At 35.5% G+C, this 223,105-nt stretch overlaps 1 protein-coding gene and 1 pseudogene across 1 annotated transcript; one reads left to right on the top strand and one right to left on the bottom strand.

Moving 5' to 3' along the window:
* Positions 1 to 8,635: 8,635 nt before the first annotated feature.
* Positions 8,636 to 172,321, top strand: METTL15 (methyltransferase 15, mitochondrial 12S rRNA N4-cytidine). Its single transcript, XM_054585972.1, has 7 exons — positions 8,636 to 8,701; positions 10,650 to 10,888; positions 14,677 to 14,963; positions 84,476 to 84,612; positions 132,984 to 133,175; positions 137,860 to 138,038; positions 170,474 to 172,321. Exons 3-7 carry the CDS (start codon positions 14,694 to 14,696, stop codon positions 170,917 to 170,919), a joined length of 1,224 nt encoding a protein of 407 aa, XP_054441947.1. The 5' UTR covers positions 8,636 to 8,701; positions 10,650 to 10,888; positions 14,677 to 14,693; the 3' UTR covers positions 170,920 to 172,321.
* A 15,115-nt stretch (positions 172,322 to 187,436) lies between these two features.
* On the bottom strand, positions 187,437 to 189,030 carry LOC129080741 (importin subunit alpha-1-like; annotated as a pseudogene).
* Positions 189,031 to 223,105: the final 34,075 nt, after the last annotated feature.

The following is a 223,105-nucleotide window of genomic DNA, read 5'->3' as shown; positions in this document are numbered from 1 at the left end:
GGTTCTTCATCTTATTCAGAGTACAAGTTCAAGTTCTTTAAAGGCCTACGTTTTTCACCTCATGTTTTATTGCTTTCCCCTTTGCTCACATCATTCCAGTTAACACACCAGGCACCCCAAGTAGGGTGTTTCCATTCACCATTTTCTCCACTGCCAAGTGCACAACTAATTCCTTCACTCTTATTCTTGCTCTCATTAAAATTACAACCCAATTCTTAATCACCCTTATACTCCTGTTTTTTCCAAAGTACTTACCATCTCCTGATAGAATGTGTTTATTTTTTTTTACTTATATGTTTGTTATTTTTTTTCTCTCTTCCAGTTAAACTAGACGCTCGTCAATGGTGTGTATTTTTATACCTGTTTTGCTTATTATGTGTTCCAAGAGCCTAACACTCCCTGTCATAGGGTAGACATGCTATAAATATTTGATGAATAAATTAATGAACACTAAAAGGTTTCTTTTTAATTGTTTTTCTTGGTCTTAACTTTTAGATTTTACATTATTTTCTGGATTGTGGAGGCTCCCACATTATTGGTCTGTAGTTTACCTTTACTCTTTTTGTTATTGTGAGGCAGTCATGTATTCAGGCCATATTTTTAAAGCCTACAATTATTGCCCTGGCTGGTGTAGCTCAGTGGATTGAGAGCCAGCCTGAGAACCAAAAGATTGCTGGTTCGATTCCCAGTTGGGATACATGCCTGGGTTGCAGGCCAGGTCCCCAGGTGGGGGTGTGAGAGAGGCAACCAATTAATGTTTCTCTCACACATTGATGTTTCTCTCCCTCTCTTCCCCTCTCTCTAAAAATAAATAAAATATATTACCCCTCCTGCAATTATTGATGTACCCTAAACTTGCATCATTATAGAGTAGTGACTAGGATCTATATTCAGAGACTAAAGTCTCTGAATAAACGGTGGGTATATACCGCCTCCATTACCTTTCATCTGGGCTAACTGATATACCCTTGAAATTATTTTTAACCCAATGGGTCTCTGAGATACAGGTAGAGACGAGCCTAGTTTATCAACTTCCACTGCCCAGAAGCTTCCATCTAAGATCACTTTTATTAAAAATAGTTCAAAAGGCAAGGCTCTCCCTTCATTACCTTGATATGATTCTGAGATTCTTTCCTGTTCATTCCCATGACCCAAACTAAAATAGTGCTAGAGCCCTTGTTAAAAAACAAAACAAAACAAAATCAAAGCTAGAATTTCTGGGTAGCCTACCTGTCATTGTATATGGAAGGCCAGAGTCTGACTAGTATTTCAGGTAAAGAGATTTATCACGATTTTGTACATGCTATTTAATTTTTTGTACTGTGACATAATCTGATCACTCTCACGGCTCTGTAGACAACATATTCCAGGTAATAGAGATTACTTAGGTCACTGACTAAATATGGTGTTGTCCACTCAGAACAGGGTGGTGCTCAGATTCTGGGTGTATTCTAAAGGTCAAGCCATTAGAATTATCTGATAAATGAGGGGTATGAGAGGAAGATAGGATTTAAGAATTACTCCAAAGTTCTTTGGCTGAGTGTCAGCCATTAACTGAGGTAATAAAAAGAGGTTAGAGCAGGGGTTTTTGTGGGGTGGAAGGAAAGGAAGACCAGGAGTTCAGTTTTGGATACCTTAAATTTGAAAATTTTAACAGGCATCCCGGTGGAAATGTTGACACAGTTGGAAGCCAAGTTAAGGAAGTAAAGACTGTCCTTAGAATGTAATGCCATTTAAAGCTTTTAAAAGTTTTTAAAGCTTAAAATGGCACTAAGATTTTGGGGGAAACTTTTAAATCAAAGAGGAAGGAATGATCAATCGTGTTAAATACTGCTAATATGTTCAATACTTAATAAGAAGTAACGATGGGGTTTAGTGAAACAGAGGCTAATATGAAGAGCAATCTGGGGGTAATGGTGGGACAAAAGCCGGAAGAGGATAAGATTCAGAATGAATAAAGAAACTACTACTGCAAAAGCGAGTGAAGAAATGGTGTGGGTAGAGGGGGAAGAAGTTTTAAAAAAAGAAATCTCATTTGTTTTTTTAAAATAGGAAAAATAACAGCAATGCTAAAGCTAAAATATGTCACAAAACCATACACTTTTGGAACGAATTCAAGTAAGACCAAAAGCAATCTAAAAGCAGAATACAGTGGACACAGCACTCCCTTTTTAGGACTCTGTCCTTCCCCAAAAATAGAACGCTGGAGAAGAAAGATGGTCATTTGGATTCTAACAGTCAGGTCCCAAGTGAATTACTATTCTGCTTTTTCTTCATCCTTGAGCGTCTGTCTAGCCAGTTCCCACAAAGCACCTTTAGCTCACTCCTATGACCTTGGTCAGTTACTTAACCTCACTGTGTCTCAGGTTTCTCATTTGTATAAAAGAGATAATACCTCATAGTACTCTCGTAAAGGCCAAAGGATGTAACAGGTATTAAATGTATTTATGGCATTCAGTCAATGTCAATTCTCTTCATTATCTGCCCCCACTCCTGCTTCTTGCTCCCAAAGACACTGGTCCGTCTTTTTAGTGTTCCCCAATAGGCTTATGACTGGCTCTTCGGGTAAGACAATTCTTCCCTGTTTGGGACTGTCCCATGTATTAGGGGATGTTTAGCACTTCTGACCCCTGTCTATTAAAAGCTATAGAATCCCACGTTTCTTGTGCTATCAAAAACTACCCCCCATATATGTTTCTAAATCTTTTAGAAGTGTTCAAAAATTCTTTAATTGATAGTTTTTAAAAAATGACAGAAAAGTGTACACAATCAAAATGGTTAAACACAATATATAAATTATTAGGTTTTTATTTCAAAATAGATCTTAGAGCCTCAAGGTTGGAAAGTGTATCTTGCAAATTAATCAATCAACCAATCAATTCATTCTTAATTATTAGATGTTTGAGCCAGACAGCCTAGGTTAAAATGCCAGCTCTTACTTACTGGCTGTTAACAGTGGGCAAGTTACTTAACTTCCCTGTGGCTCACTTTCCTCATCTGTAAAGTAGGACTAATAATAATACCTACTTCATAAAGATGTTGTGAGGATTAAGCACTTAGAACAATACCTAACATAGAGTATGCCCTACAAATATTTGCTATTAATATTTTTATAATATACAGTGCAGTGAGGGAACAAAAGAGTGACTAATGTTATAAGGTAAAGGTGAACAGTGCTATTATGTAAGACTATAATAAGGGATTAATACAGTTAGAAAGGTTCCTAGAGAAAGTGGTAAGTTGAGGGCTGAAGGGTAGAGAATTGTTAACACGGAAAAAAAAAGTTTTCAGGAAGAAAAAATTAATTTTGCATTCAGTAAACATTTACTGAGTGCCTTCTATGTGCTAGGTATTACTCTGGGCCGTAGGGTTGAGAGGGTCAGGTGTGTATGTGTGGGTTCCTATTTTGAATAGAGCGGTTGAAAAAAGCTTATCTCGTGGGGTGACTTTACAGAGACTGAAAGGAGCGAGCAAGTTAAGTAGCTATGACAAATACATATGAGGAGGCAAGTTCAAGGGCCTGCAGTGGAAAACACCTTGTGCAGTGGACATTAACTGGTTGGATGGTCGATTTGCTTAAAGCTTGTTTCTTTTAGTTTAGTTTTAGGTGATTATAACTTTATCTACAGCATCTAAAGAAATGCTCAGTTTAGCTTTGCTCAGTCCTGATGCAACAAAAGGGAGAAGATTGCAATCAAAGATAAAATTGGGTAAGAGTGGGGCCAGATTTAGACACTCTCGAGTGCAAGGTTATAGTTTAGATTTGATTTAGAAGTTAATTAGGAATTACTGGAGGTATTTTAGAAGGCAAGAATCTTATTGAAGTAACATTTCAAGGAGAAATTTTGACAATTACCTAAAAGATAGTTTAAGAAGTATAATGTCAAATACAACTTTATTTTACAACTTGTTATAGATTGTATGAAAGACATCGATCTTAATTTTTAAAGCATCACATTTTTACTTTTTCTCAAAAACAGTTAATATAATTTTCTTAACAAAAATACTTAAGGTCAACAAAAACACCAAAATATAAAAATTTCTATATTCAAATATATTGATGTCTTCATGGATTGATAAGGTTGTTCTTATACTAATACCTCCTTTCTTTTCTAACATAGTTAAGTAAATGAGATGGACCTTTCATTGATTCTGAATAAGGCATACAGAAAGCATATTCCTTAACCATGTTTACCAAGAATGGCAAAAGAGAAGCCTAAATATTGTTATCTGTGCAATAGTATGTTGATTCAAAATTATTTTTCAGATGACAGTTCAATTTTGTCATACCTATTGCTATGTAGTATTTATTGAATAGAATCAAAGAGCAAGCTGGTAAGTTTTCGTTGTTGGTACTAAAACATCAAGAATAACACCTCTAACACCCACGTTCATATAGAAGAAAGGTATTTGTTTAACCTAGAGAGAGTAGAGTATAAAAGAGTAATGAAGGAGCTAACGAAGGCTGCTGTCAATCAATATAATGATAAGGTTGGATTATGTGTATCTAAGGTCCTTTTCTAGCTCTAAAATTTTACAGTTATTGCATGTGATTAAAAAAGAGTATAAGAAAGTGACAAGAAATAGCGGTTAATGAAGCTGTATATATATTTTTTGCTTTTATATCCCTAACTTCTTGTTGTGAACCTGGTGTATAGTGAGTTCTGAAATATTTGATTAATGAATAAATAATTTAATTATAAAAGTAGACACAATCTAAGAAAGCAATGTACACATTTGGAATACAGACATACAGAATGTTTCTCTAACAGAACCACATATTACAGTAGGGCATAATGATTGGCAATAACAGGCAATTACAATGAGGACCCTGAGGCATTAAAAAATGTTTTAAAAAATGTGCCCAATTACTTTTCGTACAAAATCAGGAAAATGAGATAATGTTTTATGCTAATTGTTGAGGGTGTGTAATTATCACTTAACAAGGATAACATTCAATTTTCTGGAAGTTTCACTTACATTGAATAGCTCATTTGCTCTGCTATGTTTAATGAAGAGGTGTTAAAACGTAATTCTCTTCAATAATTGTAAGACAATATAAATTGAGTTAAACATGCAAATCCTTAAGATTATCTAGTTAGTGTTCACCCTAGATAAAATATAAGCCAATTAAGTTAAAGATTCAGCCCCAATTAAACACAGCTACAATAATAAACTTTATTTAATTCATTGGCTGTATGTACTGATACCTTCTCCAAAGGCAATCCTATTATGTTATATATCTTATGTCATTCTCCCTGCTCTAAACTCTTCAGTGACTTCCCAACATAAGAATAAAATGCAAACTCTTTAGCATGTCCTGTATGTTCTACATCTGGCTCCTGTCCACTTCTCCGCTTCTCCAAATGTTACATTCCTCCATTATTCAGCTTCAGTCACACTGTCGTTCTTCATGTTCCTAAAAAAACTTCAATCTTGTCCTGACCTCAAAGCCTTTACACTTTCTCTTCTCCCTGCCTGGAACCCTTTACCTACAGATACTTGCAAATCTCAACCCCTCAGTTCATCATTCAGATCTCTCTTCAAATGTCACTTAACAGAAGCTTTTCCCTAAAGATCCCATTCAAAACAGTATCACTCTGCCCTTGCCTCTCCAATCCCTTACCTGCTTTATTTTTCTGCTTAGCTCTAGACTAATTGGAAAATTTATATATTTGGTTACATAGTTACTGCTTATTTCCCCTCTAGAATGTCAGCGCTGTGGAAGTATGGTCTTCATCTGTCCCCCAGAACCTAGAACAGGGTTTGTCAAATATTTAGGGTTCCATACATACTGGCTGAATAAATGAATACATAAACTAATGCAGATTTTCAAGATATACATTAAAAAAAAGTGCAGAATAGTGGACTTGGCAAGCAACGATTTGTATTTTCATTTTTTTATATTTGTATATGCAGGGGCCCTCTTAGGGAGGGAACACAGAAACTGATAATGCCAATTGTGCCACGGTGAGGAAATATGAAGGTCTGAGTGACAGGCAGGTTTACTTTCTACATTATATCCTTTTGTACTGTTTGAATTTTAAATAGTTTAGGTATTTTTAATTTCAAAAACAAAACAAAAAACTACTAAATTTATCTTAAACACAGCTCTTATTTAATAACTAAGTTATATTTATGAAATACTTTCTATTGAGTTCTTATTCTACCAACAGACGTGCTAAGCCATTTACACGCTTCCCATTTAATCCCCAAAACATTCCTATGCTATAGGTATATTATCATCATTTCTGTGTTATAGAGGAAGAAACTAGTACAGAGAGACCAAGTTAACTGGCTAAAGTCATACTATGAGAAGCACAAGACATGAGAGTTGAACTCAGACTAACTAAATCTAAAACTCAAGTAATTAGTCGCCATTCTTCCTGATATAAAAACATAATCCTCAGAAATTTTCTTATAGAAGTTAAAATACATATTTGCCTACTTTTGATAGAAACCTCAAGGCCTCATACAGGAGCTCTTCAATAAATGTTGAAATAAAACATGTTGAAATGTTGAAATTTATGATTTCTCTGTGCTTGTTGGATATCACAGTTTCTATTCTCACCAAATATACTATTAATTGAGATCCCTTGGATTAGGTCTATACAGGGACAATCAGTAATCAGAAACAGTAAGATTATCATTTGAAGACACTCTATCATGCATTATGGTAAATATTTGACATCCATCACCTCATTCAGTCCTTAAAATCATCATATAAGGTAGATTCTACCATTGTCTCTACAAAAATAGAGATCTAGCTTTAGAATACGTCATTTTGCCAAGATGACATAGCCAGTAAAACAAGAGTCAGAATGTGGATCCAGGTGCAAATCCAATGTCCATGTTCTTAACAACTATGGTCTACAGGAATTAGAAAAGAATGCTTTCAAACAATGAAACAGAAACGTTGCAAATGATCTTGAATGTGCAGTAATAAAGATACAGAAATTATTTCTTAAATACAAACTCAAACCTGAATTAGATTCATACTCAACAAACAGTTTTTAGGACTAGGAGCTATCCACACTATCATTTATTATCTCTAGGCAACTTAAACCTCTTTTTTGAAATAACTTCAGTGTTTGAACCACTGCTTCTACTAACTTACGAGCATCAGGGAACAAAAATTTCAAATGCAGGGAGGTGCAGCAGTGACATTTGGGTTATTTTTTCCTTCTTGTTTTTTATAAAGTTGACAGCACAAACGTCATTTTAGGTGAACCTTAATTGATTCAAGATATATTTATAGTGAGACAACAGGCACTTTTAAAAATGAAAATTTTATGTACTCTTAAATATTGCTCAGTTGCAGAAGATCAATTGCTACAGTTAAAGGCAGATAATCTTTGTGCTGAAATAGTACTTACAAAAAAAAAATGGAAACTTAATAACAAGCCCTATCTAGTCTTTGAATCTTATATTCTCTAGAACCGAAGCTCAAAATATACCAAAATTCAACGTGGTGGCATAACACTACCAACTAAAACCTGTAGAATGTCTAACACATTCTACCTGATTGGTAACGGTTAACCTAAACTATATATTACACAGCAGTTATTCAGTTCTGGTTAAATCTCTTCTCATAAACAGCAGTCAGCCTTGATCTGTCTGTAACTGAGTGCCTAGACTCTTGCAGAAACTAAGAAAAGACGCTAGAAGGACTGATTGTCAGTGCTTCATGTCCCTTGTAAAGCATACCTGATCTTCCATACCTCATCTGATCCTCCGCAATCCCCGTTACGCAGTGCTGCTGGCAGGTCTTATGTTGATGTTCAGGCCTCCGGGTAGGGTCCCGATTGACTTTTGCCAAGCTAACAGCAGAACCTCGCCGGACAAAAAGTTTATAAATTGGTAAACCAAGGTTCCTCACTTGATAGTTAAGCCCAGTTACAATTACACCTGTATATGAAACAAAACACTCTGATTTTGGGATCCGGAACTAACTTTACATTGTAAAGCGCTGGACAGAGGGCTCTGCTGAAGTCTGGGAAAGAGGCCAGGGTGGCCTTTAAAACTTCGACTTCCTCGGAATTTAAGGCAGGAGATCCATGCCCTCCTTGCTGAGCGATCGTGGACTTCGGATCAGACACAGCCATGCTCTAAGGTGTTCTCCACTTCCTTCTTCCTTTAGCTTTCACCCCAGGGACCCTAACCACCCCTACCGTCCCCCCACCAACCCCCGACTCAACGCTTCCATGTTTGTTAACAAGCTCACCTTGTCTTTTACGTTTAAGACGGCAGGACCCCTCCGCTTCCAGCGAAACAAGTCATCAAAAACAGGGTTCTGAGACCAGACTTTTCTCCAAGAGTACCTCTCCCCTCTCTTCAGGCCCAGGAAAGAACACCGTGACTCTTCATTTCGATGCCAGCCTCCCGGCGACTCAAACTCAGCCAAAAGATTCAAACCCAAGCCAGCTTCCTCAGCGCCTCGTTTCATTGGCTGCCGTCCTCGTGACGCCATTACGCCGGACGTTGCTGCGGCGCGCTGCAGGACGGCTCCGAAAGTCCCATCCGCGCGGCTCAGCGGAAGGCGCCCCGCTCCGCGTCTCCGGGGCAACGTGCACGGCTGTTTCCGGAGGCGGTGGCCGCGGAGGGCGGGGCTAGGCCGGAGCGGCAGTGGGGAGTCTGACACCTGGGATTATCGAGCAGCCTTCAAACCCGCGGGCTCGGGGCCGGTCCCAGGGTTCTGGGTGTGAGTGAGAAGAATGTGGGCAGGGGTTGGTGTGGGCCCTCTGCTAGAGGGAGAGGTGGAGCCCGTTGTGTGTGGATTAAGGGGTACTGGGTGTTTATTTTCTCCTTTTCTGCATTTACTAGGGAGGCCTCCGAAGGCACAGGTCCCAAGCTCTGGAAGGTACTAGGGGCCTGTTCCTTCCTGCCGCTTTCACTTGGACCGAACCGGATCAATAAGCCTGAGTTAATTGAAAGTCCAGGGCGTTTAGTTTGAGGTCCTAGGCTTCATCTCTCAGGACTCCCAGGCCTACTCCTTTTGGTGCTGACTGTGAAACTGATGTTTGGCTGCTTTTTACATTTTCTAATGATGGCATTACAAAATAAATTTATTTAAATATTTTGGTCTAGTTCATTATTGGATGCAGTATTTTTTTTAAGTACTAGGTTTTAGATATTTCAGAATGTACATTATAAAAAGAGAACAAATACCTGGAAAGTATGGGAAATATGTTTGCTCTGATAACTTTGTCAGGAAAATTTTAATAATATCTCAATTTCATTGTTGTTCTATATACAGGGTGCGGCAAAAGTAGGTTTACAGTTGTGACTACGTGAAACAATTTATTCTTGTATTTTTATTTATTAGTTATTGTATTATTTTCAATATGAACAACTGTAAAACTACTTTTGCTCCACCCTGTATTACCATTATTGCATCCATGCAACAATTATTGATTGTAGATTTTAGGGACATAATAGCACACGATTATGTCAATATCCCTGCCCTCTTGGAGCTTATATCCTGGTGATTCAGTATCATCTCATATATAGGATAGCACAACAACAGTGTAGAATATTATAAGCGAAACAATGTCTGGAAAACCCCCATAAGATGGACAATTTATTTCCTGTGGAAGAAAGTCAGAAGCACTGTTTATTGTGAATGATAAATGTTATATGATTCTTTCTAAACACAGGATAGAGCATCAATAAAGCAATTAATTACTGGCTGTAATCTGTATATTTTGGCAAGTACAAAAGTTTTTTCTGGGATGTTGGTTTAATAATAAAACTGAAAAGTCTTTATTTCAGATATGCACTCACTCTATAATACTTTACATTTGATGTCCCAGTCATTTTATTAACTTTACATATGCTATGTCATTTAATTAATAAAACAGCCCATGTAATGTGGGTGCGGTTTATTTTACTGAAGTGAAATTGAAGTTTTCAGAAAATTCGTAAAGGAAAATATTTTTCTTGAACTGTGCAAACCGACTAAGTCAGAATTGAGTAATTTGTCTCTGAAATACTTTCCAGATTAAGTTATATTAAGATGCTACCCTAATTCAGTCTGAAAAAAGGCATGTTTTACCAATTTCTTGTAAAATTGCATTGATCATTGGCAACTAAGAAAGCAGAAATCTTAAATTCATTGTTTTTGACACCCACATTGTATGAGGCTTAGTAGTCTAACAGGTGTTTCCACGCCTCATTTAAGTACTTATTTTACATTTAACTTTAATTTCTGCCTTACACTTGCCATTAAGCAGTGTTAGAGTTCTGTATTTTTAAGGAATGTATATTTAGTTAAAGCAGATAAATTTTAATGTTAAATCAATGCTATTACTGGGTGCCAGCTCTCTTTTGTTTGTCAAGACATTAGAGAATATAACAGGGTAAGAAACGGGTGTATTTTGTATCGAAATGAAGGAAAAAGAACTAAAACTTTAGACACAGTGCTAACGGGACAAAAATTACCACTTTTTAAAGAAAAGTTGTGTATAACTAACTTCTGTGTTATTTAGAATACGTAAATTTAACACAGGTTCATTGTAAACTGAATAGAGTGGAGATCAGGATAAAATGGAAAGTTAGATTTAAAGTTGTATCGGACATTTAAAAAAAAAAATTACCCTGGTAATGGTACGGTCTTATTTACCCCCCTCCCTCTTCCTCTCCCCGCGAAGGAACGGCATTTGGATGCCCCAGCGCCTGCAAGACCTTTTGGCAGCTGGGGGGCTGGAGGCAGCGGAACGAAAGGCAGGCGTTCCTCGGTTCCTGGGCCGGACGTAGACCCAATCTGTCCGTCCTTTCAAGTTTCCCCCAAGGCTGGGATCAAGGCGTGCGGCAAGTTCAGGTTCGCCGGCACCATAGTGGTCGTCGGTGGCCCGAGTTAGAGGTCAGCTGAGCAGTCTTCGTGCCTCAGGTGAGGAGAAGGTGGCCGAGTCCCGGGAGCTCTCTTGGAGCTCACCCCACGCCTTGGGGGGCAACTTCCAGAGGTCGCAGAATTCGCCCAGGACTAAGGAAACGCGCCCCTGCTCCCGCTTCTTGTGCTTCCCCCTCCGCCAACCCTTGCATCTTGAGTTCAGAAGTTGTTAAGCAGCTTTACCTTGTCAGAGTATAATTCTTAGGCCAAAGGATGTATTTTCCCCTTTCCTTTGGAAACTTTCACTGTATTTGCTTTGCGGTGCTAGCCTCCAGGTCAGGTTTTGGCCTTAGGAATTGATTTTTCATTTTTCTCTGCGGGGAAAGCTGACTGCAATGGTGGTGATTGGAAGTACCATTGAGAAAGTAGTTTTCAAAGGTGTCACTCTCCTTTGTCTTTCCACAATTAAAAGAGTAACCTGCCCAATTCCATGGTCTCAATAGTCTAAACTGAATTTTGCTGGCAGAGAAAAGTTAGATGACTTATTTAGGAAGCCACAAAGTTGACTCTAAAGATAGGCTTCCTGTCTCCCTCCGTTCTGTGACCAGAGTGAACATAAATTGACCTTGCATCACTAATGGTGGGTGGTTTTGAGTTGTCTGGTGGGAGATTGGGCTACAGAGGACAGGGAAGGAACTCCCTTTGGAGCTTGCCTCCTTGCAAGGTATTCAAGGAAACAACCAAACAGGAAAATTATCTTGGTTCTTATTTTCTGTTAACCCATGTTAATAGCCAATTGGTGCATAATAAAATCTTCATAAAACCATAATAAAACCTTGAACATAGTTGAGTAAACACATAGAAATCGAATACAAAAGGAATGAAATGCTGGTGAAGGCAGCTTTTTTTTTTCTATCAATTCTACTTACGTTTTCCCCATGTGGTTCTGATTCCTGTTTGGAATTGATTTTTCTTTTTTTGGCTTGTTTTTTTAAAATACTTATCAAAAGCTGGACAATTTAGATTGTTTAAATACTGCAGGTTACACTATTTAGATCTGTACATTGTATGTCTGCTTTCGGGTACCCCACAATACATTTTTTTTCCAAGTGGAGTAGGACTGAAGGACCAAAAAGTAGGATATTGGCTCAAAAAAAAAAAAAAAAAAGAATGTAATTCATGAGGTACTACAATACATAGTCAATGTAATTAAAATACCAATTACATAAGTGTATTAAATAGAGTCAGTGGGCTCTGTGTTTCTAGCATAGATGATAAAAATTGCAGGCTCTGGGATTAGAATGCTGGAGTTACAGTTCTAACTATGTGACCTTTTGGCACAGTGTTTGTTTTCCTCATCTTTAAATGGAAATAACAGTTCCTGTCTCAAAGAGTTGTAAGGATTGAATGAGTTTGTATATGTGGTATGCTTGGAATTGTAACTGGTACTGCCCTGGTTAATGTGGCTTGGTCGGAGAATTGTGCCATAACCAAAAGGTTTTGGGTTTGATTCCCAGTCAGAGCACATGCCTAGGTTGTGGATTCGATCCTAGTTCCCGGTGCATATGATCTCTGGTCCGGATGCATACAAGAGGTCAATGTTTCTCTTTCACATCTATGTAGCTCTCTCTCCTTTCTTCTCTCGAAGAACAAGGAAAAGACAGTCCTCGGGTGAGGATAAAAAAAACAAAAGAATTGTAAGTGGTACTTATGCTCAATGAATGTTAGCTTTTATTTTGAAAAATGTTAGAAATACTAAGTTGAAGGGTAGTTGAGTTTACTTTGTATGTGCTTTCTGGAAAACAAAGCATGATTATTCATTTGGCTAATTTGTAACTCCTGAGCATCAAATTTTAATTAGAACACACATTTTCTATCTACTTTTTTTTTTCCATATATTTCCTGGGCTACATTTGCAACATAATTCTGCTTATTATGTGTTTGGTAAAGTTGGCAAGTTATCCTCAAGGTAACAACTTGATATTATAATTGTATAATATTAAATATATAGAGATAGACATATTCGTGTTTCTTCTCTAGTTCTTACTGGTGATTAACTCTTTAACAACGTTATTCTTCATTTTCTATTGCCAAAATGACAGGAGGCATATTTAAGCAGGATTTATGTTTCTTGAGGTATTTTGAGAAAGTGGTTATTTGTAGAGTCAATCAGACAGGTGAAATTTACTAAAGCAAACTTTGATTAAAAAATGTTAATTTTGTAGAATTTGGAATTTATCCATCCATTTCTTTCCTTTTCAGAAAACATTTATTAAGCACCTAGTGCACATCTAGTTTTGTGGCTAACTGGTGTGGGTCTTACTCTTAAATCACTCATAATTCATGAGGAAGAAAGAGTAGTGTTAATTTGGCACTTAATGCAGTATGTTGTATCAAAAATGTTGATTACAACCAACTGGGTAAAAAGAATAATGTTTTCACAAGATTTTATATTGATGTATTTACATTCCTTCTGCATTTTGAAGAGTTACAGATTACAGAATAAAATGAAGCAGATATGAACAAGTGAAGGACGTATTGATTTTTTATTTCCTTGTTTTGCGGGGGGCAAGGGACAAACAAAACAAAGGCGGGTATGAAATGTCAAAGTGTGTTCTGCTGCGTGTTTATAAAGTACAGTTTAAATTGAAAAACTATGAAACTATGTCCTGAAATAGGCCGTGGTGAGATGGTCTCCTCAGAGAATATTCATGACAAGTTTGTTAAAATTTTCACCTTTAAGGGACACCGATCACCTCCCTTTCTTTTTGGATGTACATGTGTAGTCTTTTTCCAGGGACTCTTCCTTATAAATTGAAGATGAAGGCTAGGATTATGAGAAAAACAAGTAGAAGAACTTGAAATAGGAGACCACCTGAAACTAAAATAGTATAATATTTATAATCCCTTCAGCCATTCAGATACCATTTTTAAATAAACAGTTCTGATGCACTGAATTCATTCTTTAGACTCAATTAAAATTAAGTGTGTGTGTGTGTGTGTGTGTAGATAGTTGGCCAAAAAGTTTGTTTGGTTTTTTCCCATAAAATGGCTGTAGTAGTGCTTAGTTGTCTTCAACTTCATTTGAAACAATTTTGTTAGATTGTACTGTGACAGCTGTCATATCAGTATGTATTTAAAAAAATCTTTACCAAAACAGGATTTGTTGTAGCCATTTTAATATTGAAGCTGGAAGAAAATAAGTGACATATTCAGCATATTATGCTGTATTATTGCAAGAAGGGTAAAAACAGATGAAATGCAAGAAAAGATTTGTGCAGTATATAAAAAAGGGGTTGTGACTGATTGAATGTGTCAAAAGTGCTTTGTGAAGTCTGATGCTGGAGATTTTTTCACTGGACAATGCTCCATGGTCAGGTAGACCAGTTGAAATTGGTAGTGATCAAATCAATACATTAATTGAGAACAATCAACATTTTACCCTGTGGGAGATAGTTAACATACTCAAAATATCCAAATCAGTAATGTTATTGATGAAAATGAAAAATGTGTCTTTTATTTTACAGAAAAAACCATATAGACTTTTTGGCCAACCCAGCATTTCAGGAAAATGATGACTAAATAATCAATTTTCACATTTCTGATGGTTTAAAACATTCATGGTCTTAGAGCTAATTAGGCCACATTAAAAATTATATTTTCAGATACTTTCTTGGGTTGTTTTAGGTTCTTTGCTTTGCTTAAGGAGATTAGTCACCATCACTTGTTTGAGATGAGTCTTACATTTTTTTTTAGTTAAATATTATATATTTGCTTTTCCCTAGGTATTATAACATTCTTTTTTTTAAAATCCAACAATCATGATATTAAAAAAATTTTTTTTCTAGATTTGTTGACCTACAGAATGCTTCGGTACCCGTACTTTTATAGACCATATAAAGAATTTCTTTCTTGCTGTTTGGAAGCTGGCATAGTTAACTTAGGTGTCTGGCCAAAAAAAATACATGCTACAGCAGAAAGATATGATGAATATGAAGCTCAGGAGCAAGCAGACCAGACTGGAGCTCAGGAGTTTCACAGATCTCAAGATGGAGATTCTGAAGCTATGACTAAATTGCATATTCCAGTAATGGTGGACGAAGTTGTTCGTTGTTTGGCACCACAAAAAGGGCAGGTAAGTTGATTTATTAAAAAATTTTTAACACTTAAATTGAGATATCATTTACTTATTTTAATAATCACAATTTTAAGGTGTATGATTCAGTGGATTTTAGTATCTACACAAAATTGTGCAGCCATCAGCACTGTCTAACTCGGGAACATTGTCGTCACCTGAATAGAAAAGCCCATACCCATTATCATTCACTCTCTGTTGTCTCCCTTCTTTTTGCTCCTGGCAACCACTGATTTATTTTTTGTCTGTATGGCTTTTGCCTAATATGGATGTTTTATATAAATGGAATTATACAATATGTGGACTTTAACATCTGTCTTCTTTTACGTAGCATGTTTTCAAGATTCATCTATGTGTGGCATGGATCTCTTTCTCACTTCTTTTTATCCCCGAATCATTCTGTTGTATGGATGTACCACTTTTTAAAACAAAGCCTATTCTTCAGTTGGTGACATTTATTTTTTATAATGCTGCTGTGAACATTCATATACAAGTTTTTTATGTGGACAATATGTTTTCCTTTGCCTTGGGTATATGCCTAGTAGTGAAATATGTGGTAACCCTATGATTCCATTTTGAGAACTGTTTTCCAGAGTTTATTAGTTTTGTTATATAGCTGTTAAAAAAACAAAAACTGAATTTTAGTTTATCTTTTTAAGAATTTTAGTATCTTTTCAGGAATGACTGGAGAGACAAAAGTAAAGATCTGAATTCCTGTTCTCTGTTTTCTTAGATTTAGTGTAAGTGCGTGTTTGTGTAGATAGATAGAGAGGGAGGAAGAGAAAAAGGGAGGAGGGAGAGAAAGAAGGGAGAAAGGGAGAGGGAAAGAGAGATAGGGGGCTAGAGAGAGAGAGAGAGAGGGAAGGAGGGAGGGAGGGAGGGAGAGAGAGAGAGATATTTTAAGGAATTGATTCACATGATTATAGAGGATAAATCCAAAATCTGCACAGTGGGCTGGCAGGCTGCAGACCCAGGTAAGAGTTACAGTTTGAGTCCAAAGGCAGTCTACTGGCAGAATTCTTTTTTGTTCCAAGGAGGTCATCTTTGTTCTATTAAGGCTTCCCATTAGATTAGATAAGGCCCTCCCACATTATGGAGGGTAATCTGCTTTACCCAGTCCAACAATTTAAATGTTAATCTCATTTTAAAAATACCTTCACAGAAACATCCAAAACCAAATATTTGGGCACTGTGGGCCAGCCAAGTTGACACATAATATTAATCATCACACCTGTGTTATTTTTAATATTGCTGGTAGGATTGTATAAGGTCTGAGATACAAAAATGCTTTAATATCTGTAAAGAGATCACAAAAATACTAGGTGACATAATAGCCAAAAACAAAAAGTTAGAACCTTTTTGAAAATGAAACATATATCAAAAGGAAAAATAATCTTTATTCTAGTAAATTTTCTTCAAATGTATACTTATAATTAAAGCTGATACTTTTAATCTTGCTCACTTCAGAAATACGCTCTCCTATTTTAGAAACTACTTTATTACCTAAATCAGTTATTTTCATCTTAAAAGTCATACCTTGCTTCTCTTGCCGGCATATGATGGCTTAGTGGTTAAGAACAAAGTTTCTGTAATTGGACTGCCTAGGTTGGAATCTGTTGTCTAACATGCACGTGTGCACGTTCATATACACAGCTCTTAATTTTTTTTTTTTTTGAGACTTCTTCAAGTTAGATCACGCAGTCTTCATGAACTAAGATCTGAGCTACATTTGTAAGGAATGCTGTACTGATGGATGTTGCTCACATACAAGCCATCAGTTATGTGACGTAGGTTGCTTCATCATAAAAATGCTGTTTACCTTAACTTCAGACTGTATATAACAAAATAAACCCAGTATTCTTAAGTGAGATTATATGGAAAACATCTAGCTTAGTGCTGTCACATATAGAGACTCCATAATATACATGAAAATATAAAATAAAAAATTAAGTTGGATTAAAACTTCCTGTTAAATATGACTTCATCAAATGAAATTCTCTTCATTGTCTTTAAAGATTCATAATGCAAGGATAACATTAATATCCTTACCTAAATGTGTTTGGAAAAAGTATATATAAACATATATATTTGAGATGTATATGAGATATATAAGAGAAGGGAGGGGCAGTTTGTAAAAAAGTAGAACCGAGTTCAATGGCTTGTATTTGGTCTCTGGAACTAAAAACTAAAACTCATTGTATAAATTTGGTGAAACCCAGTAGTAAAAAGAAAAAGCAAAATATATATATATCTATTTTGCACTGAGCCATGAAGTAAAAAAGCAATCAAATAAAAACAAACTCCTTTTGACTCTAGGTCTACTCTAAATCAGTATTGGATCTGCACCCCCCGCCCCCCTCCACCAATGTAATAAAATTAGACAATTCTACAACTTGACCTACTCTGCTGTTTCATTCTGTTGAAGTTCCTGACAAATGTAATGTTTTATTTTGACATTTTCATTGTTTTGATTTGAGTTGGGTTTTCTAGTAACTTTTTATAGAAAGTATAATTTTATGAATGTTATTTCTGAAAATTTTCATGTGAGGTACACTTAAAGAAAATGTTCTTACTTTTTCTGTTGTCTGGCAAACAGCTTTATTCACTATCCCTTAATCTTCAACTAATAAAGAATGGGTGACAGTCCTTGGACAGGAAAGGTCTGTATTTCTTCCAGATTCCATTATTTGCTTTTTTTTTTTTTCTGAACCTTTCCCCAAAAAGCATTTCCTTTGCAAACTATGAGTCACACACACACTTGTATCAATCACCCACTTAATCACTGTTTTTCACATCGCCTTCAATAGTGAATTATAAATTAAACTTGATCGTAACAGAAACTTTAAAAAATATTTAAATATAGTTTTGAGTGAGACCTTGGTCACCTAATAGTAATTTCTTAAAACAAAATATTTAGAAGGTGCATGCCTAAAAAAAATACTGATTTTGGGAAGTTCTTCTGCAGCATAGCCAATTTACTGTATATTAATTTAGGTTTGCAAATACATGCAAAATACTTATGAGTTTGAATTAAAAGAGATAAAATTTCCTCTTATATTCCTCTTCCTTGGAGGTCCAGAAGGAATTAAATAAATTATAATTATCTCTCCTTGCCCCGTTTTTATTATTTCATTTTTCTGGGTCCATAACTTCGTAAGAATACATTTTCTAAGAACATTTTTCTTGCTCCTGGAGATGTTTTAATGGAGTTAGTAACCTTAGTCAATTTTTCATTCCTAATTTCTGAAAATTAGGGAAAAATAGAATGATCCAACCTAGTTGAAGATGGTTGCAATTGAAGGATGTAGGAGACTTGGTATTCTTTTACATTAATAGTGCTAATTTAACTTGGTGGCTTTGAGTATTAATGAGTGGTAAGTTATGAGGGAAATAAGGAACATACAAGGACTAATACCAGTAGCTATGTAATTTTAGACAAGTACTTTATCATGGTTGTGCCTCAGATTCTTCATCTATAATATGGGGAACTATTACCTACCTCAGTATGGTCACTGTGAGGATTAGATAAGTTTGTGTATTTAAATTGCCTAGAATGATATCTTCCAAGTAGTATGTGCTCCATAAATATTTGCTGTTATTACTTTGGGGATAGAAGGCCAGGGTTGGTATCTAATACAATAAAATTCAAGAGAAAAGTGCCAAGAGGCAGCAGATGTGGAAATAAAAGTTTCAGCAAAGGGGGAACCCGTATGTCTGGAACTGAAAAAGTACTGCTTTCTCTGCTTGGAACTCTCATCACCATCCTTCAAGCCTTGAGTCATATACTTTTCTTTCATAGCATTTATGATAATTTATAATTACGACTTTTAATGGGATCATTTGTTCAATGGACATCTCTCCTAGGAGACTGCCCTCCATGTTTATCTTACTTACCATTATATCTTCACTGCCTAGTACAAGGCCTACAATATGGTTGCTTTGTAATGATATTTAAGTGAATACATAAAAGTCAAAGTACACTGGAGGTGCTGACAAAAGGAAGGTATCTTGGGTACTAAGGCAGCTTCTCCAGCCCAAGACTTTTATATGATTCCAGCCCCAGTGTGGCAGGGTTATTCTGATGAGAGAACCTGGTAAGAACCTCCAGTTTACTCTCCTGGTAGGGTTGAGAAAAAGAGCTGGCATCTAAGCTGATGCAAAATAGATTATGATATATGTCATGGCAAGGTTAAGGTTAGGTTTATAAATATTCAAAATAAGTATTTTTCTATTCTAACATTTCATATTTCATAAGTAACTAGATTTGCCAAAGTTGTCATGATACCAGATATGATAATTTTCTTTACAAAAAATTTGTTGTGCTCTGTATAATGGATTTTTTAAAAGATCAGAAGCACTATTTCACATGTTTAACTTGAAAATATTTATACTCTTCAATGGAGAGTAAACATAAAAGAGAAAATCCTGAGACTATGTGTTTGCTCTGTTTATGTATTGAAGCCTGATTGATCACAGAGGAGTTTAATTTCTTGTTTTAACTCAAGCTACCAAAAAAGTTAGAAACTTTTCTACAAGATAGAACCAATGCTATAGCACCTTTAGGTAGATGTATTTATTTTTTAAAGAAAGAACTATTAAAATTTCAGATGGAATGGAATGCTTAGATGCAGTGTTTCCTTTCCATTATTATTATTTTTTTTTACTTTTATTAGCATTTATTTTATGCTGAATTTACTTCTGGGTCATAAATTAAGTTTTTGTTTCATCGTTGTCTTCTGGGATATTTTTTTCTTTGTACAACCTCCTCTTCTGGTTTAGGAACAATTTGCTTTTTTTTACTAAGGATAAACTTCATGTGGCAGGGAGAGGTCATATACAGTTAATCCAGCAAAGTGTTATGCTGCATCTTGCGAGCTTTGTTCACTGGGATGTGCTCAAATCAACAACCTAACTTTGCAATGTAAAGAACTAGATAAAGAAGAACAAACTAGTCTCAAAGGCAGTAGAGGGAAAGACATCATAATGAATAGAGCAGTGAGAAATGAAATAGAGAATAGAAAAACAGTAGAGACAAATGAAACCAAATGGAAGGGCTCAACAAAGTTGACATTTGTACTTTGAAGGACTAAGAAAATAGGAGAGGATACACAAATTACTAAACTGAACGTGAGGCTATTGCTACCAATTCTACAGAAATAGAAAGGAGTATCTTAGAGTTCTGTGAACTATTGTATGCCAACAAAATCGATAACCAAGCTGAAATGAGCACATTCCTAGAAACACAAACCCTAAATCACTAAAACAGAACCAAATCATGTAGCAATAAAAAAAAATGAATATAACTATAAACTGTAAGGAGATTGAATCAGTAATCAAAAATCTTATGACAAGTGTCTATCAGTAGGTGAGTGCATAAAACAGCTTGGACATTTACACAATGGAATACTACTTGGCCATAAAAAAGAAGAAAATTTTACCCTTTGTGAGAGTATGAATGGGCCTGGAGAACGTTATACTAAGTGAAATAAGCCAGTCAGAGAAAGACAAATACCATATGATTCCACTCATGTGCGATCTAATGAACAAACTGAACTAACAAGCAAAATAGAGACAGTTTCATAGATGGAGAGCTTGGTGACAGCTAAGTTGGGGAGGGGGAGGTTAGGGAGCAAAAGGATAAAGGACTCATGGATATGGACAACAGGGTAGTGATTCTGTAAGAGGAGTAAATGGTAATGGAAAACATACAATAAAGAAGTTAAAAAGTAGAAAATAATAAGATTTAAAATTTTAATTTGTATTTGTAAATTGTGTACAACACATTATGTAGTATTAATAAAATGTATAATTAAAGTAAAAAAAGATAGCTATGACAAAGTAAAGTCCTAAGCCTGATGGTTTCACTAGTGAACTCTACCAAACATTTAAATAAGAATACCAACTCTTCTCAAACTTTTCCAAAAAAACTGAAGAGGAGAGTGCTTTCTAACTCATTCTATGAGGCCTGAATTATTTTGATACCAAAGCCAGACAAAGACACACTATAAACATTGACAACGAAAATCTTCAACAACAATTGACTAGTACATTAAAAGGATTATATACCGTGACCAAGTGGCATTTATTCTTCAAATGCAAGGATGGTTCAACATGCAAATATTTGATAAATGTAATAAGCCAAATCAACAAAACGAAGGGAAAAAAGCCACAATCATCTCAATTGAGCAGAAAAAGCATTTGATAATACTCACTATGCTTTCATGATAAAAATACCCAAAAGCTAGGAATAGAAGAAATCTACCTCAACTTAATAAGTTTTATAAAAAACCCATAGTGAAAACCTTAAACTCAATGGCGAAAGACTGAAAGCATTTCCTCTAAGATTAGAAACAAAGCAAAAATGCCTGCTTTCACCACTTCTATTCAACACAGTACTGGAAGCTCTAATTTGAGCAGTTAGGCAAGAAAGAAAGAAAAGGCATCCAAATTGGAAAGGAAGAATTGAAATTATCTGTTTGCAAATGATGTGATCCATATAGATTTTACACAAAAAAGTTATAATCAATAAATACAGTAAAGCAGCTGATGCAAAGTCAACACACAAACATCACTATTTTGATTACATAAGTAATCAAAAATCTGAAAAGGAAGTTACAGAAACAATTCCATTTGCAATAGCAAAAATAATAAAATGCTTAGGAATTAACCAAGGAGGTGAAATAGTTGTACAATAAAAACTACAAAACAGTACTGAACGAAATTAAAGACATAAAAAATGAAACGCATCTCATATTCATGGATTACAATACCTAATATAGTTAAAATGTCAGTACTATCCAAAGTTACCTACAGACTCTATGAATCTATATCAAAACTCCAATGAGGTTTTGTGCAGACACAGAAAAGCCCATTCTAAAAATCATTTGGAATCTCAAGGGACCCCAAATAGTCAAAACAGTTTTGAAAAATAATAGAACTGGAGGACTTGTAATTCCTGATTTCAACTTACTATAAAGCTAAAGTTATAAAAACTGTGATACTGCCATAACATCAGACATACATATATATATACACACACACACACACAGACATATATATATATACAGACATATATATACATATATACACACACGTGTGTGTGTGTGTGTGTGTGTGTATATATACACACACATACATACACATACCAATGAATTAGAATAGAGAGCCCAGAAGTAAACTAGCATATCTGGTTGAATAATTTTTGACAAGGATGCTAAGACCATTCAATAGGGAAGGGACAGTCTGTTCAACAAATGATGCTGTGAGAATTGTATACCTATATGCAAAAAAATGAAGTTGGTCCCTTACATAACACCATATACCAAAATTAAAATGGAACAAAAACCTAAATATAATGCATAACTCTTAGAAGAAAACAGAGGACAAAAGCTTTACAACATTGGATTTGGCAATGATTTCTTGAATATAACACCAAAGGCACGGGTAGCAAAATAAAAATATAGGCAAATTGTACTTTATGAAAATTTTTAAAAATTGTGCACCAAAAGGGACTATCTGCAGAGTAAATAGGAAACCTACAAAGTGGGAGAAAATATCCCTAATTTAAATTATATATCTGAAGAGGATTTAATATGCAGGCCATGTAGAGAAATTCTAAAACTCAGTAACAAAAAACAAACAACCTAATTAAAAAATAGGCAAGGGGACTGAGGAGAGAGTTCTTCAAAGAAGATACACACATGGCCAATAAGCACATGAAAAGATGCTCAGCATCATTAATCATGGGGGAAATGCAAATCAAAACTACAATGAGATACCACTGCACACTCCTTAGGATAGTTACTGGCAACAAAACAAAACAAAAATAAAAGGCCAAAAACATTGTTGGCGGAGGGGGGAAGGGGGCGGGGGGCGGGCAGCGCTGGATGAAAGAACGTGGAGGAATTAAACAAAGACACACACACATAACATATAGATACCGATAATAATGTGGTGATAGCCAGAGGGAAAGCAGGGAGGGAGGGAGGAAGAGGTGCGAGGTGGCATAAAGCATAAAGAGACTTTGCTTGGGGTGATGGGCTCCTGAGGCAGTGCGCAGATGATGTTTTACTGAATTGTCCACTCGAAACCTGCATGGTTTTGTGAACCAGTGTCACCCCAATAAATTCAATAATAATAATAAAAAACCAGGCAAGTCATAGCAGCAATTTGGAAAGCAATAAATGAATAAATGGTCAACAACAAAAACAGAAAACAAGTATTTGTGAAGATAGGGAGAAATTGGAACTCTTGTGCACTGTTGTTGAAATGTGAAACTGTATAGCTGCTGTGGTAAATAGTATGGCAGTTCCTTAAAAAGTTAAAAAACGAATTACCATATGATCTAGTAATTCCACCTTTGTGTATATTCTCAAGAGAATTGAAAGAAGTTTCTTGAGATATTTGTGCACCCATGTTCATCGCAGCATTTTTCACTACAGCTAAAATGTGGGGTATTCATTGATGGATGAATGGATAAGCAAAGTGTGGTGTATACATACAATGGAGTGTTATTAAGCCTTAAAAAGGAAGGCAGTTTCTGCAATGTGATACAAGATAGATGAACTTTGAACATATTTTACTAAGCAAAATAAGCTACTCACAAGAAGACACATACTATATGATTCTACTTAGTATAGGCAAAATCAGAGACAGAAAGTAGAATGGTGGTGGCCAAGGGCTGGGGGAGAGGGAAATGGGGAGTTATTGTTTAATAGGTATAGAATTTCAGTTTGACATGATTCTATGAGTTATTTAGATGGATGGTGATGATGGTTTCACAATGTATTTATTGTATACAATGAATTCATTAAAAAACTACCACAGAAATGTACATTTAAAGTAGTTAAGATGGTAAGTCTTATGTGTATTTTAACACAATAAATACTTTTTTAAAGCAAGTTACCTTTTTGCTTTATATAAACAATTCTTTTTATATTAATTTATGGCTTCTAGATGTAGATGATTGTTTCATAATTATATGAGAGCATTCAAGTAAAGTGAGTAGTGTTGTTTTTTTATTTTATTGTCGCAGATTCTCTATTTCTTGCAGATTATTCTAGGGGTACTTCTGAAGTATGTCTGTAATATACATTAAAAAACCCCATTGGTGTTGGAGTTAATGATTAACTTTTTATTTATTATATGCAATATTATAATAATGATATTTATTTCTGTTGTTTGTACTATTTTTGGCATTTATATGTGACCTACACTACCTGGTGATGTATGAACATTTTACATATTGTTGAGGTATTTAAAACCTTTTAGGGAGTCAACCTTAGTAAACAACAATTGGATGATTAAAAATGGAATTTTTATATTCGATTATTTAATGGAAATTTTTTATCAAATGGTTTTGCTATAAGAATTATAGTTTATTAAGACTCTAATGTTTATTAGTTATAGTTAATCCCATCTAATTCGTCTAAAATACCAAGTTTAGAAATTCCTTGTAGAGTTTTGGGATGGAACGTGTGGGAGAATGGACACCCTTGGGTAAATTTAGCATCTTTTCTCTAATGGCAGTGTATATAGTTAAGATTAGTTATAAAATGCTTGTTTGTATCATGTTATAAAAAATGTGAAAAATAGATGTAGAAATGAGTTTTCTTGTTATTTTTAGAATTTTACTTGGTATATATAATGAAATCATGTCTTTATAGCTAAATGAGCTACTCAATCATGGCCTGTGTTACTTAGTTTCTTTAAGAATTGTTTCAGGTTTGAGAATGAGTGCATTGTTTATAATTAAAAGGAAAGTAACTCCTTTCTTATTTTTCCATAATTATATAGTATTATTAAAAATATTTATTTTATATACATGTATTTTATATGCTTTTATGTAAGGAAGTATGTATGCTTATATTAGTTATATTGCATATTTAATAATTTCAGTGTATGTTTGAACGTGTACCGATCCTTTCCACTGAGTTTAGCATCCATGAAAATATTCTTGCTTTTCTGCCAAGGAAAATTAATGTATTTTTAAAACTATGTAATTCTATTCATCAGCATTTTGAAGCAAATTATAAATAGAGGACATGGATAAATAAGATCAATAACTTATTTGATTCTTTTGACTCCAGTGTCTTTAAATTGTCTTATTATAATTTGGTCATTTTGTCATCCACAAGCTGAATCTTCATTTTTGCTGTGAAGATATAAGGATTAATTTTTTTGTTTAAAATTCAACTTAAATTAGAAATTACAGTTTTAAAAAGCCACTGGCTCAAATATAACCTCAAGTAAGTGTGGTTCCGAGGTTGTGAAAAATGATGTTCTTCTGTGTCTAAAAGTCAGATATATATACTGAATATTTAAATTATTTAAAAGCCATTTTTCTAGTTCAGTAAATAGAGACTTGGGATGAAAACAAGTCCATTCTGTAAGGGAAGCTCATAGAAAGAAAAAGGAGAGACAAGTGAGGTTTCTCTGTTCACAAAGCACATTTGCATGAGTCATCCTGGGTACTGGTTACTCTTTATTTAGGTCAGCACTATTCCCTGATCAATAGTCTAATCATAGTTACTGCAAGAGGCTAGATCCAGTGGTTCTGTCTTTTCCTATTGTTTTTCTAAGTCCCATATTATTTTTGTTAAGAGAGGTAGGAAGTGTACCTTGACCTTGTGAGTTCTCATAACATTTAATTTTATTCTTCTTTCACTACCTTCTCTTCATGTAATAAACTACTGAGCTGTAAGTAGCATACCTAAAATGTTATTTTATAATAAACCTAGTTGCAATGCTTTATGGTGACTCATCTTGTTGTTCTATGAACTCCCTCTTACATTTGTGTGTGTGTGTGCGTGTGTGTGTGCATGTGTGTGTGCGCGTGCGCTTACTTGTTTTTATCTCCTTTGGATGAAACAAATAGTATTTACCAGGAGGTAATACGCATTTAAAGATTTTATGTACTTTGGTGAGTGTTGTCCTCAGAAGCGTTTATGTACATTTTTTTGTAGCAACTTATTATCTTTTTCTTGTTGTCTATAAACTTTTTACTTGGTTTGTTTGGGTCTTTGATAAATGAGATGTTATATCACTATATATATTAACTTAAGCATATATTTTATCCTTGTCATATTCATTTTCTCTGTGTGGTATACAGTGTTTTTCTGTATTTATAATTCAGTTTCCATATAGAGCCTAATTCTTTCTTTTGTTGTATATTTTTTCTTTCTGGAAAGCAAAAGAAATTAACTCTGAATATTGAATATATTCATAAAGATGGAGGATTTTCCACATGAGGCCAGTGTAGGCTGGGAAGAATATTATTAATAATAACAATATAGAATTTTATAGGATTTAGTAAAATCCAGTGCTGTTTGCAAAGCACTTTCATATAATATTATTATATGTGCTTTTCATTAGCACTGATCTCAGTAGCATTTTGTACAAAGTATCATGTTACCTGTATAAAGGAGAGGAAATATTTGTGGTGTTTCTGTTCTAGTGGAACCAGGTAGTAATAAATGATTTCGGTTGGAATTGAATGCTTCTAGCTAATAATCAGATTACGCAGTGTGCTTTTTTCCTAAACTGCTACTGTTAGCTCTTTTGTGTCTAGTAGTTGTCCTGCAAGATGTTCAGGACCTGTATTAGGCCCCTTAATTCCATAGGTCAGCCAGTTGGGCTTTGTCTGTAGAGAATAGATCACTAGCCTCCACGGTGCACTAGGGACTATTTCAATGCTCATTCATTCACAACAGATTATGCTGCTTTTGCCATCAAAACACACTGCAGAGAAGTCGTGACCCACCTCATTGGTCAGCTCACTGGGTTTTTCAGATGAGATCAGGCGCATTCAGGGTGGTATGGCTGTAGACTCACTGGGTTTTTCAAAGCTTGCTTCCAGATTGATCTTTCACTCTGGCAAGTAAACCTTATAGTTATGACAGGAGAGGGAGATAAAGTGCTTGAAGAAAGGTATAGGATAAATTGAGTACAGCCATTAAGTGACTGAGGCTTAGAATAAAGCTAGGGGGAAAGGGTGGTGTCAAGGGAAGGAAACTGCAAGAAGGCGCTTTGAAGGAACATTAATACTATAACCAAACAACTTCATGAATTTCCACCTACTCTGTGTGTTTCACGTCTTTCTCTAGCATCTCCATACCACCAGTCCTCAATGGTTTTGCTTTTACTTTCCTTTATAGCAGAAATCATAAAAGAATTAAAACAATTCAGTCACTCCACCTTTTTTTAAATGACCTTCATAATGATACTACCAAGACTAACTTTTCCACCAGTAAAGGATGTCATCACCAAGATGATTTCTTCCTTGAGCAATATATGTGAAACCAACATGTTTGAATAGAAAGCCTTGGTTTTGTTTGCTCCATTTAAGATTACTAAAATAGCAGACCATCTTAATGAATGAACATGCAACCAACTTCTCTTCCTTGGGATTGTTTTGGAATCTAAATACAAAGTGAAATTTTTCAGAAGAGAGAATAGAAATAACTATAAGAGAAAAATGTTTTACAATGTTTCTTGTTTTAATATTTATTTTTGTAGCGTCATGTTAGTAAAAGAAACCGCCCAGAATTTTCTGCAGTTAAGTTTCCTCCTCTGAAGAGCCATTAGCTTAAAGGCATGGTTGATAACATGCACAAAAAAAAAAAAAAAAGAAAAAAATTCAGGATTTGTTTAAAGTCAGTATTAGAAATTCTTTGAGAAACTCATATCAAGGACATTCAGTCATTTCTGCTTAATGGGAAAGCCAGGGGTGAGAAGTGTTGTTAGTGTGAAATTCTCCAATTTCCTATAGAGCCTTCTGTATGTAGATTAATACCATTCTGGTTCAGTTCTGCTAAGTGTATTATTTCTGAGACTTTTGCCAATTGAATATAGATAAATAGTATCCATCTAAAATTCTGAAATTTTTTGTTAATTAAATTTTTTTTTTCAGTGTGTTCTGAATTTTTTATTACACCCAAGCTATCTAACTGGATACATTTGGGGTTATAATATGAAAGAAATCCAAAAAGTAATTATTTTAATAAATTATTAATGCATTAATTTTGTCAGAAATATTCTTTTTGAAGATGTAACCATAAAATCAAAATGTTTTTTGTTCATGGCTAATTTAATTAGTATTTATTGACTACCTACTGGGTATGTCTCAGTCCATTTGGGCTGCTATAACAAAATACCACAGACTGTGTAGTTATAAACAACAGAAATTTATTTCTTATGGTTTTGGAGGTTGTAAGGTTGGAATCATGGTGCCAAGATGGTCAGGTGAAGTTCTTCCTCATTCATAATAGGTACCTTCTTGCTATGTCCTCACTGGTGGAAGGGGCTAGGAATCTCTCAGGAGCCTCTTTTGTAATGGAATGTGTAATTCCATTCACAAAGGTTCTGCCCTCCTGAGTTAAGCATCTCCCAATGCCCCACTTCCTAATATCATATCTGAGGGTTGGGATTTCAACATCTGGCTTTTGGGCAGGATACAAACATTTAGAACTTTGCAGGGTAGAACTTTTTATTTCATTTGAGGAAACAAAAAAGAATATATTCCATTACCCAATAAAAATAGCTTTCGAGTTTCCTAAAGAAGGTAAGGGAGAGACAGTCTGGATTGTAGAGTATGAAACTGTGTTATTAATATTGTTAACAGAACTAATAATAAATGATATATCTGAGGTAATCCATTTTATGAATGTTCATTTTGCTGAAAGAGGAGTAAATTCTAATTTAGTTAATGATATATAATTATATCTGTAAAATAGGGAATTTTGTAATATGAAAAGGCAGGTATTCTTTTGCATTGTGATATTAAAACAAGATGTTAATTCACATTTTAAATAGGATTGAACAGTGCGTTTTCCTTATTATGTCAGTTTAGGATGTTAACCACACTGCTGTAGGTCTGTGACACTTTTTACTTTACTTCTATGATAATGGGAGAACAAGAAATAATTAGATGGGAAAACAGTAAACCATTTTTAAAACTTATATTTGATTTTGAGTTAGGATGATTGCATTAGGATGTATTGGTTTTTAGATTAAAAATTTTCTAAAACCTTATCTTTCCAAAATGTAAACTAACTTTAGAATATATGCGTCTAAATTGAACTTTTTTAAATTGCCTTAAGGTAGTACTGTCGTTTTGAGTATTCATTCTTATTTTCTCCTATATACTAGTGATCTAAGTGCCTTCGTTTCTCCTTTCTTTAGGTCCCTACATGGTTATATATTTCTGAGTCCCTTTTTGTTTTTTCTGCTGGTGGTTATTTCTTAGAATGCCCAGTTCTAGCAAGGTCATGTCCCCTAAATTTTCCAAAAGAGCTAATCTAAGCGAATCAGGGAGTGTCTAAGTGAAGGTGGATATTGCATTTATTACGTCAGAAAACCTGGAACACTCATCCCTCAGATAGCCGCATGACTGGCTTCCTCCTGGTGTTTATTCAGAAGGTACCTTTTCAGACATACCTTCCCTGGCCACTCTGTCTAAAGTGTCAACTGCCACCCCCCAACATTTGATATATACTTTCCTTGATTTTTTCTTTCTCCTTAGCACTTATTACTAACATGCTGTGTTTTTCATTTTCATCTTGCTTCTCTACCGTCTGTTGTCCTTCCCTTGTGCCATTTCTCTGTGACATCCTAGCATGTAAGCTACCTGGAAGTTTGGATGTTTGTCTCTTTCTTTACAATTGTATCTTCAGTGCTAAAGTGTGTCACGTTGAAGGTGCCCCATAAATATTTATTGGAATAAGTACTGAATGGAGGAATTAAAAAGAAGGTACTAGTAAGAGAAATGTTAAGGAGATAGATGTGGGTGAAGACAAGAAAGGATAGGGAGAAGGGGAAAAATGACAGTGAGCCATTAGGTCTGAGTTTCAGTGTGAAAATGAGATAATTTTCTAATTCTATGAATAACTATTGAGCTTCTACTATATAACAGGTGCAACGCTCTTGGTGCTGGAGATACAATGTGGAGCAAAATTGGGCATGATCTTAGCTTCAAAGGAGCTTATAATTTACTGGGGGAGATGTGCATTTATCAAATAATCATCTAAGTGAAAATGAAATTTCTACTGCTATTCAAGAGAAGGATTTAAACTGGTTGAGGTCTGGTGAGACTTGCCTGAGGGAGAAATAAGCACAGACTAAGAATTAATAGGTTAAGAGCAAAGAACACTCTCAGAAAATAGAGAAGATGTATAAAGGTTTCCTGTTGGAAGGGATCATGGCAAGAATGAAGGATTGTAAGCAAACCACGGAGTGAGCCGCAAATGAAGAGGGAAGATGGTGAAAGATGAAGCTGGAGAGTGAGGTGGAGGTCAGAGATGAGTAGGTTTGTCTCTTAAAAAGATCATTCTGTCTACACTATTGAGCATGGATTGGTCCAGACCTTCACGAAGCTCTGGTCCAGACAAAAGGTAGTGAGTGGTGATAGTTGGTCAGTTGGAGAGGAATGGAAAGATTTGTAAGCGTCTACAGTGACAAAAAGCAAAGGGCAGAGGCAATATTTATTAAACATCATTTCTATGTCAGACACTGGGTTAGATACTGGAGATACAAAAAAGAAACAACCTGCAGTAGAAGAGCTCTCAGGAATAAAACCGCTCTATTGTAGGTATGACATGTATCATTTGCTTTGGGGTGATAGTATGGGAAACAATTTATACTACCTGACCTTTCACAGAGGAAATGAAGGCTAATATGCATTTTCAGAGGTAAAGAGAAATTGTTTAAGGGGATAAAGAGAGGAAGGGAGTTGTAGGTACAGGGAACTATTTGTACAGAGGTTAAAAGCATGAGAAAGCAACATTTGCTCAAGTTCAGATAAAGGATGTGTAAGGAAGGCATGGTAAGGATATGAGACCTTATCTTGTTGGAAAGGGGGAGCTCTGATACTTTCCTCTCTTTCATGCTCTCAGGTTTGGCATTTAGTCTCTGGAGTTGAAGTTCATTTGGGGCTAAAATGGAAACATGGGCAATTGGGTTGGAAGGTCTGGGACTTTCGTTTGAAATGTCCACTGACAGAAATGGGAGACTAGAGGTGGGAACTGCATAGGAGATGGACTATACCATACAGGTGATATTTAAACTCTTGAGAATAGGTATGATTCTCAAGGCAGAAGAAAACCATGGATAACACTTACACTGGATTTTAAAACAATAAAAATTTTGGGAAGTAGAAAAAGAAAGGATAATAAAAGTTGGTAAATAGGCCACGTTAGTAAGAACATGAATGGCTGTGTGTTCTAATCTACTTCATTACTTTGGGCCCAGGGGCCCAGGACTTGAAGGAAAAGGTTATTTTCTGGTTCTGAATAGCTCAAGTAAAAGATAAAAAGGATTTATACTTATATCTTTAAAAACTGGAATGTTTTCTTGTGTTTAAGATTAACTCCTGTTATAATTAATGATATTTTATCCAAATTCCACAACATTTACTTGATAGTTCACAGTATATGCAGTATCGTATTTCACCTAGAAACCTAAATTGTGTAACTTTAGTTTATTTGAAAGCTTTTCATTGTTACTGTTTTATATAGAATAAATATTACCCATAAATTCAACTAATCAAATGAATAATACTAATCTGTCACTACTGACCCTGAACAGATTTATTTACAAAAAGGAATACTAAAGAAATTTGCCCAGACAGTTCAAAGGTTGCCAACTTGGAACATGAGGTTAACCATCTCTAGTCCATTGTTTGAATTTTGCATTATTTATTTTCATGTCTGTATCGCTTCAATGTATCATGCTAATATTCCACCTATTAGTTGGCTTATTACCTTTCAGAGACTGGCCTTTGTTTGGTATAAATTAACGGACATGTGAATATGATTTCTTAATTTGATCTTTCTTGACCTTCTTGATGAATTATAATGTCCATACCTAATGAGAAGAGGGAAGGATCATCTTACGTGTGAGTTTCCTTTGAATGCTCTGTGGCAACTGTTTTAACCAAGGCAGAACCTGTTTCCTTATTTATGTACTGATGGTTCTAATAGATTGGTTTTCTACTTTTACTTTTTTTTTTTTTACCCAATCAACCAGGAATAATAGTATAATCTCTAGATCAATGCACATTTTTATTAGGTACTATATACCACACTCATAGTCTATAAGGATATTTAAAATAAGAATAATTTAGCTTAGCCCTGGCTGGCGTGGCTCAGTGGATTGAATGCAGGCCTGCGAACCAAAGGGCCACTGGTTTGATTCCCAGTCAGGGCACATGCCTGGGTTGCAGGCCAGGTCCCCACTTGGGGATGTGTGAGAGGCAACCACACATTGATATTTTCCTCCCTCTTTCTCCTTTCCTTTCTCTGAAAATAAATAAATAAAACCTTTAAAAAAATTTCACTTAAATTTACATGCTCAAATGGAAAGTAGAATTTCTATGATGTTTAAGAGAGGAATTCAGGGAGTACAGTTTTTGTAAATGTATTGTCACTAGCTGGAAGTCAACGTAAAGTGCATATGCTTGCTATAAACATTTATTTTTAAGATTCTTAAAAATTTCACGTTATACTTTGTATAGTTTTCTCTCAAATAAAATTACTGATATAGATGGAAGCTCAATTTCTTTTTGCAATAGACCTGTTATATGAATCTTTGGTTGTGGTTTTATTTTCTAATGTTTTAAATAAAAATTCAAAAGTGAGGAGAAACTATGCATTTACTGTTTTTCTCTTTGCTAAATTCAGGGATATGTGACTTCCTATAAAAATGTGAGTAGGGAAACTAAATTCTCTGAAATGAATTTTCTGATCATTCATACTTTATAGGCAAGGCCTTTAAAAATTTTTATTGAATTTATTGGGGTGACATTAGGTTAATAAAATTATATAGGTTTCACGTGTACAAGTAAGTCTTTATTATTTAATTATATTAGATGATTTGAGGATGTGTTCATCATCAACAGAATTTTTTAGAGTATAATTGAAAGTAGTACTAGTGGTGTTTTAGAAGAGTACAAAAACATTAAATTAACTACACTACCTCAATTAACCTTTGATCGTTTTTTCCTGTTTGCTATGTTAATTTATTCTGCTGAATCAGAAATGAAAGTACTTTAAAATGCTATCCATTTAAACAGCAGGTCCGTAGATTTTAGGTCAACATGCCTACGAATAGGTATATATGATTATCTTGAATATTTTAAATTGTTTAGATATTCCCCCAATTTTCATAACATTTCATATACTGATTTTGTTAGTTTGAAGAAGAAAGGCACACTTGTATACTTTGATATTTATTTTTTGTAATTCTTTCTAAAATAATGACTGAGGGGAAAATCTTCAAGTCATATCAGATTACCCCAATTAGTCCAATATGTATGTATTGAATTTTTTTGTGTCTGGCTCTGTGTTGTGGGACCTGGGGTTACCAAAATAGTGGGTGAATAAATATGAAGGGGATAATCAATACCCAGAAGATTTTATCTTCTATTTTTTTAAATTATTATTGGTTTACTCCTCATGCGAGAACAAGCTTTTTGATTTTAGAGAGAGGGGAAGGGAGGGAAGGAGAGAGGGAGAGAAACATCCATGTGAGAAAGAAGCATTGATCGGTTGCCTCTCAAATGCACCCGACCGGGGACAAACCCACAACCTACGCATGTGCCCTGACCAGAAATCAAACCTGTGACCTTTCAGTTCTCTGGCCCATGCTCCAACCAATCAAGCCACACTGGCCAGGGCAGATTTTATGTTTTAATTACAGGCTTATTATTTTTGTGGAATGCAAAGTACAGTTGACCCTTGAACATCGCAGATTTGAACAGCACAGGTCCATTTACACACAGAGGCCCCCCTGTTCAAACTCATGTTGTTCAAGGATCGATTATGTGGTTCTGAATCCACATAATGCAGAGGGCCGCCTGTAATTATACTCAGACTTTTAACTGCCTAGGAGGTTGGGCTCCCTGCTTCCTCCCTTCGGCGTGCATGGGTCCACTGTAATAAGATACTGAATAAAATTTGATCATCTAAGTTCAGAATTGGTGGAGAAAAAGCTTAGGAATTTAATTCATGGGAGGAAAAGGAGTGGGCTTTCTCTCAAGAAGCACACTACTTTGGCAGCCCTGTGTTAGGTGGTGTATGTGGGAATGGATTTAAAATTCTCCACGTGATTATAATTCAACAAGTGAGAATAATCCATAAGTAGGTGACAATAATCTTAATACTAATAGAAAGCTAAGTGTTACAAGAAAGATATACTATTTAAATTGAAGGAGGAAGTGATGATGTTAAATGTGGTTCTTCAAACAATACACTAGTGGAGAAAGTAGTATTTGAGAAAGGCTTGGAAAAATCGTTTTGCTTTCAAGGGCTTTAGCATTTCTTTGTTTAATGAGAGTTTACAGAGTCATAAGATATAATGACAACCGTCACCTCACCTGGCCTTCAGTTCTTGTTTTCTACCAAGTAAGAACGTGGCCTTGGATATGTCATTTGATTGTCTAAGCCTCAGTTCCTAATATGGAAAAATGAAGATTTTGGAAATATATCCTTTTCAAGGGCTCTTACAAACTGTAACAAATTATTTGTAATTATCAGAGTTGACTTTATAAATGGGCTAGTTATCTTCTGTTTACCTTTCCAGAACCCCTCTCTACCTTTCTCTACCCTATTTTTGTCGTGGGAGGCTGACCTTTGCCAACCATATCATCTGTCTCCCCTGCCCTTTGATTTCTGATTGAATTGCAGCAGTTGGACATACCTGCTGGAGATCAGAGGGTGAGGGGAAAATGAAGTCATGGTATTTATTCCTGGTGCGCTCCCTTGTTTTGCCTTGAATTGGCTGCTTTTATTTCCCAGAAAGCCATAGCTCCCTCAGGAGGCCCTCTCCATATAACTATCTCTGTCTAGATTCTGGTAATCACTTTCTCCTCCTGTCCTTCAGACTTAGGGATGGTAACGTCTCTTGCTTTTGCTAGACCCCCAGGAACTATATACTGTTCCTGGTTCTGTATCCCCTAAACTCTGTCTTCATGTTTGTAAATAGATTCTTACTTAAACTATTTCTTAAATTACCAACTCTGAGTATGCCATTTCTTTTTTTTTTTTTCCTGCCAGAACTGACTGGACACTTTCTATTGTCTTAGAATGATTTCCTGCCAGTTTCTCTTATCTTCAATACTTATTGCCATTAAATGTTATCAAGAGTCCCTATAAAATGGCCCTGGCTGATGTGGCTCAGTGGGCTGAGCACTGGCCTGCGAACCAAAGGGTCACCAATTCGATTCCCAATTGGGACACATGCCTGGGTTGCGGGCCAGGTCCCCAGTGGGGGACGTGTGTGGGGCAACCACACATTGATGTTTCTCTCCCCCTCCCTCCTTCCTTTCCCCTCTGTCTAAAATAAATAAATAAAATTTAAAAAAAAAGTCCCTATAAAATGAAAAATAATTCTGAAAGGGAATAAATATTAAGTTCTCTTGGCTAATGTTAATTGTCAGTAGTTGCAATCGGATTGTATGCTAATTTTTAGAGGTGTGCGCATGTACACATGTTTATATACCCTGTTTTCCTCACTTGGTAATTAGTGAGAGCTCCACAATTTTATTTGTCCTTATCCTGGCAAAGAATACCCTTAGGCTAATTGGATCAAGATGCATGGAGTTTTTTCTTATGACAATGCAGAATCTTTGAAGAGTTCAAAGGGAAGAAGTGACTCGGTTAAATCTCCATTTTTTGATAGGTTACTCAAATAGCTTAGTATTGTGGAATAGTCATTGAGAAATGAGGCAGTGTGGTGTAGTGGTTTGGAGCCTGGGCTCTAGAACTCTGCTACTGTTTAGCTGTGTGATTACAGGCTACAAGCTACAAGTTACACTATCTTTCTGCCTCAATTTTCGTCTAAATATGGGAACAAATATTCCTCTTTGGAATATTGTGAAGGTTAATAAATGTTTACATGTAATGTGTGTCAGGCACATAGTAAATACTTTATAAATTATAGTTTTGATTATTTTTTCTATTTGAAACACGAGGGATAAAACAGTGAACAAATAGTTTGGTTAGGGGAGAGAAAGAGAGAGAAATGATATAAGTAGGTATGCACATGCGAAAACTAAGTAGTTGTGGTTAGAGTGTTTGAGTTTAAAATTTCAGTTAGGGTGTGTTGAGCTGATGAAAGATCCAGCAAAGGACTGTGAGAGGTGAAGATCACTGGATTTGAGGTGGACATAAATATCAGAGGTGTGTACTTAGAAACAAAATGAATGCAACATTTGCACATGCAGATTGACAAAGGGGTGTTGTATTGACCACTTATATATGACAAATGGCATTGCTAAATGTGACTTGATTTTCTGAAGTGTGTGGCTATTCTTGGTAAAAGTTCTCTCAATTTACACAGTAGTTGCATTTCTAGAAAATTCAATGTAAAATTCAGTCCTTATAAAAAGTACTGTGTGCTATATAATATGAAGTTTGGTTTCAGACTTAGATAATTGTCCTCCCTCATTCTTTTCCCCTTCATGAACTGTATGAGGTCTGTCCAGAAGGTATCCAGCTATATTATGTGAAAAATGGAGACATTTATTGAAGAAGATACAAGATACAAAAGAGAGAGTGCCTCATTCCCCTTCAAAGTAGGCACCTTGGGGCCTCACATAGTTTTCCATCAGCTGCCCTGTAATATTTTCCTGAATCTCATTGATTGTTTGAAATCTCTTTCCTTTCAAAGGTGATTTTATTTATTCATTCATTCATTTATTTATTTTATTGTTCAAACACATCTGTCTCCATTTTCCCGCTACCACCCCATCCACCCCCACCTCCACCCGCAACCCTTCTCCACTTTGGCTTTGAACATGGGTCCTTTCAAAGGTAATTTTAGTTTTGAGAAAAGCCAAAAGTAGCAGAGTGCCAAATCTGGGCTGTAGAGGGGCTGAGTCACCTGGGTGGTTTGATGTTTTGCCAAAAATCTGCAGGAGACGTCATGGATAAGCGGACACATTATTATGATGAAGCTGCCAATCTCCAGTTGCCCATAGCTGTGGCCTTCTGAATTGTCCAAATAGTTTCTGCGGAGGAATGTTCAAGCTTAGTGATAAATTTGATCCAGATTCATTGCTGTACTCAGTCATTTTGAATGTGGAGATTACACAGTACACATGCTCACTCAATGGATCTTCTACCCTCGCTAATACAGTGAAGTTGTCATTGTTCACGCATGCGCATTCCAGTCAGCTCTGCTTGGCTGCCAGGTTACATCGATGTCACACAAAATGATCTCATAATACTAACAGTGGGTGGACTTTTTCCGGACAGACCTCATATGTCATGTAGAATGTGGGTTATTTTGCAGCACTGTGCTATGCTTTGTAGGAGGGCCATCCCTCATTCCTATATCTCTTCCATTAAATGCAAGTTCTTTGTTACAGCCTGAATACATTTTCAGATGCCCCCACTGAGCACCACGGGGTTAGGAGGAAGGAGCCACAGAATAGGATGTAGATTAACTAGACCCAATGAAAAAGGGTCCTGTTTTACACAGTGACCTAGAACCATGGTCATATGAGGAAGGGGGATTAACTGGCAACAGAATTTCAGGTAGACTCCTGATATAAAGTTGCAGTGGTGCGAGATAGTAAAGTTTTTATTTTACCATCCCAGCCTCCTGTCCTCATTAACTTCCTCTCCCCATCCATCCCTAGCTGTGAAGTAGCTGGTAGCCAGGTTATGTTAACACTTCGTGGTCTGCTACAGTAAGAATTTCTGACTGGATTTAGTGAAGAATATAATTTCAGCATAATTTTTCTTTTAACCTACATAAGCATTTTCCTTCCTTTCTACTACATATTCTACCATTCCTTTCCCATATGAAGACAGGTACAAATGCCTGTTCCTTCCCATTTGAATGTTTATGTCCGTCTATTTTTTCTTGCCATCAGAGAGTCTGTTGCATAAAAACGTAATAATTGGATTTCTGTATTTTTTTATAACATATCCAAGTGCACTGAAACGCAGTGGAATCATTATAGGTTCATCTTTTGTTTAAACTGATAAAGTTTTAACAGAGCCACTTTTGTCCAATGTTAACTGTTTTTGATATTTTGGAAGAATCATCTTATTTGTAGCAGTTTACTAATGGTAATCCTAAATATTCAGAAGTGCTGCTTTTAAAACATTAACTTATAAAGTCCGGTGAAGTGCTATTTTAATATTGTCCATATTTTAAATTTGGTGACATTTGTAATGTGGAATAATATTTTCATTTTAAATAAAAATTTAGGATGATAAGAAATGATTACCTAAGAAATTAAATGAAATTTGGTGAGGTTTTTCAGATTTATTTGTAAAAATCTCATCCCTGATTGTAAATATTAGAAGTAGTTCCTGAAGTATACATGCTTTGTGAAATACATTTTTACTTTCAGTCTGCTTCCTGAGAGAAATATCCATGCTATGAAAATCGTTATGGTTAGTAGTAATTATTATGCTTCTTGGATATCCCTGTTGAGAAGTCAGAGTTGTAAATATGAAATATTTTTGTTTGTGTTATAAAGGTCATAGCAACGAATGTGGTCTTGAAATGACACACTATAATGGTCACAGCCAATTTAAATGGCACTGTGTAATATCACAATTATATGCATGGGTGGCATCTCTTATTAAGTTACATTTCTATATTAAAAGATATATAATTTTATACGAGAAAAACAAGATAGTTCATAAAATCCAATTTGTTTTTGTCCCTTAACCTTAATACATTACTTTGATTATATTTTAAACTGGCAGAAAAAAATTTGTCCTCAATTTCTTTTTCTTATTTTATCATGAACCCTTAATAATCTTAAAAAGGAATATATTAAATCAATTAACAGTTTAATTTCAACTGCTTTTAAGTTTATGGGGAGTTTCCCCCATGAGATTTTCACTAACTATGAGTTTATATTTACCCTAAAGTGAGTTTATCTGTCATCTGTCTTAGAAAATTCACTTTGTCGTGATAATGTTATTTGAGAATTATTTCTTCATCTTTGGTACACAATATAATTTTTTTGTCGTTTACTTGTTTGTTTTTGTCACCGCAGACAAGTTCCTGAAAAGCTTTGTAAAAATCAAATTTCAAAAACTTATTTTTCCATTGCATTATACTATAATCTTAATATGTTTTATTTGAATAAAGTATTGAATTAATTTTTATTCCAAAAATCAGTACAAGTTTGACATGATTAAATGGAAGGTATATTTTGTAACTTTCCATTTTCATTTCAGATTTGGAAGTCCACAGACCTACTGGAATAATGATCCATAACGAAATTAATTGCAGCTTCTAAGTCTTGCAAAATACAAAGTTTTATGTGATACTTGCTAAACCATGTCATGAAGAACAAAATCCTTTTTGTTTTAGGAGTATTACTTGAGAGTAATCTGATATAAAAAAAAGACAAAAGGTAGATCTTAGGATATGTAAGTTTTGTAGGATTTGGTAAGTTTTTCTTTAGAAAAGTTGACTTTAAAATGTCTGTCGGAGTACTTGGGCTAGAACAGTAGCTGAAGGGTGGGAGGAAGATGTACAATGCTTAAAAGAGGATATTTTTGGAGTATGGCAGGAAATAGGTGTTTTAAGGATGGCCTGCGCATATGTGTATGGAAGGAGACCTGTTAGAAAGCAACCAAATTTATCTGAAGAGGTGTGCATAGTTTGGACAAGAGTGGTGGCAGTTGAGATGGAGGGGGTGGGCTGATTGGAGAGGTTTTGTATTTAAAATGAATAGAATGTGGTGAGGAGTTAGATATAAGAGGTGAAGAGAGAAGGAGCTGTTAAGGAGGAATGTATTTGACCTTGTCATTGAATCTGTAAAGACTCATTTTTATGTTTTTTAGATGCTTTTAAGATGGCCAAAATGGACTTCTAAGAGTTCGTTAGATATATTGTTCAGGAGCTTAGAGGAGAGGCCTGAGCATGAGACAAAAATTTGTCAGATTTATTTTTTATGAAGTCATAACCCATGTGATACAGTTCTTGAAGACTATTCAGTCAAAAGGACACAGTCCATTAAAACAACAATTATTTAAAAATAAAAGAAGTCCTTTATGCATTTGTCAAAATTATGAATGGAACTGGGACCACAAAGCCAGATGTTTTTTTGATAGCTTATGGAGAAGAAAGTCAGGAAACACTCTGAACAGCGCTGTACAATATTAATGATTTTTGTCATGTCATTGAGTTTTCAGCATGTAAGTAAAAACTGAAGCCATAGGCTTAAATTATTTTGCCTTGCCATTGACTGAATGAAAGAGTGCCCTGATCCTTACGTAGCTCCATTGTTCAATGGTTGGGGTGAGGAAGGTGAGTTTGGAGGGGGACTGACTGGCATCTGCAGTATGTTCACTGTTACCTGGAACCTCTGAGCTAACTCCTGCGTCAGGTCTTGGCTTAGATAGTGGTTTCCTGGGGAAGCCTTTGTTGACCTTTTCATTTTCAGGTTAGATTCTTCTCCAGTGGGCACTCAAACCTATTATTGTTCTTATCCCTGTAATTATTTATTTAATTGTACATGGTCCTCAATACTTTAACCTCTGGGAGGATGGGACAAGTTCACCATTGTATTCCCACTAAGTACCATCTATCTTTTATATAATGAGACTCATTAGGCACTTGTTTAATTAATTCAGGCAGGTATTCTCATTAGACTCATTAGATTTCATATGTGTATCAACCCCATTTCTTTCTTGGCATACAGTCAAAATATATATAGATCCACTCTTTAGCAAACAACATAAAATAGCCATACTTTAGGTTCTTGTTTTAGATTGTGACTTTGAATTGTCTGTCACCAAATACCTGTAAAAACTTTGGGGAAAATACAATATATGAGGGGTTGCAGTGAACCTGGACCATATCATTATCACAACCTTAGAACTGGTTTTACTGAATCATGCTTTGCTTTTATTTGTTAGCTTATATATTGAGGACTATTAAAGGTAACAATTTTGACTCATTGTGTTCACTCTAGGGATGGAGGAGGAGGTAGTTTACTGTGATTTCTTTATGAGGACTGATAGGAAATTATTTTTGCAAGGTGCTTTTGAAGGACTAGGGTTTGTGTGTGCGTGCACATGTGTGTTTAATATTTTTGTGAATATGGAAAGTGATGTAACTGCATGTTTCTCTCTTTGCAGTGGCTTCTAGGAAACTCAGATAAATTTTGTGGCTTGCCTTTATTAAAGGACATAAACATTTTATGTCATATGTTTTGAGTAATAGTCTTGATTGTACTTCATTATACTTTTAAAGTCTTTTTCAGTCTCTACTTCTTTATTGTTTTACTTTCTATACTAATTTATATATGTAAGTGATCACAATTTTCTTTGAATCATAGGGTATTAAAAATTCACGTGTAGACATCTACAGTATAATGGATCTCTTATTGGCAATTTGGGAACTGACTTTGTATTAACTTTGACTTTTTTCATTGGATCCTCTAGGCTCTTCAGGATATTGAGACTAGCTGTGGCCTGTGAAGCACCCCCTTTTCTAGATTCCGTTTCTGGAATAAAGGGTCTTCTTTGTTTTCCATGCAGGGAATAGTCTTTCATTTTTCTTTCCTCTGGTCCTTTACCCACTTTCCCAACCCAAAAGCACTTCTAAACTGTTTTAAAAGTAGTTGCCTATATTGCAGCTCTGTGATTTAATGTTTAGTTGGGTAAAGTTAAATTTGTATATTAAATGCAAGGAAAGCTAGTTACCATCGTTTTTATATCATATCTTGTAGTTTGTTTTTCTTTTAAAGGACCACTTAAGACATTTATGTTAATCTAGAAAGTTCAATTTAGATCAAACTAAGGATAAACTAAATCTGAAAAAATATAAGGAAATTTCTATGAGCTAAATATATACGATGATTTTAGGCCTTTTTTTTCTTTTGTCCAAATTTTGTTTAACTGCTATTTTAAGGAATTAAGAAGTATAGGATATTTACATATGATGAGTACATGAATTGAATTAAGCACTGATGTTGGTTATATTATTTATAATCATATATAGTTTTTTAAAAGTAGCATTCTATAAAGACTTAAAGTAATATATTTTCATTGCTTTGTTAACAAGTCAAACTTTTCAAGCTATTTCTGACTATTAAGCCTTTCTGGAAAGTTGTTCCGTATCCTTCCGGTCATCTAAATTTATCACAGGCCTTTAACTAAGAAGGTTGGTGAACCTTCTTTCCTTTTGATCTTGCATCCTGGCGGGTGCTTGGATATTTCTTCTGTAAGAAAAGTTTTGGTAGATGAGTCAGTGCACTGAGTCACAGGCAGCATGAAGCCTCTAGTGTTCTATACTAATTAATTGGAAACAGTTTCAAAATTAATTAAGGCACAGTTGTCAGCTCAGTGTTACTGATTGACATCCTACCAAAGTATTTTGTCTTTTGGCAACTTCCTTAATTGTTCTTTGGTATTTCACTTTTTTGTTTTGCGTTAAGATTTTTTTGAATCTGTTGAATAGGCCTATAGTTACCATGTCGATTTTTTAAAAGCCCTTTCATGAAACCTTTTCATTTGTGTTTAATTTCTCCCTTGCTTGATTCCTTTTTCCCCTTAAAAATTATTTAGTACAATTTTTTTAGCTCGCTAATTTATCAGTGCATGAGAGACTTCTTTCATGTTCCACAGAAACTAGTTCATACAACAATAGTATATTGATTTGTCAAATAAGAGCCCGCTCACCAACTAAACACTATGTATTTAATTTAATAAAAACAAATTGTCTTGCTTAGGTTCCTTTACATTGCATTAATTTGACCTTACTTTATTCATTAAAAATGACATGTTTTTGAAAGATTCTGTTTCTTCATTTTGCTCACATTTGTTTGAAAGTACTTTCATTTGTATGAAGGACATGGCAAGGGGGACCGATCAGGTGTTCTTCATGTTTGCAGAAGATTAAACAAGAAATCAGGACCAGGAAGATATTTTGGCTGAAGAGATCAAATATGTTCTGGCAAGATGATAAAATGTAAGGGTGAATTACTGAGGAAAAAAAAGAATTTTCATATTAAATGCCTTCTTGTTTCCAGGTACTTTACATATCTTATTTCTTTAAATCCTCTCAGCATCCCTGTGAGATGGGAATTGTTTACCCATAATCAAAAGTGGAACTTTAAGCTCAGTGAGTTAATAACTAATTCAAAGTCCTCAACAATATTTGTATGATAAACATGTTAGGCAATCTATGGCTGCACTTTAGTGTTCCAGATTTGGGCATTATGCCAAAGGAAGATGTAGAAAAAGTATTTGATCTAGTTATACGATAGATGAGCAATATGACAGTAAATGGGTGCCACATCTTTTAATCACTCCACTTAAATATTACTTTGAAGTTATTTGATTGAAATTTGGACACCTTTTATAATTGATGACATGTCAAAACTTAATTGGCAACATCTTTTTCTTCAGGGTACATAAGATTTATGCTGCATCTTATAATCAGTATGATTTTAGATTTGTTGGAATACAATAGGTGTAGTGTTTGTTCTTCTCACTCTTCACAAATGTTTAAATACAAAGGCAGCAATTTGATCTTTTGGTTTTCACTCATTTTCTGAAGTCTGTTTTATGGTGTTTTAAAAATTCTGTGGCCCACTACGTTTTAGAAACATAGCGTAACCTATCCTCTTGGAGACTCTCATTGAACACCAGCATGTAAGAATTCTAGCAAAAGAGCAAATGTTTTTAACTTTGTTTAATCTATTGTTGTACAAGCTTATTTGGCCAAAGACTCCCCCACCTTGATCCCTTTATCAGCCTTTTTTTTTTCTTATCTGTTTTTCAAAGAGCATTGTGAATATGTTTGAAGAACTTAATGCGTTGCTTATGTAACTTTGGGAAATGCTGGATTACACCCTCTCTTGTCTAAGAGTGTCACCAGTTATAGTCTAACCTTTCTGAGAGTCAACAGATTTTTTTTCAGACCTCTTACCCAGCCTTATTTTATTTTTATTTTTTTCTCATGGATTGGCCACGGTACATTACCATGCGCGCGCGCGCACACACACGTGTGTGTGTGTGTGTGTGTGTGTGTGTGTGTGTGTGTGTTAATTTGAAACTTATTACCTGGGTGTTTGGAGTCTTATTGAGGATTCTAAACAGCTAGAGAATTGTTGGAAATGTCTAAAGTTAATGGAAAAAAATCAATTTAGCCTAAGGATCAGTAGGTTATTAGAGCTTCATTACCATATTTTATGCTGATCTCTTCAAAGGTATGACATTTTTGCATTTCAAGGACTCATTAAGGATGAGTAAATCTCCATTTCTGCTATTTTTTCTTGTTTATCTCTTTACTTTCTAACCCTCCACTTCTTTCCTCACAGTTTCCCTCAGTCCGCTAATATCTGGGATCATGTAATATTTGGTCATTCTTATCCCCAATTATATTCTTCATTTTAAAAATGGTGCTTTGGATCTCTGTTCTTACCACTTCTGTACAAAAAAGCCTGCCTATGTCTTTGGCTCTTTATCTCTAAGCAATAAAATAGCTTCTTCTTCCAACGGATCATCAAGTTTCTGTAGTCACCAAGGCATTCAGGTATACTGACATTATTGCACTTTTCCAACTGTTTCATTTCTTATCTGTGGTATTGTAGTTGTGTTTGTGGTTGTCATTCTTGTCAGCTAGTATTCTTGAGTTTGTGTTATGCTTCTAGAACTGTAGTGGCCATCACCAAGTTTACATATTCTGTGCTTTTAAGCACCCTATGCTTTCAGTGAGGAAAAACCCGTTAATTCATAATTTACTACTTTCATAGCATATAAAGTGGGACCCAAAGAAGTGTAATACAGCATTAAAGGGTATTGGAAATGAGATTAGAAATATGGACTGGTGCCTGGTTATTTAGAGATTTGACTACCTCTCTAAGACACTACTAGGCTCAGACAGCTCTTGAGCAAGGCAATGATGCTTCATTTTTCCTATTCTGCTTATGTATTTAACATGAAATCTTGAATTTGTTTCAAGGAGCTTGATGCTTTATTATTAGCACATCTTTTTGACTCTGGTCTCTCTTCTGATTTTTTTTAGCCTTTTCTATTACTTGAAGAACCTGTGTCATATGATTGTCCAATGATTAAAGTAGACATTTTTCATAAAGCTTTTAACAAACATATGGGAATGACAATAATCTGATGACAAAAAGTACTGAAATATGGATGTAGCCAAGATGTGTGTGGGAGGTAGGGGCGCGAGAGGGCAGTAAAACTACCCAATCTATTCTAGTCTAGCAAGGCCAGCCAGGTAGCAGACATACCACTCCAGGGCCACAGTTACAGCTTGCATTTTCGAGTCTGGAAATGTTGATGCCTGATTTCTGATCCCAACTCTGTGTGACTTTGCACATCACCTTCCCTTTTAGGCCACTGTGCCTTTATAGATAATTTACTTGCATTAGGTAATTATTTAAAACTATGATTCCAGATTTAAAATATATGATTTCTTTTTGGGAGGGTGGGAGGAGGGCAGTTAGACAAATAGTTATTGAGGATGGCTTAAGGAGAGCATGAGAGTTGGGCCATCTTTTTTCATTTTATTGCACTATTTCTGATGGATTACCCAAACCAAACTGGTAAATGACTATTCAGGACTCATCTGCTTCCAATAGAAAAACCATTTTTACTACAAAAAGGACCTATACTCCCTGCCTTCCAAAAAAAAAGCCTACTATAGCAAAATAGTGCTTAAAGTGCATTTGGAATACATTTGTGTTTCTCAAATTGAGAATCATATAATTCTGTGGCAAGAAAACATCCCTGCCTTTGGAAACCACTCTGTGGGACAACTGAGGAATTTAAAAAAGAGGTTAGATAATATCTGATAGTTTTACACTCTTTCTACACCTAGGGCCAATGTTTCCTCTTCAGATTTCAAATATATAGACTACAGGCCTGTCATTATTCCAACAAAAAATATCTTGGGCAAGCTGTCCTAAACTCCTAGACAGATTAGGTTTGAAAGGTTTAATCAAAATCCCTCTTCTCCCCAAACCTTTCAATCTCCTACAATGCTGTTTGTGTCAAATCATTAACAAAATAGTTGAACTAGATAGAAGATCTTAAGATAACTTCCAATGTGGTAATGGTACTGCATCAGTACAACGGTGATCTTTATTCATCTCAGTCCACTTTTGTCGTTGGTTCTTTTGCATTCCTTTACCTGTTATTACCTGTTTTTCTGTTGTTTTTTTTAAATTTTTTTTCCTCTTTATTTGGGCCATGGCATTGAGGTGTATTTGTGTGAGACATTATGGGAGCAAAGGAATCGGACCACTATCTTCTCCCTAACTTCTCCCACAAGGAAACACACAAACTAGTATCTATTATTTTGTATATAAGGAGGGAGGAAGAGACAGTAAGAAGAAAAATTAAAGGAGAGAAAGTAAGGATATCGAATTGGGAAGATGCTTTAGGAATAGCTGTACTATATTTGAAGTGGAGATGATTTTAAAAAATGAAAGAGTCTCCCCTTACACATATATACACACCCCCAAGGGGGAAAAAAACTAAGCAAAAACCCTAACATTAATATCATTTTATTCTAAAGAATGGGAATATGTTGCTACCACTTACAGTTATCAACATGTGGGAATCGTGCCCATAAGGATTAGAATATTATAAACAAACTATAATAATTGCTGTCTATTCATGAGAGTTGAGACTTCAGCCATTCTTTCTTACAAGGTTTTATTTATCAAAGGTATTCTCAGGAGGTAATGATGACACTGAAAGTGTTCCAACCTGTGCTGAAATACTCCCACATTATGTTGTTGGAATAGATTTAAGCACTCTTTGTAAACCCATGCCAGAAAGTTCTTACCATTTGAAGTTTCTGCCCTCAGTTGGATTAAGAAGAGGAATTTCCCATCTGTTCACACAGAAGAACAGTGATCAAAAAATAGGTAATAGGAAAAGATTTCCCTGTTAGAGATGTGCTTTTTGTGGATGAAAGCTTTTCATTGGAAGGAATTGTTTGTTTTCACATGACAAGTATTTGGACCTTATTTTGAAAATAAGTATTTGGACCTGAATTAAAATCAAACTTATAGCTCTAAATATTACAGTATATGATTTACTTGTTTTGATTGGTACTTGAATTCAGAACCCAATAGGTATTCTGGATTGCTCAAACCTCCTGCACTTTAAAACACCACATCACCACCTACCCACCTCTTACCAGCATGACTGCAAGAGTTTCTTAATGGGTCACTTACTTTCAATGCATATTCCACTTTGCTACTAAATGGATCTAACTTTACATCTGGTCATATCACTTTTCAGTTTAATGGTCTGTAAGTTCCCAGCAAATGTAAAAGTTCCTTTACCACCAGCTTCATTCTGCATCCTCTTCTGCCACATGCCCTACTTGCCACCCACATCAGACCTGTGCTATTCTTTCAGGTCTCCGTTACTGCTCAATGCTTCTGTTCTTTTTTCCATGATGATATTTATTGCGCTCTTTAAGAACAAACACTATTTGTTCTTTCTTCCAGGGTGGTGTTTATTACACTGTTTGTGATTGGCTGTTAATTTACTTGTTTTCTCTTTAAAATTGTGAAGGACTCATGCCTACTCTATATTTTCCCACCATTTAGCCCAGTGCCTCATTCAATAACTGTTTATCGATTTATTACCTTTCCCTCTGCATCTTATACATTTCTGTGTCCCTGCTAAACATGGTTTAGAGTCTCAAGTAAGTTTATAACTGTTTTTTAAGACATACTTCCTGAGTTTTCCTCTGGAAAGGAATCTTTATTTTTGAATTTTTACCCATGCTATTATTATTGGTCCCACTTTCTTCCTTCAGATTTTTATAAACAAATATAGTTATTTGACTCTGAAATAGAGAGGGTCAGTTCTGACATGAATGTCTGCCTTATTCACACTATATAATATTGTTTAGTGTCTCTCTATTTCTGTTTTTATTTCCTGACACTTTCAGACTTTTCTTCTATCACCCTGGCCATACCGGCTACTTTGTGCACATTCTAGACAAGTGAATTTAGATTTAGAGAAGTGAAATGAGTTGCCCACCATTGCAGAGCAAGAAAGTGGTGGAATTAGTATTATGTGGTCTCAAGGTCTATAGGCTTTTTATTCCTCCCTCCTTCCCCTCTCCTCCCTCCCTCCCTCCCTCCTTCCCCCGCTTTCCTCCCTCCCTTCCTCCCTCCCTCCCTCCCTCCTTCCCTGCCTTCCTCTCTTCTTTTTCTTTCTGGTATACCACACTTTAGTTTTCTTCTGATTCATAAGCTCTATGCCTAAGCTGTTCTCTAAAATCATCTCATAACCTTCCCTCTCCTGAATTCATTTAATTCATTTCTCATTCCCAAATGGATTGCATCAGGGAAGTGGGGTTCAGAATACGAAGTTTTTCTTTTCAGTCAGTTTTGGAGAAAGATTTGTTTACATATTTAATGATAGCCATATGGTGGTCACACCTCATTCTTTTTATAATTTGACAGTTCACAGGGAGCAAAAAGGAAAAAACTATGACACTTCTTTAAAAAAATTCACAGCCTTTGGGGGACTTTTGATTTTTGAAAATAATTTTTTAAAAAATATCCTAATGTGTGATTTAATACTGTTGGGCTTGGTTAAATGGAGTTTGGGATGGAAGGAGGGAGAGAGGAAGTGGGGCAGGTTAGGGCGGGAGAGACTCAGGAAAATATCAGTCTGCAGGTTGCTTGTAGAAGAATTAAAGAATTAGAAACCTTCATTTTTCTGTTATCCCAGAGTTTTGTCTTGGTGACCCAGTCTACTGAGTGGGCAAAAGAGTGTGCTCAGAACATGATGGAACTGGCATTTAGAAAAACCAACAGATAAAATATTACACCCACTGACTCATGAAACAGAAACAATTAAGGTTCCAATTTAGAATGCTTCTGGACAGAGGCTCTAATCGTTAAGCTCATTTAACAAACATCCATGTGGTAGAGTTGGAAGCATGAGCTAAGTGCAGAAATTAGTAGTGCTAGGGAAAGTTCTGGTTTAAAATTTGAGCCTCTGTTAATCTCCACAAATTAAATCATTGTATAATAATATAAATATCTACTATCAATAGAAATAATGGAGCTGTTTGAATTTTCAAACTAGGATTTTTATCTGATGTTTCTGTTATTGATTTATGTGCAACGCTTAAGTGCAACGTTTACCTTAATTTCAGGCAGGCATTTTTATTTATTGAAATAGTCTCCAGTAAAACAGGGGCTGGGAAAGAGAATTAGGAGATGCAATTTGTAATTCAAAGGCAGATTCCAAGCACAGAAGATAAGAAGGCAGGCTGCAGAGCCAGCCCGTTTGAAGACAAATCTCCATCCCTCCTCTCACTTGTTACTTGCTTTATGATCATAGACAAACCACTTACCTTCCCTTTGCTTCAGTTCTCCCTTTTATAAAATTTGTATAGTAATAATGCCTACATAATAGGGTAGTAGGGCATAGTGAGTTCACTATAAATATTAACAATTTGCAGGTTTTACCTTGCCATTAACTTGTATAATCTTAGGTAAGTTACTTTATGTCCTTGGGCTTTATATATTTTATTTATTTTATATGAGGGATTAAATCAAATCCAGGCTCCCTTCTGGTTCTAGAATTAATTTTAATAGAATGAAATAGAAATCAGCTGTTTATTGGATAAGTATATGAAAAGTGTATAGATACTGATAGTAAGTGTTTGGATAAAAACAGGTTTCTGATCTCAGAGGTCTGTGGCTTACTTTGTGTTACTTTGTGTTACAGTTTGTTTCTTTGAGCTTCCATATTATGTATAAAAGAGTTTGTTAATAAGAGCTATCTCATAGGGGTGCTGTGTTCATTCTATGAAATAATGCGCTAAATGCCAATTATAATGCCTGATATGTAGTTTATATTAAAAAATGCCATTGCCCTTAACTCCCTTTTATATATACAGTCTCTGTTTCTCTCAATTTTCCCTCCGAAAAGAACCTCATTTATGTGTTTGAATTTGTGTCAGTCCCAATATGAACTTAAGTGAATTCGTCGTTTGTCAGTGGATTTGTGAGTCAAGGCTAGGCTAGTTTCATCTAGTCCTTTATGGAAGGAAGAGCCATATTGAGGTTGTTGAAAATTAAAAAGCTGCAAAGGAAAGAAGCACCTCCTAATGTCATTCTAGCATGATCGGAACTGAGAATTCAGGGAAAAGAGAATTGAGAAAGCTGAATAAGGGAATGGTGGATCTCTAGTTGACTGCAGTATTAATGAAGCATTTCATAGGAAAAACCAGTCTCAGCTCCTTCTAAAGAAATGGTCTTTAGAAAGACCATTTTCTAAAGGTCTTTCTGTGCCTCAGCCCTGTACTGTATTCAGTCACTTCCCAATAATAAGGATTTATAGACTGTATTGCTTTCCAATAAAAATATGACATTGTTTTTTAGTTGGTTTTGCCTCTAGCTTTTAGGCCTCGAAAAACAAACAAAAAAAAAACTTGACTTTTCCTAAGTATTAGCCTCTTCTTTTTGGGAATAGAGAGGAGAGCAAAGGAGGAGATTGGACTAGTGATTTAAATGTCTTCCAACTCTAAAATGTTATGGTTTCTAATTTTAATCTAAATTTATTGTACAGCATAGTGCAAAGTAATCAAGCTTAGGGAATGCTACCTTTATTCCAACAAAATTGCCGTAGAGCCAATTCTTGATCTATCAAAACAAACAGACACACACACACACACACCGGTATTACTACTTTAATAGTGTGAGTAATGTATGCTTCTCTTATCTTTTAACTTTACTGAAATTCAGTCCATCTTTCCGTCCCTTCTCTGCCAGGATTCTGGAGTGGCCCTGCTTGAATTAATAACCTTCAGACTCTCTTAGCAAGAATGAGGAAGATAGAGGGGTAAGAGGACCATATTGGATCTAAGAGCTGGAAATCTCAGGAAAGGCCAAGAAAGGAAGGCCAAAACAGAGAGGAGGTTAAGAGGGTGGAACTTTGAGAGAGATTGCCTGAGTTCAAAGCCTGTCTTTTTTTTTTTTGTGCCTCCATTTTTTCAAGTTTTGTGAGGATAATAAAGCCCATAGAACTGTATTGATGAGATTATATGTTTAGTAATGATCTTAGGACAATGCTTGATAAGCATTTAATAAATGCTCGCTGGTATTGTATTAACAATTAATATTTTAAAGATTATTCTTAAGATTCTTGTCAGGATTATATCAGGAAGCAGTTTGACTAATCTGTGTAAATTCATTTGTATGCCATTTCAGAATAAGTATAGTAATTAACAGCATGGAATTTATTTTTGTGATAAATGTGAAATACTAGAAACTGGTATGCCTGAGGTTGAAGACTGTGTGTGGGCATATGTATACATTTCCTCTTGAAGATTGTTAATTTTGCTTGGAAAAATTTGTGTGTTCCCATGTATGTTGAATGTGTTATTAATCTTACTCTTTAGGGTCTAAAGTATTCCTAGGACAGGGAATTAGATTTGGAAGGAACCTAAGAGAAAATCTCATTCATCCCTTGTACTTCATAGGAGACATGATCTTGGAAAGGTACCCAGTTAAAGAAGAAGGAAGAGATGAAGGATTTGAAATTTCTATTAACATTTCTTGGAAACATTATCTTTAAAATAGCTGGAGTGGTTAGAAATTCATCTTTCTGTTCATGTCATAAATGCGTTTCATGTTTTTGAGATTTAACATTAACAGATCTCAGTGTATTAGAAAAGTGAATCTTCAGTTCAAAATGCTGTAATTATTCCTGACTGTAGATATTCATTACTATAGAATCTTTAAAGCCTTTAAAAATTACCTTTTCAAATAGATAAATATCTTCACTCACAAACATTTATGTCATCACTTTGTAGATGTTTTCAGTCCTTCTTATTTTTCTTCTGAAGTGCTGAAAAACACCAATGGTTTATTCCCAGGGAAGGGGAAATAGATAATACAACCAACAAATATTTGTACAAGGTCACTTTTTAAAATGATACTTCAAAAATAAATTTTTTATGAGTTGTCAAACTTGTTTGTAGACAAATTTGTTTATCCTCCTATATTATAAAATTATGTAGATTCAATAATATCGACAGTTGTTTTATTCTCTGGTAACTTGAACCAGCAAATCTGATGGCTTCATCTAGAAGATAATGGCCTTCAAACACAAAATATCCTTGACATCAAAAATTTTCAAAAACAGGCACTTTAAGTTGTTTCTGAAAACATGGTTGTTTAATCTGTGATAGATATAAGAAAAATGATATTTAGCCTCTGCTTCTGAAATTATAAAGGCTCATTTTCTTATTTCAGGAAAGGTCTAATGATTCTTAAGTACAAGTGTATATTGTTGGGAAGTGACCAAGGAGGAAATAATATCTTGCTCTTAATATAAGGTTATTTAACTACTTTCAAAATTGGATATGTTGACAATAGGAATCTACAATTAATGGCCTGGCTTGAGTTTTAGATTTAGGATTTGTGTATAATTTAATCTGCTCAAGTATGGCTTACTTGATGTCTTTTATAAATACAAGTACATGGTTATGTACTGATCTGTTGAAAATTTATTCTTAGCATGACCCTGCTTTCTTAAAGGTAATCCTTGTTACTTTTTAAAAACTTTTAAATATTGGAGGTGATATATTTAATTCTGGCATAGAATTTATATATATGAAACCAATATTGTGAGACTTTGTAATAATTGCATACTATAGGTATATGTAAAATAGTATGATAATTGTAATGATTATCATTGCCCTATTCCTTGTATATAAAGTGTACTAAATGTCCATAATATTAAATTAAACTAATAGCAACACATTCTACCCTTTAATAAGCCTGACAAGGCAAAAGAACTTTATGATGTTGCTCTTCATTTAGTACATTGATTTTCAATCCTATCAGAGCTAACATCCCCCTTTTTATTATAAATATTTTGTAGCATCCCTTATCATCCTGAACATATAGCCGAATATACACAATTAAAAAAATCAATGTAATGTACTAACTGTAATTTAAAGAAATAAAGGAGTAGTAAATCATAGTAAATGTTAAGTATTATAATATGTAAATATCCAAAAACAACTGTGCAGTGAATGTTTGGTGTTAAGAGATATAGGAGGTCATACATCATTCCATAAAAGTTAGGTAAGAAATTGAAAGAGCTCATCCATACAAGATAGATAGGACATTGTTTGAGCTGATGTACAGATGGACACGAGAATAAAAATGGATATTGGTATAAGTAATACACTCCACATTTACTAGCTTAATTAAGCAAAAGGGTAATAACTTTCACCAAAATGCAAGACAAATCATATACTATTAAACAGGAGAAAATGGGTTGGGCATTAATTTAAATATAATATTAAAATAATTGCCTGGGTTATGACATATGGTGGTATAGTAATGAAATAGAAAATATGTCTTGTATTTTGAAATTCTACTACATCTAGAAAAAAGCACAAGAGAGGCAATAATTTTGGGGTGGTGATGAGGTCAGTTTGGGGTCTACTGAATTTGTGCTGTTGTCAGGACCCTATAATGAAGATACTCATCAGGTAGTTGGAAGTGAGAATTAGTGCCCTGGCCAGATAGCTCAGTTGGTCAGGGTGTTGTCCTGGTATGCCAAGGTTGTGGGTTTGATCCCAGTCAGGGCACATACTAGAATCAACCAATGAATGCATCAATAAATGGAACAAAATTGATGTTTCTCTCTCTCTCCCACTCTTTCTCTATTATCAATCAATAAAAAATGAATAAAAAGAAAATGAGAATTAAGGTTCCAGAGAAAGGTTGCATCAACAAGATTTAGTTTTGAAGGTCATTCACAAAGCAGGAATTATTGAATCTGTAAGATGTGGTCATATTACAAATAAAGATGATAATAATAATAGAAATTAACATCATCATCATCACTGCTAATATTTGTCTATTTTTATGTGCCATGTACTGTATATCTATTTGACATAGATTTCTTACATATTTCTCACAAAACCATTAAAAAAGTTATTACCAATATCTCTTTTTACAGATTAAATGACTAACACAAAGAGAAGTTACCTTAATTCACATAGCTAGTAAATGGCAGAGTTTGAACACAAACTCAGGCATTCTGGCCCTAGAACCCACTTCCAATCAAATAATTTTGAGGAGCTCATTCATTTTTGGAGGCAACAGTAACAAAAAGAAATAGCAGTTAGTGAAGTGAGTGAATTAAAGTGTAGACTGTCTTGGAAAGCCAAGAACAAAAATATGGTAATGAATATCATGGGATTCAGAACATTTTAGGAAAAGCCATTGGATATGATAATTATTAAGTACTTGGGAATAGTCATTCAATAATGATGTAAAGCCCGAGAAAATTACCCAAGCATGTTTCCTTCAGACTTTCTAGAAATTTTTAAGATTCTATTTATTCATCCCATATCTATTCTGAACTCTGTCCAGATTGAATTTGAGCCTTAGCATCCATGGTTGTAAGCCATTCTCTTAATAAATCCTGATGTCATTCTCAAAGGAAATCTATCAGAAATAAGCAGTCAAATTTGGGATTTGTTGGGGGCTATAGAATCTGCTGAAAATACCAAAAGCAAAGATTAAACTAGTTCTAAACGAAAGGGAGAATATTATAGAAAGGTTTAGTGTGAAAAGTGAAAAATGTTAATTTTGGTTTGTACTATGTAGTCAAAAAGAAGCAACTCATCATTCTTGGGTGTGGTAATGAGAGAAATATTCATGTGGGTGTTTTTGATGATTAATTAGTTGATGTGTGTAAAATGCTTGAAGAAAAAAAAAGTATGGCATCAATTCTAAATATTATTATTTTATTCCCGGAATTCTGTCAGACTGTATGGCTGCCTTCCCATGTGCCTGTATTTCTGCACTTGTTGCTACAACTTCTTTCCACAGTAGCACCACTTTTGCTTTCATTTGAAACCTGTTCGAGAGTTTTCCTCTCTTAACTCTCTCTACATGCTGTTACATATGCTTATCTACTGTTAACAGGATGCTCTTTCTTATATAGCTATGCATAAAACTATATATAAAGTATATACATAAATACATATCTTACACAGTTAAACACATTTCCTCAACTTTAGTGACTTAGGTAAAATAATTTTATTTATGTAATATTTTTCTCAGAGTCATCTGATCCAAAACGGTTTATTTCCTGGCAACTTGGTTATATTTAAAATTTAGTGAGCTGCTGTTGTTAATTCTTCACTGCTTATTTCTTTCTGTGTCTAGAAGCCTTTTCCTTTTCTGTTAAAGTGTGAACCTCAATTTGAAAACTTGCCACAACTAATATATATCATTCTTTCATTAGAAAGAATTATAAATTTATTATAATTTTCCAAAATATAATTTATTTTTTATGAGAGGCTCTTTTTGTTCCTTTTCTGTTTTTTTTTAAGAACCAAGTCAAATATTTTTCCTGTATGCTTATGTTTATTTTAAAAATTAAATATGAACTTTAGATACAGTAATTATAAAGTCTGAATAAAATAAAAACAGAAGAACAGACACGCAGACCAATGGAAGAGAATTGAAATCCCAGAAATAAACACATATGTATATGAGCAAACAATGTTTGACAAAAGAGCCAAAAACGTACAATGGAGAAAAGAAACCATGTTCAATAAATGGTGCTGGGAAAATTGGGAAGCCACATGCAAAAAAATGAAATGATTGGTTTCACCATACATAAAAATTGATTAAAATAGATCAAAGCCCTAAATATAAGACCTGAAACAAGTTACATAGAAGAAAACATAGGTAATAAATTTATGGACCTTGGTTTTAGAGAGGATTTTATAAATTTGACCTGAAAAGTAAAGAAAGTAAAAGCAAAAATAAATGAACGGGACTATATGATACTAAAAAGCTTTCGCACAGCAAAGAAACCACCAATAAAACAAAAAGGGCAACCAACCAAATGGGAGATGATATTTACAAACATCTCCCATAAGGGGTTAATGTCGAGAATATATAGAGTCCATACAACCCTACAACTAAAACAGAATCCAATTTAAAAAATGGGCAAGACCTGAACAGATAATTTTATCAAGAAGACATGCAAGTGGCCAACAGACATATGAAAAGATGCCCAACTTCACTGGCTATTAGGGAAATGAAAATCAAAACTACAACGAGATACCACCTCACATCTGTTAGAATAGCTGTTATCAACAAGACAAGAAGTAAGTGTTGGGGAGTTTGTGGAGGAAAACCAACCCTCATTCACTGCTGATGGGAACATAAACGGATAGAGCCACTATGGAAAATGGCCGTATGGAAGTCCCTTGATAAGTTAACAGAGTTACCTTGTGACCCAGCAATTCCTCTTCTGGGTGTCTCCTGGAAAAATTTGAAAACATTTCTTTATGAAGCTATGTATACTCTTATGTTCATTGCAGCGTGATTCATGGTGACCAAGACATGGAAACAACCAGGCTGTCCTTTGATAGATAATTGTTAAAAAGGATATGGTATTTACAAGGGTGGACCTCCCCCCCAAAACAATGATCTTCTCGAGGGTGGGCCCCTTGTGCTACAGGCTCCCCATACTAGGTGAGTCTTCTAGGAACCCACCTGTATCCGTGTACCAGCTGGTGGTGGTGTGAGCGGCTATGTTCAGCTTCAGTGAATTTGTTTTGAATGCCTTTCCCCTTTTCACGATGGGTGCCTTACAAGCACACCTGCCCACACCACGCTGAGTGTTCAGCAGTTTTTGATCAAAAACGGCATGACTCCATGTCCCACCCTCTCTAGTCACCCAGATGAAAAATGTCCTCAAAGGGAAACGTTTTGCTGATGTGGGATTGGTGAAGCAAAAAAACGGCAGAAGCACTAAAAAGCATCAAAATTGACTAGTTCAAAAACTGTTTTGAGCAGTGGAAAAAAACCATCTCAACGGGTGTATTGCATCAAATGGAGAGGACTTTGAAGGTGACTGAAGTTTAAACATGTTAGAATAAGTACACAATTTTTTAATAAATCTGGCGTTTTGGGGGGTCCTCCCTCGTACAATGGAATATGACTCAGCCATTAGAAAAGATGAAATACTGCCATTTAGGACAACATGGGTGGATTGGAGAATTTCATGCAAAGAGAAATAAGTCAGAAAATGTCAAGAACTATATGATTTCACTCATATGTGGGAGATAAAACTGAAAGTAACAAATGAATAAAGACACAAGAACTCAGACACAGCTCTCTGTCCCTCTCTGGAGCATGCCACCCCTTCTTCCTTCCCAGTCCTGCTGCCTCTGGAGTGTGCCTGCTCCTTTCCCTCCCCACTCTCCTCCCCCAGCCACAATATCTTTGCCTTCCTTTCTCTTAAGCTCCAAGAGCCCTTTTTTTGCCTCTGTAACTTACTATTTGAACCCACATAGCCCAGCTGGCTCACCTTCTCTGCCTCTGTGACTTTCTAAATAACCTTTTTCTTATTAAAAAAAAAAATCCCATAGATAATGTATAGTGGTTACCAGAGGGAAAGGAGCTGGTGGGGGTAGGTAGCAAAGGTCACAGGAGGTCAAATATATGGTGATGGAAGGAGAGTTGACTTTGGGTGGTAAATATACAGCGCAATATACAGATGATGTATTATACCTATATAATTTTATTAACCAATGCCACACTAATAAATTTAATTAGAAATTAAAAAAATACTACTTTTGCATATTAATCACTGTAAATGAAATCACCATTTCCTTGCTACTTTTTTGATATTTAACTTATTACACACACAATGTCTCTTGTATTTTCCTTTACTGGTCTAAAACTAAAACAAGCATTTTATAAGCTTTGCATGTGAAACAATGATTATTTAAACTAAAAGGCACTTTAGAAGGTGATGTCATCACGATTGATCATTCTCCTGAGATCATAAAACAAGAAACACTGCACCACTGTCTTCAATCCCATTGTCTATGATTACCTGGTAATCACCATTTTAATTCTAGCATTGGTATGGGAGAATGTACTTATCTGGAAAGAATGTGTGCTTCTGTTTAAAAGAAAGTAAAACAGACATTGTGTCATCGTTCATAGTTGTTCTCCCTAAACTGACATACATGATTTTCTTACAATCATTTCAGTGTTTTCTAACTTTAGTGAAAATACATAACTAACTTTCATTTTCTTTGTCCCCCATTATGCAAATACTTCTCTTTATGCTGATTGTCTAATTTTCTGCCATTAGTGATCTTGGATAATGATGTGAGATTAATTTCTGTATTCTCAATGATAATATGAATTTGTAGTTTAAATTGGTTAGTCTGGAAAACAATGTAAATCATAAGTGCATAGGAAATATCTTAGTATAAGTAGGATGAAGTACAGAATGTAAGTTTCCTGGCTCTGCTGGTTTTTTGTCTTTGTAGCTTCCTTCTTCATTAGCATCCCCATTTCTAATATTATGAGCTTTATATATATGTATATACACTTGACCCTGGAACAACATGGGTTTGAACTGCATAGGTCTACTTATACACAGATTTTTTTTCAGTAAATACCTGTACTGTTTTCCATCCGAGGTTGGGAATCTTTTTTTGTAGATTGCTGCAGTAGTACCATATCTGTTTTGACAAACAAGAAATTTCTTTTCTTAAAAGAGCACATATATTGGTGGAGGAGATAGAAATTAAGTAGGTAAACAAATGTATATAGGAATATGTATTTTCAGATGATGATAATATAATCAAAGTTCTGTATTTTGCTCTAACAAAATTAATTGAGTGTTAGTATACAGTTTAGAGAGGAGAAAGAAGACTGGGTGTAAGGAGGTGAGTTAATAGATAAAAGGCTGTGAAGGTCAGATTAATGATAGTGATGAAAGTGAATCACAGATTTTTGAAAAACTAAAAAATAAGTTTGTTTTTTGATACTTCAAAAGAAATATGTATTATTGCAGAAAAATTTAAAAATACAGATAAATTTGAATGCAATCAAAAATAGCCCCTATAATTGGGGATAATCACCGTTAATCCCATTCACATATACCTTTCTAAACTTTCTGTGTTTACATGATGTTTTTCCTTACAGAATTGGAACCATGCTATTTATACTTTTACACTTAGATAAAAATTTAAATATCTTTTTTTAGAATGTAGTCATTATAAAAGCCTGACTCAGGAGCCAGGCTATCTGGGTCAGAATCATGACCGTACAACTTATTAGCTGTGTCCTTGGTTAGATTACTCCACTCCTCTATACAAGAATTTCCTTATCTGTAAAATTAGTATAGAGGTATAACAAGGATTAAACCAGCTGATATCAAAAATTGTTTAGATTAGTGCTTTGTACCTAATAAATTCTAAACAAGTGTTTGCTACTATTATTTTTATCATCCACTATTCTTCTACACTGTTAATTTTTATTGACTGTATATAGTAATGCATGCTATCCAATCTTAGGAGATAGTATAGTGTGTAGTCTTTGTAGCCCTGTGGACCTGGCTAGTGTTGCCAGTTATTATTACTTCTGTGACCTTGAGCCATTGACCTTACTTCTGTGAGATTGTTATCTTATGTATAAAATAGGGTTATGACACTACTGTATAAGGAGTTTGTTAAAAAAAAGTAAACCAAAGCATTCATATATAACACCACCTGAGAAAACTGCCTGGCACACAATACACAATAAATGTTAAAGTAGAATAGCTGCATTAAGGTCATCAAAGGTCTATGTTTTTAAATAATACTTGTAAAATTGAGAAGGCACGAATTTGATAAATGTTTTGTCTTTTTAAAATAAATAATAATTCTTAGCTGGACATAATAAAAGTTCTTTATAAGTAAAAATTGATTCACATTGTAGTTCTTAAACTTCTGCATTATTAATTTACTTGGTAAGTCTTTTTAGAAATGACACATTCTGATAATGTCTGAAAGAACATGTGTAAAAGTTTGAAAGTAATTTATATAAACTTTCGCTGACATAGTAAAGTGAAGAATATTTTGTGGAAAGAATTAACACGTAACTTTTTTTGGTGCAGATTTCTACCAGTAAATAAGGGCTTTCCATTGAAAAAAATCTAGTAAATTTTTAAGTACTTGGCCTCAAAGCAATAAAAATGCTGATTTCTACAAAGATGATTGAAACAAATGTCTTCAAATTTGAAACATTTGCTAGCAAAGCAGATGTTTTATTTGAGAAAAGTGTTTTGGGTTGTGTGAAGACTCCAACTAAAATGTTTTTAATGCATTTAGAAAGCTGTATTTAATATGAAATATGGCAATGTCGGCACAACATTTGAGTTGTATGGAAAAGTGAAAGTCAGAACACAGAACCCTGGGAACTGGAAAATTATATTACTCAAATGATGAGATAAATTAGAACATTTGAATTTAGATGTTTTCTTTTAATTTGTTAATTTTCATGATTTTTCTTGTGATCGGTTTCCTTGTCTGACGTGAGAAAAGTGATGGAGTCTCTTGGAATTTAGATCTCCTAGAATTCCTTTAGGTCCTAAGAAGGAATATTTAATGGGAAAGACTGAAGAGGGTTTTTAACTTCATTTGCTTGTTTGGTGGGTGGATAGGATAGATGGATATTTTTAAAAAGTTGAACAATCCTTCACAAGTTTATTTTATGTATATGGGACAAAAAATTAAGATATTACTATAAGTCTATAATTTTTACTCTATTTTTATGCTGATTTGGAGCTTCAGGGCTTTTGATTTTAGAAGAAGAAATACTTAATCAATTACTTGCTTTTCACTTTCCATTAAGGTGGAAGTGACTGATGCGCGACTGTTTGATTTGCTTCCATTTTCATTTGCCTGCCCAAACATTCTACTAAGTGAAACCTTTACTGTCTGTGTGGCTGTTTGTTCATGATTATGCCATTGTGAAAATTCATATTACATATACATAATCACTGTTTTTATGTGGCAATTTATCATTAATATTTTTCATACTAGCATACATAGTGTATTGTATACTATTCAGCTGTGAAAATATTCCACAGATATTTAAACAATTCACTGCTGTTAAAAATTTACTATTTTCAGCTTTGCAATTATTGGTGTTAATTACTTGACATAGATCAAAACTTATGTACGTTTTATGGTGTTTAATACTGAAAAACCCTCCAGAAAATATCTGCCAGTTGAAAACCAGATATAGTATTAGTGCTTTATGGGGGGGTGTGTGTGTGTGTGTGTGTGTGTGTGTGTGTGTGTGTGTGTGTGGAGAATTTTATTTCTATTTTAATTTACATTCTCTTATTATATGTGAAACTGAACATTTAATCATCTCTCTGTGTGCCCTACTTTTAATGTGTCCATTTAAAAACAATTTGGGTGTTAATTCTTTCAAATCATATTTATTACAAATATTTAACCTATTTGGAAAATTTATATGTATATTATTTTTATAGGTTTGTTTTGTATGTGTTCCAGGAATTTTTGTTTTTAGGAAATAATCTGCTTTATATTCATTTGACAATGAATTTGTCAAATGTTTTGTCCCTTTTTTTTTTAATGCTAGGATAGATCATCCCCATTGTGGGTCTGTACTGATATTCATTTAAATTTCCTTGTTGTTCTTTAAAGGTTTCATTTTTTAATAATTTTATAAACTAAATACAATTTATTTTTACGCAATGGGTGATAAAAGAAAACCCCTTTGTACAGATTTGTATATGTATTTAAAATCCAATCCTGAAATATTTTAACTGGAGTGTTCAGCTCATTTGTATTTTTTATAATATCATTGATAAAAGTGGGTAGAAATCTATAATCTTAGGTTTTTTAATTTAGATGGCTTATATATATATTATTATGTATTTCACTTGATAATTTTCTGATATTTATTTTTATATTTTTATTAAGTGAAGCCTAGCATACATGAATGTAAATACAGACATTTTAAGTATACATTCCATAAATTTTTATGAGTGCATATACACTTATAATTACTATCTAGATGAAAATATAGAACATTCCTGTACCCTAAAGGTCTACCTCAAAGGTAATGAAGTGAGAATATTGGTATTCTCACTTCATTACCTCCTTTTCCTGGGTTTTGAATTTCATTTAAATGGTACCATATAGTATATGTTAATTTATGTCTGTATTTTTGCATTCAATATGTTTAGTGATAGTGCTGTATATTTTTGATAGGATTAGTAGTTTTTAAAAAATTCAGTATAGCATTTTACTCTATGACTACACAGCAATCTATTTGTCCATTCTATTAATATGTTTTTGGGTAGTTACCAGTTTTGCCTATTATGAGAGCTGATATAATAATTTTTGCAGATAACTTTGTGTAGTCATTGTTATCCATTTTTCTAGAATACATAACTAGCAGTGGAACTGCTGAGTCATATATTTGGTATTTAGGAGGTACTGCTAAGCAGTGCTATGAGTGGTTAAATCTCTTTACACCTCTGTCATCAGTGTATGAGAGTTTCAGTTGCTTCATGCACTCACTGTCTGATATTGTCACTGTTTTTAATTTTAGCCTTTTTGGGTATGCAGGTAATGGTATCTCATTGACTTTAATTTGTATTTCTTTGTTGAATAATAATGTCAAGCATTTTTGATAAACTCAGATAGTCCCAAATCAAGTCTTTATGTCCATACCTCATATCATTCGCTTGCCTTCCGTTTTTCAGCTGACAGAAACATAATCCTGCTCTGTTGTTTAAAATAGGAGCTTGTGATGTCTTGTCTGTGTACTATGGTAGATTGCAATGCTCTTTAGGAATACAAACTATGTCTTCATTGTTGAATAAATAAATGGGCAAATGAATCCTTGACTTCTCCATGTGTCTCATTTCAAATTGATGTATATTAACAATTGTATATCAGAAGCTTTTTTGGATTTTTTTTTTGATATCACTGTTGTTATATAATTCTTTCCATGATTTTGAATTCAGCAAAACTGACTTAAAAGTAATCTGGTCAATATTGTTGTAAACCTGAAACTGCCCTAAAAAAAGTCTATTTAATAAAAAGTAATCTGAAACTGTGATTAATTTTCCTCTTTCTGTTTTCTGTGTTACTCATTTAGCCCAATTAGTGAGGGTTGCTTTTTAATAGCTAAGAAGAGCCTGAGACCTCTGCCACTTAAGGATTTAGTGTTTATTAGAGATACATTACTATGAGTTATGGCAGACCTCTCTGTATCTCCTTCCTACTAAAGAATTAATTACTAATATGCAATTTTGCCAGTCTCAGTCTTCTGAGACTGACAAAAAACAAGATAGGAAAAGAAGGAAGTCTTACCTCCTGTGACAGTATGGATGGACCTGGAGAGTATTATGCTAAGTGAAATAAGCCAGTCAGAGAAAGACAAATACCATGTGATTTCACTTATATATGGAATCTAATGAACAAACAAAATAGAAACAGACTCGTAGATACAGAGATCAGACTGGCAGATGTCAGAGGGGAGGGAGATTGAGTGGCTGGAGGGAAATGTGAAGGGATTAAACAACGACAAGAAAAAAAAAGAAAAACTCACAGACACAGACAACAGTATGGTGATTACCAGAGGGAAAGGAGGGTGAGGGTAGGGAGATGTGGGTAGAAGGGGTTAAATGGTGATGAAAGGAGGAGACTTGACTTTGAGTGGTAAACATGCAATACAATATACAGATGATGTATTACAGAATTATACACTTGAAACATAACGTAATTTTATTAACCAATGTCACCTCAGTAACTTCAATAAAAACTTTTAAAAAGCAAGGTAAGAACAAGATGATTTTTATAAGCAATATAAAGGAAAAGATTAACATATTTTGAATAGCATTTTCCCCAGTTACTTGGTACTGTATTTAAATTTTTTAGTCCTTTTCTTTTATTGGAGGTCTTGAGGAAGAAGGTAAAGGAATACTGATAATTGCTATTGATGTTTGTTCCCAGTTTTTCCGTAGGTATTGTTGGTAAAGAAAGTAAAAAAAGAGCATGAATAAATGAAATTTACTCACACTCTAAATATTTCATGTTTTTAAATTAGATTTAGTTCCCTTCCTCTCAACTCTTGACGACAGCAACTAGACGTAATAACATTGATTGATTTAAGTTAATTTTCCCTTCTTTCCAGTTTGTCCTCTGGATCTAGAAAATGGCCAAAGTCAAGATAAATAATACAGAAATATTCATGCCCAGAGGCATGAATAACTAATCAGTTATATAAAGATATGGTCTCAAACACACTGATGAGTCATAATCAATTGTAAGTAATTTTTTACTAATAATATCTAAAGATAACATATTTAAGCACTTAGAGTAGTGGTTGGCTTATAATTCTCAATTACCATTGTCTCACCATTATTATCTAATTTTGAAATATTTTACTTTTAAACTTTTAGAATTATAGCTGATTCAAGTTTTAATATTGTAATGTGTCACTAAATAGTTTGCAAATAAGCCCATGTATGTTCTTATAAGGGGAAGAAGGGTTAATAATAGGTACTAGTTAGGAATCAAACTAGCAGTCTATTCTATGTTCACCACAGAGTAGGCAACTAGGAGTATGTGTAACCTGTGAAAACCTGCTTTTATTTAATGCGACCTGGAGAAAAACTATTGAGAATGCTCTGATAGATAGTCCCTGGGTAAAGGAGATATACTGCAAATTTGTTTTTAATTATCAGTCCTATTTAATCCACATTTTACTTAATGTGTTTAATGTTAAAATGGGTGTTATAACAAAAAGGAATATAGCATTTTTAAAAGCATAGAATAACTACTTTCATATATTCTTAAAATATTTTCCTACTTGAAATCTATCTACAATATCTCTTAAATGAAATATAATAAGCTCCTTAAGACCAGAGATCATATTTTTGTTTGTTTACTGTCCTGCAGTGTGATATACATTGTAGTTTTTTTTATTAAATTGAGTCCTATTTAAAGGCCATATATGACAAACACACAGCCAACATGATGCTTAATGGGCAAAAACTATAAGTGTTTCCCTTAAAACTGGGAACAAGACAGGGATGTCTGTTTTCACCAGTCTTATTCAACTTAGTACTGAAAGTCCTAGCCACAGCAATCAAGAAGAAATAAAAGGCATCCAAATTGGAAAGGATGAAGTACAACTGTCACTTATTTGCAGATAACATAATACTGTATATGGAGAACCCTAAAGATTCCACACAAAAAAAAAAATATACTAGAACTGATAAATGAATTCAGTAAAGTAGCAGGATACAAAATAAATATCCACAAATGAGTTGCATATTTATACACCAATAATGAACTATGAGAAAGAAACTAAGAAAAGGATCCCATTCACAATTGCTTTGAGAAGAATAAAATGCCTACAAATAAATGTAACCAAGAATGTAAAAGATCTGTACTAGGAAAATTGTAAGACACCAAAGAAAAAAAATGAAGATGATACAAATAAGTGGAAACATACGCTGTTGGTGGGAATGCAGTGCAGCCACTGTGGAAAACTGGAAGGAGATACATCAAAAAATTAAAAATGGAACTTCCTTATGATGCAGTGATTCCACTCCTGGTAATTTATCTGCTGAAAACCAAAACACTAATTTGAAAGAATATATGCACCCCTATGTTCATTACAGCATTATTTACAACTGCCAAGATTTGGAAGCAGCCCAAGTGTTCATCAGTAGATAAGAGGATAAAAAATGCTGTGGTACATTACACAATGGAGTACTACTTGGCTATTAAAAAGAAGAAAATCTTAGCCTTTGTGACAACATGAATAGACTGGAGACCATTAAGTGAAATAAGCCAGTCAGAGAAAGACAAATACCACATGATTTCACTTATATGTGGAATCTAATGAACAAAATGAACTAAAGCAAATAGATAAAAGCTCACAGAGAGCAGACTGACTGCTGTAGGGGAGTGGGTTGGTGGGGGGATTGAACAAAATAGAAAAAAAAGGAGAAGGAACTCATGGACAACAGTGTGCAATTGCTGGGGGAGGGGGAGGCGAAGGAGGTTAAAGGTGGGATAAATGGTGATAGATGCAGACTTGGAGTGGTGAACACATGATACAATGTACAGGTGATGCATTGTATCCTTGCGCACCTGAAACCTGTATAATTTTGTAAAGCAGTATCGCTGCAATACAATAAAAATGGGAAAAATAAAATAGGTATAACCTAGAGTATTTTTAAAGCATTTAAAGTACAGATTTCTTTTAAAAGCCCCGAGTTTTGAGTCAGACTGATTTGGTCTGAAATCCCAACCCCATCTTGCAAAAGCCTAGGCAAGTTACTTTATCCTTAGTTTCTGTCCTCATTTGCATTTATGAGGACGAAAATGCCTAGCTTTTAGAATTGTTATTAGGATTAAATGTATACAAAGCATGTTGAGATGTAATTAGCACAAATAGCTATTGAACAATTAGTAGCTATTATCATTATCATTATATATGTTATTGATAGTTCAGGATCAACTTGGCTCTGCTGTGAAACAAAAGAAATCCATTGTTCTCTAATTCTTAGAAATAAAACAATGTATCAGTTATTACCCTCTAAAGTTTTTTGGTTTAAAACTGTTTTACATATTATTCTAAAGCCTAAGGCAAAAGCAAAGAGAAGAATCATTTATCCTAATTTTGTATGTTATTTATTCATTCACTTAATATATAGAGAGTTCTAACTCTGTTTCAGGTACTGTTTGCAGCCCTGAGGATGTAACAGTTAGCAGAACACATCCACATTTTCATCGAGTTTTGACCTACTGGGGAATACATAATTAATACATAATCAAAGAAATATAAATATATGCACATTTACATATAATCTACACATATTTATATATTACATATACTATATATGTACATATATATTTTAAAATATAGCGTGGGGCAGGCCAGGGGAGTGTGGCAGGGGCTGAGTGGAGGTAGGCAATGGTGGGGGCTGAAGGGAGACATCTGTAATAGTGTCAACAACAACAAAAAGCATGGTTATTATTGTAAATTCCCCCAATATCAATGGTATAATTATAGATACCGATTCTCCATTACTTTCTTTTCTTTACACTGTCAAATGTCATCGCTAACTTCTTTTGGTTTAAAATGACAGTGTTGCTGAAGGAAACTGTGATTGTTCACATAAATGGTAGTATAAAAATATGTAAACTTGTTTCTAGTAATTCATCTTAGCTTATTTTTAATGTTTACATTCATGAAATATTTATCATATTCTGCTCAACATGTAATTTAAGTATATAGCTTTTATTGTTTTATCTCCTAGAGCACATTTGAACTTGTAATAAAAGATAGCATACAGATGATATTATAAACTGTCTGAAAGACTATGCTAGTAAATATATTTTTGGATTTTCATTTCCATCAGAAGCCCACAAAAAATGTTAAATAACTTAGTGCTGATTCATTTATTCCAAATTTCATTTTTCTTTAAAATGTTCTTTTGAAATATGGGGATATAAACCTTGTTACAAAGTCCCTAATAACTTGAACTACAAAATGAGATTTTTGTGTGTTTAATGACATTATGTCATGTATCTCTTCACGTTTTATTTTCCAAAGAACAAAGCATACAATATGTCCTAATAGGGAAAAATAAAATTAAGTCTAAAATCAATATCAAATATTATTTGATATTTGATATAAGGAGAAAGAGACCATGAAATAACTCCAAGGATTTTTCCTAAAGCTCTCATTTGAATTCTTTAGTATTGTTTACAAACTCCTTATATCTATCCCTTGATTTCTTATTTTGAAAAACAAATCTGGATAAATATATTAAAGTCTCAAACACACCATAGAACAAATGGTAGTAAATGAAAGAGACCAGTTTGAAACCATCCTGACTCCATCAGTTGAAGCATACGACCGGTGAACATGTATAGATTAAAACGTCCATGAGTGAGTCATTTTCATTTGATGATTCCCTGTGGTGATTAGCTAGCCTGTACAATAAACCTTATATTTTACAAAATATCATTAGGATGCCAAATAAGAGTATTTTATGCTTTGTTCAAATAACAGTGTAACAGAAATTTTAATAAAATGAAAGACTCCCAAATTGATTGCAAACAGTTGTTTTGATTGCACCAGCACTTAGTTATAAAGCCATTACTACAGAGTTCTTTGAAACAGATTTTATATATATTTGCAATGCTATTGATTTATAATTTTTCTTTCAAGGCTCCTGCTAGAGCCCACTACAGTGCTCGGTATTTTGAGTTAATGCAATTGATCTGCTCTTAAATGTTGATTATACTTCATTGACTGCTTTAATTTTTTTGACCAGTAGTTACTGAATAGTTATTGAATGCTATTTATTACTGATGATTTTTTTAAATATTATTTCTCATAAAGAGAAGCCTCTGGCTTCTAATTGCCTTTAATAGCTCTCTTACCAGTGACAATAACCGTTTATTTAGAGAAGGGAAGTAGATGACTCCTTTTTGCATTTATCCTAGAATATAGATAAAATTCCTTTTTCACATGAACCTTTTCCCCGTGAGTAACAATAACCAAGATAATTTATATTTTCATAAATGATGATTAAAGATCAACTACTACTTTTTTAGAAATTGTAGGAAAAATCATCATTTTAAATACCTATCAATCTTTGGATTACTTTATGGATTTAAATTTTCTGCTCACTTCACATGGTGTCATTATAATAAAGTTATTTCAAGTCTATTAACTTCATTAAAAATTCAAAGAAGATTTATTTTCACTTAGAGTCAGTTATGTTTAGATCCTCTTTGTTTTGGAATTACAGAATATTTGAGCTTGAAGAGATTTAAAAAACAAACTTCTTTGCTTTATCAGTAAGAAAATTAAGTCCTGGTGAGGTGAAATGACTGGCCTTAGAGTCATCATGTAACCACGTGATTATATAAAGAGATTAGCATGAATGCTTCACAGGGAGTGTTTGGTAATTATCTATTGAATTACGTGTATTTTGATATGTTGATAAAGATCATGACAAAAGAGGCAGAATTAGAGTTTATTCTAATAACTCTAATTCTAGCTAGACTGAAAATGTGAATTAATACAAACTAGAACATTTATTAACAAAGTAAGCAAACTTTAAATATCTGTAATGATGGATTAAGGCAATATTTGCTCTACTTAGCTCATTTGCTTTAGTTACAACTTGTTCAACTAAAGTAATAGATATAGACCGGCTCCAATGAGCATTATTCTAGATTTCATTTACATTAGAATATATAATGAAGTTATGACACCAATCCTACTAAAAACTTTGTTTGACAGAAGACAGATTCTGTATGTCTCCCAGAGGCCAGTGATGCTTCTGTCATATTATTATGGTAATAGGTTTATATTTTAAAGTTATCCTTGAAGCTATAAATTGTTTTGCAGAACTGGATCAGCACGAATGTTGTTACACTTGACTGTAGAACTTAAAATTGGTGATAATGCTTTTACTCAAAAGTTTCACCTGAAATTATAAAGCAAACGTTTAGTCGATATAAGTTATTAAATTTTGTGTAAGTTTTCTTATAATGTCTTTTTCTGGTTTAGGTAATTCAAATTGCTTTTTTCTCTTTTTTGTGATAGTTTTTTTTTGTACTTTGTGTGATATTCTTGAGAATTCAATAATTAACCAAAATTGGGAAACTTAAAAAAAACCTGGAATAGAAGTTTAAAGCAGTCAAAAAAAATCTATATTTTACTTATGCTTTATATTCACATAAATTGACCTTTTAAGTGCTGTATCTGTATCTTTTTATAAAAATATTTTTATTAGAACACTTGGTGAATAGTCTTTTTTTTAGAACTTAAGATACTTTTTTATAAAAATAATACGTAGCTTTAAATCTGTGGAATATTTCAGATTTTGGGGGTAGTATTCTACTGTTTACCTGTGAACTCCAACTATGAAAAAGCAAATGGTGATATATTATAGAAGAGTTCTTTTGACACAGACATATTTTAAGAAGTAACAACAATTCCATGTCTGAAATTAGATAAACTCCTGAAAGTCAAGGTTGATTTATTTTTAAGCCTATTGTGAAAACTAATAGTCAGAAAATATAGCTTAGCATTGTGTCCTGACAATAAAACATCTTAACTATTTAAGAGAGAGTGTTGATTGTTTCTCAATTTTCTCCTGGTAAGAGTAAGAATTTTCTGGATCTTGGCTAATATTTCAATATTTTTTACTTTTCATTAGCCTGTTTCTGACCTGTATGGTATGTCAGTATGTATATATTTAAAGCCTTTTTTATAATCATTAAGCAGATTATCTGACGTTATTTGTGGTATTATGTTTTATTTAAAACATAGATAAGGCACCTAAACTTCTTTGCTTATTTGTATGTTTTTTAAGGATCTGGTATTTATTCAAATATTTTATCTTCTTTTAACACTATATCAAATAAATAGGCTTGATACTTCGCATTACAAACACAGAAATGATATTGCCTGAAAATAAATAACACCTTCTGGAATTCACAACTTGGCATAACGAAAAGATTTTCAGGCTTTAAGTGATTATCAACTTAATTGAAGTCATGTTTATTGCAACATGTGTCTAGAATTGGAGATAGAGAATTGAGGGTAGGAGTTTAATTTTACGTGATGGTTGAAAGAATGATTAGAAAAATTGACTTTTTGTCAAGTTTAATAATGTTTTCTTCTTAAATCCAGAAGGAATGATTTAAGATGATTTAATTTAGAATGAATTGAAAATATTGGACTTGTTGGATTGTTTTTAGTAAATAAAAATAACTCAGAAGAACCACTTTAACAGAAGAAAGCAAATATAGGGAAGACTAGCTTCTCTTTGTTATAGCAATTTATTGTTTTTTGTTTTGTTTTAAGAAGGCATTCCTTTTGTGTCCTAACGTAATATTGTCCTGGTGCTTAAAAATATATTTATAGTAGTTTACACATTTACTTACTGTTTAGAAACCAAAATGGTTACTGCAATAATGCTCCTATTTCGTGTTTAAATACTCTTGTAACTCTGAAATACTGTTACTTTCAGTGATTTCTTCAAGTACTTCAGCCTTACTTTTTTGAAGTTGAGTGTAGGGTGTCATAATTGGGGTAAGAATATGAGACACACAACATAGGTTTTGTGAACTGTTCATGGTGTAGGCTTTTGAGGTTCCCAGTGCAGTCAAACTCAACAGATAATAGATCTGTTACCGTGAGACTTTCAAGCTTTTAAGTGATTTTTCATATGTAATAAATACTTTTCAATGTCTGATTCAATGTTCTGGTTTTTGATCTCAACACATTTGAGATAGAATTGTATGTCATACCATTATTATCACCATAAAATATTTAATGGCAAAATAATATTTGTGTAGTGACCATAGCATACAAATTATTTTCATATGGATTATCTTTTTATTCCACAAAACAGTATTAAGGTTTACCTTTTAAACGGCTTTTCCATGGTCATGTAGAGATTCTTTTCTAAATGAATCCCCTTTGCTAACTCCATTTTCAGTGTTCTTGAAAGCACCTTTGTGGTTTTGACAACACTTTATTGGGACTCTATTGAATTAGTTATGTTGCAAATTATACCCCATGCCAATTTCCATAGTAAAGAACACCTAAAAGGGTAATATCAAATATTAGATCTAAATCAAATAAAGGCATTAATACTAATTCCAGTTATCTTCAATGAATTTTGATAACACTGGCCAAATAAGATCTTCATTTAATACCAATCTGAAGTTTATTTAAACAGCTTTTCCTGACAGATGTTTTCTTTAAGAATTTGATAGACTTCCTCTCTTTTTTCTGTAAGCAAGCCATATATTTGTTAATCTATACTTAACAAATGTTTATCACCTGTTATGTGCATAGTATTTCTGGAAGTCTACATCTGGAATTTCTGTTTTGTTCTATTTATTGTTTCAGACATTCAGGCAGTATTTGTAACAGTCAGGGTTCTCCAGAAAAACAGAATCGATAGGTTATATACATATACATTAAGAGGTTTATCTTAAGGAATGGGCTACATATTTGTGTGGGCTGCAAGTCTGAAATCTGTAGAGCAAGTGGCAGTCGGCAGTCTCATGAGAAGATCAATGCTGTAGTCTTGAGGTAATATTTCCTTTTGCTGTATGAAACCTTGGGTTTTGCTCTTATGGCCTTTTAACTGATTTGCTGAGGCCTCTTACATTATGGAAATTAATCTCATTTACTTAATGTCACCTTTAGAAGTTTAGATTTTAGATGTTAACTGCATCTACCAAGTATCTTCACAGAGAATGTTTTATTAGTGTTTGATTAAATAACGGTATTGCTATAGACTAGCCAAGTTGACACATAAAACTAATCATCATAATAGTGTTTATTTGAAAAGTTACCTATAATTGCATGCCTTCACATGAATGTGATGAGACCTACTCATGGAAATGTTTTTAAAAACTCCTGCTAGATTAGATATGGAAATCCTAGCCATAACTTAAAATACTTTACAGGAGGCAGGGTGATGCTTATGGGCCCTCAGTCAAAAAGACCAATGTTCACACCTTGGCTTCATTACTTACTGTAGCTTGTTTTGGGAAAAGCTGCTTAATTTCAGAGTCCCTTTACTGTTCTGTAACATAGGGCAAATAATATCTGCCTCACAGAAGAATTCGTATTGAGTGAGTTAATGCATGCTAAACTCCTAGTAGACCTCCTGGCAAACATAGGTGCACAGGAAATATTTTTTAAAAAATTTTAATTGATTTTAGAGGAAGAGAGACAGAGAGAGAAAGGGAAAAACTGATTTGTTATTCCACTTATTTATGCATTTATTGGTTGATTCTTGTAAGAGCCCTAACCAGGGATTGAACCTGCAACCTTGGAGTATTGGGATGACACTCTAATCAACTGAACTATCCTACCACAGCCAATAAATATTAATTCCTACTCCCTTTTCTCCTTCTTTTGAAAACAAAATTTGTTTTATTACCAATACATTGTGTTCATATATTTGTGTATACATTCAACAAATATTTATTCAGTTTTATGTGGCAGATACTGTCTCAGGTATTAGAGATACAAAAATATATCCACCTTCTTAGAGCTTACCTTCAAGTGATGGGACATAGACAATAAACATATTTAAAAAATAAAGATACAAGGTTGAGTATCTTACATTAGGTAAGTGCTGTGGAGAGAAAGTCATGAAGGCATGTGAAGTGAATGTTGGTGATGAAAAAAGGGATTATAGTTTATTTGGGGACAGCTTTTCTGAGAAGATTAATTTTAAGTAAAGTCTAAAAGAGAATATAGCACAAGTGCTCTATCCTTTACTGTCTGGGGTGCCATGGGCAGCGGACGGGACACCTGAGTACAAAGGCATTGTGACAGAAGTGCTAGAGGGACAAGAGGAAGGCTCTGGTCATGGCAGCGGACTGATCCAGGGGCAGAGGAGAAGATGCAATCAGCCAAGTCGGGTGAGGTGTGCCGTCGCCAGGTTCTGAGCCGAAGCGGGCTGTCGTGATCTGGTATTTGGGCTATTCAAAACCCAACTAGAGGAAATTATAGGCGGTTTTGCTGAGAGTATAGACTCAAAGGGTAGACTACATGAGTTCAAATGTCTGTGGTTTAGTAACCATGCAGTCAGTCCTAAGTGAGCTACCTCTGTACATGAAATGAAAATGAGAGCATCTACCTCATGGAGTTATTATGCAAAATAACCCTCTGCTTGGCAAACGGAATGTAATGAATCTTTGCCATTGTTATTAGTAATAATAAAAGGGTCCATCTATAATATGGCCTGTCGTCTGCAAGTGATCTTGAAATGATACACAAAACCTGTTCTTGTGATTGATTTGGATATAAACCTACATTGATAAAGTAGAAGTGGTTATGGGCACTAAAGGAAAATGCCTCTGCTTATAAACTGATGCCCTAGAGGGTCAGATTTTGAGAGGATTATGGTGACTCCCTGAAAAACAGATTATTCCCTCTGATGAACCTCTTTTTTTTGGTCAGAGCTATCATCATTCTTTCATGGAAATTGATTTGAAAGTTTTGTGACAACTTGAACGTTTCTTCCAATTTATTGCTTATATTTAAACTAAGCTTCAGTTCTTAGAATCCTTTTTATTGGCAGCACTCCTTCTGTCATTTCTCTCATAGAGACCTTTCCTTCCCCTCTCTGTCATTATTCTGGTACAAGTCCTGTCACTTCATGGATTCGCATCTGTTCTCCTGCTTCTTGTCAGTGGAAGTCGTAGGGTTTTTTTGGATTCTCATTGCATGCCAGAGGGTATTCTAAACACTTTGCACCACAAATTCATTTAATCCTTGTTATGACTCTGAGATCAGTGTTTTTGTCTCCATTTTATGATAAACAGCAGAGTCAGAAAGGTTAAACAACCTAACAATCAACCTTATTTATTTCGAATCCTGTATGGCATACAATTAAATCAGTTAATGATTTAAGAATAATGTTTCTTTGCCTTTGTTTTAGATGTTTCTCCTCTGTTGTACTTGGGTAGTTATAATCCAGGTTTAGCTTGGTGCCGTTTTCTTTGATAAGGAAGACTTTTCAGATCATCGCCACATAATTATTTCCTTCCCTAAAACATTGTTTACTCTTTGTTAACACTGTCATGTAATTATACACTGACATTAGGCATGTCTGGAATTTTCTTCCTTCTTATTTAATCATTTTGTAGATGTGTGTTTGGTCTTTCCAAATAGATTTTCCAAATTTTCATTAGGAAACTAAGAGTATATTTTATAATTTGTACTGCTATACAAAATTCATATTCCGAAATTCTGCATTCTCCATACAGGATTTATAAAATTAAATGCACAATTTTTATGTTACTGTCAAGATAATCAGCTAATTGGTTTTAATATGACTATTTCTTCCATTGAGTCAACTAGGCACTTTGAAAGTTATATGAAGTCTTCCTAGTCAGTTAAAAATTACAAAATTATAGATGCTTTGTTCCTAGCAATAGGTCAGAATATCAGTGTAGTTAAATTTGCCACACTGTTCCATTCTTTGTTCCTACATTGAGTTAATTGTTTACATACTTCAAAATATGATTAGTAGTGGGATAAAATTTTAAAGGGCAATAGTAAAAGTCTTTAAAGCTCCTATTTGAGAAATAAAAGTAATAATATTTACATTTCTAAAATATATCTTTGAATGATCATCAATATGTTGCACTTTTTAAAATTTGGGCTGAATTAAAAGATAATTCACAGGTGTTTTCATACTTTTAAGACACGGCAAAATCAGACTGATTATGGAATTATTTTATTTCAGATTTATTCATTGGTAATTTTTATTGCATCTAAAATTCTGTGAAATTTCTGCCTCTATAAGTGTTACATTATTGAGAAGCTCCTTTTGAAAACCATCCACCAACTGAAGGTTTTGTTAGTGTTTCTTCAAGTTCAGAAGCCATGAAATGTTTTTTTGCATGCTAAATGCTTTTGAATTTAGTATAAATTATTATGGAATTTAGGCCTTTGTGAATAATTATTTTCTTATATTAAATGCATTTTATTAATAATATCTATATAAAACTATACTATTGTCTCATTTCTCCATGCATATTGTCTTATTTTTGCATATCCCAATAACCTGGTAATGTAGGCTAAAATGGTGTCTTTATCTCGATTTACACAGGAGGAATATGAGTTTAGAAAACGTAAGTAACTTGCTCAACTTTTATGGCAGTTAAATAATAAATTCTGCACCAGAAACCAGACATTTTGATCTTTAGTCTCTCTTTTACACCCTGCTGCCTCATTTATATCTTTATATAGCACTTGAACATCACAAAGCAGTTTGTTCTAAAAGTATCTAATTATTCCATTGAACTTGCCTATTCTAATTAGTTTGAATTATTTTAAAGATACTTTCTTGATCATTTTTTCCTATAAAACTCTTTCTCAGTCCTTATATTTTAATTCCTAACATTTCCACACAAAGGTTTCATGGCGGTTTAGTGTTTTCTTATTCTGAGTCTGAAACTTGTCCAAACATGAATCATGTGTTTAAGCAAGGTAAAGAATATGGAAGTTCCTACTCACCAGCCCTTCTACACACGCAGCATTCATGTACGCACTTGTATGTGTCTGCAGCTGCGCACACATACACACATACAGAAACAGTGGGTTGGACACTCTAGGTATGCATATTGGCCTGCTCTGATTTGTGTAAAAATGATGTTATTTGAAGGCCAAGTAATAAAAAATTTTACCATCATTGGTTTTATTTTAATGCTAGTAAGAATTGAACATGAGAACCATGTTGTCACTGCCATCAGTAAAATGACTTGTGCTGCGCCACTCCCCCCGCAAAAATTGAAAAGAGCATTTGCTAAACACATTGATTAAACAGCTCAGTGTTGCATTATTTTCACTTTATTTTTCCAACTAGTATAATAATCCTTAGAAGAAAATACCCGTATAGCTTTCTTAAGTAAAAGTTTGTCCAGAATATGTTGTAATAATTTCTTGATGGTATAGATGAAAACTAATTTTCTTATTTAAAAATATGTTGACAGACTGGCATTGTCTCAGCTGGAGATCTCTGTGAAATTAAGTTCTCAATATAGAGAACAGCGATGCCATACTGTTTTGAGTTATTTGTGTTAATTCAACCATTGCATCTGCAAGTTGGTCAAGTGACAGTCCATAATATGTGGCTGGGACTATGATTGAAATGCATCCCATGATACAGATAAGAGTAAAAGCTACTCATCAGCAAGTCGGATAAATAGTCCAATTATTTAGTTTAGTATAAGTGACAAACGTATTTTATAAAGAAGGGAAAATGAGTTTTGTTATGACAAAGATTTCTTTTGTAAATAGGATAGAATTTAAGCTACAAGATGAAATGTTTGCAGAATTTAGGCAGAATGAGTCATAGTAACACCATGCTCTTGATAAAATGGGAAAAGAGACAAATTTATTGCAATGCATTGATTGTTTTGTTTGTGGTATAACTTTTATGTTCTTTTGAGATTTTCTCCTTTTACATAAACCCATGTAATAGTTACAAATTAAACAAAATATGCACGTAGCAGACAGATACTCAACAGAACTTGACAAGGCAATAATAAATCAAGGGGTTTGGTAGGAAAAATGTTTGTTCAGAATGTTAGCCAAGTATAAGGTCAATGGCTTTCTATGTTCACAATTATATGTTCTAATTTATTTCAGGACTACAAATGCAGCACTGTGACAAATGTCTACTTGTCAATAGATTAGGCAGAAAAGATAAATAAGAGAGAAGTCGGTGAAAGTCTTGACTGATTCAGCACACAGTGGTAGAACAATAGCTTGCCTTAGCATTATAAAGATTTCAGTGATTATAAAACAGGTAACTAGTAAATTTTTTTGTCCAAATCTCCATCGTATCATAATCATATATATCATATCACGTCTGAATAACTAGTTCATCTCTGTTAACGTTTGCCTCATTATTACATCAAAGTGCTCCCCTACCTCTCACTCCCACATTTGGTAAATGTGTACCAGGTAGGTACACAGTATTTGGGGCATAATATTCCCAAAGGCTGCATAATATAAGGTACATATATACTAAATGTATTTATCTTAGGGTTTTTTATGTATCAATGTTTTTGATTAGGATGAGATTTTAAACATATAATTATAACTTAATGTTCTTTAAACATTTTTGAAAACCAAACTTCTTGCTCCCACTGTGTATTAATACTATTACATTTGCAGATTTTAAATTTTTTTTACTGTTATTCTTTTCAAAATCTTTGCTCAGTAATGCCCCTCACTTCACTGTTTCAAGTTTACTACAAAGAGTTAGTTTATTCCCACATGGAAAGTTTAAACCTCTTTGTTCTCCCTATCAAGCAGCTGTATTTTCTCATACTTTTAATTCTCTCTCTTCTGGAGCGGGAAGTTGTTTCTTGTCCTTTCCAATGCTAATTTTGAGGTGGTGGGGGATGTAGGGGCAGAGTGGAAGGAAGGGAAAAGGAATGCTTATCTTATTTGTATGTTTATATGTAATTGTACTACCAATTCATGTTTTTCTAGGAAATAGCTCCGATATACTTGTTTGTAAAATTGGATTGATTTATCTATCATATGGGCTATTATAAGAATAAAATTAATCAAACTTTTAAAATATGTGGCAAAGTGAGTGCTGGCACATAATAATTGCATAATAAATGGTGCCTTCTTAGTCATCCGGATAGCACGCGTTGTGATTATGTTTTATTTCTTTCACTTCTCCATATACCATGTCTAATTAGTTTATTTTACCTCTATTTAAAACAAAAACAAAAACAAAGCATGGGTTCAGGAGACGGAATTGTTTTTAAATCTGCCTCTACCATTTATTAGCTGTGCTTCAGACAAATTACCTAACCCTCTCTAAACCTACCCTTTCTCTGGAAAGCAGTAATGAAGTAGTAACTTGCCTTAGTTTGTGGTTTTGAGAATCACATTTAATTAACTGCGTGTGCGCGTATGTGATTATGACTGTATAAAATGAATGAATAATGCAGGTAAAGTGTTTAGTAGTATGTTTGGCATGAAATAAGTGTTCAGTAAATGTACCAACATTATTATTGTTGTTATCACTCTCCATTCCATTTGCCAGTTCAGGCTTTCGCATCCTCTCACCTGAGATCCCTACCCTACGTGACCACTGTGTTCTCACACCCTACCATCTATCCAATACTGTTGGCAAGTTAATTTTTTTTTTTGTAAAAAAAGAAGTCTCAGAAGCCATTTATTATCTAGCAAATATGCAAATTACTTACCCTGGCCTTTTAGGACTGCTACCATTGGACTTCACACTAACATTCCAGCATTATTTCTTAGTTTGTTTATCTCACAGGGACACTATGAGGATTATAATAGAGGACATATCACAAGAAGTAACATGCTATCTAGCACATAGAAAGTTGTTGATTTCTTTGTTTCTCTTTTCTCCCCTTTTCTCCTTTCCATCGTCTTATTTTAATAAATCATGGGTTTCATTCCAACTGGCTCTCCCTATATATGACATATCCTTTCCTGTGCCTTTGATAAGATTTAATTCTCTTTGGTTTTATTTATTTATTCAGCATGTATTTATTGATTACAGTCTGTGTGTCATGTATTATTTGTCAGCGGGATACGGATATTTAGGGTATCTTCCAGAGATGTATTCTAGAAAGAAAGAACAGTGTATTGACGATACTAAGACCTACATTACAGGCTGAAATGAGAGTAGGGACCATGTCTGTCCTAGCCTACTATTGGTTTTCTAACTCTTAGTATAGAGTTATAGACATCATTGTTTGAGATTAAGTTTTGAGAGAGATGGAATGAGGCAAAAAGGGAGAAAGGCAGGAGGCAGTCTGGCATGTTTGGTAATTACATGTACTTCTATATGACTAGAGAAAATTTTCTAAAATTCATGTCTAAGAGTAGTGAGAGATAATGTTAGAAAGAAATGCAGCAGCCAGAATATGAAGAATATTATCCATTATGCCTAGAAGTTTGGACTCTATCATGTACAGTTGAAGAGCCCGTGAGGGAGGTTTAAATCGGATTGTTACTCGCTACAAGGTAATTTTAGAGAGAAGTGAGATTACAGGCATGCACGTGAGTTGTGTGTCTATTGTAGTAATAAAGCAAAGAATATGAGGACCTGAATTAAGAATGGGATTGGAAAGACTTAAAACATGCTTATGTTAAAATCAACAGCATTTGGTGACTAATTGGATTTGGCGAATGTAGGAGAGTAAGGCCCAGCTGAATTATTACCTGTTTCTCTTTCATCCTTTTCACTACCCCTTAAAATAAAATCTATTTTCTATACTCTGTATAAAATGTTATATATGCCTTTCTTTTATTGCTGATTTCATCTTACTAGTAGTTATTCATGTGTATGTCTAAATTTTCTTAACATATTGGAAGGCCCATAACTTAATATCTTTGTTTGAATTCCATGACCTAATATATATGGAATAGTCAGTACATAATACAGATTATTAATTAATGCCATACATTTTAATTTAATCACCTCCAGAAATCCAGGAAGTTTAGCATACAATTGAGGCATTTTAGTATTTGAAAATGAAACTAGTAGTTGCAAATAGGTGAAGTTTAAAATTCTTCCAAAAGTACTTTAATTCTAAGAATTCAAAATTAATGATTGCTAGGAAAGAAAATATGCATAAGAAGAAATTTTAAAGTGAAATCAGGCCATATTGTTTCCAAATTCAGATGAGAACTTACTATTAAAAATCTTGCACAGATTGGAAATGACTAATCAACATTAGGAAAATGAAATTTGAAGATCTGCCCTCATACCGTTCATGGCTAAAAATGTTTTCATGTCCAATTTTAACAGTGTTGTTCCAGTCTGAAAATTTCAATGGTTAGAACTGTTGGATTGGGAAAAAAACATCTAATTATCTAGTCTGTGCAGGACGATCATTGGTAAACTGTTTGATTTCTGTCAACCTACTTCGTTAGTGAACAGCCTTAGCTAAGTCTTTAAAGCTGATCACATTTGAGAGGTGTGAAACTGTAGTGCCAAGTATTCTGTAGAAAGACAAAGCAATGTATAATAACAAAATTAAACTAGGATTTTTTCCCCTCTGGAATAATCTTTTCATAAGGTATATAAATGTCTAATCACTGTTGTTTACCTGAAACTAATACGATGTACGGTACCTAGAATTGAAAAATTTGTTTAAAAAAGATACAGAGTTCCCACATCTATCTTCATATACAGGAAAAATACTTTTTCAAAGAAGGATTGTTTTTATTTTGGTGCAACATATCCTTTCAGTGGGGGAGTATTATGAGATGAAGTGGGAAGAGGACGGAGCTACGTTTTAGTATTAGCTGTGCACTCATCTAGGTATCAGCTACCCTCTTTGAGCCTTGGTCTCCTCATAAGTAAAATGAGGAGGTGGAATAAATAGTCTGTTACGTGCTTTTGAGCTCTGAAATTTTCTATTTCTACTTTGTCCATATCAGATCCACAGCTATGGCTAAACTATTCAAGTGTGACTCATCCTGGTGAAAGGTAGAACCTGATCCATTTCTATGATATTTAGAAGACCATCTGGGATAAAATGTCATTTAGCTGTATTTGATTAAAAGAGCTAACCTGAAATAAGAAGTGTTCATTTTCTTATTTCAAATGTAAAGGAGAGCTGATAGGCAAATAAAAACATGGAGCTATAGAGTTATATAATACTGTTAATTACAGATCATTACTGATGTTCTAGAAAAGTCCTGTTTATTAATGAATTAATTTGTAATATTAGGAATACATTGATGTTAAATGACTCAAAAGTTGGATATATTGCAACTATTTTCCATGGTTCGATGGTAATGATTCTTAAATCTTGAAGAATATTTTGAATTCTTAAGCACAAATGAGTGTTGCCATCTTTATCATCATTACCTTGGATGCTGAGCCTTTTTTTCATATTACATCATGAGATATACACTGATCACCTACTTGTATACACTGAAGCTACTGTATTAAATTGGTAGCAGAGTGGTCATGAGGATGTAGAGTATAGAAAATATTGTCAATAATATTGTAATAACTATGGTGCCAGCTGGGTCCTAGACTTACTGCAATCATCACTTTGTAAGGTACACAAATGTTGAATCACTATGTTGTACACCTGAAATGAATATATTGTACGTCACCTATAATTAAAAAATAAATTTAAATTTCAAAAATTGGTAGTAAACATTAATCGTTACGAATCCTCTGTCTTAAATGCTAGTTTTTTTTTTTAAATCACTTTCATCTGATGCTGAGCCCCTACTCGCTATTCTGAGAAGCTACCAATCTCCGTTATTGCCTCCCCCCGACACACACACACAAACACCCCCTCCCAAACCCTCCCCACCCATCCCCATCCAGAGCCCTGCGGAGACCCTATATCTTATCACTCCCCAATTACCATACATAGTTTTCCCTGAGATGCCTTTGGTTCTATCCTGTGGAGATCCTCTGGGATCAAAGAGGGTCAGAGAACTCTGGTTGCAGTGGGAACCCCATGATTGATGGTCCGTCCTTCCTCAGTTCATCCATTGTCCAGCCAGCTCCTTAAACAGGGGTACATTTTATCCCCATTTCTTAGATGAAGTAATTGAAGCTCAGAGAGTTAAAATGATTTGGCCAGAGTTATACAGGTGACAAGTGAAATTACCAGAATAAACTCGTTATGAAATATGGGTTTGGCGTTTTAGATAAATTATATCAGGTCATTTCAAAGAAAGAGTTTCATATATGTTGGGAGCATAAGATATATATTTGAATATATATATAGTTGAGACCCAGAGAGGATTATTTTGAAACATTCAGATTCATTTGTTCTTGGACACTTGTTAAGCAAAAATTTGCCCAGTCTTCTTATTTTATTATCAACTTGTACAAATTTAAAAATGTGGTCTTATGTTAAGTTAATGACCCAAGAGAAGGGAACAACTAATTGGCTCCCTTTTCAATTGTAGTGCTGGGTGATTCACTATTATATTTGATGAACGATGTATATTACAATTTTAAGCATGAAAGTTGATGGCCCCAGTCACCTGTTAACCCAAGGCATATGATGGGGTTCACTTGTAGTTTCGTAAAGCCCCATTCGTCTCCCACTTTTTGTTTTGTTACACTTGACTGGTAATAACGGATTATTTTTTTTCCCATGGAACCGTCCTTGATTGTCAGTACATCTCCAAGGGTATAATCATGATATATTAAAAAATAATCATGTAAATTATAATCATCATCTCACTCACATTTTCCAGAATATTTTTAATGATGAGTATTTTTCCTTTTAAATATTGATTGGGACTTTCCTGGCTTGAGATAAAGTAATCGTATGCACATTATTTTATTTGATATACTCTTAGTTTAAATCCAGAGTTATAACAAGGCTTGATATTGGGCCATAACAAGAAAATGGTTTACAATTTTACCTGGGAAAAGTTATTAGTTTAAATTATACTAAACTCCTGGCAATTTTACTAGTGGGGTAAGGTATGGTGGAAAATTTTTGCCTACTCAGAGATGCGTGAAATAAGTATACAGAGTGGGAAGGGAAATCAATACAAATATAATAAGACCAAGTCTTGTTTTAAAATTACTGTTTAAAATGGTGGAAATGTGTGTGGCTATGCCTGTTGTGCTGACAGCGTTGAAGTGCAAGGTTAAGTTATGCCAACACATTTATGTTAAAATGCGTTGCTCGTACACTTTTACTGCATTAACATCTCTTATATTTTACATCCCTCCTCCTCTTCTCAATTTTTATCAGAATATTTCCTCCACATTATTCTTCAAATAGGAGGCTAACTTTCCTGAGAATTTGATCAGAGGCTGAGACTCAGCATGGTAGCTGGTAGCAAAACATCAAAGCAAAATTTTTCCTTGTTTTCAACCACTCTCCCCAAAATGTAATAGCATTCAGGACAGAGAAATATTCAAATCCATTATGGGAATTTCTCGTCTTGTAATTTTAAAAAGTGTATGTTAAAAAATTTTTCACAGTTTGGCTTATAGCATATGTATTTGCCATAGTATTCAATATTATTATTGGCATAATTGATTTTATTTTCACAGTATCAGTGAAGCTTATTGAAAAAGCACATTAAACTGAGAGCATAACTTTGAGAGGATGTGCTGCGAGTGTCTTTACTTCCAAAGCAGCCACAGTCATCTAAGTTGTTTATTCATAGGTTTCTTCTGATCCAGGTCTGGTTTTTGCCTAACTGGGACGTGTTTTCTTTATAGTGTGACTAAGTAAAATAGCCAGGGAGGAGATTCAGAACCAATTAACTATCCTGTGTAACTAGAATCATCCAGCGTTTAAAGATAGCACGCCATACTTCGTGTCCTGTTGTTCTGACGAATTACTAGCATGCTTTTCACTCTCCAAATTGTCTTGGTTTAGATGCAAAATTATATGTCACCTTACTAATTAGGTAGATAATGGTGATATCATTTTTCTGGATCTTCTTTTTTCTTTCTAAATCCTGGAGGAATCTAAAGGCACTGGAATTTTAAGTGACTTTCCCAAATATATAGAGCTGCTTAGGAGCAAAGTTAGAAGTTAAGTGTTTTGACTGAAGCCTTGGGATTTTATCCAGGTCAGGTTTGTTAATTTGTCAATTTTACAGGTTAGATTTTTAAAAATTTGCCCTGTGACCATTTATTGCTAGGTATATTCTCTCACTTATACTTATTGTTGAATATCTTTGTGTTTAATATAAAGCATTGAGAGAAATTGAGATAAAGTAAGCCACACTAATTGTAGGGTATTTCCAAATGATGAGAAATTGTTGGAAATATCATTACCAGCCAGGGTTCAAAAAGCACTAAAAAGCTGGTGCACTCAACACCATGGCCGATTTGACCTTATGGAATGATATGTAAATTTGTCTTGAATTGGCCAGCCTCTACCAGAGATTAGCATTTTACTGATCTTCAGACCAATTCTTTTGGACTGATCACTCGCAGTTGATCCACATCTCTTATATAACAAATTGAATTCTGGGCAAAACATTATACCTGTTTTCATATTTTGCTGTGCGCTCTGCAAACCGTTATGTGTTTCTTGAAATTAAGGTTGCTAGGAAGAGTAAGTTTTGTTCAAGCTAAGTGCTAATTTTCTTCTTCTGTGTTGGCTAGATTTTTCTAGATATGACATTTGGTTCAGGAGGACATGCAAGAGCCATTCTGCAGAAAGAGTCAAATATTACCCTGTATGCCTTAGACAGAGACCCAACAGCTTACGGAATAGCTGAACAACTTTCAGAATTGTATCCGTAAGTATTACTCTTATATATTTAATTGGAGCGTTGAGTTTTAGAGATTCATTTAACGTCTTGGAATTTGTTCTCCCTTGTATGGTGCTATACTTAATTCCACTACGTATTCCTTGCCCTGTATTCCCCCAAAGAATTAATGTAAATGATGTTTTTAGTAGCACCTAAAATAATGATATTCTGCATTTACTATTTCTGAATTAATAAGAATAAATATAAAAAATGACTTTTTTGGCTAAAGTTTGAAGATTTGTTGCATGAGTGTGACTCATGAAAAATATTCTGACAAATAACCTATACTTTTAAAAAACAATTTGTAAGATAATTTTATAACTTAGAGTTTCCAAGAATTTAGTGAAGTAAATAAGTATGTGAGGATTCTGCAGAATCCCTGAGGTCACATACATCAACATGATGTAATTGTTTTCTCTGAATACTTTTTGAAACTCACAAGTAAATTTAGAGTTCCCTATTCCCCTGTCAGAATTAAAGAACTTACACTATAGAACTTTTTTAAATATAAAATATTATTTTCATGAATGGTAAAACTGTGTTCCTTGAGAGAAAATTTTAGAATCAATGTCATGTCCATTTGGCCATCAGCCAGAAAAACAAAAATATCTTGGAACTAAGATAATTATCTTGAAATACTATGTAAGGGGCTATTATCAGAAATGGGGAATTGTTTTATTCTCTTATCCTCTAGAGACTAAAATAAAGAAAAATGATGAGACTATCAAAGGTAAGTTTTGACTTGATATAAACTAGAGTCTTTACTGGTTGTTAGTTGTTAGCTATATAGCAATGGAAAGGTCTCTGGTGGAAGAACAGAAGTATGATCATGGAAAAGTTTAAACACAGACTAAAGGCAGAAAATCAGATTACTATTTTAGAATAGTTTTTTTTCAGCCTCTCTCAGGTCTTTTCAAATCTATCTGTGATTTATCCTCTCAATAAATATGTAAATAAATATATATGCAAAATTTTGTTTGCAAGATTACAAATTTTATGAAGTATTTTTGGATCATTTTGGATTATTTTAATCCCAGGTTATTTTCTTTAAGAAATATGTGAGGATGTGGTTTAATGACATGATATATTTTATTTTTAAAAAATCATTCACTGTCATTCTTCAGTGTGACTTAGATGTACCTTCTTTAAAAATATCTTGTATTAGGACATTCATGTTTGTGAAATGTTTTAGGTTATGACCTTAACATTCATAGAATGAGTGTAGTTCTCCATTATATTTCACTGTCATAGATAAATTGATATTTTTTAGATATTTTTTCTGAAGGCAATGATTCCTACTTCAGTTGACTCTTATTCTTTCCATAATATTTATCAGTTTTACCAGGTGTAATTCTTTACCTAACAGGAATCTTGAGGCTCTGTATTCTCTCTTCAGTTTACATAAGTGGAAACTTATTAGCTAGACAGATTAAATGACTTACTAAAAGGCATACTTGGTTTAAGAGAGTTAGAGCTGGGACAAGTCGTTTGATCCCCTTTCCCACCTAATAATCTCATTGTATTAAATTATACCACCTTGTCTCAGATCTTGTTGAGACTTTTTTCATTCATTAATGAAATAATCCCTTTGCTGAATGTAATAGAGAACAATTAAATCAAGAAGAAGGAATGATAGAGATAAAAGCTATAATCAAAAAAACTGAAAACAAAGAAAAGGATAAAAGATAAAGAAATCCTAACTGATCATTCTTTGAAAACAACAAATTTTTTTCAGCCTGATTGTTGAAGAAGAGAGTAAAAACATATGATTAAAATGGAGAGAGACGAACCATAGACACAAGATAATTTAATCATAAGATAATACAACCAATTCTGTAATGTGAAACATAGGTGAAATCAATGATGTCTTAGCAAAATATAAATTATTAAAATTGACTCAGTAATTATAAAACTTGAGTAGGTCAGTACTATAAAAATTAAAAAGGTAACTAAGGTACATAAAAAAATGCACCATGGCTGGAAAATTGAGAGGTTATATATACAATCTGAGGGTAAGAAAACTTTAAATGAATATTAGAAACCATAAATATATAAAAGTATAAAATAAAATATCTAACTGTATATAAACTTTAAAAATCTATAGCAAAAATATGCAAAAATTTATAGAGGTAATTTAGAAGAAAAATATTTGTAAGTTAGAAGATAGACAAAAGTGATAATTTAGGGGAGGAAAAATATTTTTTTCACTACCCTTGTAAGTTCTCAGCTGGGACACCTGCAACAAAAGACAGATTTAAAAAAGAAAATCATTTTATTTATTTAATAGGAGTTTTATGTGACACAAGAGCCTTCATAAGGAAATGAAGACTGGATGACATGTTTAAACCTCAGCATTTTTATATTAGGTTTGATGAAGAGTGGCAAGTTATAGAAAATTAAAGCAGGACAAAAGGTATGAGCTAAGTGTAGTAGTAAACTGGGGGAAACAGCAAGCCAAATCAATTTAGATTTCTTTCCATCCCTTCATCTTCAGAGATAAAGAGGCTTCTTTCCTCTGGGTTTAGGGAGGGTATCTCTCTCATGAGGGTCCTTGACCTGTTTCAGGAAAAGGACAGAAATTCTTGCTACATGAGCTGTTTCTCAAGTTCCTTTAGTTTAATGTATTCACCATGCCAAGGTTCCATAATTTTGAGGTACTGTGTCCTGAATCCCACCAATATCTATCATGTAAGAAGAATTATTTCAAAATTGATAAGACAACAAAATTCAATTTGAAAAATGGGCAAAGGGTACACAAGGGGCATTCATAGAAAGATTAGGTATAAAAAGGTTGTTCACATCAGTAGCACTGATGAGGGAAATCAAATTAAAAATAATGGTAAAAATACACTTTTCAGACTAGAAGGACATAATTTGGAAAGTGAGGATATGGGGAAAGGATATTTAGCCATTTTTCATGGACATCTTTTAAAATAAAAAAATGCAGAACCTGCTTAGAATCTATTCCATCTAAATAAAAGAATCACTGTCTAAGGAAACATATTTAGGCTTATTGCAGACTTTGTATATGTATTATTTGTATATATTATCATGGAGAAATTAGAAAGAAGGAATTAGTGGTGGGACAATGTGCAGAAGGGGAAAAGAATCATAAAAAAAAGAAATCCAGAGAGCGTATAATCACATCTTTGTTAAGTATGTAAAGTAGAAAATGCCAAGCAATGCTAAATATTATTTATGAATACCTAGATATGTAGTTATGGTATAAAAATATGCATGAGAAAGAAAAACACAAATTTCCACCAGGGATAATTTCTGGGGACAATGGATGGATAGAGTGTTGGTTGGTTGGAACGATGGACAGATTAGATTGATTGTCTTCTTAAAAATAAATACATAATTACAACTTGTAGCAAAGTGTGCAATAAAGGGAATATTTGTCATTTCAGTGTTAACATCTTTGAGGTAATGTAGTAATTTATTTCTTTCATTTATTTGTTTTGTTGTCAAAGACGAGCTTATTCTTCTGGAAAATTCCATGCTCTTTACTCTGTCAAACTAAGTCAAAATAAAAACTGACATTTTTGCAGAAAACTAAGCAATTCATAGGAAGGCTGAATTGTAGACTAACTCATTTCAGCTCTTTCGGAAAAGATGACATGTCAGATCACCTGTTGTTTAAAAACTGAAACTTTTCCCCATCGCCTCTGAAGACTGTTCAAGAGGAAACACGTTTAAATTGGAGCAGTGGGGTGTTGGTTGACTTTTACCACTGTGGAAGATGGGTGTTGTCATACAGTTTTTTAAAAACAATTTTGTCTCTAAATTGAGAAATAATATGTGCTCCATAGGCTGAATTTAGAGAATATAGCCACATATAAGAAAAATAAAGTCATATTGATTCCATCATTTGACTATAATTTTAAAGATTATAATAATATAATTAGCAATTATTTTAATTGTTTATAAAAGTAGATGTACTCATTGGGGTAAATTTATAGTACATAGAAAAATATAAAGAAAAAAATTGAATTCATAATTCCACCACCTTAATTGGTAGGAATGATTTTGTGTATTTCATTTCATCTTTTTAATTGTCAATATTTCATTATATTTTATATACTATTTCCTGTTGAAATTTTTGGCTACTTTTGCTTTTTATATTTTAAAATGTTAAAATATCTTAGCCACTTTTAAGAAACCATTTTGAATAGTTGTGTTAAATACATAATTAATTTAGAAAGAATTGACATCACTGTTCTGCTTTTCAATCCAAAAGCATGTATGTCTTTTCATTTATCACAGTATTTTGTGTTTTGTATTAATGTTTTTTAAATAAAATGACAAAATACGGAAAAGTACTGAGAAAAAATTAATATAATTCATAATCACCCACCAATATTAAGAGTTTGGTATATATTTTCTTCTAATTATCTTCGTTATATATGTATATGCATTCTTATATGCATACATACATATTTTCTAAAAGTTAATTTTACTTATATATATCAGCATATTCATACTCCATTAAATTATGTTTAAGAATAATTTTATTGGTTCTAGAGTGTTTCTTTTATAAGTTTATTAAATTCTAAATCTAATACAGTCTTATCTGTGTATTACTCTATTTTAAATATTTCAATGCTATATTATTTTAGATGTACTTCCTATGAACAGCAAATACCAGATGTACTTTGTGTAAACAAATCTGAGTATGTTTTCTGTAAGAAGTAATTAAATCTGGATATTCTTGCTCTTGCTGTGTCACCTTATTTTATATTTTCTATTTTTGTGTTTTATTCAAATTTTCTTTGGCTTTTAACAATTTTTGTATATTATACATATATATTTGGCTTTGTATTTTCTCTAACACTTTTGATGTTATACCTTTTATTTTTTAATTTAATATAGCTGATGTTATCATTTTTTAAGATTAAAAGTATTTAAGCATTTTTTATAGTTAAGTATACAGAATAAAATAATATTTTTTATTAATCAACCCATGTAAGATAAGAAATTGACACTCTCATTTTTATTTACCTTTTTGTGTTCACCTCACTTCTTGGCTTTTAAAATAATATTCTGGATTTTTTAAAATAAATATTTTTTAAAATTTATTTTTAGATGGGGTGGGAGACGAACATCAATGTGTAGTTGCCTCTCGCATGCCCCCTAGTGGGGACCTGGCCTGCAACCCAGGCATGTGCCCTGACTGGGAATTGAACCAGTGACCCTTTGGTTCGCAGGCCTGCACTCAGTCCATTGAGACACACCAACCAGGGCGTATTCTGGATTTTATAAACTAATATCCACTATTATAATTTTTAGTTAGCAGTTTAATTGTTTGGCAGTCATATCTAACATAATTACTTATACTTAAATCCATTTTTTAATACTACAAGTCCTATTGTAGTTTTTTAGATGGGCTCATGTCTCAGTTAATTGATTACACATTGAAGTAGTTTTTCTATAAATATGGAAAAGGAAAACATCTCTGCTTTTGTCTACCTGAAGCTTTGTTACTCATGCTTTCCTACATGGGCAATGTGATTTAGTATAACATTTTAGGAACTGTATAAATATTACTCTTTTTCCTTCTTACATGTAGTGTTGTGGAGAGATCTGAGGGTGACACAGTTTTTCTTTTCCTAGGTAACCTGTTTCTCCCATCTGGCTAGATACTTACTAGATATATTTATTTCTTTGAACACTTTTGATACTCACAAATTTCACTAAGAAATATTAGTAATTGGTCTCTTTTCATTAATTTTTCATGTTTCCTGTGAACAGTTCTGGTCTATGGATTAGGTCTTCACGAAGGAGTTTCTGTGGTAGTTAGCCCCCCGCTTTTTTTGTTTTGTTTTCCAACCTAAGAGCACTTATTATTTATTGGTTGGAGTTGTATTGCCTATGCCACCTGCCCTTTGTTTCCTCTCTTAGTGCTTTCAGCTACTTTTACTTTGCCTCAGTATTCTAGGAAATCTCTTCAAGGTTATTCTATGTATTACATATTTGGTTTTCTACAGTTTTGCTTAAGTTTTATTTATCAAGTTTTACAGTCTCATGTAAGTTTTATTTCAGCTATTGAAAGTGATATTTCCTTGCAACCTTATTTGATTCATTGACCTGTTCTTTTCTGCCAATACCTTTTTATGTCCTTTTGGTCCATCATCTCATTTATGTGTTTTATTTCATTTTCAGTTTTCTTTAAATTTATGGAATCTAAATTATATGCATTCTAAACTTTTCTTTTTTATAGTATTTTTCAAAATTATGGTTTTGCTTTGTATCTTGAGTACAAATCTGTCCTTTTTTCCTTTTTCAGGACCTTGTCATAGATTCCATCTTGGTTGTGTATTTTTGTGTTAGTTTTTACCATTTGGATAGATTGTCTTTTAACCTGCTTACTGTTCAGTCATGTGGGGCCAGAATCTCCACTTCAGGTTTTAAGCTAGAAAATTACTGTAGGTACATAGTCACTTATTACAAAAACTCTTAGCATTTGGGAGTTCTTTTCTAGAATCTGCCAATAGGAGGAGGGTTCTATTTTTTCTTTTTTCATTTTTACTGGAGAATGCAATTCATGAAAGCAACTGCTCTTATGTATTATTTCTGTGGCTCTTCTAGCCTTCCCATTGTAGAAATATTCTAGAGCAGCAATTTTCAACCATTGTGCCACAAGAATTTGTAAAACATGCTATACCTGACTATCTCTAGTCATGGGCCCTGGCCTTTTTTCCCTTAGATTGTCAAATTAAAAAAAACTAACAACAGCCAATACAACAATAGCTGACTAATGTGAATGAATCAAAATTATACCTATTTTTGTCAGATTGGCAAAAAATGTATTTTTTTGGTATGCCACAGAACTTTAGTAATTAGTTTCTATGTGCTATGAGATGAAAAAGGTTGAAAATTGCTGTCCCAGAGAGATTGTGCATATCCAAGGCACATGTTGACAGCACCTGTCCATTTCTGCGCTGAATATTGTTGTTATTACTTGAACTGAAATTTCCAAATGAGTTTAGTAATATAGGTATTGGTGACTGAATATGAGGAGATGATGGAGTAAAATGGCCCCACCAGCCTCAGATTATTCCTGTCTATATAGTTTAGATGATTCCTTGGGATGTTCTCTTTTGTCTCCGAGGCGACAAGTATGAATGGAACATTCTTAATCTTTTAATTAACTGGCTCCACTGCCTTGAAACAGGGTCAATCTTACCTTCGGTAAAAGAGACACTTTTCTAGTATTCTGCCATGTCCTTCAGGAACACTTCTAATTACTGCTATTTGAATTTCCATTGTTTTTATTTTCCAAGAAGATTAAATAGATATCAATAGATTGCCTCCATCTTTTCTATTTAAGTTTGTTCCATGGTCATTAAATTGGTGAGTTACAAGTATACTTAACCTGTATGGTATATGTATTTTAAATTACCCATATGATCTGTTCTAAGTTGTGGAGTGTTCTCTTGCATTTGAAGGTTACCATTTACCCCTTCTTCCTTTTAAGCCACCATTTTAAACTTTTTAGTTAAATTCACACAGAAACGGGCAAAGGCAGATCTAGACCTCATGGCTTCAGGCTTGCTCCTTGTGTTCTTTCTAACACTCTACGTACAATATGATGTTATTGTAGAAACAGTTTAGTCACATTCTTTAGCACAGCCAGGGCTCAAACCCAGGTATTTTGTCTCCAGGCAGTGTAAAAATCATGTAAAGGAATACACAATCTCAAACAGCCCTATCTATGTAAAATTTAGACTGTTGGGATAAGATAATGAGACATCTGTTATTAATCTTACTAACCATAGTCGGTCAGTTCTGCAATGCACTGTCAAAGTGAAAGAATTTTTATAAATATAAACAAGCATGAAAAAAAAGACAAGTTGGAAGGACTAAGTAGACCATTTTGAACTATGGTGATGGTCTGTCACCTTTTCACTATTTTTGGTAATATTGAATACAAATATAACAAAAACGGATGTTGTATTTTGCCCCACTGCATACTATATAATCTTGGCCCTGGGGATACGAGCCTTGCAAGATCAAGGTGTTTCAGGAGGTAAAAGTACTCTCTGGCTTAGTTCCACGGCTTGAGGAAACATGTAGCACACTAAGTAGTTTTCAGGCAGTCTCCCAGGCCTAGAGGTTCCAAAGGAATTAAGCCATATACAGTCCATGCCCTCATAGAGCCTATGATGTGAATGGAAGGTAGAGAGGAAAGAGATGATTTCACAGTTATTACTTAATTGCAATTGTGATTATCGGCTCAGGAGCAATGTAAGAATGGTATGTACTAAGAGCAATATGTTCTAATGTAGTCTAGAACATCTGGAACAACTACTTGAGTATTTGAATTCAAGTCAGGCCTTGAATTACTGACTGTTAGGTAGGTAAAGAGGGGGAGGGATGATGGAGTGAGAGAGAGAATATTTGTTTTAGTGAGAACTGGATATTCAGAGATTTTGAGCGGGAAGGAGAAGGTCATATTGCAGGAACTATATGTAAAATGAGCAGTGCGAATGGATGGGAGAGAGCAGAGGAACGTCTGGAGAGGCGAGCTAGGGCCGGGTCATATAGGGCCTTGTTAAGGATTGTGGATTTTACCTCAAGAGCCATGGGAAGGCACCAAAATGTGTGAAGTAAGGAACTGACGTCATCATATTTACTTTTTTAACAATAGTCTGCTTATTTGTGTGAAGAATGGGACAGAGGTGGCTAAAACTGGAAAGGATTCAATTAGATCTGTTAAAAGGCCAGCAGTTGCCACCCTATGTGAAAGCTGATGGCGGTTGGACCTTGAAGACTTTTTTTTTTCCGGATCATCATATTAGAAATTTTACCTTGCTATAACTGTTCCCTGCTTCCCATTTTAATGGGATTCTAAAAGAATAAAATAGCTCATTCCAAGGTAAAATTATGTTGCAATTTTATAGGTACAATTGAAGGTAATATTGTGACATTAAATTTTAAGAGAACCTTTCAAGAATTCCCACTTATCTGACTTTGCCAATATAAAGGAGAGAAGGAATAAGTAAATCCAATCCCGCCCTGTTCCCAAGGCCTGCCGAGCTTTTGCATTCTCTCAGAAGATTTTCAGCGATTACCTTTACTCCAGAATCCCCTCCACCTCTTGTTTTCCCTTTCTGGGGGAATGGTATTACCTAGGAAAAATACCTTCATTCTTTAGGTAAATGAGCCTAGGCACTAGTAGTGCTTAACTCTTCCCGTTCCTGGTGATTGTGTGTAATCAATAGTAATGGTCTTTCAGTTCCACCTCAACTCTTGGCAACTGTAATATCTGACTTGTCTTTTTCTTCTTCCCCATCTAACTCTGGAGCCATACTGCTTCTTTTTTTGAATCTCAGTTCTGCCATTTACTCACTGTAAAACTTCAGATAAATTACTTAGTCACTTTGTTCCTCAATTGCCTTATCTTTAAGGCGGTGGTAATAGTACCTTCCTCCTAGGAGTGTTGTGGGGATTGGACCTAGAAAACTGTTTAGTATATGCTTTTTGCGTGTCTTGGAATCATTTCATTGGGTCTGTATCAGCAGTTTTTGGAATGGAATAAAGTATGAAATATTGTATATCACATGAAGTTAAATATTGTTCCTTATGAAGTAGTATGTATATATACAGATATACACACATATATTGTGTTTTTGTATATGGAGTTGTAGTTAAACCACATTTCTTTCTATCTCAGTGCAAATTTTTTTGAAAACTACTATCCTATATGGCTACAGTCCACATATTTGGTCACATTGTGTACTAAATGTTCTTTGAAGTGATGACAGAAACTTTGTCTGATGCATGCCTATATTCCTAGGACCTAGCTCTATGCTTGGAATATATATGGAGGTCAATACGTGGTTGTTTGTGGTTCAAACACAAGACAGAAAGCAGTGCTGTGAGTAATGGTTACATTTCCTAGGATCCTGTTTCCTGGAAACACCAATTTGCCTTGAGAATCAGAAGCTCCTGACAACTGCCATCCCTTAATTTGGGCTTTTCCTGTCTTGCAGTGAATGAGATGGAATCTGAAACATAGACACTGACTATGAAGAAAGGGCACATGTTTGGGGAGTGGATAGAATTTTAAAGTAAGAAATAAAGGCATATGTATAATCAAAACATTTACGATGTATGACAGAAAATAAATCAACTTTCCTCCTGATTTGGGTTTATAACAATACAGTCAGTCCCTAATTTACGATGATTTGACTTGAGGTTTTTCAACTTTATGATGGTACAAAAGCAATAATGCATTCAGTAGAAACTGTACTTGGAATTTTGAATTTTGATATTTTCCTGAGCTAGTGATACACTGTTCGATGCTCCCTTGTGAGGCTGGGCACTGGCAGTGAGCCTCAGCTCCCAGATAAAGCCACACAATAACAAGGGTACACAACCAATACTCTGTAGTACACTGCCAGCATTTTTTTTGGATACTTATGTTTTATGTCTTCACATCTCAGCATGTCTACAAAATGCCTATCTTTACTGCTTCTGGTGAGAAGGCAATTACCCTTGAGATGAAACTCAAGATAATTCCCAGCTGTAGGCTAATGTTAGCATACTGAGCAAATTTAAGGTAGGCTAAGCTAGGCTATGAGGTTCAGTAGGGTAGATGTTATTAAATGTATTTTTGACTCTCTATATATATTTTCAACTTATGATGGGTTTTTTGGGATGTGCCCCATTGTAAGTCAAGGAGCACCTGTCTCTTGGAGAAGGGATGATAAATAGACTCAGAAAGGTACCTAATCCTGGGTTTATCAAATGAATTGCTTTTCTCAGTTTTCAAAGTCAATTCTTACTCTTCTGAACTCCTACCTGGTGTGCTGGATAGTCTCCATTTGCCCTTAGATTCTCTTCATCCTTGTTCACTCTGATCCCCAGAACTGACTTTTATGAATTTATCAACAGGTTTCCTTTTCTTCTGACATCTGGTGGGATTCAGTGAATGGGAGGCACTGGCAGGAAATCAGAGGGCAGAGCTGAGTGAGTTCAGAGTGTATGTTAGCAGTGGCCACATTTTCTCTTCAGACATCATTGTTCATGGGCCTCTTCTACCAGATGTAGCTCTGGCTCTTTCAGATTTCAGACACCACCGCTTGCCTTTACCTCTTCAACTTCATACCTCATGGTGTATTATGAGGATTAAATAATATTATGGAATTAAATTGTTTAGCCTAAAACCATTTAATAAATGTTATCTATAGTCACTTTGTGAGCTATAGTGACTTTTGCCTCCAGCCTAACTTTTTCTCAGTTGTGACTTCTCTATCAGTTCTTGGCTTTAGGCCAAAATAATGTTTTTATGAATGTCAAAACAGAAGACCTTTTCTATGTGTCTTATGTTCTTTGACTCTCTCCTTTTATATTTATATTCATATGCTACTTCCTGGAAGCTACATTTACCTCATTAAAGAAGGTTGAAAGTTTTCCAAGGTTTAATTTTCAGCCCCTTCTTTTTCTGAAACCTAATTTCTGGAAGGCTGACTCCTGAATTGTGTTCATTACCTATATATTTAAATACTTATTATTAATTATTAAGCTTATTACTGGCATGAGGAAACAGAGTCTGTGAGTGATTATTTTGTTTTCTGGCAATACAGTTTAACTATCACCCACATAGTTAACCTCTCTGCACCTATTCCCAAGTGGTATTATATGTTTATTTCCCAACTCAGGAGATTTGACTTAAAAGTTTAAAAAACTGGACCTGGCCAGGTGCTCAGTTAGTTGGAGCATCATCCTGTACACCAAAAAGGTTGCGGGTCTGATCCCTGGTTGGGGCACATGTGGGAAGCAACTGATCAATATTTCTCTTTTCTCTCTCCCTCTCCATCTCCCTCTCTCTCTTATCAATAAACATATCTGTGGGTGGGGATTTTAAAAAAAAAGTTAAAAAAACCGATTCATGGAAATCAACAAATATTTGGAGTGCAAATGATATTTAATATTATAACTAGGAGAAAATGAATTACATCTTCACAAACTTAAGATAATCCATTTTTATTGCCTATGACATTTGAACATATCCATATGGTACTGGGATAAGAATAGCAGCTTGTTCAGAACAAGAATAACTTTACCTAGAAAGACTTCATTTTATTTTATCTTGGGTAAACAATACATACTTAGAGATATATTTTATTACATATGAGAAAATTTTAGTAAAGCCCTTTACATTTGAGGTTCTGAGTTATTAAAAAAATGAAAGCAATAATATAGTTGTATTTTCTCTAACATCATGAACTAATTAAGTCAAAATAAGTTTGCTATAATTACATGTATAATCCTCCTGTTCTCTACACCCCCACTTTTGCCTGATATTTAAAGTAAAACTGAGACAAACAGCTGCTGAATTGGATTATCTACTTTAGTATTGTATTCTTGTTTTCTGAGAGAAGACAATCTAATTTTAATACACAATTCAACATTCATTTTAGTGCCTGCTGTGTATAGGGAAGTAAGGTTGGCATGGGGAATGCTGAGAAGCTCAAGGAATGGTTTCTGTACCAATAGAGAAGCTCAGGTATGTAAGCCTCCTGGAAGAGAAAATAACCAAATGTACGCTAAACTCCAAATACAATATTTTGGGAATATTTATTCTTATTTTCCCTGTTTATGTTGTTTGTTACTCATTTAATTCAATTCAAGGAGCTCTATTTTGTTGCAGATGTTAAAATACATTTTTGGAATATAGCTGAATAAAAAGAGCACTATAATTCATTCCTACCTTATGAGGAAAGGCAAGTATTAAATAGGTATTTACAATAGAGAGGATGCAGTTTCAAAACCCCAAAGCATTAGATATAGAAATTACAGAAATAAGATTTTGTAGCATGGAAGAGCTGTGTTATTTAAATACAATACCATTATTACAAATATTTATGAAAAGGAAGAGTACTCATTACATGGGACTTCTTATGACATTTCATAGGACAAGTAAAATGTTTATAATAACAAGATGTCACTGATCAAGTTAAATAAGTTATTCAAGTAATACTCCTATATAGCAAGTTTGGAAATTTACCATGGAAATTTTCCCAAGGTAAAAATTTCCAAACAAAGTTAAATTTTTCTCTTACCACTGGTGTCTATTAAGGATTTGGCCTCTGTCTTTCCTCCAGATTCATCTGCTATGACTCCATACTAGCCTCCTCATACACTCCATGAAACTACTTTTACATAAATGTGTCATGTGGTGTCATATCAATACCACTATTCATGTGTGCATGTTGTTTATTCCACTGACCTTTCAAGGCTAAGCACCACATCCTCGGGGACCTCATCAGTGACTCTCCCAGTCTGACTTGCTGTCCCTCCTCTGTTTTCCATCACACACTGTGCTCCTTTAGCCAGGCCCCTAACACACCATTGTGCTGCTTTACTTCCATATATCATATGCTTCTTAGAGGGTGGCTGTGTCTTACCTAACTTTATATGTTCAAATTTCTGTAGGAGATACTTGATTAATGTCATATGGATAGATAGATAAGTGAATGGATGATCACTTTCCATTTTCTGCACCAGATGTGTAGGAGAAGAAATTAGATGTTATTTGCCGAATTCGTCTTGCTTTTCATTTCACAATGTAAATCTAACCCTTCTAAACCTCAAAACCACTATTTGAAATAATGTTTTTTGTCTAGGTTTGGCTTTTAAAGAGAATTAAAGGACTAACTGCAGATTCAGCTTCTCAATAAATATTTATAATAGGAGATAAAGAAATATGAGGAGATAAACTCTGATTAGATATAGTATACCTTCCAATAAGCTCAAATCCCTTATTATTAACCTGTAATATAGAGAGACCAGTTATCACTTGTTTCCACTTCAGGTCCTGCACATCAAGGGAACCTAAATGGGAATATAATATTCTTATTAAAAAAAAGTATTCAGATACCATATGTTATAAGACACTGCATTCCATTCTCCAGTAATGCTAGTCTGTTTTCCTTTCACTGAAACTGAAAAATTCATGTTTGGCATGTCAACTCCTGTAGGTAAAATTAATAATTCCTTTTAAAGAAAAATCAATTCTATATAACATTAATTATTGTGTAATAAGTAAAGATAGCAGGATACAAAGAATAACTTAGAAAGTACTTTTTATATTAACATCCTCACTTATTTTTTATCTTGAAGAATTATTTTTCATATCAGCAAGTATATTAAAAGGAACATATTGTGTGCAATGTGTAGGCTTAGCGTAGGATTTTCTGCACTAAAACTTTGCAATGATATTGGTTAATTGCTAGATTTCAGGCACCTTTCTAACCACCTTCTTGGTGGGTGTGAAAGGGTTTATTTGTTAGAGATACTGCCACTGACAATTTTACCTTTTTCTCCTGGAATCTCAACAGCAATTCCTATGTTAGAGGCATCCCCAGAAAGTTCGTCAAAGGATTTCCACCCACAAGCTGAATAACTAACAGGGCTTGACCCATTTTTCCCTTATTAAGGTAGCAGCATATGCATCATGGGGAAAAATAGAATAAGAGCTAGTCTAAGCTTGGAATTTCAAAAAGTTATCTACCTGTATGCAAGGAATGGGAGCGGAAACCAAAATTAGTCTTTATTTCCTATTATACCCTTAATAATAATCAAACTGCTCACGTAAAAGAAGTCACATCTGACATCATGAATTTAATTTTATTTTGAGTGCCATAAAATTTATATTTGTATTATCAAATGCAATGAATGTAAATAGCAAAATTAGAGCCCATTACAAATTGAGAATACTCCTTTGGACCCAATTTCTGGCTATAATGCCTTGTTTTATATAAACCACTTCCTTGAGGATTATTGACATACAAAGAGCAGTATGTATTTAATGCATATAATTTCATGAATTTGGAGATAAGTGTACATCCTTGAACCATCACCACAGTCTGTGCAATAGACACATCCCTTACCTCCAAAAGTTTACTCCCACCCTCTTTATTTATTATTTGTGTGTGTGTGTGTGATAAGAACACTTGATGTAAAATCTGTCCTCCTAGCAAATTTTAAAGTATATGATGCAGTGTTGTTAACTATAGGCTCCATGTTGTACAGGAAATCTCTAGGACTTAACCAATCTTGTGTAACTGAAATTTTGTACCTTTTAGCTAATTTTCCCTTCCCCCTGGCACTTGGCAACCACCGTCCTACAATATTTTCTGCTTCTGAGTTTGACTATTTTAGATTAGGACAAAAAGTAGTTGCCTTACTGGTTAAATAATATGAACAGTAATCATTAAATGAAGACTAAAACTCTGAATAGTAGTAGTAGTAAAATTCTTTAAAAGCAAGCAAAATAATTATAGAGAGTAACAAAGCATATTTTTAAAAACTTTGCTCATATAAATGATTGAATCTTCGTAGTAAATTTTTTATCCATTTGAACCCTAAAACTTTTTTTTCTTGTGGCATCCAAGCACTCATATATATAGACTATGGTGGATAGATTATTTTTTAAAAACTAAAAGATGAAAGTCTCTTTGAAACACGAGACTACCTTCAATATTTCCCTCTCATTAAATGTCCGACTTCAGCCAAGTTACTCTATGTATCAGTCAACTTATCTTCTTCATGATGAATGAGGAGGTACCATAAGTGAGACAATAATGTCTAATTAGTTAAATAAAGGTTAATTGTTGTTACCATAGCAGTTGCTTTTTCTGCTGTTAATAATTTGGAGTCAGTCACCCAGCAAATACCCAAGTACAAGTACATAAGTGGGGCATTCATTTCTCTTTTGTAGTTATTTCATCATCTGACTGGACTCACTGTTTTGAATTCCTCTTCTTCCACTCATTCTTTCACTCAAGGAAGTCTTTCAACTCTCCAGCCTCCCAACTCTACCAGAATTCCTTCTGTCAAAGACACCAGTGCTATCCAGATTACTAGCGTCAATGGTCAATTCTTATTCCTCATCTTACTTGAACCATCAAAATTATGTGATGTCGTTGACTACTTCCTTCTTCTTTAAACTATTTTATTTGGATTCTTTGGGTTTCCTCAAACTGTTAGCTTCTTCTCAAACTCCTTTTCAAGTTTCCTTTTATGATCTTCTAATATTTGTGTTTCTCTGGGCTATTTTACAGGTCTTTTTTTTTCTATTTATATTCACTCCCTCAGTAACCTTTTCCAGTCTCAGAGCTTTAAAAACTACCTGTGGATGACTCTCATATTTTAAATCTCTAAACATATCAATCTAATTGCTTAGTTAGCATTTCCACTTGGCTATCTAATAGAAATTACCAATCTAACACATCCAAGCAAAGCTCTTGATTTTCCCTGTAAAACCTGTCTCGCCCTGCATCTAACCATCTGTTAAGGGAAATTGTTTTTTCTATTTATTCAGGCAAGATAAAATACAAATTTTAATTAAAAAATAAAGAATGCTACATGTTTTTAATACGATAGTACAATTTTGTCTGGATATCCTATTAGCTGTACCTTCAAGATATGTGCAAATCTGACCCCTATATCCTACCTTAGTAGTACTGCCTTGGGCCAAACCACCATCATCTTGTACCTGGGACTTTTTGCCTCCTAACTGGTCTCCATTCTCCTCCCATTATAATACTTTTGCGGTCACATCTCAGCCCCAGGACAAGTTATCCTTTTTCAAAACAAATTAGATTGTCACTTCTCTGCTCTGTGCCCACTAACCTTTTACTCCATTTATCCTCACTAGCCTCCCAGCTTTCTGGCTATTTTTTTTAATATTCCAAGCATGCTTGGAACAGTCAGAGAGAAATGGATGAAAAGATACCTGAGTGAGAAACTGAGTAATGCAGAGCCCTGTTAATTGGCTGATGTGTTCCAAACTCCAGGGAAAAAGAGACAAATTGAATTATTTAGCATGACTGCCAGAAAATTAAAGTTGTATTTTTAAAAAAGCTTATCAGATTTCTCAAAATAGTAAAATACTCTTGACATACATTCTTTAAATACTGTTATTCTAGAAACATGGTTATTTACTCAATATATATTTGTTGAACACCTACAGTGTGCCAGGCACTTTTCTTAATGCTTGTGTGAAAGGAGTGACAAAACCAAATAAAGAGCCGCGCCTTGCCCTGGTCCTCTAACTCAGTTAGTTATAGCATTGTCCCCATGTGCCGAGGTTGCAGGTTCAATCACTGGTCAGGGCACATACAAGAAACAACCAGTGAATGCATAAATAAGTGGAACAACAAAATGATACATTTCTCTCTCCCAATTCCCCTTCCCTTCTCTCTCAAAAAAAATCAATAAATAAAAATTTTTAAAAAGCACCCTGCCTCCACAGGAGCTAATTCTAGCAGGGCAGAATCCATAATAAATATAATAAGTAAATTATCTAGTATATGAGTAAGCGATAAATAGTATGGAAAACCACCAGAACAGGGCAAAGAGGATTGAAAATACAGGGGAATGTAGACAAAGCAAGTTGCAATTTTCAATAGGGTAAATGGGGTCTGATTTAGAAAGGGGTGTTTAAGCAAAAACTGGGAGTAGGTGAGAAGTTAATATGGGATGGATCTGAGAGGATCAACATTGAAGCAGAGGGATATAAAACTGAAAGCAACAAATGAAAAAACAAGAGAAAGAAACAAAAACTCGTAGACACTGACAACACTATGATGCTGGTTACCAAAGAGAAAGGAGGGTGGGGAGAGAGGTAGTAAATGGTAAAAGGGGCCAGATATACGGTGATGGAAGGAAATTTGACTTTGGGTGGTAAACACAATGCGATGTACAAATGATATATTATAGAATTGTATGCTTACAACGTATATAATTTTATTAACCAATATCAACAAATATATTTAATTTAAAAATTAAAAAAAAACAACAACATTGAAGCAGAGGAGTAGCTAGGGCAGTGTGTGGATTATACCAGATAAGCCAGGCATGTCAAGGAAAAAAAGCAAGGAAGCCCAAGTGGGAGTAGGTAATGAGCAAGTAACAGTAACAGTTGAAGTCAGGAAGCTAATGGATGGGAAGGAAGGTGGTGGTGTTCAGAAGACAGACAGGCAGCATTTTGTAGGCCATTGAAAAGTTTTGGCTCTTGTTCTTTGCCACTTCGCAAGTAGAAGAATGAAAGACAACGCCTGACATGTTCAGAAGCATCACTCTGGCTGCTATGTTGAGTGCGCCCTCAAGTAGCCGAGGGCAGATACAGGGAAGCTAGAAATGGGTGGGGAGAGGGCCTTTAAAATAATATTGATAAAGCTCTCAGTTTAAGGTTTTGAGAATATTAAAACCAGGTTTGATAAAAGAGCTATGCATATTTTTGCCTGTTTTTAACATGCACTTGTCCATTGTTCTTAGTTGTTATTCATGTTAAAAATTTTTGTTGCTAAACTTTTATTTATTGATTTTCTCTCATGCTTTGCACCATCTCTACTTGAGTATGAGCACCTCAAAAACAGAAATAATGTTTTATTTACCTCTATTCTCAGTATTCAAATTTTTTCTTGAATTAAATTAGAAAAGTTCAAATAGACTGTTAATATTAAAACAAACAAACAGCAACAACAACAAAAAAAAAAAACCCCGAGAAAGAGAACTAAAGGACAAATTCAAAACAGGAGACTTTAGTAATGACAATTCAGACAGTCATCCGAAGGGTTGAAACAAACCACGAGGATAATCAAAGGAGCACTGTTAAATAGCTTATTTTAACCAAAACAAACTATGATTTTAATTTCAAAAATTTAAAAATTGTTCAATATAATATTTTTGAGTTTAAAAAAACTTCTGTCAAGTTCTTGGTAATTTATATTTAGTTGAAGACCATAATGAGAGTATCTGAAAGAAAACACTATTGGTTTATTTTACAAGTCTCATCAGTTCACTCACTGGTTTAAAAACCTTCAACAGTTTCTCATCTTTTAAAGCTGAAATTCATAGTCTTTTGTCAGAGGTTCACAGCCATTTGTGAGATGGTCCCTGACTACCACTCCATCTCTAAGCCTGTCCCTGTATTCCAATCTTCAGTTCCTTCTGTTCATTGTATCTATAACACCGTTCCTGGTCCTTCACCTAATAAACTCCTACTACCCTAATAACGCTTCCCTGCTTCCCAAGTCCAGATCAGGCATCTTTGTGTTCCTTAACTTCTACATATTATTTCTGTCATAGAATTTATTATATTATAGAGCTGTTACCTGTTTGTCTCTTCTACCACCTGTGAATATCTTGACATAGGGATTTTTCTCAATCCTCTCTGTTTAAAACGGTTGTATAAAAGGATCTAGTAGATGTGTGACAATGAATAATTGGGGAATAAGACATTCACTTGGGAATGGAACAACTGCAAATGCTTTTAAATTCAAAACATGATGCTTTTTACTCAGAAAAGCAAATTAATGTTATATAACTTTCTAATTACAGTTTATGTTTCTATTTTAAAAAGTAGTATAAACTTATAGAAAGCATTTGAAGTAAAAAAGTACAAAACATTTTCTCACAGTCACCCTATATAATCCCTGTAGGTTTGTAATATTCTTTCCTGCCAGTGGTTTTGTGTGTGTGTGTGTGTGTGTGTGTGTGTGTGTGTGTGTGTGTGTGTTTTGTTTGTTGGAAGTTGAAATTCCTGGCTATAATTGTGAATTTGTCCTTTTCTTTACTTCTACCTCATATTACTAGGTACTTAGCTAAAAATTGAAATACCCCTCTGGTACTCTACCTAATACTATATTGTAACATGTAAATATATAATTTTGATTTTGTTTTCTATGAGGGGAGAGTTTATACTTCTTAAACCTTGGTGTACCCTTATTACTTTGCATTTTGTAAGGGGTTCAGTAAGTGTTCAGTAATGTGTGAGTCCTTTCTTCACATCATTAAACAGGTAATGTGCATCCATTATGTATATTATTATGTTATATAATTTAGCTTTCTTGCCCTATTGAACAAATGATGCTGTCATGTGATGTGCTAATTTGGTAGTACACTAAGGAGATATTTTATAACTTATTTTCCTTTTTAAAAATGTTGTTTCTCCTACATCGTTTGTTTCTTGGGCGTAAAAGTAGGTGCACAAGAGCCTAAATGTAATATTCTGGGGAGTATGCATGGCTGATTCAGCAAAGTTAATTACCGATTTGAAGGCCAAAGCAACCTTCTCTCAGTTGGTTTTCTTGTCTAGAAATCACCTTCAATTCTGTTTTTCACATGCCAGGAAAAGCATCAACTCTCTTGTTATCAGTGACCTTTGACTTGTCAGTAGCATTCAAAACATTGTTATTTCTGCATTACTAATAAAATGTATCAGGTCAACCACCTTGTCAATTTTAGCTCTTCACTTTCCTCTACCACTTGCATTATTTGTGGTCAGGGATAAGAGAGGAGTTTCAGGGATTTCTGCAGATATTTTGGGGAAAGGGTGATTCTTGAATCAAAACTATCAGATCTGTAGTTTTCTTTCATCCTTTTTAACAAAGCCTTCCCTCAGTCGCATCTGAAATATATCTTGTTTTTTAAGGCTCTGTGACTTTCTAACCTTGCGTTTGCCTCTCAGTAGAGTAGATCTCTGTTTTTCCTACTAACGAGAGGAACATTTAAAGCCGATTCAAAGAGATGGCAAAAGTATTCCCTTTGCTTCTCTTAACCATATTCCCACCATACTATATTTGCTATTCTCTAGCATAGGGGTAAAAAAAACAAAAAAAAGATCATTCTTTGGCCCAGCCCACTATTGCTAAATTAGAACTTTCTAATTTGGTAAGAATTTTGCTTCACTCAAGAAATAACTCTTTCAGTAGTAAAATTTATAATTAATAAGGCTTTAGTTGTAAGGAGACCAAGCCTTTCAACTAACTCCAAACTCATAAACTACTCTCTCAAGAAATTGCTTGTCAATTTTATTCTTGCTAGGTCATCATTTTTTTCATATGAATGAATCATTACTCCAGGGCTGTGAGATTCCCCATGCCATCCAGAAGTAATTTAATGGTATAATAGAATTTCCTTGTAATAACCTACAAAGCCTTAGATGCCTCATATATAGTAGGCACCTGGTACTCCATGAATCAACATTAGAAATATATTATTAACTAGTCTCCACACCTGAATTCCATTCAATAGCCTAATCTCTCAGTTTTTTGGATTCCTTAACCCTAATGATTTTTTCTTCTATACCACCTCTGCTGTTCACTCATGTTATCATACCCTGGATCTCTAACATTTCCATTTTAAACATTTCATTCTCTAACCATGACTCCCTGTCCTTCTAGAGCCCCCTACTCAAATACTCCAACTGTTCTTCAGCCCCTTGGTGTCCCCCAAACTCTAGTCCAATGGCACTAGTTTTTTTTTTTACTATCCAGCCTCCTCATAATGTCATTACTCATCTTTTTCTCTTACTTCCTCTGTCACATTACCATCCCCAATTTTTTATACCCAGCTAACTGCTTACTCCACACTTGCAGCTGAATATTACTGGAGAAAATAATATAATTGTATTGGCTAGATTAATTTCAAATTTATTACCACAAATTCATTCAATATGTTGATATTTATTAAGCACCAACTGTGTGAGACATGGTCTGAGTGCTGGACATCTATCATAAATAAGATATACAAATACACCTTTCCTTTATAAAGCATACATTCTATTGGGGTGTAAAATATATATTGAATCATCAATAAGTACTTAGGAGAATATATAGGAAGGATTGCAATTTTAGTTTACGAAGAGGGCATCGCTAATTTCAAAGGGTTATTTATTACTCCAGTAAATTTTCATTCTCCTAAAAACTATGTAATACCTCCCCTCTTCCTTAATCTCTAGATGCATTTTTCCTCTAAGCCAATGGTTTTGCCACCTGTAGATAAAGAAACAATAAAATATGAATTATGTCATATTTTATCACAAGCTCTACCATCTTACCTGTATCTGTATGCATCCACTGTGTCTTCCTTTTCACTATAATGGAAGAGTATTTTTTAAAAAAATAAATTAAGCATCTACACTTAAGCATTGAATCCAACTCTTTTTTTCTTTCTCAAGGATTTTGCTCCTGAAATTTTCCCTTTCCTGCATTATCAGCCTCTCCCTCTCTGTGGGAGCATCCTCATCATTAAATAAGCAATTTTAATATCACATTTTTAAAAAATCTGTTCTTGGCTCCAAAATCCTTTATAGCTTTGCTTCATTTTTCCTCTTCCCTTTATGACAAAACTCCTTGAAAATTGCCATATTCATTCCTTAAGTCACTCCGGCTGAGCTTTCATCCTCCCCACTTTATTGAAATAATGACCCCTTCCTTCCTGACAGAATGTTTTGTTCTAGGTTTCTATGACCACAAAGTTGCTGGTTTTCGCCATAACTTCATTTCTTGCTCTCATTCTCCTCTAACAAACTTCTAATTTGGGAATGCATCTGGCCTTTGTCTTTGGCCTTCTTTTCTATGTACATTGTTTTTTCAGAGTTAGATCCAATGGCCGCCAAGGCCATCTTTTCACTATTGGCTCCATAATTTCTATCTCCGGCCCTGATCTTTACTTTAAACTCAACTCACATGTTGTCTAATCGGCTACTTAAAATTGCCACTTTACATGGCCAGACCTGAAATATGTTTTGCTCCCCACCAAAATCATCCTCTATTTCTTGTTTCAGTAATTGGCACCCAGTTGTTTGGTGATAAAATAAAACAAAAGAAAACAGAACAGAAACTAGTCGTCTGTGATTCCCGTTGCTTACTAATACTTCTTGACTACTACAAAAATATATCCTTAATTCAGCCATTTCTCACCATTTCTGTGGCTATAAATTTAGTGTGACTATATTACTCCTAGTCCAGCATACTGAAAATGCCTTCTAATTTTTCTGTCTGTCTTAACTGGGCCCTGCATCTAAGTAAAACAGCTAGTCCACTTTTGAAGAGAGTGCCTACATTCTTAATACCTCTTTGCAGGCCTTCTAGGGGTAGGAGTAAAGAATGTTTGACCACTATAATTTGATTATTTTTTTCCCTAACCTGGGCCAATGGACCAATTTAATTATCCTTCCACCTTTCACCAGAAGTGTCCTAGTTATTGGGTTTCAAGGATTGTGTCCTACCTTGACTAAAAGCGTTAGACTCTATCACTATATTATCTTATCTATTACTTTCTAGAACCCCTAGTGAATGTAATTCTCATCTTTGGGAATTATAGTAGATACCAAATGAGTCTACAGAAATTAATACCAGATCAACAACTGCTATACCCAAATTCTAAACTTTTCATAGCTTTCAGTTGAACTGTGAAGAAGTGTTGCATTTGTAAACCCATCAGAAATCAATAATTTCTTACTAGATCAGTTTGAAACTTGTTACTCCCCATTCTATCCAGTGAATATGAACTTACAAGAATGGATGGATGGATGGATGGATGGATGGATGGATGGATGGATGGACGGACGGACAGACTGATGGATGGGGGAAGGGTGGATAAAGATAGATATGTAAGCAGGATGGATAGAGAGAGAGTAGACATATATAAATATATAGATAACAGTTATAGAGAGATACATTGTATATCTGGGTGTGCATGTGGGTATACATATGTATTAGAATGTATATCAACTACAGGTCTTCCTAAAGACCTTCACAGTCACTTGTAAGACATTCAGGTAGCTAACTCCTACATCTCTGGGCAAGAATACACTCTAATTTCTACTCTACACTGAAGACACTGACATCACAGTAGTAATAATAATAATGATGCTGCTGCTACTGTTGATGATGTCTGTTTACTATGTACTCAGTGTTAGTCAATATTCTTAACACTTTACAGGCATACTATTTAATTTTCACAATAAACTTATTACAGAGATTATTATTACTAAACTTATATCACTTCAGTATGAGTAGAATTAGTGGTCACCTGGGCTTTTTTTTTCTGCCTCACAGCTACTCAGAAATCAATGTAGACTGCAGACCTGCTTTAGAATCTGTTTTCTGGTGAAGAATATCATTCCAATGTCTTACTAGATCTTGTACTTGCATGTCATCTAGCTATCAGTGCAATTTGAGGATCAGTTGTGATACAACAATCAAGTGATGCAGGAACCAAGCAAAATCCTTGTGTACCAAGATTTTGCTCTGGATATTAGAGGATAAAAATGAAAAAAATTAGAGTGCCCTAGAAGAGTTTCATTAATATATTCCTTTTTGTACCCTATTCACAGCCTCTTGCAATTGACCTTAATTCTGAATAGACTTGGTTCTTCCACCAATTAACCGTTTGAACTTGTAAAAATTACTCTCCTCTGAATTTCTTTCCTTACCCACATAAGGAGATCTTTGTTAGGCTATGCGATGTCAAAGACTTTGTGTCACACTAAAGTTGTAAATGCTGACAACAGAAGGATATGACCATGTGTAAGAGCTGTATAAGGAAGAAAAGAATCTTTCTTACTCAGCAAAGAATTTATTTGTAGTATTGCTTTATATCAATAATAACAACTATAATATATTAATCATCTAATGTGCAAGCCTCTGTGATTGACAATGATCAAGGCAGTTGTAAAATGTGAAATGAGCCAATCAGCAGCTTCACAAAGTGGATTCTGTGGCATGATGGTAGTGATAAATACAAATTACCAAAGATGGCTGATGCAATAGAAAACAGTGGCACAACCAAATAGGCATTTTGAGGTTTATAAATGTAAGTTTAAATTATGCTCTATTTAATGAGTCATAGGCAGGTATGATCTTCATTGCCTTCATACTTCCCCTGCCCCTTCACTTTGTGAATTTGTAAAATTACAAGGACTGAATTATCTAACCAACTTAGTAGCTTACGGAATGAGAGAACCATCATAGAAAGGCTAGAGAGAAAGAACTTCCTTTGAGACAAACATGAAAGAAGAGTTGATGAGTAAATGAAAACTGTCAGTTGTGTAAGTCTTCTCTTTACTTTCTCCTCTGTGGAATTTAAACACACCTGCATGAAGACCCCAGATACACTGTCTGGCAGAAGTAACACCTGCTTGAGTGTGGTGGGTAGGGTAATAATATGGGTGTAATAATTTATAGTTTTAATTGGAACATTTCACCTAAAATGGCTTATGGTGTACTTGAGTGTGATATTGTTATGTTACAGAATTACATGCTTATGGTTTTGTAATAAAACATTTTGTAATAAAAAAGTGGTGTTAATTTGTGCTAGACCTTGTATATAATACACAATGAGCTTATTAATATTATTTTAGCTAATAAATATTAAAATAAATATTTTAATATCATGATCTCATCAATATTCTTTCCTTAGTATTAATGTTGGTTCCTTGGTTCTCTTCTCTGTCTAGGTTCACATTCTTGGTAACTTCATCAAGTTTGATGGTATTAAATACTATCTTCTTACTAATCTCTCTGGAACTCTAGTCTTGTATACCTAAATACCTTCTTGACATCTCCATTTGGAAATATAAAGAGATCTCAAAGCTCATGTGACTGAGGCTGAATACCTGATGTTTACCTGAAAGCTGCTTTACTTATAGCTTTCCCCATCCTTCCAATTGGTCTGGCCCAAATCCTTGCATTCATCCTTGACTTCTCTCTTCCTCTCTCACTTACACCCAGTCCGTCAGAGGTCCTACTACCTCTAACTTCAAAATATATTATGAATACCTACACTATGTCACGTTCATTCCTAGCTACCATCTTTGTTTACCTGTCTCACTGCTAATAACCTCTTACCCAACCTTCTTGTCACCTCAGTGTATTCTCAACACAGCAGCCATTAATTGTCATTTTAAACTTGTCAAGTTATGCCACCTCTTTGCTGAAAACTCTTCAGGGTAATTATTTTACAGAAACTTAAGAACTTAAGAGTAGCTTTAAAAGCCCTACAATGTCCACCCTCCTCATTACCTCTCTGTCCCTCAATCACTTTGCTGTGGTCACCCTGGCTTTTCTGCTGTTCCTCAAAATTATGAAACATGCCTTTGTGCTCAGGCCATTACTCTAGCGATTTTCTCTGCTGGGAATGTTCCTCCCTCTCCTTTTTTCCTTTTTCAAGTGTTTGCTTAAACATCACCTTCTCAGTGAGGCCTATCTAACCACTTTTTAAAAATTACAACCCCAGAATGTCTGATCTTATTCCTCTCCATTTTCTTTTGTATTTTTTAAATTTTTTATTGTTACTCAATTAGAGTTGTCCCCATTTCCCCCCCATTGCTCTCCCCTGCCCTGCCCACCCCCGACTCCCACGTTCAGTCCTCCCCACATTGGCTTTGTCCGTGGGTCCTTTGTCCATGTTCCTTGACTTGACCCTTCCCCTTCTTTCTCTCATTATCCCCCTCCCCTCGCCCCTCTGGTTACTGTCAGTTTGTTCTCTATTTTCTGGTCTCTGATTCTATTTTGCTCACTTGTTCGTTTTGTTATTTTGTATTTTTGATATCACTGATCACCTGTTAAACTACATAATTTACATATTTACAATGTTTATTATCTCCCACCCTTGCTAGAACCTCAACTCCATGAGGGAGAATTCCTTGTTTTGTTTGCTGATCATTCTCAGTAGCCTAGAAAAGTGCCTAGAACATTCTATGAAAGGAGCATTTTTCTAGAGACATGACATACATTATTTCATTTAATTATCACTTTTGCATGTGCAGATGAAGAAGACTCATAGAGCTTACTTGGCTGAAGGCAGTATCTGGTAAATAGTGGAGCTGAGATTTGTCCTACTAAATCTGCTGCGCCTTAAAACAAAGCAAGCAAAAACAAGGGAATAGAGTAAATGCATATACATGGATGGATTTATGTATTTCATGGTTAAAACATTTTTATATAAATATCTAAGTATAAGTATAAAATATTTTCTGTTTTAATATAGAACTATAATTGCATAATACTAGAATTTAGATATTTTCTTACACATAAATTTGCGTTAATCTGTAACTTAAATATATTCTGCTTTGTTTTGATTTTTTTTCAGTAAATATCGTTGCTGAAAGAGAAATTTTATTTTTCTTCTCAACGCAAAAATATCCTTTATGTAGCCTATATATTGCAACACAAAGATATAGAAAACTATTGTAATTTGGATTATACGTTCTGTTTGATGCACTGTTAAGCCTTATTAAGATCTCATTTGCATTTACTTTAAAATGAATTGACTGTGTCAATTAATGTTTTTTATTATTAAATATAATACATAATTGGAGCATATTTCAGTGTTTTCAAGTTAGAATTTCAAGTCAGGTTCTAGGATAAGGCAAGACAGTTACTCTATTTTGATTGTAAATTTCTATATTTCTTGAGAAATGTTCTTTCTGAAAAACAACTGATATTCTTAACATAATAACACACTTTTTGCATTCTGTAAAGTTATTATTCCCTATTGGTTAGAATATTATTATATCTATCAAAGGAGATATACCTTGGTAGTGTATGAATCACTTTGTCTTTGAGACATGTAAATATTTCTAATTTGACACTTGTGCATAACTGAGTTGTATACCATTTAGGAGAAGTCAAATAAAATATAGCATTTTTAAATCTGAAGTTTAAGGAGCAAGACATCCTAAACCACCAGATACTATTTTGGTATAATCTATCACATTTGTTAACATTTTATTGGATATAAATCATAACGTATCAGGTTGCATAGCGACAATATGGTTCACCAGGCATTCTATTTTTATAACTTTATTTAAAACTGACATGTAACTTGCTGTACCTGAAACCCCAAGTGAGCCAGTTATTGGAGTGTAACAAAGTTTTGACGTCAGAGTAGCTATTTATTCCACTGGAAACCATTAGCAGTGCATTACCCTTTGGCACTGCTGTTTTTTTGCAGAAACATGGTTAAAATTTTATGACTGATTTTGACCAATTAGATTTCTTTCCCTCTTAGAATTAAGAAATTATCTATAATACACAAATATATATGTATGTGTGTATATATACATATGCTTTATATTCCTAAGATGTGTAATATACATTTAAATATTTTATATATGTACATACTAAAATTATCCATATAAAGCCTTTTTAAAGTTTATAATCAAAAGCCAAGAATTATGTGTCTATTTTTCTTAATTTTTAGATTTAGCACTGTCTTATGGAAGGGGTTTAGCTGTGTATTATTATTTTTGCTTATTACTATAGCTGTGGTACTGATTAGCTGCATAGCTCTACCATGTTTCTTGGCATTACCGCTGTCACTGTTATTTTAAGAGGACTGCTTAGCATTTCAATTGCTTTCTACCAACAATAGATTCTTTGGAAGTGAAGGGCCAATATCATTTTCTACAAATATAATATGATCAGTTACGGACAGGTTTCCCCGCTTCTTCACTTTGACCTTTTTTTTTCCTGAGGGTACTAAGCTATGCACGGTCCATCTGTGCATGGAGTTAAAGTCTCTTGCCCCCTGAGCCAGCCACGCACCAGCTTCCATGTTGAGCTCTGCCATTGCATTTCAAATTGGATCTGATGGGACCACCATTTGGAGTTAAAAAGAGGAAAAGATTGCAGTTTTTTTTTTATTTAGTGACCTAGCTGTTCTTAAAACCCTGTGCAAAACATTGCCAGCCTTGTGTTTGTGAAACATCTCACTTGCATCAGTTAAGGGTATATCTGCATTAAATCTGAGGAGGGAGAGTTAATTCTCTCAAACATCAGTATGAGACCTTAAATTCAACAATAATTATTACTTTTATTTTTCAATGTGTTATTTACGTATTAATTGTTTTCTCTTGGAAAATTCACTCATATAAATCTGACTGGAGAGTCCATGTCGGTAACTCTTTAAGCATGTTACAGTTTTTTCCAACTCCATCTTTTCTCCCGAAACCCACCAAGACTCTTTTGAAAAATGTGTAAGATGAGTTCTAACTCTAAAAGTGGTAAATTTCTTACAAAGTGTTATAATACTGCACATTGGTTCAAAGTGGAGGTGGAAACAGAGAAAAGAGGGTTAGAATCTCAGGCTGCCACTACCTCTAACATTGAACAGATTACTCCGAAATTCTGATTCAGTTTACTAATATGTAAAATAGATATAGTAATAACTACCCTGAAGATTATTGTTTTGTAAAGATTAAATGAAGAAACAACCATGTAGTCTTGAACTCAGTGTCTGTCTGGCACATAGTCTAACTCCGTAAGTGCGGACCACCATGTGTATGACTGGGCTATGTAATCTTTAATCTTAACTATGCTGCCTCAGTTTCTTCATGTGTAAAATGAGTATAATAGTATATATCTCAGGTGTGCCTACTTATATGCTTTAATGTAAGGAGAGTGTTCAGAACAGTGCCTGACACATAGTATGGGTTCAATAAATGTTAGTTATTATTATACAAAAATTGCTGAATCTGAGCTTCCTGGTATTTTAAGTTTAGTTCTGGCATTTTATAACGATTAAGCAGACCCAGTTAGAAATGATTTGCCTGAAGTCACACAGCATTTTTTGCACATTTTAGCCTCTAGCCCAGTGATCCTGCCAGTAGCCTTTCAATAAATATTTATTGTAAAACGTATTCAACCCAAATAATTGACACCTAAATCTTATTTTAGTATTTATTGCAAAATAATGTTTATTAAGATTTTATTGTCATTGTACTGTTTTTGTGTGTTTTTTTTTTTTTAATTGAGATATGTAATCCTTCCAAGAAACCTAGTTGTGCTGGTTTGATGTAATTATGACTCAAGATTCTTATTTGGATTGTTTCTGTCTCAAGCAAACAATAAGTTTTTCATCAGGCAGATAATCTTAGTCTCATAAAACCTGCAGTGACCTAACTGTTCACATTGGTGACATAGTGCTGGATCTCTCTAATTCCATGCCTTTTCTGCCTCCTCCCCCTCAAGGGTGGATGCTAAAACTAGAGCAACGAATAGACTTTTTTATCTTGGTGTGCCATTCTACTTTTTTAAAAAGTGTATACATAGCTCAAGGATTACTATATTAAGAAGTTGTTGAATCAGTTTTATCAGAGAGATGTGCAAACAGATGCCCTGAATCAACCTCCCAAAGCTATCTATAGTAATACTTTGACATCTTGGTCTTGGAGTTGACCTGAGTTTAATTCTTAGCTTTGTCACCAGTAGCTGTGTGACCTTGAATGATTGACTCATTATCAAATATTTATTGAGCACTCATTCTATTTTCTATAGTATTCTAGATAATTGTTTAGAAAGATATATGATATATATTCGCTAAGTCTCACTTTCAATAATTATAAACTGAAGATGAAAGTGTTTACATTGTACAATTTATACAATTGTGATGAAGGTCAAACTATGATCACCTAAGGTAAAAACATTCTGTGAATAATGACATTGTGCACTATTATTTACTGTGAGCTGTTTGAGAGCAGGGAATATGTGTCACTTTCATTGTCCTTGTATTAACATAGTACCAGACACATCGAAGTGTTCAGAAAATATCTATAGCAGACTGATTTTCTTAAAAATCTCAAAAGCATCAATTTGTGCATAGAAGAATGTTAACATTTCAGAATTTAAACTTAAAAATATACAAGATCTATTCATTATATTTTGTAACTGGATTCTACATATACTCAGAATTATGTAGAACATTTCTATAAAACATTCCTACAGGAATATTCCTATGGAAAAAAATGAGGTCTTAGACAAAGTCAGTTTATATTTGCAGTGTTACCAAGAGGCCCTAATTTCTGCAAAATAATGTAGAGTTTAAATTAAGAGAAATTTTAAAGTTGATTAAATCTGTTATGACCAAGAACTGTTATTATTATTTTTTTTACCCACACATCTATTTATTTTTCCTTATTATTGAATATATTGGGGTCACGCTGATTAACAAAATTATACAGGTTTCAGATGCCCAATTCTGCAACACATACTCTGTGTATTGTATTGTGTGTTCACCACTCAAAGTCAAGTCTCCGTCCATCACCATTTACGTCTCTTTACCCTCCATTACCTTCCTCTACCTCTTCTACCCCCATCAGTCACCACACTGTCATCCCTGTCCATGAGTTTTTTTCTCTTTTTTATTATTTTTATGGAGCTAGAGCCAGGGTTAGCCTCTGGGTTTTAAAATAATTTAATTTATATGTCATATATAAATATATTGAGTGGCTGAATATATATTTTGTCCCGGAACTTAACGGTAATCTTTGAATAATCAAGTCTAATTGACATGGTAGACAACTTCTTAAAATCTTTCTAATTATTTAGACAGTATATATTTATTAATGTTATTAAATGGATTAGAAATATAAGCTTCTGCATACTAGACCACATCAAAAATATCTTTCAGGTAGTGTATTTCAAGTTAATAATGTAGGAAGTGAAATCTTGAAATCTTGTAGACCAGAAAGTACCAGTATTAAGCAGCATGAACCTGACCAGAAAAAAAGAAATTCAGATCCTAGAGATTATCCTTACATTGTATTTCCAGGTTTGAACCTAACTACCCTTTTGAAAAATAACACCACTCAAGATATACATAATATGTATATCATGCTTGGTTTGGGACACTGTGTCCTCCTAATACACACTCGACTATTCTTTTAAACTGAGAAATGAGACACAGTAATCAAAGGAATAAAACTCAGCAACTGAAAAGTACAGAGAAGCCTTTTATAGAGAGGTTACTGGAAAATAGTATGGCTAAAAGAAATTTCCTTCTGACACACCCCCAGCTAATGAACTTGCATTTACCAAGGAAATGAATTTTTCTTACTCCCACTGAACTGAAACAAAAAAAAAAAAACAAAAAAAAAAGCAATGAAAATGCACACTATAAATTTTAAGTTTTAATGAACATTTTTCAAGCAGTCAAAAGGCTATATTTTCTTCTCCTTAGACTAAAACTATTAGCTATTTGCCATAATTTTCTTGTCATATTATATAATAACCACACTGAGTTTTTAAGCTAATGAGAAGCACCGATAGGAGGAAGGTTTGCATGCCTTTTCTTCATCTGGATGCATCATTTTAATATGCTAGTAGTTGTTAGCAGGATTACCAGTGAGTACTCAGTACTACTGGAAAAATGTGGTATGTCTTCCTAGGGCATGAATTTGACTTGTTAAAGTCAATATTGTTTTATGATTAAACATTATTTTATATTAAAATAAATACAGATATAGCAAAGAGTAGATAAAATGTACATTAAAATAAAAATTCAAACATCAGACTTCATGGTCTGAATTTTGAGCTAATGATCACCTCTTCATTTGAAAAACACTGCAGATTTCCATCATACGTTGTCCCTTTATTTTTCAATACTTGGTTGTATTTAGTGATTTTTATTTTTTTATCTAAAACTGAATTTAAGGTGCCATTTTAAAGTCCCATTTATCAGAGATACTAGGGTGAATTGGTCATTTTAGACTGACACACTAGAGCTTGGCCAGTTCCTGTGTGAAGAAAGGTTAGTCCCCTCACACCACTTCCTTTGTGTTGGTGACCTTATAGCTGGAATTTCTCTCTTCTCTCAACCAGGGGATGACACACACACCTACTCCCCACTACTCAGTGTGCCACGTAGCTGTCATATCTCCCCTTATGTGGCAACTGTTATCCTTTACCATAACAGTAAGCATTTAATTTTTCCTACCCATTCATACCTGTTGTGCATACTCAGTTTATAAAAGCTATCACCAGCCTCAAGAGTTTACCATTCCGCATGGTCTGAATAGATATGCCAAAACCTCTTCTTTTTCTGGCTGTATCTAACTATTGCTTCTTACAAAGAGTTATGAATGAGAACCCTTCAGGAAAATCCCCAAAATGCAGCTTATTTATCTTGATATCAATTTCTTAAGTCTCTAATTAAACACCCATTATTCCAGATGATTGCAATATTTGCTCCGTCATTACTTCTTCAATTACTTTCTCAGTCCCTCGCTCACTCTCTTATCCTTTTGGTATTCCCATGATGCATATGTTGTTATGCTTCATGTTGTCCCAAAGTTTTCTTAATGCTCTCCTCGTTGGTTTTTTTTAAATTCTTTTTTGTTTCTGCTACTTTGTTTGGGTGTTTTTTTTTACCCTATCTTCCAAATCACTGATTTGATCCCCTGCTTTATCTAACCTACTATTTTTCCCTTCCAGTGTATTATTTATTTCACATATGCATTCTTTATTTCTGACTGGTCCTTTTTTATGGTTTCTATATCTCTTTTCATGCTGTTGAATATCCTTGTAATCCTTACTCTAAACCCTCTGTCTGATAGATTGCTTGCCTCAATTTTACCTAGTTATTCTTCTGGAGAATTCTCTTGTTGTTTCATTTGGGGCCTGTTTCTTTGTCTTCCCATTTTGGCTGCCTCTTTGTATCTATTTCTATGCATTAGGTATATCTGCAAAGACTCTGCTGTAGGTCTGTCAAACACTGTCTGTGACTGGCCCTGGGCACCCTGTTTGCATTTATCAGCAATCCACAGTAGGTGGCTCCCTCTGCTGGGCCTGTTTGTATGTAGAAAGAACCAGGCTCTACACCCAAGTTGGCTTTTACCAGCACTTGGCCCAGAAGAGGGTCAGCTAAAGTCTTAGAGCTCCCAGAGATCTGCCTCTGCCTGTAGGCTTTTTGTAGGGTTAAAGAGTGAAAGTCTTCCAGCTGTACTCCTCAGCAGCAGAGCTTAAGCACCACAGGGAGGGGAAGAATGATTCCTGCAGGCGGGGCTCTTGCTTCCCCTCAGGCTGATTCCACTTGGAGGAAAGTGCTCTGCCTGAGAAAGATGGCTTCTGCAGTATGGGGAATGACTCAGCACAAGGATCCTGGTGGCTGGTCCCTTAGTTCTTTCCCCAGAGTCACCAACCCCAGACTCTCCTTATGCATCTCTAGTCCAGTCTTCCCTTCCTCTGCCGGAGCTCTGGGTAAGTGACTGCAAATGGAATTTTGTGTGTTGGTCCTATAAGAGGCTCTCTGTCTCTCCAGCCATCTCTCCCTGGTGGACAGAAACCCCACTACTTTTCACAGCCTGATGTTTTGGGGTTCCTTTCCTAGTTCTGGTGCTGTAGGCTGGGGAGCCCAGCTTGTTGTTTAGACCCTACACTTCTCAGGGGGATCCCCCTGGCTACTGACATATCCTTCCGGAACTGCAACTGATATTGGTGGGAGCCCAGCCAGCCCACTCCCCGCTCCTCCATACTCCCTGCCAGTCTCGACGTGGTGAAGTGGCTTCTTCTGTCTGTCTGTGGTTATAAGGCTTCTCTCTAGCTAGTAGTCAGTTGGTTATTCAAGATGATTTTTCTATGATTTAGTTGTAATTCCAGTTTGGTCCTGGGAGGAGGTTAGTGTAGCTTCCACTTACTCCGCTGCCATCATGGGTCTCTTGTGATATTCACTCTGAATTAAACACTTCTAGATGAAATGATTTGGCCCCTTCAGATCTGGATTCAGGCAGTCATCCAAGCACCCTACATCAGCAATGCCAAGTATTCAAAATAATTTATATTTAAGTCATAATAGAATATCCTGAATAACTGATAGAATCAATGGGATATTTTGGCAGTGTATATACATAGTGATTATTTAGAGGCTGAATTCATCTGAACTGCTTTCACAAGGTGTAAGTTTTAGAAAGTGCTGTCTCAGAGAAAGAATCACTTCTTATTCCAATTGCCACACTAAGCTATCTAGTGAATCGGGTAAGAAAGTAATGTTAAGGGCATGAATTTATCCATCATACAGGAGCCAGTCTTTAGAAATCATGGAAGGAGCCTCTTAAGGCCATTTTGCAATTACATTCCAATAATTATTACCCAGGGAAAAAAAAGAGATGTAAGCTAAATCTTTCTACATATGAAACAAAGTGACTTTTTTTTTTCTGGGCCATTTTGAAGTACTCCCAAAGGGAAAAAATGAATACTCCAAAAGGGAATTTTGTTTGAATAATATTGTGATTATAATACCATCCTTCAGAGTGAAGCACTTCGAAGTTCTCCTCTTCATTGAATGAATTAAATATTAAGCTTAACTGAATTATCTGGCTTAGTTGGTATGAATGGTGAGTTTTATTTCCTGTCTTAATAGAACATGGTAGCATTTTTTCCTTTTTATATTCCTCTTTGATATTATGGGTGGCAAGACATTAAGAACAAAAACTTAAAATGTACTTTTAAATTGATTGTGATTATAAGATGGTTCCAGAAAGCTTCTCATAACTCTTGGAAATGTAGAAAATAAATATCTAAAGCTTATGTCCTTATAACAATTGTATTGAGTTAAACTTATGAGAAACACACTGCATAACAATTTTTTCTCCAAAACCTATATATACTATGTATCTTACATTTCTTCCTTAGCACTTTGATTACATTTAAGTATGATGGGAAAAAAACATTGTTATTTATTACCAAGTTAGTTATTACCAAGTGCTCTCATCTTTGATACCTTAAAAATATATTAAATGCCTCTCAAAATCATGACCACCTTCATCCAAAAGATGTTGGCTGCACACTTACAATTTTTTAGGTGCTGCACATGCAAAAAAAGTATATGGCATGGTCCATATGACCAGAGACAGCAGGGTACATACATAAAAAGATAAATAGTATTACAAAGTAGCATATATACTGGGTGTGAAATGAATCAAGGAGCTCCATAGAAGTCGAAGAAGTTATCACCAAGCATTGGAACAGTACAGTATCTATATGACAGAGAAAGAGGGAGAGAGAAAGAATGACTATTAATTGGAGGGGAGGGGATTTAAGCACTGAGGATAGATGTCTTCATGTGAGAGTTATATGGAATTAGGGTTCAGTGTTTGAATATCATGTAGAAAGAGTAAACTGAGATGCTAAAAAAAGTAAGCAGCAAAGCCATTCTCACCAAGAAACTTTTTGTATTAGAATTATTTCTTGTTCATATTCTAATTTCTGTTATATTAAAGTAGATAAATATCTCTATGAGGGGTGCAGATGTAATGAAACCTTCTCTAGGCCATGTACTTGGGAAAATCACATTTCTATTTGATATCAGAGATTGATTTCCTGATAATACTGGCTTAAAACTGGAAGCAGAAGATTGCTTTTATTTTTAAAATTGCTGTATATTCATTTAATAAACATTTGCTGAATCCCTACCATTTGAAGACAGTGAGAAAAACTCTCTCTCCCACCCTGCCCTCTCTCCGCGTTAGTGCTGCACACCAGCTGCTTCACGGGCGCTGCCTGGGTGTCAGCCAGCGATGCCATTCCTTATGGATATTGCTGGGTTAACATGCTCATATTTTGTTTGTGTTACCGCCGTATTATGCATCTATAATGCACACTTTTTTGCCCAGATTTTTGAGAAAATAAGGATGCGTGTTATACATGGGGAGTACTAATTCCGTATCTATATAAATGTTTTTAATTCTTTTATTTATGCGTATGTATTAAAAGTGAAATTCTAGAAAGAAATAATGATATCTGTATGCAAATATGTGATAATCTGTTTTGTTTCTAAATGCAAATGAATAAATAATTAGATTGAATAATTAAAATGAGAGATTTTTTCCCCCTGAAAGTTTGGGCCAAAAATGTGGGTGCGCATTATACATGGCAAAATACTATGTTTTCTTCATGAGAGAGATTGATCTTTGGTTTTTTTGTTATGTCTTTGTTGAATTTGTATCAGAGTTATTCTGGCCCTGCAAATTGAATTTAAAAAGTGCCCCTTTTTTATATTTTCTGGAAAAGTTTCTATTTTATTGGTGGTGTTTTATTTGTATAATATTAGCGCTATTGAAATGTGTGAAAGACCCATGGTGACGCGGCTGTGTTCACAGCCCGCCGTGGCCCTTGTGCTCTCTGTCACACGTTAATGCGTGGGAAAGTCACGGGGCTCGCTAAGCTGCGGTTCCCGAGCAGAGGAAGATGACTCCCTGGAATCAATTTTGAAAGGGTTACTGAGAGGTAGAAATACAACTGCATTTTATCATTCCTGATGTGGATGTTATTCAAGTCAATGTATGAGTTGTGAATGAATGACTAAATCAATTTTTAAAAAGTATTTCTTGAAGGGAAAGCAACTGGTCAGTCAAGATAATTCTATCAAAGATTTTGAGCAAGGATATCTTTTAATAATATTTGAAAGTGATCATAATTAATATGAAAATTAAAATACTGGGGAGATTTTATATATGAATATATATGTGTGTGTGTGTGTGTGTATATATATATTCTACAACAAGCCATGGGTGATATGGAAAACATGAACATATTAGATAGTGAACAGTTCTCAAACTGTAACAGAGGATGATGAAATGGGAGGAGAAATATAGCCCAATAATGACACATAAAAGGGGTTGGAGGAAAATTCTTTGTGGTCAAAAGGTCACAGCCAGTCTGCCCTGCATTTGGTATGCTTGGAGCAAACCCTTCCCATGGTTTCCAACTCCCAGCGCCAGAGGCCAAATTATAACCAGAGTATCTAAGGGAAGAAAAACAGCTGGGAGCAGAGGGAGAGAGGTAACGCTTACTGAGGGCCTTCTTATGCCTAGGCATCTTAGAACATATTCTTATGTACATCAATTAATACACTCTTTACAAAAGCTCTGTGATGTTTAAATTGCTGTGTTGTCTGCGTAGTACAAATGAGGGTTCTGAGTCTTGAGAGAATAAGTAATTAGAAAGTTAATAGCCTGAATCAGTCTGACTCCAGGACTGTTTGAGATATTTCTGCCATACCAGAGGGGAAAATTTTAAACATCAGGAGATATAGGGAACTGAAATTGAGGGAAATTAAATAACTTGTCCAAAACCACAGTGTTAATAAGTAGCAGAGTCAAGATTTAAAGGTAAGCCTTATGATGCCATTTCCCCTTTCTACTCCGTCACTGTTGTTTTAAGAAGAAATAAACCATTTGCTCAGTGATTTATATGTTTGTACATACCTCTTTCTATATTGTGTGCTCTTGTTCATGTTTATATTCCTGTGTCCAGCATGGGGTTGATAATCCTTATTCAGCAAATATTTGTTGCATGCTAAATATGCAGACCTATACGTATGAAGAGATAGCAAACATTTAAAACAATTAAAGTGTTTTAATTCTAAAAATCAGAGAAAGTAGGCAGATTTGTGGATCATGACAAGGTCATAATGGTGAAGAGTTGGCGTTCTGAAATGGTACTAAATAAATAGAAACTTGAGAGATATTACAGTGTAGTGGTTAAGAATGTAAACTGTGGAGCCAGATTGGACTGAGTTTGCATTCTAATTCCACCACTTAGTATTGATAGTATAGGACTGAGGGAAGTGACATCCCTCCCTGTACTTGTTTCTCCATTGCAGAATGTGGGTTATAATGCCACCCACTTCATGGGGTAAGGATGAGGATGAAATGATAAAGCACTTACCACAGGGTCTGGCACACGAAGTTTGCTCTCCAAATGTTTGCTCTTAACATTGCTTAAATATGAATTTCACGTTTCATCTACTGTTTTGGCTTTCTCTAAATTGCTTGCTTGGGAAACCTAATGAAGTGGTAAAAGCAGCTATGGCTCCTGATTTGTGCCTACAGACCAATAAAATTTAATGTCTGGAAAATAGGCAGCACGCTGGGATTTGTATGGATTAATGCTGGTACTGATGTGATGAAGACTGGGATCCACATCGTAAGCAGGGCTTCCCCTCAGAAAGCAATTTGGATTTTGCTCTTCTTATATCCTCTTATGGAATATTATCACCAAGGTACGTCCCAAATGCACACAAAAAATGAATGATTGAATTTATGATGAAGTGAACCTTGGATTCAGTGAAGTTCAATGAAACAAACTAAGTATCTGGGTACAATTCCTGACAGCTTCTAAGAAATGTTAGTTCTCTTCTGCTTTCCATTGCTCTGCTTGGCACTCTGATCCACACCATCAAAGTTCTCTACATGTCCGTCTGCCAGCTCAGTGGACCTCGTATTTCACCACAGGGTTCTTGATAATGGATTGAAGATGGCCAAGTGTGTGCAGCTTGGGTGACTTAACATCAAGTTGCCTTTGATGCCGATCCTGACTTGATGCCTTGGTTCTAGTGATTGGTCCAGCTCTAATAAATCTCTAACTTACTCTCTCATGCCTGAATCTCTTCCCATATCCCTGTCTAGGAATTCAGTTTATTCACAACTAGATTATTTGTGAGGATTTATTGTTGTTGTTATTGTTGTCATTTTTAAGTCTGACCAACAGTTAGAGCCCTCTGATTTGCTGCCACATATACTTGGCTAATATGACGTGTTCCACACACATGGCTTTCTTACAGACCTTCTCCTGGCACATGCTGCTCTCCCCCAGATTACCATGCATTAGTCCCTGCCAGACCCCTGTGCCACACCCTTCTGCTGGTCTCTGCCCAGATTTGTATTTTGAGCACCAGAACCTAGCACCTTAGTCTACTTCTGAATTCTAACATCAACCACCAGCCACCACTGCCTGGTTTTTGTGATGATTTTCAGAAGAAACTACCCTGTAAAGATCTCAACCAGCAGAGGAGAAACTAGATTATAAGGGGGGGGAAAGTTCATTTTCTCCTCACTTCTTTAATTTCACTCCTAAATACAAAAAGTGTGGTCTGTTATTTTGCCCACTATAATTTCTTTCTTCTCTGTGTATTCCCCCTTGTAATGTGTCCTCTTTCCATCAAGTGGTAATGTTTGTTTTTATAGTCTTGGGGATATAAACTTGGATAGGGACTTGCTTCAGCCAATGGGATCTTAGAAAAAGGGGCATACTCAGAAACTTAAAAGGTGCTTGTGCATTGGGGTTGGCCTCCCTCGCTACTTTTGGATCCACAACTTTGGAGAAACCTGGGCTGGCCGACTAACTGCTAGAAACACATGGTCCAGTTATCATGTTAACCTCAGCCGACTTCTCAACATATAAGTGAGGCCACATGGGACAAACTAAGCTTTAGTCATCCACTGTCAAAAGAATCGCCAGCTAAGCCCAAACCAAATTGCCAGCTGACAGAATATGAGCTAATAAATGATGGTTGTTTTAAGCTATTAAGTTTTGGGGTGGTTTGCACATATCAAAAGTTAAATGATTCAGAGAGAATCAAGACCATCATTATTAGTCATTTCTGTGGACCATTTGTATGTTTACTATACTTGAGATTAGAGGTATTTAATGACTTAAAACATTTATTAAATATTTTTGCTTGAGATAGAGGAGTGTTAAATTCTAGGAGAAAAAAATAATAGTGATGCTTATCTTGGAAAGAGTTAGGCTCCAAATTCAAAGTTTTTATTGAAAATTTGTATCCAAACTTTACATTTTTAAAATTGCTTTATTCAGCAGCCCAGTCCTTTTTTCTTTTTTAATCTGATTCTACACAAGTAAATCTCTTCTACATGAAACTGAAAATTATTTGTCCCTGGGCAAAAAAAAGTGCCTTTTTAAAGCAAGATTTTGTAAGCCATGGGAATTTGGGTTTCTAACGCTGAGATAGATAAGTGCTCTCATTAATTGCAAGAGGTTCAACCCTGTGAGTTGGATCTACTTTTATAATTTGTGGAATAATTTATCCTTAACCTCTATCATTAGACTGTATGCAGTTAGAAAAATGATGATATTCCATGTTCAATCCTAAATCAAATGCACAGAGAATAGTAGCTACTCTTACGTCACTAGCCTCAGTATATACTAGAGCACCTTAGTCTTTTATGATAAAACAAACTCATAACTTGTATTCCAAGTGCATATGAACTTGTCAGAGTCAAGATTAACAAAATTTACCATAGTCAGAGAACCTCAAAAATGGCTTCCAACAACCAAGGTATTATTGGTAATCTACTGCTAAGCACTTTGACTTTTCTGGGGATTGGGTTGCAGAACCATTCTCTTGTAGCAGGTGCCTGAGTTACAAGCAACGTTCTTACAGCCTGGGGAGCCTACAGTAAAAACAAATGACAACAATGATTTGAACAAGTTGTGCATTTTTAGTGATGGCTAAATGTCCTGGTTTGGCTCTATTTTTTGTGACCACCATGATCCTTTCCGTTACTTGTTTTTTAATACTTGTAAAATGCATATAAAAAATATTGAAATTTAAAATTTGAAAGAAAGATGAAGAAGGGAGAGGGAAGGAAAAGAGGAAGAGAAAGGGCCTAGGGAGGAAAGAGAAAGGACAGAAAAACAAGAGGCAGAAGGAGAAAAATGGGCATGGAGTCTGTCTATCCAGGAAAATTAGCCACAACATAATTGCATATATGAAATAATGTCCCAGGGTCTGAAGTTAAGGCTAAGTTTTCAACATATTGGTCAATAAACTTTGTGGATGGTTTCTTTACTCTGAGAACAATCTAGTAATTCTAGAAACATAGAACTGATGTAGCATCAGAAATCTCTGCCTTAAAGACATGATTTACTTTGTGGTGTTGCCTTATGGTTACTTTTTTTCCCCTATGATATTCTCATACTTGTATATCATTATGCTGACTTTTGTACCACAAGGATTACATTTTTGTTATTTACTCATAGTGGGGCAAAAAACTGTATGAGTATTGTGTATTAAACAGTTACGTTTGAGGGCGCTCAAGAATGCAAACATCTGCTATAAGATATTTTTATTTTACAAGTATGTTAATGTCAAGCAGGATAATAGCTGTAGTGGCTAAGGAGATAAGAATGGGCAATAGTGATTTGTTTGAGGCTTTTGCTGCAGTGTAAAGATTTTTATGATTAAGTATAATACCTGGATCCTAAAAGATTGTAGAAAATGTGTCAGGCAGAAATTGTACTTAAATCTGAAATAATTGACAAAACAAAGCTTCACAAGTACAGTTATGGAGGAAACAGGCTTGCAGTGGTGTTCATGAGAGAATCAAGGGTATTAGGCGGTCTAAGCCAACATTGTGAAATAAATTCTAAAACTATTTTGATCTTGAGCTGTATTAATATAATAACTTGAATATGAGAGACAGGAATTTATTCTGGGCAAGTCATTATGGAATTTAGATCTAGGGACATCAAACTGGAACACATTCAGAAAAGAACAGCTAGCACAGTGAAATAATTTTTGTACGGAGGATAACAGAAGAAACAAGTTGTTTTACTTAGAGAAAAGAAGACTTAAGGACCATAACTGCTATGATAGTTATCCTGTTTTTAATTTTGAGTGTGAAAAACCAACTCAACTGGCTTTGATAACTAAAGTAATTTATGGACTCACATAACTCACAAGTTCAAAGACAATTTGGATTTTAGGTGAGGCTCAAGCTCATGGCTGGGTTGGTTTTTCTCTTTCCTTTATCTTCTCTGGTTTTGGCTAAAGCTGCCACCCTTTCCCTTCGTTGGGTCAAGATCTCTGCTGGTGATAATCAGGGCTATGTGCTTCTTTCATATCAAGTAAGGTTCTGAAAAACCTTTTCCCTCCAGTAACTCATCAGAAGAAAGAAAATGTCCCTCCAGTTCCTAGGAAATATCTCTTGTATTTCCTCAGCCAGAGTTGTGACACATGTCAATCTCTGAACAGATTACAGAGGCCATGGGGATAGTGTGTGCAAATGAGCTTAGCTTATCAGAAATCTACTTCTTAAGCCAAGACATTATATCCATCGGAATTTTCAAGAGAAACAGAACCAGTAAGATAACATACATACACACACACACAGACATGTGTGTGTGCATATATATACATATATAAAAAGATTTATTTCAAGGATTTGGCTCACACAGTTGTGGAGACTGGCAAGTCTGAAATTGGTAGGGCAGACCAGCAGGCTGGAAACTGACATGGGCTGATATTGCAGTCTTGAGGAATAATTTCTCCTTCCTCTAGGAAACCTCGGTTTTTGCTCTTAAGGCCTTTCAGCTAATTGGATGAGGCACATCCACATTACCAAAGACAGTATCTTTTTGTTAAAGTGAACTAATTGTAATGTTAACCACATCTACAAAATACCTGACAGCAACACTTAGAGGAGTGTTTGATTAAATGATTAGGTACTATAGCCTATCCAAGTTGACACAAACCACCGTAGATATGATCAGTCTCTCCCAAAATACATGAAGTTTTGAGGTTCCACTGGGACAAAAAGATTGGCAACTAAGAGGTAGCCAATAAATATCCCTTACAATAGCTAACAGTAGGTATGTGAAAGGCTGCCATGTGTTCTAGGTTTTCAGTTGTTTTATGTGCATTGATACCAGAGACAAAAGATATAGAAATAGTGAGGAAACAACTATCAACTTAACTGAAAGAGAGAGAAACATCAATGTGAGAGAAACATCTATCCCATATGCACCCTGGGGATTGAATCCTCAACCTACGCATGTGTCCTGACGGGATCAAGTTCAGACTCTTGGTGTATAAGACTACACTCCAACCAACTGAGCCACCTGGCCAAGGCAGACCTGGCTTAACACACACACACACACACACACACAGTAAATTCTTATTACTGGGCATTCATACATGAGCTATATTATAATAGTATAAAGCATAAAACTAAAGCCTGACATTATGTGTTCTTGATCTGGGGAAAACCAAGAGAGCCTTGAATGGCCTAACCACAACGTCTCTTCCCCACTCTGCTCCCACAGACAAGGTTCCTTAGCCCCATGACCCTTCTCATCAAAGGGATCAGGCACAATATCTGCTTATCCCTGAGTAGCAGGTTCCATTACCCTGCCAGCCATTAAATCATTCAATCAAGCCAATCAGATTCTCTCATGAGAACCAAGGGGACCCCACCCTCTTACAAAACCTCCTTCCTGCAGACTCTGGTTGTCCACTCTGTTCCTGAGTATAACCCCCATTTAACCATGCAGAGCACGTGGTATCTTCCTACCCTGGGCTGTGAGTATACGAGATAAATACACTCCTGTCAATCTGATCTGCGCAGTATCAGGTGCTGTGTATTTGGCCATTTCCATAATCCTGGAATGGGAATCTCTCCCTCATGGATGAGGTAAATGGGAGGTGATTAAAGCAAGGATTGTCCCCACCCCACCCCCTCTCCAGCACTGATGGTGGAGAGGGAAAAGATTCAACAGCAGTTAAATGGAATAAATGGTTTGTGAGTTGCCCTCCCAATACCAAAAGTTCTATTATTTCTGTTTCTAGTGCTAGTATTAGCATTCATTCTGTGTCTTCCTAATACAGGCATATCTTGGAAATATTGCAGGTTCACTTCTAGTACACTACAATAAATCAAATATCTCAAGGAGTCACATGAATTTTTTGTTCCCCAATTATATATGTTATGTTTATACTGTAGTCTATCGTGCAAAACAGGCTTATGTCTAAAAAAATCTACATACCATAATTCAAAAATATTTTTCTGCTAAAAAATGTTAACCAGTGAGTCATGGTCTTTTTACTTGTAGAGCACCTTGCCTTGTTAATGATGGCTGCTGACAGATCTGAGCTGGGTGGTGGTTGCTGAAGTTTGGGTGGCTGTGGCAACTTCTTAAAATAAAACTACAATGGAGTTTGATGCATTAATAGACTTCCTTTCACAATTTCTTTGTAGCACGCAATGCTGTTGGTAGCATTTACCTACAATAGAGCTCCTTTCAAAATAGGAGTCAATCCTCCTAAACCCTGCTGCTGCCTTATCAATTAAATTTATGGAATATTCTAAATCTGTGTTGTCATTTCAACAGTGTTTACAGTATCTTCACCAGGAGTAGATTTCGTCTCAAGAAACCACTTTGTTTGCCCTTGTAAAAGAAGTAACTCCTCATCTGTTAAAGTTTTATGATGAGATTGCATAAATTCACATCTTCAGGTTTCATTTCTAATGCTAGTTTTCTAGCTGTTTCCCCCTTATCTGTAGTTACTTTCTCCACTGAAGTCTTAAACCCCTCAAAGTCATCCATGAGAGTTGAAAGCAGCTTCCTCCAAGCTCCTGCTAATGTTGACATTTTGACCTCTTCCCATGACTTACAAATGTTCTTACTGGCATCTAGAATGATGAATTTTTTCCAAAAGGTGTACAATTTATTTTGCCCATATCCTTCAGAAGAATCATCATCTGTGGCAGCTACAGCTTTACAAAATGTGTTTCTTACTAAAACTGGAAATGCAGAATTATTCCATGATCTATAGACGGCAGAACGGATGTTGTGTTAGCAGGCATGAAACAACATTAATTTCCCTGTACATTTCCATCAGAGCTCTTTGGTGACCAGGTGCATTGTCAAGGAGCACTAATATTCTGAGAGGAATCTTTTTTTCTGAGGAGTTTCTCTCAATGGTAAGTTTAAAATACTCAGTGAACCATGTTGTAAAGAGATGTGCTGTCATCCAGGCTTTGTTGTTTCATTTCTAGAGCACAGGTAGAGTAGATTAAGCATAATTTTTGAGGACCTTGTGATTTTTGGAGTGGCTTCATCTCAAAGTCACCAGCTGCATTAGCCCCTAGTGAGAGAATCAGCCTGTTCTTTGAAGCTTTGCAGCCAGGCATTGACTTCTCCTCTCTAGCTGTTGAAGTCCAAGGTGCCATCTTCTTCCAACAGAAGGACGTTCATCCTACATTGAAAATCCATTGTTCAGTCTAGGGCCATACCACCCTGAATGCACCCAATCTTGTCTGAGAATCTGTCGTTCAGTATAGCCACCTTTATAAATTACCTTACCTTGATCTCTGGGTAGCTTGTTATAGTTTCTACAGCAGCACTTGCTGCTTCACTTTACACTTTTGTGTTATGAAGAGGGTGCATTTTCTTAAACCTCATTAACCAACCTGTCTTAGCTTCAAACTTTTCTTCCACAGCTTCCTCACCTCTCTCAGTGTTCATAGATTTAATTGAGCTAGGGCCTTGGCTCTGGATTAGGTTTCATCTTAAGGAAATGTTGTGGCTGGTTTGATCTATCCAGATCACTAAAACTTTCTCTGTATTAGCAATAAGGCTTTTACTTTCTTATCATTTGTGTTCACTGGAGTTAACACTTTTAGTTTTTTCAAGAACTTTTCCTTTGCATTCACAACTTGGGTCTTTGGTGCAAGAGGCCTGACTTTCAGACTGTCTCAGCTATTGACGTGCCTTCCTCACTAAACAATCATTTCTAGCTTTTGCTTTAATGTGAAAGATGTACGACTCTTTCTTTCACTTGAACACTCAGAGACCATTATAAGGTTGTTAGTTGGCCTAATTTCAATATTGTTGTGTCTCAGGGAATAGAGAGACCCAAGGAGAGGGTGCAAATGGGAGAATGGCTGGTTAATGGAGTAGTCAGAACACACACAACATTTACAATAAAGTCCACCATCTTATATTGGTGTGGATTGTGGCACCCTGAAACAATTACAATAGTAACATCAAACATCACTGATCACAGATTACTGTAACACATATAATAATAATAATGAAAGAATGTGAAATATTGCAAGGATTATCAAAATGTGAGACAGAGACACGAAGTCAGCATATGCTTCTGGAAAAATGGCACCTATAACCTTGCTAGACACAAGGTTGCCAGAAACCTTCAGTTTGTATGAGAACCACAGTTTCTGCAAAGCACACTAAAATGAGGTGCAATAAAATGAGTACGCCTGTATGTACATAGCAATTTGTCTATCTGTCCACTGTTAGCACCTACCAGGTTATTATGCAAACTCTTATATATTTCTTCTCTTCTCAAAGCTCAGAAAACCATGCTTCATCAATCATTTTTATTAATTTGTATATACCTCTGAATAGCATAATGCTAGACATATAGCAGATACCCAATGAATATTTGGTGAGTGAATCTGAAAATGACTGTCTTCACCAGAATTTGAGAAAAAAATACCAATTATCTGTGAATTTCTCCTTAATATAATATGTAAGTAAATAATTATAAATATGAAGGCCTTAACACTGTCAAAACCCACACTCACCAAACCCACCCGTAGAAGGAGGGAATGAGGTCTTGGGAATGTTGCCGTTTTTCTCTTCTCATTCCCCTTCCAAAATGCATGCCAGTTGTCTTTTGGCTTCTGAAGAACCCTGAAGGCCTCGTTGCACTTTGTATAGGAAGGAGAGGTAAAGTAGCTGCAACGGGAGCTGAACTTCTTGTCCGTCTGTTGATTTGGAATGCTCCATTCACTGCACAATCCCTGCTGAGAGCTAAAACATTGCCTCGCAAGAAGGCCTTTACTTCAGGCAGTGTGGTTCTTCAAGTGTGCAGCTTCACAGCGCCCCTAGCGTAAATTATGGGGAAATATGGAGAAAGCTAAAATGTTTGGCTTGAAGATGTTTGATATATCTTTTTTTGGTGATTTCTGTTTTATTACTTATTGTATTTAAATTGGCTTACTCATTAAATTTATTTTTTCAACTTTTATTGGGATATTAATTAACATATAAGTATAGCAGTGTAGAAGGTTAAGGTGTACAGCGTAATGATTTGGCTCACATATATTGTGAACTTATTACCAAAAATGTTTAGTTAACATTTGTCGTCTCATATAGATACAAAAAAGAAAAAGATGAAAGAATTCATTTCCTTGTGATGAGAACTCTTAGGAGTTACTTTCTTAACAATTTTCATATATACCATCCGTCAATGTTAACTAGTTATCAAGTTGTACATTGCATCCCCAATACCTATACATCTGGAAGTTTGCATCTTTTGACCACCACCATCCAATTCCCATTTTCCTATCTCTCACTTCTGGTAACCATGAATCTGATTCTTTATGAATTTGGATTTCTTTCTCTCACTTTTTTTTAAAAAGATTCCACATATAAGTGTGATCATACAGAATTTGTCTTTCTCTTTCTGAATTATTTTACTCATTATTGCACCTATGTTGTGGAAAATAGCAGGATTTTCGTATTTTTTATGGACGAATGATATCTCACAACTTATTCATTCACTGTTGCACACTTAAGTTATGTCCATGCCATGGCTACTGTAAATACGCATGATGCTATTAGGAACATGGGGGTGCAGGTATCTCTTCACAATCACCTTTTCGTTGGGTATATTCTCAGAAGTGGAATCGCTGGATCACATGGTAGTTCTGTTTTTAATATTTTTAAGGAAACTTTATACTTTTCTCTCTAGTGGCTATTATTCATTTACATTCCCACCAACAGTGCACAAGGGTTCCTTTTTCTCTACATTCATGTCAGTATTTGTTATCTTCATATTTATCCTTTTTATAGATTTGTGTATGCTCCTTTTCCTGATACATAGATTTAATAATTTTTAAAGAAAAAGTGAAATGCCTAATCTGACAAAGTCATTTGTAAAAATTTTTTAATTCATCACCTTACTCTGTGTCTTCAGAAAGGTATAAAATAAATGGGGCTCATTAGCAAGAGTAAAATTATAATAAATGACCTCTGGTATTAAAACCAAAGGTGTAGTTTCCATGTCCGTGTGCCTTTATATAGTACTAAGCATGGGTTTGGCACTTAGTAAATCTGTATCGGTTAAACAATGTATAAATAGGATGTGCTCCTTCCAGTGATCATAGACCTTAAGAAAGACTTTATTATAACTGCATTGTTTTCTTCATCTCCTGGGCTTATTCACAGGAAACAGGTCCGAGCTATGCTAGGCCAGTTCAGCCAGGCAGAAGCCTTGTTGACGGAAGCCGGAGTGCAGCCAGGGACTTTGGATGGAGTTCTTCTGGATCTTGGATGTTCCTCAATGCAACTTGATGCTCCTGAAAGAGGTTTTTCCCTTCGTAAGGATGGCCCTCTGGACATGAGAATGGATGGTGGCAGGTGAGTATCTATAAAGAATTTTTCCTCACAACAAGAAATCAATTTCTCACAAGCACTCTGAATTTAATTTCCTTTTAAGACAGCAGAATTCCCATTATACGCCCACACTTAACACTATCCATATATAATCAGTTTTGTTTGCTACTCATATGGCTTTTAGTGTTTCTCTAGATTTGGGATTCTGAAAGAAAAAACATTGCTGTCTTTTCACAAAATAGTGAGGATGATAACTTTCATACTGATTATCTTTTTTACGGATACAATGTGAGCTGTTAGACTACTAATGATGTTGATAAATACAGTAGTGAAACAATGGTTCCATTTTTATGCAGGCCCAACTATGTTGTAAGAAGTAAGAAGGAACTTTATCTAATGCATATGGTTTTGAATACTGCGTGAAAGTCAAATCCCAGAAGTCAACAATTTTGTGTTTCGACATGTGTCTTATATAGTCACTTTTTCCACCTTCTTCAGAGAAACTACAGTTTATGGTGCTATATCAAATACAATATTGTACATAGGACAGTTTACATCTCCTCTTTATTCCTCACCACCCTGGGAGTACTAGCATTTGTTTTTTATTAGTCAAATAGGTGCATGTATATTAAAAAATGCAAAGAAGATCACATTCTAGGAAAGTATAGGATGATTTCTTTCTAATCTAAATTGCTTTTGAAAGCTTAGATTCTCTCTTGTCTATATGCCCAACACTGGCCCAGGGCCTAACCAGCCTGTACCATCAAAGCTCAGCTATGCCTTTCTACCTCATCTCATGTCCCTACCCGCACTGCCACCAAGTCATGCATCATGTCCCCTACCTTTGTGAAGCTTATCCTCTTACACATCTAAGTAAGCAAAATATTCAGTTACTGTTTCTAATATGCAGTTCTGGACCTGCATAAATATTTCTACTGAAATAAATATGTTTTCCAAAATTTCTTCCAATTAGAAGGATCTATATATAAGAAATTTAACTTTAAGTCAACAAATTAATATTGAGTTGACTTTGACTTCTTTCCCACGAACTGCTTTATCCTATGGTAATTATTCACATATGGTTTTCCCCCCATGCCTTGGTAGGACCTGTTACCTGAGATTGTAAACCACGCTTGTCGGAATCTTTTTGTTCTGAGGCTTTTACCTTCTTTTGCACAAGTTGGCATTCATAGAATGAAGAGTCTGATCATAAAAGAAAATAATAAAAATCTTTTAAAAACCAGTGACTAATAGTAAAGGTCAAATATCTTCTCATGTTTGGAGATTGAGGTTGTGCAGAGGCAATAAAATGTCAAGCAAATTTCTGCTTTTCCCATGTCTTGCTAAGGAGGGTGCCTTCTGAAATACAATGAAGGAAGCTTCTAGTTAACATTATTAAATCTCCCAAATTGTTAATGTAAATATTTATCAGCAAATTTTAGTTTGAGAGTCAGGGTTCCTGAAGTTCTCCTCTAAGAACTTGAAAATGAGACTGGCCTTTCATCTCTTCAACACATCATGGATGGCATCAGAATTGAAAGAATATATCTTAAAAAGCAGGTTGGCTTCCGGTGAGATGGCATGGACTGTAACTTAACCAAAGAGATTAACAGATATGGAGAAAACATGTGGCATGCAGAAAGGGGGAGTTGGTTCACACTAATTTATAGAAAATGGAGAGGCAGAGATGTAAATACGGGCAATGCTAATCCAAGTGGTATTATGGGGAGAGGGAGTCCAAGCCGAAAAATATGGCCAGTCAGATGATGGAGGCTGAAATATCCCTGTGCTGAGTAGGATTCCAGAGGTTTGCTTTCTTGACCTGTTGCCATTTAACACTAGAATTGTACAGCATATCCTAATTTGTGCCCTCCCAACTTCAACAGCAGCACTAAGATCATAGTAAGGTTCTCATGTAGTAGAAAGAAGTTTAAAGCTTTAAAGACTAAGGACTTGCAGATATAGCCCTGTGTCAGTTGTATTCTTCCCTAGAAGGTAATAAACAAATTGCCTCTTAGGTTAATATTTTCTCGCTCTCAAGAGTGTAGTCATTGTAAGTCCATGATCTCTGGTGGACTGACAAATATCTTAACCTGGGATGGGGGTGGGCAGATTTTGTGTCTTGACTTCTTCATATATATGATGCCTGTTCTGAAGCCTCCTGGTAGCCTGTTGGCCTTCCAGAGTGTTGCCCCTTTTGCCTTGTAGCACTATGGAAACCTCTATGCTGTTGTTCAGTGTGAACATTAGAGTAAAATGGAATTATGCTTATTATCCCCTGAACTATATTTGAGCAAAATGATCTTTTAATTTTCTTACTTGAAAGTAGAAAGGTATTATAAAAAATGTTTAAGTACATCCATACTCATTTTAGAATTGTCCTATTAGAGCTGAACTCTATCCTATGGAGTCTGAATTTACCATTGTTCACAAGGTTCATTCTAATGCTCAGTGATTTTGAGCAGTTGAATTCACAACTAGGTAAGATCCATCAGGGATTTTGTTGATTAGGCCAAAAGTAATGATTGACAAATGTAGGAACGGGAAAAATCTAAGGGACACTGACATGCATTGAGCTTATTTATGGGCCAGGCATTACTATTTGTTTTATAATTATACGTACCCTTAATTCTCCCAGCATTTCTGTGAGGTAAGCATTGTTATTTTCATTTACAGGTTAGAAATTGAGGTTCCACTATATTAAAAAGCTTACCTAATATGAGGAGCAAAGCCAGGATTCTAAACCTGGTTCAATCTGACTCTAAAGACCAAATCTATCCTTAAAGCTGCTATTGAAGGAGCAAGCTTTATTGAAATAGATGCCAGGTGACCTCATAGGATGTTCATTGATCTGGGGATACCATGGAGCCCGAAAAAAAAACCAAACACCAGAATCACATGATCTGGAAATCAAGTTCTGAGAAAGAGTGTAAGAGAGAGAGAGATGGAGATGGAGGGGACAGGTCAAGGACAACAGCGAAATTTTCTCCTGTGGGACCTGGGCATGCTAAGAGGGTGCAGCGTAGTGTATTTAAGGAAGGGGTTTGGGTGTTCCTTGACAACCTCACTCTGATCTGAGCCTCACGCCTTCAAGCTACCATATTCTAGTTACCTAAAGTCCTCCCAGTGTGGTGCCAGCAATCAATCCAACATGTTAACTACAAGACTAGTAACTGTACTATTAGCAAAGCTATCTCTCTAGTAAGTAAGATCTCAGTTAACCCATTACTTAGAATTCCTTGACCAGTTTCTCTTAAAGTAAGATAAACTGGCATGGTCTGACAGAGTGAATGCTATTTCCCGCTACTATGATTTACTTTCTTTGGGCAGAGCTTGCTGTTTCTTTGTCTTCTTTGCGTGAAATTACTATCTAGACTTTTTTAGTATTGTTTGTTGATTAGTAAGTATTGCCCCACAGTGTCTTTGTCATGGAGGTAGAAGCCAGTATTGTTAAACATTTGAATTAATACACGTTATTATCATTAAGAGCACTCTATTTTTGTGAGGGAAACTGACGAGCAGTATCTTCTTGTACAATAGTCCCCCCTCACACCTGGTTTCACTTTCTGCAGTTTCAGTTACCTGGTGTCAGCCATGGCCTGAAACTACTAAATGGAAAATTCCAGTAATAAACAATCCGTAAGCTTTAAATTATGTGCCCTTCTGAGTAGCAAAATGAAACCTCGCGGTGTCCTACTCTGTCTTGCCTGGGATGTGAATCATCCTTCTGTCCAGCGTGTCTCTGTGATATATGCTAACCACTCCTTCGTCACTTAGTAGCCTTCTGGGTTATCAGGTCAACTGTAGTGCTATCTCAGTGCTTGTGTTCAAGTAGCCTTTATTTTACTTCATAGTGGCCCCAAAGTGCAAGAGTAGTGATGCTGGTAATGCAGACATGCCAAAGAGAAGCTAAAGACTGCATGTGGGTGCATACAGTATATATAGGGCTCTGTGCCATCTGCGGTGTCAAGTTTCTGCTAGGGGTCTTGGGATATATTGTCTAGGACAAGGTGGAACTTGCGTGAAGATTTTCTCAGTTTAATTTCTGCTCCAATATAAGTAGTTGGTTACTGGACGGTCTCAGATCCTGAGATGTAGGCTTGTTGAAATATCAGTCAGTAAGCCTTGTATCTTCTATACTGAAAAAAAGTTCAAGCATCAATTTGAATTTTGAACAAACTAAATCCAAACATTTCATTATTTTAGTTTAGGGGAAATCTGCATGAGCAATAACTTCTTTGTCAACTAAAAGTTAGTAAAATACAGGGTCCAGCAGAAGTAAGGCCTACTTGAGTGTGGTTGGTAGGGTAATAATGTGGGTGTAATAATTTATAGTTTTAATTTGAACATTTCACCTAAAATATCATATGGTGTGCTTGATTGCGATATTGTTATGTTACACAATTACATGATTATCATTTTGTAATAAAAAACGGGCATTCTTTGTACCAGACCCTGTGTTTTAAGTTCCTTCTGCCCTGGACCTTGATGAATGTCTCACACACAGTCCCCAGTTGCCAGCACGATGGGTATTTAAAATGGAAAACCTATTTCTTTCCTTTAAGATTTCTGTCTCTGACTTTTAAAACCTCAGAAGCTCTCTTAGACAATGTGTGTATGCCTGACTTTATGTCTCATTACTCCGAAATTTCACCTCTTGTCAATGAAAACTGACGTCAATGAACTAATTGGTTCTTCTTGTGCGTAGGTACCCTGACATGCCCACTGCAGCTGATGTTGTGAACGCTTTAGATCAACAGGCACTTGCATCCATCCTGAGAACATACGGGGAAGAGAAGCATGCCAAGAAAATCGCTTCAGCAATCGTTCAGGCACGCAGCATCTACCCCATCACCAGAACCCAGCAGCTTGCCAGCATCGTTGCAGGTACCCTCATTAATTCTGAGCAGTGTCTAAGAGAAAAAAATATACATGTATATATTAATCCCCCAAACTCCCAGAGGGATTCATTTGTTCTTGAAATTGTGCAGCATAGAATCTTGCCTGTCCTTCTCTTATACCACTTTCTTTTGGTTTTGGAAGCTTCCCCCTTCTAACACCTCTTCCCCCGACACACAATTTTTAAAAATATACTGTAGTTTGCTGATTAGTTTAATAATATATATACATTTTTTTACATGAGGTAATTTATCATTTGTGCCTCCCAAGGTAAAATGTGAAATGACAACAGCAGAAGAATTTCTTCATTCATCACAGTGCTTGAAAAGCATCCTGTGTAAGATCTGACGTTAACTTTCAGTTTCACATTTCTTCATTTTAATATTTTGGGCAAAAAGAGGATTGCATTGCCCAACTACTAAAATAAAATCCAGTGACTCATACATTTATTCCAAACAACTGTCTAACAAAGGGTATGTGATATATAGGTTATTCCACTTTGTGAATGCTAACTAGATCAGCCTGAGGGGCTTATTGAAACATTTCATCTTTTCTGTGGTTTGCCACCATAAACCTCTTGAACCTAAGTCTAGCTAGGATGAGCTTTATTATAACCTTTCTGTTTGAAGCAAAAGTTGTTTCACAGCTGTGTTCCATGATGAAAGTTTTCTGAGGCAAAAATATAACTCCTGTAGTTACTTAACAGAATTCCAGCGGTAAATTCTTTGTCTTATTGGACCTTCTGAAACCCTACATCATTTTTAGTTATCAAATCTATTAAGGTTTGTTTTCAATGATTCCTGTTTAGTTAAGTAAAGACAGAGGAAAAGGCATATAGAAAGAACCTAATATTGGTTGCCTCTATCTTAATATTATCTGTAGTTTAAGGGGTAAAACTTAATTATTAATGTATTCAGAACAAGATTAAAAGATCATATAGCAATTGTTTTATGACAACTTCATAAAATTATATTCTACTTACGCTAATAAAATATGAAAACTTGACTAAGTCTTCAATTTTTTAAGCTGTGTACATCAAGCCCCTTGCAACTTGATATTGAGCAACTGCAAGCAAGTAATTGCAAAATTCTCCTGGGTTATGTGAACATAAAATATTTCACTGTATTTTTTTAAAGAATTCATACTGGCAAACTAATGTTAAATTCACCCTCTTTTTTTATTTCTCCTTTCTTCCCCACTCCATACTCACTAACACATCTGGACCTTACCCTTTCTGTCACTCTTTAACTAGCTCTGTGTGTTGTTCACTGTCTCCCATATTGGAAAGAAGAGCAGTGAGAAGTTACTTTTTTTATTCACAAGAAAATCCAGAATTTTTTGGTGCTGAAAATGAGGACTTGGGACTAGAGGGTGTTCTAAAGATCATCCAGTCAAAAATCCTCATGTGAGCCCTAGCTGATGTGGCTCAGAGGACTGAGTGCCCGCCTGCGAATCAAAGGGTCGCTGGTTTGATTCCCAGTCTAGGGCACATGCCTGGGTTGCAGGCCAGGTCCCCAGTAGGGGGTACGTGAGAGGCAACCACACACTAAGGTATCTCTCCTCCTCTTTCTCCCTCCACCTCTCTAAAATAAATAAATCAATAAAATGTTTAAAAAAAAATCCTCATCTGATAACTGAAGAAACTGAGGCTCAGAAAGTATCAACAGTTTCTTCAAGGGTTCAGCCTAATTAATGACAATGTCAGTACTAATCTATAACTTGGAAGCTCATGAATTTGAGACATAATTGGGAACCTGCCTTTAAGAAAGTAGCTTTTCTATCTCAGCTTCCTAATCTGCAAACTTGGGGAAATAATACTGTGGCACTAGATAGAAATTACATGAATATGTGGAATAGGAACAAGTATTTTCAGGAAGATATGATATGAAATGCATATTGGGCTATGACAAATGATACAGTAAAAGTGATAATATTCATATATGTGTATATAAATGCCACTAAAAAATCAAGTTCTCTATATTGAGTCCATTTTTATGGCTTATATCATCCCATAATAAAACTTTATTGATCATGATATAATTCTTTGAAAAAGGTAAAAATAGAAACAATGAAAGTACATTTTGTGGTCATTTATTTAAAAAAATAATTTGGAAGAGGCTGCTATATACTGGGCACTATATTGAGTACCAAGGATAGAATGGGGAGTGAATCAGGTAGAGCTTCTGTGTTCATGAAGCTTATAGACTAACAAGTGACTGAATAACAACCTGGTGTAATAAACCTGTATTTAAAGTGGGAACCTTCTTATTTATTATAGTCTGAAGTTATGGTTGTGTTGCCAATAGAAAAAGTTGATACACATGCAGAATTATAGAATAGTTCCACAAAATGCCTTCTTACGTAAACCATGCCTATGGTATATCTTTTACAAGATCTGATTTTATTTTTTCTAAAATGAAGTAAGAATTTCAATGTATTTGCAAAGCAATCTGAATTAGCACATGTTCTAGATTTTCATTATTTTTCAATCTTTTATAGTTACCGCACCAATGTCTAATTTGATTGCTTTTTTTTCACATGATTCACCTTTGTCAAGAGTTTCCAAAGCCTCCAACCTAGTTTTCATGGAAACAGCAGCTCTATTTCCTTTTGCATTCATATTTCACCAGTTATATAATATTTGATTAAATCATGTAAAGCAATAGTAAGTGGCCTGGGATGTAAGTGTAGTTCTTACATCCCAGTGTAAGTGTAAGTGTAAGTGTAGTTCTTTTGGTGGGAATAGAACTGTATGGAATCTAGAGTCTAGAATACTATCCCAAGGTATTTTGTTTAACAGAGAAAGGGATTAATCTGTCAAGTCCATTAAATAGAAGTCTCTTAAGAGAGTACTTCACAAAGGAAGTATGAGAAACAATGGAGAGTCCAGAAAGGTTCTTATATTAGTTTCTTGGTTCTGCCATAGCTAAGTAGCACATGTGATGGCTTAAAACAGAAAGGTATTCTCAGACTTAAGAAGGCTAAACATCCAAAATCAACGTGTCAGCAAGGCTCTAGGAAAGAATGCTTTCTTGACTATTCCTAGTGTCGGTGGATGGCAACAGTTCTTGATGTTTTGTGGCTTGTAGATGCACCACTAAATCTCTGCCTCCATCGTCATATGATGCTCTCCTCTTTCATCTGTCACTGTGTTCAAATTTCCCTCTTAACTCTAAGAAGAGCATTCATATTAGATTTAGGGCCCACCATAATCCAATATGTCCTCAATTTAACTTGATTATATCTGCAAAGACCCTATTTTTAAATAAAGACAATGTTCACAGTTTTCTAATGGATGTGAACTTTAGAGGACACTATTCAACCCAGTACAGTTCCTAAGCAATTATTTAATAAACATTTATTTTAGTAGGCTATAATATGCAGTGACTATATTTGAATGACTTTTCTCATACTAAATATTTTCAAGCACTCTGGGTTATCAAGCACTCTGGGAAATATGCCACAGTTCCTGACACAGAAAACCTGCATATTGATGGAAATAGAAATCGCTTCCTTTGTTTTCAAAAAGCTAATGATCCATTAAGACAAGGAAGACCACCACGCTTGTAATCACAATATACTTGTTGGAATTATATCATAATTCAAGTGATTAAGCTGTACTTTGTAAAACCTGAAACCTGGTGCCTTATGCTAGTATGAATAACTACAGTTCCATGTCATGGGAACTCCAGATGGTAGTTTTGAGGGCCCAGGTTGGAACAGAACACTTAAAACTATCATGAAGTACTTTGTAGGTTGCCAAGTCAACAATTTATAAATTGATTCCAAAACAACCAGTATGACTTCTCTAAACTTTATACACACTCTTCAGAACTCCTAGCCAGAAACTTTAATGAAAATATCTAACACATATATAGCGTTACATAGAGTGTTCCCTGCAAAAATAATTCATAAATAACAAATTATATTTTCTTAACCATAATTTCTATTGTAATACAGTCATTAATTGTTATCAACTATTCCAGTATTGTTAATAGCTAAAGAGTTAGATTCATGAAATCTGAGTTGAAAAAGGCCTGAGTGACTCATTTAATCCAGAACTAGACTCTTCATTACCTCTGATAAATGGTCATCTGCCCTTACTTAGCCTTTCACTTCCATTTCTCTTGCTCCCCGTTATATTTCAGTGAAGAGGAGCACATCTTAGCCTGGAATTGCTAGTTCCACAAATACAGGCCTAAAGACTTTAGAAGGGATGGATTCCTTAGAATAAAGTCCAAATTTCTTTACATGGTTTACAAAGTTCATCATGAACTGGTTTCTACAACTGCCTTTTCATTTTTGTCTCTCTTGGTCCCCATAAGAATCTCTGTTCCAGTCACACTAGAGTTCTGTAGTGTTTCCAGTTCACCGTAGTCACGCTTCCTTGCAGACCTTAAATAGTAATATTAATATAAAGTGCCCTACTCCTACCCTTTCCTGGCTCTAATGCCGGCTCATCCTTTTAAGCTTGGTTGAAAGGTAGCTTCCTCCAGGACATTTTTCCCAGCCCTACACAGATGGGTTGAGATACTCTTCAACATGCTCCCATAAGCACTCCATTCTCCTGTCATAGAACTTCAGCTGCTTTTATTGCTTGCTACCTATTTAACTTTTCCTCTACACTTATACTGTCCAATACAGTTGTCACTAGCCACATGTGACTATGGAGCTCTTAAAATGTGGCTGCTCCAAATGGAAAGATCTCATTTGTGTAAAATACACCCAAGATGTTGAGACTTAGTTTGAGAAAAGAATTGAATATAACTCAAAAATCTGCATATTCATAGTATGTTGAAATGGTAAAATTTTCAATGTTCACTTAAATAGAGTATTAAATTTAGCTATACCTGTCTCTTTGTACTTTTTTAATGTTGCTATAGACATTAACATGTGGATCATTTTTATTGGACAGCACTGCCTTGGATGAGAAGCTCCGTGAGGCACTGCTGAGACTTTCTTACTCATGACTGTGCCCACAGTGCTTAGCATAGTTCCCTCCCTTGGTAGGCATTTGGTAAATACTTTTTCAAGGTTAATGTATAAAGTAAATAAACTATACACAAATTGGGAACGTTCTGCTTTTATAAAGTTTGTGTTGAGTGAAATAATATCAATGTTAGTAAAAAATTGATGTTCAGTCTCATAAACCATAACTCCCACACCAACATGGTCTAATGTTAACACTAAAGTAAATTAGAAAAACACATTGCCCTCCCAGTACTTTAGTTGATTCATGTTTAAGGTGAAGTGTTATCTGTTCCTCCCTTATTCTTCAGGGATGCTGTGGAGAAAAATAACACTCTGGTAAAATAATTTTATTAATTAAAAATCTTTAACAGGGGGAACAATATCTATAAAAACTCTAAAACTCTTCAGGCAAAAGAAGATTTATGTACTTAATTTTGAAAAAATGGCTCGGGTCTAGGTTTTACAGAATTAATGTATATTTGATTTCTGGAATCTTAAAAATGGGATTGATTCTAGACATCTCTTTGAGTAAAGAAGCCTGATTTATTTTTCTCAACAAGCTGTCCATATTTTATATTAGAGCTAATCCATATTCCATTGCTCTTCCCATTCTGGCAATATATCAAAGAAATCACCATTTAATTTTAAATATTAAATTAAATTTAGTTTAAAAAATATTAGTTTAAGTCTTGGTTTTACAACTTGCTTTCTATGTAAACTTGAACAGAACCTCATCTTTCTCATCTTGAAATGGAGGGGAATAATATTTATGATGATCATTGTTATTTTTGTTTAGCAAACATAATCCTAGTAATTATTATATTGCTTAAACTAATATTGAAATTCACTTGCAGTTTCCAACCTCATGTGGAAATCAAAGAAATACACCAACCATTTTTCAGATCATTGGGATTTAGATTCAAATTCACAAAATAATCAATCCACTGATGATCAAAAAAAAAATGACAGGAGGCTTATAAATCAATTTTTGGGAAAAAGGAGATGGGGGAAGCTTCTTAGATATATTTGATTCTTGTTGATTAAATGTATAGACTTATTATTCCCTGAAACTTTTATGTAACCTTTATTCTGACTCATGAACTGGGCACATGGCTAGAGCTAATGAATGCTTGTTGGACAAATAAATCAATAAAAAGATGTGTACTTTCCCAGCCAAAGAAAAATGAAAAGGGGTGGAGGGAGTACAGGTTGCTAGATGTTACTGAGAATCAATTGTATTCTGCCCTTCACATTGAAGAGGAGGAGACCTAAGCATGAGAGGACTAAGGATAATTAAAGTTGCTTGAGGAATAAGTAAGAGTCCCCAAGACACGGAATCAAAAACCCTCACATTCTGTTTCTAGCTCTACCATTATTTGCTCCATGAACTTGAGTAAGTCAGTTACCTTCTTTGATCCTCATTTACTTATTTGGAAAATAGGAATAGATAATTCTTGCTATGACCAATAAATGGGATGGTATATGTAGGAAAGTTATCTATGAATTTTAAAGTGCAAATATATTTTATTTGCAAGCATTTTGTTCTCCTCTCTATCCACACATGGGGTTTCCAGATACCAAACAAGTACAACTAGTCAGAACTGAATATATTTTTCTACCTGGAAACACCTGTCCACAGCCAGACAGGGTGATCTGTGATAAGCTAATACCTTCATTCCAAGTTGTTCTTTCCTTTTAGAACAGAGACTAATAATCATTTTCTACATAAGTACATGTAAGGTGTATCTTTTTACAATAGCATTGGAGGCTCATGCCTCAACTTGTCCCTGGAATCACTGTCTTTTTCCAGCAAAGTTTTGTTAATCTGGAGAGCAACCTTGAAAATAAAAAAATAAAATATTCAATAGGCATTGCTATCAAATTTTACTGGAACATAAACTTTTTCATTATGAAATTAATCAGACTAGATTGTCATCCCTTTATTGTTTAAATAATGTACATGTTACCTTGTCCATCTTCTCCATAAAGAACTCTTTCTATTAACATTGCCATGATTAAGAAATAAGTGAAGATGTCAGAGAGTTTATCACCCTGAAGGGAAATGGCATGGTCAAACCTATTGTAAAACTTAGATGGCTTGTCAGTGAGTCATAGTTATTGCCACTGCCTGTGATAATGCACTTATTCTTCTTTCATTTTAAATCTCTTGGGTTCAATGTGTTGTAGACAGTGTGTGTTAGTATAGTAACTTCATGCCAACTAAATTATCAAATGACATTTCATAAGTAAACTTATTTCTTATTTTAATAAGTAATCTTTCCAAGAGACATTTTGTACAAGAAGTCCAACTCGGAAAAGAATTAAATGTGAAAAAAAGAGAAAGAAAGAACCGCAAAATCTTTTATCCTCCTAAAAAAAAAAAATCTGGCTATTCTCAGTTTGAAGTACCAAGTGGGAATTTGGGAGTGCTTCAGCCCCAGATGACTGTGGCCCAACCCTAATTTAATAATCGTAATAGTAAGGTAATAATAAATAATGTTAACTAATACTTACTGAGTGAATCCTAGGCACTACCCTAAATTATTTTCATGTATTAACTCACGTATTAAGCACAACAACCCATGAGGCAGGTACTGTTTTTATCTCTATTTTACAGATGAGGAAACTGAAGCATAAAGAGGCTAGGTAACTTGTCTCCTGCCAAGTGGAGGTGAAATTGAAAGCTAGTAATCTCACTCTAACCTTGTGCACTTATTTACAACACATCTCTGGATCCCTGTCTTACGATTATTAAGATGTAGTGTGAATTGTTGCTGCAGAATGCTGACAGCTTCATCTCCCAGTATCTCACATAGTCGTGTGGGAGACAGTTGTGTGACAACACACTCTCACTCCGCTCTAAGTGCTGTATATAATAGAGCCATGAACAAAAAGTTATGAGAACCCAAAGAAGGGAACAATGGATTCTGATGTGGCAAAAGGGTCTGAGATACAGAAAAGAGAGATTGGGGAGAGGTGATGGCTATTTATAGAAAAGTCTGTGGCACCCAATAGAAAGCCATTAATTGCAGAGATGAAAAGATGAATGAACAAAAAATAAATAAGTAGGATTTCAGATGGCTGAGTAGAATAGAAGACAGGCAATTTAGGGTCCGATCCCAGAACTTAATACATTTTCTAAATGCCTAGAATTCACCCATTGTCTTGGGATCCTCTGCCCTAAATGTGACCTTGAGTTGGGTCAAATTCTTAGTGTAGTTAGTAATTCAGCATAATCAAGTCCTCTAGGTCTTTCTGATTCCAGCTGAATTTTAAACTGCACCAATGGAATAAAAGAAGAGAAAGGCATCTCTTTATCTCATTACCCCATTTCTTATTATTTTATGCAATACTTGTGCACTTCTGCAAGTGAAAATCAGTGATCTGGCATTGTATGTTCTGCACGTAAGCTGTTTTTACATTGGTATTAATTTTGTGAAAATTAATATAGCCTAGCCATTCTCTCCTTCTTTTTATTGATTTGAAGAAGAAGGAGGAGGAGGAAAAGGAGGAGGAAAAAAAGAAAGATTATTTATTTCTACAACTAGTTATTCAGAAGCTTTAAGGATTTAGTGATACATATTTACAAGAGCTCTCCATTTGAGAATCAAGATCAAGCAGTCTTACATATCAATTGTCCTTCCATCTCATTTTTAGATTGACATGATTCAGATCGTGTCTAGATGGTAGATATAATAACATAGGTTTGCTTCACCCAAAAAAGTACTGAGAGGATCAACAGTGTGCAGCACTATTCCTAAAAGTAGCAGTTTCAGACATTGACTATTATTTTTGTATGTTGGGAATGTTCTTTGAAGAAAGCATCTGTTTTCATTTTCAAAGTATAATATGTTCAAATTATGCCAAAAGAATGTCAAAAAAAGAGAAACCGAAGTGTTACTAGGTTGTCAAAGATTAAATATTATATTTCTGGGGCTGGGAGAGAAGAATGATGAACAAAAGAGTGGTTTTAATGTCCAGACTTAAGTCATAACTAAAAATCTTTAAGAATGATATTTCCACATTATTTTCTATCATCCTTTGCATTATGCTGAATTGAAAAATTATAGAATTTCTAGAAAAGATATTTCTCAGAATTTAAAAAAAAGGAACCTATATTAACTTTTTATGTCTTTCCCTACTCTATTATCATCAAGAGTATTAGCCGTTTCATTATTTCCCAAATGTTTTAACTTATTTATCCCTGTAATCGTTATGTTACTATATACTGCCTCACATATTTTTAATCACTTGTCACTTAGAGTGTATTATAAACTGGGAAGCAGATAATCATCTCTTACATTCGTTTCATGTAAAAACATATAGCACACAGCAAGCAATAGCATATGTTTACTGACTTCCTATATTTTTCTAATGTGAAATTACTCATTTAGTTACTTTCCTATCAGCTGGACTATAAACTCCGAGAGTAAGAATCAGATATATCTTCTTCATTGCTACATCCTTAAGATCTGATAAAAATTTGGCTTCTAAAAGATGTTCAATTAATATTTCTTGAATAAACAGTTAAACATCACTTCATAATTTTGTGATGTTTAGAAAATGAGGAGGCTGGAGACAAATATTAGAGAAAAATCTTATAACCTGCTAATTTCTTCAGCATATAGGGACTTTCTGTTGTTAGGTAGACTCAGACCTATGACAGAAGAAACTATAATAATTTTTCCGACATTTGTAATACCTTTCCTGTTCTTTGAAGAGTAAATCATGTTCAATATGTCATACAATGCTAGGTTAGTCTTCTTCTATATTTTCAATTTCCTCATTAGTAATTTGACCCAACATTGAGATGAGGCACTATCTCATATACTTATTACGTATTTGTGTAATTATCAAGTATTTATTGATTCCATTTTATGCAAGGCACTAATGAAAGCAATTAAGTGATTAAGACAAAGCTTTCATCTTCTCTGACTTAACAAAAAGATTTTTTACTAGTTAGATAGTAGTCTTCACAGTTAGTGCTTTTTTGCATATATCAACATGTTTACTCTTTTTTTCCTTTCTTAGCTTAAGATTCCCACTTCTCCCCTGACTGCTGTGGCTCAGTGGATTGAACGCCGGCCTGTGAACCAAAAGGGTCAATTCCCAGTCAGGGCACATGCCTGTGTTGTGTGTTAGGTCTCCAGTTGGGGGCATACAAGAGGGAACCAATTGATACTTCTCTCCCTCTCTTTCTCCCTCCCTTCCCCTTTCATACATGAAATCTTTTTTAAAAAATAAAGTTCCCTCTTCTTTTTTGGATCATTCTCCTTCTTACCCAAGTACATATTTTGAGGTATACTCAGTGAGGCTCTATGAGTGATACATTCTTATACTTTGTGTAAATGTATTCTTATTTTGACCCCACTTTTGAATGAGAATTTAGTTGGATATAGAATCAAGATGTTTATGATTATTTGCACTCAGTACTTTGAAGATATTATGTCATTGTCTCTTGAGAGCTGTGTGGTTGAGGACAAGTTAATTGTCATTATTTCATAGTTACTCTTTCTCTTTCTCTAGCTACTTTTAAGATTTTTCTATCATTGATGTTTAATTGTGATGTGCATAGTTGTAACTCTTCTTATTGGTCATTACTGGAACAGAATGAACTTCCTTAATATTTCTTCATTCCTGGAAATATCAGAAGTTATTTCTTTCCATATTTACTTTCTCCCATTCTCTTGAGTCCTGTGCAAGTTATTCATCATGTCTCATATTTCTCATGTCTTTGTACCTCTGTGTTACAGTTTAGGTAAGATCTTTTTTTGGTTCACTAAGTCTCTCTTAAGATACATCTACTCTGTTTAACCCATTTTTTGAATTAGTAATTTATTAGTCATTTCTATAAATTATATTGTTTTTAAAAATATGCTTGTTCTTATTATTCTTCATAGTCTCTATTGGTTATTTTAAATGTAGAATTGTAGTTATTTCATATTCGTGCTCATTTATTCTGTTAATCTCCAGTTTTTTCTTATTTATCTGTTGATTTTATACAAACGCACACACAAATGTATGCAGTGAGCACATCTCAGGAGCTTTTACACACACATATCCTTTTGGCGCCCTACATGTGGTTTAATGCTTGCTTCTTCCTTCCTTCCCTTCCTTTACTTCCTTTTTCCTACTGAATCATCTCCTACACAAGCAAAAATTGTCCTGTTTGGCACTTTTAGATTGCAAAAGTCAAAGACACATTTAGGCAAACTTAACTAATTAAATGTTATCATTAGCTATACATAATAAGAAGAAAGAATTACTATAAAGCTATTCATGTTAATAGGACAGGCAGTTATTTAAGCTACATAGCCAGGTCTCCGAGACACTGGAGCACAACCGAAGGGTTACTCAGGATACTACTACACAACTTCCCAACTTTCATGTTCCAGGAAACGCTGTTGACTCTCTGCTTTAGTAAATTACCATTATTTTGGTTTGGCTACTCTCTATATCTAGCTACTACAATTAACTTTTTTCTAGAGTTACTGTGTTACTGCTTACTCAGATCTTTTATTGTTTTTACTGTCTCATGGTGTCTACTTATATATGCTTTTACTTTGTTTTAGTTTCTGCTTCTTTTGTCAATTGCTTTGGTTTCTCTCCCTCCTTTCTTACCACCTCTTCCCACCCCCTGCCTGGGATTCGAGCTCCCTGAGATGAAAAATCGAGTATGTGCTGGAGTTATACTTAACTTTTCCTTACTTGGCAGGGCTTTACACTTGCTCCATTTAAAATGGCTGTTGTTGGATCATAGGGATTTATATGGTAATAGCATGCCATGGTGACTGAAACATATGGAACTGCCTAGGATGGTTCCACTTTTTTAATAGATGCTCCCTTAGGGTTGCAATTATTTAAATAATACTTCAAAGAAGACGTAGTTCATAAAATTGGCTCTAGCTACTGGTAAGTTTATGTTTTTTCTTTAAAAACATTCAACTACTTACAGGTTAGTAGTTGACTAACCTGTAAACAAAATGAAGTCTATAATTTATCTCTTTTTAAGTAAACTGTTATCTTAATTTGAGTGGGTTTTGCTCCATTTCTTAATATTCAGTCAGTCCCCTAAGATATCACAGCTGTACTAAGCACATCATTTACTGGTTCAGACGCTTGCGATGGCCCTCTGTTACCAATGTGTTTGATCCCAGGCTTCTAAGCTTGATATATTTGGGTCCTTCTCTGGCCTGAGTCATTCTTTTCTCACTTCTCCATCATCATCCTCTCGTACTCTCACCCAACTTTCCTCTCCCCACCCCCAAGCATGTCCCATATTTTCCTTGCTTATGTCTTTGTGCTTTATTTGCTACCTGGAAAAAAGAAAATTTTTTCATTGCCATTGGTTACACATCTCCACCCTTAAGACCCAGCTTAAATGCCACATTATATTTTTCATGATATCTTCTCTGATCTCCCAAATTGGGCATTGTCCCTGATTTAAACTGCCAAAGCGATTTTCCCATCTTCTGTCTTCCCCTTGGCAGTGAGACATGGCAGGAGGAATATTGGCTTTAGAGTCGGACAGGCCTGCATCCAGAGCCTGCTTTTGTTATTTAATGGTTGTGCGACTTCACACAACCATTACATGGTTCAGCGAGTTTTTACATCTCTTTATGCCTCAGTTGGAGAAACAGGCAATAAGCAAATAATCATTCCAATAAGTAAATAATTATAAATTATGTAAATGTTATGAAGAAAAAGTACAGGGTAAATGAGAGAGTACAGTAGAGGGACCTAGCCTGCTTAGGCATTTTGGGGCAGCCTCCCTGAAGAAGTAGCCTTTAAGCAAAGACTAAGAATAAGAAGCCAAGTGAAAATCTAGGAGAAAAGTTTTCAAGACAAAGGATAAACAAAGGCCCAGGGGCCCTTCAGTATCTTATTTCATCACTAATATTTTCATTTCTTCTCATCTCTTAGAATCTACTTGTTCTCACTTTTTAAACAATAATTTCATGTTTCATGTCACAATTTGTGTCCTATTAGTAAGTTTAATTCTCATTGCCCTACGTATTTCAACTATGTGATATTTTATAGCATAATCTTGATAGTTGCTAGTATCAATGTATTATGTCTGTCAAGCTGTAACACTCTAGTGGTTGGCTAACCTTTTCTGCTAAAACATTGAAATATTAATAAACCAGGACAAGCATTGCTCTTTTGATTCTAACATTTTTTGATTCCTTACTTTTGATGACTTCCCTTTTTCTACTGCCCTTGCCTTTTAGGCAAAAATTTTTGAAAGATATATGTGTGTGTGTCTGTTACAAATTTATATATGATATATACTATACGACCACTGCATTCAAAATGACTGAGCTAGTAGATCAACAAAATCTGCATCAAATTTTGCTTTAAGCTTGAACATCCCTGAGCGGAAACTATTCAGATGATTAAGAAGGTTGAAGCTGTGGGCAACTGATGATTGGCAGCTTCATTAGGACAATGTGCCTCTTCATGCATCGTGTCTCATGCAGAGTTTTTTGTAAAACATCAAATCACCTAGGTAGCTTAGTCCCCATATAGCCCAGATTTAACACCCTGCAACTTTTGACTTTTTCCAAAACTGAAATAACTTTTGAAAGGGAAGAGATTTCAAACCCTCAGTGAGATTCAGGAAAACATGATGGGGCAACTGATGGCGACTGGGAGAACTGTGTGAGGTCCCAAGGTGCCTGCTTGGAAGGGGACTGACATGTCGTTCTCCTGTGTACAATGTTTCTTGTGTCTTGTATTGTGAATAAATGTCTCTGTTTCCTATGTTGCATGACTGTATACCTTCCGGACAGACCTTGCATATCCTTGTTATATGCTCCTGAGAACCTAAATAGTGGGATATTGGACATCTAAGCAAATAATTCTAAAATGAGGCAGAATGTGTTGTCTTTCCTATTAACTTTTAACCACTCCCCTTCCCCCCAAGCTCTACCATAGTTACATTTATATTGTAAAATATACTTACAGAATTATATTTATAAAATGCAAATCTCATAGTATCCCATATCTTCTTAAAACCCTTAATAGGTTCCCTTGTGATCTTTAGGACAAAATTTAAACTCTTTAACATGAAAATCAAGGCCCTAATATTCTGGCTTCTGCCTGACTTTTTAACCTAATTTCTCCACTGCCCTTCCCCCCACAGCAGGCCAGGTTGACACCAAACTGCTCACCAATCCAGTTTCTGGAACTCACTATCTTCCTCTGCAGGACATATTCTTTTTCTCCTTTTCTCCTCCACCCCATCTCACTCCTCAAAAATCTCTCCACTTCTTTCAAGTCTTGGATTACATATCATTCTTTTGGATCCTTCCCAAACTTTTCCTTTTTCAATATGTCTTCATATATCTAGTGAACTTCTGCCTCATTACACTTTGTCTACCTCATAAACTGGGTGGGTTCTTCAAGGACAGAGTGACCATGTTTCTGAATAGCCTCAGCATCCGTCTCTTAGGGCGTGTGTTAAAGGGGTGAACAGATTGGGTTAAAGAAAGCCCTATTAAGTCATATTTCAACTGCCTCTGTCATTTAGCCGCTCTGTAAATTTGGACATTTTTACCCTCTGTGAATCTTGTTTATCTGCAAAATCTGGATGATAATATCTACCTCAGAGGATCCTTGGATAGCTATATAAGAAAATGTATTTTAAATGTCTATTAGAGGCCAATCTCTAGTACATATGTATTTATTTTTAACTTTATTGAAAGAACACATAAAAACGAGTGAATGAGCAGGTGACCGAGTGAATGAGTGCATTTGAGTGACCAGAACAAATGCTGTAAAGTGTAAACCATTTTATAATGGATTCACCAGGAAAGACTTTCAACACAGGCAGCAGCTATCTTGCTCTCTGAAGGGATGGTTAAGATGTCAGCAGACAGAGATGAGGCAGTCAAGGAACTGGGACCTGAAGCTTGGCAGTGTGAGAAAAGGCTGAGACTGGGGAAAGTATCCCTTTTTTGTTGAAAACATTGTTCCCTGCTGTTCCTTTGTCCCTCCTCCCCTTTTTCTTCATCACATTAAGGAATTCTCAGGATGGGCTGGTTGCCAACTCATTCAAGGTGCATCAGCATCTCATTACTCAGGTGACAAGTCAGCCCTCACACAGTAAACTGTAGCCTTGGATTTCAAAAATCAAATGAGGGTTATTGATAATAATATAAATTTTTATTGTTGAAGGGAAATTTATGTTGTCTGTTGTTATTCAATGAGCTGTTTTAGAGACAGCATACATCACAGTGACTTCTTCTTGAAAAAAAATATTAACGTTTATGCAGAGTCCGCCAGAAAGGATTGGTCTAGACTCCTATGTGCTTCAGGTACCTGTCTCAGAATTTGAAGCTGAGAATGACAGTCTAGCAGGTAGGATTTATAAGCTGTCGACTTCACGTCTGTACTCTTCAGATGCAAAATGGACTTTGATGACAGACTGAAATCATTCAGCCAGTATGCTGTATTGCTACATGGCTTACCCATTTTTCTTTCTTAGTCTTTTGTTTTACTTCCTCATTACTTTGCATTAGTAGTCAGGGTTCATGTCTCTGCATTTTATTGTGTCCCTGAGGAATGGAAAAAGAAATTAGTTTTGGAGTTATACAAAAACTCGGATCCAAACTTCAGCCCTGCTCTTTACTAGCTGTTTGAACTTGGGCGGGTTATATAGCCATTGTAATTCTCTCTAAGATAGGGATAATGTTCCTAACTTATAAGATTGCTGTGATGACTAGAAATTACATTTTTAAACTGCCTGTCCTAGTGGTGGGTATGCAGGTGAGAGGCACTTGACAAAATCAAATGAAAAATTTACCTTAGATACAATAGAATCTACCACACAATACATGCAAAACAATAAAATTCATGATTATAGAGAAATATGAGATATTCTCTGTTATAAAAACATTTCATTTATGTCATACAACATTGTTATGAATTCAGATGGGGCAGAGGAGGGCAAAGGGCGAAAAATTGGGACAACTGTAGTAGAATAAAGATAAAAAAGAATTCAAGTGAACACTTGAAAAACCTGTGATATGGTTTTACCACCATAACGCAAATATTATAGTTTTGCATATTCCCTTTATCTTTCGCTCTATTCTCACATTTTTTTCAGTTGAAATGTTTGAATGTATATAATTCTTTTATTTTTTCACTTGATATTTTATTACTTAATTTTTATGTCACTATACTATGAATTTGTAAGAAATATAATTCAATCATATTCTCATTATTAGATTTTTGGCTTTCCTCTAGTGGGGGCTATTATTAAAAGCCATATAATACATATTTTTATGCATATTTAAGGGATTTTGAGGGGGAGAAGTTCTGCGTTTCAAAGCTAAATTCCCTGAGATTAATTTTTATATATATAAAAATATATATATATTCCTTTAAGCTTTTGAACTTTTGTTTCTCAAAATGGATGCACATCCTTTTTGGAAATCAGAAACCTTCATTGGACATTACCCAAAGCGCTGCTTATAAAGCAACTGAGGAAGGTAGAACATGCAGAAAAATAAAAGATGGAAGGGGCCAGTTCAGTATTAAAATTGGATATGCTAGAAGAAAGAGAGATTATTTATAATCTATGATTTATTAAAATGTATACACTATTTACCCTTGGAGAAATTGGTCAGTTATTCTTTAATTCAGTTAGATAATCTATTAGCCTTTTAACAAGCCTATTATATGAGAAAGATGATAACATACAATCCTTGCCTTCTGGAAGTAGCACACCATCCCTGCCTTCTGGAAGTTTCCATTTCAGTGGGAGAGTTTTGTTCTTTTTTTAAATCATTGTACTATAGTTGAGAAGTGTTCCATTGTAGGTTAACCTTGCTACAGGAAGACAGGCAACTTTACCTTGGAGCATGAGGATTAACTGTGAATGTATGCTGACCTCACAGAAAAAGGAGAAGCACTGTTAAATAACTTTTTTTGTTACCATCTCCCAACTCTGGGAAGTATGGGAAGTAAAACTCAGAGCAATACTTCATGCCCTATCCACAATTCCTAAAGGCTCAAATGAAGTACCTTAATTTGGGTCATAAATGTGTTAGAACCTTTTTACTTACAATTCTCCTTTGTGTTCATAGTATCTAGCAAATAGGCCTCACTCCCTTCTTAAAGATTCCGTAATTAAATTTAATATTGACCATGAAATAGGTAATAGAAATCATGATTCAGTCTAGGATGTCTCATCTATCTATGCTAAGCATTTTAACACAGATAGTATAGAATTAATTTTATTGAAAATGATGTATGGAAAATACCAATTCTTTCCTTTAATTTTGAGCCATGTTTCTTATTTCATCTCAACAGGTAATGTTCCTTGTTACCTTTTCTGCTCAAGCTTATCACTTGATTTTTTTTCCTCATGTAGGAGGATTTGTAAGCCTCAGCCACCCATAGTGAGATCATGTTGTCATCAGATTTAACCTGGTAGGAGTTGGGGATTAGATGAGACTCTGAGAAGTTTAAAAAGAACCTCATGAGTAAAGCCAATTTTATCCAGAACGATTCAAGTTCACAGATTTTAATTAACAGTTTGAAATTTGTAATGTTACTTGAATTTCAGATGGGTGAGAATTTAACACTATATTAAAGGAGCCCAGGCAAAAGGACACGAGTTGCGTCACAGTGACTTATTAAATGTGATGGAAATTCAACAGACGAGTGCCGGCAAACAGGTGCAAGAGCTGAATTAATTTTTAAACCCTACCACTCAGGGGGAATTGCAATGCATCACGTTGACAGCCACAGCACGTTGCTAATTTCATTCACAAGCTTAAAAATCTCAATACATTTGAACATGTGAATGTATTAAATTTTAAAAAGTGTAAGTAACATAAGGGTGTCCCAGAACTAAAAATGATAATTTCTCTCTGGGACTTCAAGTCATTTGTCTAGCCAGAAGCATGGTGTTTTTTATGAATGAAATTTATCTTACCACTTCCACATACAAATTATGTTCTATTATTATATATAGTGCAGACTGTTACTAAGCAAAGTTTTCTCTTACTCTTAATATGAAATCCCTCATGAGTCAGAAGAATACTGAGTGTTCACTGATATGGTTTCCACTTCTGCTGCCATGCATAGACAGTCCTCAGTCTATGCTTCTGATGGTGCTAACTGGTGATGTTAGTCCTGGAGTCAAAGAAAAATACAACAAAACATAATAAATACAGAGGCTATAGGGGTGGTATCACTAAAGGTCATGTGTTAGATGTCAAAAACTCACTAAACTTGATGTTTTTACCAGGAGTTCACCTTCTTTGCAGTGCCTGGTATATTTGGTAGAATTTGATAGAAGCCCTCGAGTATGTCTACATATGACTGCACATACACACAAAATCTTTCAAAGAATTCAGGGAGTTCATGAATTCCCACATTCACAACACTGTTTATGGGACATCTTGATCTTTGTCTGAAACTAAAAGAGTATCTCTTATTTAGTGGACTTTCCCCTTTGCCACCCATGGTGCACCAGGTCCTAGACCTGCACGTGGGGATACAGGAAAATAAAAGGTTGTTGTTGGAACTTTTACAGCCTAGCAGAGGTTTACAGACAAATAGTGTATAGTGGCAAATAGTTTGATGGAACATGCACAGAAAGGTCTTTGCAAAAGCTTCCTGGAGAGGATGGCACCTTGGTGAGTACTAAGGATGAGTAAGTAGAGAGCAGCATTCTACACTGAAAATGAGAGCAAGGAGGTCCTCTCTGTCATGGCTAAAAATGCGTGTTTACAAGAAATGCGTAATCACAAATGTATGGAAAGTCAGTCTTCTCTTGACGTTTCTCAAGAAGCTTTAAGAAAACATAAAAGGACTGGCTTTAATTTCCCGAGATTTTAGCCATGAGAGCCCATTATTTCTAATTGTGCACAAGCTTGTCCCCTCATTTTTGCTTAGTTTGAGAATGTTAAACACTCATTTTTTGAACATAAAAACAACTATAAAAGGGTCGCCTTCCTAGCAAGTGATTCAGAAAAAGCCCAGTATATGCCGCATTGGATGAGTCTCCATTCTTAATCAAAAACATGGTAATCAGTACTTGCCCAAAAGGTCTTTTGATAATGGCACCAGTAGCAACTGTTTCTCTTTTAAATCCACTATCAAGAAAACTGATGAAAAAGAGACAAATGCACAGTCTAATAACCTGAGCTAACAATACGTTATTTTCAATAGAATGAAAAGAACAAAAGCCAAAGGTATTCATTACCGTTCCCAGGGTAAGAGACCAGGGCAGTTGCCGCCTTCACCAGATGTGCAGTCTCTAGGCCTGACAATGCACATCTTCCCCAGGGAAATGTGGAGAGAAAGCCAAACTCTTGCAACTTGATGCAAAGTGATTTGGGTTCCATTACAACATCTCTCAGTAAAAGGCTATTCAGGCTTAGAGTAAAGATTCCACACTCATTTTCTCCCAGAAAATGAGATTGTTATATAAAACACCAGACATGGAATCAGAGCTTCTGGAAATCACTCTAAACCAGGTGATTTCATCTTAACTTCCTTAAGTTCTAATCAGGAAAAAGGAGATGATATGGTTTGGTGAACATACCATTTTAAAATTGTTGCCTTGTTTTAGGCACACTTAAAGACAAGAAAACTCAAGAAAATGCTTAGGAAACTGAAAAATTACAAACTATTTAATAAAATAAGTTTGTGTGTTTCTTTTTAAATGAACCAATGCTGATCTGAACTCCCTGTGTTTCTTGGATGAATTAGCTAGAAATGTCATGCCTTCTAGGAAAGTCAGAGTCACTCTGTATTACAAAAAAAGAAAAAGAAAAAAAAGAAAAAAAATGGGGTAGACTTCATGTTAAAAAGAGCTGAGTTTCCATTTGACTCCTGTGAACTTGGGAAGAGACACTTAAACCCTCAGTTTTTCACCTTTAAATGGAAATAAGGATAGTGACTTCTTACCTCTCAGAATTACCACAGGGATTTAATGACAGTTAAGATACATGGAAAGCGATTAACGCAAAACCTGTGTTCAGTATTTTCTCAAGTGTGTAAACCAGAAAACAAAGCCAATGGAATAGTTGTTATTAAAAATTAAAAATATTTTTTTCAAAAAGTTTGGAGATGCTAGGTAAAAAAAGTTAAAACAATTATCTTCAGAGCTTTACCATGCTAATGGGCATTGTAGATCTCCAAAAGATGAGTGTAGCGTGCTGCGTTTCTTAAACTTCCCTGACAGTGGATTCATCAGTGTTTGGTTGGGGATGGAAGGTGCTATATAATTCACAGAGTCACTGTTTCCCACTACTGTTTACAACAGTAGTTTGGAAAATGTCTATACAGGGGTCAAAGTTTTCTCTCTTTTTTTTTTCTTTTAGAGTCTTTAATAGTGTATAAAATCCTTTACAGCCCTTTCCCCGATATTTACATAGCATTCGCCTCTTTGGGTTTGAATTTCTTGAGGACAAGAGCTACATCTTCATAAACAGTTTAACCCCCCATGTTTAGTACAGTGTGTGTAATAAATACTGGCTTAATGAATGAATGATGTATTATTATTCAGGATGCAATTACTAAATTTTACCAAATATTGTTGTCAGTTTTTATCTAAACAATTTCTAGTAGCTTCAAATTCTCTTTATTTGATAAGTGGACTAAAAATATGGGGTGTTTGGAGCTCTCCAAACAAAGAGCATGATTTCAGATGACTCACAAATACATATTACCCTTGTGAAACAATGCTTATGAAAGAAAACCTGTGCAGGAAAGTGCTCCCTGAGAACTATAACAAAGGAATAATAAAAGAATAGAGAAAAGAATTGTACTTAAAATGCCAGAATACAAGTCATATACTTGTTTTGGCAACAGAAATCCAGAAGTTTAAGTATGGGAAATAATCTCCTGGCCAGGTTAATGCAATCTGGAAGGTTTAAGTTAATGAAGTTATAGATTTTACAATTCTTTTTTTTATCTTCAAACTAATACAAACTATAAACTACAAATTACAAACTATTTAATTAAATAAGTGTGTTTCTTTTTAAATGAGCTAATGTTGATCTGGACTCCCAGGGTGTGGACATACTCAAGGACACTTTTTCATTACATTTTTAGAGAAAGAGGAAGGGGGAGAGAGAGAGAAGCATCACTCCGGGCCTCTCATTGATGCCCGTACTGGGATCAAACCCACAACCCAGGTGTGCACCCTGACAGGAAACGGAACCTGCAGCCTTTTGCTTATGGGATGATGCTCCAACCAACTGAGCTGCACCGGCCAGGGCGGTTCTTACTATTCTTACCATTGATTATTATATAGTCATGATCAACCTAAAAAATCTCATTCCTATGCCATGCTAAATCTTTATACTTTCAGGGCATAAATACTACTTTATAAACTTAAAATTGCACCATTAATTTGTACATAAGGAAAATTTTATACTTCATTTTGAAAGCTGAGGTATTTTAGTCAGATACCTGCAATTCAATAAGCATTAATTACCCAGATGTTTTAGGGGTTTTCAAGAGCCCTCTGTCTCACCTACTCTATTAGTCCAGGCTGTAATTATTACTAATTTGGCCTTAACCTTCAAATTAACATATTAAATCCCTCATCACCTACCATTTTACAACTGAGAATAGTAAGTAATTAAATGTGTGAATGACATCCTTAAAGTGACTACTTTATGCCAAGTATGTGCTAGGTGTTGCTATACATATTCTTTATTTGATCTTCAGAGTAATCCTGTGAGAAGAGTTGTCTCATCTTCCAGGGTGGAAACAAGCTCAGATGTGTTATTGCCCCACATTAAACAATCATTAAAAAAGTGAAAGATTTGATCAGTGAATCTAGTTTCTTCATTCTAAAATTCTGTGTCATTTCTTTTACACCATATTGTTTTAACCTAAGTATTGTCATTTTTTATGTTTTTCTGTAGGGATGATGAATGTATATGTATAAACAGTACTTACAAATAGCCTGACCATGACTTAGGTAAAGATAACTATTAAACTTTAATAAAGAACATGTAAAATACTAATAAGAATACTATGCTTCCTGGATGGTTTTTATATTATGATAGTGTAAGTTTTATCCCAATCAGTTTAGAAAATTAGGGCAATTCCAATAAAAATATTTATAATTACATATGTTATAGTTTCTAATTTTAATTTGAAATAATAAACGTATAAGATACTCAAGAAAAGTTGAAAGATAAAAGTTGAAAGAAAGGAGAGGGACTTATCCTACCAAATGTACTGAAAAAAATCAAAAGAAAATACATCAGTGAAACACAACTGAGAATCCAGAAGCAGATCTGTTTACATTTAAAAATGTAGTGTATGATCAAAGTCCTACTTCAAATGAGTAGGGAAAGAATGTAATGTTTAATAAATGGGGCAATTGGCTCTATAGTTTTTAAAAAACAAAGTTAGATCCCTACCTCATACCTCACTAAAAATAACTTTTCCAAGGTTTAAATATAAGAAATAAAACCAAGAAATATACTAGGAAAACATGCAGTTGATTATCTATGATCTTGGAGTGAAGAAAGTCTTTCTAAATTTGATAAAATCTAAAAAACACGAAAAAAGTCTACATAGAAGTTTTTACGTTCTGTATGGCAGAAAAACTATACAAAGTGAAAAGGCAGTCACAATCCAGGAAAAATACTTGCATCAACATATGAGAGACACCTGGGTTAATCTTATTTTATATGTAGTGCCTCCAAATCAATAAAGAAAAGGCAACATCACATGAAGAATAGGGACAAAAGGTTTGTTTGAGCAATTCATACTTGAAATCAGTTGGCATTAGTTTTGAAAAGATGCCTAATTCTGCTAATTGCTAAAGACAAAAATTAAAATAACTGTAAGCCATCATTTGCCTAGACTAGTGAAGGTTAAAAAGAGTGATAGTTTCTAGCCCTGGTGAGTCTAGATGTGGGGAGATGGATTCATATACTATTGATGGAAGTAAATTGGTATAATTTATTTAGAAAGTGAATTTAGAAATATTGATCCAAATTTAAATGAGCATAAATAGCCTTTGACCTAACAACTCTTATCCTACTGTCACAGATTGACATAGTTACTGACATTTTCACAGATTGCAACTTTTTACTTCATCAAGCTTTTCAGCTATGCAGAAATTTAAAATGTGCAGTTCACATGTTTACTGCAGTGTTTTCGTGATAGCAAAAATAAAAAAAAATATCCTAAATATCCCTGCTGTGTTGGCAGTATGAGTGAGCTCCACTAGAATAGAGACTGCCTCTTAATTACTATTGTATTCCTAGTTAGCTGGTACTATGCTTGCGCTCCAAGCACTTGTCACATGAACAAACAGAATGAATTATAGTGCATCTGTAAACTGAAGTTATATTTTAAAGTAAGCTAAGTAAACAAAACAAGTTGCAGATCACTATGCAGATCATTCCCTTCTCACTATATATATATGTATATATATTTATATACAAAATATCATGTATATCTATTGAGAAAAAAATAGTTAAAATTATACCTCTTGGTTGTTTCTTGGCATGGAACTTAAGGAGTAGTGAGATTAATGTACTTAATATACAACTGGTAATATATCTTTTGGCTTTTTTAAAATAGTGATATAACTTTAAGGTTCAAATATAATCATTTTTTTAATGTGCCAGCTCTTCCTAATGCACAGAATTTGCAGCAGTTAACAAAGTTTCTGTTTTTACTGTGTATATATTCTAGTGGAGAAAGGCAGATGTTAAACAAATAAATATTTGTCCCTGATAAGGTATTATGGAAAAAAAGAAAACAGTGTTACGGGGATTCTAATTACAGGGTGCTATTTCATATAGGTGCAGTCAGGGACTTCCTTTCTAATTCTGCAGTGTTGCAAAGAGACCTGAATGAAGCAGGGAGTAAGCCATCCAGATTTATGTGAAGGCAGATACTCTAGATACAGGTCAAAGGACCCAAAAAGGACCATGCCATGTTTCACTTAAGAATATAGAGCTCTCCCTAGCTGGTGTGGCTCAGCGGATTGAGCACAGGCCCGTGAACTAAAGGGTCACTGGTTTGATTCCCAGTGTAGGGCACATGCCTGGGTTGCTGGCCAGGTCCCCAGCAGGCAGTGCGTCAGATGCAACCACACATTGATGTTTTCTCTCCTTCCCTTTCTCCTTTCCCCATCTAAAAATAAATAAAATTTTAAAAAAAAAGAAAAAATAGAGCTCAAGGTCAGGAGATGAGGTCAAAAAAATGGAGACAGTAGTAACCAGAGCTTGCATATGATATAGGGACATTTGGCCAAAGTAAGGACTTCAGTTTCTATTTCTTGTGATAGGAAGGAACTACAGGTGTTAAACAGTGGAATGGCATCATCTGATGTTTTTATGAAGAGTATCAGTCTGGTGACTATGTAGAAAAGATGACAATGACTTGAACTACAGTGATAGCGGTGGAGCTGGTGAGAAATGGTGGAGTTCTGGACACATTCCAGATATAGAGCTGTCAGAATTTGTGGATATGAGAGAAAGAAAAGAGTAACTATGTGAAACTGTCAAGAACCTAAAAAAAAAAATCACCAACAACAAACCTGATCTGGAATGTGAGAATGGAGTGTCTCTAATGAGACAGAAGTGTTGTACAATTTTTGTGAACGAGAGTCAATATCTTATGTCTTTAATTTTCCCACCATTACTGTAAGAGAAATAAGTGCCAAATAATGTCCCAAAATTGTATTGAAATTAGAACTTATCCCTTCATAGGTTTAATGTACATTTACTTTTAAATGTAGTTTTTTATAAGGTGTACTTAACTTGGATTTAATGTACATTTACTTTTAAATGTACTTTTTAAAAAAGAGTACTTAACTTGAAAACATCTTGCTATTAAATGTGTATTAGCTTTTAATTTCCTTTTATCCTAAGTTTTACTGGCATAATTTTGCTATTTTAAAGTAGTAGGGGCAAAACAGTTCTGCTATTTTGAAGAACTAAGAAGAATTGTAGTTTAGTATTTTATAGGCATTCAGTGAAATACAGCTTACATAAAATCTCAACAATATTGTGCATTCGTCTTGGGGGAAAATACACTGAGATCACTGAAGGAAGCTTTTTTCCATAGGCAAATAATATTTTATTCAGGTAATTATTTGGTATCCTCACTGAAGATCTTGATGAAATTTTTTAAATATAACTTTCCATATTTTGCCATTATATTCTCATGTCTTATTTTATTCTTTAAAAGAAATATGCAAAAATAAAGCTCACCTAGCACATTTGCTCATTTCAGATAATAAGGACTTCCAAGCTTGCATTTTCTATGGTTAAATTATTGCATGTCAGAAAATTTATTCCTTAAGGAAATTCCCAATCAGTATCATTAAATACATGCAAACAGCTGTATTAAGGCAATGAAATTACTAGCAAATTTGAGAGTTCAGTTGCCCCATCAAAATTATAATTTTGTATCCACAATCATATTTGGCCAAAAAAGGAGGATACAGGATGGGGCCTATTTTATGACATTAATTTTACATTCTCTTCTTAATATTTTCTGTGACTAAAAAAGCTATGCTTTCATTTAGTCACTCATTGATGCCTTTATAACAGTGGTTCTGGATTGTTATTCATTTATCCACTTAATTTTTTTCATTCATTATCTATTAATAATCTTTTCAACAATCATTTACTGAGTGTTTACTATAGTAGTTTATAATCTTGGCGACAAGTCAAAATCCTCTGTGAAGCTTTTTAAAAGTAGTGATTCCTGTGTAATAAAGCCCTGAAACTAATTCAGTAGTTCTGGACTGGGACCAGGCATCATCTTTATTTTTGTTAAATCTCCACAGGTGACCTTGTTGTATAGTCAGGGTTAAGAATCATAGGCTTCTCTGCTAAGGGCAAGGGATCTGAGATTGAACACAAAATAGTTCCTGTTCAGAAGATCACAGTCAAGTGAGCAAGACAGAGAAACTAGTAATTACAGTAAAGTACGTTAAGTGCTAGACTAGGGGTAAGCACACCTCTGCCCACTTAGAAGCAATGCACATTGGTCCAGTGTTAACTAAGTCCACTGACAGGCTGTAAGACACAAAAAGATTTTTTCTTTGTACCAAGCCAAATGGCTTAAATTGTGATTGAGTCCATATTTTCTGTCTAGCTCTATGTCTTAATCATACGAATTAACCACAAAAGATTCTGTGATTAAACTCAGGAAATTGAAAAGCAGAGACCAGTTTCTATTTTTGATAACAGGATATGGGAGATGAGAAGGAGGTGAAGAAGGATTGCAAAACAGTGAGCTCCTCAAGGGCCAGGACCAGGCCTCATTAATATTTTTTCTTCCAAGGGCCTGATTCAGAGTCCAGCACATGGGTAGGTATTGGATCCGGTATAGAATTTTAATCTCTGTATTTTTCCTGATTACTTGTAGGCAAATATCTCTCCCTGCTCTGTATACCTTAGAGAACTCTGTCCAATGCTCTCCGACCAGTGACTTTCACATGGAAACCCATTTTGCTACCCTACAACAAAAGGACAGTTGCTGATTATCTTTAAACTTTCTAATTTAAATAAAGAATCTCAGTTAATTCTTAACAATAGGATTATTCTTTTTTCTTTTTTTGGTCTTGTGTCAGTGCCAGCTGATGTTTTGCTTTTACTACTTTAATTTCCATTACTATATGCTGTTTTATATTCTTTTGTTTCTTTTTTTACTTTATTTTACACAATCTGCATTGTCAACCTTTTTTACTATAATTACAGATATAAAAGTGTCAGTATAACAGAAGAGTAGCCCTGGAAATTGAACATAAAATGAGGGAGGATATGTGCCTTTGATCCCCAGAGCAGCACAAAAAGATCCACAAAAATGTTGCCCATTCCAGTCATTTGTCATCTCCTGGTCCCTAAAGATGGGACTTGAGGAAGTAGACAGGACCCACCATTAGACATTCTTTTCAGGAGACATAGTCCAGATTAGAATTCCCTAAACAAAAGTAAGAAAGACCTAGAAAAAAAATTCATGGATTGGAGTTATTCTATTATTTTCAGGACCATCCATTCCTAAATATATATGAAAGCTTTTATTTTCTTTCTCCTTGATTTGATGTTGGCAAGACCCTACAAATCAGACCTTACAGAGAAAAGCCTGCTTGATCACAGTGGTATTACACTATCAGCTCCAGATTTGCATATGATGTGAATGTACTTAAATGTGAATATGAATTATATAAACAAAGTAACAATATAAAATATTAATAAAGTCTCACTTTATGTGAATACTTTGAAATAAAAACAGATTCCCTCAATTATGACACAGGAAACTTACAGTTTCACAGCTAGCTGGCTGAATGAATTTTAAACTGTAAATCTGCCACAGAAAGGTACCATCTTAGCTGGCAAACAGAAATGCCTACCATACTTCGTCATGTCAAATGAACCAATGTTATTGTTTATATTAGGACTTCTATGGTATTCAGACATTCTGGTATTTGAACATTTCCTGTTTCCATTAGTTATCCAAAATATATTCAATGATAATATCAAACAAGTATTAATTAAGCTCTCTCCCTTTCTTTTATTCCAACAATTTAGTTAACACATAGCCAGGCATAGCTAATTCAGTGCTATGTTAAAAACCACAAACTCAAATATATATCATTGAAATGTGATAAAATGCCAAGGAAGCTAAGCAATTGCCATGCTGAACTATGCTTTTATATTTTTTTTTAAATACTAGAGGTAATGTTAAGAAAAGTTTTTAGAAGAATTAAAGCAAAAATATCCTATAGTGTTTGTTGATCCTTGTGCTTCATGAACGTTTATCTTCGATTTCGGTTTAACCATACCCATTAAAATGTATTTTATACTACATTTCTCCTTTGAGAAAATTTGTATTGAATTATGCAAGGTTTGAATCATACAAGGTCTTCAGGAATGCAGCCTTCTTCAAGTGTCCTCTAAATTCAAGCTCTAAAATATAAAGAGTTGTACGTTTTTTCATATCCTTAGAATGTGTTTAAACACATTCCTAGTGACCAGAATTCTTTTTCTGGGAAATGGAGAAATTGAATAGCAAATGACAAGAAGTTGACTTCCCACCTTAGTTTTGATTTTGACATTTTGTTTCTGAAACACCTGGCTGTTGGAAGATAAATTCCCTAACATATAACATTTTCTAACTTTTCAGCAAAGCAGGTTTTGTAGAGAAAAGAGCCGACCCACAAAACTGCTTTGGTTAACTTCAGACAGCCAGCTTCTCAGTGCCCAGGCACATCATTTCCTCCTTTCTCCGATCCAGTTCCCTAGGAAGATTCATTTCGGGTGTGTTAATGTACTTTACTACTAGATTTCCTACAGCTTACTAAAGTGCGAACTAAGGTACCAGCCTTGTATAATTTTCTTTGCTGTAAGAAGCGTACTGAAGATAATCAAGCAGGGTTGAAGCCAATGCTTTCAGATCTTCATTCACAGGAAATCTGGACTGGAAAGATTTCTTTGAGGAATAGTATTCTCCAGGAATGAGTTCCTAAAGCAAATAAAAGTTCCTGTAGAAATTCACTGGGCATTAAATTTTAATAATATAGATGTATGCCAATGGAATGAGTCTTAAGAAAAATTATATTTATTGATTGATTTAAAAATCAACATTTTTCATTTATCTTGAAAACTAGATGGGACGTGACTGTTTTTGATCTGCATGTCTTAAAATATTATAGAAATAGCATCATGCATGTTTACTTTGTAATTTGCTTCTTTCACATATTCTAGATACAAATCCATTATTAGATATATGACTTGCAAGTTTTTCTGCATTTCTTTGGGCTGTCTTTTCATTTTCTTGATGGTGTCCTTTGAAGAACAGTAGTTTTTAATTTTGATGAAATCTAATTTATTTTCCTTTGTTGCTTCTGATTTTGGAGTTTTTTTCCCTAGGAAATTTTACCAACTTCTAAGTCATGAAGATTTGTCTCTGTGCTTTCATTTAAGAATTCTAAAGTTTTTGCTCTCACATTTAGGTCTAGGATCTGTTTTGAGTTAATTTTGTGTATGATTTAAGGGTCCAACGTCAATCTTTTTATGTAACTATCTCATTGTCCCTGTACCATTTGCTCAAAAGACTGTTCTTTCCCCACCGAATGGTCTTGGCACTCTTGTTAAAAATCAGTTGATCACAACTATATAGTTTTATTTCTAGGCTTTCAATTAAATTCCATTGATCTCTATGTCTTTTCATGTGCCAATATCAAACTGTCTCAATTAATATTGCTCTATAGTAAATTTTGAAATCTATAAGTGTGAGCCTTCCTACATATATATGTGTGTGTGTGTGTGTGTGTGTGTGTGTGTGTGTGTGTATATATATATATATATATATATATATATATGTAGGATCATTTTGATTGTTCTCGGTGTCTTACAATTCCATGTCAGTTTTAGAATCACTTTGTCAATTTATACCCAAAAAGTCAGCCGGGAACTGATAGAGATTGCATTGAACCTTAGATGAGTTTGAATAATAAATATTTCTATCTTAAACAATTTCAGAAAAATTTGTAGCTTCCACAGCATAAGTTTTGTACTTCTTTTGTTAACTTTATTTCTAAATATATAATCCTTTTTGAAGCTATTGTGAATGAAATTATTTTCTTAATATTATATTTGGATTGTTTATGATTAGTGTATAGAAACACAAGTGATTTTTGCATGTTAATTTTCTATCTGGCTGCCTTGCAGAATTGATTTGTTCTAACAGTTAATTAGTGTGTGTGTGTGTGTGTGTGTGTGTGTGTGTGTGTGTGTGTGTGATTTTTAGTGGTTTTTTTTTTTTTACATATGAGATATATCTTCTGCAAATAGAGAATTTTATGTCTTCCTTTCAAATCTGGATGCCTTTATTTCTTTTTCTTGTCTAATCGCTCTAAAACTTTCAGTACCATGTTGGATAGAAATGGTGAAATTGGACATTCTTATGTTATTCATGATCTTTGAGAAAAAGCTTTCAGTCTCTGTCATCATTATGATGTTAGCTGTAGTTACCCATATATATAGATAGCCTTTTAATGATGAAAAGCTTTTTCTTCTATTCCTATTTTGTTGAATGTTTTTATCATGAATGGATGTTGAGTTTTTTCAAGTGTGTTTTCTGAATCAGTTGTATGATTATATGGGTGTTTTTCCTTTATTCTCTTAATGTCATGTATTACATAAATCAATTTTCATGTGTTGAACCAACCATCCTTGCATCCCAGAAATAAATCCCACTTGGTCATCGTGTATAATTCTTTTAATATGCCACTGAATTTAGTTTTCTAGAATATTGTTGAGGATTGTTATATCTGTATTCATGAGAAATACTGGTCTGTAGTTTTCTTATGATGTCTTTGATTTTAGTTTCAGGGTAATATTGGCTTCATAGAATAATTTGGGAGGTGTTTTGTTCATCTTCAATTTTTTGGAAGAGTTTTTAAAGTATTGTTATTAATTCTTTGAGTGTTTGGCAGCATTCAGCAGTGAAGCCATCTGGGCCTGGACTTCTGTTTGTGAGTTGACTTTGATTACTGATTCAGTTCTTTCATTTGTAATATATCCATTCATATTATTTATTTCTTGAGTCTGTTTCAGTAGTTTGTATCTTTCAAAGATTTAGCAGTTGGGTGTGTATTGGAATTTCATAGTGGTTTAAATTTCTACTTCTATGACTAATAATTATTTTGAACATCTTTACATATGTTTATTGGCTATTTTATATCTTTTGAAATATGTCTGTTCAAATTTTTGCTCTTTTTTTCAAACAAGTAATTTGACTTACTAAGTTGTAAGATTTCCTATATATTCTAAATAGGAGAGTTTTGTCATATATATGTTTTACGGTTTTATTGTTTACTCTTAGGTTCATGCTCTATTTAGAATTAATTTTTGTGTATAGTGTATGGTGTGGGTTGAAGTTCATATTCTCACAGATATTCACTTTTATTGAAAACCTGTTCTCCCTCCATTGAATTAACTTGACAACTTGGTCACAACTCAATTGCCTATATAAATGTAGGTCTTTTTCTGAGATGACTAAATTTTTGGAACTATGTTATTGGTGCATATACATTTATAATGTATCTTCCTGCTATCTTGACCATCTTCTCAATGAGAAATGTTCCTCTCTGGGTCTAGTAATTCTCTTTTAAATTTTATTTTGTTTAGTATTAATATAATCTCCCCAGGCTTTTTATGTTTACTGTCTACATGGTACATCTTTTCACAGCCTTGGCTTATTTTTACTTTTATTGTGTTTTTATATGTAAAATGCATTTATATAGACAATATATAGTTAGGTCTTGCTTTCTTTCAGCCATATAATCAGTGCATTTTTTTATTGGATTATTTAATACATGGATATTTAATATAAATATTTGTATTTGGAATTATTGTTTGCCATTTTACTTTTTGTCTTCCCTTTATCTCATTGTTGTTTTCCTATTCTTCTCTTTTGCTTCCTGTTGTGTTAAACAATATCTTAGTGTACTACTTTTATTCCCTGTTAGTTTGTTATCTTTGCATTATTTATATTTACTGCTTTAGCAACCATAATGCAACTTTAATTTTAAGTAAAATATATAAACCTTGCAATAGTATAGTTTCCTTTACCCAATCTCACTCTTTGTGCTATTGCTATCATATACATTGCTTATTTATACCTATCTTAAGATATCTATATCATAAACCCAAAATATTGTTATAATTTAACTTAAAGAGTTCTGTCTTTTAAAGAAATTAAGAGAATATATATGTATCCTTCCCTACATATATCACACACACATATATATGAGAATATATGTATATATACACACATATATCTTTCTGTATATCCAAGTTGTCACTTGATTTTATTTTATTTCAGCCTGAAGTATTTCTTTTGCATTTCTTGAATGCAGACCTGTTAGCAATGAATTCTCTCATTTTTCATTTATTTGAAAATGTCTGAACCTTTAATTTTGAAGAATAATTTTAGAATAGCCTTTTATTGGAAGGCAGATTTTTCCTCAACAATTTAAATGTCATTCCAGTATCTTGTAGCTTCTATTGTCCTAATGAGAAATTAGCTGTTAATATTTTTTGTTCTCCTTTAATGTAATGTATTGTTTTTCTTTGTTGTAGTTAAGATTTTTCTCATCTTTCACTTGTAGTAGTTTGATTATAATGTGCCTAGGTGCAACTTTCTTTGTTTATTCTATTTAGGGGGTTCATTGAACTTCTTATAGTTGAAAGCTCTTTTTTTCCTACTCCTATTTGACTCCAGTTTCTTTTATGAGTAATAAAAGATATTTCTGACACAGTAATTTTAACTCTTGTTAAAATGCTTGGAAATAAAATGGGGAAGTACTAATGAAATTCCACATTTTCAAAGGAAATTTAGTTCTTAAATATGTACACAAGCCAGTACATTTGCAGAGGAATATATTAATGTTACCTGTTCTCTTTTCCTGTTTTCACAAAATCTGTTTATAGGTGCATTCCCTCCCTCTGCTACTTATGCACGAAAAGACTTGCTACAACGATCTACCCACATTGCTACCAAGACTTTCCAAGCGTTTCGCATATTTGTGAACAATGAACTTAATGAACTTTATACAGGACTGATGACAGCTCAGAAGTTTCTGAGACCTGGTGGTCGTCTTGTTGCCCTCTCCTTCCATTCCCTGGAGGACCGCATTGTCAAACGATTCTTGCTTGGGATAAGCATGGCAGAAAGATTTAACCTAAGTGTAAGACAGAAGGTGGCACAGATATCACAGTTGAGTTCAGGTCATGATAACAGGGACGGTGTCTCTCTAAGAAGGGCCCCTTTAATGTGGGAACTGATACACAAGAAGGTACTTACCCCAGAAGATCAGGATGTACAAGATAACCCCAGAGGGCGCTCAGCCAAACTTAGAGCAGCTATCAAATTATGACAAAGTCATAATCATCTGATCCTTCAAGTTTTCCCTCACAGTTTCTCATGATGTTTTTATGTAAAATTCCTGAACAGCTTAACCCCAGAAAATGTATGTTACCATATAGATATGTACTACATATCTGTGGAAATTGAGAATATTTAGCATATTTTTGTCAAATATTCAGGTAATACGTCACAGAAAGTTCAATTTAAGGAGAAGCAGCATCTCAAAACTGGATTAATGGGTTTACCTTAGCATTATACAGGAAAAATTCATGTTATCATATGATTAGAAATTCCAAATTGGTGAATCCAAATGAATAGAATATTAGTATAGTTATGGACAAAATATAAGAATTAAATACTTCAGTTTATTTAAATTTACTTTATCTGCCCCGGTAATATTTAGCTTGTTTCAAAGCTGGTTTACTGCTTTTACTTTAAAGGCTTTATTTAAATCTAGCAATTCTTCAGTGAAATCAGAAATAGAAAACCTTCTAAGGAAAAGTGTGTCAAATTAGAAACAAATAAATGCGCCTGGATTAATCCCCTGACTCTTTCTTGAAGAATTTTGTAAGTTTCTCTTTACATAAAGTCATATTTATGAATGAGAGAGATTCCCAAAAGTAAGTGCCCATCCAAGTATCTGTTTAAAAATAAAAGATCACACCCCTATATTCAACATTGTTTCCTCTATTTCATTAATTATTTTTAGACCCATATAATATGAGAGTTTTTCTTCTTTAATGCTAATGAAACTGACTTCACTAGATTGGATAGTGCCCTTCCAAAATCTATTTCCTTCACAGAACCTCAGAATGTATCCTTATTTGGAAATATGGCCATTGCACATGTAAGTAGTTAAGGTGATATGGTACTGGAGCAGGGCAGGCCTTAGTCAAATGTGTCTTGTGCCCTTGTAAGAAGAGAAGAGAGACACAGGTACAGGGAAGAACACCATCTGAAGATGGAAGATGGAAACAGATTGTAGTGCTACACCTACAAGCCAAGGGAAACCAAGGTTGCTGGCAACCTTCAGAAGCTAGGAGAGAAGCATGAAACAGATTCTGCACCGGGGTCTTCAGAAGGAACCAACTCTGCTGACACCTTGATTTCAGACTTCCAGCCTCTAGAACAGTGAGAGAATAAATTTCTGTTATTTTAAGCCACCTAGTTCGTGGTAATGTGTTACAACAGCATTAAAAAACTCAAACTCTGACAGAAAAGAATCTTGAATAACATGCATGAAAAGAATGCTTCTTCAATAAACATAAAATTGCTTTCAAACTGCCGTAGTGTAAAATATTAGTTACTTTATGTAATGAGGCTGTTATACCATGATCGTTCTTGCTTGCTTTTTGTCTCTGTTGTAGGATGCATGAAAAAATATATGAATGAGGTTTTTGGGGTTTTTTTTTGGTGGGGGCTGAGTGGGGAAAGGGATGAAGAATCAAACTGAATTGCATGGTGCTCAACAATTTTCACGCATCCCACCCCCGACCCTCCCGCCTCCTTTGGCAACTATCAGCTTGTTCTCTCTACCTCTGGGTCTGTTTCTGGTTGGTTTGTTCATTTGTTTTTGTTTTCATTTTTGGATTTCATATATAAGTAAAATCATACAGTATTTGTTTTTCTCTGGCTATTTCACTTAGAAGAATACCCTCCAGGTCCATCTATTTTGTCACAAATAGCAAGATTTTATTCCTTTTTTTTTTTTGGCTGATTAATATTCCATTGTATATATGTACATCTTCTTTATCCATTCACTTATCAATGGATACCTAAATTACTGCCCTGCCTCTGCTATTGTAAGTCATGCTGCAGTGACTTAGGCATACATACATCTTTTTGAATTAATGTTTTTGTTTTCTTCAGATAATTACCCAGAAATAGTATTGCTGGGTCATATAGCAGCTCTATTTTTAATTTTTTGAGGCATCTCCAAACTGTTTACCATAGTGGCTGCAACAGTTTACAGTCCCACCAACAATGCATGAGAGTTCCCTTTTCTTCACATCCTTTTCAGCACTTATTTGTTGATTTTTTTTATGATAGCCTGATAGGAGTGAGGTGATATTCTCTCTGGTTTTAATTTGCATTTCCCTAATGATTCATGGTAATGAGCATCTTTTCCTATGTCTGTTGGCCATCTGTATTTCTTCTGTGGAGAATGTCTATTCAGATCCTGTGCCCTTTTTTTAACATGTATTAGTTTTAAATGATTAGCTCTGGAGAATGTATTTGGGAAATTTAAACAATACATATAGAAAATAAAAACTGATTGTAAATATTAATATGCATGGTTTTTCTAATAAAATATAAAGAATATAAAACAAGCAAGTGTTTTATGTTTCTGAATCTCTGTGTCAACTGCCTTCTACCAGTCATTTTAGTATATAATTGATGTCATTGTGTAGCTTACCACTTTTTAACAGGTTTTAGTTTATTGCTTAATAAGAAATAAAATTCAATAACTGCATACATTTTTAGTTGATATTCTTATTTTGTATATTTATTTTGTTTTAAAAAATTGTAAATGATACTATATAATCAATTTGAAATTTCTAGTGTTTTTGAAACACTAATCATATCTATATATCTATTCTGTTTCATGTAATATATGATATATGATTTATGCTTCAATTTATTTTTATTGAACTATTTACATTGTAACCAATAGTTTATCAGTGAATGCATGCCTAACTAGGTTTTTGATATTAATAATGAACCTATACAGCACACTTTTTAAAAATAATTTTACTTTCATTTGAAATTGCTCACCCAAAATTTATGAGACAGTTTTAATGTTAAATTCAAAATATACAACAAATACAAAATTTATATTAACACTTTCATTTGATAAAAATGTATATATATTTATATATTCATTCAATAAGTATATATTAAAGACTGACCATTTAGGAGAAATCAAAAATATTATCTCACTCTCCTTTTTATATTCCTCACTTTCCCTTTCTCTATTCACATTGATATGTAAATTTCTTATGCCAAATATATTGACCTTAAATTATGTTTCAAATTTCTTCTGGATAGAGAAATAGAGGCAATATTAGCATGTACTCTCGCAAAGGAAGTCTTATACATTAGAATCTTTGTAATAGCTTCTAGTTAAAATTCTGTAATATTTATTTTAATATAACTATTTTTCTATTGAGTTTTTGTGGTTGCTGCAGTATCCTAATAGATATTTTTGTGTAAACATCATTCTCTAATAGAAATGCATAAGGACTAAAACGTAAAGGGAATTTGTTATGTGCTGGATAAATATAAATTTAATGATAGAAATCCTGATTGGAGATATATTTTTCTCAGAACCACAAAGCCATATGTTCCATGCTGAATGAAGCATGGTTTGTAAAAATCAGCATCGTATTTTTAAAAGCCTAGATTGTATAATAAGTGTTAACTATTTTCATATTATTTTCTCAAATTTCATCTGTTTATAGCGATTATTTCCAACTAATGTTTGGTAACACACAGCATGGTCTGCAGGAATACTAAAAGAAAGTTTAAATATATATTATTTTTTAAGTTGGGTTACAAAACATTAAAAGTTCAATAGAATTAATAGGCAAGATACGGTAAGTTCATTATGCCTATCATTTAGGTTGACATTAAAATTCTTTACAGACTTTTTAGCCACCTCATTTTTTTCTCACATAATCTATCAAAATTGTTAGCAAAGTAAAGAAATAAAATAAATGTTCTGATATGCAAAGTGTAAACTTGCCTCTTTGGTAATGTGATACCTCCTTAGGCAATACTTTATTTTAAATACTGAAAACATTTTCTACCATTAGCTTATGAAGTCTGTCCAGAAAGTATCCAGCCATGAGCTATTAAAAAATAGACATTTGTTGAACAAGATACAAGAAACATTGTACATAAGACAATGATGCCTCAGTCCCCTTCAAAGTAGACATGTAGGGACCTCACAGTTTTCTTAATTGCCATCAGATGCCCCATTGTATTTTCCTGAATCTCATCGAGGGTCTGAAATCTCTTCCCTTTCAAAGGTGATATTAGTTTGGGAAAAGCCAGAAGTCACAGGGCGCCAAATCTGGGCTGTTGAGGGGCTGAATCACCTGGGTGATTTGATATTTTGCAAAAAAACTCTGCACAAGACATGTGATACAAGAGCAAGCCATTGTCCTGATGAAGTTGCCAGTTACCAGTTGCCCATAGCTGTGGCCTTCTGAATCATTCAAATAGTGTCCACAGAGGAATAGTGAAGTTTAACACAAAATCTGATGCAGATTAATTACTCAGTCATTTTGAATGCGACAGCCACACAGTACACATGGTCACTCAATGCCATCTACAGCCCCCACTGACCAGCACAGTGAAGTTGTCATTGCTCATGTATGCACATTCCAGTCACTCTCCTTGGGTGCCAGCTTACATCAATGTCATGCAAACTGTTCTTACTATATTAACAATGGTCTTTTTCTGGACAGACCTCTGTATATATACATATATATAATTACATGATAGCCTAAATATGTAATAGGGTGGAAAATATTGATGTGCTACCCTATTAAATTATACCCTATTAAATATATCACTGCTCAGGCCCTAAAATACAAAGCTAAAATCGAACAAGAGGACATGCTCCATTTCTAATTCTTGAGTAATAGCTTCTGTCCATTAAACTACATATATGCTTTGGTCAGAATACTTGTCTATCTTGCACTAGGTGAGGACTTGTATTGCTCAACAACCATACTATGAGTCCTTATTTTGCCATAGGAATAGTATTATTCAACTCTTATAGGTGTTAAACTGAGGAAAAGATTGTATAGGAATGTAAATAACACCAGTAGCTTTGAAATCAGAAAAAACAAAGTTTGGATTCCAGGTCTGCATATGTTAGTTGACTATATGAACTTTAATCTCCTGAATTTTTATTTTTTTCTCTTTAAAATGAGGACAGTATTGGTATTTTTCTCATCAGATATGTAATCAAATAAAAAGTACTTGATAAATATTTAACTGAATGTTATAATTACCAATGTACCTCACATTTCTGGACACTGTAATTAAGAACATTTATGCTTCATTCTAGTCCTTTTAAGTGCAGCCTCTGCATCACTAGTAGCAGTTGACTGGGTTAGAGTCAGTTTTATTATTTGGGAATTTTATCCCTATTTACTGCTTATTTCACACCCCCAGTGTTTGCTATATATTGACAAGGCATAAAAACAGTCACTGTCCTTGTGGGGTTTTCATTTACAAGAAAACAAAATGGAGAAAGAAGAACCAGTTGCTGAAATTATTTGACGTTTATTTAAGTTGGAGAAAGTATTTGTCCTCATACACTTCCATATCAGTAGGTGGCCAACCTGCATTGTCCTTACAGTAAGCTTCTCCAAAATACATTTTAAGGTGGAAAAGGACATAAGTACTTTGTGAGAAATGAGAGGGAAAATTGCTATAGGAATATAAAAAAGTTTTTTACTTCTGCACTCAAGCCAATGAGAATAGACTAAAGGATAAACAAAATACATATTGCAGGTGTTAGAGGGACAATTACGGGTGAAAGGTGATTGGTATGTTCACACTTGGAATTAGGTGATAACCTTTTCTTTGGCAGCGCCACAAAAATAGATATTGTAAGAACTGGATCCATGTAATTCCTGTCCCCATATTTGCATCTCAGCATTTATAAATCTCTTCCTTTTTCCTTTTTTCTATTTTTTTTATGTATAGTTGGTCTACAATATTAGTATATCAGTTTCAAGTAAGCAACATAGTGATTTGACTTTTATATAACTAATAGTGTGATCATCACACTAAGTCTAGTAACTACCTGTCACCATGCAAACTTATCACAGTATTATTGACTGTATTTCCCTTCGCCTTCTTCACCCTTTCCCTGACTTGCCTCTCTTCTGGTAACCATCAGTTTGGTCTCTGTTTCTATGAGTCTGTTTTTCTGTTTTTTTGTTTTTCACATTCCACAGATAAGTGAAATTATACAATATTTTTCTTTCTCTGACTTACTTCGCTTACCAAATACCCTCTAGGTCAATTCATGTTGTCACAAATGGCAAGATTTCAGTCTCTTTTATTGCCAAGTAACAGTCGATTGTATATGTGTGTGTGATATATATCTCACACCTTTATCCATTCATCTATTGATGGACACTTAGGTTGCTTCTATATCTTGGCTATTATAAATAATGCTTCAATTGACATGGGGCATGTATTTTTTCAAGGTAGTGTTTTTGTTTTCCTTGGATAAATACCCATGAGTTGAATTGCTGGCTGTTATGGTAAATCTATTTTTAGTTTTTTGAAGCCTACATGCTATTTTCCATAGTGGCTGCTCCAATTTGCAATCCCACCAAAAGGGCACATTTTAATCTCCATACCCTTGTCAGCATGTTATTTGTTGACTGTTTGATAATAGTCATTCTGACTAGTGCGAGGTGGTGTGTCATTGTTTTGATTTGCATTTTATTGATGAGCTTCCTTTCATACCTGTTGCCTATTTGTATGTCTTCTATGGAGAAATGTCTATTCAGGCCCTCTGCCCATTTTTTTATTGGATTGATTATTTTTTGTTATAAATCTCTACATTTATCTCTTTTGTACTCCTCTGTCTCAGCAGAATCCTTATCCTTGTTCCTTTTTTTCCAGGACTTAGTTCAATTAATTTAGCTTGCCCCATCTAGTCTTTAATCTGTTCTTCACTAGTATCTCTCCTTCAATCTACAAACATTCTCAAGTGTACTCCATTATAAAATTGAACAATAAAGACTAAAATCACTCTTTGAGTCTGTTTTCCTTTCCAAAATACCACCTATCCTGTTTTCTTTCAAAACTTTTTATTTTTTGTAACCTGGATTCTTAAAGAAAATCTATACTACCTCCAACTCCCCACCTGTATTTTATTTATCCAATTTCAGTATACTCTTTATAGAAACTGTTCTCTTAACTGGTGATATATTAATTACAAGACCAAATATCCTAAAATCTCTTGACTTACTTGATCACTGTAACATTTAATAATGTTGATCTATACTTCCACAAAAATCTGATCTCCATCGCATTCTTCAAAATCACTCCTGTAGTTTTATCTCTTTAAAACTCTGATTCCTTCGCTCGATTTTCTTTCTCCCTTTTAGTCAGACCAAGTCTCATGCAATTGGTTCACAAAGTGTAGGTTGTCCTAGGGATGCGAATTCAGTAAAGGCATTACTGTGACATCACTCCATGATCATCCATGGAGTAGATGAGTGAGTCTAAAATGATGAGTAAGATAAAAACAGTGAAAAGAACAGAGATTGGAGTCTTACTGGATGTTAAATTTGACATCAGATTAGGTAAAAACAATAATTTGCACTGACTATCCCATTAAGAATGACCAGAAAACTTAGAGAAAACATTTTGTAAGGAGTCTCTTTTAAAGTTATTTAGAGAGCTAATAAGGCACTGAAAAATATTCAGGAGAAGAAGGAAAGTAAAAGAGGTTAGCCCAGATTTTCACCTGTCAGTTGCCAATTCCAGAAGTGGCAGCTGAGAAACTAGACAGAAGTGTTGACCATTTTAGGGGGAATACAAGTGAACTCTTACCCAACTGGACTTTGAAGGGACTAAAAATCAGTTTCTAATCATCTTAGTACTTGAAATTGGATTAAATTCATTTTGGATGTTAGAAGCTTTAACTGCACAACAAAGCAATTTTAAATACTCTTTGGGGAAAAATAAAATTTGCACACAGTTTCTGTAATTTTTCATATATAGTGTCCATCACTAAATCAGAAAATAGCCAGTTATGAAAAGATTAAGCATAAGTTTTAAAGATTGAAAAATACATGTAAAATACCTACGAGGTATTTAGATAAATGCTGTAAATATGTTCAAGGAAATAAAAACTGAAAACTGTAAAGTAGAAAACAAAAGTTCTAGAACTGCAAAATGTAGTATCCAAACTTTAAGCAGACTTATTTAAGAGCAGATTATATACAACTAAAGATAAATAGTGAACTAGAAGGTATTTTAGAAGGAAATATCCTGAACAAAACAGAGAGAGACAAAGATAGAAAACACAAAAAAGAGTACAAGAGACAGGAGTTACAATGAGTAATTCATGTGTAATCAGAATCCCAACTGGAGAAAAGAAAAATAATGGAAGAGAATTTATATTTGCAGAGAGATGGCAGAGAATTTTCAAAAACTGATGAAAGACATAAGCTACAGATTCAAGAAATCCTCAGACTTTATAGGAACAGATCTTAAAACCTGCTGGAAACCAAAATCAAAGGTCAACAGGCATTCTCTCATCCAACTACTAACCAAGCCCAACCCTGCTTCGCTTCCAAGATCAGATGAGATCAGTTGTGTTCAAGGTGGTATGGCTGTAGACTCAACAGGCACTCTCAATGGACATGGCTCACATATTCCTTAGGGGAGGAACCATTTGATGATGAAATTCAACTAATGAAGATATTAAAAAAAATAAAATATCAATATGGAAGAAGTTTGGCAAAAGAGACTAATTATCTCAGAATCCATGTAAATACAGAGCTAAGAGTAAACCAGGGTAGGAATGGCTACAGACAGAATACAAGCTTAAGTCTTGAAAATGTAATGTTAACAGAATTCACCAAAATTATGAGGTTAAGAGATCAGGAGGTAGAAAGTATAAGTGTACAAATTTATTTTTAGAGCAGGAGGCAATGCTGTCAAAATTTAAAAGTTTCTTTTTAAAAAATGATTCCATCCTTTTTTACATTTAATAATTGTAACATTAAGGAGCTTTTTGTGTAAAATTAGAAATGTAAGTTCAGCAATTCTTCACTCTAATATCTTTCCAGTGATATTCAAGTAAAATGAATTTATTTAAAAATAAAGTACATTGTTTAATGTGCCCTTTTAATAAAAAAATTTTGCAGATTTATTTATTCTTCTGTTCTTAGTGATATGTTAAAGATATTCTTTGTTAATGATGTTTAATTCTAAATGAAGGAATTTGGGGTATTTAATCATTCTGTGTTAAACATAACAGATGTGTTTCTGTGTTGTGTGAATGTTTATAATGAGCATTTATCTGTTTTACAAAAACAATCCAGTTATTAGTATTATTGTTTTTAAGGAGCACAGGTTTGGAATTGGACAGGCCTATGTATAAATCCTGGCTCTGAAACTAAATAGCAATTTAGCCTTAAAAAATTTACTTAATCACTGAACCTCAGTTTGTTCATCTGAAAAATGAGTCCATTAATGTCTATTTTATGAGATGGTTGTATTGTATACAACATATAAATATGTATATAAAACAATTCAGTTCATGCTAAAAGCAATCAGTATTTGTTTTCTTCTGAATTTTTATTTGTTGAGTTCTGGCTGTTTTCCTAGTTTGTCACGTAAGCTAAAACAAACCAACTCTTCTTTTTGCTTGCTTAGTGTAAAGTGATGGAGTTTTTATTGGATGTTCTAGTGCACCCTCCGCTTCTCCCAGAGCTGATTCCCATCTGCATAGCACCTTTGCGTTCAGTTGTGTTGTTCCATGAGTGTCTCTCCTCTCCATAATTCTTGTTCCACTCTTGTAACAGCTGAGTGTTCCAGGGGAGAACTGTGATGCAAATAGCTAATCTTTACTAGTGGTAATTATCCAACCTAGACCAATGCATTCCTTTTCTAATTTCTTCTTTATTTAATGTGACAAGGAAATCTCTTGGTCTCTCTTCATTGTCTGAGAGATGTAAACTGTAAGAACTCATGGGTATACATGCCCATAATTTTAAAAAGAGTAACTCTCTCTTGCAGAGAGAAAATAAAAAGACAGAAGTTGGGAAGCTACCCCTGGGAGCATTCACCTTCCTGTCCCCAGTTGTTCTGGAAGTCTCGTTGTACCCATGCCCTTTCCATCAGTTGGGTGTGAAACCCATTCTTGGACACCATAAGCTGCTAAATTCCTCCCTTCCTCCCTCTCTCCCTTTTCTTATTTTTATTTTTTAATGAAATCACGCCAGGTTCGATTCTTTTATTTACAACTAAACCAATACAAGTTTAGAATGCATGACTTTTAAGAATTCTCTCACCTGAATCTTTATTAATTCCTTTAACTTTCCTCATTTACTGATTCACCTAAACTTGATTTTCATGATCTCAATGAACCTTTATGAAATTGTTTTACATGTACAATTGTACAATTCACATCTTAGTTACTAGGCAGTAAAATATGCTCCTCTATGTTATCTAATATGTGACATATTTTTGTCATTAGTTTTTCTAACCAGATTTGAAAATGGGCATGTGAAAGAGTCTATCCAGCTCATTCATACAACTCACTTAAATGATGGCAAACATCTTACATTCCGGCAGAGTAAGAAAAAAAGAATTATGTTCTCTTTCTAGATTTACATATATTTTTTATGATTTTTCTTTTCTCTTTTGAATGGCACCATACCTACTTCTAAATCTATAAAATTACTGGTTTTCACAAAGAAACCCCTTTGATGGTGAAGAAAACCATGTTTAAGAGCCAGCCAGATGGTTTTCCCATTTCCCATTTCGTGCATATATTTTTCATGAGATAGAGAGGGGTAGGAAGAAGGAAAAAAAAACTATCATGAATGTTGAACCTATCTAGTTCTAGAATCTATCATTGCTCCTTTGAAGAATTTCAACATTTGCCTTACAACCAGAGAATAAACATCAGCTGCTAGAGAAAGCTATTGAATTTCAAAATCCCTTTGAAATGTCACATTAACCTGTTTAACTTTCAGTCAGTTCTTTAAAGTATCAAACATTTCCTGATGACTCCCAGATCTAAGTCTGCTGATATTTCTCTAACTTAGAAGTTTGTCTCCTTCACTCGCATAGGAACTGTGGTGAATTAATCAGCCCTGTGTGGGACTGGGAGAAGTGTAGCTACAATCCGCGTACAATCTTTCTTCGGGTTAGTTCAATTTGTGAACATTGAACAGGGTCACATGCTAAAGCTTGTCAATTTGGCTATGACAACACAGCTCTAGCCTTTTGTTTAGCCCTCCATTAAATTTGAACCTTAAAGCTGTATTTGTTTCATAGATTATTGTTTATTTTGAGATGTGTAGAAATCAGGCAACCATTCATTCATTATTTTGCTCAACAACATCTATTGAGTGTCTGTTTGCTAGGCACTGGGGCTGAAAGAGCCAAAAGAAAAGGTGTGTTCCTTGTTCTTGAAGAGCTGTGTTGGAATAGAAACAGATAGCTAGGTAAGTTCTGTAATAGAGGTTAAAAACTATAAAAACACAAAGGAATGAATAAATGAATGATATTCCAGGCAGAACTAGATTCATGACTTATCCTTTTCGTATGAGAGCTACAGGAATTTTGTGCTGAACCATCAGAAAGTTAGTATCGGGGGACATAACAGCAGGTGGCCTTTCCTTATAATGCCATCCATAGTCTTTCTGTCTTATACTTATTCTTGTTCTCTGAGCTCGATGTACTTTGATTTCCATGCAGTATATATGCACATGTTCACATTAAGACTAATATTCATAGACATGGATGACCATCTAACAGTAATTATGAAATAGCCTACCAGAACAAGGCTTTTTATCCTAGAGTCAGGAATCCTTTTAGTTTTGAAGCCATGGTCTTTTTTGAGAACCTAATAAAAATTAGAGCCTCTCTGAAAGAAACGGCACATACACACTAATTTTGTATAATATCAAGGGGTTTATTGAAACCCCTTTGTGTCTATCACGAGCTCCAGTTCAATGGCTTTTGCACTAGAGAAACATAGGTGGTTTTGATTCAAACCACCATTCCCGCATTTGATCCTGAGATATGTCAAAGGATACAGGCTGACAATGTCTACCTTTCTGCCTCGCCTACTTCCTTTATTACTGGATGCTTCAAGTTTCATACACTGTTTCAGGGCATCCCAGGTTTGGCATCAACCAGCTTGATCAGTGTCCCAACAAGGCTCATCTGGGCCCCAATAGAAGTTTTGTGCTAGGCACAAAGAATAGAAGAGAAGAAGTGATTTCTGAAGACCTGAGTAGATATTTCGGACCAGTGCCATTCAAGAGAAATATAAGGCAAGCCACCAATTTGAGCCACATTGTAATTTCAAATTTCGAGAAGCCACATTGAGAAAGGTAAAATAAAACAGATGAAATTAATATTAATAGTGCAATCTATTTAATAGATCCAATGAATTTCAACATGTAATCAATAGCAAAGATAACAAGACATTTTACTTTTATTTTTCATACTAAGTCTTTGAAATCTGCTGTGTTTTACATGTCTAGCACATCACAATTTGGACTGGTGATATTTCAAGAACCCAATAGCTGCAGGTATCTACTGACCATCATTATTAGCCGCGTTTTAAATCCACAATCGATATCAATCTTTCTGCATATCTGACTTTGTTACAGCAAAGATCAGTTTTCCATCTTCTGAAAAAATCCTCTCCCCCATAATAACGATTCCCTGGTATAAATGAACATTTTCTTACCTTCTATCGCACTACATTGTACATGGAGGAGAAGCCAAGCCACGATCCGCTGCAGTCATGCTTTGAAGCAACCCTGACCACAAAGAAGCTGCACCTTTTTATGCCTCTTCTCTCAATGGCCAGTGGTTTGGATGCAGCTGTAAAGCAGCCTGAAACGTAATATAACCAAAACAGATCTTTGTACCCACATCCAAAACCATGTAAACTCATACTAACATCCTCTCTAAAAACTGTTTCAGGTTGTCTATACCAGGGTGACCCTTCAGATCAACATTAAAAAATGAGAGTACATCCTGGGTAAACCAGTGCTGACCAGGAACAAGTAACCTCAGCACATATGAAACCAGGAGCAACTGCTACAATGAAAGATATTTAAAGTGAATGATTCCTTTTTAAAACAGGCAGGAATCAGGGGGTATTCTTCCCTCCCCATCACATCACCACACAAAAAATCATTGCTGTCTTCTTCACGTATTGCAGAGCATTTACCTGAGTAGCTGTGAATGCCAAGAGCCAAAATGTATATGCAGCAGCTATTTTACAGACACATCTGTAGCGTGAGTCTTTAGTTAAGCTATTTCTTGTGTGCATTTCATTTTTTGGAATAACAATTTTCTTGCCATTCTTGAAAAAAAATCCCCCCAAATTCTTCCAGGCACTTTTTTTTTTTTTTTTTTTTTACATATTAAAGTGCTCTGTTGTGTTTTTAAATGGCATCAGTTTGATGGGTTCTAACATCATTCTTTGAGGAAAGGCCACATTGTTAAGTTTGTAAAAACATCTTGGGCATCTTGAGTCATTTCTCAGAGTAAAAAAATCTCCACACTAGCAGTTAATAAATGTTAATAAGAATTTTTAAAAAAACAGTGGCTACAATATTACAGTGTTAATTGCATTTCTCAATGAGTCATATTTTATAGTTGGTACTTACACAACTTGGAGGACTTTTCAGGCACTTGATAAAGAATGAAGGGGACTCCAAACCTGATAAAATGAAAAAGATTTCCTTTCTTTAATAGGTTTTAGAAATTTGCAATTGAGAATAGTCTAAAGCAATTCGAAATTGTGTTATGGCTTCATATATAATCTTTGGAACTCAACAGGACTTCAACAGGATCAGTTGATTTCAATTGATCCCAATCTTCTCAAAATTGAGGATCCTGTTTGCTATTGTTTTCTTCCTGCATGACCAGCTTTCCCCACAAAACGAACCTAGTATTTTTGAAAAATTATATTTTTCTACCAAATATAAAGAAAAATTGCTTTTTTATTTTATTAGTGAAAGGGATTATACAATAACAAACCAACTTCTTTTTAATATAAAACAACTTCTGTTGTCATAATGGACTAATATAATTTCAGAAGAAAGACAGTTGTGTAAAATTCAAGTTAGCCTCCACAGATGCACCAAAGACAAAAACCAGAGGACTTAACCACATTAAGAAGCCAAAACAAGTTGGTGGGCCCTCCAGGACTGTGTCCGTGTTTATTAGCTACAGATTGATAAATCTGCTCACAGTTCAGCTCAAAAATGCTTGACTCCTTTAAATAAAAGACAAAGAACAAATGTAAAGTACTAAAAGCTTCAGTTTAAGCTCCTTCACACCTCTCCCTGGATATCCTTTACGTCTTTTGCCATTTAAATCCTTTTCATCATCTAAAACTCAAATTTGGTGATCATGAGAATGCTGCCCCCTACTACAGGGAGCATAAATAACTAAGGGTTCAAGCTGCTGCCTCTGAAGTTCATCCCTGCGTCTGCACCAAGCCCATGCCTACCATGGGCTGCTTCCCCCAGTAACTGAGTGTGGTAGCCATTTTTGGAAGACACAGGAGTACTTTGACAGCTAACTTTGGCTCAAGGACTTGTAGATGGCTTTGCTGAACCTTCCATCCAGCCTTCTTACCTCTCTTCTTCACTCAGAGTCAGACTTACATTATAATCTGATGGTTCTCCCAGATTTCTTCAGCAGCCATCCTATTTCCTTTCATGGATGCATTTCTCTTAAATCCTTTGCACATTTAATCCTGCGTTGGCATCTGCTTCTGAGTGCATGAACTAATATATCAACTCAAATTCCTTTTTTCAAGTCCTCAAACTGCAAAAAAAGTCTAAGGAAGTGGCCTCTCATAATTTAGTCCCACCTCATCTCTCTTGCTGCATCTACATCTTTCTATGCTCCAGTTAAAACCAACTAGTCGTTTGTCGTATGTGAGACTATGCCTATGAACATGCCATCTTTTATGCCTAAAATGACTTATTGTCTAGTTATCAGATAAGTTCTTTATTTTATGAGACTGCATATAACTCATCTCCATTAGTAAGCCTTCTGAGACAGCTCTAAACAATATTAAGAATGTCCTCCTTTTGCACCCATACTTTACTTAGTTTTCATGATATTGGCATTTTTGAAGATCAGCCAGTTGTTTTCTAGAATATCTTTTAACTTAGATTTAGCTAATGTTTTCACACTGTTACACCTAGGGTATGTATTTTTGGTCTATCACACTGGCTTCTTTTCATTAAATCCTATCAGTTGCATATGATGTCTATTTGTCCCATTACTAGAGTTGTTCATTTTGATCACTTGATCAGTATGGTGTCAGCCAAGTTTCTCTACTTTTTGTTCCCTTTTTAATTAACAAATATTTTATAGGGAGGTACTTTGTAAAAAATCTCATTCCTTACCTCATTTTCACTTACTAGTTTTATTATCCACTGAGATTTTTCACCAGGATAAGTTACTAAGCTTATTGCCAAATTGTGTTTTTCTATAACCATTATTCCTTCTACATTTATTGGTGGCTTTCTATCATAAGGAAGAACTTTCTCTTTCCCCATCCATATAGTCATCTATTTATTTATATCAGTGGAGTGCTGGTTTATCCAATGAGTTATAATTTATCATATCATTTATGTTAATGCTTCAATTGTTCTTCATTTGGCTAAGTGGAACCCTCTCAATCTTCTTTGTTCTTTTGATATGCCCTCATCCTTTGAGTATTTTCTCACGTTCTCTTACCAATAATGTTCCAGGCTCATCACGTTCTTTCCCAGCCCCAGATCTGAATTCAGTCATTTCTCCAAGGAGTACTGGTTAATTTTAGTATTTGAAATTAAGATACAAGCACTCGATGCTCATTATACTGGGATGCTACTGCTACCAAGCCCTTCTAGCAGATAGCTAGCTAGGAACTACACGCACATTTACTTCTATGTTTATTTCTATATCTATAATAAAATATATTAGCTCACCCTGGGACATCCAATTCTAATCCAATGCCAGCTGGGTTTATTCTAACTTTATCTTTTTTTCCATATTTGTAACTCCCTTTCCAGTAGTGAGAAACCTGGCTCTTATTGTTCTCGATATAGTTAATTATTTGCTCAGTCTCCCTAGATGTAGTCAATCTTCTGGTATTGTTGGGCCACCACCCTCTGCAAATGAACCTGACCTGTGCAACATTGGCTTCTGCTGTGTAAGCCTGCAGCGTCCTTTGTCAGGTCTGACTCATGGCTATTTGGCAATGGGATAAAGGACGCTAATAAATATTTCTTAAGGAAATAAAAGAGACAAGGGGGAAGGGGAGAGAAAGAGACATAGTTATTAATATTCTGTATACTATTTTTAAACCCTTAATTTTTATTTTTAAAAGGCTCTATGCTTAGAACCTTCTATAGGGAATAGTATCTATTTAGAATTTAATAACACTACTCTGCTTTAACTGTGAATATATTTAAAGTTACCTGATCTATTTTTCTTTAAGTATTTTTTTATTTTTATTTTTTTTTAAATGGTGGAACTTAATCTTTGTTTACAGGACACTGTAAGATAGGAAATTTCACATAGAAATAAGAAACCCATTGAGAGGAGAAGTTTCATACAGTATGCACAGCTTGGAATTGTTCAAGTATAGTTTCATTGTAAAAAGTGCTACCATAACAAATCACATATAAAAAGAGTTCTTAGTAGAGAAACGGTTAAGATAAACTTATACCAAACATAGTACACAACAAACAACATTTTATGCCTCAGCTGTACAATCTAAAAGTTAAAGATCCCAGGAGTGCCATCTTGAACTTGGAACATATAGCCATCAGAGGTAGCTTCTGGCACAACATTTTGATATTCCTCTTCCTCTACAGAGAAATACTTCTTAATCAAGTTTAATGAAGCTTTGTATACAGATTCATTTTCATGCTTTTGTAGAGCTTCAATTTTGTCCAAACCTTTACATTCTTTGATCATTATACTAAGTTTCTCAGTTTCACCTAGTTTCTCAGCAGCCTGGAAGATATTTGAAATGGCATCCAGAATAACCAGAATAATTTTGGTATCTTTCACAGTTAAGAGGTTCACTAATGATTCTATTATGCCACAGTGAAGAAGGTATACAATCTGTTCAACTGTTCCACGACTTGTAGAGTTGGTCACAGCCCATACAGCTTCCTTTTTTGTCTTAAGGTCTGCCTTAGACAGAACAACAACAGGGAATGGGACTAATCCATGATTCACCACTTGCTGTATCTGGTCCTGGCAGCCAGCTGTGATATTTGACATTGTCCATGTAGCTTCTTTCTGAATATTAGTCTTAGAGTTCACTAACAGTCTGGGAAAGACAGCAAGTGCTCCCACATCTATTACAACCTGAGTCTGCTCATCTGTCTCAGTGACAATATTTCCTATGGCTCTTAGCGCAGGCGTCACAATTGGCAATTCAGTAGCTCCCAGGAGCTTCACAAGCTGGGGCACAACTCCTGTTTTCACACCATTTCAGTTTGTTCATTTGGACCATCAGTAAGATAGGAGATGGCCCAGCAGCTATCTGCTAATACTTCTGGGCCATTATGATGCAGGAGATAAACTAAAGTAGGAAGGATCTTCTCAACAGCATCAAAAGGGGGTGCAGGATTCTTCTTGCGACAAAGGTTTGAAAGTGTCCCCGTAAGATTACATGAGTAAACCACATGCTAAAGATGACATATCAGGAACTGCAAGAAGAGCTAACAGTGGATCAAATGGACCGTACTTGATAACCAAGTCTCAGAAAACCGAATCATCACCTGCGATGTTTCCTAGAACCCATACAGCTTGTTCACTGATGTGAGCATGGGGAGACGCCAACAAAGAAATGAATGCTCAGATAGCACCTCCATCTACTACAGCCTTGGTCTGTTCTGATGTCCCGGAAGCAATGTTAGTGAGTGAGAGCCTAGGCAGATTCAAACTGAATGGGACTACAATCAGTTCTGCCCAAGAAGGACAAAAATTTTGGAATCAAACCAGCCCAGATTATGTCGTTTATGGGTGGCTGTTTTTCCCTAGAAAGCAGTTTCCTTGCAGCCTGAGTAGCTTGGTGCTGGCTTTCCAAATTGTTGCTATTTATGCCTTCGACAATGTCCTCAACAGACCAATTTACAGTGCCCTGGTTGTTGCAGTTTTCCTGCACTGGAGAAGTAGCATCATCAGGAAACGAGCTTACATTTCTCCTTTTCAGCATCTGTTCACCCTTTTTAGCTTTTCTCAGCTCCACATTAACTTCTATTCGGCAATGCCTCATTTCTGTACTGCCTTTCCCCTTGTTCTTAAATCTGTTAAGGCTGGCAGCTGGAGAATTAGCCTTCTCGTTGGTGGACATGGTTATGACAAAGGGGGAAAGCTACACAGCCAGCCTAGTCTTTTCACAGGAGACGGTGCAAGGCGCATAGGCTGCAGTCCCGTTGCTCTGAAAACATGCAACACTGATCAGCATGAAGATCGTGTATTCTTTCAGTATTTTTTCAATGGAGGAAAAGCCCTACACTTTAATTAGCACAGTTTTTTAGCATACAATTCAATGAGTTCAACAAATATATATACTACTTGAAATATATATACACTTTATCTCCTTAGAGGATCCCTGTCAGTTTCTACCCTGTATAGGAATCCAGTCTTCTGATTTATGTTAGCATTGGTTTTGCTTCCTATGTTAATATTTTTATGGAAAAAGTCTCTCATAAATTAATTGAGATTAAAAATGGTAAAGATACTGTAAGGAGTATAGAATAGCACTAAAGTTGTTGCCTAACTGGTGGGAGTTTGGACACAATTGTTTGTTTTGTGGCCATCTGGCAGAGTTGCTCTCTCACCCCCTTAGAAAAGTTGCTGTTGCTGCAATGGGATAGCCACTAACATCGAGCAGAGTATTAATACAAGCTCTGCCCTTTCCTCTCTACTCCTTCCATAAGTGCTCATTTTTGGAGCATCTAGTATGTACCTACTCTGTGCTCCAAGGGCTGTAGGTAAACAAGAAGCAACATCGGTATCCAAAATAGATGTGATCATTATAACCTCATCCATGGACCTGTTTGCAAATCTGGTCGCAAATTCTTGCTGCTACTTTATGGATAAGGTCAAAATTCACAAATCTGCTGATATGCAAGAGGTAATTTTAGAGGCACTTGAAAGAAATGAGGAAAAAAAAGGAAATCAAAGAGGGTAGAATTCTTTTGTAAGAATTTGCATATGGTTCTTAATAAATAAAAATTGTTTTATTACAAAATTACATCTGGCATGAGCAGAATAGAAGGGCCACCCATGTTCTACAACTTAAGTGTATTAAATACCGCGTGAGTCCAAGTGTACTGAAACAATTGTTCCTCTCACGGTCAACCCCAGCTAGAAAGACAATTACTTTGGATTGAAAATTTTGGTATAAGAGCTAAATGGTAATACACTCCTTCTTTTACTCTTCTGGTGTTGCTCTTCTACCTTTTTATTGTCCAGCAACTGACCAAAAATGGAGAATTCAGTTTGTACTTTCGTTAACATTGTACAAAGGCACAAAAATGGAACACAGAGTTATGCTGTTGACCAATCAAGAGTTATGCCCTGACTGTCTGCACACTGTTCCCAAGGAGCTTATGCCCTATTTAGGAAATAAATTCCACTTAAATTTTAATTATTAACTCCCAAATAAATAATACCTACCTTAACTATTACAATATACTCACACTAGGTCATTGGATACCAAGCAACTTCTAATAAAGATCACTGACTCCCTCATATACTACTTGAGTGAGAAATTTAGCCAATCTGGAAAGCGGAATTGAGCTCCATTAATTTGTCTTTACAGAGAATAGGGCAATAGCAGCAGGGTCTCCTTTACTTGTAAAACCTAATGAAATTCAAGACATACTACTTAAAGCTATGACTTCAGAAACAATCATTCATCAACACAAATCAATAAACAATGTGAATCTCTAGATTCTCCTTTCTAGCTCTTTGGCTACTTGTCCATAACAGTATCTGCATCACTGGGAATTCAGTGAGATAACACATGTGTGTGGTCGTGTTTTGTAAAGCAGGGCCTAGTGTCCAAGTGTAAGGGAGCACAGTCCTCATGAGCCTGTACAGTTATCAGCCTGAGCCATTGTATCACACATGTGCCCCTGCATTTCAGTATAATTAAGTGTAAACTCAAGGCAGTCTAGTATGACAAAACAATATTAAACAGTCATATATAATGGTTGAATGAGACCTGACAGGAAATTTACAACTGAGTAAAATCATCATAGGCAGCACTGAGAGGTCCTAAAGAAAGAAAGCTTCTGGTTTGGAAGAATCTAAAGCTAAGGCTTGAAAGGGACGAAGTTTTATAAACTCTGCTAGAAGGTTCACTTCGCCCAGAGCCATAAAGCAAGTCACTTACTCTTTCTGCCTTGATTTCCTTTACAAGGTTGTCATGGTTAGAAGGATGAAACTGGCTCTTTAGAAGAAAATTGCAAAGCAGTGGATAAGGTTCAGATATTGTAATTCTTTGTGATATAATTTATTATTCTTTCTACATTAAATCTGCTTCCTTTCTCTGCAAGTTGAGCTTGAGAATCTGAACTCTTTTAGAGAAGTCCCAGGATCTAGCCTCCACCTCTTCATAGGTGAGAAAATGTTGTCTGGCCTTTCTGCTGAGGGGAGAAAGTCTTTAGGCAAAATTTCATGGGTTGACCCAAGGATCAGTCAACATGGTTCTTTCACTTCGATGTTCCAACAGGAACATAATGGGGGGAGGAGAGAAGTCAGAGAATTGGGTATTGATGAGAGTAGTGAGGAAGCTGGCTATGTCCCTTTCCCTGCTGCTAACCTGTAGAATTCTTGAGTCATGCTATGCTTGGAAGAAGAGAAGCCTAAAATTAGATGAGAGATTGCATGTTGTTTTAGGTTGATTTTTAATATTCGAAAATGACACTGTTCTGTGGATATCCAGAAATGACCAGAAAAGCTATAGAATTGGGCTGAGAGGACAGAGAATAAAAGTCTGGTAGAATGGTTTGAGGGCAGCCATGAAAATACAAAATAAAACTGACTACTCTTTCTTTCTTAGTTCAGTACATTTAACTAGGAGAAGCAAGAAAGATCAGAACAGTAAACATTGCTACTCACACAGTGACACAGGGCTTAAGGGAACTTGGGATCATTTTTTGAATTGAATTTTTTTTAATTTGAAAGATTTTATTTTACAATCATTGTTGAACTTCTTATCCTTTCATGTAGGTTTTGAGCATCTCAAAGTACACTGCCCACAAAAAGGCATTGAGAATCCCTGCGTAAGGGAATAGGACAGATGGAAATGGAATGGGGTGGGCTACTGGGTTTGAACACAGAGGTGGTCGAGATGACATTGTCTGCATGTCTCCGAACCTGTTTTCAGTTATCAGCTTCAGATAGAAGTAGTCATATAATTTCCTCCCTGGTTCACTGTTTTAAATGTGACTCTCTTGAAAGACTTTGCAAACATTCTTACTTTTCAATAGTTTTGGAATTTTGGGGTCCCTGTCAATCCATGGGCCTGGAAACAAAAATTCTGTTTAAAGAATTTCATTTATGTAACAATTTGAGACTATTTTGTAGGTTAATTGTCACTCTGCAAGACCTAGACTTCCTGGTCTTTGGAGGAAAGCCGCTGTTGAGTTGGTTAAACTTCCTGAGGCTCAGTTTCTTCACTGTTAGAAAAAACATTAATGTGTAATGGGGGTGTGGTGGGATCAAATGAAGGAATGTATATACCATGGCTTATACGGCCCCCCTTGATTCATATTCTCTTTCCCCCTTTTTTTAAACTTTATCTCACACCATCTTTTTTCTTTGCTCACTACCCTCCTGGAACAATAGCTGCCTTTTCCTTCCTCAAACACACCAAGCATTTCCCACCTCAGGGCCTTTGCACATGTTTTACTTACCACATATACTATTGTACCTCCAGCTCTTTGCTTTTGCTGCCTTTCAGGTCTCAGCTCAAATGTCACCTTTTCAGTGAGGTCTTTCTTGCCTTCTATGGAAAGTGGCCTCTGCAGGATATTTGGCATCTCATAACCTTGCTTTTATCATTCATAACACTTTTTACAATCTGTAATTATTTTGTCTGTTTGTGTATTTACTTTGTTATTTTTTCTCCTCCCCCTTTATTTCAAGATCTTAGGGGAAAAAACCTTGGTGATGTTATTTACTACAGTGCCTGGCATGCAATAGACACTCAATAAGTATTTTCTGAATGAATGACAAGAGCCCTTTGTATATGTAAGTCTATGGGAAAATTAGAGTGAATACTTACAAATAATTAAAAAAGAAAAAGAAAAACATAAAGCTTTTGCTCTTTGGGACATATATTTATGAAGATATAAAGAGGACGCAGGAGAACACTCTCTTTACAGGAATGGTTCCAAACACCAGGATTTGTTTGGAAGGAAGGCCAGGCCAGCAGCTCCAGCTGGCATTCTCTGACCCCAAAGGTGATGGCTCCTCTCAAAGCAGTGGCATGAATTCTTATTTGGCAAAGAATTTTCAGACCAAATGAGCCATGCCAAACCAAAGACCAAGGAACAAAAGCATTATTTGAATGATACCATTTTGTAGAGCAATCTGGAATGACTTCATAGATTAATACCAGCATCTCTATTTAGATATTTAGAGCTAACCCACCTTCAAATTAATCAGAGACCCAGAGGTCATCCTGGATGAACCAGGATGTGCTCCTGGATAGAAAAGGCATAACCTGGCATGGTTGTGGCTGACACTGGCCCAAGTGTGCAAGCCTCAGGGCTCATTTCTTGAGGAGGCTGGGTACATTCAGTTTCCCACGTGGACCTCATTCCAGGGACATGTCCAGAATCTCTTGGTTGCTAATAATATCCTGGCTCACTGTACACAGAACACTTACTCTCCTTTTGTTCCCTGCTCCTGATAGGCAGAACTTTAGATTTTAACTTTGTTAGAGTAGACTAAAGGACCACAGACTTTGGATTTACATGTGGTTCACTGCCTTTACCACTTATAGATTCTAGAGTCTCAGAAAAGTTGACTTAACCTGAATGAGCTTCACTTTCCTCCTCAATAAATGGAGATGGTATAAGCAAATAGAATATTCTGAAAATTCCATGAGATAGTGTGTATGTGAATGTGTTTGACACATAAATATTTCCTTCCTTTCTTCATCTCTTTCTTTTTCATGTAGTTTACATATAGGGGAAAGTCTCTCTAGTTACCAGTAGAAAGAACATCCGGGGTCAGAAACTTTGGCTCTCAAGTCACATGGCCTTGGGTTTACCTCCCAGGATTCCCTGTCCCAGCTATACAGATTGAGCAATCCCACTTGTACTTTAATTGCTTTATCTGTCAAATAATCCTACTTCGTAGGAGTATTGTGAGGGTTACATGAATTTCTGTGCCTGATTCATAGTAAGTACTCAATAAATATCAACTTGTTCCGTTACCAGCCTCTACCTTTACTGATTACTGTGAACATACTGGGAAGTTTGGATGGAAGCAAACAACAAATGAGGATTAAGTGACTTTGGTTATCTGACCTAATGCAAAGAAATCTTCACTTCTTTAGACATTACCTTTGAGTTTAGTACGTTCTCTCTCCAAGGCACTGGTCACATTTTGCAGTGATTCAAAGATAGGTGATTGGATAAAGATGTGGTGCATAGATATATTTACAATGGAATACTACTCAGCCACAAAAAAAGATGAAATAGTGCCATTTGGTACAACATGGATCAATCTCAAGAATATCATGGGAAGTGAAATAAATCAGAAAAAGTCAGGAACCATACAACTTCACACATGTGTGGAATATAAAACTGAAAGCAGCAAACAAGTCAAGCAAAAAAACCCTCATAGATACAGAAGACAGCATGAAGGCTACCAGAGGTAAAAAGTGGCGGGGGGTGAAAGAAGAAAGTAAATGGGGTCAAATATATGGTGACAGAAGGAGACTTGACTTCGGTAGTGAACACACAATGCAATATATAGATGATGTGCTATATAATTCTATACTTGAAACATATATAACTTTATTAATCAACATCACCCCAATAAATTTAATAAAGTTTTAACAGAGAAATGAGCAAAGAGAGAGGAATAATGCACATATGTTAGGTATAATAGGCATAATTTTGGCCCCATGACCTTTTCTCTCTCGTGATATAACCATGAATATGTGATGTTGCATGGCAAAAAGGACTTCACAGATAAAATTAAGGTTACTAATTGGTGGACCTTAAGATAGGGAGATTACATGATCCCTTTAAAATAGAAGGGGATATCTGAAATACCCAAAACATTACAAAAGGATTCTATAGCATATTGTTGGCTTGAAGATAAAGGGGATCCTGTGTCAAGGAAATGGGGACATCAGTCCTACAACTAAAAGGAACTGAATTTTGCAAACAATCAGTGAACTTGGAAGAGGATTCGGGGCCTAAAAAATATTTAATTAATGCTTATTGCATGCCAGAAAAGATGACCACACCACAAGCTTGGCTCCCAAGAGGTTGGAATTCCAAAACCTTGCTATTTCTTCCCCATGCAGTACTCCTCTAATGAGCCATCTTTGCTCTAGAGTTTTTAATTGGCTTGGACAAGACTGTCGTAGGCTCTCTCTGCCCAATTGTTTCCTCTTGCTGCTATCTTTCACAGGTGCACTCCAATAAACTGCTTACACTCCTAACTTTATCTCCATGTCAGCTTCCCAGAAGACCCAACCAACACAAGTGATCTTCAAAGAGAAATGTTGGGAGCATTTTCATCTATTCAACAAATATGTATGGACCATCAACAAGGGCTAAGCAATATAAACACCAGGTATATCAGACGACAAGGTAAAGTTCCTTTATTCGTAGAGCTTCACTAGAGGCTAATGGAAATGACATTAAATAAATAAATTACACTAAACATTGGGCCCACCAAATAATAATTGAGCAAAGAATCAGAACTGTGATATTAAGAAAAATACAAGGAAAAAGTTGAATGAAAGACAGATGGGGAAGATTAAACATCAGAATATGTTGGTTCTTAGTGAAGCAATAAAACCTATTGTTTTCTATATTAATCACATTCCTCATTAGGACTCTGAGTCTGGAAATTGTGGGATTCCTTTCACAAGAGCAGAATAGGAAAGACTTGAATTGACATCATTGTATATAAAAATATATAAGAATTTTTGTAAAAGCAGAAATTTAATTTGAGCTGAGTGATTTAAAAAAAATTACTTAGAGAATGATCCCATCGACAAAAGCACAATGAATCAGGGTAGGCAGTAATTGTTCTCCAGTGCTTTGCACTGGTCAGATGCCATCTGGAATCTTGTGTTCAGTTCTGGGGTCTTTTAAGGAAAAATTTTAAGAAGAACAGCAAATTGGACTCCATGGAGGGTAGGAGGATGGAGAGAATGCCTTGGATCCATATGGCAAAATTTCATGGAGATTTTTATCCAGAACCAGACTCAAATGAGTCATTATATCCATCTTTAAATAAAGGACTGTCCTATGTAATTAAAAACAAAACCAAACCTCAGATCAATTGGTTCTGTTTTTTTCCTGAGGGTAGAAATAGGAACAATGAATAGAAATAATACAGAAGTAGATTACAGATTAGTGTATAAAAGAAAACAGAAAAATTTAATTTCTGAAACCTAGAACCATCCATCAATTAAATGAGCTCATTCACGAGGCAGTGAGCCCTCTGTGCCTGAAGAAAGTGGAGCACATGTAGGAAGGCTTCCTGCGAGTGATATTTTGATACTGGGTTTCAAAGATTGGAAAATATATGGATATAAAGTGTCTAGAGGAGCCTGTAAAAGAATTCTGTGACATTCAGGGTTCATGTGAGACAGAAGGAGGAGAACAGGGCTAAATTGGAGCTACATGTTCTGCCAATCTATATTCAAACACAAATTTTCCAAAACCACTATGCCGGAGGACGATGGTGACATAAGAAGCCCCAGACAAGTTCCTTTACGAAGATGCTAACTTAGACTTAACAAAAATATACAGTTCAAAGGGTTTATGAGAAATTTGCTTTCCAGTTAAGAGATCACAGTGCCCCCGGCAAGTACAAAGCCAAGAACACAAGCATTGAAATGGGTAAGAAAACCCATGGCGCTTCCCCCATGACCGCCCCTTTCCCAAGCCGGCGCAGCTCCGTGCAATTGGGAACCAGGCCAACTCACCACTTCTCCCTGTGGAGGGAAACAGAAATGTGTAATGTTTGTCCAACATTTTGGCTTTCCGGGGGGCTGCCTGAGGGGTTGATTCTGTCCCACCAAATTCTGAGTGCTGACAGGGGAACTATAACACATATTTGGATATCACCTAAGTGATCTACAGATTCAGTACAATTTCTTTCAAAATTCTAACTGGCATTTTTGAAAACAAAAGTATCCTACAATTCATATGGAATCTCAAAGGACCCCAAATAGCCAAAGCAATTGAGAAAGAACAACAAAACTGAAGGCCACCTGCTTCCTGATTTCAAAACATATAACAAAGTTATAATAATCAAAACAGTATGTTATTGGCATGAAAACAGACATATTGACCAATGAAACAGAACAGGAAGCCCAGAAATATACCCTAATGTATATGGTCAAATAGTCTTCAACAAGGGTGCCAAGGCTGCACATTGGGGATAGTCTCTTCAATAAATGGTATTGGGAAAACTAAATATCCACTTGTAAAATAATGAACTTGAACCCTTATACCGTATGTAAAAATTAACTCAAAATGGATTGAACACTTTGCTATAGATTGAATGTTTGTATCCCACCAAAATTCATATGTTGAACCACAATCCCCAATGTGATGATACTTGGAAGATGTTCAGGGTGTTTGGTAGATGTTTAGGTTATGAGGATGAAGTCCCCTGCATAAAATTAATGCCCCTATTAAAGAAACCCTGAAGTACTTCTTTGCCCCTTCCGTCATGTATGGACACAATGAGAAGGCAGCCCTCCACGCGCCAGGAACTTGCTTTCACCAGACACTGAATCTGCTGGCACCTTGATCTTAGACTTTCCAGCCTCCAGAAAGGTGAGAAATAAGTTTCTGTTGTTTCTAAACCACCCAGTCTCTGGTATTCTGTTATAGTTACCCAAATAGACTAAGAGATTGGTACTGAGCTGTGGGATGCTGCCTTAATAAATACCTGAAAATGTGGAAGTAGCTTTGGAACTGGTTAATGGGTAAAGGCTGGAAGAGTTTTGAAGTACATGCTAGAAAAAGCTTACAGACCATTAAGGGTGATTCTGGTGAGAGCTCAGAAAGAAAAAAGAAAAGCTATACAGAAATCCTCAATCTTTTAAGAGAATACCTAAGTCATCCTGAACAGAATGTTAGTAGAAATATGGACAGTAATAGCCATTCTGATGAGTTCTCAGGCGGAAATGAAGAACATGTTATTGGAAACTGGAGGAAAGGTCATCCTTATTATAAAGTGGTAAAAACTTGGCTGAATTGTGTTCTTGTTCTACTGTTTTGTGGAAGGTGGAACTTTTAAGCAGTAAAATAGAATATTTAGCTTAAGCTATTTTTAAGGAAAGTTTTGAAGGTGTGGCTTAGCACTTCCTGACTGCTTATAGTAAAATATGAGAAAAGAGAAGTGACTTAAAGGCAGAGTTGTTAAGCACATAGGAAGTAGAACTTAAAGACTTAGAAAATTCTTAGACAATCCACATTGCCCAAAATGAACACTAAGGGCATGGCCAAGCAACAGTTTACTGAAATAACTATAGACCAGCCATCTCAACAGAAGCCAGGAGCTATTCTCTACGCTCTTGGAAAAATAACCCCACAGCCAATTCCAAGATCATCAGAGCAGCGACTCCCGTCACAGGCCTAGAGTGCATGGGCTGTAGAAACGGCTGCTTCCAAAAGAGAGATTGCTGTCACCTGCAGGTCTTTGACCCTTGCTACCTGGTGCTGTCCCACAGAGCGCTCTGCTCCCTAGTGCTGTGCTTCTCAGCTACCCCAGGTGCCATTCTGCTGGGCTCTGGTCTATGCAGGCAGCAGATTTCAGCAGCATCGGTGTGGTGTCCTCTGCCCCCTCAGAGTACAAGGGCCCAGAGCATTGGCTGCCTCTGTCTAGGTTTCAAAGGATGGAACTGCCTTGAGCCTTGGGTTTTCAACTCCAACCTAACAGAACAAATAGGGTGGGTCCCAGAAGAGAGCTGCCACCCCTTGGGACACCCCCACAGGCCCAAAAGGCAGAGCAGTGATCCAAAGATTATACTTCAGCCTTAAGGTCTAGTGGAATTTGCCCTGTTCGGTTTTGGACTGACATGAGGTCTGGCACCTCTTTTTTTTTATTTCTCCCTGTTGAAATGGGAATATGTATCCTGTGCTTGTCCCACGATTGTATTTGGGAAATACATAATGTGTTTTGTTTCACATGTTCACAGTTGGAGAGGCATTTGCCTCAGAATGCATTGTACTTTGGGTCTCACTCATTTCTGGTTTAGATGACATTTAGATTAGATGTTGGATCTGAGGCTTTTAAGTTGATGCTGGAGTAAAGTAAGAGTTTTGAGACTACTTGGTTGGAATGAAAGTTTTGCATGTGAGATATAGATGGCTATAGATTTGCTATAGATTCAATGTTTGTATCCCTGCAGAATTCTTATAGAAAAACTTAATGACATTGTACTTGGCACTGATTTATTGGATATGAAACCAAAGCTCAGACATCAAAAGGAAAGTTCAACAAACAGGACTACAGCAAACTTAGAAAATTAAGTGCCAGTTAGGAAACAATTAACAGAATGAAAAGGCAACCTACAGAATGGGAGAAAAGAGGTATTTGATAAAAGGTTAATATCCAGAGGATATTTAAACAAACCTCTATAACTCAACAACAAAAACCAAATAACCTGATTTAAAACAATTGGCATAGGACTTGAACAGATGTTTCTCCAAAGAAGATATACAAATGGCCAACAAGCTTGCTCAACATAACTAATTTCCAGAAATGCCAACCAAAACCTTAATGAGATATCACCTCACAGTCATTAAGATGGCCACCACCTAACCAAACCACCAAACCAAACAACCACCCCACCCACACACACACAAAGAAAAACAGAAGGTAACGGGTGTTGGTGAAGATGAGAGAAATTGGAACCTTTGCTCATTTTTGATGGGAATGTGAAATGATGCATGGAAAACAGTGGACAGAAAACAGAATTTTTTGGAAACAGTTTTGGAAAATTCAAAAAATTTAAAATAGAATTACTATACGATCCAGCAATCCCACTTCTGGGGTTATACAAAGGGGGACCCTCCAAAAACAGAACTATCTTCTGGAGGGTGGGCCCCTCGTTATACAGGTTTCCCCTGCTAGGTGCTTGTTCTAGGAACCCATCTGTATCAGTGTACCAGCTGGTATTGTTGTGAGAAGCTGAGTTCAGCTTCAGTGAATCTTTTTTGAAGACTCAACACATTTGCCCATTGAATGATGGGTGATTTATGAGCACACCTGACCACACTGCACTAACTGTTTAGCAGTTTTTAACCAAAGGCAGCATGACCTCCATGCCCCACCCTCCCTATTCACCTGATCTTACCTAAGTGACTTTTTCATTTGTTTGTTTGTTTCCCTAGATGAAAAAGTTCTCAGATGGAAGTATATTGCTGATATGGAAGATGTGAAACAAAAAATGGCAGAAGTACTAAAAGGCATCAAAGTCAACAAGTTCAAAAACTGTTTTTAGGAGTGGAAAAAACATCTTGACAGGTGTATTGCATCAAATGGAGAGGACTTTGAAGATGACTGCAATTTAAACATGTAAGGATACATACAAAATTTGTTACAAATAAATTCCATTTTAGGGGGATTCCCCCCTTACATATCTGGGCATTTATCTAAAGAAAATTAAAATGGGAACTTGAAGAGATATTTGCACAACCATGTTCATTGCAGCACTATTTTTAATAGTTCCAAAAGGTGGATGTAACTTTAATGTCCACTGACAGATGAATTGATAAAGACAATGTGGTATATACATATAATGGACTATCTTGCCATATGCTACAACATGGACCAACCTTGAGGAAATTATGCTTAGTGAAATCAACCAGTCACAAAAAGCCAAATACTACGTGGTTCTACATATACGAAGTATCTAACACAGCCAAACTCTTTGACACAGAAAGCAGAATGGTGGTTGCCAAAGGCTGGGGTGGGGGGGAAGGGGGAGTTTTTGTTCAATGGGTACAATATTTTAGTTTTGCAACATGAAAAAGTTGTAGGGATCTGTTTTACAGCAATGTGCCTAGAATTAACAGTACAGTAGTATACCCTCAAAAATGATTAAGATGGTAAATTTTATGCTACGTATTTTTTACCCCCCAAAATGACAACCAAACAAAACACATTTGGTGAATAAATATGGCTCTCAAGATCATGAGTTTTTTTACCTCTGGACTATAGAAGGAATGGAGAAGAAAGAGACAGAAAATTACTTTTTGTTGAGCACCTACCAAGGTCGAGGAAGTACACTAAGCACTTTATAAATATTTTCTTATTCAGTTGTAACAACAGTCTTGTAATATAAACGTGTTTATTCCCACTTTACAGATGAGAAAACAGAGAAGTTGTGAGGTTAGAAGACATCTCAAAATCACCTATTTAATTAGCCAAAGTCAGGATTTGAACAAAAGACAGACTCCAGAGCTGGTATTGTTCCCACTGCTCCAGGGAGCAGAGAAAACATCTCAGGAAGGGGAATGCTGAAGAGAAAGCCATGGTGGTAAAGATTAACTAAAAGTATGGAATTTCCCAAGACAAACACATGTGTTCCTTGGAGACTCTATTGGAGCTGAGTAAGTTGTAAACTGGAGGGACCACCTCAGAGGAAACTGGTTCTGGTTTTGAGTCCTGGTTCTACTACTTACAGTTTTGTGACCTTGGAATACTCTCTTAGCTTCTCTATGTATGTAAAAGCTTATCATGCCTTGAATGGCCTTGAGAATCAGCTAAGGATGGTATTAAAAAGTATATTCAATGGCTTCACCCACTGGGATTTTATCTCCGTAAACTAGAATCTAGTGATCCAGGGGGCCCATTTTTGAGACTGTTGAAATCAGCCTCCAGGTCATTAACTTAGCACACAAACCCTTCGTGGCTTGGCTTTGGCTGCCTCTCCAACCACAATTTTTTCTTTTCTAACCTAAGATTAACTCTCTAGCACTAGAGCTTCACTTTTAGCTTTGGCTGTTCTGCTTTTTCTTGAATATCTTTCTCTCTTCTTTCTCACTCAGGCCCCTTCTGTGCCCTTCACCTGCCTAATTCTGCCCAACTGTATTAGCTATCTGTTGCTGCGTAACAAATTACCCCAAAACTTAGTAGCTTAAAGTGGTGAGAACCATTTGTTGTTATTCAAGGTGTCTATTTGTCCAGAATTTGGAAGTAGATTAGTTGGGCAGTTTTACATTGGGGTCTTTGAAAGGTTGCTGTCAGGTACCAGCCAGAGCCATTTAAAGGTTTAATTGAACTGAGAGATCTATTTCCAAAATGGCACGATTACATGGCTGGCAAGTTGCGGTGGGGGGCTTTCAGCAGGTGAACTTTCTACATAGGCCTCACTTCAGGATTCCTTTTGAGTTTTCAGAGCATGAGGGCTGCGTTCCTCAGAGCAAGTGATCTAAGAGACCACGGCTGAGCTTGTAAGGCCTTTTGTGATCTAGCACGGGGAGTTACATGCCGTGATTTCTTTGGTCCTCTCTTGGTCGTGCAGGTCTGCCCTAGTTTGCGATGGGGAGGTGACACATGGATGTAAACAAAAGATGGTGAGGATCAAGTGTTACTCCTCTGAGAAGCTTTCCTTGAATTTCTTTCCTAAGTTATATAACTGTCCCCCCCTTCTATTCCTGTGTATGTGTATACATATGGCATATGTGCATTATGTGTATACATATATAATATATTGCATACATGCATATATGTATGCATATATATATACACATACACACAATGCATGTGTGTACTTTTAAGTGTATATGTTATGTTATAATTCCTTGTTTATGTGTCTGCCTTCTGTTCAGCTGAGCACTTTGTGGAGAGGGATCTGCCTTATTATCATAGTACCTCATGTTGTGCTCAGAGATTAATGAAGGAAGAGGCAAAGGAAGAAGACAAGGAGGTGAAGGAAGGAGCAATTGTGAGCAATTAGATTTGGTTGTCACAGGCTCTATGACATATAAGAATTCCATTTCTGTTAATTAGCAGATGGTTAACAGAAAAATATCTTCTTAGGGGCAGTAGGGAAAGAGCAGGAAGAGTTAGAAAAGCTTTCATCCACAACAACACAAATGTTAAGGAAGGTGTGTGAATGATTCTATTTGCATATCTCTGACAAACATGTTTAGTTGTACTTGGATCTCATTTTCTTTTCTGTTCTCTTTTTGATATTTTACTGACAAACTCTGGCTCACAAACAAGGGAGATGGAAATTATAAAAAGGAGTGTGGTCTTGGAGATGGCAGAGGACAAAATTCTTAACACTAAAGCATTCCTAGAATGTTTCATGGGTTCTTTTCAGTTCTAATCTTCCAATGCTGGGAGGTCCACATGGATTAAATATATTAGTTTTTACTTCTTATAACAAGATTCTCCACTGAAAGAGAGCTGTACATATCAAGATATTAATGATGCATCATCTTTTTAATGATACCATTGCCATTCTGTATTGGAGTGGCTTCTTTGGCTTTTCCAACAAAATTCTTACCTTGATTTCCTATCATCATTAGTCTGTGTTAGTCTCTCCCCAGAACTATAAAAGAGTTATGTGTTATTTATCTTTATATACATATGTACTACCTGGTACAAAATATATACACTTTAAGTATAAGCTGAATCAGTTCGATTATTTATTCAAAACCATCCTATTTAAGATTTTACCTTGGCAGATTCCTCCCCACCAAACACACCACATAGAGTGAGCTGATTCTTATTCATGAGTCATAGTCACAAAAAAGTATATAATGAAATTAATTTAAGAGACTCTCCCCCATGTATATAGGATGTGCAGCATTCTGTGACATCCTCTGGCAGTTTGCCTTTTGCCCACAATTCCCTTCTGCTTCAGAAGAGACCTGATTCTGCCTTGAGAATTTGGGGCCTCAAGATTTCTTGCTTTCTGAGTTTTATGTCAAGTGAAACACAAGCCTGATTCTGATCTTCAGGGAAATGCCAGCCAGCGAAATTTCACTGAGCATTTCCCAGGTGTCACACACTGTGTAGAGGCACCGGGATAGCAAGTTAATTAATACTGTGCCTGTCTTCTAAGAGAAAGGAGCTGAGTTCCTCTGTACTGCCTGGGGACGGAACAGACGTTACTGTGGGGGTCACTGTGGTGCCGTGGCCTGATCCTCAACGCCTCAGTTTTAGGACTGGGGCACTCCTTCCCCTCTGCACTCCACGCTGGCAGCTGATGGTTCATGGGTGAGGCCCCTTAGGAGGCTGGACTCCTCATGAAGGGAGAAGCCTCACCCAAGGCTATGTCCCCTGGTCAATATGGAGATGTAAAAGTCTGCCGCTGGTGCTCGTGTGAGGTAGCTCTGAGGACCGCGCCTGCTGTGGAGCTCACAGGAGGAGCACAACGGAGGGCACAACAGTTGGCCTTTTGTGACCACTGTGCAGCCTGGCTTCTCCTCTTGCCCCATCCTCTTCCCTTCACCCCCTCATATGTGTTGACCTTGAGAGTACATTCTTTCCAACAAATCTCAATGTCTGCTTCCAGGTGGCTGTGACCTATAAAAGTCTCTGCACTTAGAGTATTATTATGGGATAACAATGATAACCCGTGAAAACCGTATCAACAATATTTCTATATTTTTATAGGAGTAAGTTAGCTCTAGTCAAGAATTTGAATAACATGAAGCATAACCTAACTAAACAATAAAAATCTAATTCACTTGTTTTAGTATTTCTCACACTTGCCTGAAACTCAGAAGTAAAACTTCAGATTGGAAGTGTACTCAGTACTAGAACTCAGTACTCCTGGTGTAAGTACAGATTATTTTGAAGGCATTAGAACTCAGAGAATTTCATTCTCTTTTACCTGTAGCAGCTACAATAAGAAAGAGAAAATGAAACTTTACTTTCCCATCTCTCTAAAGAAAACTTAGATAAAGCAATGTGTACAGATTTCAAGAGGTTTTTAAAAATCACTTATCTTAATAGCACATACATTAAAATATTTGTTAGCTATTTTTTGTAATATCTAATTCTATACTATAGTCATGACAGATATATACCAAGTGGTAAATACAAGGTTACCTACTTTATTTGCTGCATACTTTACTCCCCTAATACAGACTTCCACATAGTAAGGCATACAATCTTCCTAATCATTTGAAAACATCAAAATGCATGTATTCATTGCTAACAAAATGTCAAAATTAAAATTTAAACATTTACATATAATTTGTATAAACATTAGGGTATATAATCTCAAGGTAGGTATAAGTTATCCCTAAAGTCTTTTTCTAAACTTACCTTTGGCTAATACAATCAGAGAGAATGACGGATTGCCATGTTTCTTAAACTATTTGTCAAGGTGCTACCTGAAGCCAAGAGGTAAACATTTATAGTGCAGTATAGAGTGTAAAATTTGCATGAACTTTTAAAATAGGACATGAGACTTCAAAGACATTCCTACAATGAACCAGTTTACCTAATTTTAGATTATTCTTTTTCCCTCCCTTCTCATATTCTTTGCACTAACACCAGCAGTAAAGTTTGAGAAAAATTGCTATGCAGATTTGATTCAGGATTATAGATTTGGCCTTTGGCTTAGAGATGACTACCATTTACTTATTGAGCCATTAGTTTTTGATAACCTACTATGTGTTGCTTTGTATAAAGCAGGTTTCCTCTTCTCTGCAGCTGTCCTATACCATGTAAGGCAGTTTCCTTTCACCTCAGTAATCCAAGCTCCACTTTAAGCCCACACGTTTTTAAGCCTTTAAGAAAGCAAGTCTGCACTCAGAGTCATCAGCATCGAGGGGAGCTATGACGTTTCAGACTGACCTTCAACTCAGAGGTGAGCCATGGTGAGTGCTGAGGTCCAGCTCCTTAGATAAACAGCAAGCTGTCTTCCCCTAATTAGGCATCTTTCCAGGTGCTCTCTGGGCAAACAAAGGAGATCTGATGTGGATAAGGTGAGAAATAGTTTAAAAACCAACTTGAAATAGTCAGTGGAGTCTGAGTTTCTCCCACCCTCCACCCCTCTTTAGGTCCAAAGGTTACATATTTTTCTGACATTTCTGCATTGAGCTCTCTTGCTCAGCAGGCTTTGCAGAACCCGAGGGGTTTACATTACCCAGATGAGTGTGGATGAAATCAAAGTTCCATCCACTGTTGTGGGTGGGCTTGGGCAAGGGAATGAAAATGTTTGCTAAGTATGGATGGATCATGTAATGCTCACTAACCACAACAACGTGTTTTCAGAACACTAAATTTGGAAAGACAAGTATTTTCCCCCTAACCAGCTTCACTCACCATTGAATTGGACGGAATTGAAAACACTTGAAAGCAGAGACTTATTTGAAATCTTTTTAACTGCAAGATTTCCATTGGACCAGGGGGAGCAATAATTAGTACATGTGAACGGCTGTCAAGAAGACATCATTACCAATCTCTTTTAAAAATAGCCAACAAGTTTTCATTATAGCAACAATAGATTCTTATTTGGTGTAATCCCCCCATCCCATCCCCAATAAATGACATGCCCAGTGGTGTGTGTTTTCATTTTAATTTTGACAAAAGTCTACCGATTTCAAGTGGATATGAGATTTGTGGTTTCAATTCAATGAAATGCCTAGGTTAGGGAATCAGTTATTTTCATTGATATTATTACTTGCCTGGAAGAAGAATCAGCTGACTATGGTTTTCTGCCTAAGGCTGTCTGCCTGGGGTGATCCTTTTGAAGACCTTTACCTGTAGACCTCTCTTAAGAGATAACACCGTCATCTATTTTTTTAGTTAATTATCTATCACTCAGAAATTTTTTTATCATTTTCATTTTTCCAGATTTAGAGAACTTCCTTGTCCTCTCTCGTTCTGTCTTAGATGTTTTTCCCCTTTTGTTGACTACACTGTTTTTATCTCTGTTCTTTTATTGAGTAATCATTTGCCGATAACCTTCTTCTTTAACATCATTTTCTAGCCTTTATCTTTGCAATGAGGATTGTAAACAGCAGCACCTGTGAGACCCTGTACAAGGCGGGTGGTGCCACAGTCAGGTATGAATAGCTTAGTGCTTTCAGAGTGCTCAGCAGGCCTACACGTGACCCTTCCTAAACCCTAAAAAAGAAGCTGTCCTTTGGCTTCGATGAACATCTCAACCCTTGCCTTGGCCGGCTAAAAGAGACTAAAAACCCCTGCTCCCCTGTAATTCATACACTTTTGTAGTAAGATCCTTCAAGGAAAGCTCAGACAAGTTACTGCTGTAATAATTTTATCTTTCAGTATGATTCAATGTCTTTGGGAAGAAAAATATAATCTTCAACAAGGAAGTAAAGCTCCATATTACTGTCTTAATTGACTCTTTTGTTTCCTTATTAGTGAGTGTGAAATAAAAATGTATAACTTTCACCGAAGGCAAACATTCACTTTGCATGAAGCCTTCCAAAGCCTGCCCAAGACTACTTTGGTAGTTTCCAGAACTTCTACAAAATACGCCAACTTCTAGGTCAACAAACTTGGTCAACAGACTTTTCCCTCTCCTCTCTGATCACTATTTTAGGGAATATCACCATTATCTAATAGCTACCTAAGCAAGAACCTGGAATACCAATCATTCTGCCTCCTTCCTTTCTCTCGCCAGCAGCAAGTCAATACAATCCATGGATTCTGCATTTACTTCTCTCAACCTAGCTTGCTGAGTCAGCCCCTTAACTGGCCCCCTTGCTGTCTTTCAGCTTTGGCTTTCTCTCCTTCCTCCTTTTCTCTGCAGCCAGAGAGATTACTAATCAAATATAAATACTATGCATACACCTTCCCCCAACGTATAGTCCCCAGTGCTCCTCTGATTTCAGGATAAAGTCAAAATCTTTAAATGTCATTCAAGACCTTTCTGCACCTACACCCTAATTACTACCTCTCCATTCTCATCTCTCACTATCACCCCCACCTTGAAATCTGGGGAGAATTACTTGGACTTCCCCAAATATTCCTCTTGCCTCTGGGTCTTTGCATCTGCTGCTGCTTCTGCCTAAAAAATTCCTCTTGTTCATTGTCTGGCTACCTCCAATTTGTTGTTTAAGACTCCTTTTAAATGTTACTTTCTACAGGAAGCCTGAAATTGTGTTAGAAGTCTCACTTCTGTGATCCTGGAGCTCTGGGGTTCAGTCGCCAATACTTGTACTCTACCTCACCAAACTCCTCATTCAGCCCATCCTCCCACTGATGAGACTGGATCCTATTCAGCTTTCTAGATCCAATACCTGGCACGGGGCCTGATACAGAACAGGCTCAATGAATATTTGTTGAATGGCTGAATGAACGAATAAACAAACACATGAACACTGACTCTTGCTATGCTTTGCTTCTTCTTTTGAAGCTGCTTTCAGGCACTGTAGCCTTCATATGTCAACCATCCCTGTATCTGCTCTCCTGTGGCAACATTGGAGGGCAAGCATGCAGCTTGTTTGAAGATTTCCAAGGGGGGTAGGAACTAGGCCTTAAGTAGAGCTTCAACAGGAAATGAACAAATGGTAGTGTTGGTAGAGCAGGGCAGCTAGAAGAGCAGGTCCTGGCACAGAGTCGGTGTCCAATGAGTAAATGAAAGCAAATGAAAGGATGAGATCAAAATGAAGGCAAATGTTTATGATGTTGGTTTATGTCATATTTAGTTTGTTGTTGTTGTTAACAAGCCAGACATCATGTTTATAGGTGTTTCCCTGAGCTGTTCTAACGTACATCTTAATCCAGCCCATACTAGATAATCAACCTACCCAGACCAAGGGCAGAATTTTAAAAAGGTTAGTGACTGTTTGTGCATTTATTGCTCACCTAGATATCATTTCACCTGGAGGAAAAGGGGTAAAAAAAATGAAAATCAAGTCCCCAGATTCCATTGGTCCCTCTAATTTAGTCTTCTTGCTGGAACAGTTACACAAATTATGTTTCATTTTATATAGTCCCCTGAAAAGTTTATAAGATGACTTACTGTACCTCAGTTCCCTGACATGCCCTTTGGTGCACCAGTGGTTATCTTCACTGCTTCAAAATTCAATGCGTTTTAGTATCAATTGATTATCAATATTCAGAGCCTAACCAGAAAAGCAGAAACCTTTTTGACTTTATGACTTCTCAAGAGAGTGAATTTAACCCATAGAAGATGTGCTGAGGTAATTTAAAATTAAACAACAGGAAAACACTACCATCAGTGGACTTAAAAGATGAAATATATAGTGGAGTTACTGCACAGGAGGTCACCAGAAGGAAGATGGAACTAAGGCAAACCTGTTGAGCAAGGAGACCATGATGTGGAGCTATAGAAGGGAAGCAACTGCTGAGAAGCGGCCTAAGGTAGAAAGGCAGCAGGAGAACTCCCTGGATTCTCTCTCCTACTCTGTTAAATCTCCTGCCAGTATCTTACTTTGTCAAAACTCAGCTAGAAGTCATTTGATCTGAGAACTTGGGAAACACAGACTTCAGGGCTCAGTCTCCTCCTCTTATAGAAAGCTAAGCTGAAGGACAAGGAATGGAGCCGATATGCCCAAGCACCTATAGGTATGTTGTTTCGAAAACACAAAGCATTTTCTGAAAGGTTCTGTGTAGTTTCAACTATCTGATGCCATGTCCACAATTCCAATGATTTACGTTTAATTTTTTGTGAACTTCATAGAACCATCTGGCGGAGACCATTGGAAACTAGAAAAATCTTTTAAAAATAGAAATGACCTAATGCAGTCCTTGCTCATATCATCATGGATTTTTAGGCATTTAATGGAAACATGCCAATAATAGGACTTTCGAAATGTTCCCTTTTCCAAGTTCATGAGCTGCAGAAAGCTTATATTCCTGCTAGAATTGGGTACTGTTGTAATGGGTTCTTAATCTGAAAATACATCATGTTGTGAAAGCTATTTGAAACTTGCATTGCTGCAGGACTAACTCTTAAAGATTCCTTAAGATTCAGAAAATCAAGAAAACCCAAGAGAAACTTAAATGCTTGAATCCTTATCTCAGCTGTTGTGGATCATGTCACTGTATACTCCAAAAAATGAATATGCGTTGAAGTGGATGGAGTGTGTGATTAAATCCCTGAGTGGGGTGAGTATGACATAATAATGCTTGACAAGTGCTTGAAGAGTTTAAATAGCAAGCAAGGAAGGAAATGGTTTCCTGTTGCACGAGGAGTTAGAACTTCAAGTACCAGAATGGAATTGGCAAATGGAAACATTTGAATGACTTTCTAGAAATATTTCCTAATGGAGTCATAAATTAGGACACTGGAATTGGTTTTCCAGGGGGAAGTGATTGGAGCAGAGGTTTTTGAAGTAAACAAAAGAGAAAGCATCTGAGAAATACAGCACAGGGAACACACCTAAGTAGTCAGCTATTATTAACTCTCTTCTTTAGTTCCAGCATTAGAAATAGCGATGCTGTATCTGTACAGTGCTAGTCAACGAAGTATATATATATGCACACACACTATCTTATTAAATCCTCAGGTAAGAAACTAAGATTCAGGGAGTTTAATAATTGCTTGTTCAAAGGGCACAGTGGGTACTTGAGCTGAGTGTCCAACCCAGGGTCTCATTCAATCTCCAGCACTCTCTCTACCACAGTACACAGCCCTGCGACCAGGAAGGGTCACTCACCGCAAACAGAAGCTGTGGTTGACACTGGAGTTCCCTGTTCTTGGAGTTGATGTAAGCTCATCTACAAGACAGGGAAAATACCACCCTTTTCTAAACATTAGGAAACTGTAACAGCTAGAGTTTATGGTTTTAGAGAAAATATATTCTGAGAAGGAAGAGCCTGACTTAGCTTACAGAATGTATCAGAGACTAAAGTACTCAGTAGTCCTGATGCTAAAAGTTGTGGGGTCTAGGACAAGAGTACAAGTAGGGACCCACATATTATGTCTAAATATTTATAAGTTAAACAATTTCAAACTGTTAAAGGAAATAGGTGCTATGTTCACACCTTGCAAAGTGTACATACAAAATGACCTGGAGGGTCAAGGTTGACTTTTGATTTCTCAGGCTCTTTCAGGTCTCACAGTGGCTTGGGGAAAGCAGGGCCCTAATTCCCAACCCAGGTTCCCAGCCCCTCTCTTTCCCTCTTTGGTTCCATTCGGTGCCTCCAATGACCCTCATCGGCATGTGCCAGCCCTACCATGTCCCCCAGCAATGAGCTGCCCGGCAGCCACCCTCAGACCTAAAGGTATCCACACTGATGACATAGCCTTCAAGAGAATGGCCCCAGGAATGCGGCTTCCATAAACTCTGGAGGGAAGCTCAGGCTTTTATAGGTAAGGGGTCTGGCTCCGTGGTTCCAGGGGGCAGTCTGGGGCTAGAGGTCCAGTTAAGTATGTTCCATTGACCCCATGCACTCGTCACTCGGTGTGAAGGTGGGTGCCAAGGGAGAGCCAGAGCAAGAGACTCTAGAGTGCTGGGCCCAGATCGGAGCCCCTCTTGCCTGCGTCTAAGTGTGGAACGAAGCCTAGGTTCTGCATGCTCAGAAACAGTGCAGCCTGAAGACCGGCACAGCCATGCCGACGGAAGCCTGACAGCCACAGATGTCTGCCGTTCCGTACCTGTGATGCCAGGCACCAGCGTTTAGAACCTTCCTCATAGCTGCCTCAGGAGAGCAAACACTTTCCCAACTGCGCTTGCCTGGGCTTCTAATCTCTCCTTGTAAGGCTGCCACCTCACAAAGCTGACTTTCGCATTTCAGGTCTGGGGCAGGAGGAACCTAAATCAGTGTGGAAACTTAGCTGCAAAGGTAGTTTCGTCTTTACAGCTTTTTTTCCTCAGGAAAACAGAAGTAGATTGAAATGAGTGACCAGGGGAGATCAAACCTCTACACAACATCTTTGGAAAAAAAACACTTGCTGATATACAAATAGAAACAACTTGAATACATATTGCTTATTTATGGTAAAACCTCCATTATGGATTTATTGGTAATGACTATTTGGAGCACTCTGCTATAAAGGATTCTGAGGTTTTCTCTGAACTCAGTGTTAAAAAAGCACTTTTCCTGATTTCCAGTATCTGCCATGGTTATGGGAGGGACCACGGTCATGAAGCCCATGCCATTTTTGGAAGCAGGACTACGTTTTAGAAGTAAGCAGGCATTGAGTAAGGTTTTGTTAAATAAATGAATAAACTATAAATAAGAGAATTATAGCTACAGCCTTAGGCAGGAATTAAAATGATTCTAAGTTTTATTTTTACCTTATAATTCTAATCCATTTAACTTTTATCTGTTACCATAGTAAGTTAGAGAAGAAAATAGACCTAATAAATGTGGATCAAAAAAAGATGACATTTGTAGAAATTAAAGAGGCAAAGGAGATTTCTTATTTAACTGAAGGAAAGAAAATGCTAACTGTTGAATGGAAGGTCAAGATTCTCTTGACCCTTTCCCATTTCCTCTGATGTTAGTTGCCGTTAGGTAATACTGCCTGCTGACACAGACCAAGACCCACATTTCAGCAGCTTAGCAGCGGTGAGCATTTGTTCTTTTTCCTGCAGTTACCTGACGCAGGTGCTTCTCCTCAGTGGGGGAAGGAGGCTCAGGCTGATGAAGGCTTTAACTTCAAACAGGAGCTACAATGTTGCCTGGGCATCAACACGTAGAAAGCTTACAGGCAAAGGAAGCTTTTTAATTGCTTTAATTCAAATGACACACATCACTTCTGTCCATATTTCCTTGGTGCAAACTAGTCACCTGGCCCCACCTGGATGCAAGGTCAAGGCTGAGACATATCATGTCTGTCTGGACAGCTGCTTCCCACAACAGCACTAGATCAGTTCTACTGAAAGTATGGTCCAGGAACCAGCAGCATCAGCAGGACCCAGGAACATGTTAAAATGCAGGTTCTCGGGCCCCGCCCAGGGTTACTGAATTAGAACCACTGGGGATGGGGTCCTAGGAAGCTGTGTTGTTATTAACCCTTGGCAGGTTTCTCTTGTGGCTTCTCTGAAAAGCCCGGGCCCTGTCATTTCTGTGACTGCCTGTAGTGACTACACGCCAACATGCCAGTCCAGTGGAACCTCGTTCTTGAACTTCCATCTGTTCCAAAAGCAATTTGTTCAAAAACCGAATCACACCTGAGAGACATGTGATTGATCATACAGATGTCAACATAAAAGGGTTATCGGGTCAAGAACTGAGGTTTTGTTCGACAACCAAGACAATTCTTTCCATGGACAACTTGATGGAGAACCAAACTGTGTGATATGGGAGCCATTCAAGAACTGAGGTTTGACTCTATTTGAAGCCCCTCCCTGGAGGCTGGTTATGCTTCTTACTTCCTTAAAAGTCAGGCTTCATCATGTGACTTACACTGGCCAATAAAATGGGAGCAGAAATGTGAACAATGGAAAAATGAGGGTCACCAGAACCAGAGCCAGTGTGAGCCAGGATATGCAGGCTCTTCTGCTTTGCTGATTCCTTTCTCCATTGGTCACTGAGAACTGCAATGACCAGGTATAGCTGCTCTGCAAGCCTCGACCTTGGAGTGAGGAGAGCAGGCAGCGTAGAGCAGAGCCCCAGCTGGCCTGCAGGGGGTGGTGTATAATAGCACGAGAAAGAAACTTCTCTTGTTTTAAGTTTTGACATTTTGGCATGTTTCATCACTATAGCATTATCCTGACTGATAATTCTCCTGTTCTCCAACCTGTAACACTGACTTTGACTTTTTATGATTGGCTTTGCAAAGCTTATTTCCAGGGGTTATTTTCTCCCTGGAACTATGCTAAAAATTTTGGCATCCTTCCCTCAAGTAGGCTTTTTACACTTAACCTTTACCTTCTTTTAGTCCTTTTTATTCTTACCTCAAGTGTTGACAGCATCTAGAAGCCTTGACCATTTGTATTCTTATGTCAAGTTTGCTCTGTTTTTGGTGATCCTGATTTTTCCGCTGTTATCATGCAAAATATCATTCAGGTATGTTCCTGCTTCATCTTTTAAGTCCCAGTCACTCTATTGTTTTTTCTCTTCTAGGTTCAAGAGTTCAGTTCTATTGGTTGATAGTCATTTATTTTCTTGAGAATTTGGCTCGAGGGATTCAAAGATAAGTCAAATCACAAAAACTCACACTGTTAGAAAGATGTCTTTTTAAGTGGTCTGCTAAAATCAGATTTAAATTGATCAGCACAATCAATGGAACAGAATAGAGAGCCCAGAAATAAACACGTCTCTATGGTCAATTAATATTTGACAAAGGGGGCAGAAGCATAAAATGGAGTAAAAATAGCCTCTTCAACAAATTGTGTTGGGAGATCTGGACAGCTACATGCAAAACAATGAAACTTGACCACCACCTTACACCATATGCCAAAATAAACTGGATAAAAGATGAATAAAAGACTTAAAATAAGTCAGACATCATGAAAGTCCTAGAGGAGAACATAGGCATGAGAATCTCAGATATTCCATGCATCAATATTTTCACCGATATATCCACTAAATCAGGGGACATAAAGGAAAGAATTAAACAAATGGGACTTCATCAAATTAAAACGCTTCTGCATGGCTAAAGAAAACATCAACAAAATGAAAAGAGAACCAACCATATGGGAAAATATATTTGCCAATGATACCTTGGAAAAGGGTTTGATCTCAAAAATATATAAAGAGCTCACATGACTCCGCTCCTGGAAAGCAAACAATCCAATTAAAAAATGGGCAAAGGACCTGAACAGACACCTCTCCAAGGAAGACATACACAGAGCCCAGAGACATATGAAAGGGTGCTCAGCATCACTAGCCCTCAGAGAAATGCAAGTTAATACCACAGTGAGATACCATTTCATGCCAGTCAGAATGGCCATTATGAACAAATCAACAAACAACAAGTGCTGGCGAGGTTGTAGAGTAAAGGAAACCCTCGTATATTGTTGGTGAGAATGCAGACTGGTGCAGCCACTGTGGAAAGCAGTATGGAATTTCCTCAAAGAACTAAACATGGAACTGCCTTTTGACCCAGCAATTCCACTGCTCGGATTATACCCTAAGAATCTAGAAACACCAATTCAAAAGAACCTAGGTACCTCTATGTTCATAGCAGCACAATTTACAATAGCCAAGTGCTGGGAACAGCCTAAGTGCCCTTCAATAAATGAGTGGATCAAAAATCCATGGTACATTTACACAATGGAATACTACACAGCAAAAAGAAAGAAAGAACTCCTATCCTTTGCAACAGCATGGATGGAACTGGAGAGCATTATGCTAAGTGAAATAAGCCAGGCAGTGAAAGACAAATACCATATGATATCACCTATAAGTGGAACCTAATGAATAAAACAAACAAGCAAGCAAAATATAACCAGAGACATGGAACAAACTGACAGTGACCAGAGAGAAGGGAGCAGGGGGATAATGGGTAAAGATGGGGAAGTGTCATCAAAGAACATGTAGAAAGGACCCATGGACAAAGCCAAAGGGGTATAGGATGGAGGATCGGATGTGGGAGTGGGTTGGGGGGGGATTGTTGCCAGAAAATAGAGATGACTGTACTTGAACAATAATAAAAAAAAAAGAAAGAAAAAAAATAAAGTTATTGTAAAATGCAAAAAATAAGTAAGTAAATTGATCAGCACATACACTAAGATATGTGAATATGATTGTCAGAGTCATCCAGAGATGGCTCCCTGCAGTCGTATATTTGGGGCTGGGGTAGGATTGTGTGATTTTATTTTGGGAGGTGGTAGCAATTTCTCTACCTAATTTTGTTAACCTTAGGACAGTATTAGCATAATGACTATGAGTTTCCTGAGCGTGACTTCCTGGTCAGTGATGGGTGGGAGGGGGAGGTGGCTGGAATTAAAACTGGGACATAACCCATGTAGAGTAAAATGTCAACTGTCTATCTAGAACATTAAGGAAATGTGTTTTCTGGTAACAAAGTTCATAAGTATAAAAATAGGTTCATTTAAACTATTTTTGGTGAACATCTTTGAAAATATATATATATATATATCCCTGTTTTATTAAATAGAACATTCTAATTTGATCTTGTCTTGATGACTCAATCATAAATTATTCTAAAGGGCTGTAATAGAACCTGTTGAGTGCAGGGCTCTGTATTTGACCCTCTGGGGATCCAGTGTGGAATTCTGGTATTAACTTTTCAGAGTTTTTCTGTCTTCATCAACTCTCAGGCTGCCAGCTGTCTCTTTTTGATGCTCCTAGTGTGCCTCCCTGGTGACCTGCTTTCTTGAACTGGGAAACTTAGACAATCATGCTCATTAGTGTTGTGCCTAAAATATAAGTAAATCAATTCCAAATGTGAGCCCCAGGGCCATTCCTATGTGAATAAAGTGCATGTGCTTTATTATATTCACCTTTGCTTGATCTGTGGCCCTTCCTTCTTTCCTCCCTTCCTCCTTTCTTTCCTCCCTTCCTCCTTTCCTTCCTTCCTTCCTTCCTTTCTTCCTTCCTTCCTCTTTGTCTCAGGAAAGTTAGATTGCTTCATTACTGAGGTGGGATGTCATAGCTATATGGGGTTAATGAAAAACCTAGCCATAATGCTTTTCAATTTTAAGAGCCCTTTATACTGTTGAGAATGTTCTCTGTACTGGCATTTACATCTGTCATTTTTGTATAAAGATAGTACTGTATCATTTTGTAGTCATAGTGGCTATAAAGTTGTCATAAGGTAACCTTGCTAATAACTTAGTCTTAATTTAATCTGACAGAAAAGAAGTAAAAATGTCTAGCTGGTTGCTTGTTTTATTCTTTCTAAACACTTGTACTTTCTTTTTTCTAGGCTTCATGGTCTTGTGAAAAAGACCGACTTAAAATCATCACCTCTTGCTTTGTCTACAGGTACCCAAGGCCTTTGTCTCCCATTTGGTTCTCTGCATGGAGGACAAGCTGGATAAAGGTGTAGAGAGGGTACCTACATATGACGAAAAAGGTGGTAGGAATGCAAAGAGCAACATCAAACAATGCAGCAATTAGAACTTTTTAGGCATTATTCCTCCTGAGAAGCATTCACAAGGGCTCTTCAAAGCTGCATCTTTCTTGTCTGTTACAGAACCTTTTATTCTATGAGCACCTGGATTGTTAAAGTCTGTGTGCTGGTGAAGGGATTGACCCTGCACACCGGTGCCTCCCTTGGGTTTGTTTAGTGCTGGGAGAAAATGATTTGTCCACATACAGAAGAGGAGATATGCCTCTTTCAAGTCTTCCACTGACACATGTGGAAGGGGTGATTTATCACAAAAGGCCAGGACCTTCTGTGTGGCTGTGATTACACTAAACATTCCAGGCCTCTTCTGTGCGTCTTCCCTGCATCGAGCTGCAACCTGTGGCTCTACTGCAGGCATGTGGGAGAGCAGAAGACATATGTTTACATTTACTGTAGTAGTGGTGGAGGGCTATAGACAACTTTTCAGAGCTTTAAAAGCTGGGCACGGAGTTTCCGAAACCAATGGAGGCTGCCTGGCTGGGATGGAGCATGAGCAGCCATTCAGAGCATGAAAAGAAACCACCATTAAATGAAAACCAGTCAGTGTTTCCACATGACAGCATTCCTGCTGGTAGACTTGGCCTCCGGGGCTATTGTCCGGGCTCTAGGCCCTCATTGAAGACTGAAGAGCAGATGGGCTGCAGGAACAATCAAGCCCACTTGGCCTGTCTCATAGAGTAGGAAGAACAAAAGTTTGTTTTCCATCCATCAATCTATCCATCCACCCATCCATCCCTCCATCCCTCCACCTATCCATTCTTTCCACATAGAAACCAGAATAATTTTCCAAAATGTACATCTGATCAAGTGACTCTCTTCTTAAATCCTTTCCTTGCTTTTTTATCAGGGTGGAGTCCAGACTCCTGAATGGAGCTCTGCCTAACTCTGGTCCTATCTCTTATCCCCTCTCCCATTCCTTCCTGTACTCTACACTCCCATCACACAAGCTTCTCAGTAGTAATGTGAGAGAAATTATGCTTTTTATTGCCTCTGGGGCTTTGAGGAAGCTTTCTTTTTCTTTTGTTCCTCCCCAGGCTTTGCTTCCATGACCATTATTGGGCCCCAGTGCTGAGCGCTCTCACAGCACCCTCTGGTCTCCCATCAGAGCCCAAGGGTACGGGTTACTGTCTTTAATACATCTGTCTTCCCACTATATCCTAAGTTCCTTAAGAGCATAGATGGTACCTATAATGCCTAGCATAGAGTCTGACACATAATAAGAATTTAGCAAATAATTGTACAAAAACATATGACCAAGATTGGTAATATAGTTTAAAGATTCGGGGGTTTTGGTCATGCTATTTGTATATGTAATCCAGCATCACCACTTATGAAATATATGGTTTTGGACAATTTACTTCACTGGTCTGGGCCTTGGATTTCTTATTGTTAAGCAGGAATAATAGTATATAATTCTTAGGATGTGGTTAAATGAAGTTAACATGTCATGCACACAGACTAGTGTCTAGTCCATAGCATACACTTAATTATATATGATTATAATTAACTACCTTTTATATACATACTCAGGACTCTGGACTTGAACCCACTGTGAAATACAAAATTGTATGATCTGAAAGTCACTGCAGGGACTGGCTTGATTTCTCTAAACCTTACAGATGCTCTATGAGGCAAGCTGAGAATGAACACAGCCTCTGCGAGGTGCCCTAGGGTGTCTGGGAGAATCTCTGGGAGAAATCTGGGCTGGGGCTCAGGACCATGTTCTCCATGCTGCTCTGGCCTGATCTTTCAAACAAGCCCAGCTCCTCCACATTCCTGAGGTCAAATCACACTGTTAGTGTTCCTGCCTTGTTCCCTCGTGTTGTTATTTCTTTTATTCAGGACCCTGGTGCTTCTGAGAATGGGGCCTGCATTTGTCACCAACAGACCCCTTCTCATATCTTGATGACTAAAGTCCTGTTCCTAAAGCCCAGACCCTGGTGGGGCCATACTAGCTCTTTGATACTGGCCACCTATTCACATTACCTTTGTCTGGAATGTTCATTGCCACATTCTACTTGCCTGACTCTTTAGCCCCCTCTGTTGCTGCCTGCCTGCCCAGACTGCATGGTTCCCACCTCATCTGATTTGTCAGGTGTATGGATGGATCTGCCTCCTGCTACTTACCTTACCCTATTTTGTGTAATAAGTCCTTCAATCTGAAACTCTCCTCTCAGTTTTATCTTGCTACCACCCAAACTCCTGTTCAGAGAGTCTTGCCCTCAGAAAAACTAGAGTGTCTTAGGGAACATAATGCATGTCCTTAAATGACAATTAAAGGTTGAAAGTCGGAGGTGACTTGGAACATCGGTGAAAGTTACCTGCTTATAAAAAAGTACATTAAAGTAAATAGGGGAATGAGGCCACTTATGTCTTTCTACTGGCACTCCAGGAAACAGGCTAACAACTTATTGGACAAGAGACAAACTGTGTCTCCAGAGGGTGCCCATCATAGGATTCTTGACTCTCTTCCAGCCCTTATTAGGAACGGAGAAATTCTTCCATTAACACCAGAGTACATAACTATGGGTGCGGGAAAGACTCCAACTTTCCACTCCAAAACTTGGCGTCCATTTCCTGGAGAATGTCCTTTCCTGCCATCCAACGGATTGTAATTGGGATGACCAAATTCTTAGTCATACCCTATAGCCTGACATGGGCAAAATAAGTGGTTTGGATAGCCATTGAAGATGGAAAAGAATAAAGACACTGAGCTGGAAAAGAAATCTCACTGCTGTTTTATTTCCTTGTTACATAGTCTTCATGATGTTGTGGTAGTTTAATCAAAATTGGGCGAATCTCTTTCTTTTTAAGGAATTAAATATAAGGACCAATAATTAATGATGTATGTATTCAACTGACTGGAAATGGCCATTTATGTTTATTATTCTTTTCTTTCCTTGGAAATGTATTGGAGGGGAGAAAGTGTTTCTTCTCAACATTGTCCCTAGAAGGCAAGAAGGGGAAATCTTCTCCTTTAGGGAGTGATCTGGCAGTTCAGTTTCCACGACAGAAGAAAATAAGAAAAGATTTTAGTGTTAAATCAAAGTTTTGAATTCCTCTACCATTTTCTGGCTGTTTGATGTCTCTCTTGCTGAACCTCATCCATAAAATATAAGGGATGATATTGATCTCAAAATGTTGCTATGAGGGTTAACTTATGGAATGCATATGAAGGGTCTGGCCAGTGACTAGTACTTGTAGGGACATAATAAATTCTCAGCTGTTCTTGCTAATTAGGCTCAGTGCTCATGGAAACGAGTGCACTTGGAAAGAATGTTTTACATCATGGCCATATTTAAACGAGTTGGTGAAATACTCTTTCTCGGCAGCAACTCCCAGAGCTTGCCTACTGGCTCATTTTGGTAACTTCCTTTCCCTCTGTTTCTTGCCTTCTGTGTCCAGATATGCAAAGGTCATTCTTATCTGTGTAAATAACCAAGCTGCCTTTATATCAACAATGCCAAAAACTGATGTTCATGTAATTTTTCTCAAATTCTATCCTGTTAATTTCTTCCTGAGCAAGTGGAGGAATTGTCATTTTCTTTTTTGTTGGTTTGTTTACAGATTTGTGATTTTAATGAAAATATTCCCTTTCACTTGTTGATGTATCCTGATTTGTTTTTTGTTTTTGTTTCTTTATATAATTTTGTTGTTGTTGTTCAAGTACAGTTGTCTCCATTTTCCCACCACCACTTTCCCCCGCCCTACCCACTGCTACCTCCCACCCTCAGTTCTTCCCCTCTTTGGCTTTGTCCATGAGTCTTCATACATGTTCCTTGATGAAACTTCCCCTTCTTTCCTCCTTTATCCCCCTCCCCCTTCCCTCTGGTCAATGTTAATTTGTTCTTTAATTCCACATCTCTGGTTATATATTGCTTGCTTGTTTGTTTTGTTGATTAGGTTCCACTTACAGGTGAGATCATGTGGTATTTGTCTTTCATCACCTGACTTATTTCATTTAGCATAATGCTCTCCAGTTCCATCTACGCTATCGCGAAGGGTCACCTTCTTTCTTTCTGCTGCATAGTATTCCATTGTGTAAATATACCATGGTTTTTTGATCCATGATTTACTGATGGACATTTAGCTTGCTTCCAGCACTTGGCTATTGTAAATTGTGCTGCTATGAACATTGGGGTGCATAGGTTCTTTTGAATTGGTGTTTCTGGATTCTTAGGGTATAATCCCAGCAGTGGAATTGCTGGGTCAAAAGGCAGTTCCATGTTTAGTTCTTTGAGGAAATTCCATACTGTTTTCCACAGTGCTTGCACCAGTCTGCATTCTCACCAACGATGTACTAGGGTTCCCTTATCTCCACAGCCTCCCCAGCACTTACTGTTTGTTGATTTTTTCATTATGACCATTCTGACTGGTGGGAAGTGGTATCTCATTGTGGTTTTAACTTACATTTCTCTGAGGGCTAGTGATGCTGAGCACCCTTTCATATGTCTCTGGGCCCTGTGTATGTCCTCCTTGGAGAGGTGTCTGTTCAGGTTCTTTGCCCATTTTTTAATTGGATTGTTTGCTTTCCAGGAGTGGAGTCATGTGAGTTCTCTACATATTTTAGAGATCAAATAAACTCACAATGGATAAAAGACTTACATATAAGTTGCGAGACCATAAAAGTCCTAGAGGAGAACATAGGCAGGAAAATCTCCAATATTCCATGCAGCAATATTTTCACCAATATATACCCTAGAGCAAGGGGCATAAAAGAAAGAATAAACAAATGGGACGTAATAAAAAAAAAGATTCTGCATGGTTAAAGAAAGTATCAGCAAAATGAAAAAGGAACCAACTGTATCAAAAATATATCTGCACAGGATACCTTGGACAAGGAATTGTCATTTTCTTACTAGCATAACAAAGTTGAAAGTCTTCTTTCCCCTTCCTTAAGGTCCTTCTTTCAGTTTTTTGTCATTGGTTCTATCATTCTCTTTCTCATGTATTCATTCACTTATCCTTTTATTCATTTTTTCTCAATCATTTATTCAATATATATTTATATATTATATGTGCCAAACCTGGGTTGTCATTAGGGAGTTAGAAGTGTCCCAGTAAGGGAGGCAGAATAAGGTAGTGTTTAAGAACTGCTTTGAATTCAGAGACAGATCTTTGTTTTAACCCGGACCCCACTATGTCCTAGCATGCTGATACTGTGCAGGTCACTTCACGCTCCATAGACTTCAGCTCCTCATCTACAAAATAGGGGTAATATCAGTTCATATTTTTCAGGGTTGTTGTAAAGAGTAAACAAGACAATGAATGAAGGTAAAGTTCTCAGTACACTGCCTGACGTGTAACAAGATGTTAGTTTTTGTGAGAGTAATGGTGGGGATCTTTAATGAGCTAGTTCTTCATGCAGGTTAGAATTCAGTGGGTGTATCAACGAGGTTCCCAAAGAGCCATGAAAGATTTTAAAGCAGATTAGTGATTAATGAAAATACGGCTTTTCACTCATTTCACAAAGGAGATTGTGATCTCCTTTGATGCCTTATTTTTCACACTTTCCCATCCATGGCCAGACCATGAGACTAATCAGTTTTTCCTTCTCTTATGTTTCATAGCTCAATCTTTCATTCTCTAATCCCACTCAGAATCCCCCATCTATCCTGAATGTGATTTTTATTGAAGCATCATCTAATTACCAAATATAATTAAAGTAGGCTTATTTCTGAGGAATGGATGGTCTCCTTGGGCATCATCCTGCAGTGCAGGGGCTGAGTTGGGCTGTCGTAGAATAATCACATCTCTGACCATGGCTGTTTTCAGTGACTCAGGCATGGACTTGTAGAATTCTTCTATTGGTAGTAGTCTCTCTGCTATTCTTTTTATCTGTTTGTAAACTTAAAGATGTCCATCTGGCTGAATTGGATGGATATCATTACAAGATTAATCTGTTAACCAGGGAATATTATTCAAATTTGCTTTAATTAAACTTCTTCAAAGGGAATTTTTAATGCCAATATGGGAAATAGCTTCCATCTCACATGTTGTCTGTGTCAATTAGCTCTTGCTGTGTAACATACCCCTAAACTTAGTGGTCATTATTTTTCATGGGTCTATAAGGTGATTGAATGGTTCTGTTGATCTGTGCCAGGCTCAGTGCACTTTGGCTGGGCTCCTTGAGGCGTGTGCAGTCAGTTGGCAAGTTAACTGGGATGGTTTGATCTGCTATAGGTTCAGATGGAACAAGTTGGTGCTTCTCTGCTTGTCTCTCCTTCCCTCTAGGAAG

This window comes from Pteronotus mesoamericanus, unplaced genomic scaffold (genome assembly GCF_021234165.1).
Source record: "Pteronotus mesoamericanus isolate MK-2021 breed Mesoamerican mustached bat unplaced genomic scaffold, CSHL_Meso_final contig_90, whole genome shotgun sequence".
NCBI classification, from domain to species: domain Eukaryota; kingdom Metazoa; phylum Chordata; class Mammalia; order Chiroptera; family Mormoopidae; genus Pteronotus; species Pteronotus mesoamericanus.
Note: the sequence above shows the minus strand (reverse complement) of the source record. Positions and strands in the feature narration are given on the sequence as shown.

What these genes read in the sequence shown, in the direction of transcription:
- METTL15 (XM_054585972.1), top strand. Translation starts at nt 14,694, where the DNA reads ATGCTTCGGTACCCGTACTTTTATAGACCATATAAAGAATTTCTTTCT. An exon ending in CAACTTTCAGAATTGTATCC is followed by an intron (nt 84,613 to 132,983) that starts GTAAGTATTACT and finishes GCTTATTCACAG; the next exon opens with GAAACAGGTCCGAGCTATGC. An exon ending in GCTTGCCAGCATCGTTGCAG is followed by an intron (nt 138,039 to 170,473) that starts GTACCCTCATTA and finishes ATCTGTTTATAG; the next exon opens with GTGCATTCCCTCCCTCTGCT.